This window comes from Mauremys mutica, chromosome 4 (genome assembly GCF_020497125.1).
Source record: "Mauremys mutica isolate MM-2020 ecotype Southern chromosome 4, ASM2049712v1, whole genome shotgun sequence".
NCBI lineage: Eukaryota > Metazoa > Chordata > Testudines > Geoemydidae > Mauremys > Mauremys mutica.
Genome location: NC_059075.1, coordinates 134,975,766 through 135,217,564, shown reverse-complemented (window position 1 = coordinate 135,217,564; position 241,799 = coordinate 134,975,766). Strand labels below are relative to the sequence as shown.

General features: G+C 50.1%; 5 protein-coding genes across 12 annotated transcripts; 2 read left to right on the top strand and 3 right to left on the bottom strand.

Annotated features, from left to right (window-relative positions):
• Window positions 1-8,318: 8,318 nt before the first annotated feature.
• BAK1 (BCL2 antagonist/killer 1) lies at window positions 8,319-41,982 on the bottom strand. The gene is made up of 6 exons (XM_045014697.1): window positions 41,566-41,982; window positions 30,393-30,518; window positions 17,314-17,449; window positions 17,016-17,159; window positions 13,668-13,848; window positions 8,319-11,829 (listed from the first exon to the last, which is right to left on the bottom strand). Exons 2-6 carry the CDS (start codon window positions 30,478-30,480, stop codon window positions 11,725-11,727), a joined length of 654 nt encoding a protein of 217 aa, XP_044870632.1. The 5' UTR covers window positions 30,481-30,518; window positions 41,566-41,982; the 3' UTR covers window positions 8,319-11,724.
• Window positions 41,859-60,256, top strand: LOC123369289 (gametogenetin-binding protein 1-like). Of its 3 annotated transcripts, XM_045014696.1 has the most exons (8): window positions 41,859-42,227; window positions 46,555-47,067; window positions 49,419-49,886; window positions 50,623-50,741; window positions 51,347-51,441; window positions 53,368-53,489; window positions 56,834-56,931; window positions 59,876-60,256. In XM_045014696.1, the coding sequence occupies exons 2-7, from the start codon at window positions 46,784-46,786 to the stop codon at window positions 56,928-56,930; spliced, it is 1,185 nt and encodes a 394-aa protein (XP_044870631.1). In that variant the 5' UTR covers window positions 41,859-42,227; window positions 46,555-46,783; the 3' UTR covers window position 56,931; window positions 59,876-60,256. The 3 variants fall into 3 exon arrangements, with proteins under 3 accessions (XP_044870631.1, XP_044870630.1, XP_044870629.1); XM_045014695.1 differs by lacking the exon at window positions 41,859-42,227 and having other exon boundaries at window positions 46,433-47,067; window positions 49,422-49,886; XM_045014694.1 differs by lacking the exon at window positions 41,859-42,227 and having other exon boundaries at window positions 46,433-47,067.
• Window positions 60,257-68,562: 8,306 nt separating this feature from the next.
• ITPR3 (inositol 1,4,5-trisphosphate receptor type 3) lies at window positions 68,563-178,353 on the top strand. Of its 5 annotated transcripts, XM_045013908.1 has the most exons (59): window positions 70,434-70,653; window positions 86,387-86,516; window positions 106,650-106,720; window positions 120,567-120,688; window positions 126,019-126,105; window positions 127,275-127,433; window positions 128,093-128,191; window positions 128,367-128,450; window positions 128,916-129,062; window positions 129,791-129,886; window positions 130,869-130,919; window positions 132,878-133,020; window positions 133,590-133,689; window positions 134,140-134,300; window positions 136,133-136,274; window positions 137,266-137,427; window positions 138,327-138,499; window positions 139,376-139,495; window positions 140,510-140,692; window positions 141,476-141,727; window positions 142,269-142,413; window positions 142,767-142,914; window positions 143,796-143,992; window positions 144,244-144,373; window positions 145,195-145,252; window positions 145,512-145,677; window positions 146,293-146,457; window positions 148,041-148,109; window positions 149,674-149,799; window positions 150,567-150,689; window positions 151,470-151,670; window positions 152,345-152,596; window positions 153,148-153,273; window positions 154,222-154,347; window positions 155,241-155,361; window positions 156,266-156,450; window positions 157,005-157,153; window positions 157,359-157,467; window positions 157,766-157,856; window positions 158,374-158,543; window positions 159,662-159,836; window positions 160,149-160,330; window positions 160,782-160,982; window positions 162,361-162,471; window positions 163,030-163,125; window positions 163,863-163,964; window positions 165,235-165,321; window positions 166,046-166,156; window positions 166,823-167,015; window positions 169,088-169,213; window positions 170,077-170,249; window positions 170,529-170,693; window positions 171,225-171,417; window positions 172,142-172,237; window positions 172,991-173,115; window positions 173,576-173,741; window positions 174,695-174,855; window positions 175,431-175,592; window positions 176,689-178,353. In XM_045013908.1, the coding sequence occupies exons 4-59, from the start codon at window positions 120,590-120,592 to the stop codon at window positions 176,755-176,757; spliced, it is 7,809 nt and encodes a 2,602-aa protein (XP_044869843.1). In that variant the 5' UTR covers window positions 70,434-70,653; window positions 86,387-86,516; window positions 106,650-106,720; window positions 120,567-120,589; the 3' UTR covers window positions 176,758-178,353. The 5 variants fall into 5 exon arrangements, with proteins under 5 accessions (XP_044869844.1, XP_044869843.1, XP_044869842.1 ...); XM_045013909.1 differs by lacking the exons at window positions 70,434-70,653; window positions 86,387-86,516 and adding an exon at window positions 68,563-68,582; XM_045013907.1 differs by lacking the exon at window positions 86,387-86,516.
• A 132-nt stretch (window positions 178,354-178,485) lies between these two features.
• On the bottom strand, window positions 178,486-185,431 carry LOC123368805 (ubiquinol-cytochrome-c reductase complex assembly factor 2). The gene is made up of 4 exons (XM_045013911.1): window positions 185,235-185,431; window positions 180,019-180,093; window positions 179,520-179,589; window positions 178,486-178,680 (listed from the first exon to the last, which is right to left on the bottom strand). The coding sequence occupies exons 1-4, from the start codon at window positions 185,370-185,372 to the stop codon at window positions 178,583-178,585; spliced, it is 381 nt and encodes a 126-aa protein (XP_044869846.1). The 5' UTR covers window positions 185,373-185,431; the 3' UTR covers window positions 178,486-178,582.
• Window positions 185,432-189,156: 3,725 nt separating this feature from the next.
• IP6K3 (inositol hexakisphosphate kinase 3) lies at window positions 189,157-240,027 on the bottom strand. 2 transcript variants are annotated; one of them, XM_045015522.1, is made up of 6 exons: window positions 239,972-240,027; window positions 206,308-206,732; window positions 193,869-194,076; window positions 192,274-192,452; window positions 191,397-191,572; window positions 189,157-190,224 (listed from the first exon to the last, which is right to left on the bottom strand). In XM_045015522.1, the coding sequence occupies exons 2-6, from the start codon at window positions 206,504-206,506 to the stop codon at window positions 189,748-189,750; spliced, it is 1,239 nt and encodes a 412-aa protein (XP_044871457.1). In that variant the 5' UTR covers window positions 206,507-206,732; window positions 239,972-240,027; the 3' UTR covers window positions 189,157-189,747. The 2 variants fall into 2 exon arrangements, with proteins under 2 accessions (XP_044871457.1, XP_044871456.1); XM_045015521.1 differs by lacking the exon at window positions 239,972-240,027 and adding an exon at window positions 216,004-216,150.
• Between the last annotated feature and the right edge of the window lie 1,772 nt (window positions 240,028-241,799).

Below are 241,799 nucleotides of genomic sequence, written 5' to 3'. Positions count from 1 at the left end.
TGGTGTAAATCAGCATCTCTCTTTTGAACGCAGTGGAGCTATACCGATTTACACCACTTGAGGATCTGGCCCCATATATAAGTGCAGGATGAGAGCCAGGAGGAAGTCGTTTCTGGCACGACGGCCAGGCTGCATTCGCGATCACTCCTGGCCCAGCCTCAGGAACCACTCATCTGAACTTCCATACACCCTCATTCCCCGCCCTGACTCAGCAGCGCGATATTACCAGCCTGGTACAAAGTCCTCCCACAGACTGCTTTCGCTGACTCGGTCGCCACTCTGAAGCTGTAAGGCCACTGGCTGCAGCATATTGCACTGGTGTGCATGAGCCAGACATAGGCTCTCTGCCATTGCACCAGTAATCTCACAGCCAGGATGTAAGCCAGCCCTGGGAAGGCTGCTCCCCCCCCCACTGTAACAGACGAGTCTGCTGAAGAGAGGTGATATGTAAAGTACTTCTAGCGGCTGCTGGGCTGGGAGCAGTCTCCTTGTACTGAAAGCACTTCTGCCCCATTCCTTACAGCAACTACGACTGAGGGAGGCAGGGACCATGGTACTGATGAGTTTCCCCTCCTAGCCTGTATCCCCCACTGGGTGATATAGGCTGGGACTGGTGTATCTGGAGGCACATACCAGCCAAAGTTCTAGGGACCCAGGAACTCAGATCAGGAGACTTGCACTCCATAGCCACGTGGAAATCACTGGTGCAGAAACAGATCCATATAGATGGGGCTGGGAAGCAGCGTCCTCCATCTCAGAACCCCCTACAATGGGCATAAGTAGTGGGTTCTGTGACTGTTCCACGTCAAAGGGACGTGGTGGCTGCTATGACCCGGACAAGCCAGAAAGCTAGAGCTAAAGCAGTGCCGGTGATGGGACATCTAGAAAAAGGGCTGGGGTGCCAAAGAGTCAGTGCACTGAGCTAGCGCCAGGCCTTCAGCTTCAGTGATCCCACCTGGCTGAGTGACGCTGAGAGAGCTGTGTGTTTGTTCCCTTCCAAAATCCCCCACAAGCAATTTGAGCAGCTACAGATGCTGCCAGACCCAAATAGCATCAGTCGGAACGACTGGCGCAAGCTGACATCCAGGCTGGGCATGTGCAGGGTGAAAATCAGCTAACTTGAAGGTAGGACCAGGTCTCAGTGAGGACAAGTACAGTACAGCACTCCTGCGTTTGTGTTAACAGGAAGGCAAAGGCCCTGTATTTGAATGCTGTTCAGTAGTAGTTTCATACTAAAAGGAGAGGTAGGGAAGGGGGCAGAACTAAACAGGAGGAGCCGAGAGAGCTGGATTTGATATTCAGGAAAAATAACGGGGAAGACTGTGTATAGTAAATAGTTAAAGTACCTTATAAGTGCTAAGTACAATAATTACAGTCCCCTGTGGCCTAGTCCATCCCACCTCCCTTCACTCAGCCCCACCATGCAACCCCTCTCTCTCCACCATCATTTCACGCCTATCAGCTACTGGTAGATATTATTGCCAACCAGGCTCTCTCTTCACCAGGAAGCCAGTGGCAGCTCCGTGTCTTGCATGTGTCGGAAATGTCCCTGTGTGGCCTGCCGCCGATAACACTGGCCACTTGGAATTATCCCCCCTTGTGTTCCCCTGTCATTGGTTTTCACCTGCAATTTCCCCTCTTGATTGTCTTCAGACAGCAAGGTGTGGTCCTCTCAGAGATAAGATCCCCATCCTGACAGCAGGCAGAGCCGAGGGGGTGATGATACAGCACATACTTATGCAGCTGTCCTTGGCCCAGCACTCCAGAGTGTGATTATAGGGCACTGGGAACCATGGAGGTTGGTGCACCAGATCTCTGCCAGACAGGAGACTGGGCCCAGAGGACATCTCCGTCTGTCTCATTCTAGGCTTCAGTAATTACTGGAATCCAGATTTCCGATGGGGCTGAGCACCTGCAGCTCCAGTGGAAGCCAAAGGTAGCTGTGGGTGCTCAGCACTGTTGAACATCAGGCCCTATATAACAAGTCTGGGAACAAGAGTTCTGATGTTCTGAAAAGGCAGGCAGAGCCTGAGACGCTGCCCTTACAGGGAGATGATGGAATTACGCTGTGGCTCCTTCACACTGCATTGCTGGGGTTCAGGTGGCACAGAGTCCAGCTGAAAGGCCATTCAGGGCAAGCGACCAAGGGAGGAGGGGCACCTATCTGGGCATACTCTGACATCTGGGTCCCTCATCTATAGGGCTGTGTAGTCTAGTCTTGCTGAGGGCACCAGCAGCTCCATAGTCAGCCCAGCTGTTAAAGGATGTAGAGAGAGAGAACATGCTCCTGGAGTGATAGGGGAATTCAGGGGCTGATTCAGGTCTCTTACTGGTGTGTGTTCAGCAGCTCTGAGAATCTAGTGGAGGTTGAGCATCCAAAACCGGAGGAACATGGAATCATTGGCCACTCTTAGAAAATGTGGTGATTTGTGCCAGGACCTCTAAATATTCACTCTATGTAGGTTGGGACAGAATTTGCCCCCTCCCCAGACCAGCTTGGGGGGGATTTCGCCTGCAGCGTGTGGGTCACTTTCCAGGATTCGCTCTCTCTCCATCATTTTCTTACCATTGCAGGGCCTTGAGCATTGGTGCACCTTAGCCCCTCCTATTCTCTGCCTGTGGCACAGAACAGTCTAGGCTCCTCGGAGCTGTAGTACTTTGGTCTAATATCTGTGGTTGGGTTTGGTGTGCGGGTGCTGGGTGATGATGGTGGCCTGTGATGTACAGGTCAGACAAGATGTTCCGGTGCTCCCTTCTGGCCTTAAGCGCTATGGATTTCAATAAACACTTTTTCCAGACAACAGGCAGAATGGTGAAGACACCGACTGAAATAGCTACTGCTTCAAGCTGGGTGGAAGGTTAATGATGAAATCTGCTTTTCCCAGCAAAAACTGTGGCAGAGTTTTTCAAGGCAGTCTAGGGGACTTAAACTTGGTTTTATTTAATGAATGTGTCTAAATCCCCTTTGAAAATCTCAGGCCATGTTTTGTCCTGTGCAGGCTTTGCATCTGTTTCCTGTGATTATTCACAGACTAGTTCAGAGTCTCAGCTAACTTGGGCAGCTAGGATTCTGCATGGAAAGTCAGCCTGTTAAACAACACTCACCATAAACCTGAACTATGAATTGACGGATCCTCCACGGCCTGATTCTCAGAAAACAAGTGAAGAGATGCACCAGAGAAATAGGATTTTGCAAGGATCTTCAGTTAATAATTATTCCCCCAGTGGACCCACCTGTTGGCTTCTCCACCTTTCATCTGCTTTTCTGTCAGCCTTGTGGACGACTGGTTATACTCTAGATGTCAGCTAGCTGACTTGAGGCTGTGGGGAGAGGCTAGACTTACCACTTCAGTGCCCTGAGTGGTTACCCTTCTGAGTGGAGGTTCCCTTGTGGTGGGAGAGGAATTTGATCTCCACTGATCAGCTCCAATGCCCATTGACAATGGGAGGTTTGCCACTGACTGCAAATGGCTGTTAGATCAGGCCCCATGTTCCCATTCACTGCTGAGCTACGCAAACACACAACCACTCGCCTCCCCACTCGGACCGTTGTATAGAAAGAATGACATCCTTGGTCAAATTGCCACGGGAGAAAAGTTTTGGCTCAGAAATGAATCTCTTCCCCGTTTAATTTTAACCTCTTGTGATATGAACAGTTCGCACTTGTATAGAGTCCAGAGCGCTTTGTAAGGGCAGGAGAGGGTTATTTATCCCCATTTTATAAATGAGGAAACTGAGTCACTATGGGGACATGACCTGCCCAAGGACAGAGGGAGTCAGTGGTAGAGCTGGGAGTGGAATTCAGGTTGCTTGAGTCCCAGTCCTGCACTACCCCATCTCCATTTGAGCCTTGTAATTCCCCACTGTCTCCCCTATTCCACTTGGTCCAAATGCAGTCGTGTGGGAAGGCTGGCTGCTCTGACTGGTCTTCCTTTTGGCAGGGATTTTGCATGCCAGCAAAGCCCAGCGGCTGCCATCTTAGAGGTATTAGAGGAGCAGAACGGGAGCCTGAGGGATCTCTACAACATCATGGTGGCCATGGGCAGGTTGGACTGCACCTCGGACGGAACAAGCAGAGGGCACTGTTGCAACCGCCGCCAGTGCCCCCAGCCAGGCAGGCATAGAGAGTCCTTGGAACATGAATGGCAAGAGCACGGGCAGCCCACAGCCTGTTCCCCTGGAACAAGGAGCCTGCCATTGAGAGCTTATGAAAACCAGGGGCTGGAGCTACAAGAGGAGAACATCTGACCTGCAGTGGCTGGTGCTCCCCAACCTGCACTGGCTCTCCCCTCTGCTTGAATTCTAGAGGCAGGCTGCGTAGATGCTAAGGGGGACTCTGGAGCGAGCTGGAAGATTCTCACCTCTGCACCATTGTGAGCAACAGGAGCACAGTGCGCCCTGCAATTCCCTCCATGTTGGCTGGACTCAGCTTCTCCAAGCATGGACGCTTGCGCCACGTTACTGCCTGTGGTCGCTTCCTAGCCATCCTGGTTCTTCCCTGACCTCAGGGAAGCCTCTTGTGCTCTCTCCCGCCGTGTGGTTAGTGGGCAAGCGTGGTTAGTGAGGCTCGCCAGTGAAGTGAAGTGTCCAAGGGAGAAGACAAGGGAGGGCACCAGACTCCTGCTTCCAGGCAGCAGAAGAGGAGGGTACATAGAGGGCAATCTCTGTCTGTCAAGGGCATGTTGTCATTCTGCTTAAAGCTCTTGTGTTTTGGGGACAGCATAAGACCAAGCATCCTCTGAGCTGGGACTCTTCCTCATTGGGTATGGGTATGCATCTCCCTTGTGCCCTAGCTCCGCTCCTGTTAATGGAAACAGGAATGCTCCTCCTAGCTTGCCCAAGGCAGCCCCTTAATTTGACAGCACTGCCCCGTTGGGGGTGGCTCGTGACATTGTAACTGCTACAGCTCCAGAGCATCAACTATGCAGCTTTGGGGTTTTTTTTTAGAAAGCTGGTACTTTGTGGAAGGGTCTCTCCCTCAGTGAGCTCACGGACTTGCTGTGGAGCCGAGATGACATAAGCGCATGGGCAGCCGTCCTAGCCCATGCAGCAAGTGTAGGGACTAGAAAGGGTCTGGCTCTAGTACACATGGCATTCTAGAACCCTAGCTGCAGGTGGCCCATGTCCAGTCCACAAGCTGCAACTGCCTTGCTCAACCAGGCATCCTTAGGCCCTCGTAGGCTTGGCTAGGCCAGGCTTGCAACCATGATGAATTCCTCCTCAGCGCACCCCCAGGGAGGGAGGGAGAATCATTATCTCCCGTCTACAGCTGGAACAACAAGCAGAGAGATTAAAGGAGAATCTGTGGGAGAGTAGGGAACTGAACCTGAGTTACAGACTAACACCCTAACCACAAGGGCATCCCTCCTCCCACTCTGAGTTGGCAAGAGCTGCAGAAGTGGAATAGAACTCCTCCAAGAAAAGCCTCAGGATACATACGTACGTATGAGATGCGTGCACACACACCAGTCTGAGGGAGAGAGAACTGCAAGTGCACATAACTTTTATTTTGGAAAAAAAAATGTTTTTTAAGGACTATTTGCAAGGAAATGGTTTTCCAGGAAAACAACCCATTGCGTTCCAGACACCTCTTGCCCCTGAGCTATTATTAAAGATGGTTTACATACATGGGAGGGATAAAAAAGGGGATTACCCATGTCTTCTTCAGGGGTACAACCACCACCATACTGAGAGAAGATACTGCAAGCCCCTCGTCATTTGAGGTGGCATGATGTGTGTCTTACTGCTCCCCATGTACTGTGTCCCCATATCCCCTCACTGGAGGTCCCCTGCTGCCCCCAGTCATATTGGGGCAGTCAGGAATCACTGGAGGGCTCAGAGGAAGTGATCTGTGGAACAACAGGCTTTGTTAATAAAGCAAAACAGAGTTGGATAATAGCTACAGTATGGCTTTCAAGTATACATGTAAACCCTCCCCCCATCCCTCACGCACAAAGTTTCACAGAGGGCCGCCACCAGTCTTGATTGTCAAGGGACAAGTCCCCCTCTAGGACAATGTTGAGCCCTTCCCCGCTCTGCAAGCCAGCCAGCCAGGACGTTACAAGCTTCCTCCTGAAATCCACCTGTCACCGCACTTGCCCCCATTCTCGGCCGTCCGGAATTGGGGATGTGGCTGCAAGGAGTCAGACATGATCCTGTAGCTCAAGCTAATGCCCTTGAACTCCTGACCCTCTTCACACTGAGTGCTCTGATTTCGGTTTCACCTCTCCCCGCTTTTCTATTTTTGTTTCCACTCCAATCAAGAATTCTTGGGCCAGATGCCTAGTGCCACTCCGCTCCCTTAAGACCCTTCCTCGGGAGTCCTCAGCAGCCACAGAGCCACATCAGGGACAGGAAAGGGGAGTGAGGCGAGCATGGTAGCTCTGACAATCCCCAGCTGATGTATGGCCTCTAGGGGACCAGAGCCAGCTGGCAGGGTCTGGGGGGGCTGCTGTAAACTGCTCTGGGACCAAGGCAGAGAATCAGGGAGCTATAACTGGCTTCCTGCCAGCCACCTGTCTGCTGCCACTGAGACATACCGCTTATGCTGGGTCCTGTGATGGCTGGACATTCAGCAGGAAGGGGTGACAGAAAGGAACCCTGTGGGCATGCCGTACTAAGGAGTCCATTAGAGGCATCCGGGGAGGGCAGATTACTGAGCACAGCCCCCTGGGAGAATCAACCCCTGCCTAACCCCCAACAGTCAGTAACACCTCATGGTCCCTGGTACCAACAGTTGGGGCTAGAACTGAAGCTGGGAAGCAGGGATTGTTCCTCATCCACATCCCTTGCTTCAGTCGATCTCCTAGTCAAATACCTTTCACCTCTATAGCTGGCTGCCAGATCAGAACCTGAACAACACCCAGCAATCTGTATTAATCCCTCCCCTCCCACTCCCGTGTAAGAACTAGATCACTGCCAAACATTCCTCTTCCAGCACCCACCTGTCTCCTCCTGAGCACCTCACTCGGGTCCGCAATTCTGTCTGTCCCCACTGTGGGGACGAGCATGCCATACTAGGTGTCGCTTTTGTAGTGGTTTGGCCACAGCTCCCCACAAGTTAGTACCATGTGGCTAGGAGTATTACAGTAGGACTCTGCAGGGAAACCCCTGCTGTTCAGTGCAGCAAACACCCACAGTTTCTTAACAGGAACAAGGAGGAGTTACAAGGCAGGCTGTTAGCTAGCCTCCAGCGTACACTCTGTTAAGGACTCCAGTCAACTTCATCACCACCCGCCACAGGCATCTTTACACGCTGGCTGCTTTCACCGCAGTTTGGGATTATTGCAAGGACTGTAACCTAGTTCCCCCTTCGTAGGGCTTTCATTTCCTTAAAGCAAGGAGGGCTCCTTCCAAGGAAAAAAAAAGGGGGGGGGGGAGAATTGGTGCCATTGCTTAACCCAGAGACTGAAATGCTCTGTGCATAGCACAGGCAGCCAGGGGTGTCATTTGCTGTGGGGCAAGGGGGGCAGCTGCCTCCCCTCCCCCAGATTTTTCATAGGTTTGTATATCCCACACACACACCAGTCCTCCCAGCTTTGCAGGCTATAATGTAATCACACATAATGTTCTATATGCTGACATAACTTTGCTCCACTGCCTGCCTCTTCCCCCCAACATTTTTCTGAAATAACACCCCTGCAGACAGCCCCACTTCAAGCTTCCTCTGCTGAGACAGCTAATAAGGGCCAATGGTGGTGGAGATTAAGGTAGACACCTGTTCACAGCTCTCTGGACTGAGCTCACCCACGTGTTCTACACAGGTTTTTTTTGGTCCTCTCTCTCTTCTGCGCTGGTGTCGAACCTGCAGGGCCAAGGAGAAAAGGCTTTCCTTGCCCATTCCCAGCCCTGTCCCCCAAAGCAGCCAGTGCCTCCCTGACCAGCAGCCCAATTAAAAATAGATGAAAACGACAGCTCAGAACACAGACCCTAAGGCAGCTCCTAATGGGTGCTGGGTTTAGCAGATGAAACATGGGGCCAGCTGGACCAATGTAAGATACTGTTAAAAATCACACAGGAGCTTTCCCCACTGGATTCTCTCCCTTTTTCAAGGTAGGTTCCAAATAGACTTAAACTTAAGATATCCCTCCTCCACTCCTCTCCTCAGTGCCTCTGGTAGCTATCTACTTGTGCAACAGTGCCAGCCAGAGACTGAATACAGTACTGCAGATCAGTAATTCATTTAGCAGCTCCTTGCCCTATTTGTCTCATCTCCCAGTTCAAACCTGCCTTTTGTCCACTTAGAAATTAGTGCTAGCAACAGGGATGATTGTCTAGTAAGGTTACGGGGGTAAAAAGCAAATGCCCCAATACAGTCCTTGAGTTTGACGGTGTCCTGTTGAATATTTTTTGAGGTGGCAGAGAATAAACGCAGTAAACAAAGCAAAGGTTCAAGTTTTAAAGATTCCCTTCTTGGGTCTCGTATCACTGACTCCACTGGGACTTGATCACTTACCATAAAGCATCTTATTAAAAAAAAAAATCTACTAGCCTTGAATCTGGTTCCTGGGAAATTGGTTGAAACAAAAAAACAGATAATTCACACATCTGGCAGATTCATAGATTGCAAGGGCAGAAGGGATCACTGTGGTCATCTTGTCTGACCTCCTGGATAGCCCAGGCCACAGAACTTCTCCAAAATAATTTCTAGAGCAAATATTCTAGAAAAAAACATCAAATCATGATTAAAAATGGTCACTGATGGAGAATCCAGCATGGCCCTTGGTAAACTGTTCCGGATCAAAATGATAAGTCAGCATGGTTCTTACAAAGGAAAATCACATCTCACTAATCTACAAGAGTGCTTGGAACATATCAATAGAGCCTGTTGTCATAATTTATTTAGACTTTCCAAAGGCCTCTGACAAGGTCTTGCACAAGAGGCTATTAAAGAAACTAATTAGTCATGAAGAATCCCTGGCATGGGTCAACAAGATTAACAGCAGATGCCTCAAGGTGCTGTACTAGGTCTGGAGTTCAGTGTCATCTGGAAGAGAGGGTGAGCGCTGCAGTGGCAAAATTTGCAGATAATACCCAGTTATTTAGGTTAGGCGAGACCAGAGAGAACACCGAAGAACTCCAGTGGGACCTAATCAAGCCAGATGAACTGGCAACATGATGGGAAGTGATGCTTAGTGTTGATCACTGCAACGTAATGCACACTGAAGGGGGGAGGGGAAAGAGCTCATACAGCGTACAGGGTTCCAAATTAACTGTATCAACTCGGGAGACGGGCCTGGACGTCACAGCTCAGTGAGACCTTCACTCAGTGTGCAGCTGGTGACAAACAGCGAACAAGATGGCAGGATGTATAAGGAGTCAGATGCAGCACGCTATGGAAAATATTCTAATGTCTTTAAAAATCTGTGGTTTGCAGATACTGCGTGTAGTACTGGGAACCCCATTTCCAAAAGGATATTGCATAACAAGAGGAGGTTCAGAGACGGGTGAAGAGAATGGTCAAGGGCCTGGAAGAACACTCATATGAGGGGAAGTTTGCTACCATTTTACCTTAGAAAGGAGAAAAATAAAAGAGGACAAGTATATCAAATAATGAATGGTCTAGAGAAGGGGAGCTAATGTTCTCCTTTCCTGAGCAAGGAGACATTCAATCAACAAAAGCTGGGTCATTCTAACCGATAAAGTAAATACCATATAGACTATAATTAGATAGAGGAACCAGTGCAGATGTTGCTGAGGATTAGCATTTAGCAGGATTCAAAGAGGGCGTGGGAATTTAGATGGATAACAGGAATAGCCTGAATTACCACATTTAATGCTAATACAAATTTCAGAAGGGATATTAAACGTCATGCTTCGGGGTTAAAGCCAATCTCTTAACTATTAGGGATTAGGATGAGGCCTTCATGGGGGCAGATTACCCCAGGTTTTCCTACGGCGGGCTTCTTTCACTTTCCTCTGAAGCACCAGGCCACCGTCTGAGCCAGGTTACCAGACTAGACAAGGCACGGGTCTGATGCACTCTGGCAATCCCTACGAGATCCACCACTGCAACTGCCTAGAAGAGTAATCACAGCATCCCTTTAGCAGCCATCCCAGCTGCCTTCTCCCATCCTACTCCAGTAAGCTGTGCACCGCAGCCAGCAAAGGTTCACGACACAGGCAAAAACGGAAAAATCCCTGATAACGCTTGAGATACTTTTAGTGACGATGGTGCTTCTATCCAGTCTCCAGGATAAAATTAAGTAGTTTGGCCCTAGCTACAGTAGCCTTTAGACAAGAGCCAGGTCCTCAGCTTCAGGGCACTGAAGCCATATATTAGCTGATAACAGGCTCTCCCACTCTCCTTTGACCAGAAGATAGTTTGGCTCCCTCCCCACTGGCTGGCCGAACAGTGCTAGAAATGGGGTTAGCAGGAATTGGGTCTAAACCCAGTCTGAGGCCCAGGTGGACATAGCCTAAATCCAGTCACAGTTTGCAAGCTTTACACAGTAACCTGAAGTGGGAAGCACAGATGGACCCAAGCCTCAGATCCAGATTTAGAAACCCCACGCTCACTGCACAAAAGCTCAGGGGATTTCAAAGCGGGGGCTCTGCTTTGCCGCCACTCTGAATAACTGCCAACAGGGAGCGGTTTACAATCTCCAATCACGGACAGAAATACAGGAGTCAAGTGAGAGGGGCCCCGCCAGACGGATTCTCCATAGAAAGTTTTGTGGATGAAGACCATCATCTACTGTGCCTGTAAGCCAAACACTGCAGACTTGGGATGGTGCATCACAATCCAGAACGTTCACTCCTGATTTACCCCAGGATTTTTAACCTGACCGTATTTTAGTGTTTGAAAACCAGCCGTTCCCTTATACACCTGCTGCCACCCTGAAGTTCAGGCTTCTGCGTTCCCCTAGGAAGGGCTGGCAACCAGGACCACTAGCACAGTCCTAGGATGCTGCTCTGTTTAGGTGTCTGCGATGTCCCTGGGAGGAAAAGCAGATCTCCAAATTCAGATCCTGACAGGATCAGTCTGTCATTTTGTCTGGGGGCAACTGGATTTCTAGTCATGATTGTCACATGTCAAACAGTGTATTTGTTTAGAGATGGACACAGATGTTCTTTTAAAGTAACCGGAAAACTAAGAATCTGGGCTTGGTAGGCTGGAAGCAAGAGAAGGTAAGAGCAAAACCCCCTGGACTCTCCAGCACTGGCTGACCCCCTCCAATGACTTACAAGCAGAGACTAACGGCTGTGGCTATAATCCTGTTATGCGAAGGCAGGCGAGATCTGGGCTGAGATCCATTAGAGGATGTTCTGTGCCTTTCCCTGGGAGGGCTCTTAAGAATGCCACTGAGTGGATGCGAGAGACACGTGCATTACTTTAGAAACGTCTGTTCCTCTAATGGGGCTTCTCCAGTTTCTGTACACTGCAGGAGCCTGTAACCCTCGCCCATCGCTGCATGTTGGGAATGTCATCGTGCTGATGTTCCTGACTGCTGCATTCAACCTTTGGATGAGATAATTCAATCCCTCCCCACCCCCACCCCCAAAATCCCCCCATTAACGCCTCTCTGTGTAGTCCTTGGCAGTCTCCCCACGGATGGCAGTCTCTCCGTGGATGGTGCTGTCTCCGAAGAGGAGTCATCATTTCCAAACTGCTCTCCCTTGTTTGTTCCCTGAGCCCCTCTCTCTCAGGAGATGTCTTTATGATGGAGTGGAGTATTGAGAGAGAGAGTTTGGCCAGATCGCTGGCCTCGGCCTCCACTCCAGTCATGGGCTGAAGAAGCGTCGTACCACCAAATGACCCAGCAGGACCACGACCAACACCCCCATCATGTACAACACGTAAACGTTATCCAACTCCAGTGCTGCCACCTAGCAGGAGAGAGAATTGGCAGGTGAAAGACACAGCAACAGGATGATCCAATTGCACTAGTGTTTCTGGTATGCCTGGCACTCAGACATCACCTGGGTTGCTTTTTGCACAAACTTGGCAGCACTGGATTCATTAAAATATGCTCGTGCTCTGCCCTGCAACTGAATGAGCCAGATTCTGATCCCCTTTACACCATGGTAAACCCACAGAAACTTCAGATCTTCATCATCAGTGAATAAGTGTTTTCATCCATCAGCCAGCTCTAGTGTACACACAATAGGCATGCCTGCTGCAGCTAAGGGGTCCCATCAGCCCTTTACTTTCAGTACAGCAGTTTCGATATAAAAACATAGGAACGGCCAGACTGGGTCAGACCAATGGTCCCTCTAGCCCAGTATTCTGTCTTGCGACAGTGGCCAGTGCCAGATGCTTCAGAAGGACTGAACAGAACAGGTAGTGATCCATCCCCTGTCATCTACTCCCAGCTTCTGGCAGTCAGAGCTAGGGACATCCAGAGCATGGGGTTGCATCCCTGACCATCTTGGCTAATAGCCATTGATGGACCTATCCTCTATGAACTTATATAATTTTTTTTGAGCCCCATTATAGTTTTGGCCTTCACAAAATCCCCCTGGCAAGGAATTCCACAGATTGACTGTGCATGGTGTGAAGAAGTACTTCCTTTTGTTTGTGTTAAAACTGCTGCCTACTAATTTCATTTCCCCCTTCTCATAACACAAGAATTAGATTCTCTGTTTCTTGTGTTATGAGAAGGGGTAAATAACACTTCCCTATTCACTTTCTCCACACCATCCATGATTTTTACAGGCCTCTATCATACACCCCCCAGCCTCCTCCCTGCAGCTGTCTCTTTTACAAGCTGAAAAGTCCCTGTTTTTTAATCTCTCCTCATATGTTAGTTGCCCTTCTCTGTACCTTTTAGTTGCTCTTCTCTGTACCTTTTCCAATTCTAATACATCTTTTTTGAGATGGGGTGACCAGAACCCCATGCTGGTGTGGGTGAACCATGGATTTATATAGTGGCATGATGATATTTTCCATCTTATTATCTATCCCTTTCCTAAGGGGATATGGCTCTCATCTCTTCTGTTATCGGACACTCACTAACATGGCAGGAGAAGGACCTCACCCAGAGCTACACTTTCTACGCTGCCCTCAAATTTGGAGTGCCTCATTTTTCAGATGTCCAGCTTTAAACAACCAGGGCCTGATTTGCTGAGCACACTCAACTTCCGCCAGAGACGACAGGAGTTGTGGGCGCCTAGACCTCCTGAGAACTGGGTTGCTTGTACACACAGGGAGGGTGCTTAGGGTAGTAGACATGGGCTGGGGAAACCCCGGTTCAATTCCCTGCTCTGCCACAGGCTCCCTATGTGACCTTAGGCAAGTCGTTTAGCCTCGCTGTGCCTCAGTTTCCCACCTGTACACTGGAGATAATACCACTGGCCTGCTACACAGAGGTGTTGCAAAGGTAAATATAGAAAAGTTTGTGAGGTGCCCAAATATCATGGAGATGGGGGCCATGTAAGTACCTTAGATAAATAGATACTGGTGTTTATGTGTGGATTAAGTACCTAATTTTAGGTTCCAAGTTTGAACATTTTGGCCTAACTCCTGAAACATCCCCGCAGCTGGCTGCATTCTGATGCCTCCCACTCTGCGCCACAGCATCCCCAACTGGTCAGAGCTCAGCTGCAAGCTCCTCTGACCCAATTTGACCAGCAACACTGCTCACAAGCCCACCTAAGCGAGGAATCGTGCTGACCCTAGCCCGGCCCACCTGCCCTGCAGAGAAAAAAAAGCCAGGCTCACTTACCCATCCTCCTTGGTCGGCGATCCACTGGGCGATGCGGTTGCGGAGCACGAATTCTGCCACGTAGCGAGCGATGCTCCGGAGGAAGCCGGTCACCCCGTGCTGGTACACATGAATCGCCATCCGGTAACCGAACCCCAGCAGTGCAATCACCCTGCCCCAGTTAATGCCGCTGTCAAACAAGCTGTAACAGAACCAGACCTCCTGGTTAAATAAACCACAACACACTGGTTCTGGTGCTCTGCCGCCCCCTGTTGGGCTGCTCCGTCCACTCACATTGCCCTGCAGCTGGTGGAATGTCCAGGGGTTCACAGGTGTATCCTATGCACCCCTGGAGCACTCTCAGCCCTCAAGCTACATCCTACCCTGACAAATTTAGTAACAGCTTAGTGGTGAAAAACAAATACAACTAACTGCGCAGTTCTGCTCTCCCACACGCTCAACCACAACCACTAACAGTTTGCGCTCTGTGAGCTGTAGCTATCCTGGAAGGAACACATTCGCCCTGGGGCTTTATCTATGCAACAGAGATATGCAGGTTTAAACAGGACTGTGGCCCAGGCATATTAGGACATGATTTTTGTTTCGCCTGGATGCATAAAAATTAAATACCTCCCGCAGGGCTGGATTCTGATCTCACTTTAGCCTGCCAGCTCTTTAGGGCAAGGATGGACTTCCAACATATATCTGTGCAGCATCAACCCAACGGGGTCCCAGTCCTGATCTGAGCTTCCAGGTGCATACAAACAACAGCCGTTTACATGGGGTTTCGCACCAGTGTCACTATACTGAGTTACTCCTGATTTACACCAGAGTATGTGTGACGAGAATCAGGCCCCGGGTTTTAACCTGGGTGCCTGTCATGGCTATTTCTGTTCGCACCACTGCAGAGAAACTGTTCTCATGCAGGTATCCATCCTGTCCCAAAGCAAAAAGATGAGGATCTTCATAGTGCAAATGGGGGCCTTCCAGAGCATCATGGAAAGAGACGAGTTAGTGTTGACGGAGGAAGGAACAACACTGAAAAGGCAGGATGGAGAGTGAGTGACAGAGGTTAATTTACCTGTTTGCTGTGCGTTAACCGCCTCAGGATGGCAAAGCGTGGCTTCCCGAAGAAAGGGAGCAGGAAGAAAGGACAGAAGAGACAGTTAGGCAATGTACAGCGTGGGCCTGGGGGCAAGGCGAGGAGAGGAGTGTTGGTGTGGAGCCTGTCAGTGTCGAGAAGCTGCCTCTCCTTCCTAGCATTGCCGTGACACAGGGCTAACATTTGTACAAGGCCTGGCCTAACGAGGGAGGAAGTGGATAGGGAATTAGACTGGGCCTCAAGGTTTAATCTCCAGCTCAACCTGAGGCAAATCGCTTAATCTTCTCTGTGCCTCTGATCCCCAGTTGTGAAAGGGAGCTAAGCCTTCCCCCCATCACAGGGGGCCTGCAGGGATAGAATCCATTGGTGGTTGTGAGGTGCTCAGATACCATGGTGATGCAGGGCATGAGAGTACTCAGACAGAATGAGGCCTCTAGGGGCTATCACACAATAGGGGAGATAGCCGGGGGGCAAGTGGGAAGGGAACCAGTGTCTCCTCAGGGGCCTTTGGGTTCACCAGACATGCCTGCCGTCTTCCCCTTCACCCCGGGATAAGCCACCTCACCTGTGGCCAGGCAAGCAGTAGCAGCAGAGGGGTGAAGTGCTTTCCTCTATTTCCTCTCTGATATGGGAGGGACATCTAAAGGGCACGTGGGGCCACTGGACTGTACGAAATCCAGCACTCTAGGAAGCTGCCCTGATCCCCCTGCATCTCTGCAGCCATTTCAACACAGCATGCATTAGTCAACGCGCCAAGTCCGTCGGGCTGCTCTTGAAATTGAAAGGTTTCCGGACACCACTAGTCCATTGCTCGGTTTTAGACACAGACAGCAGGCTTCTCCCACTGCCTCCAAGCTATTCTCAGTGCAAGGGGCACCAGGAAACCGATGAGAGGGTCTGTTAGGGTGACCAGATGTCCCAATTATATAGGGACAGTCACAATTTTTGGGTCTTTTTCTTATATAGGCTCCTAATTACCCCCCACCCCATCCCAATTTTTCACACTTGCTGTCTGGTCACTGTAGAGTCTATGCCAGTCCCGGTGTGAGTTACAGCAGCCTGGGAGACTGAGGACTGGTGTAACGAAGTGGAGATCTGCCCTTCCCCCTTCACGGGGGTGGAACATGCCCAGCCCAGGAGCCAGCACCACCAGCTTTATGCCAGCTCAGAGTTCACACAGGGATGGTCAGTTACAGCCAGAATCCAGTCCCTTTTGCACAGCCCGAGGAGCTGGGAGGATCACATGGGAAGATCTAGCCCTGTGCGTTTTCTGAACTACCAGAACAGGCTCCCTCTCCATCCGCTGACCTCTGAGAAAGACTCTCCTCCTACGGCGAAGAGACGATCAGAGTCCCAACTCCTTAGACTCTTTGCTTTCACTTTTCACCCCCCACCCCCACCCCCGGCCCCGCAACAGCAGGGCAGGAGGACGGGCAGACAACACCTTCCTTAGAGGACTGTGGAGTAACGAGGTCTGCAGGTACCTAAGATCAAAGGCTAGACTGAGCTGGTTCAAGGTGTCTGATTGTCAGAGGCACTGAGGCCCTGCAGGGCCCACTGCCTGAAGCTGTGTTTGCTTAGCACCGACTGGAAATCAGGCCCTGCGCTTTTAACCATCAAGCCTTTCTGATTGTGAAGAAAAACCTTCCCAATGGGGGCTGACGCAGGGCTGCCCAAGAATGAAACAGTGACTATATTCCCCTCTTGTGCTGGTTTTACACCAGTGTAACTCCAGACATCGGTAAAATCCCTCCTGATGTCACAGAGAGGAGAGCCAAGCCCCACAGCTCTGCCAGCTCAACTAGTGTTTAGTTGTCATGATTAGGTTTGAGAGTGATAGGGCAGATTTTCACCACGGGAGGCCAGCAGGCCATCCATCCTTCTGCATGCTCACTAGCACATGCAAGGACTGCCAGTGCATTTGCAAACGGGACCGAAGACCCATTTACACATTGCCAACATCTGACATGGATGTATGATGACAGGCGCAAAAGCAGACAGGCGGAAAATGCGGGCACATTTCAGACACTGCTTCATGAAACGCCAGCCTTCCATTGTGAAGTAGTTCACGGCTGATACCAGCTTCTCTGGGATTGTGGGCTGGGGTTGGGGGGGAATTTGGGTGCCAGCTATCCTGGTATTGGGGGCAGAGCTTGGGTAAAACAATGCCAATTTTCGCTCCTCTGATTTTCACCCTGCGTGCCAGTCGGACCCTCTCTGCGACATCACCGGCGTTCCTTGGGAGTGCTGGGAGCTGGCTGCCTTACCTGGAGGCTATCTTGGTGAAGTACTCGTAGGCATTGTCCTTCGTGGGCTGCAGGGTCTTCAGCATGTTCCGGAACTCTGCGTCATACCGCAGGTTGATGTCATCTCCGATGATGGCCAGGCGCCTGCCCACCTGGTTACTGGTGCTGCCAAGAGGATGGAAAGCATTAGAGATGGGCCCAACTTCCACGCAGGGCCAGGAGGATGCAGGGTCAGGCCACAAATAGGGTGTGAATCCCACCCTGAACATGGATTGTGTTGGGTGATGTACGATTCAGTCTGTAATGAGAAGAGCTTTACCTGCCCGGCTCCTGCTGGATCTCGGCAATCTCGGGGTCCATCGGCACCTCCCCTCCGCCCTCTTCCCTCTCCTGCTGGTAGCGGTAGAAGGCATAGCTCCGGAACACCTCCTCGGTCTCCTGGGCCACCTGATCTTCTGAGGGGGAGACAATGATTGGCAGGGTCAGGCAGGCAGCACCTCTGGGGTGCGCAGGAGTGAGGAAACTCCTCCTTATCCTCATGCTCTTATAACACTGGGGAAACTGCGGCCTCTCCCATATCCTTTGAGACAGTGTGTCCCCATGGCACTAACCCCTGCGCTGCTGCATTCTCTGTCGTTCTGATGGACCAAATGACCACTGTGCTCCTTAGATAGCAAGCCCTTCGCACCAGGGACTGGCTCTGCAGATCGGTCTGCAGGGGTCTGCTGTGCTTTGGGGGCTCTAGAAACCAGCAGAAGAGCCCTCTGAGGCTTGAAGCACTGTCAGATGCCATGTGAAACACCTGGGCTTGCCCTCTATGCAGAGCTGCACCAGTGTGATTAAATTAAACCAGTGCCAAAGGCGGTCTGGGAGACCTTATTCTGGCCTGACCTAGTGTTATTTCAGCTTAGCTGAAGTCAATTAGAAAGGGGTTTAAAGTGAACTGAAACGATAATACTCAGATATGCTTTTCATCTCTCTCTCTCATACAGAGGTCAGTATCATCATCTCCGTTTTACAGATGGGAAAACTGAGGCACAGAGTAGGGATGTCACTTGCTCAGGTTCATCCAGCAGGCCACTGATACATCTGGGAACAGAACCCAAGTCTCCTGAGTCCCTGTCCAGTGCTCTCTCCACTGCCCCACATAATAAAGCCACTCAAACTGAAATAAGCATTTCCACACGACTTTGTACCGATATAACTAAATCAGTTTAACTAAACCAGTGCAATTTTTTAGTTAGACACGGCCGCAGGAACAAGCCTCACTACAGGATCAAATGAGGGCTGAACTTGGACCTTGGAGGGAGCATATTAGTGGCAAATAGGGTAAGAAAATTAGATACGTTCAAGACAAAACAAGAGGGAGACCCTTTAAAAACACGAGGATTCCCATATCAAAGATACAGCCACAGACCATGGGGCTCCCACCCCAAGTTACATGCAGAGAGCATGCTCCAGAAGGAGAGGAATTCAAACAGATGTGATTCAGTCACATCTCGGACAGCCTCTGTTTTTTGGAAGCTCGACTTGAGACTTGGATTTTTCAGAAGTGCTGAGAACCCACAGCTCGCTCGCACTGATTTCAACTTCAGCTGCAGGCGCTCAGCACCTCTGAAAATCCAAGCCCCAAGGTATCTAAAATCAGGCACTGAAAAAAGCCCTAGAGGCTGCCAAAAAAATCAGTGGTCAACTTCAAAGGTGTTAGCTTCATGTTTTATTGCTTTTAAACAAACATGCACCCACATAAACAAACCAAAGCAAACTTTCTCATGAGTGGCTTTCTAAAAATGAGGTGTACAGGAGAATTTTTATCCCCAAGAAGCAATGCCAATTCTCATGATTTTATCACAGGTTTCACAATAGTTGATGTCATTCTTAAAGACCCAGCTGCTGGAGTCAGGTGATTAGGTAAAAAAAAATAGTTTCTGGCCTTTGTGTTTGTGGAGAAAAGCTTGAAAATGCAGATTCCTAACCGTTTCAGAGAGTTAGTCAGAGAGTTTATGGCCAAATGGGAACGCTAGATCATGCAGTCTGATCTCCTTTGTAGCACAGGCCACCAACACACCCTGCACCCACACACTGACCAAACAACTGAAATGAGACCAAAATATTACAGCTCCCAGGAGACCAGACTATTATGAGCCACAGACAGAGAACAGGAGGGACAGAGGTATATCAACGCCTAAGGCCTTGACAAAGGCAAGGAAAGATTGAGAGATGCCCAGATAATCCTGGCATGTGACCTGTGCCCCAGGTGAAAAAAAAAACCAACCCAAGTTCACTGCCAAGCTGACCTGGGGAGAAATTCCTTCCTGACCCCACATATGGCAATCAGTTAGACCCTGAGCACATGAGCAAGAACCAGCCAGCCAAGCACCCAAGACAGAGGATGCTCAGTGCCACCTCAGAACTGTGGCTCTTCCAGTGCAATGTCCCATCTCCAGCTGTGCCTCAAAGGAGGGGGGGGGGGGAAACTCTCCCAGAATACACGAGTGTGGGGAGCAAAATCCCTTCCCGACCCCTGCTGGTGTCTGCCTGAAAACCTGAAGCATGAGCTTTTAGGAACATAAGACATAAACTAGAAGTGAGCCCGAGGGCTGCTGAGTGCTCCCCCCACCATCACAAACAACCCCACCATAAAATCGTGCTCAAATTTGTCCATCTCTCTCTTAAAACAAATTAAATTGTTTGGCCCTTCCTCCTTCCCCCTCCCCACTAACTCCTAGTGGAAGCCTGTCCCAGAACCTCACCCCTCTGATGGTTAGAAACCTTCTAATTCCCAGCCTCAGTTTGCTCATGGCCTGTTTATATCCACTTGTTCTTGTCCCAAAAATGTCTTTCCCCTTAAATAACTGCACCCTCCTGGTATTTATAGAGAGTAATCCTAGCACCATCGGCCTTATTGTTACATTAAACAAGCCAAGCTCTTCCAGTCTCCTCTCATAAGCTAGCCCCTCCATTCCCCTGATCATCCTAGTAGCACTTCTTTGCACCTGTTCCGGTTTGAATTCATCTTTCTTGCACCCGAACTGTATGCAGGATTCCAGATGAAGTCTTACCAGTGCCTCCTACAAGGGCATGAATCCTTCTCTTCATATAGCTTATGGTCCGAAAGGACCATTAGATCACCTAGCCTGACCTGCATGTCACAGGCCATTGCATTTCACCCAGGTACTGCTGTAAAGAGCCCAATAACGAGTTAAATTAAAACATTTCAGTCCTCTGAAGTCTAAACCATTGTGTGTCACCAGCAGAGAACAGGAAAGACTAAGACTAAGGTGCATCGATATAGCAGCCCATTGTAATGGCAGGGAATAGATTAGGTGAGATGTGTCGAGTTCAGACACCGGGAGGCAAATGAAAAGAATTCAATATTGATTAGTTTTAAAAATCTCATTCTGTGATTTTTTTTTGGAGGGCAGGGGCCTAGCACAATTGGGTCTGGGTCCAAGACTGAGACTCCAATGCCAATAATAATTTTTGAACACTCGAGGTTGGCCCTACTGCCCATGTATATGCCTTGTTGTTTGTAAGTGCGAATGTCTCAATGTGAATTGTTACTGGAATCATAGACCGCTATAAATATCTGGCAAGTGGGAGCCAACCCATCAACCCAGCCCGGCATCTCTCTGCAGCCACTGCAGGATTGTTCCCTACAAGGTATTTCCTAACAATACGTCTGGTCTAGTTATAAATAGCCCAAGCGATGGGGCTGCCACTGCTTTCCCTGCAAGGATTCTTGTACAGCTGTATAGATTCGCCGGGTGAGTGTGGACACGAAGGCTTGCCTAAGCCATTTTTGTGCCGTCCCTTCTTATTTGATCGCTTGCTATCTGAGCTCACTTACACCAGTTTGTCTGGCAGCTACAAATGTCATCTGGGTTTGTGTGTCCTTTGCGTGACCTGGTGACGACAACCGGAAGAAAGCCGTGCTCTCACACAGCATTGCTTCAGATGCTTTAACCACTAAATTCTACACACATACTCACACCATGTGGCTTCAGCAGCATTCCTAGCATCAAACCAGGGGCAAAGAATGTTTCCTTTCTATGGCTGAAATGTCTCTCTGGAGCACTTGAGCCTTGTTCTGATCCCTCTGCACAGAGGTGAATTTTCGCATGACTTCAGGCCAGTCGCTTGACTCCCAGAGCCCCAGAGAACTGTGCTGCTGCAAAACAGGAACCTCGCTTAAACCCAGGTGATGCATCTGAAGCCGAGCTGCCCTGCAGAAAGGCTGCTGCTCGCCCATCCAGACATCTCTACCCCTGCTCTGCACCAGCGGGCATCCAAACCCTCTGCTTTATAACAAAGACAGAGGAGAGATAAGTCACTAGCACGGCGGGATGGGTCTGAGGCTCAGCCAGAGGTAGGGGGCAGGGGGTGTTTTGGATAAGCCTGTGATTGTTTCTGGACACAGCCGCTTCTTCTCCAGAGTCACGATTGTAAACAGCTCTGGGCTTGGAACGCCAGGTATTCTGGGCTCAACGCATAACATGCAGAGCAGTCACCTGGTTGACTGTGCAAGGAAAAAACAAAGCAGGCTCCCACACGCGCTCAGGAAGTGAGCTAGCAGGGTAAAGGTGGCTGGATCCACGGAACAAAGGCTGGGGTAGAGTTTCCCTGCTGTTACTATGGTGGTGCAGACAGGCACTCTCGACATTGTTGGCTCCCACGCTGGAAGGAAAAATCTAGTGGACACGAGGCCTGTGTTAGGGTTTGTCTCCGTTTGGAAATTTACCATAACAGCTATTCCAGAATCAGAATGTCCACATGTAGGGAGTCCCCAGCTAAGCACGGCAGCTCTTAAGAACCAATGGTAATAGACACCTTATAATGCCCAGTATTACATAGATCAGGGTCCCTATGGTTGACCCCAACCAGCTAATTTGTGTTAAGTTACAAATTGCCTTGTCTACACTATGGTTAAACATGTTAAACAGCACACCTTGCCTAGTGCAGACAAAGGTATTGGCTTAATTAAGACTATTCACCTGCTTAAATATAAAGTACGTGCATAAGCATTTGTAGGATCAGAGTCTAAATGCCGACACAAGGTGCAAAGCAGTGGAGTACGGGGCCCATATACATTTAAACTCAGGTCTGGGCATGGGCCATTCATATGCGTTTCAGAGGTGCCAAGTACTTGCAGTTCCCATTGACTTCAGGCGGATTTGTGGGTCCTTAGCAAGTCTGAGAAATCAAGCCAAGATCACTCCAATAACACAATTATGGCTAGGAAATAGATAACTGAGTAATTGACAAACGGATAGATGGATGCAGACAGTGAGTCAGAGACACTGTGAGGTTACACAAAATTTAGGTTGTGTAAATAAAGGGATTGGGGGGGGGAATGACAAACACCCCACCCCCACCCTTCCCCGCCGATACTTTCTGAGGTTGTTTTTGATTCAGCGAGAACAGATTTATTTGGATGTAAACAATTCCCGGACTGTGACAACGCGGAAGGCAAGGGTGTACTGCTGGCCAAAGGGGAACCAGAAAACGAAACTGACTGACTCACAGTTTCAATGAAACACAGAAGAGTAAATAAACAGCATGAAAAACAAAGAGGAGATAGGCTGCAAAAAAAAAACCAAACAAAAAACCACTTTCTGTTTTAATAACCCCAGATGTTATTACTAGTAACACAGGGACAGAAGTATTCTGGGACAGGGCCCGTCTTTTTGTTCTGTGTTTGTACAGCCCCTAGCACAAGGGGGTCCTGGCCCAGGACTGGGGTCCTAGGTGATCCAACAATATAAATAATAATCTTTCTGAAATATATATTTTTCAAATGCTACCCGACATCAGTGTAACACCAGCAGGTCTATAATTGAGAAATCTCCTCAACACTTTAAAAAAAAAAAAGATATGCCGCGTCATGACCAGCTCCCAGTACATTCTGAGTCAGAGTCTTGGCATGCAGTTGCTCTGCATAGCGTGCTGCTTAGAGGGGGATTGTGCAAAGGTGGCTTAGAACTCAGCTCCCCTTTGGCTCTGCACTAGAAGGGGGATAGTGCAATGTGCTTTACTTCAGCTGGCTACCTGTGGATCAAACTGCAGCCAGGGATCAATGTGGCATAGGGGCATCTTGGCCACATCCCTTTCCCGGTAGGCAAGCCCCCTTTTCCCTGCTATGCCAGCAGTGGGGAGAGGAAGCATCATAAAAGCCCCTACCCTGGCTCTACACCCCCCACCTTGCACCGGGGCGATCCTCTGGGGCAGCTTCGAGGCTACAGTCTCCCTGCAGAGTGGTGCAAAACAGATGCTCTGCGAGGAAGAATCGACCCCATTGTCTTTTAGGCTATGTCTACACGACAGACCGGACAGCAGCACAACTGTACCGCTGCAGCTGAGCCACTGTAAGGTCCCCCATGTAGCTGCTCTACGCCGGCAGGAGAGGGCTCTCCCGATGGCATAATTAAACCACCCCCAACGAGCAGTGGTAGCGATGTCGGCGGGTGAGCGTCTCCTGCCCACATGACGCTGTCCACACCGGTACTTTTGTCGGTGAAACTTATGGCGGCTGGGGGGGGTGTGTGGTTTTTTCACACCCCTGACCGACAAAAGTGCTAGTGTAGACAAAGCCTCAGATTGTCAACTCCTCAGGGCAATGACCTCATCTGGTATGGCCCCAAGAACGCCATCAGCATTTAAACAGTGATAATGAATGACCTACCCCGAGGGTGTCTTTTCAAATCTTGGGAGACATCAGTCAAGAACAGCCCTAATGCACTAAAAGGTGCATGTGTTTATACAAAGGCTGTTATCAGAGGGCAGCTACAAACCAAATTGTACCTGCTGCAGCTTCCCACTCCCCCACCCCCCAACAATGGATGCATGGATGCAACACAATCAGGACTAGGACTCAGGAGTGCTTGGTCTGATTCTCAACTCTGCCAGTAGCCTACGGGGTGGCCCTGGGAAAGTCACCCCACTGCTCCATGCCTCAGTTTCCCCATCGTTAAATTGGAGACAATGATGCTGACCTCCTTTGTAAAGTGCTTTGAGAGCTACTGATGAAAAGTGCTATGCATTATTATTAATAACCCTGGTTTAAGCGAAATCAGAAGTGGGCCAGCAGTTTCATTTGACATCATGTCAAATACATCTCAGGGGGGTACTGAGTAAGAGTCTGGCAGCTATACAGTGGAAGGGGTTTCCCTTTCAATGTACTGCATGGAATGGTCTCTTCTGGCCTAGCTCTGTTAGTGAGCGAATGCCAAATTGTCTTTGCCACAAGGGGAAGTTTCCCCTGTATGCTGGCTCTCCCTTGGTGGGGCAGCAGAAGTTGAGACAATATTTGCTGCGTCTTGATATCTTTAAACCATCGCTGTGATTTTCAAACTCCGCTTTTTAGAAATCTGCGCAACACCAAGGGAACTAGATAGCTCAGGGGGCTGGAAATGTAATGTGGAGGTGAAAGGATGACTCTAGCCCACATCAACAGTAATTTAAAGTAGCTGCCAACTGATAGATGTGCGATGGTCTACGTGAAATGAATTTGGTGGGTCTCAGTTCAGTTCCCAGTGGACAAGCGTCCCTATCATAAAACCCACCACCCACCAGGGGGACTAGTTGAGTCCTGATCAGGGGCAATCTCAGCAGAGGCCAAGGATTGAATAAGCCATGGGGACTGATCCATCTTCTCACCCTAGAGGAGATTCCTCCAGGCCAGAGTCATGCTGGCATGGCAATGTGGGACAATCTTGCAAAAGGGATGACTGGAGGTCATCCTTCTCCAGAGCTGTCAGGCTGGCACAGAACTGCACAGCGAGGAGTAAGCAAAGCCCTGGGGCTGCAGTCCGAAGGCTCACCTTGCTCTGCTCAACATTTGATTTCAGTTTTGGGTGGATATTTTTTAGTCCTCACGCGGCCTCTGACTCAGGCAGGTCACTTCCCCTTGCGCTGAGGTAGGTGCTAAGTGTTTACTCATTTGCCTCTGCCAGTGAGTTCACCGCAGAACAAACCGACGCAGGAAACAGCATGCATTAATATTGCTGCAGAGCGCTTGGACGTAGAGTGGGGTGAACGGCCTGGGGGAGGGGGGAAATTGATTGTATTACAGCACGGTAGTAGATGGGCCCCGTAAATCTTGCCTGGACATGCTGCTTCCCCTATTGACAGGACAGAAATAACTTGCTTTCTTGTGCCTCAGAGAGCTGGGAGTGGGGTGGAAGGATAGCTAGCTCCACAGGGCTGACAATTTGGCCAGATCTCTCTCCTTTGCCCAGCAACAGACCTCCATCCACTCCAGAAGGTGCTGCAAGAGAGCACCATGCAGCGACCTATTTTGCTATCCTTCACAGGCTAAGAGAAAGAAGGGACCATCAGATGGGTCATAAATAAGGCTGCGAGTCTGACACAGAAGTCACGGATTCCATGACTTTTCGGGACCTCCATGACTGCTGCAGCGACCAATGTGGCTGACCCCAGGGCCGTCCTGGGGCCAGCCACCCTGGGGCCAGCCGCTGGGGCAGCTGGAGTGATCCTGGAGGCTGCCTGAGCAGTGGTCTCTGAGGGACTAGGAGCAGCGGGCGGCCAAGGGTAATCAGCCCCCACCGCCAGAGCAGGGACCAACTGTTGGTCCCTGGGACCTCCCTGAGCAGCTAAGATTTAGTCAGGGATATTTATAGTAAAAGTCATGGACAGGTCACAGGCCGTGAATTTTTGTTTATAGCCCATGGCTTGTCGATGACTTTTATTAAAAATACCATGACTAAATCTTAGCCGTACGCATAAGCAGGATTATCGCCCTGGAGCTGGTTTCCACAGCATGGTCACGTGAAGGATGGGTATTTGGGGTATTTTCCAACCACTTGTACATGGTCTTTCTAGACCCAGGTATGACATGAGTAGGCTTCAACCACCACATCTGAAGCATCAGGTCTTGGCTATTCCTGGAGGTAGGATGCCAGACTAGATAAGAATAGCCCCTTCCATGCAAGGATCCCAAAAGGTGTTACAGACATTAATGATTTATGCCTCACCTCTCCCAATGGTTTGCATATTACCTTCATTCTACAGATGGGAAAACTGAGGCACAAAGAGGTCAAGTGATTTGCCTAAGGCCATATAGCAATTTGGTAGCAAAGCCATGGCCAGAACCCAGAAGTCCTAACTCTCAGCCCTGTGCTGTACCCACAACACGGTGCTTCCAGGTGGATCTATGGCTGATCAGATCTCTGATCAATCATTCCGACCTCTGAGGAAAAACGGTTAGATTATACTGACCGCTGGCTGGCATTTTCGCCTTTGCAAGGTGACTAGTTCATTCCCAAACCCTGTGTCCCACCCGGCAGCCACAAGCAGTGCAAGCTGTTATGGGTCAGCCTGACTCACAGTCACAAAAATGACCAGATAGGAACAGACCTAGCCAGCCTGGCCTCTTCCTGCATTTTCCATTGCTTTCCACAGGAGCCAACAGCTTTCATTATAAAAGTACCCAGCTCCCATTCCCACCTCCTTCCATGGTGGGGCCAGTCCTCTGAATCGGGGAACAGTCTATAGTTTAGACTGGACTTTCTCTGCCCTGTGCTGCTCGCTCCAACCACCTCCCTCCCCCTTAGCTTCACACCACACCTGCCCCTCTTACCCTCTTTCCCCTGCCCTATCCTCTTTACCCCTTTCCCTTCCTTTTCTTTCCATTAAGCTGATCTCCTAAGTATCCCCCCCCACCTCCAATGGAATTAACATGCCATTTGCTGCCATCACATGGTCCTCTCTGCTTGTGTGTTCTGCCCCTTCGCCCACCAGTCTGTTGTGTCTGCTTTTAGACTGTAAACCGCTCAGAAGAGGGACCGTCTGCTACTCTGTTTCTAGAGCTCCTAGCACAATGGGACCCCCCTGTTCTTGCCTGGCCCTTAGGCACTAGCATAATAAACATGATTAATAGTAATTCATTGACCTAGTCACCCAGCCTCCCGCTAGCTAAGTTATAGCTGTATCTACAGAAAAGCCATCTCTAGCCCCAATTGCTCTAACAAGGCACTAATGTCAAAGGCTCCCTGGGTACATTTAAATGCTGATTTGACAAACACCTCTGGTCAAGGGGAAAAGCCACCCCTTGCACAGAGCCATAACTTGCTCAGGGCCCCACAGGGATTTGGTAGCATCCTGGTTTAACCCCTAGACACCAGTGCCTCCCCAGAGCTTAACTATTGATACAGATTGCTGCACCATTTGCATATTATGGGCTGCTGTGGTGCTCCCATCCCCAAAATCTAAGGTGATACCTTAGCCATGGGACTGCAGAAGCCCTTTGAGCCAAGGTCAGAGATTTGATCTTCCACACTGCTGCCTGATGGTGCATCAACTGAATTGATTCATTTTAGGGTATATTCCTTATTTCATTTGACTTCCCACAGGTTATATCTATGGAGTATAAATATAACTTGGTGGGAAAATCCTACAGAACATCCCTATTTTGTGTGTCAGTAATCTGATGTGCAGAACTGGAAGAAACAGATAGAAAATCATGTTTGGGTTTTGGTCCCAAGCCTATAGAATTCAGGAGAATATTAACCCTGAGTTGAACACCAGGTCATCATCTCTTTCTGCAGGTGGCCTTGTAAATGGGGAAGTCATTGCAAGTCTGACAACAATGCCACGTTAACAACTATTTATACAGATCATTTCACACTCAGTGCAAGGTCCTATTGCCAAGACTTAAAAAGCAAATAAATGAAGGACTCGATCCTGCAATCATTATTATATGTATATTACTGAGCTAATATTAAAATAGACAGAGATAAATTAAGCACTTCAGACAGTCTGAGATCAAACAATTCCCACTTTGTCTAGATGGGGTCCAGCAAATTGCATAGTTTGGCAAAGTGCTTTGAGAACTTTCCTTGGTAAAGTGCTTTCCTTGGTAAAGTGCTTTGAGAACTTTCCTTGGTAAAGTGCTTTGAGAACTCCATATAGGAGATAAATTAAGCACTTTGGACAGTCTGAGATCAAACAATTCCCACTTTGTCTAGATGGGGTCCAGCAAATTGCATAGTTTGGCAAAGTGCTTTGAGAACTTTCCTTGGTAAAGTGCTTTCCTTGGTAAAGTGCTTTGAGAACTCCATATAGGAGCTTTCCAGATAGGAGCTAAATAATACTATACAAACAACGTTTTCTTCAATCATTTCCTTAGGGGAATTGAAAGAAAAGAGAGGACAGAAAAAAGACATGAGAGTAAGAAGAGTGCACATTATCATTCTCCCAAGGCCACAAAAGAACCTAGTGCTAGTTCATCTATCTAAGCCACTATTACCATAATATCTGGGCACCTCACAGTTTTTACTGTATTTATCCTAGCAACAGCCCTCTGAGGTAGGCAAGTGCTACTGTGTCAGGTATTACCCGATTATGACACAGAGGGACTAAGATACTTTTCCAAAGTCTAGGCAGGGCAGGCAAGGAAACCTAGGTCTCTGGACTCCTAGGTTAATGCCTTAACCACTGGACCATCCCTTTTCCCTGGTACAATATCTTGCTCTCGTTTACACAGGATCCTTTCTATATCTCCTAGCTTGTTTCTCTTCTGCAGCAAATTCAGTTATTTTGCCTTTTTTAACCACCAGTGATGCTTTAACAACATAGGGGACATGCCAGGAGCAACCCAGGATAGGCAAAGATGGTGGAGTCCTGTTCATGCCCTAAGAGACATTTGGTAGTGCAGGAATAATTCAGAATGATCCTCTGGGGGGAGAACTTATTTTTTTTCCTGAGCAGCAGATAAATCCCTTAGCTCCCTACCAACAACAAAGGAAAAATGGACAAAGAACCATGAGGAAAATCAGAACCCAGAGAATTAAATCAAACCAGTCGCTAAAGGTTTCATTCACCCAGCAACCCCACAGCACGTCTCTGAGGGAGACACATAGCTCCATTTCCATTGACGTCAATGCAATTTTTGCCTGAGACGGGGACTTAGGTTAACTTCAAACACTAAGTTATATCTGGATGTACCTAGAGACAGAGCTTCCTCTTCACTGGGAGCAGAGCGAGGCCAACACTGAATCCCACTGTGTGAGTGTGAGTGAGAGAGAGAGAGAGAGAGAGAGAGAGAGAGTGTGTGTGTGTGTGTGTGTAAAATACATGTGGTTATAGTTTAAAGCCTGATTCTACAATTGTTCCTCAAGCAAAATCCCACTGGCTCCAATGTGTGCTCTGCATAAGGACTGCCCTGATTTTATTTGATTTCATTTTAATACCTTACAAGCTTCGGTAAGGCAGGGACTGTCTTATTAAGCATTTGTCCAGCACACAGAACAAAGGGGTTCTGAACCTAGCTGGGCCTCCAGATGCTACCGCAATGCAAATAATAATATAATTGTGACAGAAACAGCTCTGAGCTGGATGTGAACTGCATAAACAGTTAGGTGTAGTTACTGCAGTGGTGTTATTGACAGAGCTGCAGTGACTCATGCTCATGTACAAGTCTACCTGTAAAACAGGTTAAAGAGTCACCCATGCTTAAAAGGCTGCAGCGCAGAGGAATTCTGTCCATTTGGGACAGAAATGAGGAGCAGATCCTTTCAATTTGTTTTGGTCTGTTCTCAGAACATTTTCAATGTTTTGCCCCATAAATCTGCTACTGCGGATGTGACAAGCCACATTTTGGAAAGCCATCAGGGTTCAATTTTACCCAACAGTGACATTGTCAGATTCAACTCAACTGCGCTGCCATTAAGCATTGCCTGGCCTGGCTTGGGTCTCTTTAACATGGAGTACATTTGCCTACGTGGATGGGAGGAGATAATGGCAAAGAAGCTAGGCAAGTGCTGTGCAAGCTTCCCACCCATCACTCTGCCATTGCACCTCAATCCTCTGCGTCCCACTGCTGTTGCAGTCTTCCCCCTCTCCCCCCTCCCCCCGAACTCCACCAACGCACTTCAATCCTGACCTGCTGCAGCTTCCTTTGCTATTCCAGACCTGGACTCTCTCCCCCATACACACATACACTGCTCTGCCGGTGCATCTCACTTCTGCCCTGCAGCCCTCTGGTATTCCAGACCTGGACTCCCCCATACACACATACACTGCTCTGCCGGTGCATCTCACTTCTGCCCTGCAGCCCTCTGGTATTCCAGACCTGGGCGGGCGACAGGCAGGCAGAGACACACACACACCCACGCGCGTGCGCGCTCCACCAGTGCACCTCAGTCCTGATCTGCAGCACTAGATACTAACTCAGTGCTGAGCATCTCCTGAGCAAAGACTTGACCAGTGTTGCCACAGACATGAAACCAAGTCCCCAGAAATTAAACCTTGACCGGCTCATGTACCTCTCCCCTTCCCCTTTTTAAAGGAACCTGACAGGATACAAGAATTATAATCAAAACAGAAAGGAATTTAAAAGAGACACGTTAAACCCCAGTTCGTAATAAGAGACCTTGTTACCTGAATTGAGCCTTAGCGATGGTCTACGCCCCTCGCTGGCTCTGCGCCGATGACGGTCCGGTGGGTCGCTGCTGTTCCCAGAGGCCATGGCGGAGGGGAGCTTGAGGAGAGGGGATCAGCTTTACCCTGCAGAAGGAGAAACAAGGGTAGGCAGGGTGAACTGGGCGGGACACTGAACCAGATTGCTCAGTGAAGGGCTCTGGGGAGCTGCAAGCTGTGACCAGTCTGGTGATCCCAGAGGAGACAACTGGAGACTCAAGGTCTGTTCTTTGGCCTTGGATCCTTACACACCTCCAGAGACAGTCTTAGGCCCCACAATAATTCTTCTATAATTCACCTAGAGTTTCTCCTCCGAGCACTTTGCCTCCCACCTTCCTTTATCTCTGCACATCTGACAGCCTCCTGGCTCCTCCCCTCCCTATCCCACTCTCAAATCCCCACCCACACCAAGGTTCCTCGATCTCTCTGGCTGGATAGCATTAGTTCCCTCAAACACATCCTCAGGCTCCTCCTCCATCTACAGGATCACTCTCATGTCCAGGAGTCTGGCAGCTCTCCCTCCCTGGCCTTGTCTCACGCTCAGGACAATGAGGTCTCCCTAGCACTTTTATGAAGCACCTCACGACCACACACAAAGGTGCTCCTCCACGGGCTGCATGCTCACCCGATACCATCTGGATTGAACTTGCCTTCAGCGAGGCTAGTTACCATTCCAGTCTGTACTATTTAGTCCCAGTGGGGGTGAAGGTCAATGGTGTCATACCACAACTGGTTCCAACAGTCCTACTTCTAGCGCACTGGTGACCTTTCAAAATCTGCTGCAATGCATTGCTTTTGGGGAGCTGTGCCACAGAAACTGGGAGACAGTTTCCCAGAAGGCACTGCAACTGTGACGATTTAGAGCAGTGCAAGCGCAGATGCAGAGCAAGCTCTTAAAATGGTTCCACACAACCAGCTTGGATGCACTGAACTGGTGTAGTGTAGAGATGGCCATTGTATCCCCAGGAGAGGTTTTGAACTGTTTTCGTCTCTCAAGTGCACCCAAACAGTATGCCTATCCTGGGTCTTATTAGTTCCCCATTTCTCTTTATTCCAGAGCTACTATTTCCTCCTGTTCGTCATCTCACAGATCCCCTTAAAAAATAACTATGATTAAAAATTCATTAGAACCCAAATCCCTGAACGCCCAGTCATCCTGAACCCAGGCCCAAATTTTACAGCTAGTGCAAATCTCTAACCACAATGCTTAGCATGTATACAGCTCTTTATCAATACTTCATGAACCTGCCTGCCAGGGGGGTATTCACTCAGCTTTTGCAGTGGGAGAAACTGAGTCACGGGGAGCGCTTGCCTGAACTTGCATGATGAGTCGATTTCTGGGCTGGGAAGAAAACACAGCTAGTTCCTAGTCGCCTGCTCAGTGCAGGGGTTCCCAAACTGTGGTCCATATACCACTGGGGGCATGTGAGCTTGTTGGAAGTGGTACATTGTATCAGGGTTGTCAGTCCCTGGAAGCGGTACTGGGACAGAGCCAGAGGCCTGTTCCATGACATGGCCCCTTTTAGGCAAGATATTCTGGGGAGTGGCAGACTAATTGAGGAAGGGGAGGGGGAGGTGTTGATCAGGTGTCCATCTCCTTAACATGATAAAACCCAGGTGTTAGGTGACCCCCCAGGAGGAGAGAGGCAGTTGGCCTGAAGAGGAGAATTACAGGGGAGCATCAGGTCAGGAGAGAGGCTCCCTGGGACGGGAAATAGAACAGAACAGAGACTAGTGGGCTGGGGAAGCCTGCCTGAGCCACAGCCCACCCCAAGGAGGCAGGTTGTGGAATTCCTTAACCAAGAGGAAAGAGTTGTGAGTCCACAGCAGAAGGCCTGTTGGAAAGATTCTTCTAAGAGGCCAGGGTGTTTAGTGGGACCGGCAAAGCTCCCTGGGCAGGGAGTCTTCCCAAGATTCCCCCAGCTCCCTAGCTCCCCTCTGAGGCTTTGTCTACACTGGCACTTTGTTGGCAAAACTTTTGTCGTTCAGGGGTGTTTAAAAAAACATCCCCCCCAGAACGACAAAAGTTTTACCAACGAAAAGCGCCCTTGTTCGTCGGCAGGAGCACTCTCCTGCCAACACAGGCGCTGCCGCTCGTGGGGGTGTGTGTGTAAGTGTTTTGTCAGCAGCTAGCTCTCTCCTGCTGACAAAGAGCAGCTACACTGCGTGCCTTTTAGCAGCACAGCCATGTCACTAAAAGCCTCGTAGTGTAGCCATGGCCTAAGCCTTCCCTGCCCATTTATTTACACACTCTCTTTCTCTCACCTGACCCTAGGGTGACCAGATAGAAAGTGTGAAAAATCAGGGTAGGGGGTAAAAGGCACCTATATAAGAAAAAGCCCCAAATATCGGGACTGTCCCTATAAAATCAGGACATCTGGTCACCCTACCTGACCCTAACCTCATTAGACCTGGGCAAGAAGTGTTTTCTCCATCTTTCCAGGATTTCAAAACTTTCCTCCAGACAAACTGAACTTGTTTGCAAAATAATAAATACAGTATATAAATAAAAATGACTCACCCGCCCTAAAACAGCCAACGGCATAGTGGTTAGGGCACTCACTGAGCCATGGGCAATCCTAGTTCAAGTTTGTGATTCCCCCCCTCCATCCTCCTCCCACCCCCGCTCCCTAATTTTATCAGAAATTCCATCCTGGACGAAAATGTCACAATGTTTCGGTGAAAAACTCCCAACCTGTCTAAACCTCACGTCCTCTAACCCTCCCAAAGGGACTCCCCTAGCCAAACTCCCATCTCTTCTAATTCCCCCAGGCAGATCTTCACCAGCCACATACAAAACTTATTTGACTAGGTGTCTCTAAATATCTTAATTAACCCTATTAAAACCTAAACCAAGAGGGCACAAAAAGGATAAATGTGCATGTGGTACTTCAAACATCAGTTCTTCACGAAGGTGTCATGTGAACAATAAAGTCTGTGAACTACAGCACTAGTATACACTTCTGGGCCAGATTCTCAGGGGCTGTAAATCGGGATTGCAGTGTTGTCAATGGAGCTACCGAGGCATCTTTAAGGTGCCACCGGACTCCTCGTTGTTTTTGTGGCTACAGACTAACACGGCTACCCCCTGATTCTTGAGGCGTACAGTAGCTCAAGAGAAACATTTGGGAAGGCAGTGTGGCCTAGTGTAAGTTGTATCTAAATTAATAATATATTGGTTCTTTCTGTCTGGTATTGGTTAGCCATGTTAAATTAAGTTTTAGTTTTGGTTGGTGCCCTTAAACAGATTGGATAACGATGCACTGCCACAATTAGACGCCGCACAGTGTAGCAGTTCAGGCCTATGACCTAGTTTTCCAAGCCTTACAGAGGCAGAAGTCCAACAATAGAGGTGTGAAATACAGTCCATCATTCACCTCAACGAGGTGGCAATGGGGTGGGGGGTGGAACTAAGGGAATGCAAAGCTTACTTATCAACAGGGCTTAGGAAATTGCTGAATGCTCATTTGCATCTCAATGCTCAGAAGACAATGCCAGCTGACAGGCACTCCTTGCTAGGTGCCTTGGGAACAAACAGGAGGTTTGGACTGTGCCGGTAGGTGATGGTCTTTCCTATACCCCATCCCCTTCTCCTCCACCCACTCCACCTCAACTTCAAATGTGCCGTGAGGGTGGTTCAGTTGTGACCCATGGGTTCCTCTTGCATCACATCTCCAAGAGGGCAGTGGCTCTCAAACTTTTGTACTGGTGACCCCTTTCACACAGCAAGCCTCTGAGTGCGACCCCCCCTTATACATTAAAAACACTTTTAAAATATATTTAACACCATCATAAATGCTGGAGGCAAAGTGGGGTTTGGGGTGGAGGCTGACAGCTTGCAACCCCCCATGTAATAACCTTGCGACCCCCTGAGGGGTCCCACCCCCCAGTTTGAGAACCCCTGGTGTAGGGGATGGGAGGGTTAGAGCTGGGGTTCAGAGTACAGGATGGAAGAAGGGCTGGCCTCACCACCCCCACACGAGGGCTAGTCTCCCTAACCCTCTGCCACCTGGCTGCAATCCTCAGTGACTAACCTCCCCCTGCTGGTTTCTGCTCTGGAGCTTGGGTGAAAATGAAGCAGGCTCCTTTCGAATGTAGAGTCCCCATCTTCTGAGTGAGGAAAACCTTCAGTGACCTCCCTCACGCCCCAGCCAGTTCTACTGAGGTTTATAAGGGGCTTTAATAGAGCTTTTTCATGTGAAGGGCTCAAAGTGTTTCACAAGGGCACGTGAGAATCATTTTCCCCCTTTTATAGATGGGGAAGCTTAGGCACAGAGATGGGAAATGATTTGCCCAAGGTCACAGAGTGGGTCTGGCAGAATGAGGAATAGAAGCCAGCAGTCCTGACTCCCTGGCTCTAGTCTAGACCAGCAGTTGCCAACCGGGGTAAGCGTGCCCCTGGGGGTACTCAGAGGTCTTCCGGGTGTACATCAACTCACCCAGGTATTTGCCTAGTTTTACAACAGGCTACAGAAAAAGCCCTAGCAAAGTCAGTACAAAGGAAAATTTCATACAGGCAATGTGTTGTTTATCCTGCTCTATATATACTATACACTGAAATGTAAGTACAAGATTTATATTCCAAGCGGTTTATTTTATGGTTTATTTTAATTATATGGTACACAGGAGAAAGGCAGCAATGTTGCAGTACTAGAGGCTGTGACACTTTTGTATGTTTAAGTCTGATTTTGTAAGCGAGTAGTTTCTAAGTGAGGTGAAACTTGGAGACACACAAGACAAATCAGCCTCCTGAAAGGGGGACAGTCGTCTGGGAAGGCTGAGAGCCACTAGTCCAGACCTTGCTCCTTCCCCTCCTGGAAAAGGGCAGGAAGGAGAACTTCCTGCGTGGGTCTCAGCTAACACTGCTTCCTGAACGGGTAACTTGTTTCATCTCTCCAAACGGAGTTAGCTTAGGGCAGGTCTATGCTTAAAACGCAGCACTGATGCAGCTGCATCGCTGTAGCGCTTGAATGAAGCCGCGCTACGCTGACGGGAGAGAGCTCTGCCATTGGTGTAGTTAATCCACCTCTGCGCGAGGCGCTAACTGTGTGGGCGGGAGATCTGCCACCGACACCACACAGTCTATGCTGCCGCTTAGGTGGGGATAACGGCATCGCTCAAGGAGTGTGGATTTTTCACATCCCCGAGCGACGTAGTTATACCAAGGTAATTCTATAGTGTAGACCTGCCCTTAGTGCTAATGGGGGACACATCCTGATGGATTTGGAGAGTGGAAAACCCCAGGCCGGGCTGCAGCTTGTGCCTGCCCCTTGGCAGACTGCTGCTGAGCAAGCGCTGAGTGTCAGGGCAATTCTACCATGCTGGTATCGACAGACACCCTCTTCTATTCCTCCCATTGATTCATGCATCATTAGTTGCTGCTTGGATGCTGCTCCAAAACATGCATCCTCTGAAGGGCCTCAGTTTAAAGCAGTGATACTCGGACATTAGTGGTTCAGGAGCCAAATTAGCGATCAATGTTACCCAAAAGAGCCACAGTATTGTGAAATCATTGTTTCTTTTACTATAGTACTATATATCCATATCTAAACAGTATGACAGGAAATAGTTATATATAATTCTCAAAGCAAAATGGCTGACCAAGTATTATTACACCTCTACCCCAATATAACGCTGTCCTCGGGAGCAAAAAATCTTACCGTGTTATAGGTGAAACTGCGTTATATCAAACTTGCTTTGATCCACCAGAGTGCGGAGCCCCGCGCACCCCCCTCCGAGTGCTGGTTTACCGCGTTATATCCAAATTCATGTTATATCGGGTCATGTTATATCAGGATAGAGGTGTATTTCATCAACTGCAACTGGTTAACAACATAGTAAAAGGATCCTGATTGGTTAATCATTAAATCACTCAGTGTTTTAATATCACGTGCTGCAAAGAGCTGCGGGAGACGCATTAAAGAACCACGTGCGGCCCGCGAGCCTCAGTCGGAGTCTCACTGGTTTAAAGGTTCCATAGGTCACAGGATACACGAAACACCCAATGCACAGCAGAGGCAGGGAGGAGGCCGGGTACACTGGACAAAGCACAGAACTAGGAGACTTGTGTTCTAGCCCACACTCAGCCACAGATTCACCTTGGGCAAGTCATGTCCCCTCTCCATGCCGGAGATTCCCCATCTGTAAAAAGTGATAATGAAACTGACCTCCTTTGTGCATTGTTTTGAGATCTGTACCAGCAGAATGGGAAAAAACTTCCTAACTGTCAGGGTGGTTAAGCACTGGAATAAATTGCCTCGGGAGGTTGTGGAATCTCCATCATTGGAGGTTTTTAAGAGCAGATTGTCAGGGATGGTCTAGATAATATTTAATCCTACCTTGAGTACAGAGGACTAGACTAGAAGACCTCTCGAGGTCCCTTCCAGTCCAATGATTCTATGGGGAGACGGAGATTGTAAGGGCTTGTGTACGTGAGAAACTGAGTAGTAAAACCAGGCCAGTTTAATTACACCGCTATAGTTATATTGGTAACTCCCCGGGTGGACTCTCTAATTCCAGAGTAATTACGTGTCTTTTTCCGGTATAGCTTAAGCTGCTTCCAAAGTGACATAAGTTAAATCAGAAAAAGCCACTCTTACTCCAGAATTAGACTGTCACCATGGGGAGTTTTGCCAGTATAACTATAGGGGTGTAAATTCACACCGTATCTTACACGGGTATAACTTCCCGTGTAGATATGCTCTAAATTCCCTGCTCCATGTAGCAGGGATCAGCTCTCCCTCTATGAACAAAGCACACCCTTAATGCTCAATACATGATCATACTATAGCTTGATCGGAGAGTGGAATTTTACCTGGAGTTTATAAAGCACGTTGGCACCTGTGTGATGACCAGGGCTTCTTAAAACCAAGTTTAATATTAAACAGGAACAAAAACTGAGGGGAAATTCCTCAACCATCTTTTTGTTCTGTGTTTGTACCGCACTTAGCAGAATGGGGTTCTAGACCATGACTCAGCCTCCTAGGGACCTATGGTAATAAAAATAACAGGACTTGGAAAGAACAAAGGACCAGATCATCAGCTGGTACAAATCTGTGTAGGCCAATTGAAGTCAATAATTGAACCCAATGGACACCCAATGGCTGCACTCACTCCAGATTGGTTTAACTTTAAATATAGACTCATAGAAAAGCAGAGCTGGAGTCACTCTGGTTCAGGTGCAAGGGTAGGGGAGAACACAGAGCTGGTTGGTGGATCTGGCCATATTCGAAGAGTGACCCACCACTGGTAACACCTGCAGCTTGCTTGGTGCAGGTCTTAGCCATAGATTCTAGCTCAGTCCTGAACACTCGTCATCCTTGTCCACCCTTGCAGCTCAGTTGTGTTTAATACCGGTCCAGCTGCACTCATCGCCAACACCCACCACTGGCAAGGGGGAATTCTTCTAGCGTAGAGTAGGTTTCTGCATCGGAAAGATTCCTAGTCTCAGCTTGTCCTCGCTGATGCTATTTCTGCATTCATGACGCAGTTGTTTGCTCTTATTTTTCATGTTTACCCTTTGCAAAACCTATAAGGAAGTGAGCCCCTTTTGTCAGGCTGGTTCCTCTTCTGCTTATCATTTCTAAGAAGGGAAAATTTCAGTTTCTTTTCTTTTCTTTTTTTTTTTTTGGCCTTTTCCCATCACATCACATTTCTTATGCAGATCTCTTCTCTACCACAATAAAGTCATGCAGGGGTGTGTAAGTCACATTCCTCGAACTCATTGGGAACTACCAACTGCCTCTCATCCTTTCGAAACAACAATCCGCAGCCAACTGCTGCTAATATGCATCTTCCCCAGTGGCAACAAAGAGGGATGAACTAAGATCTGAACAAAATCTTAGGCTGACCAGGGTCCCAAGCACCAGAAGAGCCTCCTCTCCTCCCAAGACTGACCACTTCCAAGCTAATCTGGAGTTGGACCAATCTAATGGGGACCAATCCCTATGGCCCTGAAAAAGAGTAGAGGAGGACCTGCCACCCACGTTGTCAAGAGGTCCCTGGGCTCCCGGGAACAAGGGCTTCAGACACCTTGTGGCCCAAAGACTATGGCCAGGAACGAGTTGGGGGAGGGAGGCCTGAGAGTACAATTCCCCCAGCACCCATGGGCGCCAGGTTTGTATAATTTTTGGTGGGGCCCAGAACGGGTCCAAGCAGAGCCGTCCCATCCATGGGACTGACTGGGGCAACCCCTCGGGCCCTGCACTTTGATGGGCTCCGTGCTTCAGGGGGATGCAAGGTACAGGGTGGCCTGGAGGGTTAGCGGAGGGCCTGGAACCAGCAGCAGCAAGCGACTCAGCCCCAGCCCACCGGCTTCCAGCATTGCTCAGGGAATGGGAGTGGAAGCCGGAAAGAGGCAAGGCAGGGGAAGGGGCTTGGCGAAAGGGGTGGAATGGGGGCAGGGATGAGGGGGGCGGGTCGCTCGCTGCTGCTGGCACCAGGCCCCCTGTTAACCTCCCAGGCTGCCCTGGACCCCATGTCCCCCTGAAGCAGGGGGCCCCCCAAAGCGCAGGACCTGGGGTGGTTGCCCTGGTCCGTCCTATGGATGGGACGGCTCTGATTAACTATAAGCCTAAACATTGGTGGAGCCGGGCTCACATTCCTGAATATTGGTGGAGCACGGGCACCACGGGCCCATATAACTTGCCGCCTATTCCAGCACCCCCAGGATTTTGGTTTGCTAGGAGCTGTGTTTAGCCTTCACTTGCTACCGAGGTATTAATTACCTCCCAGCTCACCCAGCCCTTACTTTCACGAAGGGTTAAAGCCGCAGCGACATGTGGGCGTAGCAGCACCTCAGAGATGGCAAAGCAGCTTATCTTTATTGGTGACTAAAACAGACCTTTGCCTTGAGTGCATTTCCCCTCCCGCTCCTCCATTTTGCTTAAAGGTTTCGGGTGAGTTTCCTGTTCTTCCTGGATCGCAGGTCCCTCGCTTGCCTCCCCATCCACCAAACCCATTCAGGACCTTTCCCCTAGATGAGATCCCAGCTGAGGCTTCCCCACCCACCTCAATAAAAGGTGATGTGGAAATTCAGCCACTGGCCCTGCACTGAGGAGAAAGGCCAGCTTGGCGGTTGGAAACCATTGCATATCACGGGTAAGGGGGGGGATCCGCAGAAGCACAGAAGGGGAAGGAGAGGCAGAGAGACCCTCTGAATAGCAGCTGCAGCTCTGAACAGAAGCCGGCTCACCCTCTTCTGTGGGAGCAATAAAACTGCCATTGGTGCGTCGTACAGTCTGATGCTGTTTCAGGAAGTGCGCACACATCTCCCGAAGGAAACATGTTCTAGGCAAGGCTCTTAGCCCACACAAAGGAACTTGGGGCACATTCCACCACTGGATGCACAGCGGACAGGAGGGTAACTAAACACTTGCCTGCAGTGTGTGTGTGTGTGTGTGTGTGTACAGCGTCTAACACCCTAGGCCTTGGGGCAATGCTGCATTACAAATGAATACTCCTACTGCTGACATTATCCTGGGAAGCACAACTCACAGCCACAGGGCTGGCAAACTAGGGTCACCAGGCTCCACAGCTCCTGACCCCAGAGAAGTAGCCACTCCAACAGCTTCTCCATTCCCCTTTAGGACCTGCTCTGACAGAAAGTCACACATCTGCCCCCTCTGCTCTCTTCCTGTCTGCACACATAGGCCAAACAGAGAGCGCTGCTAGCCCATGCAGCTGGGGGGGCCCCCTGCACTGCCGCATGGGAAGGTGCTGAAATGATTCATTAATTTCAAAACTATACACGTGACTGGTTATGTCTGGTAACTCAGCGTGGGAAGACAGTGCCCGCGGCTACAGAGACACAGAGAGTCAGGGGACTGCAGATTTCTGCAGCATTAACCCAGAAACGCATCCCAATCCAAATTCAAAAATCATTTGGGTGTATTTAAGCCTTTAATCCATTTTTATTTACTCGTTTTATAAGAAAGCACTGCAGGGCTGTCCCGATTCCCTGCTGTAGGTTGTCACGTTTTGGCATGACTATAAAACACTGGAGAATATATTTTAACAACAGGGTTCCACGCCCCCTCTTTCAGCAGTCAACTTACAGTGAAATTGTTGGCCCTGATCCTGCAAATACTTATTCACACATTTAACATTAAGCACTTGAATGGTATTAACTCACCTGCTCATATGCCTAATTCAAGCACATGCAGTTGGTATTTTGTTAACTTCTGAGGATAGGACAAGAAGCAATGGGCCTAAATTGCAGCAAGGGCAGTTTAGGTTGGACATTAGGAAAAACTTCCTAACTGTCAAAGTGGTTAATAAATTGCCTAGGGAGGTTGTGGAATCCCCATCCTTGGAGGGTTTTAAGAACAAGTTAGACAAAGACCTGTCAGGAATGGTCTAATTATTACATAGTCCTGCCTTGAGTGCAGAGGACTGGACTAGATGATTTCTCGAGGTCGCTTCCAGTCCTACACTTCTATGATTCCATGACCAGGGCCCTTGATTGTCCTGACCAGTTACAGAGGACTATACATTCCCAAGCACTTTCTAGTTAACCCTCCCAACGCCCAGGCATTAACCCCATTGTATAGGTGGGGAAATGGAGGCTGGGAGACTCGCCCACGGTGACACGGTATCCCTGCGGCGTACATGTTCCAGACCCCTGTGCTAATCACTTCTCCTCCCCACCCCCAAACAAAACCAGCATGACAGCGATGCCCCCAGAGCTGTCACTGGCCTGAGTGGCACCCCCACGGTGGAGCCCTGCACCCTTGCCACGCAAGCTCCTAGGCACCAGTGGCTGGATCCCTACAGATTGCAGCTGTTGCTTTATTCCTCTGTCGTCCCGCCAGTAAAACAGGCCAACCCTCCGCTCCCGGGCCCCAGCCCCATCCCGGTAGCTCCGGTGTCCCAACCCCAGCGCCCGTGCCAGGCCCGGCGCCCTCCCAGCGCAGCAACCCCCTGCCCGGGCCGGGGCTCTCCGAGCAGCGGGCGCCCCGGGGCAGCTCCCCTAGCCCCACCGGCTCTGCCGCCGGCTTCCCCCGAGGAGGCACCGGGCCACCCGCCAGCTGGCTGGACCCCTCCCTTCCCCTTTGTCCAGCGCGCGGCTGGGATGCTGCATCCCGGGGCGCTGGGCTGGGAGAGGGGAGGAAGCGTCCGCAAGGTTCGTACTCACCCTCTGCCTCCTCCCGTCTGCACCGGGGCTTTACAGCGCTCGGGGTGGGGGGTGCGGCTGGAGCTGCCCCTGCGCCCTAGTTCATCATCCCCGGCTTCCTCGCCTGCTTCTACATCGGCTTCCTTACCCTAGGAGGGGGGGACGCCGATTGCATGCGAAAGGAAGGAGTGGAGATAACGAATTGACCATAGATGCAAATAGGGAGACAGCTTCAGCTCCCTCTAGAGGCTCCTTCTAGCCCAAGCTGCTCACGGCGTCTTTCCAAAGCTCCTTCCCCCGTGGCTGGGGGCTGGGGCCGTGCGGATTTGCCATATGTGACATGTGAAGGGGGCTGAATCAGCCAGTACCCTCCCAGGAGGAACCTTTCTGGGAAATAGGTTCCTCCTTCAGGGAAAAGCAAACACAACGGTGTCATGCATCAAGACAGGAGAAGTAATTCTTCCGCTCTACGCCATGCTGATTAGGCCTCCGCTAGAGTATCGTGTCCAGTTCTGGGCGCCACATTTCAGGAAGGATGTGGACAAATTGGAGAAAGTCCAGAGGAGAGTGACAAAAACGATTAACAGACTAGAAAATGTGACCTACGAGGAAAGAGCAAAAAAATAGGGTTTGTTTGGTTTGGAGAGGAGAAGACTGAGGGGGGACACGGTAACCCTTTTCAAGTATGTAAAAGGTTGTTCCAAGGAGGATGGTGAAAAATTGTTCTCATTAATCTCTGAGGATAGGACAAGAAGCAATAGGTTTAAATCGCGGCAAGGGAGGTTTAGGTTGGACATTAAGAAAAACTTCCTTGCCTAGGGAGGTTGTGGATTCTCTGTCATTGGAGGTTTTGAAGAGCAGGTTAGAGCAGCGGTTCTCTGAGTCAGGACCCAAAATTGAGTTGCAACCCCATTTTAATGGGACAGGCCAGTATTAGATTTGCTGGGACCCAGGGCTGAAGCTGAAACCCAAGCTCCACCCCCACCCAGGGTGGCAGGGCTTGGTCTCCACCCCTCCACCCCTAGGGGCATGTCATAACTTTGTTGTCAGAAGGGGCTCACGGTGCAATGAAGTTGGGGAATCCCTGGGTTAGACAAACACCTGTCAGGAATGGTCTAGTTATTACTTAGGCCACGTCTACACATACAGCGTTGCAGTAGCAAGGGATGAAGATGCTCTATGCAGACGGGAGAGCTCTCCTGTCAGCAGGAGTGCCGCCAACTTTTTTGCCGCCCTAGGTGGCGGAAGGTCCTGCCCCCGAAATGCCGTCCCTGACAAAGGCAGCGGAAGGTCCGGCTGCCGTGGTCGCCGCCCCCCAAATGTTAGCTCCCTAGGCGACCGCCTAGGTCGCCTAATGGGTTGCGCCGGCCCTGCCCGTCAGCATGAAGAAATCACTTGCACGGACGGCAGAAGCTATGGTGGCCGGAGAAGATCCCCTGCCAACATAGCACTGTGCACATGAGTGCTTATGTCAATGTAATTTATGTCACTCGGGTGGTGGTCTATTCACCCCCTGAGCATAAATTATGCTGACAGAGGCTGTAATGTAGACATAGCCTACATCCTGCCTTGAGTGCAGGGGCCTGCGTTAGATGACCTATTGAGTCATTCCAGTCCTACACTTCTGTGATTCCTATCTTGGCTCCTCATGGGCTTCCTGGGACCACCTTTTCCCCAGGGTGCGAGAGTGTGCTAACGGGACAAGAATGCTAGTGACTGGAGGGAAGCGAGAAGAAAAGGGGGACGGGACAGCACCAGTGAAAGAGTGACCCCAGCTGTGGATGGGGAGGAGGTAGAGAATAGAGGAGCAGAGAGTAGGGGAGTTGAAATCTTGGAGGATGAGTTTGCTGTGAACCTGAGGAATATTAGGAAGCTGTTGAAAGGGACAGAGTTTGGGGAGTGATATGGTTGCTAGACTTTTTCCCACTATATATTTGTAGGCACCTAGCTTTACAGAGCCCTGATCAGGGTTGGGGCCTCTAGGTCAGTGGTTCTCAACCAGGGGTACACGCATGCCCCTTCCAGGGGGTACATCGACTCGTCTAGATATTTGCCTAGTTTTACAACAGGCTACAGAAACAGCACTAGCAAAGTCAGGACAAACTAAAATTTCATACAAACGATTTGTTTATACTGCTCTATATACTATACACTGAAATGTAAGTATAATATTTATATTCCAAATGATTTGTTTTATAATTATATGGTAAAAATGAGAAAGGCAGCGATTTTTCAGTACTAGTGTGCTGTGACCCTTTTGTATTTTTATGTCTGATTTTGTAAACAAGGACCGTAGTTTTTAAATGAGGTGAAACTTGTGGGTACACAAGACAAATCAGACTCTCGAAAGGGATACAGCAGTCTGGAAAGGTTGAGAGCCACTGTTTTAGGTGCTACCTCAATACAAATAGCTAGTAGCTAAAAGCCTGTACGGTGGCTGTCACAGGGCAACTTCCTGCAGTAACTTGGGGAGGCCATATTGTATTAAGTGTATGAGCGGTTTATGTATCATGGTAGGTCACAGCTGCCCCACCAAGTGAAAACAGTAGGGGATGATTCAGGCAAATCACTGAGATTTTAACACCCCAGAGAGGTACTTCCTCCTAGGAAGCCTCATATATTCTGGTTCAAACTGGGTTCTCCAGGGACCACCAGATAAAGAAAGGACTTTTGGGTAAATAGCCTGAGCTTAAACTAACCTAGGGCTTCGTTCTGGTTCCTGATCTAACCATACGGAAAACCCATTTGTGGGGTTTGAAGGACTGACACCCACCACCAGGGCCCTCGGTTGGATTTGGGGCTGATCTCTGGTAGGCTTTTAGCACACGTGTAGCTTCTCCTCTTGTTTTTAGATGTTTTTTTCTGTAATGCTTCCACCTTAACAACAAATGTGTTTGCACAGAAGGAGCTGTGTGGTATCTTGTAACCGCAGGCAATACATTGGTCACAGGAACGCACAGGTGCTGGCCTCTTTCAGCAGACCGGCTTGCTGGGGATATTACACTGTAGAAGACAGGGACCTGTGCAGCCTTAAAACCCAGGTCCGGAGGGAGTGAGACAGGTCCCTGTCCAACAGGGGTAATGGCTGGGAGCCAGAAACCTTTAACTCGATGCCCTTGAGAGGGGCCACAGAAGGGAAATACAGGGGCAGTTAGCCTGAAACGGTGACAGTGGCATGGGTGATGTCCATAAAGTCATGTGTGTGTGTTTGCGAAAAAGCAAGGCAAAGCTGAAAATGGCTGAGAACTTAAAGATTGGATGGCAACAGACTGCAAACGCCAGCAATGATTGAACCTGGTGACGTTCTGTACAAAAAGAGCTCTCGGCCACGCTTATCGCTTCCCTCCCTTCACACTGACTCAGACATCCTAGGCTCCAGAATGATGTTTAGGGTTACTGTGGGTGCTGGCTCTGTGGGTGTGTTGATCGGTGTGTGGGTTGGGTTGTGCTGGGAGAGTTGTGTGGATTTGTGCAGGTGGCAAATGAGGGATGTGTGCTGCAGGCAGGAGCTATGCGTATTTGGGAGGGTGTCTGTGGTTGTGGTGTGGTGTGGGTTGTGCTGACTTGCGTCTGAGGGTGTTGTGCTGGGAGATTTGTGCTCATTTGGGCAGTTGACAGCTGGGTGCACGGGTATGGCTTAGGGCCAAGTAATCCACCCTCTGTGCAATCTCCCTCATACAACCATTGAATTGTTGCATACAAATTAGCTGTAGAGTAAGGGTGACCGGTGACAAGGAGCCACATATTAACCTTTGTACAATTGTCACTAGATGTCTTGGCATGTTATAGATACATGCATTACTGTAGCTGTATGCCACAAGGGTGTAATTCATAACGTCAGAATGGCTGTGAACTTAAAAACTGGGTGGTAACAGACCGTGGAAACCAGGGATGATTGAACGTGGTGATATGCTAAGGAAAAAGAGCTCTCAGCCATGCTTGTAGCTGCTTCCTGCACTTCTCACTGACCCAACAGACGTTTGAGGCTTCAGATTGACACACACAGCAACATTCCTAGAATCGTCTACAGATAAAGGAAATAAATGGAGGGCAAAACTAGAATAATAAGTCACTTTGGGGGAGATTTTGCCAAGAGCTCAGGTCAGATTTCCACCCGCAATAGGGGCTAGATCTTCACCCAGAAGCTCCCTTCTGTTACACTAAATTGCTAGATGTTTTTGGTTCCTAAATGAAAGCTGAGCCCTTTTGAAAATTCTAGCCATAAGGGCTGGGGGGAGGGGGAATAAATTAATAAAATCTAGCAAAAAAAAAAATCAAAAATACCAACTCTAGCCCAAGCAGCAGTTTCACCCCAAAAGGGAGCAGTCCAAGAAAGTCCATGGAATCTACTAGGGATTTCGCTATTCATTTTACATGGACAGTGCGTGGAGGAGCGGTATGAACAGTGACAAATAATAATAACCGATTCCTGTATATTATTATTGTTTATTACAGTCGCACCAAGGAACCCCAGTCATGGCCCAGGACCCCATTGTGCGAGGTGCTGTACAGACACTGAATAAAAAGACAGTCCCTGCCCTTACAATCTAAGCAGGGCCAGCTCCAGGGTTTTTGCCGCCCAAGCAGCGGAAAAAAAAAAAAAGCCACGATCGCGATTGGCAGCAGCTCCACCGCGCCACGTTCTTCTTCAGCAGCAATTCGGTGGCAGGTCCTTCTCTCCGAGAGGGAGTGAGGGGCCAGCTGCTGAATTGCTGCCCCTTCCCCTTGGCCGCCCCAAGCACCTGCTTGCTGAGCTGGTGCCTGGAGCTGGCCCTGAATTTAAGTGATATAATAGTCGTTACCAATAGATTAGCTGCATCCCTCCCCTCCCCCATGGAACTCTAGAACTCCTGGGAACTGTTGCCGGGGGAGGGGGGATGTTTGAATTTGAATCCTTGGTTCTAAACTGTTGAGAAACCTCAGCCCAGCTGCCTTTGTGATCCCCCCAGACCCCCTCACCGCAGGGCTGAGAGAAATGAATCCTCTGACCATTCCCCCTGTTTCCAGCAGGCTCTCGGTGCTCCAGCTCTTCAGGAATCTCTTTGGGCTCAGGCAGAGCGCGCAGGAGGGCCCAGAAACCAGAGCAGACGCCCAAGAGCAGGGGAACGTCGGGGACCTAGAAGAAAACAGCTCCCTGGTGCCTGCTGGGGCTGAGTCTGAGACCGGCGAGCCAGCAGGCAAAGAGCTAACGGGCGACCACCCGACCGACGAGCCCTGTGGAGATGCAACAGGCGACCGCATGGGGGAGATCCTTGGAGAGCTGAAGGATATCAGTCTTGGGGGCACCCCTTCCAGCCGTGGCAGGAGATCCCCTCCTATGCTGGACCCCAGTGGCATGGAGATGGGTGACTCCGGTGACTGGGCCTTGTCTGACCTCTCTGAGTGCTGTAGCTGCATTGACACCAGCGTGGATGAGGAGGAGATGCAGAGCATGGGAAGTGGAGCAACAGGAGAGCCGCGCGGGCAATGCTCTGAGACAGGAGATGCAGGAGGAGCATCTGCTGAGAGATGGCCCTTGGGGAGGTAAGGCATTGATGACGCAGATGGCTGATGGGAGGCAGGGAGTAGGGATGGGGCGGCAGATCACACAGGAGTGAATGAAAGACTCTGAAGCACTATGGGCAAAGTGTAACTCCAGTGGCGTGAGTGGACCGAATCCAACCACTTCAGTTTGTGATTAGTCATAAGAATATTCAAGGTCCGGTGGGGGCACCTTTGCCACAGCTACTTCCTGAACACTAGTGCCGTGTAATAGCATTGCATTAACATGTTGTTGATTTAACTTTTCAGTGAGTTCACTTTCTATTTCCTGGTTTCAGAGGTTTGAGTGCAGCTGACCTTGACGTGCTGGAAGGGCACAAGGCAGCTCCAAGCAATTTTATTTCTGCATGAACAAGTTTGTCGCCTGTGGCTCAGTCTAGCTAATGGCAGATCTGAGTTTTAGGCCTGAATTTTTTTCCTCTTAAAACAGCCCATCGCTGCATTAACACTGGTGCTGCCCTGCTAGTGGGCACTGGCTGCTGGTGTTTGACCACTCTACTGTCCAGACCTGCTCTGAGCAGTTATGCTAGCATCTCCACCACTGAAGCAAGGGGGAGAGATGTTAAGATAAATACCAGTCTAGATACAGCCTTATAGAAAACATACTTATTGCTCAGTTACAATCCTACATTTCTCTTGAGTGGCTGTCCTTAATCCAGTTCAGTGGCTGGAAACAAGGAGGAGAACTCGTATCAACTGATCAGCCAGCTCTTCATGGGCCCTCAGAACCTGCTCCTTGGTCCACAGAAGAGTTGTGAGAGATTCTGCTCTAGGCCTATGAGCTTCCCAGTAATTCCCCCCGCCCCCCCGGGGGGAAGCTATGATTCAAACAAGCGTCTCCTCTCACTAGTAACATGATACATCTGCAAATGGGTGTAGCTGGAGTGTGTGTGGGTGGGGGGGAAGAGAGAGGTATCCAGGACGCCAGGAAATGGGTTTGGAAGTGTTAAGTATGAACGGGGAGAAGAAGTACTAAGACCACTGGGAGATGGTGTTGACAGCTGAAGGTAATTGAAATCATCAGGTCTTTAAGATCCCATCTCTTCTGTATCGACTGTGAAGGGGGATCCACGTACAATGCAATGCTCTGCTGACATGGTGAAGGTCCGGTTTGGTCATGCAGTGCGATGAGACTGAACTGTGCTGGAGCTCAGCAGCGTCCAAGGCCGTTGCATGATTCAGGAACTTGATGCTAATGCTGCTTGGTCTTATCTTCATGGCAAGACTGAGCTGTCTTTTAACCGCCTCAGAGCAGTTCCGTATTGTAACAGAGATCCCCCACGCACCCTGGCCCTGATTCTCCATTGCCCTGGCTTTGCAGAGGCACGTATGCCAGTGCAAAGAGGGTGGCAGATGCTCCCAGATCAGAATGGCAGTGTTTTATACCCACTGTGGACTAGTGTAAATGGTGAGGTGCGGGACTGTGGAGAATAAGGGTCCCTGATTGTCACGATGCAGAGGGGACCTTAGAGCCGATGTGGAAAAATGTCACCCTGCAAAAAGCAGCCTGCACAACAACTGAGAACTAAGACCAGGTCTCCACTAGAAATGGTTTGCTGGTGTCTACACTGACGAACGTTCCTAGTGTAGATGCAGTTCATACTAGCAAAAAAATCACAAACTCTACCCACCATTTCCCCTCCTATGCTGGACCCAGTGGCTTGGAGAGAGGAGACTCCGGTGGTTTTGTCAACACTGCTGTGAGCCAATGTGAACCAGCAAATGTTTCTAATGTTGACCTGGCCGAACTCATCAGTGAAACTGCAAAACCATCAGAAATGGACTACTTTCTTTGTTTTCTTATTATTGTTGCAAGGAATGAATTATCTCCCAGTGGCCAGTGGAATTGCTTCCTTTTAGACCATTTGCTCGAACAATGCCTACATCAAAAGTAATATTTTTAGCTTCCTTATTTAACCAGTATCCCTTTTTGGAGCAATTCGCCCACATTTCTACTGACCTTTCTTTTCCTTCCATCTTGTTGTAAGAGTTCAAAGTGGAAAGCCTTCAAATCAATGCCAGATGACAGGGGTGGGGAGGGGGAATTCCATATAAATAAGTCATCTTGCTATGACTGAATGTTTCATGAGCGCCCACCATTTCTCTGGTTGCTCCCTTCTTGCACAGCATCTCAGCTCGATTGGTCTTCCGCCTCCCCTGCAGAACTCTGGAACTCCTGGGCAGTTCTGAATTCTGGAGGCGGCCATATTTCAATTTGAATCCCTGGTTCTAAACTGTTGAGAAACCTCAACAGCTGTCGCGGTGCCCTCACCAGATCCCCTCCTGCAAAGGCTGAGAGAGATGAATCCTCTTTCCGTTCCCCTTGTTTCCAGCAGGCTCTCGGTACTCCAGCTTATTAGGAACCTCTTTGGGCTCAGGCAGAGCGTGCAGGAGGGCCCAGAAACCAGAGCAGATGCACAAGAGAGTGGGGACATCAGGGACCTAGAAGAAAACAGCTCCCTGGTGCCTGCTGGGGCTGAATCTGAGACCAGCGAGCCAGAGGTCAAAGAGCTAACGGGCGACCACACGACCGATGAGCCCCGTGGAGATGCAACAGGCGACCACATGGAGGAGATCCTTGGAGAACTCAAGAATATCAGTCTTGGGGGTGCCCCTTCCAGGCATGGCAGGAGATCCCCTCCTATGCTGTACCCCAGTGGCATGGAGATCGGAGACTCCGGTGGCTTTGTCAACACTGCTGTGGGCAAAGATAAAACAGCCCAGAATCCGTGCAGCGGAATCTCTGGCAGGGAGGCAGAGAGGGTGGGAGAAGCTTCTGGTGACACAGGAACATGGGGAAAGTGAGTTTGGTTGTTAGCGACACAAGGCCAGATCCTGGCCTCACTGAGATAGGTGGCCAAACTCCCAGTCCCCCTCCCACACAGATCTGGGGGACCATTAAATGGGACAAGCATTCAGCCTTTAGATAGTGGAGAGGGTTGTAGGTTGCCTCGGGGTACATATGAATTTGTTGTGGGCCCATATTGACAACTGGAAGCCTGTCGGATCCTGGGCAATGGTCTCTTTATAGGGGGCCACTAGTTTGGGCTTTACAGAAGATCACTAAGCAAGCAGCATCTTATTTGCTCTTCACCCACTGCCATAGGCTGTCAGCTCCAGCACAGACTAGCTGGGCTATAGAAATATCCTGGGATGTATAGTCACCGGGTTCCACTCCTAACATTGTAAGTGAAAGGCCCGGTTCTGCTTCCAGCTATGCCAGTGTAAATGTGGAGTAACTCCATTGTAAATCTGGACTAACACCACTGACGTTCATGGAGTTGCTTTGCACTTAACCTGGTGTACATGAGCGATCAGCATTGTGGCCCCTTCCAGTCCTTGGCCTCTTTAGGTCAAGCCCTTCAACAAGTGAGACAATCAGTGCCGGTTGTGTTGGTGTTTTAAATGTGATCCATCTCTTCACTTTGAACTGGGCGAAGGCCTTGTTCTCATGGTTGGAGTGAGTGAGCATGTGGTCACTTGATTGCCATCCTGTTCATGAGCACCCAACCATGCGTAACTGTGTTCTGGGTTCAGGGCTGGGATCTCCCAGGTTCTGCATGCTGACAACGAAGGAATCACACCGACTGCAGGACCCCTGGCAATGACCCCCAAGGACTTCCATGCCAAGGAGGAGCGAGAGCACCTCCTGAAAGGTGAGGAATGGTAGAGAGGCTGCAGGGAAAGGGAATCCCTCCTGATCCATTTGGAAATTACATCTCTTGAGAATTGTCAGGTATTCTGTTAGGTAGACGAGGTTTCCAGATACCTCTGTCTATTCCTTCATATCCATGCTGATCCCTGAATCTTGAGAACTCAGTTACTGTAGGCACTCTGTGCTGTATTGGGAAAGTCTCTGGGCTCAGTCCAATGGACACAGAGAGCAGGTCTCAGCATTGAGGAGGAGAAGCCACTGTGGCTGGGTCAGAAGCAGAGTAGAAGCCCTTTCCATAGCCATGAAGAGTCCAGCTGAGACTTTGATCTGAGTGCATTTATGATCCTTATCACCACAGTATGTGGCCACCCTTTATAACTCATTTTAGTTAATTTTATATGCCGTCATCCGTTTAAATACGAGGGGCTGAGCTCTCCACTGGCCTAACACCGTTCACTTCTCTGGAGATATGCCAGCAAAGGGGTTGGCCCTTGGTCAAATACTGTATCTGGGACATGTATTACCCTTCCATATGGGACAGCATAAGGATATACGATGAGACCGCTCAGAGGATTCACTGCTTTATTTGTGGGGTTTTGTAAACAGAGGATCTAAATGGAGGATCTCCGAAGGCAGAGCTGTCTCCATGGAACAAACTCGTCAACATGTACAAGCAGCGACAGAAGCTTCCTGTTCCTAAGGTTGGTTATATAATACAGAGCAGTGGGCTAAACTAGCGGTGAGGTACTTTCACTTTTACTTTACAAGCAGGGATAAGCGCTCACCCGTTTGGAAAAGGGACTGTTAAAAGGACAGCCTGGGGTTCTCCTTTATTCCCTCGTGCTGATCCCAGATATCGTTTCCTCTGCTTCCAAATTCAAATCAGTGATTTTTACATTATATTTTTACAACTGCTAATGCTATAAACCCAACTGGGATCAGAAAATCCTGCTGGGTCCTCTCTGCCTCTTTCATCCTTGCCCCTAACTTAGATTCTGCTCTCAGGACCTAGCAATATTTCTAGATTATGCCCCTGAAGTTCCTGCTAGAGATGACCTAAAGCCTCTGCTGGGTTATGTAACTGCAAGATGAGTGGTCCTCACAACACAGCTGGCCTCCCTGATTGCAAGAGGGAGGTGCCTTGAAAAAATGAATGCTAAAACGGAAGTAGTGCAGTGTAGTGGTTAGAGCAGGGAACTGGTATTCAGAGCTTTTGGGTTTTATTCTCAGATCTGGTACTGACCCTCTGTGACCATGGTCATTTAACTTCTCAAGGCCTCTGTAAGATAAAGATACATATATACATACAGACATTCCAAACAGTGCAAGGGGAGACACAACAACTCAATCTGATTCTTCTTTGAGGCCTTCAGTTCAAAGGGTGGCCAAATTCATAGCACTGGACACTGTACAGTTCCCACCATTCGTCATTACCTCCATTAAATGTCATTGCAAGGCAGTTTGAGTGACACCAAAAGGGGTTCTGAGATGGAGGCGAGTGGTTTGGTCTCATCCAGATAGACTATAAATGGGTCCAACTGAGCCCCATTTCTCTACTGCAAGAAGTGCTACATTTGACCTTCTCAGACACTCAAATATGCACTTCTCTATCTGACTAGATTTCTAGGTGCTATCTGTCTTCAGCACTTATATGGCCCCTTTATCATAATATCTGGGCATCTCGCAGCACCCCTGTAAGGCAGAGCAGTGCTACTATTCCCTTTTTATAGGTGGGAAACTGAGGCACATAGAGACGAAGTGACTTGGCCAGGGTCATAGAAGAAGTTGGTAGCAGAGCAAGGACTTAAACCCAGGTCTCCTCAGTCCTGGGTCAGTCCTCTAGACACTGAACCATCCTTTCTTTGCTGCTGCTTTCCTCAACAATACAGTCTGCAGTACAATATGTTTGTTCAGCCAAGAGACTTTGTCACTTTAAAGCTGACACAGGAACTGGTAGAGCTTCAGGAAATGAACCCAGGATAGCTGAGGAGTTAGCAATTCAGTAAAGCAGAGTGTATCTCTGCCTGGGTGTGGAAATGTCATAGCATTTGGGTACAAGACAATGAAGAAGTCAGGCCCCATCTCTGCTGCAGGGTGGGTTGTATTAAGACACCATCTTCAAGAAATGATCTGTTGTCCATTGCCACACAGCATGGACAGGGGCAAGCTTTTTAAAATGGTGCAGGGAAAATGTCATAGATCAAAGGATTTTTTATAGGTTTCCCCTGCCCACATCAGCCAGCAGAATGGTCCGAAACTGTTTGACAAACTGGGGGAGGTAGGAATGTCCAGTGGTGAGAATAGGGGACTGGGAGTCAGAAGACTTGGTTTCTGTTCTGAGCTCTGTCACTCCCGCTGTGTGTAACCCTGGGCAAGTCATTTCCCTCCCGTCTGTGCCTCAGTCTCCCCATCTGTAACAGGGATAATAATATATTCTACAAGATAAAATATGTTGAGATCCTTTGATAGGAATCTCAATATAGAAAGACAATGTGTTTCAAGGTCAGCTCCTGAAAATAGTTTCCTGACTTGATCCAAACTGCAGTGTAGAGAGTGTCTTGATACAATTCCCTTTTCTCTATTCTCACCTGTCCTCAACCTCCATTTTCCTGCACTTCCACCTCCAGGAAAACCCAGTGCAGCTGGAAATGGAAGAGGGATCCACTATGAATCTAACTGTTTATGAATTTGCAACACCCGAGCCTCATCTCATCTCTTCACAATCCTCCAGTACTGCCCTGATCTACAGGTGAGATCCACGATGCTCTTCAACAAAGAAAGCAAGCATAAACACAACCCCAATCAGACACTGTCCAAATTCTGTCTAGTTTCACAAAGTCGAACCGTATTTAAGGATTTTTTCAGGACAAGCAATGCAGTTACCTGTGCAGTTGAGAGAGTGTGCTGAACTGGAAGCCGAAGTATGGTTATACTTTCTCTGACCACTAGGTAGCACCATCTGACTTAAAAAAAAACATCCAGAGATGGGCTAGAAATGTCTTTAGTACAGATGAGTGGTGTAAATTTGAACAGGTTCCATTAGAGAGGGGGAAACTGATCTTCAAACTCATATGGGCCAAATAATCTATTTCCCAAAATAGACTGAATAAATATTTCCCCATGTACATTAGTGAATAAGCTATACTGGTGTTCAAAAACACTGAGTACAAGACAGTGTAATATAAAACATTGTGATGCTGGCCTGGCTAGCGGTTTGGAATTTGTTGTCAACAACAGGGCTAAAGGGAAATCACAAACTGAGAGTAGTAGGGATCCTGACACACTCATGAGCAGTTCCCATTCCATCCAGTAGAGGGCAGCAGTTTACACACACACTTGTCTCTACAGCAAGGGTGGCCAACCTGGGGCTCCGGAGCCACATGCGGCTTTTAGAAGTTAATATGCAGCTCCTTGTACAGGCACCAACTCCAGGGCTGGAGCTACAGGCACCAACTTTCCAGTGTGCCGGGGGGTGCTCACTGCTCAACCCCTGGCTCTGCCACAGGCCCTGCCCCCACTCCACCCCTTTCCACGCCCTTCCCCGAGCCTGCTGTGCCCTCGCTCCTCCCCCTCCCCCCCAGAGCCTCCTGCAGGCCGCAAAACAGCTGATCAGGAGGTGCGGGGAAGGAGGGGGAGACACTGATGGGTGGGGCTGCCGGTGGGTGGGAGGCGCTGGGAGCAGGGTGGGGAAGCTGATGGGGGGCTGCTGACCTATTACTGTGGCTCTTTGGGAATGTACGTTGGTAAATTCTGGCTCCTTCTCAGGCTCAGGTTGGCCACCCCTGCTCTATGGGAAGCAACCTAGAGGTAAATATGTGAAAATTTCTCTGCAGCCTCCCATATCACTGTGAGCTATAATAAAAACACTGATCTCATACAGTGGGCAGCACATTAACCATGTGCTTGTATTTTGGGGCTGGAAATGCCTCTGTTCTGTGTCTGTACAGCACCTGGTACAGTGGGGTCCTGGTTCGTGACTGGGGCTCTAGATGCTACCGCAGTACAAATAATAAAATAATTAAGATGTTATTGCAAAAAAGCCAGTGCTTTACCGGGCTGCACATGAATAATTCCCCTTTACCATCAGCCTTGGTCAGACCATAGGTATGTCTGTCCTGTGCAGGGTGCTTCTTGATAAGGATTCATTTCAGACAATGGGTGAGGCAGAACAGACTCTAGCTCACTTTCCTATAACTGCGTCTGCAGGAGGAAAGGACAGTTTGTGTAGGTCAAGTCACATGCTCTGACTTGATGATGCACAGGAAGTTGATACCATCAGTAAGAAGGTGCCATTTTTAAAGTCACTGATGACAAGTGCTTTAAGAGGAGTCCGGGTGTATGTCATTCCCAGATCTCCGGCTCTGAAATGAACTGGTCGGTCTTAGACATCCAAAATATATAAACCATGACCTCATGCACATCCTGGCATTCTAAGCAGAGAGGCCAAGGAATAAGTGGGCCAGGGAGGGCAAAATCCCCTTTTGTCCATGGTGGGAATCTCAAAGCTGAAGTTGCAAAGAATCCTGTGGCACCTTATAGACTAACAGACGTTTTGGAGCATGAGCTTTCGTGGGTGAATACCCACTTCGTTGGATGCAAGTAGTGGAAATTTCCAGCTGAAGTTATAATTGCTGTGCTGTATCTAGGCTCTGGCTGAAGAGAGGAAATCAGTCTCCAGGCCCAGCACTTTTCACTTACACTAAATTTGCCTAATCAGTTAAAAACACAACAGACCCAGGCCTCCCTCCTATAATAGCTGCAGTACGGTGTGCTCTCTCTTTGCCCATGTCCAAAGAATCTATCCAAAGCCAGGCTGTGCTTTTCAGGCATTTGGAGAGCATCACTATTACCTGGTTAGAACAAAAGAATTTATAAATACGCTTTGTGATGTTCTGTTGTACAAACAAGGGAACAAAGCGGGGGTGTCTGCTGCCACATGCATCTATTGTGTGGCAGCTAAAGCCATGTACATTCCAAGTGTGCAAGTCCTGTAGAAGTTCTTTGTACAGCCACAGAACAACTGGGGCTGGAAAAGGCCTGCTGGATCATTTATCCGTCTCCTTTCCCCTCACCTCCCAATGCAAAATTGTTTGCTATAGTCCATTCCCCAGGGCTTTTGTCTGTTTTGAAATGTCCCAAATATGGGTCTCCCACCCCTTCCTTTGGGGGATGAATCCATCTAATGGAGCTTCCTTTAAATCAAGCTAAAGCACGAACTGCTACGTCTTTGTGGGCTGAGAATGAGAAGGCTGATTTGGGAACCATGTAAAACTGTTCCCTAGACTCCTGCAGACACACTAACAGAACTCTAGGCTCCTCAGCATAGGCAGCCTTCGGGGAGACGTCCTACAGGCCAGTAATTTGGGAATCTCTTTACTGGGCTAACGACCCATTAGCTCCTGACTGCCCTTGGTGATGCAGGCAAGGTAGTTAGTGCCTTCAGTTGCTCTCAGGCTGTGGGACAGTCTGACCTTACTGTTTAGTAGGTGTATTGTCTGTTAAGTGTTGTTTTATCTATGACCATTATCAGAGAGCTGGAGCATGCCCAGACACTGACTAGGGAGCTTGTTTCTAGGTCTGCTAGCTGGCAGCAAGATTATAAAGTCTGAAGGTGTAGAATGGGTATGGGAATTACCCACTTATCAATGAAGGAGAAACATACCAATACACAGACAATGGGCCCAATTCCGTTCTGAGTTACAGCAGTGCACATCTGGAGTCACTCGCTGGACTGCAGTGGAGAGATTCTGGTTCTCACTGCTAAAGATCAGAATTTGGCTCTGTGCCTCTTCTATTCAGCATGTTCAATAGCTGTCATGTTTATTGCTGGAGGCAGCATGTTCTAATGACTGGGAGGGGGGATAGAGTCATGAATCCTGGGTTCTAATCCCAACTCTGCTACTGAGTCACATTCTTTTAACCTCGTCTGTAAACGGGGGATAATATTTAGTTTGCAAAGGATTTGTGAGACTTCATCCACTAAGTGTTTGGACAATGCTAGATAAGTGCAAAGCATTATTCCTATTTTCTTTAGAACGTGTAGGGTAAATTCCAGTGATTGTCTCTCCTGATGCACTTATTTCTCCAATCCAGGTTTCCTGATGACGGCGCTGGGGAAGCTGTTGGGCACTTTGGGAGAGCCCAGGTAGACCTGAGGACAAATGGACTGGGAGCTCCTGAAGAAGACTGAGGTCAGTCAGGAACAGAAGGGCATTCTGGAGTCACTGAGTTACAGCCCCCAGGAGCGCTGTGAGATTGTGCGCTGGTGCCCTACATGTTCCCTTTTCTCACGGGGCTGCTGTTTGTCAATCCAAGTTACACTCTGGTGGTAAACGGCTCTTCTGTATGTGGCGTTTTGAGCGTTCAAAATGCCAGCCCCACGCCTAGATCTCATAGGCTGGGTCTACACTGCACATTGCTGGCAGCGTGGTGTAAGTTGTGTGGCTACACGCCACAGTGAAAAGCAGGCTGCGTCCGCACTGTGGCGTGTCACTATATGCATCAGTGAAAGGCTCTGGCAGAGGCGAGACAGTGGGAAAAGGCTCCTTTCCCCTCCGCCTCCCCTCTGCCAGAGCCTTTCCCCACTGTGGGAGCCTTTTCCTGCAGTGGGGGGAGACTCCGGCAACAGGGAGGCCGCGGGACGCTACGCTACTAAATATAGCAGTGTAGATGGGGGAAGCACTGCTTGGCTTGTAGAGGGCCGCGTAGGGTACATACCATAAGGTTCAGGCATGTCTTTACTCATCTAAGCCGTGCTGTTGAGAGCCATGCTGGGGAGCTGCTGAGGTGTTACAGAAACCATTAGATCATCTAGTCTGACCTCTTCAGGCCATTGTATTGCACCGGTTACCCCGGGGAAGCCCCAAAACTTGGGTTAAACTAAAGCATTTCGGTCCTCAGCAGACTGCATTGTTGCATGTGACAGGCAGAGGAGAGGAGAGAGCGAGGTGCTACCAGTGGAATGGCAAGGGTTTGATTAGGTGGGCTATGCCCAGATGGCATGTGCTCTTCTGGTTACATCAGCTGATGAGGAGGCAGGACTCCTGGGTTCTATTCCTGCCTCTGCTGCTGTTGACTGTGTGACCAAGACTGAGTCGCAATGGCCAAGGCTTTCAAAAAAGGGGACCTCCAAGTTAGGCTCTAATTGTATACTTAGGCACCCAAGTAAATGAGCTGATTTTCAATGGTGCTGAATGCCCAGAAGCTCCCACTGAAGTCCATAGATGCTCAGCACTTTGAAAATCAGGCCACTTATTTAGGTGACTAAGTGTTGGACTCAGGAGCCTAAGTTTAGGCCTCCATTTATTAAAATCTTGACCTCAACCACCCGTGCCTCAGTTTCCCCATCTCTCCAATTGAATATAAAACAGTTGTTCTTGTCGGGCGTGTTGCTGGAGTTAGCGCAGTGTTTATAAAACACCTAGAGATCCTGGGAGAAAGTTCAGCATGCTATAAAATGATTGGTGAAAGAAAGCAGCAGTCCCCAGGAGGAGGAAGTGCGGTGAGTTTTCAAACATCAGTCTAAAAACGGCACCGTGCTTCTGGTTCAATATCACTCCAATAGCCCGAGTCCAGCGCTGGGGCGAGACCGGAGCAGGTTGGGATCAGCAAGCTCCCTTACAAAGCGAGGACGGCTGGGAGCGGGAACAAAGCTACTTCCTCCCTACCTCACGTGGGAAAAGCCCATCTAGAATGCAGTAAAGCATAGCGCAGCACTCTGTGAAGCAGCTGGGCTCCTGTGCCCACTGCCGGGCCCTGGGCGGGTGGGTGGGTGTGGAATTCTTTGGAGGATTTTGTTTCTCGATCAAAGTGCAATTGTTTGTCTTTTCTCTGGTAGCTGCGCTAGGGGGGAGGGGAAGCGCCCAATTATCATTTTAAAAACCTAGTGCGGAGGCGGCTGCTTTGCCTTGTCTCATCCAGAATGTGGCATTTAGGGTTTTTTTCCCCGCACACGAGGCTTGACGCGACTGGCTCGCTGTGTGAAGCGCAGGCAGCGGCAGTTTGCATAAGAGCTTGTGATGGCACCTGGGGACTTACTGCTAAGGACGATTATAGCTCTGTCTGCCCCTCCCCTGCCTCAGCCAATCAATGCTCTTCGTCCTCCCCCCATCTAAACTGTGTTCCAGGAGTGCGGGTGTGATCCTGACGCTGTGCGCAGCCGCAGCGCCTGTCCTCTGAGGCTCTCAGAGGGCTCTGTACGTAGTAATTAAGCCAGTGAGGTGGATAAGTGTGATCCTCATTTGCAGATGGTAAACTGAGGCACGGAGGTTAAGGGCTGGGTTTCCAGGGGCCCAAAAGCCTGCAGAGACCCGCCAGTGTTGGCATCTCTGAAAGTGAGGCCATGTAGCAACTATGGCACCAAACAGAGTCAGTGGGACTAGAACCCTGAGCCCTTCTGTGCCCGTTCTCACCGTCACGGGTGGAGCCGGGGGCAAGCGCAAGAGGGGACGAGCGTGAGCACCAGACCAATCAGAGGGAGAGGAACCCTTGGGCCTTTTCAATGCTAGTAACTGTCCAGCCCATTGTTCAGCACTGGTGCTAGCAGTGGGAGAAGCCAGTGAAGTCCAGGCTCCGCACCCTTTTCTGGCCACAGCCTCAGGGCCCAGTGCTAGGAATGCCTGAGCCCAGTCTACACTGACACTCATGCCCCTGCTCATAACAGCTCCTGAAGCAAAATGGCAACGAATGGAGGGGGAAGTGAAGAGCCACAGGGAAGGGGAGCGATTCTTCAGCTGGGGGCTGGAGCGCGCTGGAGGCAGTGAGGTACAGGGGAGCTGGTCCACACGGCTGGACATGCAGAGGAGAAGAGTCTTGCACCTGTAATGACACGATTGTGGGAAGGGAGTGTGGAGGCCATTGGCGGGTGAGCAGAAGGGGAAGGGGAGAGACTACAGATTTGAGGGACTAGTGTGACCATCTCGGTTGACCTCCTGCATACTATAGAACCTACTTCAGTAGAGACTGACCATCCCTATTGCATATACACATGAGACTGGCCCTTGGAGAAGGAGTCACTTCTCAGTTCCCTTGTGTGCCAGGAGCTGGTGGGATTGGGCATCAGGCTTAGCTACTGGTCAGACAGCTCTGCATTTGCCAGTGTGATTCGGTAACACACTTTCTCTCTGCCCTGGCCAGAGCCTGCTCCTAGAAGAGTTGGGACAGTGGCCCCAAGACCAAGCTTATGTTTTGATCACGGTGAGTCTGCAAGCCCCCTTCATCTAGCAGATGAAAATGAAGAAAAAAGACTGAGACCTGTTCTTTGGTCCTCACCAGGCTGGTGTCTGGGACAAGGCCTGTTAGCTGCAAGCTTGTTCCTGTTTCCTCTTTCAGCGTCTATGCCTTCCCCCTTTGAATGTTTATCCCCTTGCATTCTCCCCTCCCTGCCACCTGAGGGATGACTCCATCTGCACTAGGCTGGCATCCACTGTATTTTTAGAGTAAGTGTTTTACGTTGATTGATTGTTCTCAGTTCCCCCTAAGCTCACAGACTCCTCCCTGCTTATTAAATGGAGTTCTGTGTTGAATTAATTTCCTTCTTGTTTTTTTTTTTCCTGGTTCTTTGTATACTCCGTGTTCAAAAAATCATTTAGAAAATTGCAGGGAGCATAAAGATGGACAAATCTCTCCTGCCTTCCCCACTCGTGGCCGAGTTTAGAGAGGAGAAGGATCTATTGTTAGGTTATCAGGTCCACTTCCTCACCAAAGCAGGATTGACTAGGGATACAGAGCATCTTCCATTCACTTTGAGAGAGGGAAAGACAGGGAACGCCTCTGTTTGCTTTGGGGGATCTCCCCCAATTGCAGAGTGAGAAATGAGATCTCCTCTTCCCTGACTCTGTCACTCACTGAAGAGAGAGGTATCCCACCTCCTCCATTTGCTGATGGGTAGCCCGGGTATCAGGGAATGACAGAAACCCATCCCTCTTGTTATGGGGACCCCTGCTCTGTGCTGGTGCGGAGTCACTGCACCATCAGCAGTGAGCCACCATTGCCAGTCAGACACCTTTATGCCCAGGCCACTGTGACTAATGGTGTCAACAGACCCCAAGCCTGGGAGGTGGTGGCTGACCTCACTTCATCCTGCACTTCCACCCCATGTTTTAGTAGCGCTGGGTGCTTCAACCAGTGACCTCAGGCAAGTGTTCTCCAAACTCTGCTTCAGACTCCTAACTGGGCCAATCTCTGGCTCTTCCGGACAGGCTGTGTGAACTGAATTGCAGCAGCTGTTGGCAGCCCAAGGCCTGTGCTAATCTGGGAATTCTATGACAGGAAGCACACGCCCAGCCAACCTGCCAGAAGACAAAGCCTGCAATGTACACATCAGCTCCCAGGGGTGTTCCTGTGCAGAGCTGCGGCTATTTTTGAACATTTCCCAGCCCTAGTGCCATGCTGGTTTATTTCCAGGGGCTCCATGGAGGCTAGGGTACGAGGCAACCATGCACCTGCTTTTGCCACGTAGCTATGGATGCAGGACTGTTGTGCTCCGGCACGGACAAGGCATCCAGATGGCTCTCCATTTCAATCAACCCCTGCCCCTAAAACAGGGCCCCATATATTCTATGATGATGCTGAATTTCCCACAGATACCCTCCCTCACCGCAGAATCATGCTCCACCATCTAAACTTTCAATGGTTTCAAAATATCTTACCTAGTTGTTAGGGCCACAAGGAACCTTCTAAACATGCATGTCATTCCTGAACCTGGCGACAGCCTGAAACAATAGCTTTGAGAGGTGTGAACTATCCCTGTTCACCTCCAGGGGGCGTTTACTCCAAAACCAGGGACAGCAGTTTAAATGGCAACCTGATTCATTATTTCACTGCCGATCATTTCCGCAGAACTATCCAGCCAGCATGGAACATCCCATGTTCCCAGCCTGCCTTCCAGGGTGCCAAAAGCCCCAGGTAACATCTGCCCACCTGTCAGAACCTCCAGCCAATGCTTCCAGAGCAGTTATGTGCCATCAGTGCAACAATCCGCAGCGCATGGAAAACTAGTGATTGAAGGATAGAGACAAGAAATTGAATTTGACAGAAACATAAGTCACTTCTACCCTGCTTGTACTTTGGGCCGGTGAACACCCCCAGTTTGTAACTGATCTGGACTTCCAGCGTGCTGCACCAGAGTGCTAGAGAATCCAGGTGCAGAATGCTGCGGTGACCACAGGCCCTTAACCCTAAGGTAACCTTTAGGGAGCGACACTGTGTGCTCCCACAGTGCTTTCTCCAGAATACAGCTGGGTTTAAGGCCTGGCCTAGCTTTATCTCCAAGGAATCCACCTCCCGCGTTGTGAAACCATTTTGTGGCCGACCCGGCCATTTGGTTGGACGCAGAAGTGTAACATCTTCCAAGATCCTCGCTGACCCTTCTGTCTTGGAGAGGCACCTCGCTGAACCCAAGAGCCCTCTGTGCAGAGAAGGATGGGGCTGGGATTCATTGCTGCAGCAATAGCTCTCTTACTGTCAAGTGGTAAATGCAGTGGTAATGAAATGGGAGCCTAAGGTGATCGGCTAGGATTGATGGCAAAGGGAAACGGGATGGCTTCATGGGATCCATCTGGAGGAAACTCAGGTGTTTACCTTGTCTGACTGTGACTTCTAGCTCAGGCTTATGCAATGAATAGAGCATGCCCTCAGGAGCATCTCAGGGCTGGGAAGTGAAGCTCTGTACTTACCTGAAGTCCCTGTCCTGATCTTTACTTATGCGGCAGTAAATCTGGAGTAGCTCCAGTCCAGGAAGTGAGGTTAGTTTGAATTTACATTTGCCTAACCAAGATCAGAATAGATGGAGTTTTAATAGTAATACCTAGCTTGCCCAAGGTCACTCAGCAGGGCCCATGGCCAGGGGCGGCTCTATGTTTTTTGCCGCCCCAAGCACAGCAGTCAGGCACCTTCGGTGGTGTTTCTGAGGGAGGTCTGCTGGTCCCGCGGATTCGGCAGCGGTTCTGCGGGTGATCTGCCGGTCCTGCGCCTTTGGCGTACTCGCCGCCGAACCCGCGGGACCGGCGGACCTCCCACAGAAACGCTGCCGAAGGCTGCCTGACTGCCGCCCTCACAGCGACTGGCAGCCCGCCCCCCAGACATGCGCTTGCTGGAGCCGCCCCTGCCCATGGCAGAGCCAGAAATAGACCCCAGGTTTTCTGAATTCCAGTCCAGTGCTCTATCTCAAACTGCCTTTTAGCCTGACATAAGGCCCACCCCTGTGGTCCTTACTTGGGCATAACTCTCCTTGCCTTCAGCAAGCCTTTAGCAAAGTCTCTCACAAGAGGCTATTGAAGGAATCAAAGCGCCACAGGTGAAAAGCGAAGCCCCGTCATTGATTAGAAAATGGCTAAAGACAGCATTGGAATAACACTTGTCAGGACAAAAGCTGGCTTCCACTCTAGGGCTGATGAAGTTTGGTATATCTGTTAATGGCCTGGATAAGGGGCGAGCAGTGAGATGGCAGAGTTTGGAAAGGACACACTGTTATGTAGATCAAAGCCAGAGGAGCTGGCGAGGAACATCAGAAGGTCTAAATAAAGCCAGGTGAATGGACAAGCTGATGGCAGATGCGTGGTAAAGCAGATTGCAGTGACCAACTTGAGTTCATTGCCACAAGATGTCATTGAGGCTAAGAGCTCAAAAAAGGATTGGACATTTATATGGCCAATGAGAACAGTCCTGGCTATCTTACATGGGTTAAAAGTTATAAAGGATAAATGGATTTATAACAGAAAGGCAGTGTTACTTAGCGGCTTCAGCACCAGACTAGGATTTGGGAGACCTTTGTTCTATTTCTATGGCTCACTTGCTGGAAGATTGTAGGCAAGTCACTTCCCTGTTCTGTGCTTCAGTTTCCCCATCTGTGAAATGGGAATATTGACACTGAGCTCCTTTGAAAAGTGCTTTGAGAGCTACTGACAAAAAGTGCTAGGTAAGAGCTAGGGATTATTCCAAATCCTCCTGCATTGGGATATAAACCAACAAGAAAGATTTTCCTGTGAACAGATTCCTTCATAATGATTCACTACAGGGGTTCATGCACCTTCCTGTGAAGCAGATGCTGTTGGTCGCTCTCAGATGGGATGCTGGACTAGTTGGACCTCGGGTCTGATCCATTCCTGATGGGAATCTTTCCTGAGTAAAGACGTAGGATTTGACCTGTGAACTTTACAATATAATACCTTGCTCTTATCATTAGATCTCCCAGTGCTTTACAAAGTATCATTAATCCCATTTCACAGATAGAGAAACTGAGGCACTCAGGGGATGGTCACTTGCACAAGGTCACCCAGCAGGCCCAGACCAAGATAGACCTGGGAACTGATTCCAAATCAAGTGCACTAGCCACTAGGCTATGCTCCCTTCCAGTGAAATTTAGACTTTGAAAGGAATGGTTGTGGAATGTAATTCTCCAATTAACAATCCCTTCTGCACTCTGCCCACCCGACAGTCTGAAGGCGCTGGGCATTAACAAAGTGGTGACAATGTTTGCTTTGCAAGTAAATGTGTGTCAACTAGTATGAATGTCAAGGTTTGGCACTCTTGAGCCATATGTTCTTATGGGTGTTAATTGGAAGTAAATGTACTGAGTTACTCCGAATTATTCCACCATGAGTGAGATCAGAATCTGGCCCATCTACTTCACAAGAAGCTGTAAGATCACATAGCATTCCTACATTCTGTAAAATCTATTTTAAGAACTTTTTGTTTACAAACATACATGTGACACTTGAGAGCAAATCAGGGACATGAACAAATGCTGTGTAATATACAACCCTCTGTAAACCTCATTTGTTCCATGTGTTGACATAACTAGATTATCAAATGCTGGAGCACATAAAGCACATGTAGCATCTTATTGAGAAGATCCATGCTCCAGTGGTAGGTGCCACCCTGAGACATAGGAGAACTGGGTTTAAGTCCCTTTACTACCATAGATTTCTTGCATGACCTAATGTCATGAAACACTCAGTCTCTTTGGCCAGGTCCTCAAAAGTACATAGGTACCTAACTCCCACTGAATTCATCAAAATACCTGTGTGTCCCTGGAATGTGTCAGGGTTCAATCCAGACCAGTGAGGAGTTGTCACCCCTGCCACTCTCAGGGCGTCTTAAGTGTTATTCTGCTGTCGCTCATAGTCCTGACACATGCAGCCGCATACAAGTCACATGCTGGCTTGCACCACCCAGTTACATTTTGCAAAGTGACCCCAACACCTGCCTCTCCCAAATTTTCCCCAAACTGTCTCCCTGCAGAATTCAGCCCTCTCACTGAACGCTCAGAAGTTAAGTCCATTGCTCTTTTAAAGAGACAAATTAATAAACTGCAGTGTATTAACTGGGGTTTGACAAACATTCTTATTTCAATCATAGCACTGGATTAGTTTATAGTGTAAAAGTAAAACAAGTTTTTATTAAACAAAAAGTTAAGTGATACCAAGTATAAGGACTACGGATACAAATGGTTACAAAGAAAAGTAAAAATAGGTATCTAAGACTAAAACGTAAAGTCAGCCAGTTACAATCTTTGCTTATGCAGGTTTCTCATCTATATTCGATTCCTAGAGGTTTCAGCCCCACTGGTTGAAGGACCCAACGTTCTGTGATTTCAAGATCTCTGGCCTCTTGAATCCCCCAAGCGATGGACCTCCATGGGGTTCTCTTCCCTGTCTGTTTATACTCCAGTCAACCTTTGTAATGTATTCTTTGAAAAGTCAGCCCAGACCAAGCTTCTCTCTCCTGCTGGGGTGTAGATGCCCTGCTGTCGCCCCAAAGCTCATTGGCCCTGCTTCAAGAGGTAGGAAGGCTCCTAGGGGTGCAGTCTCCATCCCCCTATATTCAATTGGGGCTTCCATTGTTTCGATTTCTCTCAGCTTAATTGACATTGGAGACAGGTAAATAGCTGCCTTTACTCCTGTCTGGGAGAAAACCTATTGCTCTCTGTGTTTGGTCACAGACTTTAAAGCATAATATCAGTGAGTAGCCATAATTCATAGTGTTAATGCAGACATTTCACAATGATATTTAATCCCCAGTGTGTCACATAAAAGACATTACAGAATACATTTGCGTAATAGAGTAACATTGTATAGAATTAGTTGATTCAACTGCTTATCAGTTGAGGTCCAGACCCCCCTGTTTAAATAGCTAAGAGGCTATCTCCCCCACTCATTAGTTTGATGGCTTTGTTTAGCTTGTTTTTAGATGTACCTTCATTGTCACTTCATTGATGACCAGGCTGGTACAGACAAGCAAATACACATTTCTTTGTCCAGGGCAGACTGGGCTTATGCATTGCTCACCAAGCACATTTTAAGAACATAATTCTAACAGATATTTATAACTCTGTGCACACCCCCTAATATACCATGCAAGAATATTAATGATCAGTGAGTTATTAGTTTTCCAGTGCTATATTACTGGACCTTTTGGGGATACACTATGACAACAGTGTGTTAGGTGTGGTGAGTATATCAAGCCCCACAAGAATTGCTGACACAGAGTAGTGAACCACCAATGGACCTCTGTGTCACAGTCTCACACAAGAACAAATTTACAACAGCTGAGGATCTGGCCCAATATTTTCCAGTAACATTCCTGCTTTTCTATGTGTACACCCCAGATTTCCTCTTTCCAAGGCATTTGTGCAGAAATAAAATCTTCAGATTCAGTTCAGATGTGCACCTGATGATGTCACAACCTTGATCGGTAGCATGACAACCGGCTGCTGTGGAACTGGATGTAATTTAACCAACAAAGGATTCTTAGGACTCCAAGATGGGGAAAATAATGAGCAGATGCACTGTTGAGAAAAAGATCCTGTTTTCAGGCAAATCCTTCATGTCGTGCTTGGAATGAAAAGTCATGCAAATGCTGGAGGCAAGCTGCAAAAGAAAACAGACATTGTTCAGTAAGAGCGGAAGAGCTCAGTTCATCTACATGAGTGAGCTTGTAAAATATGCACCATGGCCCTTCTAGAGGCTTGTCCACATGGGATAATAGCCTACTACTGCAGCAGGCTAACGACACTACTTCTTTAGAGCAAAAAGCAGAAGTATGTGCTTTCATGCAAAAGGCGCTGAATTCAAACCCTGTTGTGGTGGGGCACATTACACTAACACACTCTATTTTATTCCAAATTTCAATCCACATCTCCACCATCAAGATATTGATTGATAACATCCACAAGAACATGAGGCAAAAGCATGACAGCACCAGAATGTTCCCATTGGCTGAACATATCCTGAGGGCCGGACATTTGCACCTAGCAACTTCAGAGAGCTGCGTATGCAGGCCACTTGAGTAATAAGAGGAGGATGGGAAACACATGAAGTTTAACCCTTGGAGGGCTGAGTCTGAGCCATCTCAATTCCAGCCGATTAGCGTCTCACTTCCTATCATTTGGCATCAGTCTGGCTGTCTTCCTGCTCCACCCCTGAACAAAGGAGAGTCTTCCTTTCTCTTCCCAGATGAAGGCCTTGGATTCTCTTAGTGTGGGATCTTGCAAACATAACTCCTATGCTCCCAGGTGGGTCATCAGAAAGAGGGATCAAACCTAGGAACTCTGGATCTCAATGCATGAGCCACTACTGCCTGAACTGAAAGAGCCAGCTCTTAGGCTGGGTCTGCACTCATGGCAGCATGCACAGTGCAGGTATGACACATATAGCTCCATGTCACAGTGAAGGCTGGCTGTGTCACAGTGAAGGCTACACTGCAGAGCCTTTCCTTGCTGTAGTGAAAGACTCTGGCAGGTGGAAGGCAGTGGGGAAAGGCTCTGGCAGCAGTGAGTATTTCTAGGATATATACTCTGGGGGTACAGCCATGTAGGACACTTTACTCACCTAAGCCAGGCCTCACCATCTACACTGCTGTTTATACCCGTGCTAGCTGGGCATGCAGTGTCTGTACTCTAATGCCACAGTAAGTGTAGCTGTTCCTTTAGCCGTGGTTCTGGCAGGTACATCAACCTCCATGTGGCTTAGTCACCACTAGAGGGGGACAGAGTGCCATACCGAGTAGGTATAGCCTACATAAACTAAGCAAGATTGGGTCTGCTCCATATTTGCATGGGAGATGACCAAGGAAAATCCAATGTGCTGCTACAGTGTGTGTTTAAAGCCCTAGCAACATCTTTTCTATATTCCTGACCAGAACTGTGGAACAACCAAAGGACCAGCCCCCTGAAAATCCATCCCAGGTTTTATAATGAGCGCAGTGCAGGATGGGAGAGGACCGTGGGAATTTAATCATTGCCAGATGCACGGCCAAGTGGTCGGACAGGATCAATGAACCTCAGTTATTCACCTCTCAATCCATATTTTTACACTGCATTCATCACCCTAGCAGAACACCTGCTGTGGTCTAATGATACCTCAGCAGCAAGTGCTGTGGCTTGGATTGGAGCAGCTCCCAGTAATCTGAGACACAACCGTGTTGTCTCTCTGAATTAATAATGAACTAATGTCCCAGCACAGGGCTAGGGTTTGCAGTGCTACCAGAAGCCTTCAGATGAGATGTTAATGGTTGTCCTGACTGCTTGGGGCCATTAGAGAGAACATGGTGCTTTACAACTCAGTGTGATTCATGTCCCAGTTTGATATTCCAGTTGGGGCAATTGCATTCTGCCACCACACAGCCTGACACCAATAACCGTGCTTCACTTCCTGTCCTAAAGAGTTGCGAGTGCTGCTGGATACCTTTCAAACAGCTGGTTCCCCTCTGCCCAGCTGAGGCCAGATTTTCAGGAGCTCGGCAATCCACAATTAGAGCCAGCTTTTCTAAACAACGTTCTGCACCCAGCACGCTGGGCTCCGAGCCCTTCTGAGAAGTCTGCCCAAACTGCTGTACCTTAATGGTAAGTGAAGGGATCCTTATCTGGTGTTGTTTACAAAATACTTTTGGATCTGGTGGGCTGGAAGGTGCTGTATAATATGTAACATTAATCTATTATCCACAATCCAGTTTTTAAAAAGCCATCCGTGGTTCTTTAAATAAAAAACTCCGTATTTCCTTTTTTAATAGCCTCTGAACCATGCATGGGAAGCTACTGTTCCTTCTGTTAGCTTGGGACTGTCTCCTATGGTTTATAACAGTGATATTCAGACCTCAGTGGTTCAGGGGCCAAATTAGGGATCAACATTACCCCAAAGAGCCACAGTCGTGTGAATTCACTGTTTCATTTACTCTATTATTCTCACAGCAAATTGACTGACCAAGTTATTTTATCAACTGCAGTTGATTAACAACATAGTAAAAGCCTCTTGATTGGTTAATCATTCAATCACAGTGTTTTAATATCATGTGCTGCAAAGAGCCGCAGGAGACACATGAGCCTCAGTCTGAGTATTGCTGGTTTATAGCATCTTCAGAACTGCCTTTGATTGACACATGGGTCAGTAAACAATCGTTCTCTCCTCCTATTCCATGCTGGGCTCTAGGGCTGGTTAGTGACTCAGCAGTTGGGGAATAATAGCATGGCTAACTGTTCCTTATGCATTAAGCTGGGTTTTAAAAAATGTTCATAGGATTCTTTTATGGGGAGTTAGATTACAAGCTGGAGCCAGGGCATGGACATTAGGATTCCTGAGTTCTGTCGTCAGCCTGATTGTGATGACAAGCAGTGCCTCCGTTTACCTGTTGGTACAAGGATACATACTGCTCAGGCATAGGTGCTGGAACTGGGGGTGTGCTGGCTTGAAGTAGTCATTACAACACAAATACATGGTTTCTGCCTTCAGTACCCCCCCACCCCCATTCAAATGGTTCCAGCACCACTGTGCTCAGAGATGCTGGGAGGCTTAGTTAATTGGAAAGCACTGGGAGACCCTTGGACAGAAGAGGCTATTACTGTGTGGACACAGTAGTGCCAAGCCATGAGTCAGACCCCAACAAATCATGAGATTGACTTAAAATCATAAGACTGAAAAAATAATAATTTGGAGGTTCTTTTAGTTCACCTTATGGTTTTTGAGCCTTTAAATTACACTTGGGGCCTTCAAGCTTTTCTCTACAGCCACAAGGACTCTAGAAAATGAAAGTTGAGGCTCACTCCTAATCACTGGGCTCTAGGAGGCAGTGCTTTAAAAACAACAACAAAAATCACGAGAGAGAGTGAGTAAATCACCAGAGTTGGCAACATTGGGGCTTCTCTGCTTGGGGACTGGATTTGGATCGGTTTGGTTTCCAGTTCACAGCTTGGCCATACAACAGCCTGGTCCAACTAGGAGATAGGATTGTAGGATTAACAGCACCTGTGCTTGATTAACTTGCATTCTCACTATAAAGCAGGCAGGTTGCCAGCCTGAGCTGAAGGGAATTTTGAGCTCATATCTTTGTGTCTGCTAAGCTGAGTTTAAAGCACCCTCAAGCCTGGGTTAGAGGTTCTTCTGCGTGGACAGAAGCAAGGGGGAAGGAGCAACGGTGGGCTATAGTTCAGGTTAATGTTGCAGTGAAGATATACCGTACCTTAGGAGGCAGGGCATAGCCCTTAGCACCACCAAAGCCAGCATCTCCCTTGCTAACTTATGAAACATGCATTGCCATGGTACAGCATGATGTCTTCTATCAAGTGGAGCAGATGGGGAACAGGGACCACCACAGACCTGAGCTAGGATCTCCACACTTCCCCTTTCCTCAAGTTCTCCTGCTTCTCTCTTCATCGAACAGGCTCCAGGTGGGGAAAAAGAGCCCCTGAGTACATTGACTCAGCCCCCCTTAATTAGATGAGATGAGGCCTTTAAAGTAGTCCATCTGTCATTCTGCCTGAAAGGGTGGGGGCTACTTCCTGTGGGAGCCAGCTGTGCGGCTTTGTTTCACTAGCCAGCAGCCTATGCCACCACCTGTCAAGAAAATGCAACAAGTAAGTGCTCTGACTCAAGGCCAGCCTGGTTACACAGCGTGGATCCCTGCTCCAGAGAGATGAACAGGTGAGACCCACTGAGCTGTGAGTACTTTGGTCCCTCAGCCTGCTCCCTTTGTGGGGCTCAGACCATTGCAGGGTTTTGGGGTATGCATGCCCTTGCTAAATGGCTGATGCACATGCGTGTGGGGGAAGCATTTATCTGGGGCACAGGCCTAAGCAGCATTTGTGCTTCAATATTGCATGTGGTGCTTTGAAAACTGACCTCTACCCTGCTTATTTAACTTGTGTGTAGGGCTGGGCTCTGATGTATCTTGATGTTTTTCTAACCAGAGCCTGAGCAATAAACAGCATGGGATTCCCCTCAAGGTGACCTCAGAAGGGCCAGATGTAAATGCACCAGCTCCTTTCATGGAGGACTATCGGTGCATTGTTCTAATGCTCTATTCCTTACTGCGCATGGCCAAATCTTTTCCCATGCTTTCCAAAGTAAGGAGCCACTCCCCAGGAGAGAATGGTGATCCTCAGGTGGCTGCTGTGGAAGACAGGGACTGATATTTAGTGGCCTGCTGCAGAGAGTCTTGTCCTAGACCCATTAATAACAGGACAGAGAGAAAGTCCTGGCTTGTACTAGCCAATAATTCACCTCTCAAGGGCTGCTGTGTGCATCTAGCTATTGGCCTGAGGGATAGCTCAGTGGCTTGAGCAATGGCCTGCTAAACCCAGGGTTATGAGCTCAATCCTTGAGGGGGCTACTTAGGGACGTGGGGCAAAAATCAGTACTTGGTCCTGCTAGTGAACATAGGGGGCTGGACTCAATGACCTTTCAAGGTCCCTTCCAGTTCTAGGAGACAGGTATATCTCCAATTAATTTTCCACAAGCTAAATATGAGTCAACAGTGTTATGCTGTTGCAAAAAAAGCAAACGTGATTCTGGGATGCAATAACAGGTGTGTTGTGAGCAAGACGCGAGAAGTCATTCTTCCGCTCTACTCTGCGCTGGTTAGGCCTCAACTGGAGTATTGTGTCCAGTTCTGGGCACTGCATTTCAAGAAAGATGTGGAGAAATTGGAGATAGTCCAGAGAAGAGCAACAAGAATGATTAAAGGTCTAGAGAACATGACCTACGAAGGAAGGCTGAAAGAATTGGGTTTGTTTAGTTTGGAAAAGAGAAGACTGAGAGGGGACATGATAGCAGTTTTCAGGAATCTAAAAGGGTGTCATACAGAGAAGGGAGAAAACTTGTTCACCTTAGCCTCTAAGGATAGAACAAGAAGCAATGGGCTTAAACTGCAGCAAGGGAGGTTTAGGTTGGACATTAGGAAAAAGTTCCTAACTATCAGGGTGGTTAAACACTGGGATAAATTGTGTAGGGAGGTTGTGGAATCTCCATCTCTGGAGATAATTAAAAGTAGGTTAGATAAATGTCTATCAGGGGTGGTCTAGACAGTATTTGGTCCTGCCATGAGGGCAGGGGACAGGACTCAATCACCTCTCGAGGTCCCTTCCAGTCCTAGAATCTATGAATATCTATGCATGTGTCTGACTATAGCACCATGTGAGTCTTATGCAGGGTTCTCCCTGGCAGCAGGTGCAGGATCTTCACAGTCTCCTGCTCCTTGGTAACAGTTTGTGCCCTTTTGGGGGTACCTCAGGTGATCATACATTGACCCCAGTGGGAATTGGCAATAACGTACAGTATGTCGTGCTCTGCATGTTCAAAGCCTTGTGCAAGACTGAGTGAGCTAATTAGTCCTCTCAACCTCCTTATGAGGTGAGTGGTGTTAGCCCAGTTTTATCATTGGGGAAACTGAGGCACAAAATGAAGAGACTGGGGTATGGCCTGACAGAGCTGGGACTAGAAGTCAGGTCTGTCTGACTCCTAGCCCTGTGCTTGTTCCTTCAGCCCATGCTGTGGGAGCTCAGCTGGGTGAGGTCAGGCTCCAGGGGGTCCCCAAGAATCATGCAGGTGAGATGCAGTGTTCCAAAAGTGCTACTGGGGTCCAACTAGGGTCCCATGAAATCTCATGGCAAAACTCCTCTAGCCACACTAGCACCAGGATCTCTTCCTAAGGCCTTGTCTACACTGGAGATTTGTCCCGTGTCCGCTGTCAGGGTGGGTGCAGCAGTGCTTCATTTGTAATGAAAGAGGTCCAGGGGCTCAAGCAAAATTTTTTTTTTAAACTTTCATAACTGATGCAGAAAGCCCGGAGGCGCCGGGGCTCTGAACGGCCGGGCCCGGAGGCGCCGGGGCTCTGACCTGACACAAATTAAGCCCTGGGTTGCAGTGACACAAGCCCCTGTGGTAGACCAAGCAAGCTATGACTCTCAGCAGAGTGGCTACCCCTGCTGGAAATGGCAGTGAGTTCTTCCGATGCAAGTGTCCTTGTTTGCACTGGTGAGATGGAGGCATATCCCCAGAGTATGCAAGGCCTGCGCATAACTCCTATGCCTCTCAATCCCACCCAGCAGTATACAACTCCCACACAGTGAACCAATGCTCCTTTTTCCCCTGGTGTGACTCCAATTTACACAGAGCCGCTCTGTGGAGCCCAATGCCATAAAACAGCTGCATCAGCCCATTCATTCCCACAGTGCATTTCCTTTCATCCCCACATCAAAGAGGCTCATAAAACCGATCCCAAATGCAAACCTTGGAGGCCGTACTTCCCACGGGGCTACTTAATCACCCTTGTTCCTGGCACCTTGCTGCCAGGGGAAAGCTGAGCTGAGAGGCAATATCTTTTCCCTTGAGCTCCCGCATCTTACCTGCTTTCTCCAGGGAGTGAGTGAGTGGCTCAGCCTGCTGGGGGAAGCCTGGCCCTAGGCCCGTCGAGCAGTAACCCAAGCTACTCAGCAGCAGAGCACGTGGTTATACCAAGGCTGTAATTTAAAGTTTGTTTGGCAGTCACGAGTATAAAAAGTTACCAGGGGAGGGGATGAATCTAAAACTGGCTATTTTAGATGAAGTTTTAAGGCCAGCGAGAAGGGAGGAAATTGACACCTCCTAGGGCTTGTCCACGCTTGAAATGCTATCCCTGCAGCACGTCAGTGTAGACCAGGGGTCGGCAGCCTTTCAGAAGTGCTGTGCCGAGTCTTCATTTATTCACTCTAATTAAAGGTTTCGTGTGCCAGTAATACATTAACATTTTTAGAAGGTCTCTTTCTATAAGTCTATAATATATAACTAAACTATTGTTGTCTGTAAAGTAAAGGTTTTTAAAATGTTTAAGAAGCTTCACTTAAAATTAAATTAAAATGCAGAGCCCCCCGGACCAGTGGCCAGGACCTGGGCAGTGTGAGTGCCGCTTGTTATGTCCTAGGGGCAGCCGGTGTAGGAAGCAATCACTTGAGGCCAGAGAGCAGACAGCTAACCAAAACCTCCATTTTATTTACAGAAAAAGAGAGCTCACTCAGCCGGTTGAAACCGGCTGAGCTATCCCTTAATAGTCTAACTCAGTTGCCATAGTAACAAAACCCATGACAACCAAATACACAACATATTCCTCCCCCCCTAATAAGAACATCCCCTAAATAAAACACACACTAAACTAGAGAAGGAGGGTAGACTGCCTCCATTCCCGGCTAAACCCTGGGGATTATTTTGCCCCATAACCGTGGGTTCGCCCTAACTAAAGATCCAGCCGATGAGGAGGCCTTCTGTCTCTAGGGGGATTACGGCGAACTTCTGGTGTTGTTGCACCCGAAAGTACTAGGGGCTCAGGGTCCGCAGCACGAATAGGTGAGGAGGTGGTATCAGCTCGTGCTGGGCAAAGGGGTATCTCAGCTGCCGGCAGTAATGGAGGAGAACAGTCAGGAACAGGTGACTCATGATTCGGTGTCTCACCAGGAGGGGTGAAGTCAGACCCCTCAACTGCAGATGGGTCCTGAAGACTGGCATGACCTGGCAACAGCTGATCTACATGTCGCCGCCAGGTAAGATTCTCTGCAGTCCGGACTGTATAGGAAACAGGTCCTGTTTGAGTGATGACTGTGGCCGGGACCCATTTAGCTCTGGAAGTATAATTCCGAGCCAAAACTGGCTGCCCTGGGCTAAAGGTTAGGTCTTTTGCTCTGGGTGCCCGTCTGATTACTTGATATTGCTGCTGATGTTGCACAGTTTGTCTGGGTTCAGAAGGTTTCAGCAGATCAAAGCAAGTGCGCAGCTGTCGTCCCATCATTAGAAAGGCTGGGGAAGCCTGGGTCGTAGCATGAGGTGTGTTTCTATAGGAAAGTAAGAAGGTATCCAGACGCTTTTGAATGGAGTGTTGTCCCCTTGCTGATTTCAAAGCGTTTTTCATTGTCTGCACAAATCTTTCAGCTAATCCGTTGGTGGACGGATGATATGGTGCTGACGTGATGTGGTGTATCCCATTTGCCTTCATAAAATTTTGAAACTCCTGAGAGACGAACTGCGGTCCGTTGTCGCTCACAAGTTGTTCTGGCAGACCAAAACGACTAAAGAGCCCTTGTAGTTTTTGGATAGTACTCTCTGCAGTAGTGGACTGCATTATAGAGACTTCTGGCCATTTAGAATGGGCATCTACTGCCACCAAGAACATGCTTCCTTCAAGGGGGCCAGCAAAGTCAACGTGAATACGTTGCCACGGGTTTTCAGGGTGCATTTCTTACACTCTGACATGACATACAAGCTTTTGCCTTCTCTTCAATAGCACTGTCCAATCTAGGCCACCAAAAATAGCTTCGTGCAATTTCCTTCATGCGCACTATTCCACAGTGACCGGAATGTAGCTGTTCTAACATCTGTGATCTCAGGGGTGGTGGAATAATGACACGCCTCCCCCACAACAAACAACCAGATTGGACCGATAACTCCGTCCGCCTGGACATGTAGGGAACAAGGTCGGGTGAGACCGGAGAGGTTTGTCGAGATTTTCCATGCATCACCAGGTCCATAACTTGGGATAATACTGGGTCAACGCGGGTTGCCTTCTTTATCTGAGTAGCAGTGATGGGTGTATTCTCTACCTGTTCAAAGTAGAAGATTTCCTTTTGGGCACTATCTTGATGTTTGACCGGTAAAGGCAACCTTGAGAGGCCATCTGCATTGCCGTGCAGAGTGGATTTCCGATATTTGATTTCATATGTGTGTGCAGAAAGTATCAATGCCCAACGTTGCATACGACTAGCAGCTAATGGGGGAATGCCTGTGTAGGGTCCAAAAATTGATGTCAGAGGTCGATGGTCTGTAAGAAGAGTAAACTTTCGCCCAAACAGGTACTGATGAAACTTCCTAATTCCAAAAACAATTCCTAATGCCTCACGTTCGATTTGGGCGTAGTTAGTTTCTGCTTTGCTTAGAGTGCGTGAAGCAAAAGCAATAGGTCTTTCTTCTCCCGAAGGCATAATGTGTGACACGACCGCTCCCACTCCATAAGGGGAAGCATCGCAGGCCAATTGCAGGGGTAAGGATGGATCAAAGTGTGTTAGAACTTCAGAATTTAACAATGCATCCTTAGCTTTGTTAAATGCAACATCACAGGCTTCAGTCCACTTCCAGGCCTTGTTCTGCCCAAGGAGCTCATGAAGTGGTTTTAGCAGTGTGGCTAACTGTGAGATGAACTTTCCATAATAGTTCAGTAGTCCTAGAAATGAGCGTAGCTGGCTTACATTTCGAGGTGGGGGAGCCTCCACAATAGCTTTAACTTTTGCAGGGGCCTTATGAAGACCTGCAGAATCGATGATGTGTCCCAAATATTCAACAGAGGGCTTGAAGAATTCACACTTGTCTTTGCGAACTCGTAGGCCATACTCTTCCAGTCTTTGTAGGGTAGCCTCTAAATTCTTTAAGTGATCCTCTTCATTTCTTCCAGTGACCAGGATATCATCCAGATAGCACTGAACTCCTGACAAGCCACACAAGATCTGGTCCATAGCCCTCTGGAACAGGGCGGGAGCCGATGTGATTCCGAAGGGTAGGCGACAGTATCGATAAAGCCCCTTATTAGTCACAATAGTCAACAGCTCTTGGGACTTTTCATCGACGTGCATCTGTAAATATGCTTGACTCAGATCAATCTTACTGAACTTTTGTCCCCCAGCCAGGCCTGCGAAGAGGTCATCGATGCGGGGAAGCGGGTATTGCTCTGCACACAACACTGGGTTGACAGTGACTTTAAAATCACCGCAAATCCGGAGAGAGCCATCTTTCTTCACTATTGGAACGATAGGAGTGGCCCATGAGCTATGGGTAACGGGTATTAGGACTCCATTGGTGACCAGGCGCTCCAGGTCTGCTTCAACTTTTGGCCTGATGGCATATGGCACAGTTCGGGCTTTCAGATATTTTGGTGGACTGCCAGGTTTAATGTTCAATGTCACAGTGATTCCTTCATACTTCCCAAATCATCTCCAAAAAACAGCAGCATGTTTCCTTAGTATAGGGGTTAGACTGGTTTCTTCTTTAGTCATCCGGTGCACTTCTGCCCAGTTCAGCTGAATCTTCCCAAGCCAAGACCTACCCATTAAGGCTGGGTAGTCACCTCTCACCACAAACAGTGGCAATTTAGCCGCCTGTCCATTGAGCTCCACCTTAACATCAATAGTGCCCAACATGGGCACAGCTTCACCTGTATACGTCTTCAGAACAGTTTTTGTTGCCTTAAGCGGAAGATGCTGTAGCTTTTCCTTATACACAGTCTCAGGAACCAGCGAGACAGCTGCACCGGTGTCTAGTTCCATGCGTATAGGTTTGCCCTCCAATAAGGGGGTTACCCAGTATTCATGTGAGCCCGCTGCCAAAGACAAAACATGCAGTGGCACTTCCTCTTGTGAGGAAGTGTCACCTTGATCATCCTGGGTCTGCTCTAGGGTATGCAAGGTTCCTCTTTTTGTCGGCCAGACCACAGGCCTCTTTTTCTTTTGTTTACAGGCATACTCAATGTGTCCCTTTTTGCCACAGTGTCGACACACCAGGTCCTTACACCAGCATTCTGATGCCTGGTGACCCGGCTTACCACAGCGGTAACATTCTTGACTCTGCACCGTTTTGTGGGTCAGTTCTTGTGACACTTTTTGCACCCTAGGGGATGCACCGATGTATTGTGCCTCCCTTGTAGCCAGTTCCATGGAGACAGCAATATCAACAGCCTTCTGTAATGTAAGCTGAGCCTCTGTCAGTAGGCGCTTCCGTATAGCTTCACTGCAGAGGCCACACACTAACCTGTCACGCAGGGCATCATTTAACATCTCTTTAAATTCATAGTGTTCTGCTAGCTTTTTTTAAATGGCTACAAATTGTACAACTGTTTCATCTTCCTTTTGGTCTCTTTTGTGGAACCTATATCTTTCAACAATTACCAGTGGTTTTGGGGAGAAATGAGACCCCAGGATTTCCACAATGTCACTGTAAGATTTAGTCTCAGGCTTAACAGGGTGTAGTAAGCTGCGTAGCAGAGAGTAGGTTTTAGCCCCTACAACAGTTAAGAATATTGGCACCTTCTTCGCTTCTGTAATGTCATTTGCAATATCAAAAAGCTCAAAACGCTCAGTATACACATGCCACTGCTCTGTATTCTCATCAAAAGGCTCCAGGGGCCTGGTCAGAGTAGCCATGATTTTTAGTTTCACTTTCACAGTCAGTGCAAACAAGCAGCTTTTTTTCTTTGTTTGGTCTTTACCTTGACTTCTACTTCCTTCTGTTACTGGAGCAGCACCAGGATCCCACCTTCGTCGCCAGTGTTATGTCCTAGGGGCAGCCGGTGTAGGAAGCAATCACTTGAGGCCAGAGAGCAGACAGCTAACCAAAACCTCCATTTTATTTACAGAAAAAGAGAGCTCACTCAACCGGTTGAAACCAGCTGAGCTATCCCTTAATAGTCTAACTCAGTTGCCATAGTAACAAAACCCATGACAACCAAATACACAACACCGCTCAAAATCGGCATGCGTGCCATAGGTTGCCTACCCCGGTGTAGATTCTACCTATGCTGACAGGAGGGATTCTTCCATCAGCATAGGTCAGGGGTCGGCAACCTTTGGCACACAGCTTGCCAGGGTAAGCACCCTGGCAGGCCGGACCAGTTTGTTTACCTGTTGCGTCAGCAGGTTCGGATGATCGTGGCTCCCACTGGCCACAGTTCGCCACTCCAGGCCAATGGGGGCGGCAGGAAGTGCTGCAGGCTGAGGAACGTACTGGCTGCGGCTTCCCGCCACCCCCATTGGCCTGGAACAGCGAACCGCGGCCAGTGGGAGCCACGATTGGCCAAACCTGCCGACGCAGCAGGTAAACAAACTGGCTCGGCCAGCCAGGGTGCTTTCCCTGGCGGGCTGGTGCCAGAGGTTGCCGACCCCTGGCATAGGTAATCCACCTCAGTGTGGATTTTTCACACCCCTGAGTGATAGAGTTAAGCAGACTTAATTTTCTAGTGTAGACAAGCCTTCGCTTTCCCTCTCTTCTTAGGCCTTGTCTACATTAGAAAATGAGGTTGGTTAAAGGACGTTGGTCAGGGTGTGAAAAATTCACACCCTTGAGCGGTGTAGTTAAACTGACCTAACCCCCAGTGTAGCCAGCGGAAGAATTCAGAAGAGCCCCTTCCTGAGCTCTGAAGCCGTGAGATTGGAACGCCTGCTTTCACTGGAACTCTCCCACCTGTTATGGGCACAGTGCCCACGACCTGCTCTTAGCACTTTGAGTGCACTTCCCATCCACTCCTCTGATAAGAAGTGTTTTCATTGCTGTACGCTGAGTGCAGTCCAGGCGATGGGGCCGGTGCTGGCCCCTGGGATATAGAGGAAATGCTAATTGACTCAGTAATCAATCTCTCCGTGCACACGGGAGAGCTGTTGAGAGAAGCAGTGTTGTTTTACCCTCCAAGCTGGCCCTGTTCAGTGTGGCACTCCATCATTTTCTTCTTGGGTATAAACTATGTTGTTCTAGAAATGGCAGGTTTTCAAGAGAGCTCAGCTCCCACCTAGGCTCCATAATAAGTGGCCAAGTTGGCAGCAATGCTCAGCTTGTTGGGAACTGGGCACTTCTGAAAATCTAGCCATAAATGTCTAATGAGTGTAAAACCATCAGGTTTCAGGGCATGAGCCGACTGCCTGGGGTGAGGAAGACACTCTCTTTCTGAGCAGGTTGTTATGTAATTTTCAAGCTTGCAGGTATCTTGCCTTCTAGTGAAGCATCTGATCCTGTCAGCCATCAGGGACAGGATACGGGCCTATATGGACCCCGGTCTGATCAAGAATGGCAGTTCTTCTGTTACTGCCACTGTCATTTTATATTTGCATTACAAGAGCACCCCACAGGCCTCAAATAAGCCTGGGCACTGTGCAGTCTCTGCCTCGAAGGGCTTGTAGTCTGAAGACAAATGACTTGTGAAGAGTGAGAGGAGAGGGTACAATCAAACCCATGCAATTCTTACCTGTGTGCTTGCAATCTGTGTGTGTGTGGTGGGAGAGCTAGGATGGGGTGGGGGGAGTGTCACTGGAGGAAAGGAGGAGGTGGTAGAAGAGGCAGTGGAAATATGGGGGTGGGATGGAGGTAGGATATGCAGAGGCTGACAAAGAAGAGGATGTGGAAGAGAAGTAGGAAGGAAAGGGGACAGTTAGGGCTCAGGGTTGTTAAAGGGAGATCTTGATTAGGGTACAGGTCCGTGAATGTAAAGCAAATACACTAGATGGGGAGCCAGTCAAGTAATTGGTGAAACAATTAAACAGGAGCTAATGAAATGGCCAGTGATCAACAAATCAGGCAGTTAGGTGCAAAGTAGTTAGGCACGTTGGCCCTGGCCCCCATTGGCAATCAGACCAGGCAATTAACCAGGAGCAATCTGCTGTCTGTCAGCCAGTGGAAGAAGTGTGCTGAGAAGAAAGTTACCAGGGGAAGTGTCAACGTGGAGGGGAGGGTCGGCAGGCTGAGGGGTGAAAGGTGGGTGGAGGGGCAAAGAGAGGAGGTTTGAGTGCTTTCCCTTGTTATCCTGTCCCTGCTGCTGGCTGCTCCCTGCTTAATAGGGGAAGGGCATATGTCAGTTCTCCACCCCATTGGAGAGCTCAGATTATATTCACCTACCAAGGAAGTTACACGCACAAGCAAATTGTTCTTGGACGTGTTTGCTTTTGATAACAATGCTACCAAATTTACATGCCGATTATGTGTGGCTGCCCAGCTCTGGGCAAGCTGCCCGCAGGGCCTTGGTGGTTCCAAGCCTAGAATTCCCTGGTCCGATCACCAGGCCCGGCCCAGCCAGGGAGTGAGAGAACCTCTGTGCCAAAAGAAGCTGGCTATGATTTCCGATAGCCGCTTTTTAATGCTTCCCCCAGCCTCATCCCTTTCCACCCGGCTGCGGCGCCCGTCCCAGGGCTGGCCCAGTGTCGCTAATGGCAGCTGCTAATTGTTTTTTTTTGTTCCATACTATATTTAATTTCCCACTATTATTTTTGCCCCTTTTAATTGTACAAAAGCCTAAATTTCCCCAGGGAAGGTTATTGGCTCAACTGTGGAAATTTACCTGCAACTCGCATAGAGCTAAGCCAACAGGGGACTGAGTATATTTTTAAACCCAAGTACAAAGTGTCATCAGGACTGAATTCAATTAACCCTTCATAGCGTGGGAAGATGAGAATTCTGGTTCATGGTTTCTCTTCTTCTGCTCATCAGTAGCTAGGAGGTGACACTTCATAAACACAGCTCTTCCCCCTCTCATAATTTCCTTACTTGGCCTGACCCCCTTCCTCCCCAGGGCTGATCCACCTCCCCTGATTGCAGCTAGATCATCTGATTCCCAATTCCCAGCTTCCGGGCACATGTTCCCAGCCAAGCTACATTCTCGACATGGTGTTTGTAAACTGCCAAAGGGAATGAAGTTAGCTGCAGAGTGTGTGTGTGTGTGTGTGTGTGTGTGTGATGCTTGTATAGTGTATGTATTGTGCCCCCTCCAGTAGCTAGTCTGCTCAGAGCATAACAGCTTTCTGCAGCCACCTAATGGAGTTACTCCTTTAGCTCAAGTAGCAGAGATCTGTGCTCTGGTGATGAGGTTTGCACCCTGCTGATGACTAGTGGGAGGGGCTCTTGCTTATGGCCAAAGAGATCAGTGCAAAATCGGGATAGTTCAGGGGCTGGTCCCGACAAAAGTTCTGAGCAGCAGATGAGTGGCAGGGCTGGATAATCTTCCTGGATTCCTGACAAAGCATCCCCTAAGCTGGAAACAGCCATAAATTAAGAAATGGACCTGTTGGAAGCTTGAGGGACTTTCTGGGTGAAATTGACAGGAGAGAAGAACTTGAATAAGAGCAGTGTGCTTTGCCAGGAAATGTGTGTTTCCCCTGTACCATACCGATATCTGGGTCTGAACTAGCATTCCCTCTCTGCCAGCCCGACTTCTCCTCCTGCCTTAACCAGCTGATCAGATGACTTTGTCCCCCAGGATATTTCATCAGGGTATGTTGCCATGCAAAGGACCCCTTAGGATGCTACAAATCCTACATTATGAGTGAGCAGAAGGAGCAGATGGGATGGTTGGGAGGAAAGTGGCCTTTGTTTAGAGGATTAATCAAGTGACCACAGGGGATTATTAAACTCTGCACAAGGAAACATTGATGGATTTCCCACCCCTCCACCCTTTTTTAAAAGGAAAATTATATTTGGTTTCTCCAGTGTGCAGCGTTGTAGAAGTTCAGATCAACCCCCTTGATGGGATGGCTAGCAGGGATCACACCTGCAACCTTCAGCATTGACGGCAGCAATTCCATTAGATGGAAGTTACACTGGGCTTTTATCCTCTATACTGGAGCAGCCCACTAGAGGGATGCAATGCACTTTGTCAGGAGGTTTCATAGCCCATTTATGTGTGTTCATGCCCACAATAGATCTGCTGCAACAGATTTCTTGGACCTTTCCTATCCTCCCCTCCCATCTTCCTCCACTCCAGCCGGGCCACCTCTTCGTCTCTTCACATAGCATCACTACTGATGGTGCAAGAGCCTTCTTCCATGCAGCTCCTCGGTGTGTGCAACAGCCTTCCCTGACTCTTTCTCTCTTACTGTCTCTCCTAATTCCCAGATGGGATCGGAAGGGAATGAGGCTAAAATAAACCTCTGGATCCAAGTAGCTATGAACTTTGGGCCAGTCTGGATCTGTCTCTTCTCCCGCCCTCCACTGTTCTCTGAGAAGTGTTTTGGGGTGGGAGGGCAGACACCGCTTGCGTGAAAGCTGCCACACAGAACCCTGCCTGATTTCACTGTATGTCTGGGCAGCAGCTGAGCTCAGAACGTAGCCAAAGCCAGCGGGGTGGGAGAGAAACTTGTCTCGCAGCCGAAGAATCCCGCTTTTATGTGCTCTTATTGCCAGAGAATTCCTTCCTCTCTGACTCTGATACGGATACAAGGGCCCCAGTGTCTCTTCCTGAAACAAAGGAGGCTGCAGTTACTTTCTATTTCCTATTGTGAGCTGCTTGGCTCTTCCAGTGCCCAGCAGTTGCTGGCTGAGTGACTTCAAGTTATTTGTTATACATTCAACCCTGACTTATTGCATCAGATGGCTAGAGCCAGGGCATTGGCCTTTGTGCTGAATTGTCCCAGGCGAGCTTAGGAAGACCTTATACCTCAGGTGGGCATTTATACCCGCTATACCACCTCCTAGCACATGCCTGCACTGGCTCGGTCTCATCTGTGATCCCTTTGGCGTGGCTAGTGGCCCAGGTGATGCTATCGGGGAGCAGTCTCTGCACAAGTCCTGTTCAGAGGTTGCAGTTTGTTCCTGTTCCCTGGGAGGGCCGGCACATTGTGGACTGGACCAGGGATCTCCAGAGCTAAAAGCATGAGCTGCTCCTGCTTGAGATAAAGAGTCAAGGCTCCAGAGCTGGGGCTATTGCTGACTCCTGCCCTCAGAGGGCTGAGCACAGATGGGGAGCTGTATCACACGCTGACTAGGGGGAAGCTTATTTGGCCCCAATCACCCCGCTCCCCCTTTGGTCTCTAGAGGTATGTCTGCACTGCAGCTGGGAGCAAGGCCCCCCAGCCTGGGTAGACACTCACCTTAGCTCACTAAAAATAGACACATGGACGGTGGCAGAGCCGAGGCTAGCTAGCAGCCCAGGGGGTGGGCTTGACAGCCCGAGCCACGATGTCCGTGCTGCTGTTTTCAGTGCATTAGCTCAAGCAGAGCTAGCAGGAATCTGTCTGGGCTGGGCAGCTCCATCCCTGCTGCAGCGTTGACATACCCAACTAGCTCCTTCGCTTTCCCCTGTAAAACTATAGATCCATCTACTCCCCATCTCTCTCCTGAGCGCCACACACTGGCTCTCACGTATGTGCTAGTTTACAGATGGGGAAACTGAGGCACAGAGCAGGAAGTGACTCGCTTGTATGAGGTCACATAGCAAGTCAGCAGCAGAGCCCAGGCTAGAACCCTGTGACCCACACCCTAGCTGTGTGGCCGCAGTATTTTTACCTCAGGTTTTCTTCCTCCTCTCCACCCCTTTACCTGTGGAGGAGCTCTCCACCCAGCCCTGGCTTCCCTTTGGCTCTAGGTGTTAAGGGCACAAGGGCTTTGGATGACAAATACCCATTTTGGTTATTTAGTGCCGTGAAGGACCATTCCCAACAGGGCTTATGTTAAGGTATTGCCATGTGGTCTCGAATGCAGTTTTGTTCCATATTCAAAGACCCACCTCTGCTAGGCAACCCACTTTCACCGTCCCTTCAGCCAGCTCGCTCCCTGTCGTGTTCCCATCCTATAGCCTTGCCCCACCAGTGAGCGCTTCCCCCTTGTTCCCTCCCTGGCTCTTTGCTCCTGCCGCTTTGCCATGCCATGACTACACAGCGCAGCCCGTCACGAACTGGAGGCAATGGACAGCCTGGCTGTGGTCCCAGGCCTTTAAAAGGGTTTTAGCTCCAAAGTGGTCCTCCGTGGCCACCTCTTCCCCTCGCCTGCGTGGGAACATTTGGATGAAAAGTGTCTGTGGCTGAGTCCGTGCAGATGCTGGCGGCAGGAGCAGGGAAGGCGCCTGGCTACACAAGGCAGCGGTGTGAAAAGTGACCAGCTTAGCAGGGCATGCGGGTGGGCGGAGAGGAGCCTCTGCCAAAGGAGCCTCTGGGGCGCTGGGCGAGGTGGGAAGGACCCAGCACTGAAGCAGCGGCCCATGGAGGGGCGGATTGCACCACAGGAAAGGAATGTGCCAGGCACGGAGACCACACCTTGGAGCTGGGGGATGACTCTGCTGTTACTGCACTGAGTCACCAGCCTTGCATCCACAGCCGCTTCCTTTCCGGCAGGGAGAAACTCAGTGCTATTTATCATGTGGCTTAAAGTGGGAGGAAGGAAACTCTTATTTATAACTGCCCTATCTCCCCCAGCCATGGGGCCCGGGGCCCAGAGAATGGCGGGAGCGGGGAGAGAGCAGTGCTGGCAGCAGGAAGGCAGGCAGGGCATCCGTGGTGTCCTGTGCCAAGGGGCTGCTCTGCTTTGGTGCTCCTGGCCTAGTTTGCCAGAGGCGCTGGCCATCTGCAGCTCCCGTTGACTCCAGCTGGAGCTGCGGGTGCTCTGCACCTCTGAAAACCAGGCCTGTGGAGTGAAGGAGTGCAGAGGTGAGACAGGGCGGGGGGCCCAGAGGTGGCCGAAACAATGGCAGGTTTGTGGCCTGTCTCTTGTCTTCCTCTCCTCCTTTCTATCCTTCCTTAACCCACCCCCCACTTCCACCAATAGCCCCTATGCACTAGCTCCCTGGGCCATCTCCCTTAAACTGCTCCCTCTTCTAGAAGCAAATTGAGCCCCCCCCCACCCCCAAGAATAGTGGTCCCTTTTAAAACACAAAATGAGAAACTAGACCCCTATGATGAGGCTACCTTCCTCCACCACTACCCAGGGGCCAGCCACAGGCTCAACAACCTCCCAGCTCAAGCCTGGCCCCAGAGGGTTGAACTATGAAGCTGTTGGGTCTGAACCCAGGGTCCGCAGTGCTAGACGCACGAGTCATTACAGCACGAGTTAAAGAGCTGGGCTCTGGCGTGGGGAGCAGCTACGTACCCCCGCTCTCTTGGACTGGGGACACACGACCCATGCGTCCAGTGGCTCACGCCTCCACTTGGCCGCCCATCTGTCTGACCAAGGAGCTAACTTCTATTCAGACCCCAGGGGCTTAAGGCCTGCCCTCGGTTTACCTGGGTGTGGAGTAATGGGCCCATCCCTGGCCCTTTCCTTAGCCCGAACTCCTGCCGAAGTCAGTCAGTAGGGCCTAAGCATCCATTGGGAGCCCTGGGTCCTCTACCATGCTCTGTGCATACAGTACATCCTCTGCTCTTGTCTCCTGCATTTAATCCAGTATCTTAAACTGAGACCCGAGGGGTGCAAAACCCGCCCAATTTCATACTCCCCCAGCAAACTGTGGCATAAAAATCCATCAGTCTGAAGGTGAATAAGCAGAGATTTATTAGGCAAAAGCCACGTGGCAGGCAGTGCCTTTCCGAGTCATTATAGCATGTCTGGGGTGGTGGTTATGATGCAGAGGGCTGATGGCTCAGCTCCTGAACCAACAGACAAATACAGTAATCTCCTAGAAACTGCCTGCCCGCAGTGCTGGATTCTTGTTTCAAATAGTTTATTAGTGGCTGGTGAGGCCCCTCCATTACTGCATGTCATAGGGATGAATATATTTGTATCCAGTACTGACATATGTGAAGCTTAAGATTTGCACCAGCTGAGCTTGAAGGGGTTTAACCCCATGGGGTGGGGAGCTGAGACTGTGAAGTTTTGGATTTTGTGGATCTGATCTGTCCTACTGTCGGGGATGTGGGGTGACTGGGATCCTAGGTTTTGATTGAGTCTCATCTTTGCACCGTAGATTAACCATTTAACTGGAGAGCGGCCCTCCAGGATGCAGCGTGGCCCAATTGTTAAAACATTAAGTTGGAGAAGCAGAGGATTTGGGGTTTACCCATAGCAGAGCCAGGAAAAACACTGCAGTGTGTTGGGTAAGTCATGTCACCTGCATTGGAGCCACAGTTTCCCTATCTGTACAATGGGCATAATGAGCCTTTCCCAGCATTGTAAAGGTCATTGAATGTAAGTGCTGGGGGTCTGAACCTGTTCTTTACCCCCCCAGCCCTGGACAGCATTTTACAATACAATGAGGTGTGTTGGGAGAGTGTTTCCACCTTCCTTCGAAACATAAAGTATTGGCCAGTACTACCAAATTGGATGGGTTCAGGGCCGACTCCAGACCCCAGCGCGCCAAGCGCGCGCTTGGGGCGGCATTTTGTCGGCAGGGCAGCAGGCGGCTCCGGCGGACCTTCCGCAGTCATGCCTGCGGATGCTCCACCGGAGCCGCGGGACCAGCGCCCCCTCCGCAGGCACGTCTGCAAGAGGTCCCCCGGAGCCGCGGGACCGGCGACCGCAGTGCGCCCCCCTGCGGCGTGCCGTCCTGCTTGGAGCGGCCAAATTCCTAGAGCCGCCCCTGGATGGGTTGCTGAGCTGAGCTAAAATACCCAGTCCTGTGATGCTGTGAACAAGACTGTGCTAGAAATGGGGTATGCCTGTCTGAGCTTGATCTTATTTATAATATTTTAAATGGTTTCTGCTTCGTGTCCCCTATTCTCTTGGTGAGCAGAAATCAGGCCAGCCTTGCATTGGTTCAGTACAATATTTTGCACTTCTGAAGCGGGTTTCACTTAGGGATTTCAAAAGCACGTTGCAAATGCTAATTAACCAAACCCTGTGTGAGTGATTACCTTCATGAACCCCATTTTGCTGAGGCATGGAGAGAGCACGACTGGCCCAAGGTTACACAGCAAAAGAGTGATGGGGCGAGGAAGAGAATCCAAGAGTCCTGTGCTCTAATCCCTAGAACAATATATTCCACCTGACATGATGTCTGTTTCCCCTTCTTATCAGAGCAGTTGAGTATTGGTGGGCAAGCTTTCAGTGTTTGATTTCTGGAGGTATTTTCTCTGAGCCCATGTTGAGAAAACTTCACTGCAGCTAAAGCCAGATAAGTTTCTCTCTGATTCTCACCTCCACCACCCTGGATAGGGGATGCTAAATTTGTCCTGTGCTGAAAAGGCAGCTAATCCTGCTGGACCTGAACTCACAGCTTCCCCGTGGGAATTGCACTAGATTTTTCCCTGTTCTGACAGGGGATTTGTCTGTTTCCTAGCAGAAAAAAACAGCAGCATTTTAGGGCAAGATTTAGATTTCACAAGTTGTGTGTTTGTTTGTTTGTTGGCAAGGAAGGGCTGGGGGAAATGAATCACAAGCGCAAGACTCTTTTTAAAAAAATGTTGCTGATAGTGAGCAAGAGCGAGCATCACATTTAAATGTATGGAACTGGAATGACTATAGTGTCCATAAGGTGCCCTTCCACTGACACTTTATTAGGAACAAAGTTGCTGCCAGATCGGGTCAGACTTGTGATCCCTCTAGTCCAGGAACCTGGCTTTGGCCAGCAGCAGATGCTTCAGAGGAAGGTCCAGGAACCCTGCAGTAGGCAGATGTGGGATATTCTGCCCCCATACAGGTCTCCTCCTAATCCTTATTCTTGCATGGGCTCCATGGCTCTGATTCTTGGCCGTGTTGTGTGCAGTGAGATATATTGTACCAATAAGACCCAGCCAAGCTTTGGGGACTGCCCCCCCAGTTCTCTAGCGGGTGTTCTAGGGTAGTAAGACTGCCTCTCAAAGCACCTTGCTGTGCATGGGCCAGATTAAAGTCCCATGCCAAACCTCCCAGTGTGCTGAACCTGGCACGGTCCCTGCCACAACGGGCCAATTCCACCTCCTCCAAAGCCCTCAGGGGTTGCAAGGGTGGCTGGTCCCTGCCTCACATGTGGGTGGGAACCCACCTGGCCCTAAATGAGGCTTTATCATCACTGTTTGTTTGTAGGCTGTGGAGGCGAAGGAGCTCTTATCCCCTAGGGCCAGACTGCAGGACAGAGGGAGGCCTGGGGATGGATGAGCTGAGGGTGGAGAGAGGTAAGGTCTCTGAGGCAGGCACGCGCAAGCCCGCAGAGAGCTTTGCAACCAATCAGAAGTGACTAGCTCCGGGGATTCCCATGTGCAGTGAATGCTGAATTCCCTCCGCCCCCCACTCCCAGCAAGTCCCAGAGGAAATGGAGAGAATGCTGTGGGTCAAAATCTCCCTATTTACTAAACCCTCACAGGCATCTCCAGTGGTGTGTGAAAGAGCCGTTCTCTCCTGAACACGCTGCTCTGCCTCCCAAATGTTCCTTCCAGTGGGAAACGTCTCATCCTTAATCTCAGCACCCAGAAATCAGAGCAAGGAGACCAGGAGTCAGGACTCAGGGGTGTTCAGTTCCTAGCTTGGGGGTGGGGGTCTAGTGGGTTAGAGGAGGGTGGGCTGTGAGTCAGGACTCCCACATCTAGGAGGGAAAAGTGGACTGGGAGCTGGCACCCTGGGGTTGTTCCCAGCTCTGTGATGGGAGGGGAGAGGAGAAGCTGGGAGGGGCAGACTCCTGGGTTCAAGTCTCAGCTCTGAGGGAGTGGAGTCTATGGGTTGGAGCAGGGGGACTAGGAGTCCGGATTCCGGGTGTGTGTGTGTGTGTGTGTGAGAGAGAGAGAGAGAGAAGGCAGGGGGTTACAAAGCCCCATTGCACAGTTTAACCCTCCCTCCCTCCCTCTTTCCTAGTGGCCCCCCTGAGATCTGGTGCAGGACCAACATGCAAATACATCAGCTGGGGTGAAATCGCCCTGGGGCCTGTGCCAGCGAGGGGCTGCTAGCCAAACCAGAGGGGAAGGCAGAGAACCTGCCCCCAAGGCTCTCGCCCGCTGGCTGAGCCACCAGGGCACCCACAGGACAGAGGTGCTGGAACTGGGGGTGCTGCCGCCTCCCCCCCCCCAGCTTGAAGCGGTTTCCATCATAGGGGTTAATTTGGTTCAGTGGCTCTCAGCCCCTCCACTATACAAACTGTTCTTGCACCACTGAGCACAGGAAGCGACAAGCGCAGCGTGACGGCCCGGGCTGCACTAAGCGGAGCAGCCTTCGCTCTGCTGTGTGAACGGGAGCGGTGGGAGCGAGCCCCGGCGAGCGGTGTGTGTGTGTGTGTGAAACCCCCACCCCGCTGCATGGGGCTCCTGGGCGCCGCTCCGGGGCAGCAAGGAGTTCCCCAAGTTGGAGGGAGAAGGGGTGGGGCCTGGGACGGCGGGGCACCCCATGCAGGCGAAATTTGCATGCTTGGGTTCAGCAGGACTTCCTGGTCGGTTGTCATTGGCTGCAGGTAGCAAACTATGCCGGAGCCCTCATGCAAATCTGTAATTGATTCCCCCCTCCCTCCAAGCCCAGCTCCAGCGCTGCCTGTTTGCGCGCTCCTGCTCGGGGGAGCACATGTAACCCCCCTCCCCTCCTGGCTCCGCTCCGGGGGTGGGGAAGGATCCTTTGGACCGCGGGTTCCGGTGCACCCACGTGGTGGTGGAACTGGGCTGAGGACCGCGACTCCAGGAAGCAGGGCGCCGCCGGGGACAGGTCGTGGGAATCATGAATGAGATGTCCAGCTTCTTGCACATCGGGGACATCGTCTCCCTGTACGCCGAAGGGTCGGTCAATGGCTTCATCAGCACGCTGGGGTGAGTGGACCAGCGCCTGGGGGGGCTGCACCGGAGCGGGGAGGGGGCCGCCTGCTAAGTGAGCTGGATTATTTTCATTTATGTAAAAAAGGAAGTGACTGTGTGGCTAGGTAGAGGCTGAAAGGGCTGGCTGGCTGCCTCGGGTCAAAGGCGCTCGAGAGAACTAGAGAGGTCAGGGTGAGGCGGATTCTGCGGTCAGGTTACTTGCACTTTCCTCGGAAGCAGCTGTTGGAGACAAGATCCTGGACTGGGTGGCCCGGGACTCTGCTCCAGTGTGACAATTGCTGCCCCGTCCCCTTGCGTGTGCCGACTGCGCTTCCCCCCCCCCCCCCACCTGTTGCTGGGGGGGGAATTGGGATCTGTTTCTCTACCCCTGAGGAGCAGGGGTGAGGTGCACCGGCACATGCCCAGCAAGGTTCCATGGCAAATCATGGGCAAGACTAATATTGAAGTATTGGGTCCATTGAATAATCGATGGTCCCAGTGCTTCATTTGTGCCAGGGCTGAGCAGTTCGGAGCTCCGGCACCTCTGGGCCGCTCGCTGCATCGTTTAAGAAAGTTAAATTGCTTGAGCCCTGGCACCTCTTTCATTACAAACTAAGCACTGTTTTGGTCCTTGCTCCGGGGCAGTGCGGGGAGGCTGTGTTCTGCACCTGTGAGGGTCTGTGCTGATGCTCTGGTAGGTCGCTCCCATATTGAAGTTGTATGATTCCCCTGCATGGAGTTTGAACCATGTGCACTGGGGGAGGCAGGAGAGGGATATATCCTTAACCCTGGGGCTCTGCAGACTATTCTCTCTGCAGTTTTTTGGGTGACATTAAGGCAGCTCTGGGCCAGAGGACACACCCTCTGACACCCTGCTTTGGGCATCTTCTTGTCGATCTTTCCCCCAAGCAAGCCAGTCTAGTGAAGTGGTGCCAGCGAATCCATGATACAACTTGGGGACTGGCTGGATAGTGCATGACTTTGTGTCCTGGGTGCTAAAGGTTCCCCTCCATTTACACTAGTTTCTTTCCCTCCCCAACTACCCCATAGGAGTCTTTTGTACCCTGGACAGGCTCAGAGGATTCCCCTGTGGCATAGTGAGGAGGCAGGCCTGGGCTGTGTTGCATGCAAAGAGGATTCTTTATTCAGGCTGCTGGACATGGACACACCCTATGGTTCTCTCTGACTGAGTCCCTGCTGACACACACAGATCTGCAGTGTGGCTGTAGCTGTCTCGGTCCCAGGATATTAGAGAGACAAGGCGGGTGAGGGAATCTCTTTTATTGGACCAACTTCTGCTGATGAGAGACAAGATTTCGAGCGACACAGAAAAGCTTTTCTCTCGCCAACAGAATTTGATCCCATAAGATATTATCTCACGCACCTTGATGCACACACACTCAGCTCCACAGGCTTGCCTATGGACAGCCACAGGTGTGTAAATACACATGGCGATGGCAGATACGGACACATGCTCTTGTCCGCACAAAACACACCTACAACCATGCACCCAAGTTTATAAATATGTACATGAACACACAGTACAATGTGCTCATAGAGTTTAAAGCCAGAGGAGAGCACCAGATCATCCGGTCTGCTCTCCTGTACATCACAGGCCACCAACACCCCCCACACCTTAAGCCCAGCAACTGAAATGAGACTTGGGCCATGGCTACACTTGCAAATTTGCAGCGCTGCAGCAGGGTGTGAAAACACACCCTCTCTGGTGCTGCAAAGCGCCAGTGTGGTCAAAGCCCCAGCGCTGGGAGCGCGGCTCCCAGCGCTGTACGTTATTCCCCACAGGGAGGTGGAGTACGGACAGCGCTGGGAGAGCTCTCTCCCAGCGCTGGCGCTTTGACTACACTTAGCGCAAGTGTAGCCATAGCCTCATGTATTACAGCCCATGGGAGACTAAGCTATTACTGTGCTACAGGCAGAGAATAGGAGGGACCGAGATGCACCAAGACCCTTCAGTGGCAGGATCCTGGCAAGTGACCCACACCTAGATGCTGCAAAGGAAGTTGAAACCGCCCCCAAGGATGCTGCCAATCTGACTGGGGGGAAATTCCTTCCCGATCCCACATAAATTTTCACACACACAAACAGACCCACTGCACACAAACTTACACATACATATGCAGACATGCAAGTACTGTGCATGGTCCTGAACTAGTGGGGAAAACATTCCCAAGGTCTCACTATTGGGACATTGTATTTGGACTGAGATCTTTTCCTTTGCTCATTGTTATCCCAGTGACACCCCCGCTCTGACCAGGGCATGAAATCCTTATACTGGATGCTAGGAACTGCACACTCACACTTTAAATCATTGCTGTGATAAAGAAGTGGAGTTACTTGCTGAGAGTGTGTCTCCCGAACCCTCTTCACAGTGTGCATCTTGTTTAGTTCATTTGCTAGTCAAATAGCTTAGCTAGCCCTGGCCCTAGTGCTTCAAACTCAGCTGTGCAGGGTACCGGAAACTCCCCATCCGTCTGTGTTGACATCCTCCCTAGCAGCAGCCAGAGAGCAGAGAGGAAAGTAAGCTGCAGTCCTGGAAGGTGAATTGCTGACACAGAGAATCTGAAGTGTGATCCTTTTGGTTAGCTGGAGTGTCTTGAATGACAGAAGCCAGTTCTAGGTGCCAAGCGACCATAATGAGTGGAAGCATTATGTAGCGTAGGCTACGGGTAGGATTGTATCTGAAACGGTCTGCCTGTGTGATGGGCCCAGTTACTCCTCTCACTGTCATGGGGCTTATGACAGTACCGCTCCATGGACATCACTAGGGTGCTGGCAGATTGGCACCTGTGTGAGCGAGATCGGAACTCGGCCAAGAGGCACATGTAGGAAAAATAAAACCAGCACTCACAGGGGACATTGAGAGGCCATTTTTTAACACAGAAGGTTCTGCCTTTCTGAAGATCTCCTCGGTGTTGGATGGCCTCATACACCTGGTGAAATTGAACTTAGATCTCCTCCTCCAGAGAATTTCTCTGGTGGCTGTAACGGGGCAGAACATTAACCAGGATTAGTAGTTGCTCGAGTCATTTAAAAGGAGACTGGTAGAACTCACGCAAATAGTGTATAAGGAACAATCCTCAAAGGCATGCACGGGGATGAACTTGATTTAACTATTTAGATTGGAAGCTCTTTGGGCAGGGGCAGTCGTCTTGTTCTGTGTTTTGCACAGTGACTGGGATTCCAGATGCTGTGGTAATACAAATCATTTTTAAAAAGGGTCTATGAAGTAGGAATTGCTCTGGCTGAAGTTCTGTGATTTTTGCTGTCTGTGGTGAGCTATGTGTCTAGGGGTAGTCTTAAACTGTGGGACTTGTTCTCTTGTTAGTACATGGAGCTGAAGCATCCCCTTGCTACAGCTCAGAGCCTCTGGTGGGATGAAAGGCACGGGGCCAACTTCTGCCCTTGGACACCAGCATGATTTGTTAGTAGAGGCAATGGGAAGGTGTGTGTGTGTGTGTTTCTAAGGGGAGAACATAATCCCAACTATACATATAAAATGATGGGGTATAAATTAGCTGTTACCGCTCAAGAGAGAGATCTTGAAGTCATTGTGGATAGTTCTCTGAAAACATTCACTCAGTGTGCAGCGGCAGTCAAAAAAGTAAACAGAATGTTGGGAATCATTAAGAAAGGGATAGATAATAAGATAAAATATCATATTGCCTCTATATAAATCCATGGTATGCCCACATCTTGAATACTGTGTGCAGATGTGGTTGCCCCATTTCAGAAAAGTTATATTGGAATTGAGAAAAGGTTCAGAATGGGCAACAAAAATGATTAGGGGTACAGAATGGCTGCCATATGCAGAGAGGGTAATAAGACTGGGACTTTACAATTTGGAAAAGAGACGACTCGGGGGATATGATAGAGGTCTATAAAATCATGACTGATGTGGAGAAAGTGAATAAGGTCGTGTTATTGACTCCTCATAACACAAGAACTAGGGGTCACCAAATGAAATTAATAGGCAGCAGGTTTAAAACAAACAAAAGTTGTTTGTTTGTTTTCCCACACAACACACAGTCAGTCTGTGCAACTCCTTGCCAGAGGATGTTGTTAAGGCCAAGACTATAACCGGGTTAAAAAAAGAACTAGATAAGTTCACGGAGGAGAGGTCCATCCATGGCTATTAGCCAGGATGGGCAGGGATGGTGTCCCTAGCCTCTGTTTGCCAGAAACTGGGAATGGGCAGCAGGGGATGGATCACTTGATGATTCTCTGTTCTGTTAATTCCCTCTGGGGCACCTGGCATTGGCCACTGTCGGAAGACAGGATACTGGGCTGGATGGACCTTTGGTCTGACCCAGTGTGGCTGCTCTTGTGTTGTAATTTTACCAGAATATGGCCAAGGGGCATCTTGAACAGTTAATGGTCATTATCAAGCTTTTGCCACCGAAATAGACTGTTGAGCTATCAGTTATGGCATACAGTGGCCAAGGAACCTATTGGCCAACTAATCTCTAAGCTTATATCCTATATAAACACACATGAATGCAAGTTATATCACTACCTTGCAAGGGAAGCCTACTCAATTTTTGTTGTGGCAGCATAGAGGCTTGTGTGAGCTTATATTCTTGAGGTCTGTTGTGTCAATGAATGGAGACCCTTGCTAAGAGTAAACACCATCACTTTGCAGTTCTCATGGGAAGATCTCCAAGCACTTTAGCCCGATTCCGATAGCTTTATCCATGCTGTATATTACTTTACTCTTCAAACAATCTCACTGAGATCAGTGGGACCCTCTGTGGAGTAAGGCTATCAAAATCTGGTCCTTTGTTAATGTTAATTAAGCCTCACAACCCCAGCCTGTCTGGGGAGGGTGTCATTCACCCCTATCTTACAGATAGGGAAACTGAGGCATAGAGCAGGGAAGAAACTTGACTAAGGGCACTCAGTGACAGAACCGGGAATGGAACTCGAGACCAATGCCCAGGGTTGAGTTTTGCAGTATGCGGAGCCTCCTCAACTCCCACTGACTTCAGTGGGAGCTGAGGGCACTCGGAGCTTCAGTCTCCTGCTTTAACCCGTAGACAAGGTGTTCCCCCAAGTCACATGTGGCGTCATGGTCTCAGTCTAGAACAGCCTTTAGGCACCTTCATACCTGAATAGCCCCGCTGCAGTGAATGGGACTGCTCACTTTCTTAAAGCGATGCAGGTGCTTAAGCACTTTGCTGGACTGGGGCATAAAACTAGCCAAAATGCTGAAATTAGAAGAAATGACCAAGTTAGAACGAATAGAGGAGGTAATTAAAGACTCCCTGGTGAAATGAAAGGGTGAGCGCCAAAGATTTAAGATAGTGGCAGTGACCAGATGTGTGTGGGGAATTATCCTAGGGCCAAACAACAGTGCCAGTTACACCCTTTAACAATAGTGTTAGTGTTTTAGAGGTTTCCCATTAACTCCGTGGAGGAAAAGGGGGAGAAAAGAAGTATTAATGGTGCCAGACCTTGCGGTAGTTTTTATCTGGCTGTCCGCCCCCCAGGAGCTTGTTTGATGGAGAAACCCGAACCCTGATCTCAATCTGCCCCCCAGGCCTGATTAGAAGCAACTTGTGCACCGAGGGGAACGGCTGCTGCATGACTTGGCTGAAAGTCGTTTGGCTGCCGCCCACAAAAGATGTCTGAAGAAACGGCAGTTTCAAACAGCCCAGGACAAAAGCGGCTGCAAAGGTCATGGAGTTGCATGTCACACGCTTTGCTAAGCAAAGGGCTCTGGAGAGAAAAGCTTTAGTCAATTCATTGGTGCCTTAGTCCTTCTAACGTAGGAGATGTATAGGTTTGCCACTTAGGGAATGTTTCTAATTTATATACTTTCACTCCTTGTCCTACGTCTACAGATCACTTCAGGGTGAGATTTATAAAGGCAAAATGGGTAGCTAAGCATCCACCTCCTATTGACTTTCAGCATCTAAGTCCCCTTTCTGCCTCGGCAAATCTCCCTCTGTAGTATTAATGCTTCTCTCAGACGGCACCTTGCAAGTGGAAATCTCAAAAGTCTTTACAGACACTAACGAAGGAAACCTCTCAACCCCCATGTTACGGTGAGGCAGCGATCTTTGTTATAGCCGCTGTTACAGGTGACGCACGGTTACACAGCAAGTCGGTGGCTGAGGAGAGAGAAAGGAACCCAGGAATCCTGCCTCTCAGTTTCCTGTTCTGAGCTTTGAGCACGTCCTCCATCCAGAGCTGGAAATGGAACCCAGGAGTCCTGACAGTTGCTGCCAGTCTAACCACTGAGGCCCCCTCCCAGTGCCTGACATACTAAGTGTTAAGTAATAATGCCATTAAAAGCATCCCATGCAGAGCGATGGGGGGAGCGTTTAACTGCTGGAACTCATCAGAGGCCAATGCCACCTCTATCCCCAAGTGATCTATTTCTCCTTGCGGGGGAAAATGCTTCCAGGAAAGAGAGACAAAGCACTAAAAGTATCAGAGGGGTAGCCGTGTTAGTCTGGTTCTGTAAAAGCAGCAAAGAATCCTGTGGCACCTTATAGACTAACAGACGTTTTGCAGCATGAGCTTTCGTGGAAAATTTCCACTCTTGCATTCACCCACGAAAGCTCATGCTGCAAAATGTCTGTTAGTCTATAAGGTGCCACAGGATTCTTTGCTGCTTTTAAAGCACTAAAAGACGACAGTGGGATGGCGTGAAAGCTGACCTGTTTCCTGGAGTGCTGCCTTAAGGCAACACTTCTGGAAGCAGGGATGCATAAGCCGTGCCCTCCAATCAGCCAAAGTCCACACGGGGAGGTCTGGGGCTAGGGCCAGGTCTGGTCAGTTCTATGAAGCTGCTTATATTGCCATCAGCGCTGGAGCATCTGAGCACCTTCCACCAGTGCGGCTGTTCGCACGCTCTCACCCTCCCCACAGTCCTGGTTTGTGGTTATTGTTTAGCTGCTTGAAACCAAGCACGGAGCCTTGATCACGAGGTACAGAATTCTGAGCTTTATGGACCCTCCCTGCCCGGGTACCTGGCCCGGCAGTGACTAGAGGCATAAAACCTGGCACTGGGCTCACTGCAAAACCTGGAAAGGAGTCTGTGGAGGATAGTGTCTTCTTTGGTGGTTTCAAAATCCCGGTGAGGAATCTGGAGAAGTGTCCCCAAGATATGACAGATCCCCAGGTGCTGTTGCTGGTAGTAAGTAATACTAGGTACTGAGAGAGGTTTTTCCATCTAAGGATTTCAAACTGCTTTACAAAACTGACAACTATTATCTGCATTTATAGATGGGGAAACCGAGGCACAGAGGCTTGGGTTTTTTTAAGTCCAGGGCCGAACAGGGACTAGAGCCCATGCTCTAATCACTTCCTGCCTCTTTGCTGTTTGCCATCTCACTTCCAGCCTTGAGTTCTAATGGCCAAAGCAGAATAAATGGAACCAGGGCCGTGGAGAAGTGCGTTTTGGGCTCAGTCTCTCACGAGAAGTAGCGTTAGAGCTGATTCAGGCCACACCCATTAGCAGGCCCTTTCAGGGGTCTCCAGGGTATACAATGCCTGGGGCTGGTCAGCTAAGCCACGTGTAGAATAGTGCTCATGGACTGTACGGCAAGCAGCGAGTGTGCATGAGTCACTGGGCATGCATATTGCATATTCCGGGCCTCGCAGAAGGGAAGGGCTGTGTGTAAACATACTTGAATAAGTGTCTGTTGTTTAATTTGAAATCACGCCTTTGATAACTGTTATTGTGATTGCAGGTGGATTGAAGAGGCGGGGCAGTTCAGGGAAATGGAGCTGGGTAAAGGGTAACTGTCCCTCTGGGTCCGAGAGAGCGTGCCTCCTGGCAATTAGGAGGAGAGAGGGACACTGAGGAAGTGTATTTTCCTCCTGTAACCTCCTGCCGGTGGTGCTCTGAGATTGGCTCAGTCAAACAGCCCCATTTTTGTAGCTGCCACGGTCGTGATTCTACATGTCCCTCTCGGAAGGGGTTGTAGACAGAGTGGTGTAATCCTCAGTGGGACGATAGAGAGGCCAATAGGGGACTGGTTGGCTTGGGGGCTGGTAAAGGGATACAGAGACTCTCGTTTTCAACTGTCTGGCTTGAATCCAGCCGTGGCTGGGAAGGACCAATAGTTAACATCAGCTGGTGACTGTGACCTGTGGGAGAGGCATTGCTGGTTTCAGGCCAGAGCTTAGAGTACGGTTATCCGTGTGACAGAACCAGCACTAATCCAGTGCTGTTACTAGCAGACTCTGCAGAGAGGCTAAGGTCAGAACAGGGCTCCCAAAGGTGGGATGAAAAAGCATCTGTGCTGTCCCTGCTCTGGGAAGGGAGGACATTCATCTTCAGAGTTGTCCAGCAGGTCCCTGTCCTCAGCACTACATTCGCTTCATGGTGGTTGGTTTCTAAAGGGCTCCAGAAGAGTTGAGCTAACCCTGCTTAATCCACAACTCAGTGCAATAAGAAATACAGACACCAGCTCAGTACTTCCCTGCAACCGGACAGCTGGAAGCACTTCAGTAATTTATAGCTCACGGGATGTGACGAGTGCACCGTTCTAATGCCACTGCCAGGATCCATTCCAATGCATGTGCAGGCCCCATCCCAGGGAGCTAGTCTCATGCAGGGTATTGGTGAGTAAGCTGCCACTTACTCACACAGTTATTTTGGGCACTTAGGAAAACTGGCTGCTAGACGGTCAATTAGTCTCCACCTTAACTAGAGCAGTGATATTGCCCTACTGTAATTTGGCTTTCAAGCTTGGATTGTCCATCTCCGCTGCATCGCAGCAAGCTTGAATTCATGGGGCTCAAATCTGCTTTCAAATGCACTGGTGCTACTGCAGGGAACTAAGAGCAGAATTTTGGCCCCCTGTTCTCTAAACCCATCCAGCCCAATGCACCTCTGTTGAAGGCTACCACTGTTCTCCTGAGGCAGTGACACTTCATCTTCCCAAGGAATCTAGTTCTGCTGGCCAAATGGTTCTAAAAGTTATTAAGCTTTTTCCTAAGAGCTAGTGTCATTATATATGGCTGATTTCCCCTGGGAAAAAGTTAGGGACCTATCAAATGTGTTTCAAGTGCTGAAATTTGCTGCTTCCACTGAACTATCCATTAAAAGCCTGATCCTGCAACGGACAAGTATGCTGGCCCCGATCCAGCCAGGCACTTAAGCATGTACTTAACTTGAAGTGTTCGAGTAGTCCCATTAATATCAACAGGAGTACTTACAGTTAATCAGATGCTTATGTGCCTTGCTGGATGGAGGGCAATAAACCACAGGACGCAGCATCAGGCCCTACATTGGTTAACATCCCAAAGGGTGAAATTTACAAAAAAAGTGGCATGATTTGTTTGTTTCACAAACACAATAGGCTGCTGCTTCTCAATGTATCTTCCTCAGATGCTTAAACACTGAAGGCCTGATTCTCATTTATAGACCAACTTTAGCAACTATCTTAGCACCCCAATGCCCTGCCAGCAGCTTTCCAAATCCAGAATGTAAATTGGCTCCCACATCTCCATACTCTTCAGCTAGGATGGGCAGCTCTACCTGTGTGAGCTTTCGCACACCAAAAAGTGGCATCTAATACCAGGCATGAGTTGAGTCATGTCTGCCTCTGCGCTATTATAGATGACTCATGTCAACAGCATTAGGAGCCTTTGTTTTCAGGTGTTTTATGGGAGAATGTTATTCCAGGGTATCAGTTTAATAAAAATAAAACTCTGCATTCCTATAGAGCTTGTAATCCCAGGATCAAAGGATCTGAATCCCCTTTGTGATCATTTAATGAATTTAGACTTGCAGCGAGCTGGGTCCGTGTTATTAACCCTGTGTTAGGGAGTGGTAAATGCAAGTGAAGAGCCGTTAAGGCCCAAATTTTGGAACTTGGCTGGAGTCAGCGGGAGCTGGGGGTGCTTGGATCTGCTGTCGATCAGGCCACTTTTATTTAGGCACCTAAAAGTGCAGCTAGACACCTGCTGGGATTTGAAAAGCACCAAAGAAGGTTAGAGTCAAAGATTCTGTGGCCAGAAGGGACCATTGTGATCATCTGGTCTGACCACCTGCAGAGCACAGGCCATAGAATTTCCTCAAAAGAATTCCTAGAGCCGATCCTTTAGCCAAAGGCACCTAACTCTCGTGGAAATCAATGGGAATTAGGGGCCCACCTTGCCCAGGTGCTTTAGGAGCTGCATCTTTAAGCACCTAAATACCTTTGAAATCTGGTTTTAGTTAAGGACTGAGTGGCCTAAGGGTGTCAGACATCCAACACCCATTGAAAGTCCATGGGGACTGACTGAACCCCATCAGCTCTGTCCAAAATCCCAGCCCTAAATTTGAAAACTGTGGCTGAAGGGACTTGCCCAAGGACAGGCAGTGAGTCAGTAGCAGAGCCAGTAAGCTCCCAGTTTATCTCAGCGCAATCCAGATTACAGTGCGGGAAGGGAGGGAGACAAGTGCATCTGCTTGGAGCTTTTTGATGAAGTTAGATGTACAAAAGAGCAAGGACAATTTCTGCAGGCCCCACCTGGGTCCCTGCTGAGGTGTCTATATAATTCTGGCTGCTCTCATTTAAGGACATCTCCTCCGTTCCACTTCTCGCTGAGCTAGCTGCACGTGGCTGCAGGGGCAGTGGAGGCTTTTCCCTTTCCAGAGATCAAGTCCTACATCGCTCCCTTGGGATTTACTCAGGCTGAGCCCACGCTGAAGTCCACGCTCGTTCTGCCAGGAGTATAACCTGCCCAAGGGCCTCATGACCAGGCTCTGTGTGTGTTCCTCATACCCGTGTTCCCGGTGTGCGTGTAGCCAGCTGGGAGGGCAGAGTACAGGCACTCTCCCTTCTCGCGTATCTCTAGCTTCCTCCTCCTGCTACAGCTGGGGAACGGCAAGGCAGGAGGGGAGACCGTAATTAGCTGCTTTAGAGGAAGTGTGTACACATAGGAAGCCTGGGCTACAGATAAGGGGGGAACCCCCCTAATTTGCTTGCAGTCTAACTGCTCCCATTTGACTACAGTCAAGGTTTGTTTGAGCAATCTGCCCCCTTGGGTAATAAAACCCCCAAGCCTGATTGAGGCATTGCACTTGCGCTGCCCCTGTGCATGCTGTGCAAAATGCAGCTGCCCTCCCTGCCCCACTTCTCTGTCTCTGGCTCCCCCTTCCTCTCTGCTCCCTTCTTTCCTTTCCCTTTCTGGCCTGTGCCTACCCCCTTGAGACTCTAGCATCGCCACGCTCTTCTGATGCCAGGTCAGACTCCAGCAGCACACCCTTACTTCTAGCAGCGCACTGCAGACAGTATGCTGGCCTTGGGCAAAGTGTCTCTGTTATCCACTCTCCTTCTCATCCACACCACTGGCAACCCTGTGTGTTCAAAAATCATGAGTCAGCCTCCCTCACCATCCCCTGTCATGAAATGGACTTAAGATTGTGAGATTTGAAAATAATACACATTGGGCGGAGGGGAAGGGTTATTTACTTTTTGGTTTTTGGGCCTCTAAGCTTTTCTCTGCAACCAGAGGGCTAGGGACTTGCTTTTCTTTTTAAATGAAAGCTGAGTGTCTTGGATTATCCCATGACTCCAGGAGCTGGTGCCTGAAGAAAACCACCAATGCTCACAAGCCTTGTGATGATAGCTTGGGAGCTGACAACAGTTGAATGCACTTCTGACGTCATTTACAACTCCAGCAGCACAATCGTCCTCCTTACGGTGCAGCACTGGTTCACAGACATTGCATTGGTTCAGTACAAGGCCCACCCCATCCCCCGTCCTCTCCTCCAAAGCCTAGTGTAGTCACTGGGAGTCTTCCTCGTGGGTTTCATGGACTTCGTATCAGGCTCTCAGTTTAGGGGATCTGTCTGTAACCCACATCCTGGCAGTGGTTACTGGATAGAGCTATGTGCGACCAATTCCCAATAAACTCAACTACTGGAGGGTCGTGCTCCTCCAACCTGCTGCTGAGTAGAATGGGGAGAGGGCCAGGCAGAATCAGTGTGGCAGATAAAACTTTATTACTATTAATTTAGGCCCCCGTTGTGCCAGGTGCTGTACTGATGTCTAAGGCGCCTGAGAGCTTCTGATGCAATAGCTTTAAAAGACATCCAAGGGAATTAAACAGGAAGCTGCTGCGTCCCTGTCCCAGGCTTCCAGCAAACAGGGAATGAAGAGGGAGAGGTCAGAGGTCACTTGAAGGAGGTGTTGGTAAAGACTTGGGCCAGATTCTGACCTCTGAGACACACGGGTGTCAATCCAGAGTAACCCCACTGGCTTCTGGATTTATACCAGTATATCCTGGCTCTCTCTCTCTTTTAACCACCTCTTCTCTGGTCGCCGCTTGCCCACGCCTCCTATTTCAAGGATGCGGCGCCATTTTGCTCTCGTTGGGGTCTCAGGTTGTCCCCGAGAGTTAGAGCAAAATCCAAATTCCTCTGGATGGAGCAATGGAAAGGAATTTTCCCCACAGCCAGAGCGCTGCTGGTGGAGAGCCGCTCAGGCGAGGGGGAAGAGGGAAGTTCTCTGCAAACCGAATATCTATTTTGTTTGCAGACACCGCAGAATGTCCGTGTATCAGCGCAGGCCCAAGCACTGCTCGGTCCTTTCCGTTTGTTCCCAGGAGCTCGGACGTGAATGCCGCTAGGTAGCGGGAGTGGTTTTTCCGGCTCCTGGCTATTTCAGAGCTGGGCTGCTGGTGTCCAAGCTCAGGGGAGCAAACTGGAAGGTTGGAGCTGAGCTTGCGAATGTGCTGGGTGGTGCTATCCTGGCTGCCCCGAAAGGCAGAGTGCTGGGAAGCTTTCCCTCCTTGTATTCTACCTGCCATCGTTAGATTGGGCCGCACTGCTCCGTGGCATAATCCCACTGATTGTAGCGGGGTTACTGCAGAGAGGGGGCTGGCCCATGATCATGTATTGAGGACAGAATTTAGTGGGGGTGGGAGCAGAGTCTCTTTATGCCCAAACCAAGTTCAGCTCAGGCAATGGCAGCCTGTGGTTCGTTCTGCAACCCTACCCAGGTATCTCCATGCTGAGCTGGAGCAGCAGCAGCCTCTAGGGGACGAGAGAGGAGTGTAGTGCAATCCTCCGCCTGGGCAAGCCAGTTAGTGTCTTATGGGAACCAGAGATCTCAGAGCCCCTGGACTCCATTATCAATCCCCTAAAGTGTCATGTCCCCCTGCAGGCTTGTGGCAAAACCACTTGTGAGATTACTTCGGTGCAACCAGGTGGCACGATCCTGCGAGGAAGGGTGGGGGGTGGTTAAGGCATTGGCCTGAGACTCATGAGATCCAGTTCAGTTCCCAGCTCTGCCACAAACTCCTGGGTAATGCTGGGTAAATTGCTTAATCTCTCTCTGTCTCAGTTCCCCCTCTGTGCATGAGGGATGTTGATGACCCATTAGTTGATCTCAGATCCCTTGGAGTCTGCAGCCTATCCGCCTTCCTCCAGCCACTCCACAAGTTGTCCGCTGGCTGAATTCAGCCCCATTGCCTTAAGCAGCCTGTGGCAGGGGGGGAACAGCCTCTGATTTCTCTGAAAACATCTGCTCTATGTGCAGCAGCAATCAAAAAAGTGAGCAGAATGTCAAGAACTGTTAGGAAAGGGATAGATAATAAGACAGAAAATATCATCATGCCTCTTTATAAATCTATGGTACACTCACACCCTGAACACTGCATGCAGATCTGGTTGCCCCATCTAAAAAAAAATATTAGAATTGGAAAAGATGTACCGAGAAAGGCAACAAAAATGATTAGAGGAATGGGGCTGCTTCCGTATGAGGAGAGATTAAAAAAGACTGGGACTTTTCAGCTCAGAAGAGAGATGACTGGGGGAGGGGGTATGAGAGAGGCTATAACATCATGAATGAGATGGAGAAAGTGAATAAGGAAGTGTTATTTACTCCCACACATAACACAAGAATGAGGGGTCACCCAATGAAATTAATAGACAGCAGGTTTAAAACAAACACAAGAAAGTACTTCTTCACACAATGCACAGTCAACCTGTGGAGCTCCTTGCCAGAGGATGTTGGAAAGGACAAAACTGTAACAGGGTTAAAAAAAGAAAACTAGATATTTTCATGGAGGATAGGTCCATCAATGACCATTAACGGGGATGGGCAGAGATGCAACCTCATGCTCTGAGCATCCCTAGCCTCTCTTTGCCAGAAGCTAGGCATGGACAACAGGGTGGATCACTCAATGATTGCCTGTTCTGTTCATTCCCTCTATAGCACCTGGCACTGGCCACTGTCACAAGACAGGATACTGGGCTAGATGGACCGTTGGTCTGACCCAGTATGGCCGCTCTTATGTTCCCCGTAGGCAGACAGGTGCTTACCAGAGCATGCAGTTTCCCGCAGCATGTCTCTCCCAATGGCCAGGATGGAAGGATGAAGTAGCATAGCAGGTGTGGCTTGCCTCACTGGAGGAGCTTGTTCCCCAGTTATGCCTGGTCCTCCTTGCAGGGCCTGGGGGAGATCCTGACACCTATGAGGTGTTGTGTTTAGATAGGGTGTGAGGAATGTGGAGCAGCAGTTGAGTAACCTCAGAGGAGAGGGGGGCAAAACAGGGTGTGGCTTTGCTTTTGCAAGCCCTCGTCTGTCAAGTTATTTTGTTTGGCAGAACAGAATCTGGGGCATGTTCTGGATCAGGTATCGTGGGGAGGGAGGTCTGGCTTTGGTCTGTTTGGCGAAGTAAAGCCCTACACTCAACATGATGGCATTTCTCTGTCTGTCTGGAGCTCAGTAACGTCTAAACACCATATCTGATCAATGCCAAAATGTCAGGGAAAGTTCTAGACATCAAAGGGCAGAACACTATGGATTTTCCTGAAAATCAGCAAAGCCCCAAAGAAGGAAATAGGGGGAACATGGAGCCCTGGGCATTTGGTGAGCAGACCTATCATCTTTAATGAGGTCTGTAATTGTCCGTAGATCAAAGCGTCGGTTGATGTCATCTGTTAATGGCTTCCTGCATAATACCCTCATTTCATCTCTGCCCATTATCTAAATGGAGTTTTAAATATTGACATCCTGAATGACTTATCTCCCAGGGAGAAAGAAAAGACTTATTTCAACACTTTAGAAATTATACAAGCTTAACTAACTACTTACGTTTTTACGTATGCCCCTAAAACTGAGGGGACATACCCAGAGCTCCGGGGGCGAGGGGAGAATGGGGGAACATGCAGAGACCTGGGCATGAGGGAGGTGGTATTGGGGTCCCTGAAATAGAGAGGGATGGAAGGGGGGCACACAGCGACCTAGTGAAGAAAATGGAAGGATGTGTGTCCCTGTTGTGTGCAGTGAGCTTAGCTGACAGAAGCACCAAAGTGTGTGATCCCCTAGTTTTTAGTATCAACTATTTGTCCATAATAGCACTGGCTTGAAGTGGTTTCCATTATATACAGGATTTACAGTTTGGTTCAATGGCTCTCAGCAATCTCACTATAAAAATTGTTCCAGCACCGCTGCATAACAGTATTGCCATCGCATGCTCTTTCCCAGTAATAATATCAGATCGTTAGCTTGGAAATAAGAGGAGCGGTGGCTCTTGGAGGACCCACCGAAAGCATGAAGGAAGGGGACTGTAACACAGAATTGCGAGGCCCAAGGAGCACGGAGTGGCACATTTAATAAGACGGGAATGCTTGCCTAGCAAGTTATGTGATCCTGAATTATCATATCAGGGCGGAATAATTACATACAAAGGGCCAGAGCCGTGCAGGCTAAAACAAGGGGACGGTTGAACTGGTTTGGAGAAGATGAGAACTGAGCTCGAAACTCCCTTCAAAATAGTTCGGTTAACTGGATGTGTTTTACAGAGAGGCCCGGGGCAAAGCCCTGGGTCCAAATGTTTCCAAACTTTTGGGAAAGCTCCAGTCTGGAGCCCATCTTTGTGTCCCATGTTTTCCTCGTGTACAGTTGGTTCATATTTTTTTTTCCCCCACCAAGTTGTGCTGGGGCTAGAAGCAGAAGCTCCAAAATACTGCCAGGAATCCTACAGTTATTCCAGGAGGCATGATGGCTGTTACTAAGCCACCTATTTCTGTGCCGTACTTAGCGTGGAGAGACTGTGGTGCCAAGTACGGGATTCCCCTTTAGTAGCACCGTCGGGATTTATAGGTGAGATTTTGCAGCCTGGGTTGGTGAATAAGTCATGGAGGAGATGTGCCCTGAGTTCTAGTGGGGGCATTCTCAAGAGAGAACATCAGAAGCTTTGCCAGCAAGGCATATCTGCAGTGGTTCATTCTAGTGGACTAATAGATGGGCAAGCGTGCAACCCATAACACTGGACAATGAAAAACCCAGGAGGTTATATTTGGCGGAGGATCCTGATACGTGTAGGTTGATTGAGGACCTAACTGTAATGGTGATAGGTATTTATAGAGTCCAAATATCTAGGTAGACAACACAGGAAGTCATCTTGTGGATCCAGCCTTGTGTAACGTTAGTGATGTTTAGACTTGAAACATGTGACGATAGCGCAGCTTTTTTGGCAGCTCTGTGGTTTGTGGCGAAGCTGCTTAGCTAGCTGAAGTCTGGGCTGTAATGTGATTGTCTCTAAAATGTTGTTTGCTTGCTTGTTTTCCAGGCTGGTGGACGATCGGTGCGTGGTGGAGCCGGCAGCTGGCGATCTGGATAATCCACCCAAGAAGTTCCGGGGTAAGAGGCCATGTGGTGCCTGAGGAGCTGCTACTGTTGTGTTCCTTATGAAGCCTGCTACTGGGGCACGCTACCTTCTGCTGCAGAATGTGGGCACCAGCTTGCACTCTTCTATTATAGCAGTAGTACAGGCATCAATATTGCAAATCCGCCCCTCCTCCTCTGTGTCAATTGGTGCCAATACTGGCAGCCTGAACAGAGAGGCCAGGGACTGAACGGCCTGTAGGTCCTTGGCGCCTCTCTGCATTAGGGTGGAATGCCATTTGTGCACCAGTGTCGAGGAAGCTTGCCCTGCTGCCACACATGCTCTGGCTTGACAGAGCTGTCAAGTCTCCAGGACTGTCAAGCTGGGAAATAGTCATCCTGCTCCCTTGTAGCCTTTCCGGCTTCTTAGACTCATAGACTCTAAGGTCTGAAGGGACCATCATGATCATCTAGTCTGACCTCCTGCACATCACAGGCCACAGGACCTCGTCCACCCACTCCTGTAATAGACCCCTAACCTCTGGCTGAGTTACTGAAGTCCTCAAATCATGATTTAAAGACTTCGAATTACAGAGACTCTGCCATTTACACTAGTTTAAACCTGCAAGTGACCTGTGCCTCATGCTGCAGAGGAAGGCAAAAACTCCTCATGGTCTCTGCCAGTCCTTCCCAACCCCAAATATGGTGATCAGCTGGATCCTGAGCATGTGGGCAAGACCCACCAGGCAGACACCTGAGTAAGAATTCTCTGTAATAACTAAGAGCCCTCCCTCATCTGATGTCCCATCACTGGCCATTGGAGATATCTGCTGCTAGCACTCGCAGGTCTGCTACATACCATCATAGGCAGTCCCATCATACCATCCCCTCCATAAACTTATCAAGCTCAGTCTTGAAGCCAGTTAGGTTTTTTGCCCCACTGCTCCCCTTGGAAGACTGTTACAGAACTTCACTCCTCTGATGGTTAGAAACCTTCCTCTAATTCTAAGCCTGAACTTGTTGATGGCCAGTTTGTATCCATTTGTTCTTGTGTCCACACTGGAGCTTAACTTAAATAACTCCTTTCCCTCCCTGGTGATGTATTTATAGAGAGCAGTCATATCTCCCCTCAGGCTTCTAAACAAGCCAAGCTCTTTGCATCTCATCTCAGAAGGTAGGTTTTCCACTCCTCAGATCATCCTGGTAGACCTTCTCTGCACCTGTTCCAGTTTGAATTCATCTTCCTTAACCATGGGAGGCCAGAATATTGTTCTTGATTCCTCCAGTGGCCACTGGCTTTATGACTTGGAGAAACTGACTCTTACAGTGCCTGGGCTTTGCTGTGAAGGAAAAGGAGAATTTGTACCCCTCCCTCCCCAGATCTGGTTCCTTAATGGCGAGAGATGATGGTTTTCGTTTCTATTACAATAGCACGTGAGGTCAGGGCTCCATTGTGCTAGGTGAGGATAGTCCCTACCTAAAAAGCTTGCAATCTGAATAGACCAGACAGATGATGAAATGGTCTATTAGCCCTGTGGAGAAGCGAGGTCCAGGGAGTCAGAGCCAGAGCAAGCAATTGAATCCAGTGTCTGGAGTCCCACTCCAGTGCCTTCACCACAGTCCATCCTTCCTCTCTGAAGGTCAACCTGATATGAGGCGTGTTCTTTGCTGTGCCTGCGTTCGTGTATCCTGGCTGTTGGTGGAGCAAAACCCTTCAGAGGAGGAAGGGATGTGTGACTGGGAGGGATGCAGAGACGGCAACAAGCCTCTGTGCTGTGGCAGGGTTTTTGGCTCTAGGAACTAACTGTGCCAGAGGCCTAGTGCTTGCCCTGCTTCGCTGCACCTCTCGGGGAGAGATTAAGTCGCTCTTTCATGAGGCAGGCAGGCAGGATTTAGGAAGATGCATTAAATCCCCATCCGTCCTTAGCTGTCACATTCCAGCCACCCCACCCCATCCTGGTGCGAGCCTCAGTCATTATTTCCCGTCTCAGTGACACGCAGCCGCAGAGTTTCCCTTTGTGAGCTGGCTTTCTGGAGTCCCGATCCAAATGGAAAAGGTGATGAATCAAGCGAGGGGCAGGGCGGCTCCTGGCTTGTGGAAATGGGCTGGTGAAGCCAGAACTTTCCTCTCTCTTTCCTGGACACCTTCCATTTTCTAGCCCCTCTGTGTCCAATCCTCAGCTGCCAGCTCCTCTCCGGGTTGGGACTTGGGTCAAGAGTCAGGTCTCTGACCCAGTTCTTCCAGCCCCTAAGCCTGTGAGCTGAGGAGAGCAATGGACACTCGCTTCCTCTTCACTCCTTTTGGGTCGCGGCTCCGCTGCTTTCTGTGGTGTAAGCAGAGGTGGCAAGGCGAGTGAGCCGGGATTCTCAGCCGCTGGGATCTGCGACTCCCTCCTTGGGCCTGGCCTTCAAGGCACCTCAAGCTCAGCCATATTGCTCTTGAAGGAATTCGGCGTTCCGGGGCTGCCTTCCCTCCCACTCACGGCATAGCGGAAGGGAGAAGCGGACACTATTACTTGTCTTGTGGGTTGTGCCTAGGGGCCCCAGTCATGGCCCAGGGCCCCTTTGTGCCTGGCACCATACAGACATGGAACAAAAATGAGAGGCCCTGCCCCCCAAAAGCTTCCAGTCTAAGAACAGAGCAAGAGACGCCAGGTAGATGCAGACGGACCGATGGAGGAAGCACAAGGAGCAGCGAAGGCGGAGGTCGCAGCACCCCCATTGCCAAGCTGATTGGAGGCACTACAGCAGAGAAGAGGGGTTTGAAGGAGGACAGCGAGAAGGTCTTGCAGATGCTTGTGTTGGGCTGGAAGATGTGGTCCCAGTACTATATATATACACACACACACACACACACACACACACACACACACACACACACACACACACACACACACACACACACACACACAGCCTAGCACAGTGGAGCCTCAACTTGGTGGAGGACTCCAGGTGCGACTGTAGTATAAATGTTAAATAATAATTAACGGCACGACACTCAAACATCATCAGCTTATCCAGACTGCCCCTAACTGGAGCTGAAGTAGCTGTATTCTCTCAGGGACTGAACTTTCCCTCCCCACCACAGAACCTAATACCGTGCTAACAGCTGGAGAATGGGAAGAATCCTTCCGCCGACTCCGCCTCAAAGAAGTCTTTCACAACAGGGCCAAGACCACGCACAATTGCCACATCCCCACATCACTAGAAAAAAGAATCGTCTGACTTGACACCGCAGAGCGGATGAAACCACAGTCTTGTTCATGACACTGATTGCTTCAGGAAAAAAACAGACTGTGAAGTTCTTAACAAACATCGCATCCATCATAGTCTCTCCACTGCTGAGAGCTATACAGTCCCTGAATTCTAGCCACCAGATAATGATCAACCCAGCAGACAAAGGGGACACCACCATAGTCCTCAACTGTAATAACGACATAAACGAGGCCTACTGACAACTCTCTGATACCACCTACTATAAAGAACTCAGAGACCACCCCACACTGCAATTTACCCAGGAATTTAAGAATATCATCAAATCCTTCCCAAAACAGCTCCAAGACCTACCAACTCATTCCCCATTAAACCACCCCAGAGACCTTCTACCTGCTTCCCAAGATACACAAACAGGGGAACTCAGGCAGACCCATCCTATTTGGCCACGGCACTCTTACTGAAGGAATATTGGGACTCATAGAAACCATCTTCAAACCACTCAGTGCACAAAGGGCTAACTTCCTCCACAACACAACCGACTTCTTCCACAAACTCTACAACATTAACAACCTCCCATGGATGTCACTTCACTATCCACCAACATCCCTCACAATGACAGCATAGCTGCCTGCCCCAAATATTTACAAGACAATGGACAACCCTCAGATATCCACCGCAAACACATCATCAAACTCATCCATTTCATCCTCACCCATAATAATTTTACCTTCAACAGCAAATGCTTTGTCCAAACCATGGGAACAGCCTACTAGGATGGCTCCTGTGGCAAAATACCTGCCCCTCTGCTTGTTAGCTCAGTCCATCCTAGCTTCAGAGGCACAGGCTAGGCACAAGGGAAAAAAAAAAACCCTTCTCAATCTCACAAGGCCGGGCTGATTCCTTCTCAGCCAGCCTCCTAGTTCTAGTTTCTTTTCCCCCCCTGGGGAGAATGCCCTCCGTCCTGCAGCGAGTCTCAGAGTTCAGCTGTCCCTCCTTGCTGGCAGCTGCCCTGCTTCTCTCGTCCTCCTTCCCGCCTCGCTTCCTTGTCAGGGAGGGTTTAAAAAGGTCTCTAGCAACTGGGGCCAGCTGAACCTGATTAGTTTCTTCCCAACCCCTGCCCCAGCTGAACCTTATTTTGCTGGCTAAGCCTTCCTGGCTAATTGTTACCCCTCTTCAGGTAGCTAATTGGCCTGAATTTGCCACACTCCCCAATATGCCAACCTCTTCATGGGCCAACTTGAAGAATTTCTGGACAAATGCACCACCAAACCTATGATATACATGGGATACATAAATGATATTTTCATCCTCTGGACAGATGACTTAAACTCCCTCCTAGATTTCCACCACAACTTCAACACCACCATCCATTTATTAAACTCTCTCTGGAACACTCCCACACTAGCATCAACTTCCTGGACACCGTGATCAGTGTCAGCAATGGATCCCTTCAGCAGGGCCGCCCAGACGGGTGGGGGCAAGTGAGGCAATTTGCCCCAGGCCCCACAGGGGCCCCCATGAGAATATAGTATTCTATAGTATTGCAACTTTTTTTAATGGAAGGGGCCCCTGAAATTGCTTTGCCTCAGGCCCGCTGAATCCTCTGGGCAGCCCTGCCCTTCAGATAACAATATACAAGAGACCCTGAATCAGCACACTTACCTTCACGGATCCAGTAACTACCCCAAGCACACCAAGAAATCTGCTATCTACAGCCAGGCACTCAGATACCACAGAACATGTTCCGAGGAGAAAGTCCAGGATATGCACCTTAACACGCTTAAAACTGCCATCGCCAAACAAGGACACTCCACCAGAAAAGTAGATCACATCGTGGAACGGGCCACCCAAATACCCTGAGAGAACCTGCTTCAATACAGAAATAAAAACCCCTTCTGACTGCACACCGCTAGTTGTCACCTACCACTGCACACTGGAACCCATATAGGTTATCATCAAATGACTACAGTTCAAACTCGATGGGGACCCCATCCTAAAAAAAATCTTTCCTGAACCCCCTCTTCTGGCCTTCAAACAACCGCCCCCACACACCTCTCTAAGCTCATCATCTGAAGCAAGCTCCCCACAGACCAGGACACACCAACTCAAAGCGGCGCCAGAGCAACAGATGCAAAACCTGCAAACATATCTCCACTGATACAATGATCAGTGCCCACCACTAAGTGGGTGAAACCAGACCATCAATACGCTCTCGAATGAATTCCTACAGGAAAGACAAAAACACCATATTACCTGTGGGTGAAGACTTTTCACAAAGGGATTGCTCTGTATCTGACCTCTCAGTCATCCTCAAAGGAAACCTGCACGACACTTGCAAAAAACAAGCCTAGGAGCTTAAATTCATAACTTTGCTAGACACTGAAAATCATGGTCTGAATGAAGACACAGGATTTAGACATATGACTGCAGGAGTGTGAACGGGCCACTTCAGCTTGAAGGGATCTTTAGAATATGTGCTCACTACTTTTACATTTAACTCTCTGTTTGATCTTCTATTTAGCTGTGACACTCTCCCTACCTTTCCCAGACCTGAAGAAGAGCTCTATGTAGCTCAGAAGCTCGTCTCTTTCACCATCAGAAGTTGGTCCAATAAAAGATATTACCTCACCCACCTTGTCTCTCTAATATCCTGGGACCGACATGGCTACATCAACACTACCTACAAATAATAATAAATGCAAACATTTCCCATTTTGCCCATGTCTGGGTAAATTGTGCTCCCCTCGTCACCCCCTGAGGCTGCCAGAGGGCAGTGCTGGGATGGCCAAATGCATCTCAGGAAGGTATAAACACACCTCCCCCATAATACACCTCCTTGTGCATTATTAGTGTTTATGGCATGCATCTAAGGTGCTTGGCGCTGTGCAAAATATAAAGGAAGCAGCAGTTCCCACTCCAAGGAGCTTCTGTTTTAATTTGATTAGATGGTGTAGTCCAGATGCACAATACACCAGACACTCTACAGCATGGTGTACACTGCAAGCAATGCAGATATGGCGCAATACCACAGTGTCCCAGGGGGAGAGAAATTTTCCTCAGCTGCAGGTTATATTCTTGATGATGAATGTTGTTGTTGTTTGTGTCTCTTTTATCCTGGCTACAGTAACTTCCAGTGCTGTGTGCCTAATCTTCTTTCAGATCTTAGCTGTTTGCTTTAATAGTGTCTTACAGCAGTGAGTTCCACAGCCATCATTACCTGTTGCAGTAGGAGTTTCTCCTTGTATCCAATTGAAATAGAAAGTGATGGGCATTGCTTTCCGCTGCAGGACAGCTGCCATTTTGTGTGTTTGGGCTGATTGAGCGTGATCTGGGACACACCATGCACTTTCTATCTCTCTTTCTCTGTGTTCTCACGTGCAGGTTTTACTCTGGTCCTCGCTTAGTTTCCCTTGCTCTGACCCAGAGTAAAAGTGAGCAGTTTGTGCTTTGGGTATGGAAAGATGTGTAATGGGGACAAAAAAGCTCCTGAGCTTGGGGTGAAACTCTTCCTCCCACCCCAACCCCTGTGTCCTGTGACTTTGGTGGGCTTTCTAGGTGGAACAGACCTTGCAAGTGTGTGGTTCTGCTTTGCCATCCTGGGGTTGCATACATTTGACTCTGAGAGCAAAAGCCAGCGAGCTTTCTGCAGCCCCAGGACACCATCCTGATGCCAGTGGTACCTCTTGTCTTTGACTTGGATGGGAGCAGCCTAAGGTGATCATGGTGAAACCTGTGCTAGCAGTTTAGACGACATGGTTCCTTGTCCTAACAGCCAGGATAATCTCACTCCCTAGAGATGGGCCTGGATCAAAATCCTGGATCCAAACTCCTCCAGACTTTTTGAAGGTTCAGTTCTGGCCCAACCCTTTTCTACTCCACAGTGAATCAGACTATAGTGTTCAGCCCCTTGCTATAATGGCTAGGAAAGTAGCAGTCACTTACATTTCACTGTGAAAGAGGAGGGGGGAAAAAAACCAAACAGTGATCCTGATTGTGTGTTACTCCATTGTCACTCTTGGGCAAGGCACAGGCGGGGGCTTAAGGTGACTTTAAGCCTTCTTTGAATTCTCTGCCTTCTGTGGCGGTGCAGGGCCCTGCCTGGTGTAAGTTAGAATAATCTCAGGGCTGCTCTAACTCAGTGGTTCTCAACCAGGGGTACACGTACCTCTGGGGGTACACAGAGGCCTTCCAGGGGGTTACATCAACTCATCCCAGACATTTGCCTAGTTTTACAACAGGCTACATAAAAAGCACTAGCAAAGTCAGTACAAACTAAAATGTCATCATTCAGACAGTCACTTGTTCATACAGCTCTAGATACTGTACGCGGAAATGCAAGTACAATATTTATATTCCGATCGATTTATTGTATAATTATACGGTAAAAAGGAGAAAGGCAGCAGCAATGTTTCAGTACTAGTGGCTGTGACACTCTTGTATGTTTGATTTTGTAAGCGAGTCGTTTTTAAGTGAGGTGAAAGTTGGGGGTGCGCAAGACAAATCACCCCTGAAAGGGGGACAGTAGCCTGGAAAGGTTGAGAACCTCTGCTCTAGATTCTGCCCTGCTTCCCATCGCCCCTAGGGGCCCCAGGAAGCAGGGAGTAGCCATAAAGCACCGCATTCCGGCCATGCGCTGATCCAACCCCTATGCGGGGGTGCAGGCAGGGATGAGCTGGAGCGGGTTCGCACCGGTTCGCGCGAACCCGTTGTTAAATTTAGAAGCGGTTTTAGAACCGCTTGTTAACTAGCTTCCCTGCGAGGGAAGCTTTGATGGGCTCTGCCTGGGAAGCCTGTAATTCTTCCTCCCGGCCGCCGGGGGGCGCTGCGCTGTGCTGCGAGAGCCATGTGAGCTGCCTCCTGGCCCTGTTGCTGCTGCTGCTCTTTGGATCTCTGGCTCTGGGGCTCCTGCTGCTGCCTGGTGAGTCCCCGGCTGCGTCCTGCTGCTCCCAGCCCCCCCCCCCCCGTGTGAGTATCTGCGCCCCTCCCCCGCCTTCCCTGCCCCCAGCCAGCCCCTGCCCCCCCTGCCCCCAGCCACCCCCTGCCCCCAGCCACCCCCAGCCAGCCCCTGCCCCCAGCCATCCCCTGCCCCACCCCCTGCCCCCCCCCTGCCCCCAGCCCCCCCCCGTGTGAGTATCTGCACCCCTCCCCTGCCCGCAGCCACCCCCTGCCCCCAGCCATCCCCTGCCCCACCCCCTGCCCCCAGCCATCCACAGCCGCCCCCAGCCCCTGCCCCCAGCCAGCCCCTGCCCACAGCCGCCCCCTGCCCGCAGCCAGCCCCTGCCACAGCCACCCGCAGCCAGCCCCTGCCCACAGCCGCCCTCTGCCCCACCCCCTGCCCACAGCCGCCCCCTGCCAGCCCCTGCCCCCAGCCACCCTCTGCCCGCAGCCAGCCTCTGCCTGCAGCCCCTGCCACAGCCACCCCCTGCCTGCAGCCACCCCCTGCCCACAGCCACCCGCAGCCCGCCCGTCTGCATCACCTGCCCACAGCCAGCCCGTGTCACTCCCTGCCTCCAGCTAGCCCTGCCCCATGCCCCTATCTGCAGCCAGCCCCACATCCACTGGTGCCCTGCAGTTCCCAGGGCAGTAACCCTGCACACCTGCTTTAATGAGGGGGGGCAGGGAGCAGCTGGGACCCACACATGTGCACAGCCTAGAGTGACCAGACAGCAAGTGTGAAAAATCGGGACGGGGTGAGGGGTAATAGGAGCCTATATAAGAAAAAGACCCAAAAATTGAGACTGTCCCTGATCACCACCCACACATGTGAAACGGAGCTCATTTCTAGTTCAGCCCCATCTTTTTAAAAAAGAACTTTAGGTAGGGTTAAAATACATCTGTATTTTCCTGGACATGTCAGGCTTTTCGGTTCTTAATCACCTCCTGGGAAAATATGGACGTATGGTAACCCTATTGGTACAAAAAATACATGCTGTCGCACATCCCTTAAATCAGAACTTTTTATAGGGAACCCGTTGTTAAATCAGAACTTTTTATACGGAACCCGTTGTTAAATCAGAACTTTTTATAGGGAACCCGTTGTTAAGATTTTGGCAGCTCATCACTGGGTGCAGGGCTGGTATAGAGCCCTTACACCACACGGGGATTCGCAGGGAGCTGTTTCTGCCCCCTTTAAGGCCCCTTGCTGCTGCCAGAGCGGCCTAAAGGGGGTGTCATGCAAGCGAGAATCTGCCCAATGATTTGAAAAATACCTTGGGAGTCTATCCCTCTAGCTGCCCCGAGGCTAGAAAGGCAGAGTTCAGCTGTGTAGTGCCTGGGCTGGCCAGGGCAACACATCCTTCTGAACGGAGCCTGGCAGGTCCTGTTCGCTTGCCTTTTTGTGGTTTCCCCCTGAGGCTCCTGTGAAAGGCACAGCCCCACGCTGAGGCACGTTGGGAGAAAGCAAACAAGGCGTTTAACTCCTCCACGGTGTTGGGCAGATGACAGCGTGTGTGTGATTTTTTTTTTTAATGGACTTTTGTGTGTGGGGTGTAACAGACAGCGTAATTGCTGTGTGTGAGTATATGGAACAAGGACATGTGGGCGTGATTCTGCCTGGTGCTGAGTGCCGCCTGTCAGGTGCTGTGCACACTCAGCATCCTGCAGGGGCTCAGCACCTAGCTGGATTGGCCAGGCCTGAAATATTTCAGCAATGTATTTGCTCCTGTGCTCAACCTTTGCACTGGAAGATTCTAGTTCCTGCTCCTCAGGGGGTTTCTCCAGGTGTTTAAATTCGGTTCAGTTTAACCCCTGCCATGATCTACTTGAGCACAGGTGTGCTGCCCTGGGTTTGCTCCAAGGAGTGCAGTGGTGAAACTAACCTAATGCTGTCTGAGAACTTCCCCCAGCCTCCCACTATTAACTCTTCCCTCCCAGAGGGTGGTGGGTGAAACAGTGGTTAGATCATAGGGCTGGGAGTCAAATCCTGCCTTTGCTACAGGCTTTCTGGTTTCTGTGTGACGGTGCGCAAGGCACTGTATCTCTGTGCTTTGGTGGCTCTGTCTGCAAAATGGGGATAATACTAAGATGGGCATGAACTGCCATGTTCAGGAGAGCTGGGTGGGAAACCGTTTTCTTGGCCTGGGAATATTTTCAAGAGTTTTGCCCATCTCAAATTGGGGTGGAAAGTTGAAATCTCAAATAGTCAAACTGAAAAACTGGTTGGTTGGTTGGTTTGGGTCAATCAAAATGTTTGTTTCTATTTTTTTCGTTTTAAAACTTTTTTTTAGTCTAATTAGGTTTAATTTCAAAACATAAACCTGTTTTCCACTGGACAGCTTGGGAAGCAGCTTGGGAAGCATTGACAGTTTGGCGAATGGTTTTGGTCTCGGTAAATTGGCATTTTTTTGATGCAAAACCATTTTGCAAAAATATTCCCGGCCAGCTTTAATGCTCAGCTCTGGATTGCAAATCCCCAGAGGTTAAGGAGTGGTTTGGATCTCTTAATAGCTCACAAGGCTCCTTTGCAACCTAATTAACAAATTAATGAAAGTACTCTGAAATCCTTGGATAAAAGCTGCTGCGGGCTAACAGTGTTTCTATCAGTAACTCTGGTATAACCACCACATTGTGGGGGAATGTAGGAAAACACCAGCGTAACTCCAGGTCTGTATAGGAGGCAGCAACACAAACCTCTGATCTGGACTCAGATTCCCTGGCCATCTCCCTTAGAGTGGTATTTGGGCCCGGACTTAAACGCAGTAGCCACCATGAGGGCAGGATAGAGCCACCCCGGAGTCCCATTCTGGTGATACAGCATCACAAGGGTTCCTTGGCACGGGATATGCCATTAGCAAACAGACCTGTGAAATGAGACATGAAACCTGGCTTTCCTCCAGAGGCACAGAGAACTATGCCCTGTACCTGTTTGTTTGTCACTCCCAGGTAAATAAATACATGCTCAACAGCAACTTGGGACGGGCGCCAAGGATGGGAAATGATTTTCTTCTGTCTAAAGTTTCTGGGCTGCTCTTTCAGGAGCAATTAAGGAGATTGAGGCCTGTGATCTCTTCCTCCTCCAGCCCCTTCTGATCCCGATCAACAATGCAGCCCCTGAGGCTGTTTCCCATAGGTATGACCTCGCTTTTCGATTCACAAAGCACGAAGTAGGGTGTCTGGATCATTCCGTGGTCCCTTCCGTCACAAAAAAACCTCTCAAGACTGACCAGCATAGGTGAAATGGGCAGACTGGAACAATCTGGGAGGCTGTAATGCATCTATCTATGGCAGAGGATAGGTAATGTTGTCAGACAATTCACACATTTGGCGAGGCAGGGTTAGAGCCCTTGAACTTTGGCTCCCGACACACAGGCCTTTACCCAATAAGTTTAAAGAGCATTTTTGTAGCTACTGGTACCAGTAGTAAGTCTATTATCCTCTCCGTGAGTATTCACTAGAGGGCAACATTGCACTTACACTAAGACAGCATTTTACATGACTTTGTCACACTTTGACACCCACTAAAAGAGTAATAAGCTCCCACAGCTTCTGTGTCCGGGTGTCCTCCCTGCACAGTATACCCAACCGAAGAGAGCTGTTGCTGCACTTCATGGACCGACTGTTCAGTCACTCAGAATCCTGGGGGATTTCCTGGTGAATTCAGAGAACAGTTGAAGTGATCGTCTTAACTGTTGTTTTTCTAGTTTTACTGCCAGTTTCTCTTGTTCTTTATTCCAAATACAACAGAGGGGAAGAACCCAATTGTTTAGAACATTTCACATATGGTCTTCGTTAATATTCTAGGGACCGCAGCTCTCAAGCTTTGGGGTGGATTTTGCTGTTGGTTTCCCCAGAGTAAATTCTGCGTGACTCCACATAATAGAAAGGAGTTACTCTAGATTGTGCTGCTGTAAACGACATCACAATCTCCTCTTTGGTGTTTGACTTGGCTCAGCATGTGTGCAGACCATGCGTTGGCGTAGCCAGAAGAGGTAGTAACTGTGTGCAGATAGGACCTGTTTGAGGCAAGTGTCAAAGTTTTAAGTAACTGAACCTGTATTTCCTGTCCATGGTCCACCAAGGGCACCAGCTTAAAGGTTTCCATCTCCCAGCTGTCACCTCTGGGTCTCCCTCCCTCCTGACCGGGGTTTTTCCAAGGTGCGCAGTTCCCTCCCTACTCTGTGATATCCCTAGCAAGCCAGACTGGCTAAAAGTCCAGCATCTGCACATTGCTTTCCCAGTGCATTGCCTACAGTTATAAGTTACCACACAGCTCTTGCTAAGCAAGCACATTTATTCTTAAGGTGAAAACATCACAGAGGAAACGTATTAAAAACAATAAAAGAAGCTGCATACATGCTAATGGGCTTAGCAGAGGTCACCCCAGCTCCAGCCTCAGGCTCCAGTCGGTGTCAGTCCTTCAAACCCCACAACTGAGTTTTCCCCATGGTTACAGATTCATAACTGTCTCAGATTCAGTACCAGAACCAGGCAGAGCAGTTCAGCCATTTCTTTATACAGCTTGGGTCTTTGATCTTGTCTCCAGAACCAGATAACCCGCAGACAATGACCCAGTCCTGAGGGTGTCCCTTCCAAAGGCAGGCTTTGTGCATAACCAGAGCAGGGGAATTTGCATTCATCTCCCCATAGGTATTCCCTAGGAAATCCACTTAACAGTTATTGTCCCAAAGTCCATTCTTGCCTTGCACATTTTCAATATGGTCCTTTGAACTCTCAGGTCTCACATTACATCTCCCACCTAGACAGGTCACCTACAATCCTGGCCCATGTTAGTACAGAAACTTTGCATTTAATTCAATGTATCCCAAAGAGAGTTAAACTTAATTCAGTAAGGTCTCCCCAAGGAAATGCAGGAAATTGCCGTATCTGTCACAGCATGTACCTGGACTATCACCGCAGAACACCCAGGTTGAAAATCTTACCAGTTTGTGTAGTAATTTCTGATGAGAGCAAATAGATCTGAAAGTTGGGGAGCAGGTTAAACCACTGAGTCATCTCTCCAGTGACTCTCAACCTTTCCAGACGACTGTATCATTTTGGGGAGTCCGATTTGTCTTACGTGCCCCCAAGTTTCACCTCAATTAAAATCTACTTTCTTCGAAAATCAGACATGAAAATACAAAAGTGTCTCAGCACACTAGTACTGAAAAATTGCTGACTTGCTCATTTTTACCATATCATTATAAAATAAATCAGTTGGAATATAAATATTGTACTTGCGTTTCAGTGTATAGTATATAGAGCCGTATAAACAAGCCATTGTCTGTATGACATTTTAGTTTGTACTGACTTTGCTAGTGCTTTTTATGTAGCCTGTTGTAAAACTAGGTAAATCTCTAGATGAGTTGATGTACCCCTGGAAAACCTCTGTGTACCCCCAGGGATATGTGTAACCCTGGCTGAGGACCATTCCTCTATACTTATCAGATGTGAAGCTGAGGCCCAGATACTCAGCTGGTGTAAACTGACTTTCACCAGCTGAGGGTGTGGCCTCCGGAAATGGAACAAAGTGCCCTTGACTCATTGCAAGACCAGAGTCTTCGCTCAGACCTGAAATGGGGACAGTATCCCTACAGGCTTTGAACGTGACTAGCCTTATTCCCCATTGCCCAACCACAGACATAGGTCCCCATGGGGGATGTGCCACTGACTGAACTGAGCACGCTCTTATAATGACACACTGTAACCCTTTGGCCTTCTGTCATTCTAGACTGTCTCTTCAAAGTATGTCCCATGAACCGCTACTCCGCCCAGAAGCAATACTGGAAGGCCAAGCAAACCAAGCAGGACAAGGACAAGATTGCTGACGTGGTGCTGCTGCAGAAACTCCAGGTGAGGCGAGCTCGGCCAGTGAGTGCCGGTGAAATTCCAGGCGACAATCCTTGCAGTAGGTCATGAAGTTGTTAGAGGTACTGGCTGAGGACTCGCCAACCTTTCCCCCAACACAAGACCTGACACATTGTCTTTCCCTGTGGCAGGCTCCTGGGAGGACAGAGCCCTCTCTTGGAAATCTCTGTAGCTGTGGGCACACATCTCTTCTTACTTCTACCTGTCCCTGTCTAGCAATCTCCCCCTGTGATGTTCCATCATCAGCATGGACCTCGCTCCCTTGAGCTAGAGCAGTAACTCCATTAGGTGGTAGCAGTAGTAGGCTCTTACGTATCTTATATCTGTAAAATGGAGTTATCAGTATTTACCTGCGTTTGTAAAGCACTTCACGATCTACAAATGACATGCTAGGTAAGAGCTGAGTATGATGGTCCAGGTACTAGAGGGGGACATATAACACAGGTTGAACTGGTAGGTTATACTTGCATGAGAAACCCTTCGTGCAGGCTCTTGTGTACTGCTGCTCCCTCCCCAGTAATGAGATAAACTTGCCTTGGATCTTCTGTGGCTTTCATTGCATGTCAGCTTCTCCACCCTTGGCAGAAAGGGATGCCCCGGAACTGTGACCTTGCCATGCCAGAGCCGCTCTTTGACAGTGGAATCGGGGAACCGATGACAGGTTTATTGCTTCCACTGCTGTTAGAAATATCTGGGGCCAAATTCACTACTCTGCTGGTCCATGCAGCTCCAGAGGCTTCTGTGGAATGTCACCCACTAAAGCCAGTGAGGAATTTGGCCCAATAGCTTATGTCTTTCCAGCTAATTTTCTGCCAAGGTAGAACACTGTTCTGGGAGCCATCGAGCCATGCCCATAACAGAGGAGAGTCATAGATTTTAAGGCAGAAAGGGACCATGGTGATAATTGAGTCTGACCTCCTGCATAACACAGGCTAGAGAATAGCATAGGCCACTGTGTACGAGGGAGACTGTGTTTGTATCAGTTACAGGCTTGTAGTGATCCTGATTTCTTAGGTTGCTCACACGCAACCCCTACATACTCCTTGGAAAAAATACAAAATGGCTGCCCTGCTGTTTGTCTGACTGAGCTGGACGTGTTCAGGGGGACAGGCCTATAGGTCAAGAAGTTTCCAGTTTCTCATGGAATCTAGACAGCACCACAGCAACGGCCTTTGAGTGGGAGGGCCCTGCTGAAGTCACAAACAACTTTAGAAGCCTGGTAGCTACGTGAGCTTACCAGCCCTTCCTAGCTAAGGAGTGTCAGGGCAGGACAGTATTCTCCAGGGGAAGTCCAAGAGAGAAGTGGTACTAGGTGATTCAGTAGCTGGCAATCTTCCCTCTTATTGCATCGTGCTGCTCTGCACTGTTAAATACCTGCCTCCTTCCACCCTAGTGGTAGGTGATAGACTTACTTCCAGGAGGTTGGATAGTGGCAAGTCTGCAGGAGATCAGAGACATCATCCTGTTCGGGATCCTTGCAACCGGAGTTATCCACTTCACTTCTCTGGGTTCGTGTCTCTGCATTTCACTTCTCTGGACTTGCTCCCCTTTAAGTCAACGGCAAAAACACTGTTGATTCAGCAGGCGGAGGATGGGGTGACGTGACTGCAAATCCAGAGAGCCGTTATGGAAACGTAAGAAGGATGATTAATAAAATGACTCGCTGTCTTTAAGAGATGAACAACTAAACTAGTGCAAGATAGATGGAGCGAATGGGCTGAACCATTGAGAGAACCTTAGTGACCGCAGGTCCACTTACTGCAGTCCATGGCTGTCAGGGACTGCCCTTGAAATATAGCAGTGCCGTCTTAGATACATACAGTTGCCCCACAGTATTAGGATCAAAGCAACCTGGGAAATACTGCAAATAGGACTAACCCAAAACCCAGTGAAGTCAGACTGCTGTTGACTTTGGATAAGGCCCATACTAAAAGTTGCCTGTTGTCTTAGATGACTGTAAATTTGTAAGGATGATTAAAAGATTTTTAACACCAGAAGGGACCATTAGATCATCTAGTCTGACCTCCTGTGTAACACAGGCCAGTGAATTTCACCCAGTTACCCCTGTATTGAACCCAATAACTTGTGTTTCACTAAAACGTATCTTCTAGAAAGGCATCTGCTCTTGATCTGAAGACATCAAGAGATGATCACTTTGTTCTTCCTCATCTGTGCTGATAACATTATCTTGTGCATAGACACCCTCTCTTTTTCTGCGTAGGTTAGAAAACAGCTTCTAATATCAACAAATATGCTTGCTGTTAATGAAATCAAATTAGCAACTGAATATAGTGAGAGCACTGACAGAGTGTGTGTGTGGTGGGGGGAGGGGGAGGGGAGATGTCCTCTGTTAAATGTTTCTGATTTGAGTCCTGATCTCATTAGTACTAAAGAACTTACACAACTTCTTGCTCCTCCCTTTCTGTGTGTGTGTGCGCGCGCACCATTTTAAATTTGTAAGCCAGTAGGTAGCCCCTGGATTAGGAGGGAGTTTTATGCAGTGTACTACCCACACTGGCCCCAGGTTGAAGCCCCTTGTAGATCCCAGGACGGAGCTGGTATTCAAGGTTGTATTTATCCACGTCCCTAGCTAAGTTTAAACCATCTTTCAACCAGAGGAAATAATTTCCTGAAATAGTAGCAGCCCAGAAATAAAGAGCGGAAATCCAGGCCTGGCGTTTTGTCTGCAGTGGTCTGAAATGTGCTTAGTTTAGTTACCAGATGTAGGGGCCTTTTGTGCCTCTTTTGGTGGAGGTTTTTGAGGCATTTAATATTTATAAGTGTCTCACTTTGCTGGTAGCAACTAGAGACATGAGGCACAGACAGGTGCTATGCACGATTTCCCTTCTGCAGCTGTGCCGATGCTCCCCCATCCTGCCCTGCAGCTCCCTGCTATTCCAGTCCCACTATCTCCCTCTCCACAGCGGATGCTCCTCAGCGAAGACTTGTCATGTCCCTACTGATACCCCCCCAAGAGGAGGCTGTCAGGGCTTGCCTACACTTAAAACGCTACAGCTACGCCAGTGCAGCCCTTCAATGTAGACACTACTTCCCGTCGGCGTAGCTAATCTTCTTCCCCGAGGGGAGGAGCTAGGTTGACGGAAGAATTCTTCCATCAACCTAGTGCTGCCTACACAGGGACTTGGGTCAGCTTAACTACGCTGCTCGGGGGTGTGTGTGTGGATTTTTCACACCCCTGACCAACGTCGTTAAATCGACCTAATTGTCTAGTGTTGACCAGGCTTCGGTCTCACCTGGTGGTTTTGTGACATGGACAAATACTTTGTAAGAAACCAGTTGGGAGCATCAACTCCTTTCCCGTCTGGGAGCTCTTTGCATTGGAGACACACTGGAGCCAGACCCTCAGATCTGAACAGCCTGGGCTTCATGGGGGGGATTGGAAATTGGATTTAGTGCCACACGGTGCTGCAGACAGTGAGCTCTCAGAAGCAGCGCTGGTGCAATGGGTCGTAGTTTCTCTATTTCTTGCATCCCTGGACCCGTTTCAATGGGTTGCTCTTTTCCAAGCTGCCTGTAAATCCACCCTGGGGGCTGCTGGGTGTGGTCATCTGCTTATTTTCCTTACAGTTCTTCTTTGCAACCCTGGTTTCTGCTGAGCCTCGGGGTCCCTTCCAAGCTGGGCGTGCTCAGGCTCCCGCTCCCCTGTTGCTGGAGTGGAAACAGAGGCAAATGTTTATCCAAAGATTCCGAGGGATTAGTGATTAATTAAAGAAAAGTAGCAGCAATGTTTTAAAGAGCTTTTAATTGTCAGTGAAGCATCCTGAAAGCAGCAGTGTCTGCCAAGGCTGATTTGCAGTTGTGGCCCTGCCTGCTTGGGCAGTTGTTTTCAACTTTTGCTTTTAAGGGACTAACTCATGGGTAATTGTTTTAAACTGTTTCTTTAAAGAGATTGACTCATAGCAAGGGAGGTTTCCAGCCCTGGATCTTCTGTCTGTTCCATTCTCAGCAGCTTGGGGCTCCTTTTCCGCTTCCCACAGCTTCCTTCCTGTCCTTTGCCAGGAGGATACCGATGTGAACTGCAGTCTCACCAGCATTCATTTCCCCTCTCTCCTGAATGACCTGGGGAGAAGGTGGAGACCCACTGGGCTGACGGTGTTGTGCAGTCTGGTTTAGGAATAGAAGAGTAGAAGGGGAAAGGCAGAGGTTCTCCCATCCCCCTTACCCTGCTGCACTTGCAGGAATTCAATTGAGTGTGTCTTGAACCCAATGAGCCACTCGCAAAATCACCCGGTAGCAATCCACGGCTACCCAGAACTTTATGGACGTTGGCTGTGAGTCATCTGCATAGACTTCATAGCCATAAGTTAAGGACCTTTTACTCCCCAAAACACTGGCTGTAAGTGTAGCCTCTGCTAGAACAATCTTGGCTAACTGGTATCCTTAGGGCACACGTAGGTCCTGTAAGCTGCACTGGGCTGGACAGTTTGACAGCCTGGCATTCAATCCCGGAGAGACGCTGCTGATGTAGTCGGACCCTGATACTCCCTGTATAAATATGCCCTGTGGGAGAATTCATTCCTCGCTCCATATATTCAACAGCAACAACTTTCCTGTTTAACACACCATGCAGAGGCATGGATAACACACATGGTTTTGGAGAGAGAGGCTGGCTGGCCTGTTCCAAGGCATCTCAGAGCAGTTGGCCACTCCAGAATCTCTCTCCCAGCTTCCTGGTTACTCCATGGCCATCTCTTTCTCCAGCTGGTGAGTCTGAATGTGCAGCCTCCTGTGTGCAGTAACCGCCAGTGTTTCGAGGAGAGCTGGCCCTGGTAACTGCTAGGGACCTCCCGAGCCCTGGGGCCTCCCTGCACCAGCAGGATTTCAAGTGGAGGCAGTTTACACAGTCCTGTGCAAAGTCCTGCGCTCCCTTGTTTTCATGTTCACAGTAAGACCTGGGGCCAACCTGCCCAGAAGACTGGGGCCAACTTTTTTCCAAGGTGCCCTCCGATTTGGGGTGCATCGGTTTCTGGGTGTCCAGTTGGAGTCCCCTAGGCCCTGATTCTCAGAGCTTGAGAACCCTTCTCGGAGCGGCCAGAGCAGCTCTGCTTGTTGTCTCAGATCGAGCACCCAGACACCGAGGCAGCCTGAATCCCAGGCTGCTTTATGAAACGTGGCCCCAAGCCTGGGAGCTTGCCCATGGCTGTGGAGAGGGAGGGGATCCAGAAGTAGATCGCAAGCCTGCCCTCCCCTGTGGCTGGCGTGAAGATGCCCTTGTTACCCCATGCTCCTCCCCCACGCACCCTGACGGGAGGCGGCTGCGGCTCACCGGGCCCTGCTCTGTGTTTTGCGGACAGCATGCGGCGCAGATGGAGCAGAAGCAGAACGATACGGAGAATAAGAAGGTGCACGGGGACGTGGTGAAGTACGGCAGCGTCATCCAGGTATGGGCCGTGAGTGCTCCCCTCCCTTGGGGTCACCATCGCCCGCAGCTCTGGGCTATAGCTCGCGGCGTGGCCTCTTCTCTCCTCCCAGGACATCCAGGGATAGGGGCTGCAGCCACCTACACAGCTGCCTGGTTGCTTCTCCTGTGAACTCAAGTGTTTGTTTTAGTAGGAGCATCTAGGCAATAGCTAACGGAGGATATGTCCACACTGCAGGGAAACCCTGCCCAAACATCAAGCCAGCTGTGGGTGTTTTATTGCAGTGTAGCCCCAGAGTTACCTGGCCTCAGGTATGAGAGCAGAGGGGTCTACACAGGCAGTAAGGGAAGGGGCGGGGCTCTGTCCCAGACCAGTAGAGCATCTGAGCAGTAAACGTCGGTATCTAGATTCAGTTCCCAGCTGGGGTGTAGCTAAAGATTGGTCCGTTCCCTGCCTGTTGGTCGATGCGAAGGGGTTTGGGTGGCTGGTGGTGAATTGCTAAGACCCTGCAGGCTGTGGGTTAGCGGATGGGCGCACTGGGATGTGACAAAGCACCGGAGTAAATTCTCACCCATCGGTGGGCTCCATTGAATGAGCAGCTGGAAATGCATCCCTTTGAATGCAGTGCTGCGTCTTCTATAACAGCAGCCCAGTCCGGTCTGCTTGCGCAGGAAGTGAGGGTGCAGGCGAGTATTAGCAGACAAGGAAAACAATTGCTTTGGCTGCTGAAGGAGCATACAGTGCCTTGGCCAAGCACCCACGAGACCTTGTGTTCGTTTGTCACCTGGCAGTTACCTTTGTTTGAGGGCTGCTGCTGCTGGCAGGTTAGATTTTGGAGTACAGCTGCTGAGCTTCATGAGACCTGAAAGCCTCAGGCCACCCCGTAACTCGGGCCTTGGGGTGCCACACAGAACCAAGGTAGCGAGCCAGGCTGGAGGACTAGGCAAAAGCCAAAGGCCATGTGGGCAGACCAGGCCTCCTTCGTGCAGTGTCCTTTGTGGTGGAGAAGAGACAGGGCTCTGCAGTAGTGGACATAAAGGAGGAGGCTGCTGGACACAGACAGACCCTGTGGGTCTCTCTCCCTCCCAGCCTGTGCTGCCTGGCGCCACCATGCAGGGGCTCCCTAATTCCCTGCCTGGGCTAAGGTGCCCTAGAAGGGACTGGGGGTGCCACTGTGTTTGGCTTTCCAGCTTCTCCACATGAAGAGTAACAAGTACCTGACGGTGAACAAACGTCTCCCCGCCCTGCTGGAGAAGAACGCCATGAGGGTGACACTGGATGCTACGGGCAACGAGGGCTCCTGGCTCTTCATCCAGCCCTTTTGGAAACTGAGGAGCAATGGAGATAACGTGAGTATGATGGGGAGGCGGAAACCGAGGCGGGAAGGCTCCGGGGGGGTGCTATACTCGGTGTTCTTTGAGGCAGCTGGGGAAACGGAGGCAGTGAGGGGTAAGTGGCCTGCCAAAGGTGAGTGGCAGAGCCAGGGATAGAATCCAGGAGTCCTGACTCCCAGTCTCCAGCCCTGACCACTAGACCATGCTCCCGCCTGCTGCTTCAGCTCAGGTCCACTACAGGACGGGGGGGCATGATGTCAGGTGGGTGGTAGTGGAGCTATTCAGTGACCTCTAGGATTCGGGGGCTCGACTGTCACTCTCAAGCAGATGAGGGTGGGGCATTGGGGACATGCCCTTTTCCTCAGCCCCCCCCCGCCATCCTCTGAAGTCCAGCCTGTCCGTGCAACAACGTTGATGGTGCATTCCCAGATAGGGAGAGTCTCTTTTCTGCATCCCGGTTGCAGATCCCTGTGAGTAGAGAGAGGCTCGCAGAATAAAGGTGATGGGGGGCTGGTGGAGGATCTTGAGGGCGGCAGGACCATGCTTAAGGGCCAGACTTCCACATCAGCAACCATGAAAGAGACATGCAGGCAGCATGCCCAGGGCTCATCCCTCTGCAGAGTCCCCATATTCATGCTCTCACCCCCATCCCCGCCTCTAATTCTCCTCCCCAGGTAGTCGTGGGAGACAAAGTGATCCTGAACCCTGTGAATGCCGGGCAGCCACTGCACGCCAGCAACTACGAGCTTGCCGACAATGCCGGCTGCAAAGAGGTACCAAGAACAGGGAGGAGGGAAGGGTTCGAGCCCACTGTAGGGACTCGATGGGAGGGCTAGTAGTCACGATGCTCATGTCTGGATCTGTACTTCTTTAGCACTTGTTTGGACCCAATCTGTTTTGTTTCAGGCCCGTCTCTAGCATCTCGATCTCTCTGTCTTTTTTTCCCAGGTGAACTCGGTCAATTGCAACACCAGCTGGAAAATCAACCTGTTCATGCAGTTCCGGGACCACATGGAGGAAGTGCTGAAAGGGGTAACGAATGAGCATCCGTTCTTCACGCCAGGGCTGCTGGATAGGGACTCCATTGTGCCAGGCGCTGTACAAACACGGTGGGAGAGACGGCCCAGCCCCTGTGACTCTCAATCTGAATTTCTTTGCCAGTCTGCACCAACACAGGGAGTAGCGCTCTGCTCCTTTAAGAGGGAAAACCTGCGCTTTCACCCATCCCGCCACCTAGTGAAGTGGGAGGAGGAAATGGTGTGGGGCAGTAGGGTGTCTGGATGTGTTTGCCCGGCTGAGCATGCCACCGGTATAAGCTTGAGGCTGCCTGAATCCCAAAGACTCTCTGCGGGACAACAGCCCTGCAAGAAGGCGGTTGGGCCTGATTGGCCCATGAGTGCATATATTGTCTCTGAAGCTTAGGGAAGGGTGTCCACGGAACCATGTGTCTCGTGGGTACCTCCCTCGTAACCTCCTCTCTGTATCCCTGCTTGGCAGGGGGATGTGGTGAGGCTGTTCCATGCCGAGCAGGAGAAGTTTCTCACCTGCGACGAGTACAAGGCCAAAATCCACGTCTTCCTCCGCACCACCCTGAGGCAGTCTGCCACGTCCGCCACCAGCTCCAATGCACTATGGGAAGTCGAGGTGAGCCCCGGGGGAGCACCTTTGTGGAAGAGCATGTCGTCTCTCTCTCTAGTGGCTGGTGCGCACAGGGGATAACAGCCTACTACCGCCGACAGCTGATGGCAGCTCAGGTGGTAGAGGAGAGGGGTGTGTTTTTTGGTGCAGACAGTCCCAGCTTCCAGCCCTGCTGGTGACCCAGCCTGGAGTAGCTTCAGGCTGGAGTCTGGCAGGTGAAGCTGAGTTCACGCTTTCGTAGCGGATGCTTTGACAGAATGAATGGCTGTTTCTGTACTTTTCAGGCCTAGACACTCTGCCTGGGCTGGTCGTAAAATGCTGCCCCTTAGCAAGGCTGCCATAGTGCTGCACAGAGCTAACGATAGGCCCAAAGCAGAGCCCGGGATCTACCACCATGAACAACTAGAGGGTTCAGATGGTTCCTGTTCCCTGCTGGAAGCCGTGTCTGCTCTAGGGTGTACCTGTCCCAGCCACCCCACCTGACCCACCACAGAGCTGTCCTAGGTACTTCAGCTCTGAGCACCTCACTCCCTTTCCTGCATTTCCCCTCACAATGCCCCTGTGAGGCAGGGCAGGGCTGTTATCCCCATTTTACAGGTGGGGAACTGAGGCACAGAGAGTCTAAGTGACTTCCCAAGGTCTGTGGCGGAGCAGGGAATTCAGTGTGGTCTCCCAAGTCCCAGGCTAGCGCCCTAATCCCTGGATCCTCCTTCCTCTCCCCGCGCGCCTTTCAGGTGGTCCATCACGATCCCTGCCGAGGTGGAGCCGGGCACTGGAACGGCCTATACCGCTTCAAGCATCTCGCCACTGGGAACTATCTGGCTGCGGAGGTAAGATCGGCAGAGAGGGCTGGATGGAGAGGGCCCGCTCCTGCTGCCACTGAGGCCTTGCCATCCCTTGCAAAGGGACTGCAATCTTGCCTGTAATGCAGAGCAGCGACCGCTCTCCGGAGGGCCACGTTCTGCGTGGGGGCCCTGCACATTTTCCTTGGGGCTGAAGCTCACCTTAATTCAGTTTATAGGGCGCTTTGAAAACTTTTTGCCTGGGAGGCTCCTTGCCCTTGCTGACGGGAGGGTCCGCAGCTCCCTCCCAGTTCCTCCTGGCTTATAGGAGGCAGAGATTCCAAGGGTTGGACCAGGGCCATGGCTGTTTGCCCATTTGCCCTGCAGAAAGCCCCCAGAGCTGGCACTCACTTGTCAAGCTTGCTCTTCACGTTTTCCCTTTCCGCTTGGCCTGCTGTCCTTTATTTGCTCATCCCAGGCCAAGCTGTACTGTCAGTCCTTTCACCACAACCCCATTGCTTTGACGAAAAGGAATTTGGCCAGCCGTGCTTAACTCTTTTCTGACTCCTGACCAAATTTAGCTCTTGCTCGTCCTCCAGGGCATTCACAGATTTCAGGGCCAGAATGATCATCTACTCCAGTGGTTTTCAACCTTTTAAACTTTGTAAACCACAAAAAAAATTCAAATGGAGGTGCGGACCCCTTTGGAAATCTTAAGATGGAGTCTGTGGATCCCCAGGGGTCCAGGGACCACAGGTTGAAAACCACCGATCTAGGCTGACCTCCATAACACAGGCCAGAACATTTTGTCCGCCCATTCCTGCCTCAAGGCCACATGGTGCGGTGAAGGCTAGAACCTATATTTTAGAGCAAGACATCCAAGAAAGATTTATCTGGCATGTCTCCGCTGAAGTCAGCGGAAGAAAGACCAGGTGACAAACCCGCTGCTTGGAATTTGAAAGGGTCAGAGTCAACGGCCCAACTTTTGTGTTTATATAGTTAGTTATTTAATATTTTGTTCACTTTTTAGGAAAACCCAGGTTACAAAGGAGATGCCGCCGATCCCAAGGCTGGACCCACGGTGAGCTCTGAGCTGTGTTTTGCTTGGCTAGTGGCTGAGTTGCTGCTGGTCTCTGGGCCTGGAAGTAATTTCCGTGCTCATCCACTGAGACTCTCACACAGGGAATCGGCACCGTAACAGAACAGGCCATTGGCCCAGCTAGGGATGGAGCAGGTGTAGTTAGATTCCGGGGAACAGCAGCACCTGGTACTCAGGGTGACACTGGAGGGGCATTGTGCTCTGATGGATGTGGTGCTCATGGCAATGCTGGAAGGGTGCCTTGCTCAGTGTACCTGCTCCACGAGGCATCTCCGTGTAGCACAGTGGCCAAATGTCCCGAGTGCACCCCCTGCAGGTATTATTACATCTGGTTGGAATCTAACTGCCTGGAGGGTTCGCACCATAAGCGCTGACTCCGTGGGTGCTCCAAGGCTGGAGCACCCATGGGGAAAAATTAGTGGGTGCTCCGCATCCACTGGCAGCCAAGCTCCCTCCGCCCCCGCCTCGGCTCCTCCCCATCCCGAGCACACCGCATCCCCACTCCTCCCAGTGGTTCCTGCTCCCGCCCCCAGCCGCCTAACAGCTGGTTGGTGACACTTAGGACTTTCTGTGAGGGAGGGGGAGGAGCAGGGACGAGGCACACTCAGGGGAGGAGGTGGAGAAGAGGCAGGGCAGGGGCGGGGACTTGGGGGAAGGGGGTGGAATGAGGGCGGGGTGAGGGCAGTGCAGGGGCAGGGCCAGGGGCAGAGGTGGGTCGAGCACCCACCGGGCAGAGGGGAAGTCGGCGCCTCTGGTTCGCACAGCCCAGAGCGTGCTGGAAGGGCGTGCAGATGAGGTGGTGGTAGAAGAGAGACGACTTCCTAACCCTGTGGCAGAGGGGTTCTTTTACCCCATTTACCAAGTACCTTTGGGAAGCCATGTCAGAGTCTGCACCCTCACTTGAAACTGGGGGGTTTCAAAGTGAGGACCCGCATGTCTTCCCCCACCCCAAAATCCTAGGGTAGGTCCCCTTTGCTGCCACCACCGCGGTCAATACGTGGGCCGGGACACCCCTGTTTCCCCCGTCTCCCTTCAAAGACACTCCCTGGGAACACAGATCAACTCACAGAGGAGGAACCTTCCCCCTCCCCTCTCTTCCCTCTCTCCAGCCTGCTCCGGAGAGAGAGATACCTTGATTCAAACTCCTTGAATCTCCCACACACAGGGAAGCAGCCCACTTCCCCCCTCCCTCTCTGCTAGCCACTCTGTGAATCACCGAGAGAGAGCGTCTTAGCCCCTTCTGCTATCCACAGTGGAAGGAATTTAATCAAATCTTTATAGAAAGAATTTATTAAAAGAAAACAAGAAAATACAGAATCTCTATGAGTCCAAGCTGGACACTCATAGGGTATAACCTTGCTAAGTTCTGGAGAGAATCCCCTCTCCTTCTCAGTACAACCAGTACAAGCAGAATTAAGAATAATCAATAACAAACACACAGAATTGCAAGCATAGGATTATTAGGTGAGGACACCAAGTATCTTTCTAATACTCACTATCTTGACTAGAAGAAATTAGTTCAGAAAGGTAGAAACTTGTAGACTTGATTAAAACATCTGGACTCTTGTAACTCCAGACGGCTAAGAACAATACACACACACACAGAGGGAAAAAGTTCCCTCCTAGGAATTTCAAATTCTCTTCCCTGATTGGTCCTCAGGTCAGGTGCCCACCAGGTACTATGCTTTAACCCTTTACTAACTATTCATGACAAAGCCATAGAGGTGGATTTGGTCCTGTAGATCCACTGGTGCATGCCAATCCTCTCCTCGTGTGTGTGAGACTGTTTTCGTGCTGTGAGCCCCAGCCCAGTTTCTTGGAAGCTTCTGCTGTGTCTCGAGACTGACCCGCCTTCCCCCTAGAGCACGTGTGCATGTGGGAGCTTGGTACCACGTCCAACCGCTTGGTACCATGATCAACAGCTGCTTCCCTTGGTGCAGGGCGGGACCATTCGCTCCAGCCGGAGGAAAACGGGGGAGAAGATCAAATACCGGCTGGTGGCCGTGCCCCATGGGAATGATATCGCCTCCCTCTTTGAGTTGGACCCCACCACGCTGCAGAAGACGGATTCCTTCGTCCCTCGGTACGTGGGGACGCCCGGGTCCACTGTGAAACCTCACCGATTCAGTCGGCTTCATGGCCTGGTGGGAATTCAGAGCTAATTCGCCAGTTGGGCACAGTCTCGCGGAGGCTGGGCTGCTTCAGGAGGGGGGAAGATTTGGGGTCAAGGAAGGGAGCATGGAGTAGCCGTCACACAAGCTGAAAGCCTAGCACTGAAACCTGGTCCACTCTTGGCTGGGGGACCTCTAAGGAAAAGTGGAAGTGGCCCTGTTCTCGCTGAGTCAGTGCTGAGCCAGCTCACTGGTGGGAGCTGCGTGGCTGGAGCTGCTGTGTGTTGGCCCGATTCCCGCTTGGGTGACTGTGTCGACTCCCCTAATGCCCCTGCAGGAATTGCGTTGTTTCTCTCCTGCCCCAAATCGTGTTCTGTAGGCTTGCTGGTGCAAAATGACTGTCGTGTCCCACTCCAGAGGTGGCTGCATTTCAGCACGGGGAAGTTTGACGTGATTCCCATCTACGCATCTGGAAAGTGCTTCCAGGCCTTTCTGGATGGAAAGAGCGATAGGAACGGAACCTTCATTGTACTGATTTCAGGAATTCCTACGTGAGGCTGCGCCACCTCTGTACGAACACTTGGATCCAGAGCACTGACGTGCCCATTGACATCGATGAAGAGAGACCCATTCGTCTCATGGTACGTCCCACGCTTGGTCACAGCTTGGCTGCAGTGTCTTATGAGCTCTTAGAATTCAGAGTTTGTGTCCCTGTAGGTTCTTGATCATCATCAGGAGGACCAAAGCAACCCAGAACCCAACCAAAGAAACCTAGGACCCAACCAAAGAAACCTAGAGCCCAACCAAAGCAACCTAGAACCCAACTTAGCTGTCCAATGCAATAGCTGATAGTAGCCATGAGGTAGGGAGGGGGTAGGGTGGGTCATTCATCCCACCATGGATGGAGTAAATGTGCTGTGGTGGTGGTAGATAGCAGTGTGTGTGTGTGGGGGGGGGGTGTACCCGGAGCCCACCGTTGTAGTGGGTAAAGTGTTGAGAATATGCCCATGTATATCTGACCCTGCAGCAGATGCTCTCACTGGAGCCAAAGTGGGTTGTAGTGAGGGGTGACACTGGGTTCTCTCTTTCAGCTCGGCACCTGCCCCACCAAGGAGGACAAAGAAGCTTTTGCCATTGTCTCTGTGCCAGTGTCAGAAATCCGGGACCTGGATTTTGCCAATGATGCCAGCTCCATGCTGGCCAACGTGGTGGAGAAGATGAACGAGGGCTTCATCAGCCAGAACGACCGCAGGTAACAAACCCAGCCATGCTCCTGACCATTGGCCAAGCAAAGCCAGGCCCACGCTCAACTCAAAGGCACCTCTGTCTGTCTGTCTAACGTGGTGACTTTTGAACATTGCATCCGATGAGTCTCAGGGAGCATTGGAGGCTCCAGTGTGCTGAGCCCTGTGGATTTTGGTGAAACCCAGGAAAGCCTGATTTCCACTCAGATCACCGTTTGGTCACGTCGCCTCCCAGATGGCTGTGGGAGGGGAGCAGAGTCACTCTGGTGCAGGGGTGAGGCAGTGAGCACAGAGTTAGGGGATAGAGTTAGGGTGCCAGAGATCTTCCTCTGCCTGCAGTACCAAATGGACACTCTGGGGGCCTGACTTTGGTGGAAATTATGCTGCTGGAAGCCTCTTGCCTCTCCAAGCCAGTTAGCTGGGTCCTTCAGGGAGGCTCCCTAATCTCCATTCCAATTGAGATCACCCCCGGCAAGGCATCTCAGCCCCCAACACTGGCCAGCCCCCCCAGTCAGGCTTCTCGCCCTCAGCTGATCCTGTCATCCCTACTGTGGCCAGGCCTTTCGCACCCCCGCCCCTGTATCCTGACCAAATGGTCACTCGGGATGCAGAAGGGATGTGGTGGGGGGTGGGTGAGGGGCCTAGTTGGATATCCAGCCTAGAATAAGCAACGAAGCATGCAATCCTACTAGCTGGAGTGCAGCCTGCCCTCCAGTGCCGGGTGGCAGCAGGCAGGGTCTGTGGGCCGGGCCGTGTCCCTGTTACCCATGGCATAGCACGGCTCTCGGCCTAGAGCTTCCCTGCCGGTGGCCTGATTGCAAGCCTGCTCCTCCCCAGGGGCGCAGCAAGGAAATCAGATTGTGTCGGGCCTGTGCCAGCCCCTCCTTTGCAACAAGAGAAATAAATTAGGAACTGGGAGATGGCCCAGTGATAGCGCCGGGTTAGTTAGTCGCGGTGTTATTTATAGGTGGGTGGGTTCTTGGCATTTCCTAAGCAAAACACAGCGATACGGTGACGCAGACAGACGGAGCCACTTCCCCTTTGCCACCCCTCCGCCAGGAGACAAGCTGAACCCCTTGGACTGCGGCGTGCCAGAGACTTGGCTGAAGGGCTATGTTTTGTGGAGGAGAACCAGGGTCCTGACCACTCATGGTGCTCAAACTCATGACTGTTCACAAGGGGGATGATATTAGTCCTGCTGTCCAAGCCAAATTCTTTATGTACTTGAGTTTGAATACACATGAGAACATAAGAACGGCCATACTGGGTCAGACCAATGGTCCATCTAACCCAGTATCCTGTCTTCTGACAGTGGCCAACACCAGCTGTTTCAGAGGGAATGAACAGAACAAGCCATCATCAAGGGATCCATCCCCTGTCGTCCACTCCCAGCCTCTGGCAGTCAGAGGCTAAGGACACCCAGAGCATGGGGTTGCATCCCTGACCATCTTGGCTAATAGCCATTGATGGATCTATCTTCTATGAACTTATCTAATTCTTGTTCTGGTTCCACACAATTATAAGGGGTCTAAACCCTCATGCTTCAGGGCATAAATCAAGCTCTAAGAGGTCAGGGAATAACTTCCCCATGGACATTATGGGGGTTAAATTCTCTCCTGCACAGAGGCCCAATACACACACTATACACTGCGTAAGTTCTTCAAAACCCAACTTGGGTCTCATTTGTTTTGTATGAACCACCCAACATTTGGGGGTTAGTTTGGAGATTAAGAGCGGTTCTAGGCTGTTCTCTGGTTTTTAACTCTCCCATTGCTGAGGTCCCAGGTGGCGTGGATGCACCCGCTGCCGATAATGATGTTGCGGGCTGCCCGCTTTGCAGGTTTGTGATCCAGCTGCTAGAGGACCTGGTGTTTTTCGTCAGCGACGTTCCCAACAATGGGCAGAATGTGTTGGACATCATGGTGACCAAACCCAACCGGGAGAGGCAGAAACTCATGCGGGAGCAGAACATCCTGAAACAGGTGAGCAGGATGGGAGAGGAGGGACACGTAGGGATGCGGATTTGGGTTTGAACCAAAATGATTCAGCCACTGAACCCTCACTGAGCTGTGGGGAAAACATGCGCTGGGGAACAGGAATTTGGGGACAGGCTGGTCAGAGAGAGACTGGAGAATTGCGGACTGTGAGTCTGTTCAGCCAGCTTGTATTCTTCAGGGCATTTTTACATAGGTATTGTTAGAAGTTATTCATAGCTGGGGGTGGGAGCAAAGCTGGTCAACTGAAAGGTCATTAAAATAAGGTGCTCTTAGAAATTGGCCAGAGGGCAGGCATAGAATATCAGGGTTGGAAGGGACCTCAGGAGGTCGTCTAGTCCCACCCCCTGCTCAAAGCAGGACCAATCCCCAGATGGTCCCCTCCAGGATTGAACTCACAACCCTGGGTTTAGCAGGCCAATGCTCAAATCACTGAGCTATCCCATCCCTCCCTCTTGCCTTGGTGCTGGTGTCATGCAAGCTGTCCTCTTCCATCACGGATGCCAATCAGTCCTGACCTGCAGCTCCCCACGGCTATCAGTCTTGTGCCCCACACGCAGCTCTGCTGACACTCATCAAACTTGACCGGCAGCCCCCACTCTTATTCCAGCCTTGGGTTCCTTTGGAGCCCGATGCAATGTAGGGTGCTTTTTTGATGTCACAAAATCTCCACTCAGGCTTGAGATGGTCCAACTCATTCTGCTTGTGATCAGAGTCGAGGTCTCCAGAGGGGACCCACTGCATCCCTTGAACTACTGTGGAAGGGGCCTTCCCCAGCCTTGAGTTTGCAGCAGTGGGGGTTTAACCAAGCTCTGCCGGCAGGCACTCCCTTATCTCACCCCCTACGTAAGGAGCACCGTAGAAATGCCTGTGACTAAACGCAGAGGTCTGAGCTGCAGCTCTGAAAGCAGAGAAGGACTCTGCGGAGGGCAGCTTGGAATCTGACTCCCTCTGGCTTCCCTCTTTTGTGTTCAATTAGATCTTTGGGATCCTGAAAGCTCCATTCAAGGAAAAAGGAGGGGAAGGCCCCCTGGTGCGGCTGGAGGAGCTGTCGGATCAGAAGAACGCTCCCTATCAGTACATGTTCCGCCTCTGCTACCGGGTGCTGCGGCACTCCCAGGAGGACTATCGCAAGAACCAGGTGGGTCCATGTGGCAGGGTGGCCGGGTCGTCCTGGCTGCAGCTCCTGGCCCCACGTGGTACATTGTCATCTGTATTGCGGTAGCACCTTGAGGCCCTAATTGGGGACTGTGGCACCATTGTGCTAGGCTCTGTACGTCCATATCACAAAAAAGGAGCAAGTCAGGAACCCGCTCTCCAGGAACCCACTCGCACGGGTTGCTGATTTGGCTAGCAAGCTGTGGGCTTTAGGATTCGTGTGCACTCTTGCTGCTCTAGCAGAATCACCCATATGGATAATTCTCTGTCTTCCCACTGGAGTTGTCAGCTACTTGGGCCATGAAGTGACAGAGTTTCCAGGCCCCCGGCCTCCTTACCACATGCCAGCTCTGCTGTCTCCAAGGCAGGCAGGAACCTTGTCCTCTCTCTCTCTGGAGCTTGGATCTTCCTCTTGGCCACCATTTAACACTGACTGTGATGGAGAACCCCTGGGCGGGGATCCTTCTCTCCACAGCTGGCCAGATAGCGAGTAGGGCCTATTGGGTGAAGATAGGTGCTGGAAGCAGAGTGCCCTGAGGAAATGGCTCACGGAGGTCTGAGAGGAGGAGGCAGCAGTCGGATCTGGATGGAGGGTGGGACCCGAGCCCACTGCCAGCACACACCCAACCATAATCAGCCAGTGGGGAACCTGGATGCCTTCCCCAGAGACTGGGTCTGCTGGCGCTGTGTCTCTGCGTTGGTGTCAGAGCACCCCAGTTGGTGTCAGAGCCCTGATTCCAGATGTTACTCACCCTACTTGTCGCTCACGCTGGGGGTGTATTTTTGGGTCACCACTGGCACCCAGTGCTAGTATTGGCCCTCCCTGTCCCCTGCCAGCTGCTCTGCCCCTCCCCGCAGCTGATCTGTGCCCCTCCCCTCCAGGAACATATCGCCAAGCAGTTCGGCATGATGCAGTCCCAGATTGGCTACGACATCCTGGCAGAGGACACCATCACCGCCCTCCTGCACAACAACCGCAAGCTGCTGGAGAAGCACATCACCAAGACCGAGGTGGAGACCTTCGTCAGCCTGGTGCGCAAGAACCGGGAACCCAGGTGCGTGCTGTGCAATCTGGCCGCTGTGTCGCAGTCTGTGTGCACTGAGCGATGGACCCCTGGGGTCCGCCAGCCACAACCCTGTACGGAAGTTTGGGGAACCTCTTTTTTTTCCTGTTCAATTTCTCCCTCCCCCTGTGCGCTGTAGTGTCCAACCAGCTGAATGTTGCTCTATTGCAGCCATAAGGTTGCTGGCCAGCAGAGAGGCTGCTTGTGAACGGGGTGGTATGTTTGGTGTATGGATAGTAGGGACTAGCAGTGCCCTGGAGAGGGAGTTATGCAGGAAACACGAGGAATCCAGAGGCTAGGGTAGTGGAGGGAGTAGCAGGCCTTGCAAAGTGGCCTATGCTAGAAGAGGAAGGAGGGATCAGAGAGGCTAGCAGAGCCTTCCAGGGTGTTTGTGGTGTAAGAGGGCAGATATCTCCTGGGAGGATTGCAGCGGCTGGCAGTGCCCTGCTGGGTGGCTTATGCTGTCAGGGGATGGGACACTGGATGCTGCAGTTGTTGGCGAGGTAAAAGCAGCGCTGTGCCGAATGGGAGCAGAGTCGTGAGGCCTGGGGAGGTGGAGACTCGGACAAAGGGCAGGTGCTGAAGGCGAGATTGCACTGAGCCTGCTGCTCACGCAGGAGGACCCTCCCGGGTGTGAATGCCAGAGCAGGGTTTCTCACCAGTGGGGAGCGTGTGCTCCAAGCCCCAAAGACCTATCCCATGCATCAAGCCAGCAGCTCCATAAGGTCTGCAACCCCGGTCCAGGTTCATGTGAAGACAATAGCTTAGAGAGAGAGGCCAGAGCATCCCCGGGGGGCGCCCTTCCCCTTCAAGCCAGCCCCCCACCCCATCTGACAGTGAGCTGTGGCTCTCTTGTGCTCGCCCCAGGTTTTTAGATTACCTCTCGGACCTGTGTGTGTCCAACCACATCGCCATCCCCGTCACCCAGGAGCTGATCTGCAAGTGTGTGCTGGACCCCAAGAACAGCGACATCCTGATTAAAACAGAGTGAGTATCCCAGGGGCCGCTTGGCCCTGAGTGCTGGGCCCTTCCCAACCACCCCTCTGTGGGGGACTGTAGCGTGTGTGGAGTGGGGAGAGTCACAGGACCTGCCCCCCATCAATCCATAGGGTGGAATGAGACTTCAGGGCCAGTTAACCCCCCCCCATTAATCTTCAGGGCCAGCGCCTCAGCTGGTGGAAATTAGCATCGCTCCATTGATTTCAGGGGGGTAGAGAAAGGATGATCTGGTGATGAAGGCCTTGGCCAGGGACTTCAGGAGTCTGGGTTCCATTCCTTGGGCACATCATTGACTCTCTCTCTGCCCCAATTCCCCAGCTGTCCAGTGAGGAAGGATGGGCCAGTGGCCAGGATACTCACCCAGGCTCAATTCCCTGCTCTACCACTGACGCCCTGCGTGACCTTGGGTACCTCACTTAATCTACCCTGTGCCGCGGTTGCCCTTCTGTAGAATGGGGAGAATAGCCCTGCCCAGTCTGTAGAATGGGGAGAATAGCCCTGCCCTGCAACAGTGGGGCTGTGAGGATGAACCCATTAGAGATGGTGAGGCTCTCAGATACTACAGTGATGGGGCCAACATATAGAGGGATGGATCTGGGCCATTGTTCGGGGAGCCTCCTAAGACACCGTATAAAGTATCGGCTTTCTTCGGCTTGCCCACGCCACAATTCCCAGCATCTGGGCTCAGCATCAGTCTGGGGCAGGTGGATTCTCTGGGCTCAGCCTTCTGCTCCCTTGGTTCTGCTCCCTGGTCAGCAGTCTAGAAGAGGATCTTCCCAGCCTATGATACCCAATGAGTTTTCTTTCCTTGGTGGTTATTCCTCTGCCCCGTGTGAGATGGGAAGTAGTGTAGTCAAACGGTCAGAGCACAGGCCCGGGGAGTCTGGAATTGTGACTCCTTGTGTGACTTTGGGCAAGTCCCGTTGCCTCGCCGTGCCTCGGTTTCCCCATCCATACAATGGGGAGTAAAGACCCCTGTTGAACATGGTGGTGTGCTTGTAGGCTGAGGCCAGTGAAGGAGATGTCCCAGACCCACGAATACCTGAGCATCGAGTACTCCGAGGAGGAGGTCTGGCTGACCTGGAGTGACAAGAACAATGACTGCCACGAGAAAAGCATCCGGCAGCTGGCGCAGGAGGCGCGGGCGGGCAACGCTCATGATGAGAACGTCCTGAGTTACTACAGGTAACACTGTGCGGCCTCCTTGACCCTCCTGGGGATCCGACGGGGACAGCGTGAGGCTTGGAGTAAATCCACCCCTGGCTGAGCTGGGCTCTTAGGGGGAGTTCACCAGGGACTGGAACCCAGCATCAAGGGAACCGATGCTGGGCTCTGTGAGTGCCGTCCCCACCCCCTCCATGTCTCCATATGATCAGCCGCTCCTGGGCCAGCCCAATCCCCCTCCTCAGGCGCTGGGATGAGCCAGGGAGGTGACCGTCCAGCCCATCTCCCTGTCTGGCAATGGGGGGCAAAGGCCAGCCCCGCTCTGAAGGAGCCCTGCTGCGGGGGTGTGTCCATGGGACGCTGGCTGGGTGCAGGTAAAGGGGGAACAGAAGAGGAGCATGTTTGTGGTCACCCCCCCTCTGCCAGCCACTGTGGGGTGTGTTCTGCTGCTGGAGTCAGTGGGAGTTCAGCAACGGGAGCACAGCTGGGCCTTTGTTTCCGGTCACAGAGCTCGATCTGTGCTGTTCGAGAGCAGCCTCCTGGCCCAGCCGCCTCTCTTAAACTTTCTTGCTCATCCCGGTAGGCCCTCACCAGCTACACAAGAGGCACCAGCTGGGCATGAAGCGGGGTCTTGTTCCCTCGGCAGAGGGGAGAGATGATATCTGTCGCTTCCACAAATGATCTAATAGTCCCCTCCCTCTCTTCCTCCATCTCTCCTTCTCCTTTCATCTCTTCCCCATCTCCTTCTCTGTGTCTCTTCCTCCCTGCCCTCCTGCGTTCTCACCCCCGGTTGGCCCCAAACAGGTATCAGCTGAAGCTGTTTGCCCGCATGTGCCTGGACCGCCAGTACCTGGCGATCAAAGAGATCTCCAAGCAGCTGGGGGTGGATCTCATCTTCCTCTGCATGGCGGACGAGATGCTGCCCTTTGACCTCCGGGCCTCCTTCTGCCACCTCATGCTGCACGTGCATGTGGACCGGGACCCCCAGGAGCTGGTGATGCCCGTGAAGTTTGCACGGCTGTGGACGGAGATCCCCACCGCCATCACCATCAAAGAGTGAGGCAAACTGGTGCTTCTCACCGGGAAGAGGGTGGCATGGGGGATTCCAGACCATCACATCCTATAGATCCCTGGCTCAGATCCAACTTGTGTCATTACTGACCGAATGGCCATACTGAAGGCAGGCGGGGGGGGGGGGGCACATGTGGAATGGGTCTGGCAGGTCTTAGCCAGGCCTCCTCGCAGGCAAAGCCCCCCAAACCTTAAAAGAACCACCAGCACAACTGGCGCTGATCAGCCCTCAAGGCCAGTGACTCAATGAGCTTTGGAGACTGAGCTTTCCTCTCTCTCTTTCGAGGCCAGGGTTACGGGGACACTCACCCCTGCTGCTGCCGGCCAGGGTTTTGTGGGGAGAGGGCGCTGCCCTCCGGGCCTGTCCGTCTGATGCACAGAACTGCATCTGGCACAACGTGCTGCCCTTCTGGAGAGCGAGGCTGGGGCTCCTCCTCCTCGAGAGAGGCACTTGAGGGGCTGGGGCATTGAGGGAAGACTTGGCCCATCTCCTGCTGGCTCACTGCATCTCTCCTCCCCTTTGCAGCTACGACTCCAACCTGAATGACTCCCGGGACGACAAGAAGAACAAGTTTGCCAGCACCATGGAGTTCGTGGAGGATTATCTCAACAACGTGGTGAGCGAGGCGGTGCCCTTCGCCAACGAGGAGAAGAACAAGCTCACCTTTGAGGTGAGAAACCTGCGCTGGCCCTGCTGGGGAGGAGGCATTCGTCAGAGCTTTGAAGCAACCCTGAGTGAGGGCATTTTAGCACAGCATGGGCCTTATTCCCTCAAAGAGGCAAGGAGGCCACATCTCACTGCTGTACAGGGGCCCTGCGAAAACTTGGCGGCCAGTCTAGTCACACCGTGGGCGACCATCTTGGAACTGCCAATTCTTAGCGCAAACTGGGCCGCCATCTTGGAATGGCCAATTGCCACGGCAGACTGGGCAGCCATCTTGGGAGTCCTTACCCTGTACGGTTATATTCCTCGTCTGCTCATGGGGTGTGGGAGAGATCTGGAGTCTTTCTGTCCTTCCTGCAGGTGGTCAGTCTCGCCCACAACCTCATCTACTTTGGCTTCTACAGCTTCAGTGAGCTGCTGCGCCTGACGCGGACTCTGCTGGGTATCATAGACTGTGTCCAGAATCCTCAGCTCATGATGCAGACCATGTACAATGAGGATATGGCGGGTAAGGCTCCATGGCTGGCCTGTAAGCATCTGCTTCTCTGAACTGTCTCAGTTCATTGATGACCTCAACTCAAACTGGTGAGCCTGACTGTCTCTGGAAGTGCTCCCATCCGGGAGAGGGGGGGCAGCTACCTGGAGCTTCTCGCCTCTGCGCTCACAGCTGGGAGCAGCGGGGAAGTCACCCAGGGCTTCTCGCCTCTGATGGGTAGCTGAGCACTTGGAGCCCGGTTGGCTGCCGTGCTCCCAGTGGGGAGCCGGGCGCCGGGACCATGGTGGGCAGCAGGGCTCCCAGCGGGCAGTGGGGAGCCCAGGCGGCAGCCAAAACTGAGAGCCTGGGTGGCAGCCTGGCTTGGAGCAGAGACTTGCTGGGGAGTGGGGAGCTGGCTTGTCAATGTCATGGCAGTGAAATTGACAAGAATGACAACCAACTGCCAATGTAAGGTCGCCCTAACTTCATCGACATAAGCCCTAGGCCTCTCGTGGAGATGGAGTTATGATGTTGGTGTAGTAGGGCACGTACATTGGTGGGAGCAAGGCTGTAGTGTCGACACTGACATCAAGCCTTATGTCGACCTAACTCTGTAGTGTAGACCAAGCCTGAGAGACAGGGGTTAGCAAGAGCTTGACCCCTCTCAGGTTGTCGGGGAGGAGCTAGGAATTTGGCCAGCAATAGTAAGTAAGAAATGCAAGGACATGCCAGATGAATAATCAGCCTCCCCATTTATCCTCCAATAAAATTAAAGCAGTTTCCAGGTTAGTGGAAGTTTGGGTGGGCTCTTATGCCAGCCCCAAGGTGGACTTAGAAGCCCAACTCTAGCCCCCTCAGTGTATTAAAGCTGGCCTCACACATGAGCCTCCTGCCAACCGTGGGTGCTTCCCTAGGGAAGAACGTACGGAAGTCCATCCAGGGTGTTGGCCAGATGATGTCCACCATGGTCCTGAGCCGGAAGCAGTCCATCTTCAGTGGCCCAAGCCTCGGCACCGTGGCGGCCTCTGAGCCCACGGACCGGGAGAGGACCATAGAGAACGAAAACATCGTTGTGATGGAGACCAAGCTGAAGATCTTGGAGATCTTGAAGGTGGGCGCCCATGGTGGTGGAAAAGCTGGTGCATGAAGCTCAGAGGGAGGGAACAAATGAAATAAGGAAGCTGCAGGTTCCCGTGGACTTCTGCTATGGACCAGTGCCGCTGGCCTCTGGTTAATGCAGGGCTGGGGTGGTCGGAGGGGAAGATGGGGAGCGGGGGCCGGGAAGCTGCAGCACTTTGAAGAGGGCTGTTTCCATGGTGGGGGATTCACTTCTACACTCCTTCTGCCCATGCTGCTCCCCAGTTCATCCTGAACGTGCGGCTGGACTACAGGATCTCCTACCTGCTCTCCGTCTTCAAGAAGGAGTTCATAGAAGTCTACCCCATGCAGGACAGCAGCGCCGATGGGACAGCTCCAGCCTTCGACTCCACAAGTAACTGTCTCTCCATCCCTTTTGCTCTCTACCAGCAGTGCCAGTCTCCAGTGCAGCTTAGATTTAAAGGGCCACATATGACATGTTAAATACCAGCTCATTATTGGGAACACCCTGAATAGCACTATATGGCTCTGATAAACTCTCTTAGCAGATGGAGAGGGTTACGTGCTGCACTGAATGGGCTGGGTTGGATCTATTGATTGTTTGGTGCCAGGGCCTAGTAGCGGTTTGGGAGGCTTTTGCTTGGAGGAGATGGAGGTTGAAGGAAATTAAGGGCACAGACACTTTCACTGTGGTGTTTCTAAGGCGTGGTACCTAGTATCAGCTCAATAATAAAAGTCTGCATCCTCCTTCCCTGGCTCCTCTTTCCTTTTGCCGATTTTCTCCCCACTCCCTTCTGTTGTTGTAAGCTCTTCCCTGTAAGCCCAAGGATAAAGGTGGTGACCCCTCCCTCCCCGCTTCCCATATGCTCTGTCCCCCCAATGAAATAGCAGCAGGACATGTGTGCATGTAGCAGTGGCCAGTGGCTCACCGTAGAACTACTGAGGAAGGTGCTTAAGGCAGTGGAGGAAAAGAATATGTGGATACCGTGGTGACTGCTCAGGTACCACGCTGATGAACAGCCTTGTGACGACCTAGAGATAACCCAGTCCATTCGGAGTTCAGCAGGGCAGGAAACCCCTTTCCCCTCCCTGGATTGGGGTTGAGACTGTTTCCCTAGGAGTTTCTGCCTCGCCTGGATTCGTTGTCACCTTCCATTGGTGCAGGGAGGGTGTTGAACTCCCTGCTGATGGTCCCTTTGCTTTCTCTTCTTTCAGATGCAGCGATGAACCTGGAGAGAATAGGCGAGCTGGCAGAGGCCATGTTTGGGGTCGGGTAAGTGCCTCAGTCCCTTCTTTCCAGTGGAAAATTAATCTGTCCTTTGCTATTCGCTGTAGATAAGTCCCGCTCTCCTGTGAAGAGGTGGATTGCTGGAGGCTGAAAGCCACAGGGAGCAGAGAATGTGGGTGGCCTGGGGCTACCATAAAGGCTACCAGGAACCCTTATCAGCCATAAGGAGCTCAGGGCCAGCACAAAGCCTGAGAGAGTCCTTATTGATTGTTACTCACGTCATGGTCTTTCCCCTTGGCTTCAGGAAGTCGAGCAGCATGTTAGAGGTGGATGATGAAGGAGGGAGGATGTTTCTCCGTGTGCTGATCCACCTGACGATGCACAACTATCCCCCGCTTGTCTCCGGCTCCCTCCAGCTCCTCTTCAAACACTTTAGCCAGAGGCAGGAGGTGCTGCACACCTTTAAACAGGTAACACTGCTGGGGAGCAGCCCGGGTGTCCCAGATCCTCTCTCAAGTCCTGGCCCGCACCTGGGGTGCAGTTGGCTGAGAGGGTTGTAAATAGGTTACACTAGGTGTGAAACTAAATCCAGCCAGGCTGGCAGTGAGCAAAGGTTGAGTGCATCTGAATGTAGTGTGAAATGAGCGGGTGAGGTCAGTCCAGCTGCTAGCTGGCGCCTGTCCGCAGCATTTGGCACCAAGAAAAGGTGCTTGGTGGAATGCCCAGATCTGTGCCAGCTAAAGGAAGTCCCATTGGTGCAGTTCCTTCCTTAACCTGCTCTAGTAGGGAGGCTGCAGATCCTTGCCATGCCATGCAGGAATCAAGTCTAAGTGGTCTAGAGATCCTCATCTGTGGGAGGCGGATGCTCAGGGTTGGGTAACAGAATCACTCCCAGGCCTGATAGTGCCATAAAAGTAGCTTCTAATCGGCTGTTTCAGCCACAGCCACCCCTGTGCCTTCTGGACTGAAGCGGGGGAAGCAGAGAGCTGAGTGAGGAGAAGGCAGATGGACACCCATGCTTGGTTTTTCATTGCACACCGGTTCCTCAGTGAGCGGAAGGAGCTGAGGTTCTCCTCGCGTTGCAGGTCCAGCTCCTGATCTCGGCTCAGGATGTTGAGAACTACAAGGTGATAAAGTCTGAGCTCGACAAGCTGCGCATGATGGTGGAGAAATCTGAACTCTGGGTGGACAAGAAGGGCAGCCCCAAGGGGGAGGATGCAGGGGAAGAGCCCAAGAAGGAGAAGAAAGAGGTAAGAACCTGAGCAGCTCTCCAGATTGCAGGGGAGGGGCTGGATACAGACACCTCTGTCATTGGTTCAAATCCAGCTCAGGCCAGTAACTGAAGGATATTGCCTCTCAGTGGCCTCTGGGTTCAGCCCCCTGAATCGAGCATGTCAGAGACGGGTGTTAGTGAGGCATTCAGTGCAGTAAGGCAGCTGCTGCTGGGGAAACTGGCGGGTGTGGAACCTTGTCAGAGATCTGCTGAAAGTCCAAGTATCCCGTAGCAACTGGATCACTCTTGTTCACGTGCTTGATGACACCCGCAAAGAATTCGAATAGACTGGTGAGGGATGATTTCCCTTTACAGAAGCTGAGTTGACTCTTCCCCAACATATTGTGTTCATCTCTGTCTCTGTTCTTTACTGTAGTTTCAATCAATTTGCCTGGTACTGAAGTTAGGCTAATTGCCAGGTTTGCCTCTGGAGCCTTTTATAAAAATTAGCGTGACATTACTCTTAATTTATCGATTTGTTCCAATACCTCTTCTATAGACACCTCAACTGGGACAGTTCCTCAGGTTTGTTACCTAAGAAGAATGGCTCAGGCGTGGGAATCTCCCCCACATCCTCTTCAATGAATTCAGATGCAAAGAATTCATTTAGTTCTCCACAACAGCATTGTCTTCCTTGAGTGCTCTTTTAGCACCTCGATAGTCCTGGGGCCCCATCATTGTCTGGCAGGCTTCCTGCTTCTGATGTATTTAAACATTTTCTTGCTGGTAGCTTTTGTGTCTTTTGCTAGTTTGCTTCAAATGCTTTTTTTGGCCTGCCAAATTATATTTTTACCACTTGACATGCCAGGTCCTTTCTATATGCTTCAGTAGGATTTGATTTCCAATTTTTAAAGAATATCTTTTTGCCACTAACCGCCTCTTATACTCTGTTGTTTAGCCAGGGTGGCATTTTGTTTTTGGTCCTCTTACTGCTTTTTTTTTTTATTTGAGGTATACATTTAGTTTGGGCCTCTGTTATGGTGTTTTTAAATAGTTTCCTTGCAGCTTGCAGGCATTTCACTCTTGTGACTCTTCTCTGTAATTTCCATTTAACTAGCTTCCTCTTTTTTGTGTAGTTCCCCTTTTTGAAGTTAAATGCTACTGTGATGGGGTTCTTTGGTATTTTACCCCCTACAGGAATGTTACATTTAATTACATTCTGGTCGCTATTATTACCAAGCAGTTCAGCGATATTTGCTTCTTGGTCCAGATCCCATGCTCCATTTGGGACTAAATCGAGAATTGCCTCTCCCCTTGCGGGTTCCAGGACTAGCTGCTCCAAGAAGCAGTCATTAATGGTGACTAGGTATTCTATCCCATCCTGAGGTGCCATTAGGGTGACCAGATGTCCCAATTTTATAGGGACAGTCCTGATTTTGGGGTCTCTTTCTTATATAGGCTCCTATTACCCCTCACCCACATCCCGATTTTTCACACTTGCTGTCTGGTCACCCTAGGTGTCATGTACTCAGTCAATATGGGATAGCTGAAATCCCCCATTATTATTGGGGTGTCTCTTTTTGTACTGAGAGATGTTCCTCTCTTTCCTTCCCTTTGTAGCACACTGCAGATGAGGAGGTCAGTACCCCTGAAGAGAAGAGCAGCGAGAATTACAAGATAGTCAAAGGGGTAAGTAACAGCTAATAGGTCTCTGGTAACATCGCATAGCACCAGCCAGCTGTGCAGTGGGACTGCCTGAGCTAGCCAGGTCAGCAGGGAATGTTGGACTGGAGTTGTCTTCATGGTGTTACATACAGCGTCTTGCACCATGGATAAGGGACTTGTGCAAAGTTTGGGCTGGAGCTGGCAGCTTGCGTGCAAAGACATGCGAGACTCGGGCTTACACTTAAAAGCTTAGTGCAGGGAGAGCCCTATGAAGTCATCAAACCCTGTGCAATAAAAGTAAAAGGCAGGGCTTGTGCTAAGGGAGAGAGGTGAGGATTTGTGAATGACACACAGGACTGTCACTCTGCATTAGGAAGAACACAGAGATTTATGAATGAGACCCAGGGCTCACACTTTGCACTAGGAAGAACACAAGGATTTATGAATGAGACCCAGGGCTCACACTCTGCACTAGGAGGACACAAGGATTTATGAATGAGACCCAGGGCTCACACTGCACTAGGAGGGACACGGGGATTTGTGAATCAGACACCAGACTCAAGTTGCTGGACGTGAAGGTTTCTCAGTTGATTGAGGCCCTGTGCTAATTTTTGCTATTCTGCTTGGTGAGTTGCGCTATGGAATTGACTCTCCCTTGCATAGTTGGACACAAAGGGGCCTGTTCTCCCCTCTGTCTCACCCACGCAGCCCAATGACTTTAAGTGCGTAAGCCTGGGAGAGACTTGACCCAACATTTTGCAGGGCTTCCAGGACAATCCCAGCTGCTGTTCTGCAGCCAGGGTCGTAACTGCTGGTGGGGTGACATTCTAATCTTTTCCTGCCTGAAGGGTCATGAATGCGAGGCAGGGCCTGGCTGTGTAGCCTGCCAGCTGGGGCTGCAGATGTTGGTGCAGGGGGGAAAAGCGAGATCTCAGCTGCCCATATGTAATGGGACACCTTCCATTTGGCAGCCTGGCGGATCATGGGCCGGATTCTTAGAGACGCCGATGTAAATGCAGCATGACACCACTGTGCTCAGTGAACTGGCTCTGGTTTTACACCAGGGAAGCTGAGAGCAGCGTACTCAGTCAAGGCTGGCCTCCCTCTTGTGGAAGCTGGGCTCAGAGGAGGCGACAGGAGAACAAACGTGCCTTTGATCTCCTGGGGGATGGAATGTATCTGCAAGTAGCCTGAGGCAGCGTGTTCCCAGACAGGATGTCACTCTGGTAGCTTGGCTAGAGAGCACCCAGGGTCCTAACTCTAGAATTCAGGGCTAGGACAGGCCTGTTCACGCATCTCAGACGGCCTCGCTGGCAGGGCTGCCCGGGGGGGGGGAGGGGGGGAGGGAAGTGGGGCAATTTGCCTCAGGCCCCGGGCCCCACAGGGGCCCCCACGAGAATACAGTATTCTATAGTATTGCAACTTTTTTTTTTATGGAAAGGGGCCCCCGAAATTGCTTTGCCCCAGGCCCCCTGAATCCTCTGGGCGGCCCTGCTCGCTGGGGCCAGCGTAGGGCTGCGTCCTGCCGTGTGTGTTCTAACGCTCATTCCTCTTCTCTTTTGCTTTGGGGGCGGGGTTCCCTCTCCAGATCCTGGAGCGGCTCAATAAAATGTGCGGGGTGGGTGAGCAGGTGCGCAAGAAGCAGCAACGCCTGATGAAGAACATGGACGCCCACAAAGTGATGCTGGATCTGCTGCAGATCCCCTACGAGAAGGTGGGAGAGTGGGAAGCAGGGCGGGGATGGGATGGGATGGGATGGATGGGAGTCGAAGGCAGCAGTCCCAGTGCACGTTCAAGCCGCTGGAATATCTCAGCGCAGGGGTCAGTTGCTCAGTCTATGCTGCGCTGGGTTTGCCAGTGATTTCCTACATACTGGATGCCCGGAGGCAGCATGTCTAGTAGCTAGAGCAGTAAACTGGCTGCTGGGACTCCGGGGTTCTCTTCTCAGTTTGGCTACTGACTCACTGCATGACCCTGGGCAAGTCACTTCATCTCCCTAGGCCTCAGTGCCCTTCTCTGTAAAATGGGGACACACAACTCTTACCCACCCTTGCAAAATGCATTATGGGGAAAGGTCTGTATACGGGAATCACCGATCATTGAATCGTAGGACTGGAAGGGACCCCGAGAGGTCTTCTAAGTGTAATACAGGGTCCTATGGCATAACGTCAGCCTACCAGACAGGAATGGACCGAGGAGCCATCTACAGCAGCGTGCCTCAGCACAGGCCCAATACACCTGTCTGCACAATAGTGTCCAGTGGGTGAGATTTCTTCCTTGACCCAGCTGCGGATGCAGAAACTTTCTCGGTGCCGTCAAACCCAATTGATTTGTTCTTTGATATGCCACAATGTAACCCTAGGAAATACCATCTTGGGAGGGGCGTCCTTGTGCTTCTCAAGGCTTAGGATGTCTCCTGGGTAGAATTCCTGAGCTCCTCCCCCAAGAACTCATGTTCTTCTCTGTTTCCCCTTTGCTCAGGGTGATGCAAAGATGCTGGAGATTCTGAAATACACCCACCAGTTCCTACAGAAGTTCTGCGCTGGGAACCAAGGAAACCAGGCCCTTCTGCACAAACATCTCAACTTGTTCCTCACCCCTGGGGTAAGAGAGGAGCCTCCCCACCATGGGAGAGCTCAACATGGGGCCAAAGGAGTGGGTTGGGGGATAGATGGGGATTCATAGACAATAGAGATGGAAGAGACCAATTCTGGTAGGTCATCTAGGCCACCGTGGTCTCTCTACTCCGCTGGCCAGTCCTGGATAGTTCACTAACATTTCACGTGAGAGTGCTTGCTCTCTAGAAGGGTGGCCTTGCGATAAAGGCACTAGACTGGAGCTTAGAAACCTGGGTTCAATTCGTGGCTCAGCCCCTCGCTTGCTGTATGAACTTGGGCAAGTCACTTCACCGCCCTCAGTGTCTCAGTTTCCCCATCTGTGAAATGGGGCTGGGGATGCATCCTTGCCTAACGGGTTTTGTGAGGCTAAGTCACTAAGGTCTGGGAGGCTCAGATGCTAGGAAAGCTGATGGAAAAGCCAACAAATAAATGTGGCGATTGCTAGAGAGTGGCAAAGCACCCCCTCACCCCCCCCGACCAGAACAGGGGAGGAGGAAAGTTCTAACCAGCCCTGCAGGATTGTCGGGGGTGGTTACTTGGGCTAAGGGCTGCGAAGGCCCAGCGGGTGGGTAGCGGGGTAGTGGTCCAGGAGAGGGGAGTGTGTTTGGAGAGCATGGACAAAGGAGGGAGAGACACAGAAGGGAGGAGACATACCTGCAAGAAGGAGAGAAAATGGGGGGGCAGGGGGAGCTGGGAGTGTACCTGGGCGTTTGGGGGCTCTGCGTAGCCCCACAGCCTCACGCAGGTGCCGCTCGCTCCCCGGCAGCTCCTGGAGGCCGAGACGATGCAGCACATCTTCCTGAACAACTACCAGCTGTGCTCGGAGATTAACGAGACGGTGCTGCAGCACTTCGTCCACTGCCTGGCCACGCACGGCCGCCACGTGCAGTACCTCGACTTCCTGCACAGCATCATCAAGGCGGAGGGCAAGTACGTCAAGAAGTGCCAGGACATGATCATGACGGAGGTGAGAGCTCCCTCCCCTTGGTGTGGAAGGGCGGGAGGGTTGAGGGGTATAGACAGACCCAGTCAGAGAAGCAGGGCTGTCTCGGGGAGCAGGGTGGGGGCTCAGCAGATGCCTGTGCTGATCCCAGGGCCCCAGCTGGTTGCTAGGGGGCACTGCGCTCTCGAAAGCACCATCCTTTGGCAGAGAAGTGGAAAGCGGGACAAGAACCCTTATAATTTCACCCCAGCCTGAAGAGATGCTGTTCTTACCCGTAGAAGGCTCTGTCCGCACTACATCTGAAACCATGCTAACACCCACGCTCACAGTTGTTGCTTGCACCATTTCCATCATTGCGGGGGCAGGGTCACGCAGCTGAATTTGCACTGTTGAAAATCAGGCCTTACATGTCTCATGTTGGGCTCCCAAAGTCAGTGGCAGTCTTTAAGAATACTTGCCTTTACACCTAGTCTGTTTTTAAGCTGCTTGCCTTAGTAATATCCTGCAGCAGGGAGTTCCACAGGTTGGGATTTTCTGTTCTGTGTTGGAAAATGCCCTATTTCCATTGTAAACGTACTGTCCTTTAATCCCTCAGTGGCCCCTTTGTGGCTGTGTTTGTGGGGGAAGCTGGCTGTTGCCTTGCAAGGCTTTTCCATCCCCTCTGCCACGGATCCATGACCTTTGCTCCTTCCCCACAGCTCACCAATGCTGGGGACGACGTGGTGGTCTTCTACAATGACAAGGCGTCGCTGGCCACCATGCTGGAGATGATGACAGCGGCCCGGGAAGGGGTGGAGGAGAACAGCCCCCTCGTGTACCACATCTCCTTGGTGGACCTGCTGGCCGCCTGTGCCGAGGGCAAGAACGTCTACACGGAGATCAAGTGCACGTCCCTGCTGCCGCTGGAGGACATTGTGCGGGTGGTGACGCACGAGGACTGCATCACCGAGGTGCTGGGGAGAGCGGCGCTGCCACCAACTCATAGAGCCGGGGAGATGGGCAGGGGGAACTCATAGCCGTGGGTGCATTGGAGAGAGAAGGGGCTGGTGGCGAGAGACAGGAGGTGGAAGCAGGGGACTGAGGCCTCCTAATGGTGGTATGAGGAAGGGGGAGGAATGCTGTGCTAGTGGAGGGGGGAAAGCAGGAGAACAAAAGGAGGGAGCGAGAAACACACACAAGGAGGGGGGACGAGGCAGGCTGGGGAAGGGGGTCTGACTTGTGGTTTGTCCCACCTCTTGGCTGGTGGAAAGCGAGATTTGCGCTGGGGAGTTCAGAGCTCCTGCCACCAAGATCGTGTGGGTATTCGGCTGCAGTGCTTTGAGCTGAAGCCCTCTTGTGCCCCTCCGTCCCTCAGGGGGCAGTCGTCGTTCGAAGGGCACGGGGCAGCAGGGAGGCTGATTGTACCACCGGGGGCTGTTTGCCTTGCTGCCCTCCACGGCCTCGTATAGGGACTGAATTCCCTCCCCCCTCCCCCCTGTCCCGTCCCACTCTGCCCCTGCAGGTGAAGATGGCCTACGTGAACTTCGTCAACCATTGCTACGTGGACACCGAGGTGGAAATGAAGGAGATCTACACCAGCAACCACATCTGGACTCTCTTTGAGAACTTCACCCTCGACATGGCCACGGTGGGGGACGGGGCCTGGAGTGGATCCTGGGGTGGGGAATGGGGTGGAGAGTCCCACTGACAGTTCTCCCTTGGGAGGGTGGACACCAGGAGATGAAAGTCGCTGGATGCTCCACTAGCAGGGGCGGCTCTAGAAATCAGGCTGCCCCAAGCAGCGCGGTGCGCCGCGCCGCCCTTCCCCGGTCCCGCGGGTCCGGTTGAGCTCCCGCAGGCATGCCTGCGGCAGGTCGACCGGAGCCCGGGATGAGCGGACCTGCCGTAGGCATGACTGCGGCGGGTGCCGTGGTCCCGCGGCTCCGGTGGACCCGCCGCTGGCATGCCTGCGGGAGCTCAACCGGAGCCGCGGGAAGAGGGGACCCGCCGCAGTCATGCCTGCGGCAGGTCTGCTCGTCCCGGGCTCCGGTGGACCTGCCCCCGGCATGCCGGCGGCAGGTCCACCGGAGCCAAATGCCGCCCCCCCGGGAAAGGGCCGCCCCACGCGCCTGCTTGGCGCGCTGGGGTCTAGAGCCGCCCCTGTCCACTAGCTTTCTCAGCAACCTCGAAGCAGCGGTGCAGGCTGGGTCCCATGGTGAGAGGAGCCGTCCAAGGAGCTGGAGATAGCTAGAGCCCAGCGTGCTGTAGCACTGGGAGCAGGATGGGCATGTCTGGGACAGTGCTCCGTGGCACCCGTGTTCTGCGTAACAAGGAGCTGCTCCACGCCGTACTGTCCCTGCTGTGCCATCAGGGGGGGCTGACACATCCACTCTGCAGCAGTACAGAGCCTTCTCCAGGGCACAGCTGGCCCCTGGGAGCCCAGGGAGCAGGTGCTGGGTAGGGAGTGCCCCTCAGGATGCCCTCTGCCACGTGGGTCCCCCCAGCTCTGCTGGGTGTGTGCATGTCGGTGTTGCACTTGTACCAGTGTGTGCTCCCACCCTCGGGGTGCAACGACCCGGTGTCTCCTTCCCTGCAGATGTGTAAGAAGCGAGAGAAGCGTCTGACGGACCCCGCCCTGGAGAAGTACGTGCTCACCGTGGTGCTGGACACCATCAATGCCTTCTTCAGCTCCCCCTTCTCGGAGAACAGCACTTCCTTGCAGGTAACTAGGGGCCTTTCCAGAATCGAGCACAGCAAGAGGCTGAGGGCCCTGGCCGAGAGAGGTGCCATCTGTAACCTGGAAGTTGCAGATGGCTCAAGAGTCACTGACCCTCAGCATCAGCCCGAGGATCTCACCTCTTCTGTTGCCATCAGGGATGGATGTCTCTGGATCATAGAGCCAAACCCGCCCCAGCCTACAGTGGCCGAGTGTGGCAGGGGTCTGGCCAGATCCTCCTTCTAGAGTGTCAGGAGCACTGATGTGGGGAGGAGCCTCGCCCTGAAGTGGGCTGGGAGACCCAGAAACCAGCTCAGAACTGCTGAGGGGTTTCCTTCCCTACCTGAGACACAGGCCTGGTGTGCAGAGAAGCTCAGGAAACTTAGAAACAAGCCGAGGGAAGGCAAAGGGGACAGGGGCTGGTGGAGTTTGTGGGATGGGCAGCAGAGCTTGGGGTGGTACTGAGGGGCAGAGCTCAGTGGGGCCGAAGGGGTCTCGCAGAGGGCAGACCCCTGACTGGGTTGTGTTGATGGCTAAGGTACCACCCATACTAAAATTTTTGGGGGAGTGAACTGAAACCTGGTCAAACTCAGCAACTGGAGCGGTCCCTCAAACTCAAAGCAGAGCTCAGGGAGACCCCAGTGTGAACTGAAAGAGGAGGCAGGCTGCGTAAGGGCCCTGGGAACCAAAACAGCCTTGCTCCGAGGCTGGACTTGGCCAGGAGGTTAACCCTGAATCCTACCAAGATAGAGGGAGAAGTGTCATCGGTTAGCGCCCTCGCTGACCGGCCAGCCACTCTCCCCTAGCAGGGGCCTGTAAGAAGCACCAGCAGCAGTGATGGGTCTGATAAGAGCACACACCATGGGCCCAGATAAGGACCTGCCTCCCGTCTCTTGCAGACCCACCAGACTATTGTCGTGCAGCTCCTCCAGTCCACCATGAGGCTCCTGGAGTGCCCCTGGCTACAGCAGCACCACAAGACTTCGGTGGAGGCCTGTATCCGTACCCTGGCCATGGTTGGTAAGGTGCTAAGGGGACCGTGTGGCGATCGCTCAGTGCTCAGGACAGGGGGGTTCAGGGATTTAGCTGCTGGGGCTGATGTGATGGAGGTAGGGTGTATACCAGGGTAAGGCAGTGTTGGGAGGCTACTCCATTGATCTGGAGACTCCATCCTGCTCTGACTGTGCATGTACCAGGCAGCTGGCCGAGCAGGAGCTGGGCGAGATCTGGCAGGTGCTTCCTGGGCCTGAGGCTGCATGTCTAATGACCAGCCTCTAAAAACACAGAGGTGTGGCTTGGAGAACACCCTCTAAACGTTGGCTTCTCATCTAGGTCTCTTGGACCCATTTAACATGGGCTGGGAACCTAAGGAGACCAGGATGTCTCAGGAGATTCCTGGTATTTCCAGCTGCTGATGAGGCCTGAAATAAAGCTGGAACTTATGCCGGTTTCCCTTAAGTCTTTGACCCTCATCCTGTCAGCTGCTGTCTAACTCTTGAGGAGGGCTATAAATGCTGATGGGTCACAGAGGGGAGAGGCTGGTTTAGTGGCAAAGGTGCTGGGCTGCGATGTGGGGAGCTGGGAACTGAACGTGATTTTTGGACATGTTGTTTAATCTCTCTGCGCCTAAGGAGGGCAATGCTATTTCCCTTCCTTCTCAGGGGGATGGGGGAATAAATGTATTCGAGTTTGGGGGTCATATGGATGCAGGATGTGGGCTGAGCACTGAACTGACCTGGGGAAGCAACAGCACAGGTTGCTTTGCTCCTGGTTAGGGTAGTGACCGACCTAATAGCACTGGGCGTGCCAGGCACTCGGCCTGCGGAGCAGCCCAAGCCAGGCCATGTCTGGATCCACCGCGCAGCGGGCGGTGTGGCGCAGAGCTCCGCCCTCCGTGCTCCAGCTGAGCCTGTTCTGCTTTCAGCCAAGAGCCGCTCCATCGCGCTGCCCATGGACCTCGATGCCCACGTCAGCTCCCTGCTGAACAGCAGCTCCACCAGCACCTTGCAGCGGAGCGCTTCCAGCTACAAGACAGCCACGCGGACCTTCCCCCGCGGCTTGGCCCCGCCCAACCAGTGGGACTACAAAAACATCATTGAGAAGCTGCAGGTGTGGGCTGGGGGGAGCCCTTTCCTGGGGGCAGGGTGGGGGGGTCCTGGCTCCCTGTGAAATCACGTGGGGGCGGGGCACTAATGGTACTGGGGACTCCCGATAGATTCGAACAGCAGCAGTGTCTCCTGCCCACGCCCCTAAGCTGCAGGGACCTCCCTCTGGGTCAGCCTGCCCAGCCCATTTGATTCTGGTCCTGTCGGCTGAGACTGCCACCAGCTCCTTTCACGCAGGCCACGCCCGCGCCCAAGCACGATGCAGTCCCTGTCCTCTCCTGACTGCCCCCAACTTCCAAAGGGCCAGAGAGGACGCAGACCCTGTGGCTTTGCCCCCCGTGTGCCACCTTGCAGAGGAGCCTGCATGCAGCAGCCTCCGAAAGGAGGAGGCAGTCGGTTTACCCGCTCCAGACTTAGGGCCTGATCCATCCAGGAGTTCCTGCAAGCCGGTGCAGCTCTGCCCCGTTCCCATCACAGGCCAGTGCCTCGTGGGCCCAGTCTGGCCTAGCAGGTGCACGCGAGGACTGGGCTCAACCCTGACGGTGTTGTGCTTTGTAGGACATCATCAATGCCCTGGAAGAACGGTTCAAACCCCTGGTGGAAGCTGAAGTGTCTGTCCTGGTGGATGTTCTGCACCGCCCGGAGCTGCTCTTTATGGAGGGGACCGATGCCTACCAGCGCTGCGAGAGCGGGGGCTTCCTGTCCAAGTAAGGGAGTGGGGTGGGGGTAGCCTCACAGCCACCTCTAATCCCAGCATCCAGCTGGAAAGGGTCGGTCCCTCCTCTGCTCTCCCCCGTGTGTGGCGGTGGGATGTGTGTGAACCCACGGGAGGAAGGAGGAGAAGGTGGAGGCAGAGGATGGGACGGCTCAGGGTGCAGAAGGAACTGATGGGTTCTTGCTGTGTTTGGCCAGGCTGGTCCAGCACACTAAGGACCTGATGGAGAGCGAGGAGAAGCTGTGCATCCGAGTCCTGAGGACGCTGCAGCAGATGCTCATGAAGAGGAACAAATATGGGGACAGGGTGAGTACCACGGTCAGGATACCCACAATAACCCCTCAGTCTGGTGCCTCTTTTCTCCACCATCCGGCTCCCGTTTGCCTTTCCGTACAATCGTCAGGCTTGCTTCCCCTCTCCCTCGCCTCGGGGTCAATCGGGAGTGACTCCGCATTACAGTCGGTGGAGTCGCATCTCTGGGGTTTGCAGACACTCCGCTTTCACCCACGCCCCAGCCTTTCACGCGGCACATGCAGGACCTTATGCAGCTGTAGGGCGGGTTGCCACTTCAGTGCAGACTCACTGTGTTTATTTCTCACGTCAGGGAAACACGCTGAGAAAAATGCTCGTGAGTAACTACCTGCAGAACAAGAAGTTGAGTTCCAAAGGGGAGATCGTCGACACGACTGGGGGTGGTGAGCAACTTGGTGTCCTTGTCTCCCCTCTGCGCTGGTTTCCTTCCCTGTCTCGTCTGAGGCTCACCTATGCGCCTCGGGCTTCTGCATTTCAAACCGTTAGGATAGGGGACCACATCGTCACCTGGTGTGAATCAGCCTCGCTTCCCTGAGGTCAGCCCTGACCAGAAGCAGGGAAATAGCCGCGGGTCCTCTGGAAGTGGAGTTTTCAGTCCCGTCCTTCCACTGATCCGTTCTAGGGAGTTGTAGGACCCTGTGGCCGTAGTGCGAAAGGGCTTTGCAAATGTTAATGACTCGCCCCTGTGAGTTAGGGCAGTAGCACTATCCCCATTTTGCAGATGGGGAAACTGAGGCACCAAGCGACTTTTCCAGGGTCACACAGGGAATCTGTGGCAGCTCGGTGCCTCGACCCAAAGTCCACCCTCTGTTCCTTAGCTTGGCTGTAGTATTCACTGCTGCGCCTGCCCAATGTTGCCGCTCACTCCCATTCTTACCTCTCGTGTTCTTCTGTGCATAGGCCAAGACCAGGACTGGTCAGTCATTGCTGCCATCCAGTGCCGGCTGGACAGAGAAGGGGCCACCAAGCTAGTGTCGGACCTTATCATGAACACCAAAAACGAGAAGATTTTCCAGGAGAGCATCCTCTTAGCCATCCGGCTGCTGGACGGAGGCAACACAGAGATACAGGTCTGGGGATAGTCCTGCATTCCCAGCGTGTGCACCAGCCCTGGGGAGAGTGGACATGGAGGACTTAGGAGAGAGGGTTCGGTTTGTGTGAATGCAAAGCTTTCTCTAAAGCTCTCACTGGAGTGAATGCTGCATTTGAGAGTTTGAAAAAAGTGTCTCCGTAGGATATTGGCCCATCCCTGCATTTAGTGGTTCTGGCCAAGGCAGATGTAATAAAATGCCACGAGACAGGCTGCTCACTCTGTGTCCCTCGGCAAACCAGAAATCGCTGGCTGATTAACATTTCCAGTCTAAAGCTCCTGAGAAGCTATGGGGTGCAAGATTCCTATGACTCTACTGTAGTCAGCTTTCTAAAGCAACACTGGCGCCCTCTGCTGGGTAGTTCTTAAATAACAGGATGCTGCAGCTCTCAGTCTAGTAGTGAGGGGGTTATATTTGCTATTTCGAACCCTTTGTTGATGGAAACGTGGATGCAGATTAGTGAGATCACCCAAGATGAGTCTAGGGTCCAGGATGCTGAACTGGCTACAGCTTGTGTTTTTCAGGTTCTACCCCTGGATTTCCTTGATAGTTAAAGCTCAGCGTATATTAGAGGGTGGGATGAGGGAGGGAAGAAAGGGGATGTGAATTATCTATTCCCTGTACGCCAAAAGGATTGTTATTTCCTGGGACTTGACTAGGGGGATTGCATGAGAATGGCCCTGCCCTTGAGATTTGACTTGGTCAGCGACCCTGATTGACATCTCAGTGATGAGAAAAGAAAGTAGTGGAGCACTGGGTTTACTCAGCCAGATCACTGGTCTGTTCAGTCTGGTATCCTGCTTCCTTCAATGCCCAGTACTTTGATGTTGTAGAAGATAATGAAAACTCTTTTATAGTGTGCAAAGCTATAGGCAGGGGCAGGAATTTCTTCCTGACCCCTGTGGTCGACCAGCTCGTGCCCTGAAGCGTGAGAAGTGGTCACCCTAACCATAGCTGTATTACTGCAGATACTATTGGTCGTGAAACTATCCAGCTCTTTCGAAACTCCAGGCTTAGTGGGAGAGACAAATCCCAGAGGCAGCTGGGGAAATTTTTGCTTCTTGTCTTGCTTCCTCCACCCCTCCCTCTCTGCCCAGAAATCGTTTTATAACCTGATGACGAGTGACAAGAAGTGTGAGAAGTTCTTCAAAGTGTTGCATGATCGCATGAAGAAGGCGCAGCAGGAGACCAAGTCCATCGTGTCGGTGAACATGAGTGACATTGGGAACAAGCCCCGGGAGGACAAAGACATCCCTGACCCTGGCACCAAGGGTAAATGAGAAGGGAGGGTACAGTTGTCAGTTCTGTGGGGCAGGGACCATATCTACCTATGTGAGCCGAACCCTAGCTCCAAGTACCCTACCCATAGACACGCTAACCCTAGGGCAGGGTTACAGTGACTAGCAGTAGGATCCTGATCTAGCCAGAGGCAGGCTCTCTAGGTAGCCAGCCTGAAGATGCATACAAGCTGGCCGCATCCAGGTAGCCAGCAGGGGATGTGTTTGTCCCCCTTGAGTGCTTCTCTCTGGGTAGGCAACCATAGTTCCTGGGTATGACAGTAATAGAGACTGGATTTCCCTTTAGGACGAGGAACCTTCATGCTGTCCCACGCCCCATCTCGGCACCCCATGGCCATTGGGTTTCGAAAGGGCCACGACACTGGCGAGCGAAGCCAGAGCAATGAGATGGGGATGTCGATCTTGATCATGGAGCCTATTCTTCGGTTCCTGCAGTTGCTCTGCGAAAACCACAACCGGGACCTCCAGGTTCGTAAGCAGCGGTGCTGGGGCGACGTTTGGCTCACTGGGCAGAGCGGTGGGACTCAGGAGACCTGGGTGCTATTCCTGGCTTTGCAACTTGCCTGCTGGGTGACTTTGGACAAGCCGCTTCCCCTCCCCGTGCCTCGGTTTCCCCATGATACTGACCTGCTTTGTAAATGCTTTGCGATCTATAGAAGCAAAGCGCTAGATAAGCCTTGTGTGTTGTTATTGTACTAGGTCCTGGTCACTGTCTGTATCTGTAGTTAAATGGCATTGGGCTAGACATGCTCGATGCCCCCGTTACAGCTCTGATCACACCCACGGCCAAACATTATGTAGGGGGCATAGTACCAAATTCTGCCCTGACCCACACCCCGCTGGCTTCCCTGGAGAAGAGAGAGCCAGCGAAGGGGGGATGCAGAGACTGGAGATTTTAGCCGGGAGGTTTGTTTTACAGAACTTCCTCCGGTGTCAGAACAATAAGACCAACTACAACCTGGTGTGTGAGACGCTGCAGTTCCTGGACATCATGTGCGGCAGCACCACGGGGGGGCTGGGCCTGCTGGGCCTCTACATCAATGAATACAACGTGGCCCTTATCACGCAGACCCTGGAGACTTTGACGGAATATTGCCAGGGACCCTGCCATGAGAACCAGGTAATCCAAACCCCCCACACCACCAAGGGACAGCTCGGTTGGCTCTGAGGGCAACGGGTGAGCGGGTAGCTAGAGCCACAGCTAGAGACCTTTGCACGTTGCTCTAGATCTGGCTTGTTTCCAGGACGCCTGGGATTTTGCACCAATGGCCTGGTGTTCCCAAGGCAGCTCTCGGGACACTGCTGAGGGAGCCCCGCTCAATCCTTTCCAGAGGCTGGGGACAAATAGGACCAAGGTTCTGCTGCCGCTGGTTCAGCCTCCCTGATTTTGGCGTGTCAGGGGGTGCAGAATTGGGACCGTTCAGAGAAGAGTTGGGGAGATTGATGTGTGGGCGGAGGTTACAATCACTAACGCGTGTTGCTAGGCTAACTTGGTTGCTGTCCGTGATATCCCAGGAGGGAAGGAATTGTTCAGGCACAACTAGAAGCAATGCAATGGAATTAGGAAAGCACCATTCAGGCTGACTATCAGGAGAAACCTCCCGGCAGTAGCCACCCCAGGGGGAAGGCATGGGAGCCCCGTTGCATGAGTTGTTTCAGATTAAGCAGGGCAGAACAGTGAAGAATGGGGTGCAGGGGAGAATCCTGTGTCTCTCCCATCTGTAACTTCGGGCTTAGAGCAAAGGAGTGATGTGATTGGCCGTTGGGGATTCGTAGCAGGGTAGTCATGTGACTCATTCCTGCACAGGTGGGAACTCTGTACCCACAAACGATGTTTGGAAATGGGTCGATGCTGCTCTCGCGGGCATGTGGTGGTTAGTGTTACATTTGCTCTTAAGGAACATGTGCTAGCGGCTTTCACCCTTGGACCTGCCCAGGGCATGGAATAACTTCCTGTCCTTTATCGTTGATTCCGTATGCATTAAGGGACCGGATGTCCCAATTTCATAGCGACAATCCTGCTATTTGAGGTTTTCTCTGATACAGGCGCCTATTCCCCCCCACCCCCTGTCCCGATTTTTCACACTGGCTATCTGGTCACCCTGATATACATCAAAGAAAAAGATCCCATCAACATCATCAAGGCAACAGCGACTGAACATGGCTTGTGCCTGACAAGGCCGTAACGATGGCTGGCCAGTACAGACAAGGTCAAATAACATGGTTGAAACCTGATATAGTCTTTGTCTGGACGGTTTTTATCCATGTATGCCTCAGTTTTGCTGTGTTATAACCTAGTTAGGCCACTGTGCTGGGAGCACGTTGGTCAAACACAGCTGATCTGATTGTGTAGATGGGGCCTAGGGTCTCCGGCGTTTCATCCCCTAAGCCTGAGCCCCTGTGAGCATGTGGGGAGTCTGAGACATCAGAGGGGAAAGCGGAGGTCAAGAGGGCAGAAAAGAATCTGTGGCATAAACCCTGTGTGTGTCACTCCCCAGAGCTGCATTGTGACGCACGAATCTAATGGCATTGACATCATCACGGCCCTGATCCTGAATGAGATCAGCCCCCTCTGCAAGTACAGAATGGACCTTGTCCTCCAGCTGAAGGTCAGTGGGGCAGCCTGGAAGGGGGTGTAAGGATGGGATGTCTCATGTGTGTTTGTGGCAGGTGGGGCATGGAGCAGGTACTGAAGAGGGTTTATGTAGTGGAAGTTCTCTGGCCCATGTTATACAGGAGGTCAGACTAGATGACCACAGTGGTCCCTTCTGGCCTTGGAATCTATGAGTCTAGCATGTCTGTAGGACTCCGTAGTGTGTCTGTGGATCTTTAGTGGACATCTCGAATGGGTGTGGTGTTGGCAGGGTTGTTTGTATGGTTTCTGTGGTGTGGGGAGGTGGTCTCTATAAAGTGTGGGGTACTGAGCGAGGGTGGGGAGGTCTCTCTCCAGCATGCATGAGCAGGAGGGCTCTGTAGCACTGAGTGGCTTGGCAGGCTCCAGAACGTGCGTCTCTAGAGTGGGTGGGAGTGTGGCTGGGTCTCTAGCGTAGGGGAGCTATGGATGGGTGGCCGTGCTTCCGCATGGCATGGCATGTTCACGGGCCTCAAGCAGAGGTAGAGGGTGCCTGTGACACACTGGCTTACCTCAGTGGGTGTGTCTTCACCAGGACAATGCCTCCAAACTCCTGCTGGCCCTGATGGAGAGCAGACACGACAGTGAGAATGCCGAGCGGATCCTCATCAGCCTCCGGCCTCAGGAACTGGTAAGGGTGGGCGAGCAGGGAGGGATGCTCTCGGCCTTTTGGAGACATGCAGGACTTGTTAGAGACGGGGCGGGGAGAAGGTGGGAAGGGAAGGGGCAGAGGTCTGAATCTTTGGGACAGACCTAAAATTCCAGGGAGCCTTCAAGCCTAGATGGCTCTCCTACTCACCCGTGCTCTTGGGACTTCCTCGGGTCAGGGCTGGGAGGTTGAGCAACGTGGTTGTGTGTGGAATCAAGATGCACATGTGCACCTAGTCTCAGTGCAGTACTGTCAAAGGTAATTTATCTGGCCTCCGCTACCATGCTGTATGAGCACCTCACAATCTTTAGTGTATTTATCCTCCCCACCCCCCCGGTGAGGTAGGGCACTGTTGTTATCCCCATTGTACAGGTGGGGAAACTGAGGCACGGCACGATTAAGCGACTTGCCCACGGCCACACAGGGAGTCTGTGACAGAGCAGGGAACTGAACCCAGGCCTCACAAGTCTCTATCACTAATCCATCCTTCCTCAGTGGATAGTTGTCTGCATCTCTCACTCTCTCAACAACAACAAATCCCCCCCGCCCCACACACACACACCCTGGAGCCTTCCTTGGTTAGGGGAAACAACAAATGGGGCAGGGAAGAGAAACAAAATATTATTGTTTCAGAGTGTCCCCAGGGCAGTGCAAAACCTTAGCCAGGTTGCTAGCTGGTGAAGTGCACAGCTGACTTCCTCCCGTGGTTGCCTTTACAGGTTGATGTCATTAAAAAAGCCTATCTCCAGGAGGAAGAGTGCGAGAACTCTGAGGTTTCCCCCCGGGAAGTCGGGCACAACATCTATATCTTGGCCTTACAGGTACCGTCTCTTCGGACATTTCTCTACCGCAGGTGCCCCTCTGCAGAAGCCTCCCTTTTCTAAGGCTGGATTCCCCCAGCTCCTCCCTCCTGGAGTGTGGTGGCCTTTCTTCATTGGTTAGCATGGGATAGTCTTTCCAGGTTCCCCCATATTTATTTAAATACTTTCTCAAGACAAACCTAGAAAGACCCAGTTCTGCTGGGATACCTGTGAAGTTCCAGTCTGGAGCCATAAGTAGAAGACTTGCTTGGGGCCTAGGAAAAGAAATTGGGTTCTTTGAGTCCTGCCCCGCACCTTTGCTTGATCCTTGACACCGTGGAGGGTTCCTTTCATTCAGCGCTAGATCACTTTGTGCTGGCATATCACAGGGTAACGTCACTGCTCACGTAAGCAGGGCCGGCTCCAGCTTTTCTGCTGCCCCAAGCGGCAAAAAAACAAAAAAGCCGAGCGGCAGCACTTCGGCAGCAGCTCAATCGCGCCGCTTCTTCGGCAGCGGGTCCTCCCTCTCTTCTTCTTTGGTGGCAATTTGGCAGCAGCTCAAAGAGGAAGAGAGGGAATGAGGGACCTGCCGCCGAATTCCCGCCGAAGACCCGGACGTGCCGCCCCGATACCGGACGGAGTGCCGCCCCTTTGAACTGGCCACCCCAAGCACCTGCTTCCTACGCTGGTGCCTGGAGCCGGCCCTGCGCGTAAGCTTGCCCCACACCATGGACTTCAACAACGTTTCACCCACTTGCGTCAATGGCAAATTTGGGCCCCAGGATCCACTATTCTGCTTATGTCCCAACAAGTCCTGTTGCCCTAGGCATGTGAGTAGTGCTGTCCTCGGACAGATCCATGGTTCCTCTCATTTGGAATCCGGTGTCTGGCAGTGCCCAAGCCTCAGGGCATTAGCAGAAGGCAGAACCTCCTCCACACCAACTGGACAATTGTACATTACCATAGGGCTGAAATCCTTCCTGACCCGGTACGGTGGCCAGCTTATTCTCTGAAGCATGGGGATTGACATCCCTTGTTTTATGCTAGCTAGTGCCACTGCAGATGCTGTTCTTCCTTTTTATGTATGAAGGCTAAATCCTGATCCAAGAGAAGTCAATGGCAAAACTTTCATTGGCTCTAGTTGGACCAGGATTTGGCACATGTATGCCTCATCCTTCCATGGCTTTTACGCATCTAGCAAAGGATCCTCACATGTTCACAGTACATTCTGCCCTGCCATGTCTGTCCCATGCTCCTATTCATTCCTCACTGTCCCTCTCTCTCTTTTCAGCTGTCTCGGCACAACAAGCAACTGCAGCATCTCCTGAAGCCAGTGAAGCGAATCCAGGAGGAGGAAGAGGAGGGCATCTCCTCTATGGTATGAGAGATCCATGGAGCGAATGCAGGACCGCCCCAGTGGCAGTGGGTTGCTAAGAAACTGCCCCAGGCCTGGCTAAGCAGAGGGTTCTTAGCTGCTTTGTTTTCCATCATTTAATCCTTGATCTTTTTAGATATTCCCGTGGGGATACAAAACTCACACCTCCAGTGGGGTCCGCATGGTGTTTGAGCCAAAATTACAAGCACAAGGGCATGTGCTACTATTATTACCCAGCTCATAAGGGTAATATTAAAGGAGCTCACGGGTGGCTGGTTCCGTTCTTAAGGGTCCATGTTCAGGGTCCATGTCCAGGAGAAGGTCTGCTCCTATTAGTGCTGATGGGGGTTAAGCTTCCCTGCTGGTGTCCAGTTCCCACCTTGCCCCTCCCCTAGAGGTAGGAGGGTTGATCCTTTTGCTGTCATTTTCCTGCGTTGTGTGGCCCGGCCTCAGCTGCTGAATGCTACTCGGCTGTAATGCAATTTCCCTTGGGCGTTATGGGCACTCATTTGTAATTTAGGGATTAGCCCATTTGGGAGGTAATTATGGTAGTGAGTTGAATTGCCATCCCTGGGAGGCTGGGGAGAGCTCCTGGGGCCCTTTATAAAGCTTTTATTGATTTGCTTTTGGTAAATGATGAGGAACCATTGTTAATGCCCAGTTAAAACAGAATCCCTCGGGCCTTTGCCAGCTGAAGACGCCTGCTTTATTCTCCCCTCTACCCCAGCTCAGTTTAAACAATAAGCAGCTGACTCAGATGCTGAAATCGACGGCTCCCGTCCAGGAGGAAGAAGAGGACCCGCTGGCGTATTACGAGAAGCACACCTCCCAGATTGAGGTAGGACGTGTTGTCCTGGTAGATTTCCCTTTCATGGACTAATGGCCGGCTAATTTAGGTCATGGGGCTTCCCCTTCCTGTGTCTGCAGTTCATAGACACGCCTCATCGTTGTCGTGGCCCGGAGATACAGGCTAGCACTTACAGGTAGAGCAACTTAGCGGTGCCCAGCTATCTTCTTCCTACTGCCCTTCTTGTTTGTTGGGTCTCCAGCAACACGTCTCGTCAGTGCGAGCAAGGATTCCCACCGCACGAGCCTTGTGCTGGTCAGGGATGTGTTAGAGCAGGGGTTCTCAAAGTGGGGGTTGGGATCCCTCAGGGGTCGCGAGGTTATTACATGGGGGGGTCGTGAGCTGTCAGCCTCCACCCCAAACCCCACTTTGCCTCCAGCTTTTATGATGATGTTAAATATATTAAAAAGTGTTTTTAATGTATAAGGGGGGTCGCACTCCGAGGCTTGCTGTGTGAAAGGGGTCACCAGAACAAAAGTTGGAGAACCCCTGTGTTAGCTGGATCAATCTGTGGGCGTGGCTTAGAATGAGCTGCTGTCTATGGATCCTTCACTGAGCTGGTGTGGGGCTGGTTCCTGGTTACATGGCAGAGCAAATGAAAATGTGGTGCAGATGGGGCACTACTAGCACCCCGCTTTCTTTGCCTGCTCTATTCAGATTGTGCGTCTGGACCGGAGCATGGAGCAGATCATCTTCCCAGTGCCCAGCATCTGCGAATTCGTCACCAGGGAGACCAAGTACCGGCTATTCACCACCACGGAACAAGACGAGCAGGGCAGCAAAGTCAGCGACTTCTTCGACCAGTCGTCCTTCCTCCACAATGAGATGGAATGGCAGAAGAAACTGCGCAGTAAGGACAAACTGGAGCTCCCCTGAGAACAGCAATGCTCCAAAACAGCCATGAGCTCCCCCAGCATCCCATGCCCCTGGCTGCATGCAGTGCCCTGAAGTCTTCCATTGACAATATGTCCATGAGACTTTCCTCACTTGTAGCTTCCCGATCCCTTGTTGACTTTGAATGAGGCAACTGGAAGCAAATAAAAAATGCAGGGCCCCTCTAGGCTGCATGCTTCTAGATGCAAAACCAAGGAGAAAGTTATTAGTGGAGTTCCTAAGTGGCCCAAAACAAACAGGGTATTGTAACATATATTTAGCAAACAACATAAAGCAGAGAAAACGACACAGAGTGGAGAAGAGAGAGAGAAGTAACTCCCCTGCCAGGAGATGTAATGACAGCTTGTTTTCAGAAGTAGCTGCTAAGCTTGGGTCCCTCTGTTTTAGGGTGCCAGGCCTCAGATACCCAGCCCTGATGTGCAGAGATGTTAAATACCCATGGAGGCAATTTAAGGCAGTTGGAGCAGTGGGTGCTCAGCGTCTCTGAAAATCACGCTCTGGGTGTCTCAGGTTGGACACCTGAAGGGCGGGCACCAGTTTTGAAAATATGGGCTTAAAGGAAACAGAGAGTGTAGAGGTGGCAATTCCCTGTGCCGATTCACAAGGAAAAAGGGGATATGAAGTGACAAACATCTTGTCTTATTATTAAGTGGCTGACTGGACATTTGGGATCAGATGAACTTAAATGAGCTGGCCAAAGCTGCTGTTACTGTTTAACGGTTGTCAGCACACTCAATATTTGGCTCCCTGTTAGGTTCCAGATGCCCGTCCTGGTGCTAATCTTTAAATCCTTGAATGGACTTAGACCTAGCTCTCTTAGAGATCCTCTCACTCACTGTGACCCACTGGGGACACTGACTGATGGAGCTGAGGGTACAGAGGCGGAGCACACAGCTGTGGAATTCCCTACCTCTGGGGGTCAGGATGTGACCTGTAAGACCTATTTCTTCACACAAGGCTTTCCTTGGTAATGAAGGCTGCAGCTCATGGAGGCTGTCAAGAACAATCCCACGGAAGACAGTGACATAACAAGGAAGGGCCCTTTCTGACAGATGCTAGCCTTTTGCTGATTTGTATTGCGTATAAATACTGTGAGGATTGGCACATCAGACATGCCTACATAGATACATGGATAAATGGATGCCTAGGTATGAAAGACAGACACGCCCTGGACGAATATCCAAGACAGGGCTGGATGAATCAGCTTAAACCAAATCAGAACTGAACCATACCTTCATTCAACACTTGAGTCCTTGAGGGTTGAAACAGTTCAGTGTGGAACCATTAGAAAGGTTGCTTTCAGTAAGTCTCCCGCTGGAAATCTCCTTTCCAGAGAGCATTTAAATACAAGGAAACTGGTCTCTTGCAAGGTTTCCAGCTCACTTTTGCAGACTTGAGAGTTTGGATCCAGTTCAGATCAGCATCTGAACACTTGGGTGCTTATCCACTTTAAAGTTTCACCTCGCACTTATCAGGTTGCCTTTATTCATGAATCGTGAGGAGATAACATATAAATGCCAGTAAGCAGCTAAGAAGTATTATAGTAGCAGTGAAAACACTTGCAAAACCAAACAGAATTCTGTTAGCGATGAGACAGGAAGCAAGTTTTGAATTGGGATAGGAAATGGCTGGTAGTGCAGGCTGTTGAGGACTCCTACGGGACGGAGAAGTGATGCCAAGAGAGCAGAGGTACCATTTTTTGAAACATGCAAATGCCAGGATGTAGGATGTAATGAGAGAAAGACAATAGGGGTGTAACACTGGAGCTGATTTTCAAGTACCAGAGTGGGTCAAAGGTTTGAAGAGCCACGAAATGTGAGCAGTAACATTTTGAACTCACTGCCCCGTTTCAGGCGAACGCTGGGGACTTCTGCTACTAGTTGGAGGAAATGGGAGGTCAGTCCCCCAGAGCATGTGTTGAATTGAGCCTCTTAAGTCTCCGGGAGAAGTTACGATCCATATCAAAGTCGCACATGATCAGCTGAGATTTACTGTGCAGTGTGTCACCTCCTACCTTCCTCTTCCTAGGCATGCCACTGATGTACTGGTTCTCCCGCAGAATGACTCTCTGGGGAAGCATTTCCTTCAACCTGGCTGTCTTCATCAACATCATCATTGCTTTCTTCTACCCCTATGTCGAAGCCACCTCTATGGGTAAGTGCTCCATCCACTTCTGTTCTTAGAGACCAGAGGAAAGGGCGTTCTCATCCAAAGAGAGAGTGACACACACTGACCTCTTGGCAGATACAATCTCACCAACCTCATTCCCGGCCAAAGCTGCTCAGTATCTTCCTCTATTTCCTCTTCAGCCTCTAAAGCCTGCTGCATTTGAAAGCCTGCGGCTGTGAGTCTCAGAGCCTGGCTCTACAGACTTGGGCTCGTGCTACGGCATTAAAAACAGCATTCGGGCTCAGGCTCTGAAGCCCGGGGAGGGGGTGAGCCGCAGAGCCTGAGTCCTGTCTGAGCCACGACGTCTGCACTGCTGTTTGTAGCCCCAAGCCCTGAGACTCACTGCCGCAGTGTAGACATACCCTGAGAGGGAGGGAATGTTGTCTAAGACTGAGAGCAGGGGACTGAGAGCCAGGACTCCTGGATTCTCTTCTCGACTCTGCCACTAACTTGTTCTGTGTCCTTGAGAAACTCACTTCTCTCTGTGCTACAGTCTCCCAGGTTATAAAATGGGGATAATAATGAGATACCTCTTGTGTTATGAAGCTTCATTTATTGGTGTTTTTAAAGAGCTCTGAGATCTCAGATGAAAGGTGCTAGAAAAGCATTAATGTTTTAATAATAAAATAATACATGTAATGAATATTAAGGACCATCTTATTCTGTGTTACTTTTTGTACCCAGGGATGTTTCTTTCCCTCTATGAGTCTGAGTCTTTTCATGACCGGCTCTTTAGTTTGAGGGATAATTCCCCTCGGATGTTTGCTATGGATTGACACAGTGTGACCAGTTGATCGTACGTGCTTGATTTCCATGCCCTTTAACGATGGTGTCCCTTTTCTTCCCAGGAGTGTTGGATTCCCCACTGATCTCCCTGCTCTTCTGGTTTCTAATCTGCTTCTCCGTCATGGCCCTATTTACCCGGCGCTACGGCGTCAGACCGCTCCTCGTGGCGTTGATCCTGCGATCGATCTATTACTTAGGGATTGGGCTCACGCTGAACATCCTGGGAGCTCTCAATGTAAGTTACCTGGGGAAGGTTAGTGCAGCGCCCCTAAACCCAGGCTCAATCTGTCGAGTTGGGCTCCCAGCAATGAAAATCAGTGGCCACCGGAAATGTAGCTGTAGGTATCTGGGCAGAATCCTGCGCCCATTGGCATTCACATGAAGGCAGTGGATTTACAGCGCTGTATCTGGGAGAGCATTCACCCTCTACCGTCATTGTATATTGAGTTCACAAAGGCAAACTGTCTTACTATACAGCACTCACCCACCCTGCTTCCTTGTGATTGCTCCCTAGCTGACCAACAAGATTGTGTTCGTGGTGAGCTTCGTGGGCAACCGTGGGACATTTATCCGGGGCTACAAAGCCATGATCATGGATATGGAGTTTCTCTACCACGTGGCCTACATTGTGACCAGCATTCTGGGGCTCTTTGTACACGAACTCTTCTACAGCATCTTGGTACGATAAACTCAGTTGTTAGGGAAACGTACGTAGCACAGCCCTGCCCAGTGGGGAACTGAAAGATTCCTGTCCCATGTTATTTGTGTGGGTCAGCCTTTCTGCTTTTTGTGTGTATGTATTGTATCTGCATCTCTTTTTATCATCTACCTTTGATCTGGGTCAACTAGGAGGCGATGTGATCTACTGGTTAGAGCAAGGGATTGCAAGCCGGGACTCCTGGGTTCTATTTCTGGCTCGACTGCTGTGTACAAGTCACTTCTGCCCAGATCCTTAAAGCTATTTAGGACCTTAACTCCCATTGATTTCAATAGGAGTTAGGTATTTACCACCTTGTTCTCAGTCTGCTCACCAGTAAAATGGGGATGGTACTGAATGCCTGCTGGGAAATTTAGTTAGCGTTTGTCGAGTACTCTGAGATCCTAGGCTACAAGGTGCTATAGAAAGACCAGATGTTATCACAAAAAGCCCGCTGCTGCATTTCTCCCCCTGCTAATTAAACTCCATATGGGCATGCTTTGTCCATTTCAGCTGTTTGACTTGATCTACCGTGAGGAGACCTTGTTCAACGTCATCAAAAGCGTGACGCGGAACGGGCGCTCCATCCTGCTGACCGCCCTCCTGGCTCTCATCCTCGTCTACCTCTTCTCCATCGTGGGTTTCCTCTTCCTGAAAGACGACTTCATCATGGAGGTGGATCGGCTGCCTGACAACAAGTCCAAAGGTCTCTCCAGCTTGCCCGGCCACGCAGCGAGTGTGGGTTGTGGTGTGGGGCGTAGAGCGGGGGGATAGATAGCGCTAGGTTGTCTTCCAGATTCTGCCATTGACTCCCTGCATGACCTTGCTCATACGTCACTTTCCACACTGTCCCTCAGTTTCCCCATCTGTAAAATGGGGGAAATAACGCCTCTTTCACAAAGGAGATGTGAGACGTAATGTTTTAAGGGTCAAAATCCTGGTCCCGCTGAGCTTCCAGGTGGTAGAGAATACAGCAGCTCCCGGAGACTTCAGGGAACCAGCACTGCATTCTGGGGAACCAGGAGTTTGGGGGTAAAAGGGAATGTGGTCCTGGTTCTGGGCAGATACAATGGAAGCTTCAGGACTGCAGCTGTCCTCTAAAGTCCCCCGCGTTTGAAAACTGAGCAGGGGATTCAGGGCTGAAAAGACCCCAGGACATCCATTCGCAGGTCCAGTGGAGGTCTGGGCTCAGCGTATGCAGCTAGACAGTCCCGTTCTCATTGCCAGCAGGGCTTAGCGCTGTCAGTGTGTCAGAGACGGGAGCTCTAGGACTGGAGTTTGAGGGGATAAGTGGGAACCCAAAAGAACCTTTCCCAAATAGCCTTTCGAGCTGCAGCTAAGGGGCGGTGAAGGAGAGGCCCCAATCAGAGGAAAGACAAGTGGTTATCAAGCCAATACTCTGACGATGACACAGTCTCTTGTGCTTCCAGACGGCCCCTTGGGGATGCAAAGGAACATGGAGGCTTTTATGGAGTCGTGCAGTGGTGACAAAATTAGCTGCTCTGCAGTGCCTGATGTGCTGAGAGGTAAGTATCTTACCCTGGTAGAAGCATTGAAGATAGAGCAGAGAGACTTCCCACCTTCCCAGCCTGTGCTCCTAGGTAGGAATCCCACTGAATTAATACAGAGGTGGTGGAAATCAGGACATCGATAGAGTGAGGTGGTGCCCTCTCATTTGTCAGTCAGCTGGGCAAAATCCAGCCCTTTTAACAGAGTCAGTTAGAAGCAGCCCACTACCTAACAAGTAGCTAAGCTATGTCCCTTCAGAGTGAGGCTGGCCCCAGCCTAGCAAGGGTTAAAATGGCTAGCTGGAGCAGCATGGGAAAGAAGGGATTTCAGAGGGACCTCGAGTCATCAGAGCAGACAGGCTGGTTCTGCTCGACCCTTCCAGGTTACAAGTTAATATCATAGCATCAAGGTGCTCACCAAGTTCTAGTTTCCTTCCACTGAATGAGGAGGGAATAACCATCTCCTCGTGTTGTTAACGGGCCAAGCAGCAAAATATGCTCCAAGGAGAGACCCCTCCCGCTAATTAGTGTGCAAAACACAGTTGCTGGAACATGTTAGCCAGTCGATTTTCTCTGGACACATTCTGCTGCTGGCTCTGGTATATACCGTGACCACCTGCTTCCAGGAGATAAAAGTAAAAGGAGGGAAAGAAAAGCTCTTAGACAGACTCCAAAGCCAGTGACCTGAGGCTTCTCTGTACTGCTTGGCTCCCTCCAATGGGCTGATCTCCTTATCTGCTCTCTCCCGACTGGTTTATGCTTGTGTTCCAGACGATGAGGAGGATAACTCAGAGCGTGCCTGTGACACGCTGCTCATGTGCATTGTCACTGTCCTGAATCACGGCCTGAGGAACGGAGGGGGCGTGGGTGACATTCTCAGGAAGCCATCCAAGGATGTGAGTTAACTCGGCTCTCTGGGCAAACTCCAGTCCAGGGCCGATTCCCTTTTCTCCTGCAGAGTTCCGTCATGTTCACGGCTATATGTATGTCTCCCTCCCTCATCCCTGTACATGCTTCTGACGCTGCCAGACCTATCACTCATCTCTCCATTTATACACTGACTTACCCCTCTAATTAATTTCTCACCTTTCCTTCATTACACACCTTATGCATTATCTCTTCCATCCCCTATGCTTATGCCTCTTTCTATGCCACCATTCCCAGCAATACTCCAAATTTTCTTCATGACGTGGAATTTAGATCTTAGCCCCTCAACTAGCCTCCCTCTACCTTGGCCTTAAGCCATTTCTCCGGCCATCGTAAGGAAGCAGCATAATCTATGACTATTAGAGCAAGGGGCTGGACGGGAGAAGTATCATGTTTTGTTTATGGCTATTTTCCTTCTATCCTTTGCAGGAGTCCTTGTTCCCTGCTCGGGTTATCTACGACCTCCTCTTCTTCTTCATTGTCATCATCATTGTCCTCAACCTTATCTTTGGTGTCATCATAGACACCTTTGCTGATCTGAGGAGTGAGAAGCAAAAGAAGGAAGAAATTCTTAAGACCACGTGTTTCATATGTGGTGAGTTCCAGGGCAAAAACCATCACACAAACACATGCGCTCCCCAACCAAGATCCTCGCTCAATCAAGCCCTTAACTTGTGTATTCCAGTAGCAGCTGTTTATTTTAAGAGTGTGAAGAGGGGAAAAATGGGAGTTGTGCTGCTTTATTATGTGTAAAGAAGACTTGATTTATTTTTTCACATTTGTTTGTGTTAGAAATTTGGCTCTTGTCTATGCTAGAAGACTCCATGGATCACTGAAGAATTAGCAGCTTAGATAAAAAAAATGAACCTCATTAGTTGTGAGAGGAAACAATTTTTGTAATTCAAACTCTTGCTTTTTGTTAAATAAGCATTAACACCACTCTGGAATAATGTGTTCTTTGTGAAGGGTTTGTCACTCCTCCAAACCCTTAAATTCTGGGCTGAGAAAGCTCTCAGACCTCATCTGAATAACCCAAGAAGTCCTCCCAAAAAAAGGGGAGAGGGAGAAAACAGAATTGACTTTCCTGATATTACTAAGAAAAAACATGCAGGAAAAAAAAACCAACCTTCTCAGGCCACCTTTGTGCATCAAAAAGCAAAACAAAAAAAGGAAGCAAGCATTCCCCTTATTTTGGGGGGCGGGGGAATCAAAATGTAAATAATAAAAAAACAAGCACAACACAAACCTAATTCTTCCTTCTTTGCAGATCATGTTTGAGAGAGACCCACTGTGTGGTTTTGATGCTAGAAGTTTCGATTTGGTATACAGGAAATGTATTTAGTAGCACTTTAAATAGAAGCGTTCTAAATACAGAGCTAGGTAATTTGTCTAATATAAGCTGGGATGCTTATTGTATGTTAAACACCACCTAATTATTAAAAGCGTCCTTTGAAATTCACTCCTGGGATAGGATTCAATTATCTGTTCTTCTTTTTACACTTCTTTTTTTTTTTTTTCAATTCCTTTTTTCTCCACTGCCTCTCCCAGGTCTCGAAAGGGACAAGTTTGATAATAAGACTGTGTCCTTCGAAGAGCACATTAAATATGAGCACAACATGTGGAACTACTTGTACTTCATCGTGCTGGTGCGAGTGAAGAATAAGACTGACTACACAGGGCCCGAGAGTTACGTGGCACAAATGATTAAGGTCAGTGTTGCCTAAGACAGGGTCTCACACAGTGGTGACGTGTCCACAGTGGCGACGTGTTGTTTTGAAAACAATGACTTGTTGAGAAAACTTACTTGTTTTCAAAAGAACACTTAGAATTTTTTTTATTAATTTTATAAATGCCTCTCACTTCTTCCTTGTATGATTATTTCCAATTTGGGCCCAGCTAATCAGGCGTCATCTGTTGGGTATTTTATATTCAACTACTGGATATTCAAAGAAGCCAGGACTTAATGAAAAGCAGAACTGGGAGCAACCTAGTTATTGTGAACTCAAGGCAATGACAAAGGCTGGGGGAGGAGGGCAGGAAGGTATAGGAAAACCTTTGAATGTGCTACAGTCAAACTTATGGGATTGCTTTGTGTCTGGAAGTCTACCAAAAAAAAAATTGGGAAAATTAATGGGCTATTAATGAGAATCCTTAAAGGTACTGGGGAGCTCAGGCTCTTAAATGTTTCTACTAGACCCTTAGCACAGACAGGGTTTATAGGGCCAATTACCCTGTTCTTGTGAATTACCACTTATGCTCAAATCAAGCTCCCCCATCATTTCAGAACAAGAACCTGGACTGGTTCCCTCGGATGCGAGCCATGTCGTTGGTCAGCAACGAAGGGGAAGGGGAACAGAACGAGATCCGGAGTCTTCAAGACAAGCTCAACTCCACTATGAAGCTGGTGTCTCACCTCACTTCACAGCTGAATGAGCTGAAAGAGCAGGTATTATAGTTTAAACAGGGATGCTTCAGAATGGGGATGGCTTCATGGTAGAGCACAAATCCCAAGCAGTAGAGCAGGATCCACAGTAACTGAAACATGTTTCTAGGGTCATATTCTGGCTAGGGTAGCATGCAAAGATGGCCTGTCAGAATCAATGGATGCAGCCTCAGGCAGACTTCCATAATCTGCACAGCTGGGGAGGGGAAAGAAAAGGTTTTAGCAGCTCATTGGGTCAGGAGCACTTGGCCTAAGAGTTTCCCTTAACAGCTAAGTTCTCGCCAGCTGCATGAGGACACAGCTAGACTCCCCCTCTGTCAGGAAAGCTACATCCTAAAGCACAACTCTCTTGCCTTGGTTCTCTCATCGTCATATTCCCAAAAGAACATAAGAACGGCCATACTGGCTCAGACCAATGGTTCCATCTAGCCCAGTATCCTGTCTCCGACAGTGGCCAGTTCCAGATGCTTCGGATGGACTGAACAGAACAGGGCAATTTTGAGTGATCCATCCTGTCAGCCAGCCCCAGCTTCTGGCAGTCAGAGGTTATGGGGCACCCAAAGCATGGGGTTTCTAATAGCCAATGATGGACCTATCCTCCATGAACTAATTATTTTTTAACCCAGTTATACCTTTGGCCTTCAAAACATCCTCCGGTAACGAATTCCACAGGTTGACTGTGGATTGCGTGAAGAAGTACTTTCTTATGTTTGTTTTAAACCTGCTGCCTGTTAATTTCAGTGGGTGACCCCTCGTTCTTGTGTTATGTGAAGGGTTAAATAACACTTCCTTATATACTTTTGCCACATTATTCATGATTTTATAGACCTCAATCATATTCCCTTAGTCGTCTCTTTTCTAAGATGAACATCCTAGTCTTTTTAATCTCTCCTCATATGGAGGCTGTTCCATACCCCAGGATGCAGTCCAGAGTAGGGCTTTCTTTGGCACCTGCTTAGCAGCATCCCTGGGAGTTGAAAGCCCTTGGCAGGCATATGTTTGACCCCAGCCTAAGGGATGGGCCTCTTAGTGTGGATAAAGGGGGAAAAAGAACAAGAACAGTGTTCCTGATTACATTGTGTCCTTATTTTAACTCTAGATGACAGAGCAAAGGAAGCGCAGACAGCGGATCGGTTTTGTGGATGCCCAGAACACAATGAATCACTGAGGCACACAGAAAGGATCAGCTTTGCCAACTGACTAAATACATGTTATCAGCTAGGCTGTATTCACTGGAGTCTGCACATAGATCACATCTTCAGAAGCTGGACCAAAGCCTAGAAGGTTACAGCTGTAAGGTTTCAACACCAGCCTTTTCCTTCTCCATTACATCTCTGCAAACATTTTGCCCAGCAGCAGACAGGAACCACTAACTTACCAGATTTCCTCACTGTACCTGGACCCACAATTTATCCTAATGCCCTCAAAGGAAGGTAAATTATTTGGGACTTTAGTTCCTCATTGCAATAACTTTTTATTCTGTAACGTGAATTATCTTTATCTCCAGGCACTACATTTTGGTGGCTACCCCACTCCAGAGAGGATAGCATTAAGATTGTTACTAGCAATTATAGAGTTGCAATATTTAACTTATTCCAAGTAGTCAGTGGAAAGTTCATAGCAGATGTGGAACTTTGCAAGCCAGACATCTTGTTCGCTGTACCTCACAAGGCTGATTTTCCTCCATTTTAAGAATCCCATCTATCGCTGGGGTGCAGTAAACTCAACAAGATTTACTGATAGTACAACGCATCTGATGAGGATGAGTAACAGCAAAGCTGTTGCTAGCATGACATAGTCTTTTATCTTCTGTGGACAGACTTTATTTGGGCAGTAGTGGGAAATTGCAGGTTTACAGCAGTTCACTGTGAAGAGGTAAATTCTGTGTTTTATTTTCATCTCCGATGTGATGTTTTACAAACTTTTTATTTTGTTGTTACTTAACTAATATGTAAATTGCCTTAACTAAGTTAACACAAAATCAAGTCATAGTAAAAGCTGAAATGAGGTCAAAGAACCTCTTCTCAACACTCTGAAAGCTCTTATGCATTAATAATATTTATAATACAGTAGCATCCAGAAGCCTCGATCCTGTTTAGGACCATATTAGGCAGGGTGCTGTGTGAATACAGGTCCCCATCCCAGAGGAAACTCAGTTCAGAGAATGGGGATGGGTGCTATAGACATACAAAGATCTCTTATTGCAGAGCTACCATAAACACCACAGCTTGTCTGCTGAAGTTTTAGACTAGATCCCACTGCAGGTTTCAAATGGCTTCAGTTCTTGCCAGGGGAAAACTGTTCAAATGCCTAACAGCAAGAGGCCATTAGTTCTTCCTAGAGCCAAGCATAGTGCAGGTACATGTTTTAGATTGATATTCTGCACCCCCATAGGGCACTGCACAGACATGGAGCAGTCCTCTGGCTCCCAGGAACAGACACGGATGCTGCTACTGAAGTATGCAGTAGCTTTTGAGGATTGCAAATAGGCCACAGTAGATGGAGCGATCAGATTTTTAACTTGGATCAATAACATTGAGAAGTACAGTCATTAACATCCATTCTTAAACCACAGGATGTGCAGGAGAATGGCACATGCAATAGTGCACACACACAAGAATTTGTGAACACGTAGTCAGAAGAAAACCACAACAGGACTTTAGGGGCTGTGTTATATTAAGATTATAACTAAAATCATCCTACCAGTGTTTCTGTTGCCACTATATCCAAACAGGCACATCTGCCCTGCCCCTGACTCTCTCACCTCAGATAGTGTCTCATTTTCCATACAAACACACTGTCCTGTGCAATTAGTATATTTGTTCTGAACCAATTTTGAAGATGCCAAGTTCAGTCCCAGATTTTAGAACAACAAAATGGAGGGCCTCAGGCATAGTTCTGAATGCTATTCCTAAGAGGAATTAATGGCTTTATTCATCATGGCAATATACAGTGCTTTAGGAATATGTACAGAGGGCAGCTGGGGAGAGAGGTTATAACTTTGAGTCCTCTTCAGCATTCTTGGCAGAGAACTTCTCTCGCAGTTTTTTCCATTTACCTTTTTTCATTTCCTCCATCTGTTTCCCGCTGTCTGCAATGGGGAAAGAAGAGGGAAGGCAGAAAAGCGGATGAGATTTCTGGTCAACAGACTCCCTTGTCCGACTTCTCCAAGCTTCAGTCTAAGGAGTTTGTATTTCAGTGCCTGGAGACAAGTTTATTTTCTCATCCAAACAAACACAGGGGCAGTCCTTGCCATGCCCAACAAGTCAGTTTCCACACGCTGCAGTCAAAGTTAGGAACCGGAGCAGAGCAAAGCTACAACTGCACCTGATAAATACGTTGGCCAAGTATATTTGTGCATAGCAGCACTCCTTTTTCTCTAAAAGGCTCCCTGCTATTAGGGATGATGTAAAGAGCAAAATTAAACCTTTGAGAAGATAGCTGAGAACGACTGAAACAAACTTAGTGAATTTTAGCACTTTTAATACATATGGTGTGGCAGGCACAGAGTAAGTTTCTTCCCCATAGCCCTGCTCATGAACCTTAAGTATGACTTGAACAAAAACTATTAGTGCAGCAAACCCAGGTGTTGATCAACATTTGACCAGCATGTTCATTTTACCTGTTACTTCTCCATATTTGTATGGAGGTCCCCTGAGTTTTTCTAGCCATGGGCACAGTAGTAGTACTTTTCACTTAACACTACCAACCAGAGGGACTCCCCAAAACTAGGTGATAAAGAGAACTGAAATCATAAATGTATTTTTTTTCTTTAATGGGAAGGTATTGCTTGCAAGAAGTGCCACACCAAGAGCCCTGGGGAGTGAAATTCTGTGTATCCCTTGGACCAGGTAACAGCAGTGCAAGCTACTCCTGTAAGCCTGAGTGGGGGAAGAGTAATCACAGACTAATCAAACAGAACCTGGTTACCTGTTGCTAGGATCAGCTTGCATTCTTCCACTGTCACTCCAGTGAAGCTCGTATCTTTCAGGCGTGGATACTTCCCCAACAAAACAAAAAAAGAATTTACTGACTCAACAGCACCTTTTCTCTGCTCCCTCCTCAAGCCAGGGCTTAGCAGATGGATAAGCTAAGCATAAGCAAAGTCCTAAGCACAACATTCCTGTTGAAATACTAGCAGGGGAAAGAGTCACAGTGCCACCTGGTGGTCTTTAGGCTCATCTCCAGCAAAGCTCAAACACAAATCAGTTTAGACAAGGTGAGAGCTGCTTCTGAAATGACTGAACTTTTCAAAGGCTTTGTACTGCTCAAAATGAATTCAGTTTTGTTTTTCACAGCGAAGGTGCCAGTCAGCCCCATAGACAGCTTGTTATTAATAATTCTATTATAGCAGCCCTCAAAAGCCCCTATCCGATTTGTGGCCCCAGGGTGCTGTACAGACACATGGTCCCTGGCCTGAAAAGCTCACCTTGTTTTTATAGAAATTGGTGTGGATTCTGACTAAACTCTCATACATTTGGTCACAGTTTGCAGGGTCAGCAATCTGAAAAGGAACATAAACATTATGAAACTGTACTTCTAACAAATGCTTCTCCTTGTAAGTAACAGGCCACATGCAAAATGAGAAGAGGAGCACCTTAACAATGGAACAGAAATGGCAGTATCCTGTAAAACTGCTACAGGTACAAGGATTAAAACTATGTTCTCACTCCTGCTGCCTGCCGGCTGGTCCTACACAGGCACACAACAAAGCGTGCAACCCTCTAGTCAAAATGATAAAACTCTGCTCATAAGGATTTGCTGGATCAAATGTGAACAAATATTCAATGGTAAAGAAATAGAGCTGGTCAGTTTTCTCCTCATGCCCATCCGCCACTACTGTAATGTGCAATAAAGGCTCCTTCACTCAAATAGTCCACCAGTCAGATTTAAAAAGGTGTCTTATTAATGAGTTAGGGTAATCTGTCCATAAGAAAAATTTCATTGCTATCACATGGTAGGTACATATCTGGTGGTCATCACCTGGGTGAATGTAGGTGCTGCAAATGGTGCCATTTTTCTATATCACATTGTGTTTAAACATTATCGGTCATCCAATGATAAAAATCACAAAAAGGGTCATAACTTGAAAAAGCATACGCTAATTTTGACCAATATTGGCAGAAGACTTCTAAATACAATTGCTAATGCAAAATGTCCTCAGAAAGAGCACTGTGATGGAACGCTTGGGAACGATTTAGCTCCAAGTGATATATTTTTGTCCTTTTTTTGCCTTTGGTTAAAGCAAAAGTCTGTAGTCACATGCCATCTTGTCATTATTTACAGAATGGACTGATTTGTGAATAGTTTTGCTGTCTGCTATTTTTATGACGTTATGCAGATAATAAGACCCCTGGTGCCTAATTATAAAACATATTTTTGATGTTAACTGCTTGGCCAAAGTCTCAAACACACATGGTACTTTATTCAGCTACTCCTTGTTTCCTCATTAACTCTCTGGTTAGGTCAGGTCTGTGCATCCCATGAATTCAAAGTAATGGTCATAAATTTATAAAGCCATCAACAACCAGAGACATCCTAGCCTGTCAGATCATCTTTGATATGTGACCAAGGCTAAGTGTTTCACCTTTGAAAACTGCTCACACGGTAGGTAATGGGAGCAGGCTTATAAATAACAGCATGCAGTTAGGTTACTGACTCACCATAGCTGATAGTCCGCTCTTGTTATTGGGCTGTGCTCAAATCAGTTCTTTTGTACAAAGCTAGCAGGGAAAGTCAGCAGTGTTCACATAGGCCATATCTTACCAGCCTTCCCATGATCTGACCAACACATAGTCCCAAACCCAATAAGCTGAGCATTATTAGACTTCCACAGTGCTTCTGTAAAGGGGTGCTGCTGGGAGCAAGAAAAGGAATGCCAACAGGCACAAGAAACCACAGAGGCTGCAGTAACATTTCTGTTTAAAGGTAAACTCTGCTAGTAGCAGGCTTTGGATACCATTGGTGGTAAAACTTTGGGGTCGTGGTCAAAGGGTTCTTGAGATACAGCTATCCGCTCCTCCTGGCAAAGGACTTGTGTTTAATTTTAAAAAGTGCTCTAAACTGCCAGTGCAGAGCCAGATGGGCTTGAGAACGGGTATGCCAGAACAAGACCTAGCATAACACCTGAAGTACAATTTTTGGGTCATGGGTGGTAAGAGCCTCCCCTTTCCTCTGACCCACTTTCCCTCTCTACCTGATGAGAGGGGCTTTGAACAGAGAACACCCTCAGTCTTTCCTCATCAAGCTTTTCCATGTAAATTCACTATTAACTGGGCCTAAGCAAGACACCAATATGAGCAGCCCACTCTAGCATGGTGGTTAGGGTCTGCTACTGGGATGGTAGCAACCCTAGTTCAATTCTACCCTCTGCCTGATGAGGAGCTGGGATCTGAACAGGGAGCTCCCTCAACCTTGCCCATTGAGGCTGTTCCACTTTAATGAACTACTCATTGGGCCAACTAAAAAGCTAGAATCACTCTATAGTCCCATGGTTAGGACTCTCACCCACAATGCAGGGGATCCTGGTTTGAGTCCTCCCTCTGCCCCCTTAGAAGGGGTTTGAAGAGGGTTCTCCTCTCTCCCAGGTGACCGGGGGGGGCTTGTTTAAATCCCCTCTCATCCAAAGGAGCCATTGTCTTCCTGAGGAAGGAAGGGGGCTTAAATTAAGAACCACCCACCTGGGGGGGTCCCTGGGATGTGGATCCAGCTTCAAGTCCCCTGGCAGAGGACAAGAGTGATTCATTTTTATTTTCCTCCTGCATCCACTTTATTAAAAAAACAAAACAGCTCAGTAGCAAATCCCTTCCGGGCAAGAAGAGGTGGGACTTGAACCAGGGCCTCCACCACCACAGCTCAGTACTATAACCACTGAACTAAGAAAGACTTCTTGTAGTTACCTCTGTCTTTGGCTTCATTAAACAGTTTCAACAAGCGATAAAGACCAAACTATACCTTACTTCAGTAATTAGGGCACTCACTTGAGAAGCAGCGGATCCCGGGGCTTCATGTCCTTTCTCATAAGGTAGAGGAGAAACTGAACTAGGAGAGGGGCCTTGGTTATACTTTATTATTCACCTAATACATTCATACAAGACATTCTACAGCCCTTCTAAGAGTCATTACTGTTATTTAGGTACTTTTTCATAGTATTCAGCGCTACAAAGACAACCATTACAGTTGTATCATATGTGCTTTAGACTTATATCTCTGGCTGAGCAGATAACATGTTTTTTATAATTAGAAAATGGGGTCTTATCTGCATAACTTCATAAAAATAGCAGACAGAAAAACCTGCATAATAATATAATAAGCAAATTGAGAGAATTAAGAAGTGATTTTTCTTTCTCCATAGCATCAGGTAACGGCTGCTGTTGGAGGCAGGAAAATGAGCTAGTGAACTATCAACACTAAGTATCACCATACTTGATCTCCAGACTGTGCACATTTTGTATTCAGACCTAAAATGACCCTACCAGTATTTGAGTTATGATAGCTGCAGTGGCTATTAAATGGGTAGTAGAAATAGCATTGCAAAAATAAAATAAAATAAAAAAGGTGGCTGAAGGGGTGTGTGTGGGATGGATATAGGTGTAAGGGGCCTGGGGTGGGGTAGAGGGGCAGGGGCAGGGGCTGTAGGTAGAGATGTAAGAGAAGAAGTGGCTGTAGGACTACAAGGGGTGTTTATGGGGCATAAGGGGGTGACTGGGGGTACCAGAAAGGGGATGCTGTGACTGTAGGTAGAAATGTAAGCGAAGAGGTGGCTGAAAGGGTGTGTATGGGGTACAAGTGTAAAGGGGTGACTGGGGGTCGGGGCTGTGGGGGCGGGGAGGCAGTGACTGCAGGTAGAGGTGGCTGAAGGGGTGTGTACGGGGTACAGGTGTAAGGGGGTGACTCGGGGGTCGGGGGGCTGTGAGGGGCGGGGGGGCAGTGACTGCAGGTAGAAGCGGCTGAAGGGGTGTGTACGGGGTACAGGTGTCAGGGGGTGATGGGGGGGATCAGGGGGCAGTGACTGCAGGTAGAGGTGGCTGAAGGGGTGTGTACGGGGTACAGGTGTCGGGGTGATGGGGGGGATCAGGGGGCAGTGACTGCAGGTAGAGATGGCTGAAGGGGTGTGTACGGGGTACAGGTGTAAGCGGGTGACGGGGGGATCGGGGGGCAGTGACTGCAGGTAGAGGTGGCTGAAGGGGTGTGTACAGGGTACAGGTGTAAGGGGGTGACGGGGGTATCGGGGGGCAGTGACTGCAGGTAGAGGTGGCTGAAGGGGTGTGTACGTGGTACAGGTGTCAGGGGGTGACGGGGGGATCGGGGGGCAGTGACTGCAGGTAGAGGTGGCTGAAGGGGTGTGTACAGGGTACAGGTGTAAGGGGGTGACGGGAGGGATCAGGGGGCAGTGACTGCAGATAGAGGTAGCTGAAGGGGTGTGTACGGGGTACAGGTGTCGGGGGGGATCGGGGGGGCGGGAGGGGCAGTGACTGCAGGTAGAGGTGGCTGAAGGGGTGTGTACGGGGCACAGGTGTCAGGGGGTGACGGGGAGGCTCGGGGGGCAGTGACTGCAGGTAGAGGTGGCTGAAGGGGTGTGTACGGGGTACAGGTGTCAGGGGGTGACGGGGGGATCGGGGGGCAGTGACTGCAGGTAGAGGTGGCTGAAGGGGTGTGTACGGGGTACAGGTGTAAGGGGTGTCGGGGGGTATCGGGGGGCAGTGACTGCAGGTAGAGGTGGCTGAAGGGGTGTGTACGGGGTACAGGTGTAAGGGGGTGACGGGAGGGATCAGGGGGCAGTGACTGCAGGTAGAGGTGGCTGAAGGGGTGTGTACGGGGTACAGGTGTAAGGGGGTGACGGGGGGATCGGGGGGCAGTGACTGCAGGTAGAGGTGGCTGAAGGGGTGTGTACGGGGTACAGGTGTAAGGGGGTGACGGGGGGCAGTGACTGCAGATAGAGGTAGCTGAAGGGGTGTGTACGGGGTACAGGTGTCGGGGGGGATCGGGGGGGCGCGGGGGGCAGTGACTGCAGGTAGAGGTGGCTGAAGGGGGGTGTACGGGGTCCGGGTGTCAGGGGGTGGCGGGAGGGATCGGGGGCAGTGACTGCAGGTAGAGGCGGCTGAAGGGGTGTGTACGGGGTACAGGTGTCAGGGGGTGACGGGGGGATCGGGGGGCAGTGACTGCAGGTAGACGCGGCTGAAGGGGTGTGTACGGGGTACAGGTGTCAGGGGGTGACGGGAAGGCTCGGGGGGCAGTGACTGCAGGTAGAGGTGGCTGAAGGGGTGTGTACGGGGTACAGGTGTCAGGGGGTGACGGGAGGGATCGGGGGGCAGTGACTGCAGGTAGAGGTGGCTGAAGGGGTGTGTACGGGGTACAGGTGTCAGGGGGTGACGGGGGGATCGGGGGGCTGTGAGGGGCCGGGGAGGCAGGGGAGCTGCGAGGCAGTGGTTGTGAGCAGAGATGTGAGGGGGGACAAGCCGGGGGTGGCTGTGGGGGCGGCAGGGGCTGTGGCTGGGGGCGGGGTCTGTCAGGGACTGGGGGGGGGGGTGAGGCGCGGGCCGTGGCTGTCTCCCGCCCACCCGCATTCCCGGGATCCGCGGGTCCGCCCCCCACCCCACTCCGGCCCAGCTGGGGGCGCGGCCGCTCCCGCCCCGCGGCGCTCACCTGGGTGCTCTCCCCCTCCCGGAAGGCCTGGGCCACCCGCTGCCGCAGGAAGGCGCCCAGGTCCCGGCCCCGCTTGGTCTCCTCCACCGGCCACTCCTCGCAGAGCTTCAGAAACCGCCGGTAGCGGGTGGCCGCCATCTTGGGACTGGGGCCCACGCGCACCCGCCCAGAGACGATTAACAGGTCACATGACTCCGAACATGAGAATAAGCGCTCGAATTATTCAAAAGTACGGAAGGCGAGAGGGACCGTTTCACCCGCATGCGGAATCAGAGCGGCCGTTCGGCTCGCCAGATGGCGCATGCGCAGCATGGTCCAGCGAAGCCATGTGCTACGGACTGGAGTTGGGGGCAGCAGGAGGCGGATACGCATGCGCCGAAGGGGCTAGAGCCTGATCTCCCTGTGGCTGGGAGCAGCGCGCTCCCAGAGGGGACGGTGGGGCTGGAGGGGGCAGAGCCTGGTGCATGCTCCTGACCTGCCTGCAGCCAACGTGCTCGATAGGGGCAGAGCTAAGAGGGAACGGGGATGGGGAATGGCTCAGTGCCCGGTGCATGCTCCTGCCTGGAAGCAGCACGAGCACCTCAGGGATATTGTCTGCAGAGAGAACTGGGGCAGCCAGGCTCCAATTAACTCCACAGCACTTTGACCAGATCACCAAGCCTGGAGAAGCCCTTTCTTGTGGAAAACATCCCTGGAATTGTTAAAGAGCAGAAGGGAGTCAGGATCCCCCTGTAATACACTCTGATGCCTATCATCCATTGGTCTATACAGGGGTTCTCAAACGGGGGGTTGTGACCCTTTGGGGGTCACAAGATTATTACGTGGGAGCTCATGAGCCGGCAGCCTCCACCCCCAAACCCTGCGTCTCCTCCAGCATTTATTATAGAGTTAAATATAAAACAATGTGTTTTAATTTATAAGAGGGGGTCACACTCAGAGGCTTGTGTGAAAGGGGTCACCCATGCACTAGTTCATAACCTGTCATTTGAGAGAGACAAGGTAGTAGGTGAGGTCATATCTTTTAGTGGACCAGCTTCTGGTGGTGGAAGGTAAGTGATTTCAAGCTATACAGAAATCTTCACTTTGTGTAGCTCGAAAGCTTATGCCTTCCTGTCCTGTCCACCAACAGAAGTTGATTCAATAAAACGTTACCTCACTCACTTTGTCTTCCTCATATCCTGGGACTAACGTGGCTATAAGAACAGTGTGTTTTGAAAGGCTGCTGCTGAACGATGTTGCTTTGCCCCTTCATTTATTAGCCTGCTGCCTACTCTGCCGCATACAAGGCTTTGTGCAGCTGACAAAGAGATCTGGCTTCTGCTGTGCTGCAAACATGTCCAGGCCAGGCTACCGACTGCGCCACACAGAATAGCTACTGTCGTGCTTGCTTTCTGGCCATTTTAAAGCCTAGAAAGGCTTATCCATTTCTCCACCTCCACTCCCAGCTAACAAGGTTGTACTCTCAATCAGAGGCATACCTGAGGCCTGATGGAGGGCTAAATCCTGCCCTGTGCTACTGCACAGAGAGGAAAAGGGCATGCAAGGAACCTCTTTCCCCTTTGCAAGTAACAGTGGAGCCTGTCTCCTGCTTAGAGAAATAGCTAACACAGGGGCTTTCACAGCATTTAACCAAACTATCTTGGCCTGTTCCACCTCCTACTGGAGTTTTATTCACAGCATTTAGACACTGCCTTCAGCTGCACACAGGCAGGAGCCCCTAATGCAGAGGCAGGCAACCTATGGCACGCGTGCCGAAGGCGGCATGCGAGCGGATTTTCAGTGGCACTCACACTGCCCGGGTCCTGGTCACCGGTCCGGGGGGGGGCTCTGCATTTTAATTTAATTTTAAATGAAACTTCTTAAACATTTTAAAAAACATATTTACTTTACATACAACAATAGTTTAGTTATAGAAAGAGACCTTCTAAAAAAGTTAAAATGTATTACTGGCACGCTAAACCTTAAACTAGAGTGAATAAATGAAGACTCAGCACACCACTTCTGAAAGGTTGCCGACCCATGCCCTAATGCATTGGAAAGCAAGGACATGGCCCTGCCTTCTCTGCAGTGTCTTGCATTTAGGGGGCTCCTGGAGGAAGCAGTCCCTATGCTTCACAGTCTGCAGCTGTGCTGCTTATGGCCTCCACCCTTCTTGTACACCTACAGAGCAGCAGGGCTATAGTTTATATCCATCAGGAAGCTCTGGCTAGGATGCACACTCCTCCTTTTCAGAGGAGCAATCAAACACCACAACCCAACCCCTCACCCTCAGCCCTTCCTGATTCCCTTCTGTGGCAGCCAGGACAGGAGTTAGGCCTGAGTTTGCCTCCTCACACTCTTTACTACAGCTGCAGGGTTACAGCATTCTTGAAGACCAGCACAAGGGTGCATTGATCTATCTAGATAAACAATAAGTAATGAGGGAATATTTTCCTTTGTGGAGGGTTGTATGTCAAGATTGACAGAATGAGGATGCCCAGAAAAGAGCTACATGTGCATCTTAGAAAAGGGCAATGTCTGGGCAAAGCCAGAAAGTGAACGTAAGAACAGCCAGACTGGGTCAGACCAATGGTCCATCAAGCCCAGTATCCTGTCTTCCAACAATGGCCAACGCCAGGTGCTCCAGAGTGAATGAACAGAACAGATAATCATCAAGTGATCCATTCCAAAGTGCTGCGAGAATCACATATGTACAATTTGGGCCAGAGCTATTGGTGGTTTGGCATCTTGACTGCTCAAGTGGGGCTACTGTGGCTCTTTGTGGTCATCTGAGATTGTATGCTAGGAACATGCAGTGTTGTAAACAACTTCCAGTAAAGAACTTGATTTCACCCTGCCTAAGTAAAACATGCAAGTCGGCCAGACGATTGAATTTGCCAGCCATAATTTGTGGGTATTCACCAGCTGCATGCAATAAAGTACATGTGAACCGGTTTCCCTTGCGGGAACATTTAAACCTGTGAAAATAATGGTTCTTTTAAAGCGATCGGTGCTAAACACAACACAACTCCAGGCGGCCCAGGAAGGGAGGAAAAGAGGCGCACAACAATAAGCAACAGTGATCTGGACAATTTTATTTACACTTCAGCTCCCCAGTAATTGGATTTTGTATCTCTGTTCTTGACTTAAGGACATTCTACAGGTTTCCCGCATTGCACAGGAAGGAATTGGTTGTTCCGTATTCTTATCTGCCCACAAATATTGTAAACATTTTGTTAAATTTTCCCAATTTTGTGTCCTCCAAACACACACGCACGCACATGTACAAACACACACACAGCACCCACAAAAGATGACCCTAAATGTCCAGTTCCTGACTCAGGGCCTGTCCAAACATGGAGTTATTCTGGAATAACTATTTTGGAATAACTACATGTGTGGACACTCTTATTCTGGAGTAATGCACTTTGCAAGTGGATTAAGCTAAGCCAGAAAAAGGCACTCTTATTCCAGAATACAAGCACCCACACACGGAGCTATTTTGGAAGAGCAAGTCCGCTTTTTATTCACATCGTACTTTATTCTGGAATAACTTTCATGCACAGGCAAGCCTTATGTCACAAATTCTCTTCCATGCTAGCAGGTCCTGATGAGAATCCTTTCATGACCAGTATCTGACCTAATCGGCACTCTTGACATAAGTATCGGACAGACTCAGCACTTTCTGATATATCTGGCTCCTTTCCATCCCCTCTTTCATAAAACTCCTTAGTCTGTCCCCTTATTCTTCCAGGGGATATTAAGTACTTGTATGATTCTGTTTGCGCTTTGTAGCATCCTTACTCATGCCTTGGGACTATAAATTCCTTACAACAAGGACCTCTTAAACATAGCACCTCTTATATAGCACCACGTATACCGTGTATATATATATATATATATATATATATATATATATACACACACACACACACACACACACACACACTCTCTCTCTCTCACTGTATTGAGGGCTTCATACATTATCACAGTCTTAAAAATGCCAGGTGTTTGGAGCGTGAAGATCAGAAAGTGCAGTTTTCTTCTGTTTGTGTCATTGAATGTCCTTGGCTCATCATGTTGAGCTTGGGTTGAAAGTAATGCGGCAACTTGTTAAGACCTGCCAACACCTCTTAATAGTCTCTCAACTCACGGTCTTTGCTTAGTCTTCTTGGCTTTGCAGGTGCATATGGAGGTGAGCAGGCCCTATGTTAATTTTAAGATTCTTTCAAGTAATGCTTTCCTCTCGCTCGTAAACAAATCAAGGGCAGCAGTAAAAGAAGAAAGGAAAATAAATCTTCAGTGAGATCACAAACACGGTGGATTCTTTTCAATCCTTTGCTTTTACAGTTCGCTTCGGTAATGGCATGTAGCATCTTCTGCGCTTTCCTAGGAAGTCCCCAATGCTCTCATTCCAAAAAGTACACAGGATGTTCAAAAGCCATGAGGGGCTCCATGCAGTTGGCCCAATGCATAGGCAGTCCCTTCCTGGGATATCTATCACCACAAAGTCCATGCCATGTCACAGCATTTGTCATTCTCCTTCTCTAGTATTCTCAAGAATTTTGACAAGATTTTCCAGACCGAAAATATAGCCGTGGTCTGGCCCGTCGTAGATGGTGTGATTATACTTTGAACCTTTATAAGTGGTGTGAGCAAAATCTATCATGCGGATGTCAACTTTGGGGTGACCAGTCCCATGCGGCATGGTGCAATTTACGTTCTGAAAACACCCCTGAGGATGGTTGTCTAAAGTTTCTTTATTCTTCTTGGGTTCCTGTCCATCATAGATGATGAGAAGGGAGCTGGAGTAGAATCGATAGGAGCTCTGGGTTTTGATGACTGAAAGCAAAGCCTTTAGCTGTAACAGAATGGGTTCCAAGAGATCTGTTCTGAGGCGGTTACCATTGTGAAGGAACTGGTAGAGGGCTTGTCTGAAGCCATCGGGCGATAGTTTCCTTCCATAATACTTGTCTTTGCAGAGAAATTGGCCAGTATCTGCTTGGTAAACCTTGAATAAAAAGAACAATAATCCAGATTGTGTCTCTCTCAAATTATTGCATCTTCGAAACATCCTGCATGTAAGTAATCCAGCTAGTTCGACAGAAGGAAAAGCACGTAGTCTAGAGTTAATCTAAAATGAAAGGGTCTGCAATCAAGCTGGTACAAGAGATGCTTAGTTCCTCTCCAGTCTCAACAGCATATGGCAATTTATGCAGCAGGCCACTAACTGAATCTAAAACCTTGTCTACATGGGAGGTTTAAGCTACTGCTAGCCAGCCAGCAGGATAGGTGCACTGGTACAAACCCCTAGTGTAGACAGGCTGTAAGCCGCAGTTTGCACTGGTACAATTTACCCCTGCTTGAAACTGGTATAAGAAACATGGGGGGGAAATAGTGATTTATAGCAATTTACTCCCATCTACATTAAGGGTTTGCAGCAAAACCAGTGTCTGAAACTGGAATAAACAACTATTGTAGACAAGGCTTTAATAAAGGTGCTGTACCCACCCTCAGCTGTACTACAGTCTTATTTTCCAAAGCACAGAAATAAAGAACCGTAAGGAAATCTAGACAGGAATATTTACACGATCAAGATCTGGGAGTGGATACAGAATTAGTTTACATACCATATGTAATTTAAAGCATAATCAGTTCAGTATCAGAACACTGAAGACTGGAGAGGAACCTACTTGACGCTAGCTATTTACAGTGCTATATATGTGTTTTAATCATAATAATTATCCCGCAGACACAGCAGAGCAATGTTCTAAATCTTCTCAGAGGCATAAGTGAAACAAATTTATGCTTTCAGTATCTAGCAGGAAGGGGGTGACAATTTCATCATGAAGAGATGTAATATTTAGCACAGAAAAGGTGTCTGGTATTTGCACTGACTAGCCAGATCCTAGAAATGAATGAGCATGGAAAGTTTATGTTCTTCTTTCTTCCAGGTTCCAGTCCTGACTAACACTGAACAGCGTGGGCAGAGAATCAGGACAATGTATGTGTCTAGGGCCAGATCCTTAGCTGGTGTAAACGGGGTAGCTCAATTGAGATGAAGACTGAAGCTATGGCAGTTTATACCAGCTGAGAATCTAGCCCTTAGGGTTTATTAAGTGGTAATTCCTTGTGCTTGTTTTGAATAACAGAAATACTGAAGGGGTCAAAAGGCCGCCCTACCTGCATTCCGCAGATGCGAACTCCAAGAGATCCAGAAGTGCTCTGTTCACACTTCTGTATGTGGCGTGCTTTCTTCTCTTCTGATGCATCATCTCCATGCTGCCTGGTTCCCATCTTTAAGTCCAGAATGCAGGGATATTGATACTTTGACACCACGTTTTCAAGCAACAGAAACTCTGGACACATGAGTTAAGGGAGACTTTGTTATTATTAAATGTACAATTTAAATAGGTCTTAAAATCAGGGGTGGCTCTGAGCATCCTCTGAAGTTCACCATAATCATTCACAATTGTATTGAGACTTTGCAATGCACCTTCACCAGCACTCATCGAGGCTACTGGCCCCTTGTTGCCAATTTCAGCCAACTTATTCTAAGTGCAATATCACCAGTTAAACTATCAATGGCTCAGTTCTCTAGCATGGATGTAGCCCAGGGCTGTCAATCCAACACCTTTCATCAACTCTAAAGTCACTCAAGCCTGTTGGTGGCGGGGTTAAGCTGAATTGATCACATGACTGGTGATCAAATGACGTGTCTGACGAAGGAGAAGAGCTGTTGCTGTTTTGATCCCGTTACGTGAAGGACTCCCTTGACTTTGGATGGACACCCTCTGATGTGGAGTTTCTTTTAAACACAGCCAGAGAGGATCCAGAACGCAGTTAAATACATTGTATTCATGCCCAAGGGCTTTGGGGCCTGTTATAACCTACACATAAAAATGTTTCATTGATTACGATTGTGATCCATTATTAGCAGCCAATATAAATACTATCAACTCTCCATCAGAAGATTGGTCTTTTCCCCCCCTCAGCATCACCGCTATGAAATAAGCAATAAACAAAGTGCAACAAGAATGGCTGGAATAAAAAAGGATACGATGTAGTTTGTTCTCATCAAGTTTGGAGGACATGCGGTTCAGGTGCAGTTGGTGGCAGTGCAGTCCCCAGGGATTATAGCTCTTTCTTTCTGGCTGGTTCCCATTTGTATCCTCCATGAACGAAGAGACGTCCGTATGGTACTGAAGTTCCGTCCTCAGGAGCGCCTTCCCGGGGCAGCTAGACAAAATACGCCAAAGAAGCAAATTTGGTTGTAAGCTCCCAGAAAAGAAGTTGGCCTTTTCCCCTCCTTTTGTAGAGTATGAAACTCGATAAGGGAAATTTTCAGGGGCCCTCGAGGAAACAAGTATTCATCCTGGCTAACCTGCAGGGATCCTTTGTTACCGAGTTAAAGTCATTTTCAGGAAGTTAGGCGGTTGCTTGGTGCCAATATTTTTTTATTGCAATTTTAAAGCGAGTTTGGCTTCTGTGAAGAGGCCCAGATCCATTGCACTGAAGCCTGGAGATCTCCATTTATCCACCTAACAGGTGCACCACAGGCAAACTGCCTGCCAATGTGCCTTATCTCTGGGTTAGAGGGACCACCTCTGATGGGGAGAGTGGATTCATTCTCCCTGTGTATTCAGCCCTTGGTCTCGTCCATCTTATGGGTATGATTCCTCCTCTCTCATCGAGGTCAGTGGCAAAACTCCCACTGGCTTTAATGGGACCTGGATCATACTTCTAAACGATAGCTAAGCTGGGTCTGTTTTGAACCAGTTAGAGTGAATGATCCTGCGTCTCACTGAAAACATTTGAGAATTTAAAAGGTCAGGGCGGGTCTCCTCTGCAATTCTAGCAGAGCAACTGTTCAGGGCTCCATTGAGTGTTGTAGACATGAGCCAGCATTGAGGGTGGTCCAGCACTGCTCCATGCAAGGAGACTATCAGGAGGTATTCTTATGGGCGTAAAGGCTGCATACATACCCTTTACAGCCTTCTACAGGGTGCAGCTCACTATCCTCTGTGTGGCTTTTGTTGCTGTTGAGCTTCTCTGGGCAGTGATTGGGGGACAGGATGCACAGCCATGGCCTCACTTCCTTCCTGCTGCTTTTGGGGCAGAGGAGGTGAAACGCATCCCCTCCTCTCTCCAGAATTCAGAGGCTGCAATTCTGCCTGATGGCAAGTGGAGGTCAAATAAGAGGTGTTTGTGACCAGGATTTGGGCCTTTTTCACAATCACCTAGGTGTCAATCTGGAGTGACTCCACTAGTTAGTAGAGTCACTCCAGATTGGCACCTGTGTAAGTGACATCAGAATCTGGCCCATATTTTTGGGAGATTGCAGGGAGAGAAGGCCACTGAAGCCAATGGCTGGATTCTGATCTAATTTACACTGCAGTAAATCAGGAGTCATGCCACTGAAGCCAATGGAGTTACACCGTGGCAAAACCAGAGTGAGATCCGATGCCAGCCCATTATTTGTTTGGAATATCCCTATGCCAGACATAAGCATACCACCCACCTGGGCTTCGTGCCTACAAGGCACAGACTATAAATGCGATCAGTCTGCATTCAGCTCAGATTGCAAGCGGAGCTAGTGCTGCTTCAGAGCCCCTCGACTCATGCAGCCACCTCTTGCTTGCACCGGGCATTCACCTGTCTTTGATGGTCTTTGTGAAAGGTGCCTGACTCCATTTGACAAACAAGCGCTCGCTGTTGGTGGTGGACGTCCGCTTGATCTCCTGACATAGCATCACCGAATGCTCCTTATCCAAGGAACTGCAGTTGTCGGTCGGCAGGCTGGGGCTGGCTATCAGACCTAGGTTGCCCAAGCTGTCCTTTCTGAGGCACACCGAGATGATACCTACAAAAGGAGGGAGGATCATGTGAATGTGACAAAAATTTCCCAGGCAACAGGTTAACCTGCACCGAGCTACTACAGACCACTCGTTGCTTACATTATTAGCCAGGTGTCATCCCACTCTGTTCAAGGTGCTTGTATCAGAACTTTGATACACTTACCCAGGGATAGCTTAGTGCTCTAGCAACTGCTGAAATCAGATCCTCCGCCCTGTAAATGTAAGCAGTCCCTGAGCCTCTGGAAAATAGCTGAAGGCTTTTTAGATGCCCCCTTCTCTTGCCCATGTACTACCATTCCACCCAACCCCCACCTTCCTGCCTCACATGAAGCTGTCCTGTACATCATGTTCTTTGCATTCTCCACTCCGCTCTGGGCATTCATTCTTTCCAAGCTATGGAACAGCTGAACCAACAGGGGCCTGACGCAGGATTCTTGAGAGCTTGGCTCGCTTACAAGGAGCCATTCAGGTCTCTCGCTCTTGAGCGGTTTTCCAGCAGCAGGGAACAAAATGAGGGTGGGAAGAGAGGGAGAATCCTTGAAACAAATGTCAGTGTGCACGCAAGGCGTCTGTAATCAACGAGAGCACCAGAATTTAGAAGAGCCATGGCTGCAGGAACCTTGCTGCACTGTTGTAAGGAGTTTCGGTAAAGCACAGGTAAGGAAGTGCCTATTGCAGTGATTCCGTGGCCACACAGGACTTCGTGGTCATTAGCATGGACAGAACTAAGGAATTTCTGCTCCAAAATAATAGGTCTTCAGCATTAAGTCATATCCATTGCCTGTACCAGCAATAGGGTCTTGTGGTCTCCAAGTGTTCTCCAGGCAGTTGCATCTGAGCAGGTCTAACATTCTGTCCAGGAGAGGCAGATAGAACTCTGGCCTAGGAGACTGCAGTTCCAGGCCCAGCTCTGCCCTGACTCAATGTCAATTGCAGCCTCTAATTTTGGATACCTCTGTTTTTGGGAAACCCAATTTGAGACACCCTAGGCTTGATTTTCAGCAATGTCGAGCCCCTCGCTTGCTGGTGAAGCCTCTCTGTGCTTCAGCTTCCCCACTTGGCAACAAGGACTCTCTTCTCAGGCACAGTGAGCTCTGCCAATGAAAAGTCCTACACAAGTGCCATGCAGAACTATTGTATATCCATCCATGAATACATTATGTATTAAAATAGCTTTGTTTGCCGAAGGATTTCTCACTCATTCCTGCAGCTTTCCCCATTACTCTGAGCCAAACTCATCTCTAATATAACTCCACTGAAGTCAATCTTCAGATTTCTTATAAGTGTCCAATGGCATTTTTAATGGCTGCAAAATAAAACCCCTACCATTGAAAAATACAGAGGAAGACTGACTACTTAGAAAGCTGGTCTTGAATAGTTTATCAGATTATAAACAAGAGCAAGTGTAACAGTATCTTAGCAGCATGACCTATTTTATCACACTTTGCACTGTAACAAATGGACTGTTGAAATAAAAGGATACCCTGGTGACTTAGAGCCTTCCAAATTCCAAAAGGTTTGGGGTGGGGGCTGGGGGGATTGTAGACAACAGCATTAAATCTATCAGTGGCCGTGGAGTTAGCCAATAATGCCCCAGTTGGAGGACATTGTTCCGATTGCAAACCAAGGCAAATCTCCAAAAGCACGTGAACGTGTGGCCCACAGTAATTACCTTTGTATGCATCAGCTACGCTGGCATGGGCTTGGCCTTCCAATGCACTGTACTGGTTTTTCCCTAGGAGTTAAAGACCACCAGGAATGGAAGACTGCCTCTGCAACCACTTCATACTGCCATTGGGGGGCACAGGAGAGAACACTAATTGGATACATTCCCGTCTCTTGCTTGACTTATGAGGCCGGACAGTGACACCTATTGGTGAAAGCCTGGAATGCTAACCATTAGGCACCATCCTTAAATATTCAAAACATCCCCCAGTATTTTAGCTGTGCAACTTCCATTGACTTTGATAGGCATCACATGGCTGAACCTTTCTGCAATGCAACCTTTTATGTATTTATCCTTCTCTTAGTAAAGTTTTAGTAACAGGGACCCGTGCCTCGGCGCTTCAAATGACAAATGATTCATGGGCATGGCTTGTGTATGAGGCAGCTATCACCTTTCAGGGAAAGGTTGACTGCAGTGGTCCCCTTGCTAAGGACAGCCCTGATTTGACAGTGAGAACTTCTCTGTCAATTCTATCAATCACTCCTGCATTGTGAACTTCCTCAGAGCAGTGCCAGCCCAGAGTCCAGCAGTGCAGGCATTTTCAGAGCATCGCCCTTTCAGTGAGAGACAGGATTCCAGCCATGTGAGCTGCTCACAGCAGTGCCCAGTCATTTCCAACTCCCACAATGGTAACCACAGTCCAAAAGCAGCTCATAATGATGGCTTTAGGGACCTACAAAAGCCACCAACAGCAAGAACCACACCACTTGGCAAAATAGAGATCTGGTTTTCCTATCTAGAAATCACTAGGTGGAAACCTCCCCATTAGTCTTTGAAGGGAGATGTATTTTTGCAGTTTAGAAACAAGGAAATTCTGTTTTCTGAAGGAAATATGATAAAACAATTATGGAAGCCCCCATCTTTCCATTTAGCGAGAGATTACCGTCAGAAAATGACTGTGAAAATGGCAGTTTCTTACTCCACTGAACTACCCCCCTGCTTGTCTTCAAAGTCATATCTGCTGACTTTGCTGACTAAAACAAGCGCTCATGGCCTGAATTATGGAGGTGCTAAGCATCCACTTCAGATGGAGTTGTGGGTGCTCAGCATTTCCGAAAATCTGGACCTTCCCTTCCCACTCTCCCCTTGTGCTAGCACTGCAATACCAGCACAGTTTAAAGAGAGGGAGCTAGATTTTATTCTGGCTTGTGCATCACCCCCAGAATTGTAAATTAAATTCCAGTTACCAAGCCTGGATTAGAGATGATCATGCAAGAACCAGTAATACATCCAGCTTGCCTCTCAGATTCCCAGTTTGAATTGCAGAGCCAGCAGATATGAAAACAATTTCATCTAGGCTGACTCGATGCAATCACTGTGAGACAAACGTAAGACCCCCTCAATGTTAACTCTACAGTCTGTTTTCAGAGTATATTTCTTATCAAATATATTGTAGCTATATCTCAAATGCTGGGTGCAACATTCAAAAGCTGTCCCATAGCATCAGATAGTGTAAATCAGCATAATAACCCCATTGAATCATGCTGGTCTTGCCCTATATGTTCTATATAGCAGGAAACAGATAGGTCTTAAATATCTTATATTAATATGAAGATTAATAGGGACATTTTTCAAGGGCAGCGAGGCATCAAAATTTCAATGGAATATGGACACACTTGAAAATCCCAGCTTTAATAAATATATTTTGTTTCATGGTATATAGCACTATGGGACTGGGCTAATTTTGCTTATGTCACATAACTGACATACTGTAAATTCACAAAACAAATATATAATACATGGTTTAAGGCAGGGCTGCCCAGAGGATTCAGGGGGCCTGGGGTCTTTGGCGGCGGGGGGCCCCCAAAGTGCCCCAAAGACCCGCAGCGGGGCCCCCCCGCTGCCAAATTACCGCCAAAGACCTGGCATTTTGGCAACGGGTCCCGCTTCAGTGGTAATTCGGCTGCAGGGGTCCTTCTTCCCCGGAAGGACCCCCGCCGCCAAAGATCCGGAGTGGAAGATGCTCCGGGGGCCCGGGCCCCGCGAAAATTTTCCGGGGCCCCCAGAGCGAGTGAAGGACCCCACTCCAGGGCCCCAAAAAAACTCTCGTGGGGGCCCCTGCAGGGCCTAGGGCCTGGGGCAAATTGCCCCACTTGCCCCCCCCTCTGGGCGGCCCTGGTTTAAGGCATATTGGCTGCTGCTGTACTGCTCTTTTATTCCAACTGTGGGTTTCTTATCGGAAAGCAAAGCTTTGTTGCATTAAAGTGCTTTCCATTCCCTTCCTTTCGGTCCCACCAAAAATTCCGTCCCATTCTATACAAAGCAAGCTAGGCAGACAGAGTATATTTACAGAAGCTATCTGCATGCAAGAGGCATCTCTACAATTTGTTTTGCTATGTAGCTTGCTACCTCTTCTCTCGCGTCTTTATTTTTAAATGTAAAAGTCTGCTTATTTACTGCCATGCGCAATAGGAAGCTGAACAGAAGTGGGCCTGAAAAATAAATCCATAATCCTGTAGCCAGCTCCAACCTAGACAGACAGCACTGAGAGACAGGGGGGTGGAAGGGAGGGAGAACGCTTGTCTCAAGGTCATCTGATCTGCCTGAAATGGGTAAGTGAGCTGCCAAGTCTGTGCAGATGCGCTTTAAAGAGCACTAACACGGTGTTGGATTTAAATGATGACATTTGAACAATATTGTGCACAGTGTCAGCATTACATAATGGTCCCTAAGCCCCAAGAGGGGCTAACAGTAGAGACAGGGGACATCTATACGCGCCAATTGGCGACAGACAGAGGTCTCAAGAATATTCCTTCTGACATTTAACCTTCTCTTCCTCCTTATGGGAAAATAGTTCCCCTCTTTTGAATGTGCCCAGCCTTGTCTCTCCCAGCAGTGGCTTGTGCAGTGGGAAGAGACAAAAGCTACCTGTGCTAGCACAAAAGGATCACAGCTTTATTGCCACTTACTGCAAAACTCATTGAGATGTCACCGGCGAAAAGGAAAAACAAAGCAAAACAACACAACAAGGCTGTCGCCGAATCTGCAGGCGTTTGATGCCTTAACTACTCCAGGCAACACTGCACAGCTCCAGGACAAACCCTAGGGTCAGGCTCATTCAGTCCTGCATTCTGGTGAGCTACAGAAAAATGCTTAGAATGCAGGTGCTTTTCCCTGAAGCAGCTGTGTAATATTGTCACGTAAACCCACCAGGCCAATGTGTAAAATAGGGATAAAGATACCGACCTCCTTTGTAGAGAGTTGTGAGAGCAATGGGTGAGAAGCATTAGAAGAGTTAGGTATTAATTATTATTATTATTAATTATTATTTCACACAAATTGGACAGGGAAACTAGGCTGAAACTGCATATGCATGGGTAGGTCCCTTCTTCCACCTGGGGCATCCTAGACTTAATTGGGGCTCTGCATGCATGCAGAGGAAAGTCCATGCAGCTACAGTTGCAGGATCAAGGCCTTAATTACCACAAATTACTTCAATTCTGTGGTGTCTGGGTTGCAAACAAGGCAGGGAAATGTATTCTTTCCAACACCAAGCATTCCAAAATCATGTGTCAGCCTCCCCTCCCCTCCCCCCTCCCCCAAATCAGGAGATTGGTTTAAAAACCAAATAAAATTAATAAATAAATAAGAAGTTTTGGGTTCTATTTATTTGTCTTCTGGTTTTTGAGCCCTTAGGGTGCACTCAGGAAACGTTTTCTAGCTTTTCTCTGTAAGTATAAGGGACATAAACTTATTCTTTTTAAAAAAATGAAAGTTGAGTTTCTCACCTAATCACAGGATTCCAGGAGTTGGGGCTTTCAGAAAAACACTAAGTTTCCTGGGACACAATACCATAGTGAGAGTTGGCATCGCTGGGAAAATTTGGGGAGGAAAACATAATTTAAAAAGTCATGCAATGGTGGGTTACAATTAGATTTTATAGAACATTTAGACTTACGCTGAACACAGTGTATCCCTTTAAACTGCAAAGTAATGAGAGTCAGCTCATAAAGCAGTTCATAACACGGGGCATTTTGATGAATGTTGAAATTGCATGGACGGGGTATTATGGTATTACAGAAAGAGTTTGTTGCTTATTTGGAAAACAGAGAGGGGTCATTTCTGACCTCAGAAATATTAGCCTTTGACGCAGCAGCTGATTAGTTTGTTAGAAGATAGCTGGTGTTATTTGTCTGGTTATCTAGAGACCCTGACAATGGATCCCAGGAGAGTAGGGACTGGAGAGGGTGGAGACTTGACTATGCTAAAAGTTTAGTTTATCCCTGCTCCGATTTCTCGTTCCATCAATGTCAAACCTCAGCTGCTGGTCACCGACATCCAGTCAACAAGTGCTAGAGATAAGGGCCAGATCCTCAGCTGGTGGAAATCAATGAGGCTCCATTGACTTCAGTAGAGCTATGCTGGTTTCCACCAGCACAGGATCTGGCCTAAGGTTTACATAGTCTTCTGTGAGGGTTACCAATGGCCCAGTCAGGAAGAGGGCTAAAGGACTGATAGTAGGAAGGTGATAAAGTCTTTGGAGTCTGAGATCTGTGTTTGATTGCTGGCTCTGCTACAGACTCCCTGTGCAACTTCAGGCAAATCACTATGCCTCTCTGTGCCTCAGTTCCCCATGTGTAAAAGGGAGATGGTACACTCCCCTCCCTCACAGGCAAAGGACGAAATTTGTTATTGATTGGAAGTCACTCAGCAACAATGGTGATAAGGGATAAGCAGGAACGGGTAAACCTTTTGGAAGTTTTCCAAATCTCACTATTATGCTTTGGTTTCACAAAGCTAATTTAAACCATGTTTTTTCAAGGCTAATCTAATTTTGTTTTAAGGATCTTTTTCTAGCTAATGGAAATACTGAGTCTGATTTTCAGAGATGCTGGAAACCCATGGTCTCCACTGACTTCAACTGGTGCTACGATTATTTGTCACCTCTGAAGATCAGGCATGGGGGAATCCTCACCTGTTGTACAGCCAGCTCAGTGCAAGCCTCTTCCATTTCCATCCACCTGTCTCCGAGCAGAGGGGTGTATTAGATCAGGAGAGGGCATGCCCAGAACATACAGTACTCCAGCAATCCCTACATATATAAAGACCTTTAGTGGGCTGCAACAAACCATCATAGCTTAGAGCAGCCCTGAGCTGTGTCTCTTAGCAAAATCAGTTCACATTTCCTGACTCACACTGAAAGGGTTAATAGATGCCAGCATGCAGGAATTTAACTGAGACTATTATTCCCAAAAAAAAATGAACACTTCCTTTATCAGTGAGAGTCTGGCCAGGCTGCAGGGGCTGACAGCCACAAACCTCCTCATTGTCCCAGGGGCACTAGGCTAGTTCTGCATTACAACCCGTGGCAGAGTCTCATTAACCAAAGGTCAGGTTATTGCTGAGTGAGGGAATGACAGCTTACAGGCCAGCCTCAGTCATTTCCTAATGAGGGATAATTAAATGCTACCCGTATATAAAGAAAAGTCTATTTCAAGGGCTTACATCCACAAAGAAACAAAGGGCATCCTCTCAGCAGGGAAACTGTTGTGTTACCGGCTGTCCCATCCACCTGGTTGACAGCTCCTCCCCAGAGATCGCTCCATCTCACTGGTTCTCTGTGCTTTGGAATCTTTCAGGACAAAAGTCACTATAGAAATGCAATGTATTATTTTTCCCTGGCCTCTACTATATCTTGCTGGAGAAACAGTTGTACAGAGCATCATTTGGCTTGGAGGTCTCCAGCTTCTACATATATTTCTCTCATTTTCTGCAAACTAGGGGATCAGAACTTGCTATTCTTACTCAGGCAAAACACACAGTACTGGGCCCTAGGAAAGGAATGAATGACCTTCCATTTTGTTTGGCTCACTTTGAAAGTTGTTGAGGCTTCAGCGCCCTCAGATCACACAATGAAAGCCGATGAAGAATATGCGTGTGTGTGAGAGAATGGGTCCATGTGTATTAAGTGATAAGGCCTATGTAATGTGTACTGAGTTAGAAGAGAAATTATAAGGGATGTGTGCTGTGTGTATGGAGAAATTACCAGCTGGGTGGGTATGGGTGTTGGGTAGGAGTGTGGACTGAGTCAGGGCAGCCAGATCAGGCTCATTTCTCCAGCACACCAAAACCAGTCTCCTGTAGAACCCCCTTTCCGAGCTACTGGAAATAAAGCAACAGGCATGAGACTCATGCTGCTGACATATAATCTTTGACAATTCAGCTGCTGTGCATGTTTGTCACAGGTGTGCGCTTAGCTCAGTTAGCCGGCAGCAGGCAGATATTTGGGAGCACCATACGAGCTTGTTACAGCAAGAGATAGAAGCTCAGGGAGAGTAATAATCCTTCCTCTAAAACAGGCCCAGTGGCATGATGCACCCTCCCCACCCCACGTCCCTCCCCAGGCTCAGAGTCCTCACTGTTGGGCCTCCTGTCAGGAAGCGCCTGCTGGCTGCAGGTACCCAGGTGCCAAGCTCGCCGCAAGCTCATTAGTTCATGTTAATCTCTGCAGCAGTTCAGAAGCAGGAGGATAACGGTGCAGGGTCCTTGCTCTGCTCGCTTCCTAGCAGGGAAGATCTTACTCCAGCTGAAGGCCCAGTGACAAGGAGGGCAGAGAACAGAAAGCTCAGCCAGAGTCTCAAGAGGGGGAAATAGGGAAGGGTGCCAGTGTATTTTTAGGGGAGAGAAATTATCAGGGATGTGTGGCAGCTCAAGGCCAAGACAGTACAACCCTTGGATGGATCGCGCACCCCCCCCCCTTTGAACTTCTTATGATGTAAGCAGTGCCCAGGTTGTGCTGGGCCCTCAGCACAGGGGTGACTTTGACCCTGAGGGAATGCAGGTAACTATAAAAGCAGCTACTTAGTAAGGAGAAGTGGCAGGAGGTCTCTGAAACAGACGAGCTCCGCAGCCAGCCATCGCAAGCCAAGGTTTCCACTGCTCTTGTTGCGGCCAAAATAAAACCCTCCAAGAGAAAATCTTGAGGAGGAAACTTGCTAGTTGAACGACTATTTGCTGCTGTCACAGAGGCAGCCGTTTGCTCCACTGGCTGGCAGCAATGCCCAGCGAGGAGGACGGTTTCTCCCAGGCTGGTCACTGGCATCTCAGATATGCGGATGGCACTCGAGCGCTAACATGACACTGGGCTCGCGGTGACACCGTCTCGCGTTACCAAAGCGGAACGGCCGCATCAGGTGGGGAAAGGCTCGGCACATGAAACGGGGATGTCTTTGGATGCTCTCGTCACCACCACGTGCAAAAGGGCTTCCCCCTCGTCCCCTTTTCTTTTTTCTGTCTCTTCGGAAAAGATCATGAGCCCTCCCCTCCTCTTGCACCGCCTACTCCTCCACCTCTTCCTGGATCATAATTCAGCAGCCTCACCCTCTTCCTGGCTAGACTGCTGCCACTTCGCTGATCTTGGTCCAGAATCCTGACTGTCGCATGGGCTGAAGCTGACAGCATGACACCTGCCACAAGCGCTTGTTATCCCTCAAGCTGTTCTTACTGGGCCTGGTCTACCCGTAGCGTGGACCTGTTTAACTAAAGGTGTGAGGCTGCACCCACGTCGTTAAACTGGAGCAACTTTGTGTGTGGACACCCTTATATCAGTTTAAGCCTGGCTCACATCCGCCTTGCTTGCACCTCTTAATTCACCTACATGAGCCTACTTTAAACTGGTGCCAAGTCTCCACACAGAAAGGGGAAATCTACACGACAACATTAAGTTGACTTAAGTTATGTTGATGTACAGCCACAGCAGTAATTGAATCGGTTTTACACAACCACACTAAGCTCCTTGTGTCGGCGGTGCGTGTCCTCACCAGGAGCACTTGCACCGGTTTCACTGCTAGTGTGGAGCGGTGTCTGAAAGGCAGCAACCGTGAATGAAAGCAACGCAGTGTCTACACTGACACGGCATTGATCTAACTACATTGACTTAAGCCAGGGGTCTCAAACATGCGGCCCGCGGGCCGCATGCGGCTCGCGGAGCTCTTCCCTGCAGCCCGCGGAGCTCCCCAGGGCCGCCCAGAGGGGGGGGCAAAGGGGGCAATTTGCCCCGGGCCCCGGGCTCCGCAGGGGCCCCCAAGAGAAAAGCGGAGGCTCCCGCCTCCGCCCCTCTCCTGGAGCCTCGGCGCATAGAGCGCCGAGTCTCCGTCCGAGCGCCTGAGCCCCGCCCCGATCCGAGCCGCGTGGGGAGGGGGCGGGGCTGGGAGCTCTGGGCTGAGCGCTGCGGTCGGCGTGGAGCTCACAGCCCCGCCCCCTCACCACGCGGCTCTGAGCGGGACGAAGCTCAGGCCTCGCCGGAGACGCGCTCGGGTAAGGGGGGGGGGGAAGCGGGAGCCGCCGGGGCCGGGCCGGGGGGTGGGGGAAGGGAAGCGAGACCCGCCGGGCCGGGCCGGGGGGGGGGCAGGGACGCGAGACCCGCTGGGGCCGGGCCGGGGGGGGGGAAGGGAAGCGAGACCCGCCGGGCCGGGCCGGGGAAGGGAAGCGAGACCCGCCGGGGCCGGGCCGGGCCGGGGGAGGGAAGCGAGACCCGCCGGGGCCGGGCCGGGCCGGGCCGGGCCGGGGGGGGCGGGGAAGGGAAGCGAGACCCGCCGGGCCGGGCGGGGGGGGGGGGGAGGGGAGCGAGACCCGCCGGGCCGGGCCGGGGGTGGGGACGGGAAGCGAGACCCGCCGGGGCCGGGCCGGGCCGGGGGGTGGGGGAGGGAAGCGAGACCCGCCGGGGCCGGGCCGGGCTGGGCCGGGGGGGGCGGGGAAGGGAAGCGAGACCCGCCGGGCCGGGCCGGGGGGTGGGGGAGGGAAGCGAGACCCGCCAGGGCCGGGCCGGGCCGGGGGGGGGGTGGAAGGGAAGCGAGACTCGCCGGGCCGGGCCGGGGGTGGGGAAGGGAAGCGAGACCCGCCGGGGCCGGGCCGGGCCGGGGGGTGGGGGAGGGAAGCGGGACCGGCCGGGGCCGGGGTGGGAAGCGAGAACGTCCGGGGTGGGGAAAAGAGGGACCCGCCGCCGCCGAAGCGCAGCCCGGTCTTCGGCGGTGGGGGGCCCCTTCTGTTCCGGGACCCGCTGCCTAAGTGCCCCGCCGCCAAGCCACCAAACAGCTGTTGGTGGCGCTTAGCACTTTCCAGGAGGGAGGGGGGAGGAGCGGGGAGCCGCGCGCTTAGGGGAGGAGGTGGAGAAGAGACAGGGCAGGGGTGGGGCCTCATGGAAGGGGTGGATTGGGGGTGGGGCCAGGGGCAGCAAGGGGGCGTGTCAGTGATGCGGCCCTCGGGCCAATGCACTAGTCCTCATGCGGCCCTCGGGGTCATTTGAGTTTGAGACCCCTGACTTAAGCGCTACATCTCTCACTCTTTGCATGAACAGTTAACCTTTGGAGAGCTCCCAGTGACTCACTTGCTCAAACACCCACGCTCCAAAAGGGGGCATTTGGCCAGAATTCACATTTCTGTTGAGTGAGAAGCACTAACCACTAGAGTCCAGCCAAAACCCCTGTTATCTGGAGGAATCCTACCTGGAATTCAACAAGGACTTTATCACTTACTCCTCTTGTTAAAATTCACCGCTTCATAGATTCAGAAGGGACCATTATGAGCAGCTAGTCTGACTTCCTGCATAACACAGGCCATGCTGTGATTCCAGCATCTAGCTCAATCATGTGGTGGAGCAGGCGCTCTACTTTGTTAGAAAGACGCCCAATCTAGACATCAGAGATGATCTGCTAGTTTTTAGAAGCTAAGATAAAAAGGCTGATCTTAGTAATCCACATAATTTTCTGTACAGTGATCGCAAGATTGAAAGAGAGTGTGTATAAGAACCATCCAGTATTGCTAAGAATGTTGAGAAAGTCTACAAAGTGTTGGAGATTCCAAAGAGCAGACCTCCTTTACACACACACATTCTCAATCGCTCTCTTCCCCCCCACCCCCTAATCTGCTCATCCTCAATGACTCCATTACAATTGAAGGACAAGAGAAACAGCCTTTTTTGAAGATGTAAGATGTTAAGATAGCATTTAATTTTTTCCCCATGTAATGCACTTAGTGGAGGCTAAGAGTCAAAATACAACAAGAAAGGATGTTTTCGCATTATTTTCAGCTCCACTGGAAACAGCAAGTACCAGGGAATTCAATAGGTGGAACCTGATGCGAGTTTCTCAGCTTAATTTTGCAAAACCAGGAAGCTTAAAATAAAGGCGAAGAAAATCAGTTACATTTGTGGGTCCTGGAGTCAGATAGCCAAATCCTGACATCTTCACTCAGGCAAAACACTGAAACGAATGGGAGTTTACTCCACTTTTACTCATGCAAAGGTACTCAGGGCTTGGACCATATTTTGGAAGTATGTTGACTGGCCCAGAATCTCCTCTTACACCGGGTAAATGAGGAATGACTTCATGGAAGCCAATGGCATTAAACCCAAAGAGCCAGAAGAGAATCGGGCCCTTTGTCCTCAAGGGAAGGAAAGGATCGATGAAATTATGGGTAGCTAACATCTTCTCTTCTGATCATGGCTACCATTAGTAAACTCTCCCTCCCCTGTCCCTGCAGTTCTCTCCTGGATCATCCAGCTCCTTCTTACCTTTGTACTGAGGCGTGAACTGCTTAATGGCCGTGGGGAGCGACTCGTAGAACCACTGCTCCTGGGAGATGAGGGGCTTGCAGATGGTGTGCTCATCATATTTCATCATGCTCATGTGGCCCCCAACCTGATGGACAAATGGCTCCAAAAGGACCGCTTTCCTGGGGTCTCCCGTGTCCAGCTTATTCTGCACCACCATGCTGTCCGGAGACCCGTGGTCCAACTCGTATTTGGGCTGAGGCGAAACACACTCCTTGACGGAAGTGCCCTCTTTTTTTTAGTAGCAGTGAACCGGGGTCCGTTGCAGGGAAGCAACCAGAAGATGGGCTTGGGTTTGTCAGCCCCACGGGAGCCTAGATCTTTGCTGCTTTACCACGTATAGGTCTTCTGTCTTCTCAGCGTGCCATAGAGAAAGTCTCTGCCAACTGAAGGATAAATACAGAATGTGAGAAAACAGGGGCAAATCACTTCCAAACACCTTCCTGCTTTTCAGTGGAGCTCTCCCAAGGCTAAGGCTGCCTCCAATGGCTCCCTCTATGCTCCTGCATACATCACTCTCCAGCCCAAGAGAAGCCCCCCATACAAGCAGGGAGAGTTATACATTGAAGGCACGTGCAAATCCCACCCTTGTAAGGTGATCTCTATACATGCACATGGCTGGGGTCCAGGGCTTGAGCTGCAGACCCAATTTAAATCTGGTAAGGGGGCAAAAACAAGCAGGGAAAGGCAATTGAAGAGAGCTATCGGGTTAATGCAGCTCCCTCTGAGATTAGCTAGATCAGGGCATTCCTTCTGCCAGCTAACACCAAGCTATGAACGTGATGCTCCTTTCCCCTCCTAAAGGTAAACCAAGGTTAGGATAATAATCCCAATCTGCTAAAACCATGTTGTTGATGAAGTTCTCAACCTTTTCTGAAGTTGTCCCAAGGTTAGGACATTCCCTGCCAGTGGGGCTATTTATAAAGACCTCTGTACTCTAGAAACCCCCATGAAGGACATTCTCACACAAAGATGCCAGCAAAACCTACCTCCTACTCCCTACCTTCCCTCAGGAAGCTTCTCCACCTTCTACCCTTAGAGAAACCTCACACCAGGACATTCCTTGTTAATTAACACTAGGACGCTTCTGCCCCTCCACACCCAAGAACATGATACAGTTCTGCGGTGACCTAGAATCCTATTTTCGATGTCTCCGACTCAAGGAATATTTCCAACACACCTCTGAACAACATACTAACACACAGAGACCATCCTACTAACACTACAAAAAGAAGGATTCTGGGTGGACTCCCCCCGAAGGTCGAAACAACAGACTGGACTTCTACACAGAGAGCTTCTGCCGACATGCACGGGCTGAAATTGTGGAAAAATCAGCATCACTTGCCCCATAACCTCAGCCATGCAGAACACAGTGCCATCCACAGCCTCAGAAACAACTCTGACATCATAATAAAAAAGGCTCACAAAGGAGGTGCTGTCGTCATCATGAATAGGTCGGAATATGAACAAGAAGCTGCAAGGCTGCTCTCCAACACCACATTCTACAAGCCATTACCCTCTGATCACACTGATGGTTACCAAAAGAAACTACACCATCTGCTCAAGAAACTCCCTGAAAAAGCACAAGAGCAAATCCGCACAGACACACCCCTAGAACCCTGAGCAGGGGTATTCTATCTGCTACCCAAGATCCATAAACCTGGAAATCCTGGACGCCCCCATCATCTCAGGCATTGGCACCCTGACAGCAGGATTGTCTGGCTATGTAGACTCCCCCCTCAGTCCCTATGCTACCAGCACTCCTAGCTATCTTCAAGACACCACTGACTTCCTGAGGAAACTACAGTCCATTGGTGATCTTTCTAAAAACACCATCCTGGCCACTATGGATGTAGAAGCCCTCTACACCAACATTCCACACAAAGATGGACTACAAGCCATCAGGAACCGTATCCCTGATAATGTCACAGCAAACCTGGTGGCAGAACTTTGTGACTTTGTCCTCACCCATAACTATTTCACATTTGGGAACAACATATACCTTCAAATCAGTGGCACTGCTATGGGTACCTGCGTGGCCGCACAGTATGCCAACATTTTTATGGCTGACTTAGAACGCTTCCTCAGCTCTAGTCCCCTAATGCCCCTACTCTACTTGCGCTACATTGATGACATCTTCATCATCTGGACCCATGAAAAAGAAGCCCTTGAGGAATTCCACCATGATTTCAACAATTTCCACCCCACCATCAACCTCAGCCTGGACCAGTCCACACAAGAGATCCACTTCCTGGACACTACAGTGCTAATAAGTGATGGTCACATAAACACCACCCTATACCGGAAACCTACTGACTGCTATACTTACCTACATGCCTCCAGCTTTCATCCAGACCACACCACATGATCCATTGTCTACAGCCAAGCTCTATGATACAATCGCATTTGCTCCAACCGCTCAGACAGAGACAAACACCTACAAGATCTCTATCAAGCATTCTTACAACTACAATATCCACCTACTGAAGTGAAGAAACAGATTGACAGAGCCAGAAGAGTACCCAGAAGTCACCTACTACAGACAGACCCAACAAAGAAAGTAACAGAACGCCACTAGCCATCACCTTCAGCCCCCAACTAAAATCTCTTCAGCGCATCATCAAGGATCTACAACCTATCCTGAAGGACAATCCATCACTCTCACAGATCTTGGGAGACAGGCTAGTCCTTGCTTACAGACAGCCCCCCAGCCTGAAGCAAATATTCACCAGCAACCACAGACCACACAACAAAAACACTAACCCAGGAACCTATCCTTGCAATAAAGCCCATTGCCAACTCTGTCCACATATCTATTCAGGGGACACCATCATAGGACCTAATCACATCAGCCTCACTATCAGAGGCTCATTCATCGGCACATCTACCAATGTGATATATGCCATCATGTGCCAGCAATGCCCCTCTGCCATGTACATTGGCCAAACCGGACAGTCTCTACGTAAAAGAATAAATGGACACAAATCAGACGTCAAGAATTATAACATTCAAAAACCAGTCGGAGAACACTTCAGTCTCCCTGGTCACTCGATTACAGACCTAAAAGTCGCAATATTACAAGAAAAAAAACTTCAAAAACAGAATCCAACGAGAGACTGCTGAATTGGAATTAATTTGCAAAATGGACACCATTAAATTAGGCTTGAATAAAGACTGGGAGTGGATGGGTCATTACACAAATTAAAACTATTTCCCCATGTTTATTTCCCGCCCCCCCCCCACACTATTCCTCACAACTTTTTGTCAACTGCTGCAAATGGACCATTTTGATTAGCACTACAAAAAGTTTTTTTCTCTTCTGCTGGTAATAGCTCACTTTAACTAATCACTCTCGTTAGAGTGTGTATGGTAACACCCATTGTTTCATGTTCTCTGTGTGTGTATATATATATATATATATATCTTCCTACTGTATATTCCACCTGATCCCACAGGAGCTTTCCATGGACTTCCATAGAAACGGGACTTGGCCCTGGGCCTAGAATAATCAACTAGAAAAAAAAACCACACAGCCCTGTATTTGTCCTGGTGGACCTCTTACCCAATTTCTATTCAGCCAAATTGCCCATTGATTTCATTTGGAGCAAGACTGGACTCACTTATTGGGGATAATAATAATGGGCCCGATTCACTCTGCCCCAGGGCAGCTGAACACGAGGACAGGACTTCTGCGGCCAGAAGCGCTCCACCTGCGAAGGTTTGTTTCCCCCAAGGCATGGAGAGTCCCCTGCCGCAGAATGTCCCTCTGCTGAAGGATCTGCATTGGAGTTGCACTGAAGATGAATTTGGCCCTATGAAACCAATCTACCTGAAGGAACAGTTTCCTCGCAATTCCCCAGCCCCCACTCCGATGGCCAACAATGCTGGAAAACACAGAGGGAGGTTTGTTCTTTTGCATGCAGGATTGGTGAGTGAAATGGGGGGCTGGGAATGTAAACAAGTGCATGGGAGCGACATTCCGGGACGGTGATCTGGCCTTCCAGTAATGTGCCAGCACTTGACTATGCCAGTCAAAAGAGCACACTGAAAGGGACTGGAGAAATTCCTTTCTGTTGCCCTTCCTTTCCTCTCAGTCAAAGACACAGGTTTTGAGGCCTTGCCCCATGTTGTGTAACACCGTAGTGGACAAGAAGTGTCACTGAACTCAAGGCATAAGATACTATTCAGTGTGAATAGCAGTGTCTACCTATCTTAGGTACTCATACGGTCCTCTTTACCCCAGCATCTGAGCACATTGCTCTCTTCGATGCACACATATCCCTGTGAGGGAGGGAAGAGCTGTTTTGCCCAGTTTGCAGATGGGGAATGGAGGCACAGAGAGATTAAATGACTTGTCCAAGGTCATGCAGGAAGCCTGTGGAGGAGCCAGGTATTGAAGATGGTCTCCCAGGCTAGTGCTCTAACCACTGGGACATTCTCCCTCTTTGCAATGAGGCATCAAATTGAAAATAAATATCGTATGCTCTGATTTGCATTTAGTGGCAGCGGACTCCCAATCTAACAAGTTCTCTGGCTTAAAAACACCAGGGGAGTCAAAGCTCAAGTGCTTAAACACTTTCCTCTTGTTCTCCTATTGATAATGAAATCCCTGAATAAATGAGCACTTCAGCTTGGGTGCCTGGTTTTTGCATGGAGGACTTGTTCAAGTTAGATGAACTGGACTGAGGGAACTTATACTCATCCCCATGGAGAAATGAGATAGAAAGGTTTAACAACAAGTCCTCCACAGGGGAAATTTCTTCCCCTCCACTCTGCCCAAATTGAGGTGTTTAAACTCAAACATTTCCCAGGATTCCTTCCCCCTGCCAATTTTATCATCACCCTATGCCATGGAATGGGATTTTTGCCACACAGTTGCACAGATACAGTCTATACTAGCACTTACTTCCTGAAGGCACCATGCTGAGCCATTTATATGAGAGTTTTTCAAGCTAGGATGAATGTATGTCTTTAGAGCCACTCCAGAACAAACAAAAGTATTTAACCTTTCTGAGTTGCTTCGATTTTTACAGATTATTTTGCTCTTTAAAGTGTTTTTTGTTTGTTCGTTAATAGATTTATCATCAATCACCTTTCAAGCCAGAGAACAAAGCATGATTTCAATCCAGCATGTATTGCTTTTGAGATATTCCAAGGCTGGAAAATAACTGACACAATTTGAACAAGAGCTGCACTAAGTGAAAGGGGCTGCTTTGATTTGCTGGCATTCTGAAGCAGCTCATCCTGACCATATAAATGTTACCATGAGCCCTCAATGAGTCACCAGTAGCGTGTCTCTGCTTGTCTCAAACAAGGGAGCCTTGAAATTAATTCCCCTGTTGCTTAAATTGTCACAAGTGATGAAAGATATTTAGGCCACAAAAAACATTGAGGGTTACAAATCAATTTTAATCCTCCAAATTTTCTCATTAGAAATTGCAGGGATTTATTTTTCCTCCAAAGAAGGTGAGATGTAGTCCATGTAGCAAAAAGTGACTCTAAGGGTGGAAATAAGAGATAGTCCAAAAAATAAGGAGTGGGACATGTTTTTTAGAACTTCCCCCCTCCTCTTCTTTTTTGGACAAAATCTCAAAAAGTTTGAAATTTTTGCTTGTCTGAAAAAAGAAACACGTTTCATGAATTTTCCTCCCATTTTTTTTGGTCAAAATCCCTGAACATTTTCTCAAAATTTTGCTCAGAACATTTTTCTTCAAAATGTTCACAAACTCCAAGTCAGCTCTTATGAAAACACAGAAGTACGTTTGTGTGTGTTTTGGTGATTTGCATTTCCAACATGTAATAACTAGAAGGGGGGAAACTCTCCACCATTTAAAAAACACTAATGATCCTAGGTGTGTCGGAAGTCAGGTCCTACAGTCAATGACCGCCTTAGAGGACAACAGTTGGGACAGTATTGCCCAAGGCATAGAAAAGTTATAAGCGAGCAGACTCTAGCCAGCAGAGGGCTGCAGTGCACACAGGCTTAGCTATTATGTTCCAGCAATTCAAGCAGGCGAGCTTTAAAAAGTGAAAGCAGTTTATATTATTTATTTGTGATCCTACAATACACATGCACAATAAATATATTATGGAGGCCAAATCATGAGGGGCTTACTCCGTTTCTACTAGGTTCTTTTCAAGGCAAAATCTCACTGCTCAATTCTACAGTGATGGGGCAAAATAAAGATAGACAGACAGCCCGTATCTGGCCTTGTACAATAGAACCTCAGAGTTACGAACACCAGAGTTATGAACTGACCAGTCAACCACACAACTCATTTGGAACCGGAAGTACGCAATCAGGCAGTAGAAGAGACAAAAAAAAAAAAAAAAGCAGCAGCAAATACAGTGCAGTACTCTGTTAAAAGTAAACTACTAAAAAATAAAGGGAAAGCAGCATTTTTATTCTGCATAGTAAAGTTTCAAAGCTGTATTAAGTCAATGTTCAGTTGTAAACTTTTGAAAGAACAACCAGAACGTTTCATTCAGAGTTACGAACATTTCACAGTTATGAATAACCTCCATTCCCGAGGTGTTTGTAACTCTGAGGTTCTACTGCATTTAAAATAAAAACATTCATTTAATCTAGTTAAAAACACTTTAGGAAATTGAAAGCAAAATCGTTTTTAAAGCACTGAATTTACTGCCCATCGTTTAGCCTGTTTGTTTATATAATTGCTGCATTCAATGTAGAGGTCAAAAACAGACCAGGCAGTTCAGCAGTCAATTCCTACTTGATCCTGCTTTCCAATGCCCATGTGCTGAACACCGTGCTGCAAATTGTGGGTTATAAACATGGTAGGGGGCTGTTTATGTTTTATTGGACAAAAAGAAATAGAAAATATCTGTCTATTGATAGATCCAGGCTCCAGAGCTGATCAATCCATAGACAGGCAGATTTTGGGGCAGAGAGTCAGCTGGTATAAATCGGCAATGGCGCTAATGCAGTTTAGGAGCTGAGGATATGACCCATAGATTAGATAGCTACAGATTCCCAGAAAGACAGACATTTCTGCCACATCCTATATTACCACACCATTTCCCTTTAATCTTTGGCCTCAAAACACACCAAAGCTCCTCCCTGCAGCACTGTGAGGGGGCAGATCGGTCGGGTTAAATCCCCGCTCTTTCACAGGGCTCTGGAATGTGGCACCCAGGCTGTAGCAGCGTGGGAACAGTTTGGCGTAAATGCTGTCCTTGCAGTGTCCCTTCTCTTGGATCAACAGAGGCCTCCAGAGCCCACCTTGTTTCACCAGCCCTAAATTCCCACTTTTCAAATGTTATTAATCATTAACTCTCCCTTCTCTTTTGCACAGGTGGGTTTCTCATTCTAGCCCCAGACTTATTTACGAATCCGCCTCATGGCTTCCTCGGTGGGTGGCTGCTTTCGGGCTGGATTCAACATTCATCAGAGTCAGAACAAGCCTTTTCCTGGACTTCAGATCAGGCCCTCAGTGTATTTCCATTTTCATGCACAGCCAAGCAGGTGCCACATCAGTGCTCAAGGGATTTTTAAATTCACTTTTTCTGTTCTTCCCTTGACCACGTCCGAACGGGGAAAGAATAGCTGCATATGAGGGCGGAGTGTCAAGAATGAACAGCTCTGTTCTCTGCGAGGAGCTCTAACCATCCACTCAGAAATCCTTAGGTACAGAAGCCCTGAGCCCTTTTATCTTGCATCTCCCTTCCTGAAAGAATCTGATGTTCATCAAGTTTATGGCTGGTGCCAACATCCCTCATGAACATGATGCAAAGATGCACCGAAGGATTTATTCAGCTGCTTTGTACAGCAGCAGGACATACAGAGGAAGGGTAGAAATTGCATTAGCCTGGATGGATAGGCAGCTAAAAACCATATTTCCTCTGCCTGCCATTGCTGGTGCGTTTGGGATAAAGTGCAAAGTAACAGTCACTATCAGGGAGTTGGGTAAATGTTCTACATGCCTTGGCAATACTCCCCAGCCGGTGCAGTGCCGTGACAGCGAAAGACATTTGGGCATATGACAGCGCCCTGGTGGCTGAGATTACAAATGCCCTGTCCTTGCATCATCCTTTGCTTAGGTGCCTGAAACTTCATGGAGACACCCGTGTCTTTTTACCCTTTCGTTCCGGTTTAGCTCCAGGTTGCTCCACTACGGCACACTGTGCTCACCGTTCTGGGCGGACGCGAACGTAGCCAGAGGAAGGCTGCTGCTCTAGCAGGGCCCGTTCTGCTAAGCCGACCTAACCCCTCGGCAGTGAAGCTCGTGGTCTGGGGTGAACCCGAATGGGACACGCTCCTGTTCTCGGATGGGAAGGTTTTGCCTCCTGCTATAGCTCCCCTTTCCCAAGTTACACGTAGCAGGACTAGGGTGACCAGACAGCAAATATGAAAAATCAAGACAGGGTGGGGGGTAATAGGCACCTACATAAGAAAAAGACACAAAAATCGGAACTGTCCCTATAAAATTGGGACATCTGGTCACCCTAAGCAGGGCAGACTGGGATTTTGTTGACAGCGGTGTAAATCCAGAGTTAGCTCATCGGCACCACTGCCGTTACTCTGGATTTAGACCACCGTGACTGCCAGAGGAATCTGCTCCACTGTAGCCAGGCAAATACTTTTGAGTCAAAGGCACAGACTGTCCCTTCATCTCCCTAGACTCCCCAGGGAGCTCCCCAAAGCCCATCTCATTTAGCAGCTCAGTGACCACATCCTAGAGCAAATGTACAAATCGATACACAATGTGACGGCAAAGAGGGAGCCCTGATGTACCACATTCTGAGCAAGAGCTAGATTTCAGACACCCCAGCGTGGGGGCTGGCGGTGGTGAGAGCAGGCTCATTTCTAGAGAATAATTAGCTTTGTTACAGACAGTGTTCATCAGAAATGGACCCAAACTAGCCTCTTGCAGTTGGTGCATATCAGCAGAGTTCCGCTGACTTTAATGTCCCCCCACCAATCTACACCAGCTGAGGATCTTGCCCTCAGAATAATTATCCAACCCACTCCCCCTACCATTGTCACTGAGGTCTGGATAAATTGGGATCTGGATTGGAACAGACCCTGGTTTTGAAAAGCTAATCCCCAACCAGCAAAATCTGTGAGATTCCCACAGAGCCCCGGCTCTGTCCATCCCTGGGGTTTAGTCAACACAACCATCAAATCCACACTGCCATTCAACAGCCAGGTGTCGTCTGGTCATGGGTATTTCCGCTCCTCTGTCTGTCTGTATCGACCGGTTGTCTCTTGTCTTTGTCTTACATTTAAATGGCAAGCTCTTTGGGGCTAGGACTGTCTGTCTGTTCTATGTCTGTCCAGCGCCTAACACAAAGGGGTTGTGTCCGATAATACAAATACATAATGAGGAATATGTAAGAATTATGCCAGTCAGCCACAGGATTTCCAGAGAGCCCAAAAAAGGCAATTGATAAAGGAAAGAAATTAGCCTCATCTTTGCACAGCCTAATGTGCCCTTTTCGAATTTTCATTTCAGCCAGTTACCCCGCATTCTTCTTACGTTCTCCTTGCCACTTGCCGACCCACACTACCGAGGCAGGCCACACTCAAAGAGCTATTAATCACCTCTCTGCCTCTGTTTGCAAAATCAAATAAGCAGTTATTAAAGGAGGCGTGCAGTGAGCACACGACACCTACCCCACGACAAAAATACTCACCCATCAGCGCCTGCCTGGCGGGTAGGGCATTTACCTCAGCAGTGAGATTTTGTATGAGTATCCCAGTTTGTCAGGGTGCTGGTCAGCCCGGTTGGCTCCCTTCGATGCAGCCTAGGTTCGAAAGCCCAGCCTCGGCACATGGAATTGGGGAGGGCAGGGAAGTGAGCTGCCATCCAGGGGGAGTCACCTGACTTTATTGGAAATTCCTTCCAGGCGTGGGTTATGTACAGCCGACAGCTGAGGCAAGTGGGCGGCGAGAGGGGGGGACGTTACAGGAAGAAAGGAGAAAGAAAACACAAACACACCCAGTATTAAGGGAAACAAAATGATGACTTGGATAAGATTAAGTTGCAAAGATAAAGAGGAGCTGCATGTGACACCCTAGAGGGAGCAGTGTGTTCCTTTTCTTGGCTAGTCGTAAGAGCTCCTTGCTTGGTTTTGCAATCAGAACTCCAGGAAAACAACTCTGCTTCCTGCTAATTTATTTTCGGCATCATCTTTCGTAAAAGCTTCACTGAGCTATTGTTCTTTGCCTCTCGCCTGCTTCCCTTTTAAAAGGCTCTCTGCTCCACCTGGGATAGCGTTGGCCTTTGCAAAGCTGGCTGCTATCAGTAGGGGGATATGGCCCCCATTTGCTCACCTTTGGCGGGCTGTGAAACTCAGCAGGTGTTTGGGGACAGATATTAGCTAGCCAGCTACACAGCCAGCCAGGTGGTTCGAAAAACATTCTTCTGATCTGTTTATCCCAACGAGCCTGGACAGATGGGTGTGTGCGTGTTAGTGCTTTTGTGCTGGAGTGAGACAGGCTGGGTGACAGACACAATGGGCTTTCACCTTCAGGCACCTGTGGTTTGCTAATATCAGCTCCACGAAAGCAACAGCACTAGAAAGCAGAATGGCCGAGGTGCTGCAAGCCAGCCCCAGTTAGCCCTCACACAGCACTTTTCATCTATAGATCTCAAAGCACTTTGCAAAGAAAGACTGTTTACAGAGGGGAAAACAGACCCAAAGAGGGGAAAGTGACTCACCCAAGGCCACTCAGCAGCAGAACCAAGAAAAGAACCCAGGTCTCCTGACTCCCTGTCCAGTGCCCTACCCACTAGACCAGTGGCTCTCAATCTTTTCAGACTCGTGAACCCCTTTCAGGAGGCTGATTTGTCTTGTGTACCCCAAGTTTCACCTCCCTTATACTACTGGCTTACAAAATCAGACCTAAAAATACACAAGTGTCACAGCCACTAGTACTGAAAAACTGCTACTTTCTCATGTTTACCATATAATTATACAACAAATCAATTGGGAAATAAATCTTGTACTTACATTTCAGTCTATAGTACATAGAGCAGTATAAGCAAGTCACTGTCTGTACGAAATTTTAGTCTGTACTGACTTCACTAGGGCTTTTTATGCAGCCTGTCGTAAAACTAGTTGAAGTACCTCCTGGAAGACCTCTGTGTAGCCCCAGGGGTACGCGTACCCCTGGTTGAGAACCACTGCACTAGACCACACTGCTGAAAGATTAGCAGGGCCGGTGTAACCACTAGGCGAACTAGGCGGCCGCCAATTTTTTTTTTTACACTGCTGCTGGAAAACGAATGAATAAAGAAAAGAGAAACGTCGTTGAACTTGCATTTTAACTTGTCGTTCTTCTCTCGTACATTACAGCTATAGCCTACGCCAGCTCTGCGTTGCGGGCACAAGCATGCTGCTTCACTACGGTACAAAGTGGCAATGACATCATTTTTCTCGTCGCACGCAGCCATTACCCGTTCTGACAGACTGTGTATAATGCTAAGTTTACTAGTTTTTTGAGGTTGTTGACTGAAGCTAACTATTTTTGTTGAGTTGTTTCAGATCTAAGACTCTGGCAATTGCTGCTGCATCATTTCGCTAATACTTTGTGTCAGTTGTGTGTGTATGTTAAGTATTTGAGTGTATGTGTTTATTATGTGTGAATATGCGTGTGTTTGTTCTAATTTGTCATATTGATATTGTCAGTTGTTGTATGACGGAGTATCTGCCATTCTAATTTCAGAAATTGAATTAATAACAATAATTGGATATTCTAAAGACAGAATAAAATGTAGTAGATTTTGATATGAAAATGAAGGAAGGAAGTATACGTGACTAAAAGGGGTGTATTTATTTTCATTAAATATGTAGACTAAATAATGAAATTAATAAATTTTCAAGCCGAGTGTGTATTAATTCTAATGAACAATGCCACATTATGCAGAATTCATTTTTGAAAGTTTATAATAAGCGATGCTCCGGGGGGAGGGGAAAGGCGGGGGGGGGGTGCAAGGAGGAAGTTTCGCCTAGGGCGCAAAATATCCTTGCACCGGCCCTGAAGGTTAGTGGTACAGCTGCCTAGAGAAAACTGACACAGGGCATCTTCTTTGCAAAGTGAAGGTGTGATCGTAGCACAGGAAGGCATGCAGTAACAACAGTAGCTTAGACGTGGCAGAAAGGGCTAGGAACCCGCCAAATGCAAACTGTCTGGGGACCCTGGGTATATATTCAAGTTGCTAGTCCATGCCGCCATGTCTTCACTATTTTCGATAAAAGCTAACATGGGTTTGCCTACCCCGGCTCTGCAGTGAAAACATACCCACAGAATCTCCCTGTAATGTGCCTGACTCAAGAGTGAGAGATGGAAAAGACCTGTTAGCTCATTCAGCTCCCTGCCAACGTGGGATTCTTTCTTACAGTGTATGTGAGGACAACATATTAGTTCCCTACTTTCCTTTTGCTGACAACTAAAAATGGAGATAGATGGCTGTATCTCAGACTGGAAATTAAGCCTACATTTTTAACAGTGAGAGTAATTAACCACTGAAACAATTTCCCAAGGGTCGTGGTGGATTCTCCATCACTGACAATTTTTAAGTCAAGATGGGATGTTTCTCTAACAGATCTGCTCTAGGAATTATTTGGAGGAAGTTCCCAGGCTTGTGTTGTACAGGAGGCCAGACTGAATGGACAATGGTCCCTTCTGGCCATAAAAGGTACCTATGTACCTGTGTCTCACCCAGGGCTGGCTCAGGCTTTTTTGCCGCCCCAAGCAAAAAAAAAAAGGGGGGGGAGGTGCCGCCGGAGCGGCAAAGCAGAGGGAAAAAACAAAAACAAAACCACATTGGGGCCAGAGCGGCAAAGCGGGGCGGGGGGGACAAAAAACCGGCGCGGCTGGAATGGCAAAAGGGGGAGGGGGGGAAACTGCAGCACAGCCGGAGCAGCAAAGCAGGGAGGAAAAAACCCAAAACACCAACATAAAACCACGGTGGGGCTGGAGCGGTAAAGGGGGGTGGGGGGAACAGGGTGCTGTAGCGGCAAAGCAGCTGAAGAAAAAAAAGAAAAAGAAAACACGGCGCAGCCAGAGCGGCAAAGCAGGGTGAGGGGAACAAAAAACCGGCGCAGCTGGAACGGCAAAGCAGGGAAGGAAAAAAAAACCAAACCTGCAGCACAGCCAGGGCGGTAACGCAGGGTGGGGGAAAACAAAAAAAACTGCACGACTGGAGCGGCAAAGCAGGTGAAAAAAACCAACCTGCGGCGCGGCTGGAGCGGCAAAGCGGGGGTGGGGGAACGGCACGGCCGGCAAAGCAGGGGAGAACAAACCAAAAAAACCCCACAGGGCGGCCGGAGCCAGGGGACTCCCTGTGCTGCAGCGTGCGCGCCCGGTCTAATGGGGGGAAGGGGAGGGAGCGAGGGGGGAGAGAGAGCAGGGGGGCAGCCAGGGCTTCACGGGGGGCGCTCACCACCTCCGCGCCGCCTGCCGGGAGGGCTCCGAGCTGCTCCGGTCGGCGGGGAGGGAAGGACGCGGGCTGCCCTGCCAAATTTGCTGCAGGGCGCTCCCCTCCTCTGCCCCCTACAGGGCGGCCAGAGCAGCAAACAAAACAAAACAAATCAAAACAAAAGCGTCAGTGCTGCCCTAGGATTGAGCGGAAGCCGCCCCCTAGAATCTGCCGCCCCAAGCACCAGCTTGCTCAGCTGGTGCCTGGAGCCGGCCCTGGTCTCACCTAGTGCCGGGGATGGGGGGCTGTAACCAGAACAAAGAGACATTTGTTTTTGATGCCACCTGTAGTTGGCACATGTGAGGTTCTGATCAGGTGAGGTGGGGTGGAGGTAGGGTGATCAGATGTCCAGATTTTTGGGTCTTTTTCTTATATAGGCTCCTATTCCCTCCCACCCCCATCTCGAATTTTCACATTTGCTGTCTGGTCACCCTAGGTGGAGGTGGGGGCAGGGGAGGGAGGGCAAAGCAAACGCTGCTGCTGGATTTGAAGAGAGGCTGGACAAGGCTCTGACCCTGAATAACATTTGCACTCAAGTTATGTGTGAGAGAGCGGATCACCTGCAGGGGTCAGGAATACTACCCCGCCCTCTGCAAGGCACGGTGCGCGCCTCTATTATTACTCATCTGTATTATAGCAGCAGCTGGAAGTTGAGATCGGGGCGTGCTAGGCACTGTACAGACGCATGGTAAGAGACAACCTGCTGCCCTGGAGAGCTTGCAGTCTAAAGGGACAAGACAGTCCCAGGTAGTTTTGTTATCCTCATTTTATAGGTGGGGAAGCCAGACGGAGGGTCTATCTAGCCAGCACACCTGAATCAGCTTTGGTTGACCAGCTCACTCAAAACAGCAGTTTAGCCGCAATGTCACGGGTCTGTACTCAGACAACAGCTGTACTGTTCTTTTCAGTGAGGTAGCTCAAAGTTGGCCAGCGCATGCTGCAGTCATCCCTCCTGATTGCAGTGTGGACATATCCTACGTGACTTGACCACGGCCACACAGCCAGTCAGTGGCAGAGCCAGGAACTGATGAGTCCTAGCCTAATACTGTAGCCACAAACCCACCTTTCCAGAGCTCTGCAGCCACCATCCAATTCTTCCTTCCTGCGTATGATAATCACATACCGGCTGCAGATCTGGCAAGATAATTCTGATGGGCAATGATACATATCATTGAGTGACTGCATGTCTCTCCATCCCCAAAGCCTGTGTAATCCTTTACTAGATAAAATTTGCTGGACATCTCACAGTGACAGATAGCTCATTTTTTTTATTAGGGCCCAGATTCTAATCTCAACGGCGCTGGCGTAAATCTGGAACCTTTTCACTGAAGTCAAGAGTTGCTCCAGATTTTACACCAGTAAATCTGCTAACAAGCCAGGAGTAGATTGTGCAGCCCTTACTCACACTGGCAAGCACCTACCCACAGGATTACTCCATGGATAAGAGCTGCCTTTAGCATTTTGCTCCCAAACTGCCTCTAGAAATGAATCTTATGAGAGAGGAAGGCTGGCTTCGTGGTTAGGGTGCTGGCCTCAGACTCAGGACACCAGGGTCCAATTTGCATAATCTTGGGTAAAATCACTTGATCTCTCTGGGCCTTTGATCTCCCCATCTGTTCCTTCCTTTGTCTGTGTTTTCTACTTCGATTATAAATTCATTGGGACAGGGACTGTCTCTTACTAATGTGTCTGTACAGCACCAGGCACACTGGGGCCCCAATCTCAATTGGTGGCTTAGTTTAGGCATGACTATAATATAACTAACACCACAATAAACCCTGTGATCACATAGGACACTTGTCTGCTTTCATCTTCACCTGCCTCCCGCAGGGAGCCTGGGATCTGATTCATCAAACAATAACTCAGTGGATATTAGTAAATCACTGCACACAATTAAGGCCACGACGGTGGCAGTGGATAAGGAGTTGAAAAGCTTTGGATGAAAACAGCAGGGGTTTGAGAGGACGATCTTGATGTTGAGATAATAATCTATTGATATAATAATTCCCTCTTACTGGCAGGGAAAAACAGGACCATAAAGCACTGAGAAATTGAATTGATGCTCTGGGGCCGCGGCTGAGATTAAGAATCTGACAGAAGGTGACAAATCTGGAAGATGAAACAAAGGACCTGATTCTCATCTGACTTAGATGACACAGTTTTTGTACTTGTATAACAATTATTTACTGATATGGTACAACCACTAGAGTGGATGCAGTTGTATCAGTCTAACATATTTCCCTTCCCGAACAGGAATAGCTATCCTGGTAAAAGTATTTATACTGGTATAACTGCACCTACATTAGAAAGGTTGTTGTACCACATTCACTCCACTGGTACAAAGCCATGCCCCTTCTGTATTCACACAGCCCACTGTGTTACTCCAGTTTTACACCAGTGTAACTCACGCAAAGCAAAGGCAGCTGTGAGTCAGTCCCCTCCGTTCTGAAAAGGGATGGCTTGCAGGTGAGAAAGAAAGGTCGGCTATAAAAAAAAGACACTGAAAAATTTAGAACGATTAAACAACCTTTTCAAGTAGGATGCCTTGTTCATTCGACGGGAAAACCAATCAACCCTGCTCCTTGTCTTTCTCTCTGCATAGCCCGAGGACCCCCCCTCACCAAAATGTCATTTCTGCTTCTTTCTTTAGTCCTAACATTTAGCCTTTACATTTTTTTAAAAAAACATTTATCTTATGTGGTTTTGGAGACCTCGCTTTGAATAACTTTTCCTCGGGCTAGAGAGGCGCAGTTCCTGGGTTGGTTTAAGTGATTCTGAGGAGTCAGGCCAGCAGAGTGAAGAAGGTATGTTCAAGGCCGGGGGCTGGATGCTGATCTTGGTTATGCCCATTTAAATCTGGAGTAACTCCACTGATGTCAGTGGAATTACTTCTGGATTTACTGCATGGATCAGAAATAGGAACCTGCCCTCTCTGATCTGTGTATGGTATTTCTAAGACGCTTATCACCTTCTTATCTAGGCACTGGTCGGATCTGATTCACAGCTATTATCTGGCCCGTTTATGCTGCTCTGGCCTGAAAGGGGGCAGACAATTCCCCCTTAGAATAGCCACCCCACTCCCCACAACTGAAAGGCTCTGCACTGGCCCTCCTCCCAGCCCCCTGCATCAGAGTGAGGCCAGAATGCACTGCTTATTACGGTTCTCTGCATCCCAGAGCCCAGAGGGAGCTATGGAAAGCAGACTGTAGGAACAGCCCAGGAGCTGCTCTAATTTACATTGGGGTGGCAGGCAGGCCCCTGAATGGCCTCCTAATACAAGGAATGTAGAGGAGGCTTAAAGCATCCCCACCTTCCCATGTCTGCCTTGCACCTTGTGCTGTGATTTACAGTTGTGCAGTGTGGGGGTAACAGCCCCCCATGAGAATGGCAGCGTTTCACAGCCACTTCGCACAGATGCATGCAGAGAATGACACAAGGGGCAGGCCAAGGGAAGATCCAGGTCCCCCACCCAGCTCTGTACTTTCCTAAGTGACACAATCTCTTTTTATAACTCGCTGACCAGAACAGATGGTGTTTCCACAGGGAGCCTACCAGGGAACAGCATTTGATCCCCTCTCCTCTGCTGCCACATTCTCTGCGGCTTTCCACGGCTGGGTACAGAATCCAGGGAGAGACTCCAAGTCTCGGGCAAAGTTTTCCAGCATTTCTTAACCCCAGAGCTGGCCCTAGGTTTTGCAGGGATCCCCAACCTTGAGGCACCTTCGCTTTTACAGCCCAGGGCCCAAATCATGCAAGAGTTCTCTGCAGGGCTCCTGCCCCTGTTATGCAGGCCAGGCAGGCAGCAGCTGGGACCCTACTGACCAAGCCTGACCTCAGCTCACCTCTCTGCCTGCTGCCCTCTATCACCAAGGAACATCCCTCCCACTCCTGCCCACCCTTGTTGATAAGATTTCTACAGGATCCCCACAGACGCCCTGACTGGGCCCCTTAGCTAAGAAGCGCTAATCCCGGGGCAATCCTGCAGTGACAGAACTGAAGCTGCTGGCGCGCAAGGAAGGAAATAATCAATAGGGAGCTTCGCCGGCAGCTGTTGCATTTGACTGGTGAAAGGGAGGGGAAAGGGGAATGAGCATTTGCCAAAGGGAAGAATTCCATAGGAAATCGGGTTATCATCAGACTTCTCAGTTGGCGTTATAAAGACCTTCTTTCATGCTGACTCCTACGCTTAACGGCCTGACTGCCAGCTGAACTGCACCATGGGTGGTCATTTACACCGGTGCAAGGGGATGTACAACACTAGTGCTGTATCCCCTGTTGCACAGGGCTGGGCAAGGCACGAGCTAGAGAGAACCAGGCCCCTCGAGAACCCTTTGGATTAGTGCTTGGAAGCTGGGTCTAGAACCGGGCTGTAAGGGCCATGTTAACAGCTGCCCTGCAGCCCCTTTGTCACTCCGAGGCTGCTGCAAAAAGAAACCAACCCGCCCCCTCCCCCCAGCGCACTGGACCCTATGCCAGACACTGAGTCATCTCTGCATCCCCTGCACAGGATCCACATGTAGGTTGCCAACCCTCCCGGTTTGGCTGGGGGTCTCTGGGAATCGGGCTCTAGCTCCTAGAGTCTACTGAAGCCAAACTGGGAGACTTAATAGCAACTTCACGCTCCTCTGATCCCTCAGGCTGCCGGGGCCGAATGGGCCCCCCCAACCCAAGTTAGAGCAACAGTGGGGCTGCTCTCACCTGCACCAGGCTGCCTATAGCCCCCCAGGGACTGGTCCAGTAGGAGGGAATAGCAGGTGTACACAATGCTCTGGCCACACGCCATTGCCCCAGGAGCACACCCTCAGGGTACAATCTACACAGCAGCAGGGAGGTGTTCAGGCAGACGTACACACACTAGCTCTGCACAAACTGACACCTAAGAATAACAGAGTGGCAGCTGGGGCTAGCTGCTGAGTACCTATGGAAGGGGCTGTACTGTACTCAGGCAGTGGCCTGACCCACTCTCCATGCCATGTGGCCACAGGGCGATTTTTAGACGCTATATGGCCTCTGCCACAGGCAGGGGATGGTGCAGAGCCATTCGCCAGCCAGGGAAGCCCCCTCCAACCAAGGGCTGGACCCACATTGCAGTGACAAGCAGAGCTGGATGAGAAATTTCTGATTAAATGATTTTTTTGTGTCAGAAAATGCCGGGGAGCTGAACCGAAACATCCGCTTCGGGCGTTTTCAAAACAAAGTTGCATTTTTCAGTCTGAAGCCACATTTCAATGTGAAATTGTAGCTCGTTTGCAGAGTGTAAAAGGTCAAAAAGAATGCGAAGGGGTCAAAATCTGAACACACCATTGCCAAGTTATCGAAGCGAGCCGTTCTGATTAACTTGATCCAAATGCTTTCCTTCCGATTACCTGTTCCTGGAGAGCTGAGATTTGGGCTTTTTGCCCTGATTTGGGATGGAGAACATTTTTTCATCTTGAAAATTCTCTCGAGATGGGAAAACTGGTTCTTGCTCAGCTCTAGTGACAAATCAGCCCTTGTATGCAGAAGGGTCTGATTTACAAGGGAGGATTAATGTGCTTCCATATCATGTTTTGATTTGTCCTTTCCCTCCCCAATTAAAAAGCTTCCAGTTTAAGGGGGAGGTGGTTTCAGGACTGCATTGGTCAGGTGTATCTCTCGGGGTGTGTGGGGGGAGGTAATACACCTTGATTGCAATGCAATCATCTCTGACTGCAGCTTCTAGCACAGCCATGAGAAAAGGGACTGACAGAGGTTACATCAATATTGTACTTGGATTAAAGAAACCAGGAGATGGATCCATCTCTCGTCTAAGTTTATTGAAGCCAATAGGGAAAAACCGGGCTCAGGGAAAGAAAAATCACAGACATGTCCTTGGAATTAATCTCTCTCCACTCACTTTACTAAGTTCGTCCTACAACAAATCCTGGTCCTCTGTGGGAACTTGAGGAGCAAGAATTTAGGAGTTTAATTTATCTGGACCCCTCACCTCCCCTGCTCCCTGCACAAGAGATGGGGTAAGGAGAGGCTTGTTCTCCCTGGCCCCAGTCCCTGATTGCTCCCAGGTGCAGCTCTAGCTGATGCCGGGGACAGAGGAAGGTTATTTAGGGTAGGTGACAGCCATGTGGCAACAAGAGTTGCAGCTGGTCACACATGGAGACATGCTCTGCCCTGTGCTAGGTTGTCAGACAAGGACTCTGCAGAACACGCACTGGGGGGATACAGCTTACTGGGGATGTGTATGTGACGGTGGCCAAGAACACATAGGAGAGGTAAAGTTACAGAGATTCCATGTGCGGCCAGAGAATGTGCCTTTAAAATACAGGTGGGTGAATGCCCATAATGTACCAAAAGGCTCTGCTAGAGCCGTCATTAATGGGATTCAGCATTAAACAAACCAGCCATTCCTTAAACTGATGGGAAACCAACAGCACAATCGGGATGCTATTCTGAAGGCCGAAGGACTCTCTTGTTCTACTGGAGACTGATCCTGTGAGGTGCTGAGGGGGCTCGACCCCTCACAGGATTGGGCCCCTATTTCCCAGCTACAGCAAAAGAGGAAAGAAATATATGGTCAAAACCTAAGGTCTAAGAGGGGATAGTCAAGCAGGCCCTTCTATGACTGTATAATCCAGGCCACATCTCAGGGAGATTGCGTGGTGATGCTAGACAGCACAGGCTGGGAGCGAAGGAGTCAGAGGGAATCACAGGGTCTGCCTGAGTCCAGCAGCCTCAATAACCAATTTCTTGAGCACTAACTGGAGACTCGAGTTCAATTCCTTGCTCTGCCACAGACGGCGCCTATGGCCTTGAATGAGACACTTAGGCCTTGTCTACACTACAAGACTATTTCGAATCAACTTAGTTCGAATTTGTAGATTCGACCTTATGAAGTCGAATTTGTGTATCCATACTAAATACACTAATTCGAATTTCTGAGTCCACATTCACGCGGCCAGCGTCGACTTTGGAAGCGGTGCACTGTGGGAAGCTATCCCACAGTTCCCGCAGTCCCCGCTGCCCATTGGAATGCTGGGTAGAGCCCCCAATGCCTGCTGGGTGGAGAAATGTGTCGAGGGTGGTTTTGGGTAAGTGTCATCATTGAACCGTCAATCACAACCTCCCTCCCTCCCTCCTTGAAAGCGCATGCGGGCAATCTGTTCGTGCACTTTTCTGGTCAGTGACAGCGCGGACGCCACAGCACTGCAAGCATGGAGCCCGCTGCGATCATCGCCGTTTTCTCCTCCTCGCACTTTATCGTCCACCTCTTCCACAGTCAGCTGATGAGAAATTGGGCTACTTTTCAATGGTGCTGCAAGCACTGGGGGACCATAGGGGACGTTTTGCAAACATCAACGTCGGGTGGCCGGGCAAGGTTCATGATGCGTGTGTTTTCAGGAACTGTGGGCTGCTCAGACGCCTGCAGGAAGGTAGTTTCTTCCCGGACCACGAAATAACTGTTGTGGATGAGCAGATTCCTAAAGTCATCCTCGGGGACCCAGCCTGCCCGCTAATGCACTTGCTCATGAAGCCCTATACAGGGGCCTGGGACAGCGACAAGGAACTCTTCAAATACCAGCGAGCAGCGTGACCTGTGACTGTTCAGTTTCTTTACAGAGAAGCTGAACCTGCCCCTGTTTCTTTACCCACTGACTGTTGACTCTCCTCTTCGGTTACATACCCCATTCACCCCGTTTCCCCCACTTCCAACACACGTGTAAACATAAAATACATGTCCCATTGTTACTGAAGAAAGGTTTCTTTATTCATGACTTTGCATTAAAGGGTTGAAACTGGGAGGCAGACTGTGCTGGGTAGGGTGTGCGGTGATGTAAAGAACGCCTCTAAACTCAACGAATGACAGGCTCCTGCTCCTAGAGCGGTCCGCAGTGCCGGAATGCTTCTTTCAACGGAGCCTGCCATCCCTCTTTTTCGAATTCTGTGTGCGGGGGGATATGTGACCTTGTGGCGGAGGAGTACGGATACAGATTCCTTTGCTGCGTGACTCAGCGGTCCAGGACAAGGACCGCTGTATAAGATCTGTAACCGCCCTCCCCCGCTACAAAGTCACATCCCCCCCGCCCACACAGAACCTGGAAACCACCTCCCATACCGACCATGGTGCCTACTGACTGCACTGTGTGTGTGACCCGCTGCTGATCCTGCCCCCGTGTCTGTACCCTGGGAAAGGTGACTGTCCTATGCAATTAACAACCCCCTTCCCCACGCCCCCCATTCAAACACAGTCTTCTTTGAAAAAACATGACGGAAACAGTAATTAACAGCAAAGTATTTTTATTACTTAAGTAGACACTTAGGGGATGGAACTGGGATTGGGACTTGTGTGAGTCCGGAAGGGAACGACTTCTGCAAATGTAGGCTATGAGAGCTTTTGGGTACTTGAGCACTCTGCTGGGGTGCAGTGACAGTTTACACGGCCTCTGGCGCCCCTCCTTCTGGTTATTTTGGGTGAGGGAGGTATGGGACTTTGTGGCGGGGGAGGGCGGTTGCAGATACACTGCAGGGGGGCTCTGTCTTCCTGCGGTCCTGCAGAACATCCACAAGGCGCCTGAGCGTGTCCGTTTGCTCCCTCACTAGTCCAAACATTGTTTGAGTCGCCTGCTTGTCTTCCTCACGCCACCTCTCCTCCCGTTCGCTGTGTGAGCGCTGGTACAGAGAGACGGTCTCCCTCCACTGGCTCTGCTGGTCCGCCTCGGCTAGGTAGCAGCCCATACGTTCATCGAACATCTTGTCCCTTGTCTTTTTCTTTCTCCGCCTAATCTTTGCCAGCCTCTGCGAGGGGGATGCTGTGGCAGGTCTGGAGACAGTGGAAGCTGTGAGATGGGAAAGAGGGAGTGAATTCCTTGCAAAGATACATTTTTGCGAACAATTAACTGAGTCTAGGCTGTCTCTGTGAATTCTGGGTTGAGACCCCTGTGCCTGCTGGGGCACAAATCATTTTCGCGGTGGATTCTGGGTAAATGTCGCCAGTCATTCCTTCCTCCGGGAAAGCAACGGCAGACAATCATTTCAAGCCCGTTTTCCCAGAATTGCCCTGGCATACGCCATAGCGTGGCAACCATGGACACTGTTTTGCCTTTTGTGTATGTCACCGTATGTGTACTAGATGCCGCTGACAGAGGCGGTCCAGCAGCGCTACACAGCAGCATGCTTTTGCTTTTGCATGACAGCAGAGATGGTTACCAGCCATATTGTACCATCTACCATACCATAAATTGGTAATAAGATGGTAATAAGATGGGCATGGTTACCTGTCCTTTTGCACTGCACCATTTGGTGCTGTCATAAGTGCCCCTGGACGAGCAGCCAGGGGCGCAAAAGCAAAAATTGGGAATGACTCCCTGAGTCAATCCCTCCTTTTTGGTATCTAAAAATAGAATCAGTCCTGCCTAGATTATGGGCAAGTGTACTAGAGAACCACTGCATCATAGAACCAGATAGCACAGCTGCTCTGTGTCCGATCCTGCATAAATTTGGAGCTGTATGCTATTCACAGGGGGTGCTCCTGCAACAACACCACCTGTTCATTCCGGCCTTCCCACAGCCTTCCTGGGCTACCATACCATTGTCCCACCACTTGTGTGATGAAGTAATAAAGAATGCAGGAATAAGACACAGTGACTTGTTTGTGAGAAATGAGTGGAAGGAAGCCTCCAGCTGCAATGATAGTCCAGGCAGGACATTAATTACTGTGGATGAAGGAGCCCATCATCCCTCTGCTAGTCCAGGGGCAATTCAATCTTTTCTTTACACAGGAAGGGTGGGGGCTGATGGAGCTCAGCCCCCTGTTGCAATGATGAGGACGGTTACCAGCCATACTGCACCATCTACCATGAAAAATTAGGGCCAGGCGCCCTTGATCGACCTCACAGATGCTAGTACGCATGGTTACCAGTTCTTTTGCACTGCCCCATGTGCCAATAGGCTGATGATGAGGACGGATACCAGTCATTTTGTACCATCAGCCATCCATAGCGTGGGGGGAGCAAGGATGTTGGTGTTGAGTGCTGCACCATCGCGTCTATCTGCAGCATTCAGTAAAGATAGGGTGACATGTAAAAGAGTCAAGAGAGGATTGTTTTCCCTTTCACTTCTGGTGGTGGGTGGGGTGTGTGCGCAAATTGCCGAACTATGCCCTGACCCACCGCAGACACTGTGTTTGACCCTAGAAGCATTTGGAGCTCATCCAAGAATGCAAATACTTTTCGGAGACAGCAGGAACTGTGGGATACCTTGCGTCCTCATTCCCCCCTCCTTCCATGAGCGTCCATTATATTCTTTGGCTTTCCGTTACGCTCGTCACACAGCTGCGTGCTGAGTCTGTGCTATGCCGTCTGTCCGTGGATTTATTAAAAATACTTTGGACCAGGCGCACCATAACAGTAATTCCACTACTTAGATGCATGAGTCTCCTAGCGAGATCACCGTGAGGACGGGCACTGAAGGAGATAGAGAGCGCATGCTGCGTGAAATCTATCACGAACCACGGACCGATGCAGCTGTGCTCGGGGAGGCAATGCTCCCTGAATACCGCATGAAAGCCTCGCGCGGAAAAGGGTGCTATCACGGAGCACCCAATAAGGCAGCTCTCCCCAGGAACCTCCTGCTGATGCTTATCGATTAACGGAAGGAGAGCTTCGTGGAGATCTCCCAGGAGGATTTCTGTTCTATCCCCATATATAGAGAGACCTCCTTTTCACAGAGTTAAGATTCCTGTTATATTAAGAATAAAAGTTAACATGGCTAAAGCACTTACCGACTGCTCCTTCCCCTGATTCAGGATCCGGGTTCATGGCCGGGGAGGGTTGGTAGGGGATCTCCGTGAGGGTGATGAATAGATCCTGGCTGTCGGGGAAACCAGCGTTGTAAGCGCTCTCGCCTGCCTCGTCCTCCACAAACACTTCCTCATCTTCCCCGTCCGTGAACATCGTCGAGGAACTGTCCGTTGACACTGTCCCATCATCAGAGTCCATGGTCACTGGTGGGGCAGCGGTGGCAGGCTCCGTAGCGTCCGTTTGCCGCTTTGATTTTTTGGTAGCCTTGTCTGGGGTCCTTGGTTTTCACGCGGCGATGCGTTGCATGACGGCTGTATCCTCTGTCTGGATCATGGCTTTGGAGACCTTCTCGTAGGTCTTTGCATTCCGTTTGTTGGAGCGCAGCTCCGAAAGCACAGACTCCTCGCCCCACACACCGATCAGATCCAAGAGTTCCCGGTCAGTCTATGCCGGGTCCCTCTTTCTATTCAGAGATTACATGAACTCTGCTGGAGAGCTCTGCATCGCTGCCGGTGCTGCTGAGCTCGCCCCGATGTCCAACCACGAAATGAGATTCTAACTGTCCAGACAGGAAAAGGAATTCAAATTTTCCCGGGTCGTTTCCTGTGTGGCTGCTCAGAGCATCGAAGCTCGGACTGCTGTCCAGAGCGTCAACAGAGTGGTGCACTGTGGGATAGCTCCCGGAGCTACTAAGTTCGATTTGCATCCACACCTAGCCTAATTCGAGCTAGCCATGTCGAATTTAGCGTTACTCCACCTGTCGGGGTGGAGTACCAAATTCGAACTAAAGAGCCCTCTAGTTCGAATTAAATGGCTTCCTGGTGTGGACGGTTGAGCGGTTAGTTCGAATTAACGCTGCTAAATTCGATTTAAAGTCCTAGTGTAGACCAGGCCTTATGGTACATCTACATTGGGCTAGAAGGGTGCGATTCCCTGCTGGAGGAGACAGCTCTGCACTAGCTCTGATTGAGCTAGCACGCTAACGATAGAGAGGAGGCGTAGCCGTGCGAGCAGCGGGAGGGGCTAGCTGATCCTGTCTGAGACCATAGGTATGTACGGGAGGCAGTTAGCCCCTCCTGCCACCATGGCTACCCTGCTACTTGTAGCTCAGTCAGAGCGAGCAGGGGCATGCCTCCTTGAGCTGAAAATCACACCGTCAGCTCAGTGTTAATGGCCACACCCCGAGTCGCTCCGTGGCTCTGTTCCCCATTATCTGTCACACGGGGAGCCCAGCACTGCCCTGCCTCACGGGATATTCTGAGCACAAATACATTAAAGACTGTGAGGTGCTCAGATGCCATCGGGTAATGCGGGCCAGATAAGTCCCTGAGAGAGACAGAATCCTAGCTCTTCTCTATTGTGAGAGGCCACATGGATAGGGTGGCCAGATGTCCCAATTTTATAGGGACAGTCCCGATTTTTGGGGCTTTTTCTTATATAGGCACCTATTACCCCACAACCCTGTCGCGATTTTTCACACTTGCTGGCTGGTCACCCTACACACGGATGGCCATTGTATATCAGGATTATAACACTCTTGCCTTAAACTAGTCAAGTATCTTTTCATTAAAGGGAGGTCAAACAGACCAGGGCCAACACTTCATCCCCATAGCTGCCTAAATCTAGGCTCCCACATCCATAACAGCTGGTCTGCTCCTCACAGGTGCTGAGCACCCACTGAGGTCAGTGTTAACCATGGGTGCTCAGCACCTCTGCGGGGATTTACGCCACTGCAGGGGATGCAGCGGGCCCAGCGTTGATCCTGTGTTGTGCCTCAGCTTTCACCGAGAAACAGCTGGTCTCCCTGAGACTAAACTGGCTGGGACTAGATCTCAGCCTCCTCGGATCAGTTTGGTGGCTGCTTCACCACTGGCACCTCAGGCGTCAGCTACAGAGGCCACCCTCTCGGAGGGAGTCAGTCCATGGTCACTGGAGCCTGTATCTCCCCATTCTTGCTAGGAAAGGTTGCTCCAGTGCTTCTCTTCTGGCACGTTCCCCGTTGTGAGAGGCAGGGTGTGCGGCACGACAGACCAGGCAGGGAGAGCAGAATATAAAGGGAGCAGAGGGTGGAGCGGAATCCATTGGATCAGCAGAGGCAAAAGCCAGCAGTAGGGGTGTCTTACTCTGGTGGTGTCCTGTGGATGGGGCCAGGGCCACAACGCGGGGTGGGGTTCTTGCTGTGGCAGCTGTCCAGGTCTTGGGCACCCCAAAAGGCTAAAAGAGGCTGTGGTCGGAAAGCGAGTGTGGCAGGGAACATCAGTGAGCAGGGATGATGGCATCATTGCTGGTGGCTGTGAACTCAGAGGTGTCCCCCACCCAGAGCTGGGGGCAGGAGATGGGAGCTGTTGGCCCTGGGGAACCACCTGAAAGAAGCGGCTCAGCTAGACACTTATTATGGGATGCTGCATCTCGGGCCAACTCCCTTGGGACCCTCGTGGACTGCAGGTGAGTGCCCTAAGTGGCTGTGGGATATGACATGGGGCTCCCATACTCTCTCCTGGTGAAGCTTTGCACGGCTTTTCAACACAACTGCCGTGCTTAACGCGGGTGTGCAAAGGAGCAGCTTGTTTGGGGGCTAGCTGCGCTTGGCGAAACACGGCAACCCTGGAACATGGCACCAGTGAGGAGGACACAGTAACTCAAGCACGGCTCTGCCGTGTGGCTGCTCACCCCTGGGCGCTGATCACCCCATCTAAATCTGCAGTGAAGACGGGCCCTCTGAGGCTGGGAGCGTCCTGCCCTTTCCACAGGCCATAAGGAGATTGCCTGTCTTTACTGACACAAGAGGAAGTTAATTGCAGCAAGGAGCTGACCAGTGGGCCCTAGCCAGGCTCATTATTATGACTCCGGGATGTGACGTACCAAAATTAATACCAGAGGTTCAGTTTCACCCCACGTAATGATCTCCTCATCAGAGCCTCCTCCATCTCATCAGCCCACCTGCCTGTAATTATAGATTAATTTGACAGCCCATCCCTCCCTATCATATCTCCTCCCCACCTCGGGGAAAACAGGCACACATCTGGTGGAAAGGTCAAGAGATAACTTTCATTCTCTTGCCACCGCGGAGTCAGCCGCACGCCACGGGCTGTGAAATAACTGCACTCCCAGCGAGTTATAAATTACAGCAGTAAAAGCCGGCTTCTTTCAGCCAATCTCACCTAAGCCAGTAAAGGAGACTATGAGCTTTTATGCTCAGACAGCTAGAGTGCCATTAGCTCTTTGTTACAGAAAGTCAGCATCCTGGAAAGGCGCCTGCAACGGGCTCATTCTATCTCCACCATCACAGCGCAGATGAAAAAGCATAATTCTTCTTTTGCTTTGTCTGAGGAAGGGTGTTGGGGGGGACTAATCTAATTTTTTCCCCTGTGAGGAACCATCTAGTCCCTTTAGTGCTTGAGCAAACAAGATTGTGTCTTAAAGTCCCTTCTCTTTGTGATAACAGATTGTTCTGAAAGCTCCCAGAGAAGCAGCAAAGATAGATGCCCTGAATTGGGGTAGATACTAGATGCACCCAATAGGGATTAAGTTAATGGACAAATGTGTGAGACGCTGATCAAAAGTACCTCCTCTTGAATCACCAGGTCGACCTGATCTGGCTGCTTTGTGATGCTCCACTGGTGCAAAGCGCCATAAATCCAGCAGACGTACCCCTCTGGCTGTATAGGCCATTTTCAGAGACAACCCCGCCTTCGGCTAGAGCAGGTAGACATTATTGCCAAATTTACCGAAGAGCTCAGGGCCAGATTTTCAAGCGCAGGGCACCCACTACTGGGGATGGATTTTCAAAAGACCTCAGCACCCAATGTGTGTACCCTCTTTGAAAATCTGGCCTGGTTTGTGAGTGCTATGCCCTACTGAAAATCCTGGCCTATCATTTTAGCCCCCGAGAGAGACAGAGACAATACAAATCAGAGGGACAGTTTGGCCAGCATCACTGGGGATTCCTTACTCCCAGCCTCCTCCCTGAATCTACAACATTTCTGCATGAGTTCTCCCCAAAAATCTGCGAGCCTTTCAGTGACACAGGTAAGTAATTCAACTAGAGAGTTATCACCCCATGGAGGTGAGAGGGGGTCTCACTTCTCCCAGGACTATCATCTCAGCCTGTCTGCAAGCTCCTATGATCAGGGCATCAGTCTACAGACCTGGGGAAAACCTTTAAACCTCCAATACTTGGGGTCTTCTGTGCCTGCTGTTTTCAGGCATCAGAGCCCATCTCAGACAGTAGCTTGCGGAGCGATAGCTGGTCTCTGATACTGAAATTAGATCACGCATGGAGTATGCTGGCTCTTCGGCATTCCTGAGCTTATGCCCAGCTGTTAAGCTGGCATTGGGTCTATTCACAAGGGGGTCTTTCAGTTGGGCATAAGTGCCAATCCTGCCTGGGTCATGACAAGAAGCTACATCCATGCTCGTTGTACCAGCAATGGCTACCTTGCTTTGGAACCTATTTTTCTAATCTGCTCGAGTCCGGGGATTCTCCACGGTGAAGACAGGCTGGTGTAGCCCTGCCAACCAAGCTGAGCCGCTAACGCTCCGTGTCAGAAAGCAGAGCAGGGGTTGTGGACTAATCCCAAGGGGCAACTTAATTGTCTGGGGAGGACCCGATGGAGTAGCCTGGTATTTACTTTGCACCAGGGGTGATGTGCTTGGGGCATGGGAGCTGAAGAGGCTGCTAAGGACCTTTCTGGTTCCCCTTACCTCCCCTTGTATGAGTGACAGGGCGGTGGCTCAGCCCTTGGGCTGTCCCAAGACCATCCCAGAATTAAGGAATTGCCACGGAAGCTTCTTTGTGAGCGCGTAGCATCAGGACAAGTTAGCCACGGAAAGGCTATGAGTACCCTACGGTCCAGCCAAAGCAAGTTTATTCTCCTAGGGCCCAATCCTGCTCCTGTCCAAGCCAAGGGCGCAGAATCAGGAGCAGGCTCCTAAGGCAGTAGCTGACTTGCCAGCGTCTAGACTTGGATCTGCTCTTTAACGTCTCTCCAACTCCAGCCATAAACTTCCTGCGCCCCCCACCCTCCTCTGCCAAAACCTCCCTGCTCTAGTCCAGCCTTGTCTGGGGGACATGAAATACACAAGCAGACACATTGCTCCTCCTCAAGTCGCCGCACCCAGAATGGCTCCCGAGGACTCCGTGGGAGAAGAGCACCCTCCCAAGTGTCGCCTCTTACACAGCCCAGGCAGTGACTCCACTGTGACGTTACAGCCTATATGATTTTATAAAAATATGCTAATGAGTGAATATAATGTCACTGGAATATGCTTCATGCAAAAGGTCTCTTGTAAGGTATCATTACAAAGCTTATAATCTACTGAGTGTGATCGTCCTATTTCTATAAATGTATCATTCTTGTATCTGAAACTAGAAATATGAAATATAAATCTAAGGGCCTATTGTAATTATGCAAAGTGTGGGCCATTAATGGTGGTTTGGAATCTTGATGACTCCCATTAACCAGGGCAATTGACTGGATGGCTCTGTTTGCAGGCAGCCTTCCTGTGAGTCAGGCTGGGAGGAATGAAGGCTTGGGGTCTTACAGTGACATGTGATCATGTCACCTGAACTGGAATCCATCTTTAACCTGGTGCTTTTCCATTGAGAAGGAGGGGGTGGGAACCCAGAGAGGGATAAAAGGATTCCCGCCTTATGCAAAAGTTATATAAAGGGGTGGAACAGAACAAAGGGACGAGAGGAGCCATAATGAAGAATCCCCTAGCTACCACCTGAGATAGAAGAAGAGCTGTACCGGGGAAAGAATTGTGCCCAGGCCTGGAAGGTGTCCAGTCTAAGAAAAAACTTACTGAAGCATCTCTGAGCGTGAGATTATCTGTATTCAGTTTGCTTAGACATAGATTTGCGCATTTTATTTTATTTTGCTTGGTGACTTACTTTGTTCTGTCTGTTACTACCTGGAACCACTTAAATCCTACTTTCTGTATTTAATAAAATCACTTTTTACTTATTAATTAACCCAGAGTATGTATTAATACCTGGGGGAGCAAACAACTGTTTCTCTCTCTCTCAGTGTTATAGAGGGCCAATAATTTATGAGTTTACCCTGCATAAGCTTTATACAGGGTAAAACAGATTTATTTGGGTTTAGACCCCATTGGGAGTTGGGCATCTGAGTGTTAAAGACAGGAACACTTCTGTTAGCTGCTTTCAGGTAAACCTGCAGTTTTGGGGCAAGTAATTCAGACCCTGGGTCTTCGCTGGAGCAGATGGGAGTGTCTGGGTCAGCAAGACAGGGTGCTGGAGTCCTGAGCTGGCAGGGAAAACAGGAGCAGAGGTAGTCTTGGCACATCAGTTGGCAGCTCCCAGGGGGGTTTCTGTGATCCAGCCTGTCACATCCGCCCTCAGCTAGCAGCCAAGAAACTCACTCGGCCCAAGTGCCTGCTCTCTGCTCGTGGATGCTCGCCCTAGGAGTTCTTCGCATTACGGGAGAGAGCACATCCGTCAGCTACGCATTCATCTCATGCCCTTTGCTGCCATCGCACTGTTCACTCTGCTTGGGTGTTATATCACTTCCTCACAGCCCCACCCTACGTCCGTCTTGTCTATCCAGATTGTAAGCTCTTCGGGGCAGGGACCATATTCTATTCATAGAATCATAAAATCTCAGGGTTGGAAGGGACCTCAGGAGGTCATCTAGTCCAATCCCCTGCTCAAAGCAGGACCAAACCCAACTAAATCATCCCAGCCAGGGCTTTGTCAAGCCTGACCTTAAAAACCTCTAAGGAAGGAGATTCCACTACCTCCCTAGGTAACCTATTCCAGTTCTTCACCACCCTACTAGTGAAAAAGTTTTTCCTAATGTCCAACCTAAACCTCCCCCTCTGCAACTTGAGACCATTACTCCTTGTTCTGTCATCTTCTACCACTGAGAGCAGTCTAGATCCATCCTCTTTGGAACCCCCTTTCAGGTAGTTGAAAGCAGCTATCAAATCCCCCCTCATTCTTCTCTTCTGCAGACTAAACAATCCCAGTTCCCTCAGCCTGTGTATGTACAGCACCTCGCACAACGGGCCCCCACTCTCAGGTGGCTTTTAGGCACTGCTATAAGAAACAGGATTATCCTTAACAATAATGTCACCTGGTTTGTGTGTGCAAAGCTCTCACCCTGCCCTAAGATGCCACAAAGGATGGAGATCAGCGGGAAATTCTTGGACACCAGACTTTGCTTATTTGCTATGGGCTGGGAATTTGTACCTGTATCGGTGGGAGAACAACTGTGGGCTGCCTCCCATCAAGAGGCAAATAACCTTCAGCAACACAAATATAACGGCCCAAAGCACAGCCCAAAGAAGCAAGCTGGGGAAACTTTTGAAGGCTTTTGGGTAATACAGAGCAGGCTCCATCATCTCTATCATTTAGTATCATTAACTAAACTTCCATCCACCCTGCTACTTCATCCCTAGGCAGCAGCTGAGCAGGGAGCTGGTGGATGCCAGTGGTACCAAAGTGTTGGGCTTCGGCACCTAAAGTGGCAGTTAAGCACCCAAGCTCCAATTTCACTCGGTACCCACTGAAAAACAAGTTTAAAGCTTCCTCTGAAACACCTGATATTGGCCACGGTGAGTGACTGGATACTGGGCTGGACATGGGTAATTAAAGTTACTTATAGGACCCCTATTGCAGTAGCAGCTGGCATCGCACAGTCTTCCCTGTGTTTGTTCTCCCACCATCCCTGCAAGGTAGGGCAGGACGGTTATCTCCACGTTACAGAGAGGGAGCTGAGGCACAGAGCCGCAATCATAGGTGGGCTCCTAACTTTCACTGAAATTAATAGAAGTGCAGAGTCTAAACACTGTTGCGGATCTGGCCCAGACTAAATGACTTGCCCAAGGTCCCATAGGAAGTTGGTGGCAGAAAAGCAAACTGGACCCTGATTTCCCAAGAGCCAGGCTAATGACTTTACCACTGGACCAGCCTTCCTCTCCACTACAGTAATTTGTACCCGCACAGGCAAAGCTATAGAGATGCTTCTCTGGTCACCCAGGGAAGCAGGAAAAATGGCGTACGTGACATGGCATCAGAGTAACGAGACGATCGGATTCATCCCTTTCCATAGCAAGCACCACACTCAGAGCAGCTAGTTCTCACAACATATTTTTTTCATAAATCCCCTGCTCCAGGAGTTACACAAGACTCTCCGCTTTCATTTATTCATATGGTAAGTTCTAGCAGGGCCGCCCAGAGGGGGGGGGCAAAGGGGGCAATTTGCCCCGGGCTCCGCAGGGGCCCCCAAGAGAAGAGCTGAGGCTCCCGCCTCCGCCCCTCTCCTGGAGCCTCGGCGCATCAAGCGCCCAGACTCCGGCCGAGCCCCTGAGCCCCGCCCCGATCCGCATGGTGAGGGGGCGGGGCTGGGAGCTCCAACGGGCCCTGAGCCCCGTCCCGCTCAGAGCGGCGTGGGGAGGGGGCGGGGCAGCTGCCTCCGCTCAGCGTGGAGCTCACAGCCCTGCCCCCTCACCACGCGGCTCTGAGCGGGACGGAGCTCAGGCCCTGCCGGCGACGCACTCGGTAAGAAGCCGGGGCCGAGGCCGGGGCCGGGGCCGAGAAGCGGAGGCCGGGGCCGGGGCCGGGGGGGGAGAAGCGGCGGCCGGGGCCAGGCGGGGGGCGGGGAGAAGTGGGGGCCGGGGCCGGGGCCAGGGCCAGGCGGGGGGGGGGAGAAGCGGCGGCCGGGGCCAGGCGGGGGGGGGGGGGAGAAGCGGGCCCCGCGGCCGTCGAAGCGCCGCCCGGACTTCGGCGGCGGGGGGCCCCTTCTGGTCCGGGACCCGCTGCCGATGTGCCCCGAAGGCCCGTGGCGGGGACCCCCCCCCCGCCACCGAATTACCGCCGAAGACCGGGCTGCACTTCGGCGGCGGGTCCCGCTCCGGCGGTAATTCGGCGGTGGGGGGGCTCCCGCCGCGGGTCTTCGGGGCACTTCGGCGGCGGGTCCCGCTCCGGCGGTAATTCGGCGGTGGGGGGGCTCCCGCCGCGGGTCTTCGGGGCACTTTGGCGGCGGGTCCCGGAACGGAAGGGCCCCCCGCCGCCGAAGACCCCGGGCCCCCGGAATCCTCTGGGCGGCCTGAGTTCTAGCTCTCATGGTTGCAGGAAAAAAGGCTTGAAAACACAACCTGCATGCACTCAAAAGGCTCTAGCACCTGGAGGCAAAGCAGAAAGTCCCCAGATTTTAAAATCTGGTGGGTTTTAAAGCCAAGTTTTTAAGGGACCTGCTTGAAGATTCTTGAACGCTTGGGGTTGGCAATACTGCAGCCTTGTCAGGACACCAGGGCAGACTAGGTGCTCATCTAACTTTTGTTTGACCACCATCCATGCCAAGTGCCTCAGTGCTAGATACTAAACCCCATGATGGGAAGAGGAAACAGCAGCCAGAAGAAGAAAAACATAAAACTTACCAGCTAAAAAAGCAGGAAATGTAGCAAGCAGCAGCCTCTAGAAAATGGCCCCCGAGGGCTGCAGCTGTGTGACTGGGCCACACTTAAAGGGCCAGCCCTAGAAAAGCCTGCTGAGAAAAAAGTTCCTTTCAGAAGAGAGAGAGTTAGTAACAGCCTAGGAGCTGCTCTTTTGGAAAGGGGCCAGAGGGAGTGCATTTCTTCCTGCCACTTACAGGGGCGGCTCTACGTTTTTGGCCGCCCCAAGCAGTCACGCCCGGGAGGCGCCCCGGAGCCGCGGGAGCAGCGGACCTCCCACGGGCATGACTGCGGAGGGTCCGCTGGTTGCGCGGCTCGGCTGGACCTCCCGCAGCTGCGGGCGGTTCGCTGGTCCAGCGGCTCCGCTTGAGCTACCGCAGCCATGCCTGCAGGAGGTCCAGCCGAGCCGCGGGACCAGCGAACCGTCCGCAGTCATGCCTGCGGCAGGTCCGGTCGTCCCGGGGCTCCGGTGGACCTCCCGCAGGCATGACTGCAGCAGGTCCGCCGGCCCAGCCTGCCGCCCCCCCGGGAAAGGGCCGCCCCACGCGCGTGCTTGCCGCGCTGGGGTCTAGAGCCGGCCCTGGCCACTTAAGATGCATCCACCGCTCCTTACAATGCATTGAAATGTTTCACCTAAGGAGAGATCAGTGGTGAAACCAATTGTAGCCATCCCCACAGATACCCGGTTTTGGTACTAATTCATGAGAAACATTTGCGGAAGACAGTGATGGTTCCTTCCCTGTCTCTGCTAGCTAAGCTATCCTGTGGCCAGGGAGAAAATTTAACAGGTAAAGCAGAGGCAATGAGATTAGCTGGGCAGCACTGCAAGGAATTTTCCACCTAGGAAGACATGAAGGCAGAACACATTTGCACCACAAACTGCAGGTAGAGAGAAGTGGATGGTGGAGTGTGACAGAGAGGAAGGGAGGACTGCGGTATGTGAAGGTACAGTGTAGGTACAAATGTTGGCAAGCCACATTGTCCCTTCACTGAACCATACATTAGCACAGTATAGTATGCACTTTCTGCCATGCTAGCCTAGTCACACAAGACAATGGCCCGGTGATGGGAACCAGCCTTAACCAATCAGAATGAAGTAAACAGGTGTATCAATCATATAGTAATAAGTAACCTGTGTGATGTCAATCATGTAATACTGAGTAACAAGTCTGTAAGAAAGAGAATAAAAAGCAGCGGTCTGGGACTATCCAGGGACGCCTCACTGCAGCTCTGTCTCGTCTCTGTTTCCCGATACAACAGGTATGGTGGTGGGGCGGGCGGGGGCGGGGGGGGGGAAGGTCTGTCCTTTAAGGACTGAGCTTCCCAGGAAGAGAGTCTGGTTGGGGTGCTTTGAAGCTTTTGTTATGCACAGCCAAACTTGGAACCAGACATAGAATAAAGCAGAGCTCTTGCAAGCACAGAGTGATAAATGAACATCACAGGCATGACTAAGGGCTTGGCTACACTTACAAATTTGCAGCGCTGCAGCAGGGTGTGAAAACACACCCTCTCCAGCGCTGTAAATTGCGGCGCTGCAAAGCGCCAGTGTGGTCAAAGCCCCAGCGCTGGGAGCGCGGCTCCCAGCGCTGTCCGTTATTCCCCACAGGGAGGTGGAGTACGGACAGCGCTGGGAGAGCTCTCTCCCAGCGCTGGCGCTTTGACTACACTTAGCGCTTCAAAGCGCTGCCGGCAGCGCTTTGAAGCGCTAAGTGTAGCCACAGCCTAAGTGAAAGGAGAACATCAGGAAAAACTTTCTTTGATGAGTGTGTGGGAACAGTCCCCCCAGAGGATGAGGAAATGGTAGGATGTCCCT

Coding starts and splice junctions, on each gene's coding strand:
- ITPR3 (XM_045013906.1), top strand. CDS start 90,031: ATGAATGAGATGTCCAGCTTCTTGCACATCGGGGACATCGTCTCCCTG. Junction 160,983..162,360: donor GACCCTGCCATGAGAACCAG/GTAATCCAAACC, acceptor GTCACTCCCCAG/AGCTGCATTGTGACGCACGA. Junction 173,742..174,694: donor GACCACGTGTTTCATATGTG/GTGAGTTCCAGG, acceptor TGCCTCTCCCAG/GTCTCGAAAGGGACAAGTTT.
- BAK1 (XM_045014697.1), bottom strand. CDS start 30,480: ATGGCCTCTGGGAACAGCAGCGACCCACCGGACCGTCATCGGCGCAGA. Junction 17,450..30,392: donor ATCGCTAAGGCTCAATTCAG/GTAACAAGGTCT, acceptor TCTCCCCCTCAG/AAGATCAGGTGGCCCAGGAG. Junction 17,160..17,313: donor ATCCAGCAGGAGCCGGGCAG/GTAAAGCTCTTC, acceptor TCCTCTTGGCAG/CACCAGTAACCAGGTGGGCA.
- IP6K3 (XM_045015522.1), bottom strand. CDS start 206,506: ATGGTGGTGCAGAATAAGCTGGACACGGGAGACCCCAGGAAAGCGGTC. Junction 191,573..192,273: donor TGATGAGAACAAACTACATC/GTATCCTTTTTT, acceptor TCATGTGTCCAG/AGTTTCTGTTGCTTGAAAAC. Junction 190,225..191,396: donor TTCGCATCTGCGGAATGCAG/GTAGGGCGGCCT, acceptor TTTTTATTCAAG/GTTTACCAAGCAGATACTGG.
- LOC123369289 (XM_045014694.1), top strand. CDS start 46,520: ATGAATCCTCTGACCATTCCCCCTGTTTCCAGCAGGCTCTCGGTGCTC. Junction 47,068..49,418: donor GAGAGATGGCCCTTGGGGAG/GTAAGGCATTGA, acceptor CCTTGTTTCCAG/CAGGCTCTCGGTACTCCAGC. Junction 51,442..53,367: donor AGAAGCTTCCTGTTCCTAAG/GTTGGTTATATA, acceptor TTCCACCTCCAG/GAAAACCCAGTGCAGCTGGA.
- LOC123368805 (XM_045013911.1), bottom strand. CDS start 185,372: ATGGCGGCCACCCGCTACCGGCGGTTTCTGAAGCTCTGCGAGGAGTGG. Junction 180,094..185,234: donor GGGAGGGGGAGAGCACCCAG/GTGAGCGCCGCG, acceptor GTTCCTTTTCAG/ATTGCTGACCCTGCAAACTG. Junction 178,681..179,519: donor CAAGCTGATCCTAGCAACAG/GTAACCAGGTTC, acceptor TCCCCATTGCAG/ACAGCGGGAAACAGATGGAG.